The 264,636-nt window shown below is 35.5% G+C and overlaps 5 protein-coding genes across 12 annotated transcripts; 4 read left to right on the top strand and 1 right to left on the bottom strand.

Moving 5' to 3' along the window:
- The first annotated feature begins 4,963 nt into the window (after positions 1 to 4,963).
- Arl1 (ADP ribosylation factor-like 1) lies at positions 4,964 to 50,986 on the top strand. 2 transcript variants are annotated; one of them, XM_089099510.1, is made up of 4 exons: positions 4,964 to 5,015; positions 23,613 to 23,712; positions 46,604 to 46,832; positions 48,221 to 50,985. In XM_089099510.1, the coding sequence occupies exons 1-4, from the start codon at positions 5,012 to 5,014 to the stop codon at positions 48,428 to 48,430; spliced, it is 543 nt and encodes a 180-aa protein (XP_088955636.1). In that variant the 5' UTR covers positions 4,964 to 5,011; the 3' UTR covers positions 48,431 to 50,985. The 2 variants fall into 2 exon arrangements, with proteins under 2 accessions (XP_088955636.1, XP_088955635.1); XM_089099509.1 differs by lacking the exon at positions 4,964 to 5,015 and adding an exon at positions 5,200 to 5,218 and having other exon boundaries at positions 48,221 to 50,986.
- Positions 50,987 to 69,573: 18,587 nt separating this feature from the next.
- On the top strand, positions 69,574 to 101,851 carry LOC148945357 (traB domain-containing protein). 6 transcript variants are annotated; one of them, XM_089098649.1, is made up of 4 exons: positions 69,574 to 69,585; positions 88,003 to 88,243; positions 97,567 to 97,714; positions 100,497 to 101,851. In XM_089098649.1, the coding sequence occupies exons 2-4, from the start codon at positions 88,013 to 88,015 to the stop codon at positions 101,054 to 101,056; spliced, it is 939 nt and encodes a 312-aa protein (XP_088954775.1). In that variant the 5' UTR covers positions 69,574 to 69,585; positions 88,003 to 88,012; the 3' UTR covers positions 101,057 to 101,851. The 6 variants fall into 6 exon arrangements, with proteins under 6 accessions (XP_088954775.1, XP_088954771.1, XP_088954772.1 ...); XM_089098645.1 differs by having other exon boundaries at positions 69,576 to 69,684; XM_089098646.1 differs by having other exon boundaries at positions 69,577 to 69,607.
- A 3,342-nt stretch (positions 101,852 to 105,193) lies between these two features.
- On the top strand, positions 105,194 to 105,619 carry LOC148945358 (uncharacterized). Its single transcript, XM_089099019.1, has one exon. The coding sequence runs from the start codon at positions 105,194 to 105,196 to the stop codon at positions 105,617 to 105,619; it is 426 nt and encodes a 141-aa protein (XP_088955145.1).
- Positions 105,620 to 112,723: 7,104 nt separating this feature from the next.
- Shark (SH2 ankyrin repeat kinase) lies at positions 112,724 to 243,221 on the top strand. 2 transcript variants are annotated; one of them, XM_089098685.1, is made up of 15 exons: positions 112,724 to 112,837; positions 132,328 to 132,435; positions 140,747 to 140,884; positions 143,638 to 143,808; positions 154,996 to 155,180; positions 158,017 to 158,101; positions 161,910 to 162,068; positions 163,135 to 163,541; positions 175,824 to 175,988; positions 183,619 to 183,748; positions 200,301 to 200,416; positions 202,487 to 202,627; positions 206,841 to 206,949; positions 221,254 to 221,549; positions 242,742 to 243,220. In XM_089098685.1, exons 2-15 carry the CDS (start codon positions 132,366 to 132,368, stop codon positions 242,943 to 242,945), a joined length of 2,376 nt encoding a protein of 791 aa, XP_088954811.1. In that variant the 5' UTR covers positions 112,724 to 112,837; positions 132,328 to 132,365; the 3' UTR covers positions 242,946 to 243,220. The 2 variants fall into 2 exon arrangements, with proteins under 2 accessions (XP_088954811.1, XP_088954812.1); XM_089098686.1 differs by lacking the exons at positions 112,724 to 112,837; positions 132,328 to 132,435; positions 140,747 to 140,884 and having other exon boundaries at positions 143,673 to 143,808; positions 155,000 to 155,180; positions 242,742 to 243,221.
- Gpat4 (Glycerol-3-phosphate acyltransferase 4) lies at positions 151,407 to 152,909 on the bottom strand. Its single transcript, XM_089099442.1, has one exon. The coding sequence runs from the start codon at positions 152,907 to 152,909 to the stop codon at positions 151,407 to 151,409; it is 1,503 nt and encodes a 500-aa protein (XP_088955568.1).
- Positions 243,222 to 264,636: the final 21,415 nt, after the last annotated feature.

Consider the following 264,636-nt stretch of genomic DNA (forward strand, 5'->3'; position numbering starts at 1 on the left):
ATTACCCTTCCGATATTTCAGCTTTAAATTAACCCTTGACACTACTAGATGATGATCTTTACTTTTAACATCAATAACAGCACTCCTATATACCCTAGGATCTTGCATTGATCCTGCCAGTCTTCGATTTACTATAACATAATCAATAAGGTTTGCTGTCTTACCATCACGTGAATACCATGTTAGCTTATGAGCCATTTTATGACCAAACACCGTATTGGTTATAACTAGATTGTTATACCTACAAAATTGCAAAAGTCTGTATCCATTACTGTTTTCTTTTCCTACACCAAATTTACCTAAGCTGGGATACCATCTATCCTTATTTCTACCAACCTGGGCGTTAAAATCTCCCAGCAATAACATCATGATTCTACCTGGGACCTTGTCTATTTGCTCCTGTAACTGTAAGTAGAATTCATCTGAGTCACTAGTATCTCCATCAGTCGGTTCTACAGGGGCGTATACTACTATAACTGATACCTTGAACTTTCTATTCATAAAATTATCAATTAGTATTATATTATTAATACCTTCCCATCCTAAACAAGACTTAGCAGATTACTTATTCATCATGAGCCCTACTCCCTGTCTATGTAACCAATCCTTCCTGCCTGAGTAAACAAATTCTATATCACCTAATTTCATGCTTCCTACCCCTGGGATAGGAGTTTCTGAAACTCCTATTAGATCCAGTTTGAATCTTCTGAATTCGTCAGTCAAAAAGTCGATTCGATAGTCATTTTTAATGTCGTAACATTCCAAGTTCCAATTTTCATGTTCTTTAAATCATTGAAATTTTTTTCGCCTCAGGAAAAGCAAAGATCTCGGATACCAGTGCAGGATGGGGATCACATATCTTCTCAAGCCTACAGCGAAGTGCTTAAGCTGGCTTAGAACCGGACAACAAGAAGTCCCTGGGACCTCCATGAATGCAGGCTTTGTGCAATCCTGGGCCCATCTTGGTCACAACATGGTTTTCAGCGCTTGGCGATGCTCTTCTATCAACAAGAGTCGAAATCCTCAAAAACATATTTTCTATCTGGAAATCTACTACGCTGAACAAAATGGCTATATCAAAATTTTGATTGGATGTATTTGGGGGAATGATGGGCGTGGGAGGGGGTCTAGTTGCCCTCCAATCTTTTTTTACTCTGAGAAAATGAACTTGAACTTTAATATCCATTCAGATGAACCCTCTTTAAAGTTTATACCAGAATCTCTTTCATGAGAACCAAATACGCCCCCAGGACAACACTTACATCACCTACCCCTCGGACCCTGAGAGGTTGTGTTAACATCGGAGTTTTTGTTATCTAATTTTTGAACAATTTTCAAAATACTTGCTACTGCAAAATTTTTAGCTGATGGGTTTGGGGAAAAAGAGCGCGGGGGGGTCCCTTAAACCTCTTGACTCTTAAAAAGTGAACTAGAGCTTTCAATTTCCAATCAAATGAGCCCTCTATGAAGTTTATACGAGCATCCCTTTCATGAGAACCATACATGCCTTTAGGGCATATCTTAGAATGCCTTCCCCCGGGCACTGGGGGGTTGTATTGACACTAGAATTCTTCTTATCTGACCTTTAAACTATTTTTAACAAAATTTCTATCACAAAATTTTCATCAGATGGGTTTGGAAAAACAAGGTGTGGGGAAGGAGGCTAGTTGGCCTTGGATCTTTTTTGACGATTAAAAAATGAGCTCAAACTTTCAATTCTCAATGAAATGAGCCCCCTCTGAAGTCTATACGAGCATTCCGTTCATAAGAACCATATATACTCCAGGGCATAAATTACAACGCCTGCTCCCCGGGCCCTGGGGGGCTCTGTTGACACCTAAGTTTTTTTAACTGACTTTTGAACAATTTTTAACTAAATGGCATTCTCAAAATTTTCATCAGATACAATATGGGAAAAAGGGGCGTGGGGAGGGGGGCTAGTTGCCCTCCAATATCTTTTGACTCTCAAACACTGAACTAGAACTATAAATTTCCAATCAAATGAGCCCTCTCTGAAGTTTTTACGAGCATCCCTTCCATAAGAACCATATATTCCCTCAGGGCATAACTAACAATTCCTGCCCTTAGGCCCTAGAGGGCTCTGTCCACCCGGGAGTTTCTGTTATATGGCCTTTGAACTATTTTTAAAAAATGGCTATCTCAAAGTTCTTATCGGATGGGTTTAGGAAAAAAGATCGGGGAGGGGGGGTAGGTACCCTCCAATCTTTTTTAACTCTTAAAAAGTGAATTAGAACTCTCAGTTTCCAATCAAATGATCCCTCTCTGAAGCTTATACGAGCATTCCTTCCATAAGAACCATACAGGCCCCCAGGGCACAACTTATAACCCTTACCCTGAAGACTGTGTGAGAACTGTCCTACTCAAAGATATAATTTCCAGAAGTTTAAACAACGTTGAACAAAATGGTTATCTCAAAATTGTGATTGGATATGCTTGGAGAAATGATGGGCAAGGAAGGGCTGTTAGTTGCCTTCCAATCACTTTCGACTATTAAAAAGGGCCATTTAAATTTCCAATCGAATGAGCCTTTTTGGAAGTTCTTACAACAATGTTTTCTATAAAAACCTTATATCCCGCCAGGGCATAACTTACAACCCTTGCCCTAAAGGCTGTTGGGGGGGAGGGTCATCCTCTAAGACTTAATTTCCGAAACTTTTGGGGAAAAGGATGTGTTTGGCGAAAAGGCGGGCGTGAGAGGGGGGTTAGTTGCCCTCCAGTCACTTTTGACAATTAAAATTGGCACTAGCCCTTTGAATTTCCAATGGAATTAGTCCTTTTTAAGTTTTTACAACAAAGATTTCTATGAAAACCTTGTATGCCCCCGGGGCATAACTTAAAATACGTTTCCTTGGGGCTGTGGAGAGTGTGCCCCTCAAAAACATAATTTCTATCTAGAAATCAACTACGTAGGACAAAAAGACTATCTCAAAATTTTGATTGGATGTGTTTGGGGAAATGGTGGGCGTGGAAGGGGTGTTAGTTGCCTTCCAGTCACTTTTGACCCTTATAAAGAGCACTAGAATTCTCGATTTTTCATTGAACGTGCCCCCTTTGAAGTTTATACGACGACTCCTTCCATATGAATTGCCTCAGGGAAAAAAGTAAATAAATAATACATTAATAAATAATAAAACATTGCAGCCGTATGGCCTTTACTATAGGCAATGCTATAGCGTTGCCTCTGAAAGCCATATTTAGTTTTAAAGCATAATGGGCCAATTTTATAATTTTGGGGGGTTGACATATCATTCCCAAAAGATTCTATCTATGCTCTTTGACAACATGGATATATTTATGCTCTTTTTATTTTTTTAAACTATGAGAGCAGAAGTTGTAATAGTAGTAGTCCCAAAAGTTCCACCTTAATACCCCCAGTTATTCTCAATATATTGCTGAGGTTTCTGATTGGCAACCAAAAACACAATGCCTTTTGATTTAGCTTAAAGCAACATTTAGTTTTAAATCATAATGGGCCAATTATTTCTAAAGACATAGTTGCTGGACTGTTCGACTATGCTGAGCAAAACAGCTGTTTCAAAATTTCGATTGGATGTATTTGGAAAATTAACTGGTTTCAGAAAAGGGCTGCTTGCCCTCCAATTCCTTTTTACTCTTAAAAAGGGCAGCAGAACCTTTTAATTTTGAATTAAATTAGCTCCTTCAAAGTTTCAATGATATTAGTAGCTTTAGAAAGGAAGAATGGAATAATAACAAAAGCCAGTAAAAATATGGACTCTGTTAATTTTTGTTTATTTCTCTGATCCGACATCTTTTAATTTTCTGTCTTAATCCGACAGATAAAGATAAAAAAACATTGCCAAGAAGGTCGTGGATATTTATTATTTATTTCTCTCTTCCTATTTAAAACACTGTGAATTCGGAACAGAATATCCGCAAAAAACCTCAATAACACAGGTGTTTTCAAGAGATATTTTGAATTTTATCGTAGTTTAATATATATAAAAAATTCAAACTGAGATTCGATCTTATTTGAATTGAATGTTATACAAGAATATTAGTCATTTTGAAACATAGTAGCCATATTTTTTAATTAAAATACATGTGTTATGGCCTAATTGTATTTCAAATCTCAGAGTGAAAATGATTATGGTTCCCTTAGATAATTAAAGTAAATCTTTAAAGCCTTCAACAGCATCCACAAAAGTCCGTAGTGTGACATTGGGCTAGTAGCAAACATGACCACAAAAATTATTTATAATACCCTGGGTTCCCACATGTACGATTATTTGCATGCAAATACGATTATTCGGCTAGATATGCAAATATCACAGCCGTGTGAGAATTTTAAAATCTATCCGATTATCCCAGATATATAAAAGTTCATGAATCTCAACTTCTCTGATAATTTGATCAATAAACTGCATCAAATCAACAAGCTGGGCAAAGTCAAAATCAGAAAGGGCTAAAGTCTTAGAAGAAGTTGGATTTGAGTCTAACATTAGCGGGCCAATTTAGATGTTGAAAAATATTGGCCAGTTTATTTTTTTAGGCAGTATAGCCTGGGCTCTTCACAAAAAGGCCTCCATTGGGCACAGCAGCTAAATATTCGGACTAGCGTGGACAGGTTTATTTTAGCGGTGGTACTTTCGAGTTGTCAAATTGTTTATAAGCTGGAATAGAAGTAAAAAAAGTAAAATATAGTATTTGATTTCTCACTTGCAACTATTTTTAAATGTCATCATTACTAACATCTTTGATGTCTGTCCCTTATTTTATTTTGAGACGATATAGGTATTGTCCTAGGCTATGTAAACACTCTGAATTCTTATATGTTTTTTTAGACTTAAAGTTGGACGCAAATACATTGTCTGGTGCGACGCCCTACAATAACTATCGCGTAATATGCAAATCTCGTTTCAAATTCTTCAGTGTGATATTTCGCCGAAAAAATTGTATATGTGGGAATCAAAGGCCATGCAACAATATCACTCTTTCATTTTTTGAAGAAATAATAGAAAAAAAGTTCAAAATGGGTATTTTTATTTTTTGAATATAGGCTATACATGCCACATCATAATTTTTATGTCGAAAACCTTTTGAAAATACCCTATAAGAATTTGGATGGGCTTTGTTTATCAGCTTGCATTACCAAAATTATGTTGGAGAGGAGAGAACACAAATTGCTTCAACACTTTCAGAATAGACCTAGGCCTATTTAGACTGGATATTGAAATGGGTTAGAGTCAAGGGTCATGTCTGCCTTGGTAGTTAAGGTATATGAGTGAATGAAGCTCTTAGAATTGCGTCCAAAGCCTTAATGATCTGGAGGAAATGTGTTTAAGTAGGCTAGTCTATCCACATAGATAGCTTCCCCCTCCAAAGACCACTGATCTTTCACAATCAGTAAATATCTATGTGCCACAATAACTTAGCTAGGATGAAAGTGAAAACATCATTTGATGCCTTTTTTCATGCTCTTTCATCATTCAATAGCCTAATTGCTTCTGGAGCTAATTACATCTTGAGCCCTTAAAGGGGCCCCAAAGGTATTTTATATGTTGTCTCTGTGTCGTTGGTGGGCGAGGGAGGCACTAGAACTTCTGGGCACCAGACACTTGCGCTGTAATTGGAGGGCAAGGGGGAGGACTTCTCCCTTCATATATCTAGTAAAACATCAAAAAGAAGTACAAAAAATGTGAAAACATTCAAAATTTATTTTATTTTCAGTAAAGTGCAAGCTATATTCTGGTCTTGAGAAGGCATGGGGCCTGTCAGCCCTATTCATGTTAATTTTTGCTTGTTTTGAGTTTGACTTGGTTATTTACTGTATCTTGTATGACTCAAATAAACAAAATACAACTAAAATGTTTTAACTTTTTCAACTTTAATAAATTAACACTTATTAAAACTTTCAGGAGCATATACACCAGTTGTATTCTATACTGACAATCCACAGCCATTTTTTTTTTTTTGGTACATTGCAAATTATGTTCTGGTCTTGAGAAGGTATGGGGGTTGTCAAAGACATAATTTCCGGACCTTTCAACAGTACTGAACAAAATGGCAATCTCAAAATTTTGATTACCTGTGTTTTGGGAATTGATGGATGTGGGAGGGGGGCGGGCGGCTTGTTGCCCTCCAATCATTTTTGACTAATAAAAAGGGCATTAGCACTTTCAGTTTCCAATCAAATGAGCCTTTTTTTTGAAGTTTTTATGATAACAGATGACTATCTTAAAATGTCTATTAGATACATTACAGGAAAATATGAGGTTTTGAAGGGTAGGGGTTATCAACCCTCATCACTCTGAATCTTAAAAAGGACACTAGAACTTCAGATAACCAATCCATCCAAAGTTTGACCTTCCTCTGAAGCTTATACAATCACCCTTTCTATGTATACCTTATATACCCCCAGGGAATAGCTTACCTTGCCCAAAGGGCTTTGGGAGGGAGGGGGTGTCATTCCCAAAGACATAATTTCCGGTCCTTTCAATTACACTGACCAAAATGGCTATCTCAAAATTCTGGTTGGATGTGTTGGGGTAATTGGTGGGCAAGGGAGGGGGGTTAGTTGCCCCCAATCACTTCCTACTAATAAAAACGACACTGGTCCTTTCAATTTCCAATCAAATAAGCTGTTTTTGAAGTTTCTACGACAACAAATTGCCATCTTAAAATTAAAATCAGGTTAATTTTGGGAAAACACCAGGTAGCCTATAGGGGGGGGGGGGGTATCCACCCTCTGATCACTCTGAATCTTACAAAGAGCACTAGAACTTCTGATTACCAATCCAATGAGTACCCTCTGAAGTTTATATGATGACCTTTGTATATATACCTTATATGCCCCCAGGGCATAACTTACAACCATTGCCCTGAAGGCTCTGGGGGGGGGGGGTGGTGTCATCCTCAAAGAGACAATTTCCGGACCTGTCTATTATGTTGAACAAAATGGCTATATATAAATTTGGATTGGATGGGTTTGGGGAAATGGTGGGCATGGGATGGGTTAGTTGAACCAATCACTTTTGATTATTTAAAAGGACACTAGTCCTTTCAATTTCCAATTGAATTAGCTCTTTTTGAAGTTTCTAAGACAACAAATAGCCATCTGAAAATTTTTATTGGATACATTTTGGGAAAACATGAGGCATGGGGGGGTACCCATCCTCTGATCACTTTGAATCTTAAAAATGCCATTAGAACTTCTGATTACCAGTCCAATAATTCCCCTCCGAAGTTTGTACCATCACCCATTCTATATATACCTTATATGCCTCCAGAGCATAACTCACTACCCTTGCCCTGAGGCCTGAGGGGGGATTATCAACCTCAGACATAATTTCCGGACCTTTCTATTATGTTGAACAAAATGGCTATATATAAATTTGGATTGGATGGGTTTGGGGAAATGGTGGGCATGGGATGGGTTAGTTGAACCAATCACTTTTGATAATTTAAAAGGACACTAGTCCTTTCAATTTCCAATCGAATGAGCTCTTTTTGAAGTTTCTAAGACAACAAATAGCCATCTGAAAATTTTTATCAGATACATTTTGGGAAAACATGAGGCATGGGGGGGGTACCCATCCTCTGATCACTTTGAATCTTAAAAATGCCATTAGAACTTCTGATTACCAGTCCAATAATTCCCCTCCGAAGTTTATACCATCACCCATTCTCTATATACCTTATATGCCTCCAGAGCATAACTCACTACCCTTGCCCTGAGGCCTGAGGGGGGATTATCATCCTCAGACATAATTTCCGGACCTTTCAACTACATTGAACAAAATGGCTATCTCAAAATATTTATTGGATGTGTTTGAGGAAATGGTGGGCAAGGGAGGGGAGTTAGTTGCCCTCTAATCACTTTCAATAATTAAAAAGGGCACTAGCCCTTGGAGTTTCCAATCGAATGAGATCTTTTAAAAGTTTCTAAAACAACAAATAGCCATCTCAAAATTTCTATCAGATGCATCAAACAGTTTGCAGTAATGAATTGGAAGTAAGGAGCAACCCGGCTCAATGGTAACCGAAACTCTAAAAAACGGAATTTTGGTACCAATAGATACATCAAAAGAATCAGATTTTAATTCTGATTTCAAATATATAAGTTTCATCAAGTTTAATCTTACCCATCAAAAGATACACACCTGAGAAAATTTGGCTGATTTTCGAAAAAAGGGGGAAAACCCCCTAAAAGTTATAGAACCTTAATGAAATTCACACCATCATATTCAGCGTATCAGAGAGCTCTACTGTAGAGGTTTCAAGCTCCTATCTACAAAAATGTCGAATTTTGCATTTTTTGCCAGAAGAAAGATCACGGGTGCATGTTTATTTGTTTGTTTGTTTTTTTTTCTTTTCCCCAGGGGTAATCGTATTGACCCAGTGGTCCTAGAATATCGTAGGAGGACTCATTGGAACGGATATTATAAGTTCTAGTGCCCTTTTTAAGTGACAAAAAAATGGAGGGCAACTAGGCCCCCTCCCACGCTCATTTTTTTCTCAAAGTCACCCAATTAAAATTTTTAGATAGCCATTTTGTTCAGCATAGTCGAAAATCTAACAAATATGTCATTTATGATGACTTAATCCCCCACAGTTCCCCGGGGAAGGGCTGCAAGTTATGAACTTTGCCCATTGCTTGCATATTGTATTGGTTATGGGAAGTATACAGACATTTTCAGGAAGAATTTTTTTGTGGGGGGGTGGGGGGGGGCTGGAGGAGGAGGTTACTCGGGAGAATCTTTCCGTGAAGGATGTTTCTTTGGGGTAAGGGACATTTCTATGAAGGGGGCACCGGATTTCCAAGCATTATTTAAAAAACGATCAGAAATTAAATAAAAAAAAAACAAGTTTTTTCAACTGAAAGTAAGAAGCAACATTAGGACTTAAAAGGAACATAAATTATTACGTATATAAGGGGGTTCTCCCCCAAGTCAATACCTCGTTCTTTACGCTACAGTTTTTTTTAGTGCTTTCAAAAGAGCGATCTATTCTAATTAAACGGCCTTTGTGATTCAGGGGTTTGTGAATAAAAAAATTTTAAACTTTTAACGTAAAGAGTGTGGTATTGACTAAGGGGAAAACCCCATCATACATGTAATAACATATACATAATGAAAAAAACAATAAAAAAAACAAGCAATATGGCTCAATAGTAATCAAAACTGTTTAAAACAGAATTTTGATGTCAATAAATGTATCAAAAGAATGGGCTTATAATGCTGATTCTAAATATATGAATTATATTAAGTTTATTATTACTCATCAAAGGCTACAAGCCTGAGAAAATTTACCTGATTTTTTAAAGAGGGGGAAACATCCCCTAAAAGTGAAAGAATTTTAATGAAAATTACACTGTCAGATTCAGTGTATCAGAAAACCTTATAACATAGGTTCAAAGCTCATATCTGCAAAAATCTGCAACTTTGTATTTTTTGCCAGAAGAAAAATATACGAATATAGAAGTAGGTTACATAAGATAATCAAGGAGGCACACTTGTGCCTCTATAAAGAGGCAACCCACCACAATGTTAAGCGATTTCCGGTCCTAGCGGTCGCAGAGAGACAGCGGTAATCGCATTATGTAGCCCAAGCTCAAACTAAGAAACGTGCAAAATTTCACCCCCCTTCGGACTTTATCTTCATGGGAAACAGTGGGCCGGAAGTTTTGACCCTCCCACCACATCCCACCTTTAGGGTTTTCCGGGCGGGCTGAAATTTGGAAATTGATTTGTCTCAAGATCTAGAAGCTCATCTTCGAATTTTCAACTCAATCCGATTATTCCTTCTCTGTTTTCCAAAAAAACAAATATAGCCACTGAACGTTCATCTTTTTCTTGTTATCCACGCCTACAGGCAATAGTTGGCAACGGATCCGGGTGAATGAGGACTCATTCGAACCAGAAATAGACCTGTTAGGGCCTTTTGATATTTTCAGACCGAAAAAATTATCCCCCGAATTTACATTTACGAAAAACCTTGTTTTCCTATAAGAGCCCACGTAACATTTTCCCACCACAGCCCCCCTTTAACGTTGTCTGATCGGGCTGAAATTTAGAAGACAACTTTTCCTGGGGCCTGGGAGCTTATCCTCGAAATTTCCGGAGGAGGGCACAGCCCCTTTCATATACGGAATAATTTCTGTTCGTTTTAAGTTTTAATGTCGCTCCTTACTTTCAGTTTAAAAATTTTTTATTTATTTAAAGGCTGTGAAAGTGGGGGTTTGGGGGGCGGCAGCCCCGCCCCCCCCCACTGTGCCTCCTAATCCCTGTACATTTTAAGGTTCGACCTTGTAACTCAGCCTCTTTAACTCTTTAGAAAACGTATTTTTTTTCAAATAATTTGTAAATTACGTCAGAACCAAATTTAGAGATAGCCATTTAGCAAAAGAAAAGTAAAATTTTTATGCAAATTTTGTTTACTTATTCAATGACGGTGAGCCAAAATAAAAGCTGCATTAACTAAAAAACGATCAGAAATTAAATAAAAAAAACTTTCAGTTTAAAAAACTTAAAAAACTTGAGCGACATTAAATCTTAAAACGAACAGAAATTATTCCGTATATGAAAGGGGCTGTGCCCTCCTCAACGCCTCGCTCTTTACGCTAAAGTTTGACTTTCTTACAACTCTTTTTTTTAAACAATAAAAACTTTAAACAATAAACCCCCAAACCCCCCGCTCTTGAACATTCTTGTGTTAAGGCTTTTAATTCCTGAATACTCAAATCACGTCGTACAGGGTGCCTCCTAATCCCTTTACGTTTTAAGGTTCGAACTTGTGACTCAGCCTCTTTAACTCTTTAGAAAACGTAATTTTTTTCAAATAATTTAAAAAAGAAACTGACTTTCTTTTTTAAACTTTAAATTCAGTATATAAAAAATCTCCTCTGACGGGGAATCGAACCCGGGTCTTCTGCCTGACAGTCGGGAGTATCGACCACTGTACTAAAGAGACACAATTCAAATTGTATTTTTAGTACGTGGAATCTATTTTTGACGCAAGCAAATCCCCACACAACTTGATATTTGGTTTTTGGAAAACAGGGAAGGAGTGATCAGATTGAGCTGAAATTTCGAGGATAAGCTCCCAGGCCCCAGGAAAACTTATCCTGTAAATTTCAGTCAGATCAGACAACGTTAAAGGGGGGCTGTGGTGGGAAAATTTAACATAGGCTCTTATAGGAAAACAAGGTTTTTCGTAAATGTAAATTCGGGGGATAATTTTTTCGGTCTGAAAATATCAAAAGGCCCTAAAAGGTCGAATTCTGCTTCGAATGAGTCCTCATTCACCCGGATCAGTTGCCAACTGTGGCCTGTAGGCAAGGCTAACAAGAAAAAAAAAATGAATTTTTAGTGGCTAGATTTGTTTTTTGGAAAACAGGGAAGAAGTAATCGGATTTAGCTTAAATCCCGAGGGTAAGCTCCCGGGCTCTTGAAAAACTTAACCACTAAATTTCAGTCCAATCGGACAACGTTAAAGGGGGGCTGTGGTCGGAGGGTCAAAATTTCCGGCCCACTTTTACCCATGAAGATAAAGTCGGAGGGGGGTGCAATTTTGCACGTTTCTTAGTTTGAGCTTGGGCTACAAAATGCGATTACCGCTGTCTCTCTGCGACCGTTATGACCGAAAATCGCTTAACATTGTGGTGGGTCGCCTCTTTATAGAGGCACAAGTGTGCCTCCTTGATTAACTTATGTAACCTACTTCTATATTCGTATATTTTTCTTCTGGCAAAAAATACAAAGTTGCAGATTTTTGCAGATATGAGCTTTGAACCTATGTTATAAGGTTTTCTGATACACTGAATCTGACAGTGTAATTTTCATTAAAATTCTTTCACTTTTAGGGGATGTTTCCCCCTCTTTAAAAAATCAGGTAAATTTTCTCAGGCTTGTAGCCTTTGATGAGTAATAATAAACTTAATATAATTCATATATTTAGAATCAGCATTATAAGCCCATTCTTTTGATACATTTATTGACATCAAAATTCTGTTTTAAACAGTTTTGATTACTATTGAGCCATATTGCTTGTTTTTTTTATTGTTTTTTTCATTATGTATATGTTATTACATGTATGATGGGGTTTTCCCCTTAGTCAATACCACACTCTTTACGTTAAAAGTTTAAAAAATTTTTATTCACAAACCCCTGAATCACAAAGGCCGTTTAATTAGAATAGATAGCTCTTGTTAAAGCACTAAAAAAAAACTGTAGCGTAAAGAGCAAGGTATTGACTTGGGGGAGAACCCCCTCATATACGTAATAATTTCTGTTCATTTTAAGTTCTAATGTTGCTTCTTACTTTCAGCTGAAAAAACTTGTTTTTTTTTTTATTTAATTTCTGATCGTTTTTTAAATAATGCTTGGAAATCCGGCGCCCCCTTCATAGAAATGTCCCTTACCCCAAAGATACATCCTCCACGGAAAGATTCTCCCGAGTAACCTCCTCCTCCAGCCCCCCCCCCACCCCACCAGAAAAAAATTCTTCCTGAAAATGTCTGTATACTTCCCATAACCAATACAATATGCAAGCAATGGGCAAAGTTCATTGCTTGCAGCCCTTCCCCTGGGAACTGTGGGGGATTAAGTCATCCTAAAAGACATATTTATTAGATTTTCGACTATGTTGAACAAAATGGCTATCTCAAAATTTTAATTGGGTGACTTTGAGAAAAAAATGAGCGTGGGAGGGGGCCTAGTTGCCCTCCATTTTTTTTGTCACTTAAAAAGGGCACTAGAACTTATAATATCCGTTCCAATGAGTCCTCCTACAATATTCTAGGACCACTGGGTCAATACGATTACCCCTGGGGAAAAGAAAAAAACAAACAAACAAATAAACATGCACCCGTGATCTTTCTTCTGGCATAAAATGCAAAATTCGACATTTTTGTAGATAGGAGCTTGAAACCTCTACAGTAGAGCTCTCTGATACGCTGAATATGATGGTGTGAATTTCATTAAGGTTCTATAACTTTTAGGGGGTTTTTCCCCCTTCTTCGAAAATCAGGCAAATGTTCTCAGGTGTGTAACTTTTGATGGGTAAGATTAAACTTGATGAAACTTATATATTTGAAATCAGAATGAAAATCTGATTCTTTTGATGTATCTATTGGTACCAAAATTCCGTTTTTTAGAGTTTCGGTTACCATTGAGCCGGGTTGCTCCTTACTTCCAATTCATTACTGCAAACTGTTTGATGCATCTGACAGAATTTTTGAGATGGCTATTTGTTGTTTTAGAAACTTTTAAAAGATCTCATTCGATTGGAAATTCCAAGGGCTAGTGCCCTTTTTAATTATTGAAAGTGATTGGACGGCAACTCCCATGCCCACCATTTCCCCAAACACATTCAATCAAAATTTTGAGACAGCCATTTTGTTCAATGTAGTTGAAAGGTCCGGAAATTATGTCTGAGGTTGATAATCCCCCTCAGGCCTCAGGGCAAGGGTAGTGAGTTATGCTCTGGAGGCATATAAGGTATATAGAGAATGGGTGATGGTATAAACTTCGGAGGGGAATTATTGGACTGGTAATCAGAAGTTCTAATGGCATTTTTAAGATTCAAAGTGATCAGAGGATGGGTACCCCCCCATGCCTCATGTTTTCCCAAAATGTATCTGATAAAAATTTTCAGATGGCTATTTGTTGTCTTAGAAACTTCAAAAAGAGCTCATTCGATTGGAAATTGAAAGGACTAGTGTCCTTTTAAATAATCAAAAGTGATTGGTTCAACTAACCCATCCCATGCCCACCATTTCCCCAAACCCATCCAATCCAAATTTATATATAGCCATTTTGTTCAACATAATAGAAAGGTCCGGAAATTGTCTCTTTGAGGATGACACCACCACCCCCCCCCCAGAGCCTTCAGGGCAATGGTTGTAAGTTATTCCCTGGGGGCATATAAGGTATATATACAAAGGTCATCATATAAACTTCGGAGGGTACTCATTGGATTGGTAATCAGAAGTTCTAGTGCTCTTTGTAAGATTCAGAGTGATCGGAGGGTGGATACCCCCCCCCCTATAGGCTACCTGGTGTTTTCCCGAAATGAACCTGATTTTAATTTTAAGATGGCAATTTGTTGTCGTAGAAACTTCAAAAACAGCTTATTTGATTGGAAATTGAAAGGACCAGTGTCGTTTTTATTAGTAGGTAGTGATTGGGGGCAACTAACCCCCCACCCATGCCCACCATTTCCCCCAACACATCCAACCAGAATTTTGAGATAGCCATTTTGGTCAGTGTAATTGAAAGGACCGGAAATTATGTCTTTGGGAATGACACCCCCTCCCTCCCAAAGCCCTTTGGGCAAGGTAAACTATTCCCTGGGGGTATATAAGGTATACATAGAAAGGGTGATTGTATAAGCTTCAGAGGAAGGTCAAACTTTGGATGGATTGGTTATCTGAAGTTCTAGTGTCCTTTTTAAGATTCAGAGTGATGAGGGTTGATAACCCCTACCCTTCAAAACCTCATATTTTCCTGTAATGTATCTAATAGACATTTTAAGATAGTCATCTGTTATCATAAAAACTTCGAAAAAAAGGCTCATTCGATTGGAAATTGAAAGTGCTAATGCCCTTTTTATTAGTCAAAAATGATTGGAGGGCAACAAGCCTCCCTCCCCCCTCCCACATCCATCAATTCCCAAAACACAGGTAATCAAAATTTTGAGATTGCCATTTTGTTCAGTACTGTTGAAAGGTCTGGAAATTATGTCTTTGACAACCCCCATACCTTCTCAAGACCAGAACATAATTTGCACTGTACTAAAAAAAAAATGGCTGTGGATTGTCAGTATAGAATACAACTGGTTTATATGCTCCTGAAAGTTTTAATAAGTGTTAATTTATTAAAGTTGAAAAAATTAAAACATTTTAGTCGTATTTTGTTTATTTGAGTCATACAATAAATAACCAAGTCAAACTCAAAACGAGCAAAAATTAACATGAATAGGGCTGACAGGCCCCATGCCTTCTCAAGACCAGAATATAGCTTGCACTTTACTGAAAATAAAATAAATTTTGAATGTTTTCACATTTTTTGTACTTCTTTTTGATGTTTTACTAGATATATGAAGGGAGAAGTCCTCCCCCTTGCACTCCAATTACAGCGCGAGTCTCTGGTGTCCTTCTCAAGAGTAATAAAAGATTGGAGGGCAAGCAGCCCTTCTCTCAAGCCCATTCATTTTCCAAACGCATCCAGTCCAAATTTTGAGATAGCCATTTTTTTCAGCATATTAGAATGGTCCAGCAACTATGTCTTTAGAAATGTTAGGTATGTCAACTTTCCTACAATTATGCAATTGGCCCATTATGCTTTTAAAGTAAAGGCTGTTCTAAAAATAAATCAAAAGGCATTGTGTTAAATGATTAACAATAAGACATCTTTGCAATGTATTGAGAACGACTTGGGGTTTTAAGTTGAATTTATTTTGGAGATGCTACTAGAACTACTTCTGCTCTTACAATTCAAATAAATCAAAAGAGTGTAAGTGTATCCAGGTTGTCAAAGAGCATAGATAGAATCTGTTTTTTAATTAAAAAAAACTTTCCACAAAATAAATTTTTCAAAGAAAAGTAAAGAACTCCATTAAACAAAAAAAGAGCAAAAATCAAATCAAATAATCTATCAAGTGTGAAACTATCATAAATCAGCATCAATAAATAAATGAAACCCAAAACGAAGAGAAATTACAATAATTAACCGAGTCAAACTCAAAACGAGCAGAAATTGACATAAGTTGGGCTCAAAACCCCTATGCCTTCCCAAGGCGAGAACAAAATTTGCACTTTACTGAAAAAATAACTTTAATAAATCAAATAATATTAACATTTTGATTACTAAATATCAGTATATGTATATTAAACTGACAATGCACATTCATTTGTATTTTTTCAGTAAAGTGCTAATTTTGTTCTTACCTTGGAAAGGTATAGGGGTTTTATGCCCAACTTATGTTAATTTCCTCTCGTTTTGAGTTTGACTAGGTTAATTATTGTAATTTCTGTTCGTTTTGGGTTTCATTTATTTATCGATGCTGATGTGTGGTAGTTTCACGCTTGGTAGATTATTTGATTTTATTTTTGCTAATTTTTTGTTTAATGGAGTTCTTTACTTTTCTTTGAAAAACTTATTTAGTGGAAAAAGTTTTTTAAATTAATTTCTGTTCGTTTAATTTTGACATACTCTTTTCAGGGAAAAAGAAAGTAATACTTTAATTCTTTTCGTTTTTTAAGACTTTATAGTTTGGCCTGCTATTTGTATGCTGGAGAAAAATTTTCAGCAATTTTGAACAACATACACCCTTTTAAAAATCTGAACACAAATAGTACTGTTTAATTTAGTTTCATACCTCCTCTAGTTGACCTGAAATGGAAAACTTGATACAATTCACAGAAAAATCTGTTTACTTTCTTTGATAGCTTGGATACACTTATGCTATTTTGATTTGGTTAAATTTTAAGAGCAGAAATGGGAGGGTTGGCGTGGGAGGGGGGGCGTGGAAGGGGGATTAGTTGCCCTCAAGCCACTTTCGACTATTAAAAAGGGCATCAGCCGTTTCTCTTTTCAATCGATTGAGCCCTTTTCCAAGTTCCCACGACAGCTCCTTTGATACGAAGTGCCCTGGTCTAAACAACAACAACAACAAAAAATAATACATTATACCCACATCGATCTTTACTATAAAAATGTCAAGCCTTCCAATCACTTTAGACTATTAAAAAGGGCAATAGGCTTTTGATTTCCATTCGAATGAACCCCTTTGGAAATTACAACGCTTTCTATAAACATCTTATATGCCCCCAGGGCATAAATTACAACCCTTACCCTAAGGTCTGTTAGGGTGGTTGTCATCCTTTAAGACCGAATTTCCAGAACTTTCAAATGCGTTAAACAACATGGCTATCTCAAAATTTTGATTGGATGTGTTTGGGGGAAATGGTGGGCGGGAGAGGGACGGTAGTTGCTCTCCAATGACTTTCAACTATTAAAAATGGCCCTAGCCCTTTCAATTTCCAATCAAATGAGCCCTTTTGAAGTTTCTATGACAAAACTTTCAATGCAAATCTTATATGCCCCCAGGGTATAACTTAAAACCCTTACCCTGAGTGCTGGGGGGGGGTGTCATTTTCAAAGACCTAATTTCTAGAATTTTCTATTACGTTGAACAAAATGGCTATCTGAAAATTTGGATTGGATGTGTTTGGAGGAATGGTGGGTGTGAGAGGGGTTAGTTACCCTCCCATCACTTTCGACTATTAAAAAGGGCACTATCCCTCTCAATTTCGAATTGAGTGAGCCCCTTTTGAAGTTTTACGACAATTCTATCTATAAAAACCTTATATGCCTCCAGGGCAGAACTTACAACCTCTGCCCTTGGAGCTTTGGGGGGTTTGTCATCCTGAAATACATAATTTCCAGAACTTTAACTACGTTGAACAAAATGGCTATCTCTAAACTTTGATTGAATGTTTTTGGGGAAATCGGGGGCGTTGGAGGGGCTTTAATTACTCTCCACTCACTTTTGACTATTAAAAAGGGCAATTTTAATTTCCAATCAAATGAGCCCTATTTGAAATTTCTATAACAACTTTCTATATAAACTTTATATGCCCCAAGGGCATAACTTACAACACTTGCACTGAGGGCTCTGAGGGAGTTATCATCCTAAAAGACCTAATTTCAAGAACTTTCAACTACGTTGAACAAAATGAATATCTCAAAATTTTGATTGGATTTGTTTGGGGAAATGGTGGGCGAGAGAGGGGTGTTAGTCGCTCTCCAATCGCTTTCAAATATTAAAAATGGTACTAGCATTTTCAATTTCCAATTGAATGAACCCTTTTGAAGTTCCTACGCTTTCAATAAAATTCTTATACGCCCCAAGGACATAATTTACAGCCCTTGCCCTGAGGGCTCTGGGGGGGGGTGGAGGGGTTGTCATCCTTAAACACCTAATTTCCAAAACTTTCAACTACGTTGAATAAAATGGCTGTTTAAAATATTGATTGGATGCGTTTGGAGAAAAGATGGGCGTGAGAGTGGGGTTAGTTGCCTTCAAATCATTTTCGACTATCAAAAAGGGCCCTAGCCCTTTGAATTTTCAGTCGAATGAGCCCTTTTTCAAGTTTCTTTGACAAAGATTTCAATAAAAACCTTATATGCCCCCAGGGCAGAACTTACCTTTGCCCTTGGGGCTCTGGGGGGTTTGTCATCCTTAAATACATAATTTCCCGAACTTTAACTACGTTGAACAAAATGGCTATCTCTAAACTTTGATTGAATGTTTTTGGGGAAATCGGGGGTGTTGGAGGGGGTTTAATTACTCTCCACTCACTTTCGACTATTAAAAAGGGCAATTTCAATTTCCAATCAAATGAGCCCTTTTGGAAATTTTTATAACAACTTTATATATAAACTTTATATGCCCCAAGGGAATAACTTACAACACTTGCACCGAGGGCTCTGAGGGAGGTATCATCCTAAGACACCTAATATCCAGAACTTTCAACTACGTTGAACAAAATGAATATCTCAAAATTTTGATTGGATGTGTTTGGGAAAACGGTGGGTGTGAGAGGGGTGTTAGTCACTCTCCAATCACTTTCAACTATTAAAAAAGGTACTAGTCTTTTCAATTTCCAATTGAATGAACCCTTTTGAAGTTCCTACGCTTTCAATAAAATTCTTATACGCCCCAAGGACATAATTTACAGCCCTTGCCCTGAGGGCTCTGGGGGGGGGTGGAGGGGTTGTCATCCTTAAACACCTAATTTCCAAAACTTTCAACTACGTTGAATAAAATGGCTGTTTAAAATATTTATTGGATGTGTTTGGAGAAAAGATGGGCATGAGAGTGGGGTTAGTTGCCTTCAAATCATTTTCGACTATCAAAAAGGGCCCTAGCTCTTTGAATTTCCAATCGAATGAGCCCTTTTTCAAGTTTCTTTGACAAAGATTTCAATAAAAACCTTATATGCCCCCAGGACATAACTTATAACCCTTGCCCTGGAGACTGTGGGGGGAGTGTCCTGCTCAAAGGTATAATTTCCTGGACTTTGAACTGCGTGGAACAAAATGGCTATCTTAAAATCTTTATTGGATCTGTTTGGGGAAATTGTGGGCGTGGAAGGGGTGTTAGTTGCTTTCCAATCACCTTCGACTATTAAAAATGGTACTAGCCATTTCAATTTCCAATCGAATGAGCCCCTTTTGAAGTTTCTATGACAACGCGTTATATCAAAACCTTATATGCCCCCTTAGTATAATTTACAACCCTTGCCCTGAGGGCTGTGGGGGGGGGGGGTTGTCATCCTCAAAGACCTAACATCCAGATCTTAAAACTACGTGGAATATAATGGCTATCTCAAAGTTTTGATTAGATGTGTTTGGGGAAAAGGTGGGCGAGAGAGGCGGGTTAGTTGCCCTCTAATCATTTTCGACTATTAAAAAGGGCAGTAGCCCTTTCAATTTGCAATTGAATGAGCCCTTTTTGAAGTTTCTACGACAACGCTTTCTATAAAAAAAACTTATATAACCCCAGGGTATAACTCACAACCCTTGCCCTAAGGACTGTGGGGGACTCTCCTCAAAAATATAATTTCTATCTGGAAATCAACTATGCTGAACAAAATGGCTATCTCAAAATTTTGATTGGATATGTTTCGGGAAATGGTGAGCGTGGAAGGGGTGTTAGGTGCCTTCCAATCACTTTCAACTATTAAAAAGGGCACAAGCCACTCCAATTTCTAATTGAATGAGTGCTTTTCGAAGTTTCTACGACAACTTCTTCAATACGAAGTGCCCTGCTCTAAAGGAAAAAATTAATAAATAATACATTGTGCCAACATCGTTCTTATATACCCCTAGGGCATATCTTAAAATCCTTGCCCTGAGGGTTGTGGGGGAGTTTCCTCCTCAAAACATATTTTCTATCTGGAAATCAACTACAATGAACAAAATGGTTATCTCAAAATTTTGATTGGATGTGTTTGGGGGAATGATGGGCCTGGGGGGGGGTCTTGTTGCCCTCCAATCACTTTCGACTATTAAAAAGGGCACTAGCCACTCCAATTTCCAATCGAATGAGCCCTTTTCGAAGTTTCTACTACAACTCCTTCGATACGTAGTGCCCAGGTATGGAGGAAAAAAAAAAACACTTTGAGCCCACATTGTTCTTATATGCCCTCAGGGCATAACTTAAAACCCTTGCCCCGAGGGTTCTGGGGGAGTGTCTTCCTCAAAAACATATTTTCTATCTGGAAATCAACTACCCTGAACAAAATGGCTATCTCAAAATTTTGTTTGGATGTGTTTGGGGGAATGATGGACGTGGGGGAGGGCTAGTTGCCCTCCAATCACTTTAGACAATTAAAAAGGGCACTAGAACTCTCAATTTCCAATCGAATGAGCCCCTTTTTAAGTTTCTACGACGACCCCTTCCATATGAAGTGCCCGGCTCTAAAGGAAATAAATAGTACATTGTGCCAACATCGTTCTTGTATGTCCTCAGGGCATAACTTAAAATCCTTGCCCCAAGGGTTTTGGGGGATTGTCCTCCTCAAAAACATATTTTATATTTGGAAATCATCTACGCTTAGCAAAATGGCTACCTCAACATGTTGAATGGCTAGGTTGAGGGGAATGATGGGCGGGGGGGGGGCTAATGTCCCTGTGGTCCTTTTTTACTATTAACAATAATATAAGAAAATCCATTTTATGATCGAATTTGCACTTTTTGACGTTTTTATGACAATTCCTTCAATACGAAGTACCCGGGTATGGAGGGAAAAAAAAACACGTTGTGCCCACATTGTTCTTTACTTAGGCAGCGCTAGCGCGCTCTCTATGATGATATTAAGTTTTATATTTCAGGTCAACTTCAGAAGCTATAAAATTAAATTAACAAAATACTGTTTTTGTCAGGATTAAAAATTGTTAAAAGAGTTTCTCCAACATACAAATAGCAACCTATACTACAAATTCTTATAGGAGAAAACTGAAAAGATATGCAATATTTTTTTTTCCCTGTGAAAAAGACTATGTCAATAAAAACGAACAGAAAATTCCCTGTGAAAAAGACTATGTCAATAAAAACGAACAGTAAATAATTAAAAAAACTTTTTCCCCAAGCAAGTTTTTCAAAGAAAAGTAAAGAGCTCCGTTATGCCAAGAATGAGCAAAAATAAAGTCAAATAATCTTCTAATCGTAAAACTACCACAAATCACTATCAATAAATAAATGAAACTCGAAATGAGCAAAAATTAACATGAGTAGGGCTGATATTCCCTATGTCTTCTCAAGACCAGAACACAATTTGCGCTTTACTGAAAACAAAATACGTTTGAAATGTTTTCACTTTTCTTTTCACATTCTATAAATGAAAAATTATCAAAACCTTGACGAAGCAATGCCAGTATATGTCAATTTAACTGACAATCCACGGTTGTTTGTTTGTTGTTTTTTTTTTCAGTAAATTAACTTAAATTAATTAAAATAAAATAATTAATTTTTAAATTTAACTTAAAAAGAGTATCACTGGGAAAATTTCAGCCTTTAAATTGTTTTTGTTTTCATTCCATTTTCTTCTCAAAGAAAAATACTCTGTGCTTATAGCCTGCATTTGGAAAATAAATGTGGCCATGCATTGCAGTTATCTGCTTGATGCCAGTTCACTTTTTTGTGAGAATTTTGATTTCGTCTTAAATAATAAAAGGAAGCTATGCTTTATTGTAATTATTTGAAAAAAACTACGTTTTCTAAAGAGTTAAAGAGGCTGAGTTACAAGGTCGAACCTTAAAACGTAACAGGATTAGGAGGCACAATTGGAGGGTGTCTGCCCCCCAAACCCCCTGATTTTACAGCCTTTAAATAAAAAAAAAAAAGTTTTTTTAACTCAAAGTAAAGAGCCATATTAAAACTTAGAATAAACAGAAATTATTCTGTATATGAAATGAGGCTGTGCCCTCCTCAACGCCTCGCTCTTTACGCTAAAGTTTGACTTTCTCACAACTCTTTTTTTAAACAATAAAAGCTTTAGCGTAAAGAGCGAGGCGTTGAGGAGGGCACAGCCCCTTTCATATACGGAATAACTTCTGTTCATTTTAAGATTTAATGTCGCTCCTTTCTTTCAGTTTAAAAAACTTTTTTTTTATTTAAAGGCTGCGAAAGCGGGAGGCTTGGGGGGCGGCAGCCCCCCAACTGTGCCTCCTAAACCCTGTACGTTTTAAGGTTCGACCTTGTAACTCAGCCTCTTTAACTCTTTAGAAAAGGTAGTTTTTTTCAAATAATTTATGCACGTTTTTGTACAGTTTATTACTTATTATTGCTTGACTAACTGTTAGCTGATCGTGTCAGGAGTTAAAGTTGGGGGCTGCCGCCCCCAAACCCCCCGCTCTTGAACATTCTTGTGTTAAGGCTTTTAATTCCTGAATACTCAAATCACGTCGTACAGGGTGCCTCCTAATCCCTGTACGTTTCATGGTTCGAACTTGTGACTCAGCCTCTTTAACAGCCCCCCAACTGTGCCTCCTAATCCCTGTACGTTTTAAGGGTCGACCTTGTAACTCAGCCTCTTTAACTCTTTAGAAAACGTAATTTTTTTCAAATAATTTAAAAAAGAAACTGAGTTTCTTTTTTAAAGTTTAAATTCAGTATATAAAAAATTTGCTCTGACGGTGAATCGAACCCGGGTTTTCCGCCTGACAGTCTGGAGTATCAACCGCTGGACTAAAAAGACACAATTGTAATTTTTTTTAGTAAATGGAATCTATTTTCGACGCAAGAAAATTCCCACAAAACTTGATATTTGGTTTTTGGAAAACAGGGAAGGAGTAATCAGATTGAGCTGAAATTTCGAGGAAAAGCTCCCAGGCACCAGGAAAGCTTATCCTCTAAATTTCAGCCCGATCAGACAACGTTAAAGGGGGGTTGTGGTTGGAAAAATTAACATTGGCTATTATAGGAAAACGAGGTTTTTCGTAAATGTAAAGTCGGGGGATAATTTTTTCGGTCTGAAAATATCAAAAGGCCCTAAAAGGTCAAATTCTCCTTCGAATGAGTCCTCATTCACCTGGATCAGTTGCCCACTGTGGCCTGTAGGCGTGGATAAGAAAAAAAAGAAATGATGATGAATTTTAAGTGGCTATATTTGGTTTTTGGAAAACAGGGAAGGAGTGATCGGATTGAGCTGAAATTTCGAGGATAAGCTCCCAGGCCATAGGAAAGATTAAACTGTATATTTTAACCCAATCGGACAACGTTAGAGGGGGACTGTGGTCGGAGGGTCGAAACTTCCAGCCCAGTTTGCCCCATGAAGATAATGTCGGAGGATTATGAAATTTTGCACGTTTCTTAGTTTGAGCTTGGGCTACAAAATGAAATAACCGCCGTCTCTCTGCAACCTCTAGGACCTGAAATCGCTTAAGATTGTGGTGGGTCGCCTCTTTATAGAGGCACAAGTGTGCCTCCTTGATTTAGGAATTGTCTGAAATTGCACATCTCTGGTCTGCAGTTGCAATGTACATTTGTAATGAATGGACATTGTTATAAACAAATACAGAAGTTGTATTTATTAGATTTGCATTCGATTTTCCTTTTTTCAGGTGGATTAATGAGTTACTTCAAGAATATGTTTGGTAGCAAAGAAATGAGAATTCTTATTCTAGGATTGGATGGAGCTGGAAAAACCACTATTTTGTATAGGTAAAATAATCTTCTTGGAAATGTCATATATTTGATTTTGTTAAGTAAATGTTGAACAGTGTGAACATATCTGTACCCCATACAGCTTGGAGAAATCCTCTTCCCTTCCTCAGGATCTGGATCTTCCTCAGATCCTCAGGATCTGAGGAAGATCCCTTCCTCAGGATCTTCCTTTTCCCTTCCTCAGAGCCTCCTTCGAAAAATTTATGGCCTTAAAGTACACAATACTGATTTCTTCACTTAGTGGTCTCTGACTTACAAAGTTGATTTTTTTTTTTCAAAAGAACAAATTCTTTAACGCTAGGTTTTCTCTAACATGTCATTTCTTTTTTTTTATTGTCTATTTGTATCTTATAAAGTCTACTAAGGGATATTGTACAGTAAAAATGCATGGAGAATCAAGGCTGTCACTCGGGAACATTTTGGTGCTGTGAAAGGGGAGGAAAACTAGTATACTTGCTGAAAACAGGTATTGTAAACGGAAAGAATTGTACGCGTGTATATTTTCGGGGGCTTTCTACTATTCGGAAGGATTTGGCTGAGAGAAAACAGATTAAATTCTGTATTTGACCTGAAAAGGATGGTCGTGGATGTGTGTTATTTTTTTGTCTTGTTTGTTTTTCCTCCCATTGGGATTGTATTGAGTCAGTTGTTGTAAAATATTAAGAAAATGCTCATTTGACCAAAAATATAATTTTTTTTTGCCGTTTTTGGATAATTGAAATCAATGTTCCTCAGCACACTGCAGATTTCTGTCATTTTGAGCTGCAAAGCCTCATTTTTGGTCAGACAGTGCCAATTGCTAATGAATAAGAAATAGCCAACGTACCAAAAGACTCTGTAAGTGATCATCTAGATTAATATGGAGGGTAAGAGTTTTACTCACTAACCTACTTTGATTTGGAAGAACATATCTGGACTAAACATGCGTTGAGAGTGTCAAGGGGATGGCTGATAGTCTCTTATTTTACAAGCCGTAGTTTCTGACAGAAGCAGTTTTTTAAATATAATTGCTTTGTGTGCAGTTTGGTGCAACTTGTGAATTTTGTATGCAGTGTCTTTTTTATGTATATTTATTTATTTAACTTATTGTGATCAAAGTTATGTGGTTCCTATTTTCCCAAGAAAAAAGGCCCATTCATTTTTTTTAGTTGTATAACAATGTACCACATTGTTGTTTCAAGGACTGAAATTTGAAGATAACATTTTTCAACATTGCTCTTATCAGTATTTTGTAAAATATCTATCATGTAATGTTTGATTGCTCTATAGCCAATGTAATAGTTTACTAATGGTTTGGTTAAGTTTATTGAAAAATCAAACTCAATAATGTCTTGAGTTTGCAAGTCACTCATATGGTTTAAGAGAGCGTTAAATACTTTTTTTTAATGGTAGCAACGAGTAGCGCTAAAACTAACAAAAATTGTTTTATATTTGAGATTTCCTGTCCCCATTTTTCCGCTAAAGTATCAACGCATTATAGATAGGCTGTTAAACTTAAAATTTGTCGAGCTTCAGGTTTCAGGTTGAAAAGATTCAAGGGTTGGCAACTCCCTCATTTATTAGATAGATATTGTTCATTCCAAGTTTTTTTTGGTTGCTCATTTAATTTTTTTGAAATTCTTTTTGTAGAATTTAGTATCTGTCCGTTTTTAATACTATATTCAGGCCTTTATTAATTTTAAAGGTGGTCTTTTTCTACCCTTTAATCCCCGCATTTTACGCATAAGTAGAACTTTCTCGTAACGAAGCTTCAAAAATGAAAATCATCCTGGAAAAGGTATGCTCCTTAAGGGACCAAGTTGCAGTTTTACAGTTAGTGGTGGTCAAATTTGAAAATAAAGAATGTATGTGAACAATCAGTGGAAATAAGTAAAAAATATATCATCATGAAGCTCTAGGAATTATAACTTCCATGAATGCTGTTCTAAAGACAAATCCTGCCATTAATTGGCACTAAACTGGGTACAAACCGGGTAAAAAAAAAACGATTTTGTTATATTTTTCCCTTTTGTGTTTCAACTTAATTCACTCATCAGTAGAATTCTCATTTTTCTTCTGATTCCGAAAATATCAGCTTTGTCGCCATGATGCTTTAGAGGCCATGATGGAAATCTCACCGACCTGATGCATACTGTTTCTTTATAGCCTAATAGTACTTGTTGAAAGATAAGTGGAAGCCGATAAGGGGTTATTAACTCGGTTCCAAATAACGTGTGATTAACACTAGGAGTCAACTGACTGTCCATGTTTAAATTTCACTGACGAAAACTATCGTCAAATTTGCCAAATTATTTTACACCTTTTTTTTCACGGTTCAGTGCGGCGACAATGGTAAAACTGCATAAAACTTCATAAATTTTCAAACCAAAAGAAAAAGAGTGGAAAATACCAGTTTTCGGGGAGTGAATAGACTTAAGATGAAGTCAGAGGATAAAATTGTTTGATGTCCTTGGTACTGTAATTTTTTTTTTTTTGGGGGGGGGGATCTGAGACCCAAAAAATATGTTTTTTATATCGTAATCTCTATCCTAATGGATACCTCCTCCCATCTTCCACCTTTGTGTTGGAAGAATATGAATGTGATGTAACATACTCAATGCTACAAATATTTTTGCAGTAAAAGATGAGCTATCACCTCGCCAGCATCCACATTCTACGCGGGGCACGACCACATTCTTAAAAATAGAATAAGATTAGGAGATAGATTCTCCTCCATCTTTATTTGAAGATACTCTCATAAAAAGTTATAGAATTGCAGTCTAAAAATGTACTTTTCCGGCTTTGGGCACATCACACCTATCTAAAAGATCCCCTGGCACCCATCCCCCCGATAGTTGGTTTACATCTATTAATTGTAAAAAATGTTGTATAACCGGGAGTAATACTACATATAAAATTCTTTTGTGCCCGTGACTAAACTTCTTTGGAAAAACGGAAAGTTTAAAATTTTGGTGTATAGGACTTTGAAACGTCCAGTCTAGGGTTTTTGACGCATAGAATTTGATTATGTAATTTTAATCAGTATTGCCCCTCTCTCTTTTTGACACTGTTTTCCCCTTTTCTCAAATTAGGCAAATTTTCTTATAATGAGCTACATTCAATCTTATAATGAGCTGCATTCAACTTTGTGAAGTTGGCATATTTGGAATCAACTCGAAAAACGGATTCTTTTGATTTATATATCGTTACCAGAGCTCTTTTTTTTAGTTCTGATTGCTATTGCACACAGAAAAAGGGTTTATAATATATATGTTTAACTGGTATATCCTACAATGTTAAAAAAGGTTCTCAGGAATTAGACGTGCGTTGAAGCTACTTGTAATGATGGTACCATGGGCGCCCATAAGTTGAATTCCAGGGGGGCAAACCTGGTCCAATTGGGAATTTTAATGCTATATAATGGAAATCTCATTACAAAAGTATAAAAATTAAGCAACATCATTCAGCCAGGGGGGACGCCTCCCCCCAGCCCCCTCTTATGGGCGCCCATGGGCGGTACGGTGATGTATGTCGGAAGAGAGTGTTGCAATGTTTATTAAACGAACAATTAACTTGAGATGATCAATTAATGTTTATTTAAAATATTTTTTAATTGATAATAGGACTTAAACAAAAAAATAATCGCAAGAAAATCCATGATTAGATCACAAGTTATTTTTAATTCCCTCGAATTTTTTGTAAAGATCAAATCTTCATGATAAGCTTGCTTTTATCGGGCAACATTCATGAAAACAGTTTCGAAAAAAAAAATGAAGACAGACGAGCACAAACATCAAATTTATCGATTACTAAAAAGTGGCTCAGTTGGAGAAATTCAAGTGATTTTAATGTTCACTTTAATTTCGTCATATAACAAATTAACAGTATAATAAATAATACAGCGGAAAAGAAAATATTTACAGAGGGTGTCTACGAAGTGAGTTATACTCTAAAACCGGCACCCATAAACAAGAAAAAAGAAAAAAAAACATGTGACATTTGTATAATGTAACTTTTGTCTGCGTTATTGTCATGGGCTCATATTTACTCTTTGGTTGGTTCCACGAGTCGTTTGATCGTGACATGTTTGTATTTTGTCTGGTCATCAAGATCAAATACTAATTTTTAATGTAAAACTAGTACATAGGACCCATTAGCGAATTCTCCCTGGGGATTAGCCGTCACCAAGGGCTATTGAGCATATGTGCTTTAGCTATGAAGTTTGATCGAAAAGAAAAGGAAGTTAAAAGTTCCTTTTGCTTGCAAGCTTGACAATCAAAGCGGGTAGCACCACAGGGGACTCCCAAGGCTGGCCAATTGCTCAAGTGACATTTTCTTTCAGCTGATTTTTAGATTTTTTCTAGCAGGCGTGCCAGAACATTTTTAGGGACTGTCATTTCCTGAACTTAGAAAAGGGAATTCTGCTCTGTTAAATGGAAAAATCTAAATTCATACTTCCTGATGATTGAAGTTTTATTAAAACTAAATATCTCTATCTTCAGCATAAAATTGCAGAAGTTAAATGGTTTTTCTAAGATTTCCAGGAAAGTAGATGTTGGCTTTTAGTTTGCTGTCGCTTGTTCATATCTCTTATCCAAGCTCTACAAGCTAAGGCAAGACCGCCCAAACAACTATATATAGTTGGGCCACACAAACTAAAAAAAAAAGTTTATAATGGGCGATATAGGGTGATCCTTTAAGGTACTGCATCGCCTTTGTTGTTTTTTGTTTTTTCTTGAACAAAAAGAAAAAACTTTTTAGACAAACTGCTATCAACATTTAAAAAAAAAACTAAAAAAAAACACGTGTGTAAAAACTAAGCTGTTGTACAATTTGATGGAATTTTCTGGCTAAATTTAGTTTAATGTTGCGAAACTTTATTAGAAAATTTTTCGAAACAGTCTCCATAACAGTATCCATAAATTTTTTTTGGGTTATTGGCTCTTTCATGTCTGTCCCTTTTTTCAATTTTTGCTTCTTTTTTTTTGAAATGACATGTTGAATTTTGCTTAGCGCCATAAAACTTGTATATTCAGGTAAAAATTATTGGCCAAATGTTATTTCTTCAACAGCAATGATAATTATCATTGTTATTTTCCTGAACAATGTAATAAACTGGCATAATAGTATAGTCCTTCTAATGAATTCTGAGGGGCCCCCGTACCAAACAGGTTTTTCTGATAGATATAGTATGCTACAGGTCATTACACCTTTGCTGAGAGGAACGAGTATAACTTGATTGGTGATTAGGATTTGAATAAAAGGAATAGTTTTCTTTACAATTCATATTAGTAAGAGAATTGAATTCAAAGAGAGTAGTTTTTATTTGAAAGGATATTAGTGGAGAAAAAATGAGTGGTGCATTTACACTATTGGAGATTAATGGTGGAACCGACAACAGCAGTAGCAACGACATACGAGTACCTAATGTAGCTGTGGAAATAACTGCTGGTTTTACACTATGTCTTGAATGGGACACTATGTATGCTAGATACGTGATATCATTAAACAAATTTAAGCAGGAGGAGCAGCTATGTTTTGCTGGAAAAGTAAATATTCTCCATATAAATAAACTTCGGTCAGCATTAGATGTCCTATCGAAATATATTGATGAGAAAAAAATGCATCAGTGAATATTATTATTGTAATTATGATCAATAAAACTGTTTCTAAATAAATGTTATTTTTTCTTTCTATAGTAGACTAGCTTATATTTTATATATTATAAAAAATAAATTATTTTTAGTCTTAATTTTTTCGTGAGAGATTTAGGACTAAAAAAAAAAAAAAAAAAATGGATATATTATATAAATATAGAATCAGGAGGAATATAGTTATTATGGAAAAACGTTTAATTATATACGATGATTTTATAGAGTTTTATATTAAAAGGAAGATATTTTATCTAGGAATGCTTTTCGATATAATGAAAACTGATTCTCCATCATTAGACTATTGTATGAAACTTCTACATTGTGGTCCAAATGCATTTACACAATTTATTGATATATTGATCACGACAGGACACAATGATATTGTGGATATACTTTTAAACATTAGTCTTTAGAAATTTAGGACTTTTTTTCATTATAAAGATGGTGCTCAAGATGATATACTCCTCTCTCTCTCTCCCAGACATTTTTGTTTGTTGCTAGCTCAGTTTCATTGTGGTAGTGAGAGTGTCAACACATGACAAAATGTTCCATACATGTCCGTTATGTATGTACTCACTGGGCTGCTGGTCATCATGTGAGAATTGCAAAATGATTGAGGAGTATGATGAAATGTGTAGATTATGCAACCCGTGTAAATTGCATAGAGGATATGCTGTACAAATTAAAGGTTATAATTCTTGTCTTGAAGAGGTCGGTGACTCTCCTCCTAGAGGTCACCTATGCTCCAATTGTCATTATGATAAATGCAAGCAGTGGGAGAGTACATATCCCGGTACGATTGGAAAGAATCCTAACCGTGATTTAGTTTACTAGTACGAGATTGGTATCGTCGTGGTTTTAGATTGTTCTGGGAGGAGGAACCTGGTCAACGATTCAACTGTTGGAACAACAAGAGATTATGGTTTCTACGTCATCATTGTCAAGACAATGAGTGTTATGATTATAATCCCACTGATTTTTATTTGGCTGTGACGGAATGTGATTCGACACTTGAGGACACTGTTTGTGAAATTGCTTCAAATAGGCAAATTGAAAAATGTGAATTCTATAGAATGAATGAGAATAGAATCATTGACTATACAAAGAGATATGACAAGAGTGAAGTCACACTCTACTGTAGAAAATGTGACCCTGACATTGCACTACATCAGGATCAGTACACTGTGAATTAAGATAATCTACCTCCACTAGTTGTTGTCGACAAATACCTAGTAGTAGTGGACGAAATCTAAAGAATAGAAAAGTCTTTTTATGATGTATATAAATTTTTTTATTAATAAAAAATTTCACATAAATTTTTAGAACATTTATTACCAGGGCACTAAAATCAATATTAAATACGCTTTTAAGTATATTATCCACTCGAAATTCGTTCAATCGAGGTAAGTCAACGTAGATGTTGAGAAACTGCTTGTAGGTGTAGCCACGACATCTGAACATGAAAAATAGTAGTGCATGAAAGCCACATGTCTTAGTCGTTAAATCCTGTACTCTTCGTTGATTTTGAATAATGGTTTTCCCTCTGCTTTCAATAAAGTTGCTGATGTACGGAGCGTAGAATTTATACGATAGGCCAATAGGATCAAAAAATTCAATATTCTTTATTGTTTGAAAGATGCATAGCCACTGACCTGTCGTCAAAGTCGATGGACTGCTATTAAAAATGATTAGGGTATTCTTCACACTTGGAATTTTTCAATGAAGTCCGAAGGTATGCAATGGAACTTGTACTGGGACATGTATGGATCCATACTAAATACGTTGATTATTTGGTTTGTGTTCACTGTGCTAGGTCTAGTAGAACCCTGCCATCGGGCGTGATTTCCCAATAGGTTTCAAATAAACTTAGTGATACTAGCATGATAATCTCGGTCAAAGCAGCGGCAAATGTACACTCTAAACATACATTCCCTGTTCGTACTATGGTCATATCTTGCGTGCCTGACAAATCCAAAACAATAACCCCATGATTTTTTGAAAACATTGAATCGGTTATTCTATTTTCAAATAGTTGAGAGTCATGATCTAAGGATTGCATGGTCAACTCGTACAGAGTTCTATAGGATTTTTTGTCAAATGATAGAGTGTACAGTGGAATACCACTCACTTTGCACACGAAGCTAGATAGACAGAAAAACTTAAAATCATGGGGGAGATTTAGTCCAGGATTCAACGGCACTGCCGCTCTTCACGAGGTCCATTGCCAATTTTGAGTGGATTTATACATTGATAAATTATGAATCACTATAGCTAGGAGAGCCAGTGGCAATGTGACGTTGATTGGTGATCCTATGGGGGACAAGAAGTTTAATGTTGTTACCACTGGCTCTTAGCTTCTTCACTGCCAATGCAACAGAGCTCATAACTTGTCGTTTTCGGACGTAGAGACTTACCGATGTGATTATAACATTCGCATCGGGTACTGCAGGAAGTGTTTTTCTAAAAATGAAATTCAATGGGGCCATCTGTAACTTTATGTCAATCTTGACATCGGGGGGTAGCCATTGGGATATATTGAATATCTCATGATTTAATTTTCCAAATAGATGATACTCCTGGGTCACTGTAGTAGTCAACTCACCGTCAGTATCAACACCTGTTCGATATTCATACCCTAATGGTTGTCCTCTCAACTCCTTTTACGCCTTTGGCGTCATCATCATAAATTGTATATAGCTCGCATAGTTGGATAAATTATTGCTAGGGCTCACCAATGTTCCATTAATAAATACATTAATTTGTTTGAATAGGTTGTGTAGAATACAGTTTTCATAGGAAAGACCATCACCGGCATTTGGAGTTGTATTATCTGACTTTTTCTTCACCACAACATTTAAATCAATAAATGTTGACGAAAAATCAATGAAATAGTCTTCATTGGAAAATATTTGAAAGTGTATATTTTCCGAAAGGGGTTGTTGAGGGTGAAATTGTTCATAGTAGCCATACTTGACACTGACATCAACATTTTCAGCATTGAATAGATTCAATGAGGAACTGATTGATGGATATTATTCGTTGTGGGGGAGATAAGTCATCCTAAGAGAAGAAATCCTTATTTGATCTAACAATCTTTTTCTTTTTCTTCTTCTGCGGCTGATTCATCCTCGTTGTTTTATTTCTCAAAGTCCTTTTTGATGTTCTTTGCTTCCTGCCTGGGTGGAGACTGATGAATGAATGACGTGAACGCATCCTTTTTCAATCCCTACCCATTTTGTCGAGATTTTAATTATTCACCAACAGCTCTTGCTGAAGATCTAATATTTTCCTTAACACTCTCCTTGAAATTCTTGCCCGAACCCCAGTCCTGTAGTGTGGAGGCAGCAAAATTTGATGCAGCAGGTACAAGATATTTTCTGGCAAGGGGTAGTGCAGAACGAAATAGCCTAGCAAACCAGCTGCCAAGACCATAGCCAGACATTGTAGTACGCCCCTTGTAATAGTCCAATCCATTGCATGTTTGACGTTGACTCAAAGCACCGAGATAACAATCGATATCAGGACAGACAAATGAAATTCTTTTATTGTTCATTTTAGGTTATTGTACCGTCGTTGTTTAAAAAGGGTCTAAAATTAATATTAATAAAATCAAATCCTTTTGTTATTTCTACGGGCTAAACCAAATAACATATTAGTGTTAAAAGAAAGAACTACAAATAGGAAGTGTTTACAGGAACGAACAGAAGATGCTTTATATTATAGTGATGAACAAGTTCATGAGTTGTTTTTCGTTCAAGAACACGTAGGAGGGGGACATTTGAATTACCGACTCTCGAAGTTTCCACAAAGGATGCATTGAGAAATATGCAAGAGTCCGAGGCACCACCAGGTGGATAATCAGTAAAAAGAACTTGATCCATCCCGTAAACGTTGCCAGCATTTTCCCCATGGACCGTATTCTGTTTAAAGCCAAGAACATCTCTCAAGTTGTCATTGAGAATAATTGTTTCATTGTCAACAGGTGCGCTAATGTAAATCCTATCATGTTCCAGTGAATAGTTAAAATGGAATGTACCATTCCGACGATATGAGATTTTTCTATAGATTGTACGACTCAAATACGCCATATTATCATATTCAATATATTTCAATCCGACATATGGATAGTCACGAAATTTAAGTGCTTCAACCTATTCAGAGTCGGCATAGCCCAACCCGTTCATATTCCAATCGAACGGTAAAACTTTTATGTCATACAAATAATCTTATCTCAGGATATCATAGGTATTTTTGAGAATACAGTTGACAAGAGCCACTTCATACGCACCGTTAAATTTAACGGTGGGGGAGAGTTTCGTCCAAAAATAACTTGTCTTATTCAAGTCAGCGTAGAGAGGATCGGAAACGTTGGACATGAAAGTTACATAGAGATCATTGGGCATTGTCAATATCTTCAACACCAATCCAAGAATCAAAATCAGAGTTGTATCCTAGCCATCGAACAATTAACTGTTTCTTAACCCTGTGAGTAGGTTTTTTTAATATCTTTTCAATTTGATAGATTTCACTAGCATTTTTAAATTTTTGCAACTCATAGTCATAAAAGTCACCGAGAATCTCTTCATCTTTGGTATCTTGCAGACGATTAGTTATGGGTGTCTTGTCTAGTATTTTTGCCACTTTGAAAAGTTCAGAGAACCACAAGTAATTATCCTTTTCAAAAACATTATTTGTTCTATTAATTCGAACAGTATCACCAACATTGAATTTATTTTTCTTCTTCTTGACTTTTGATTTATTGGAATATTGTTTAAGAAAGGTGTCAATTGTATTATGATCCAAATGATGAACTTCCGTTTGTGTAGAGTTGGAAAATGATTGATGAGGTCGTTGATTATAAATCAACCTGATTTTATCTAGATCATGAATAAAAGCCGGCGTATTTTTCAATGTACAATATCTTGAAATTAAAACTCGAATAGTTCTTATCACTCGATTAGCAAATGCAGCCTTTATAGGACTGTGACTATGATAGAGCAGCTTACTATATTTGTCTTGTACTATTGCAATATGAGGATTAAAAAATTCACTCCCACGATCCGTTTGAATTTTTTATATGACTCATGTTCGAGAATACTTTCAATGGCATGAGCAACTTCAACACCTCTCGTTGATCGCAATGTAATTGCATATGCATAGCGACTAAAAACACTGATTGCAAGTAGAATGTACTTGTCCGGGGTATTGTGACGTCTTTGAAGCTCATCTAGAGTCAGGAGATCTGCTTGCATTATATGCAATGGGTAAAAGGCTTTAGTTTTTCGACATTGATTGGCACGAAGTCTATGATTTCTATGCAGAGTGTAACTTGGTTCATTTTGTAGATAGTCTTGTACACTTTTAGTGCGAACACCCGTGACTTTGAAAAGAGTTGTGGGGGAACTTAAACTCCCCGCCTCACCAATATTTTCATAAACACCTTTCACAACTTCAGCCATTTTGAACATAAACACGTTGTGTAACGTCCGCTACCCTTTTGTATACTGGCTACTGGTGGTGGTGACGTTGACTTGATACGTCTTCGCTTTTGTCTAGCTATCAGTGGTGTGCTAGTATTTTCCAAAATTGATTTAAAATCTTCTTCTTCTTCAAGTTCATATTTTAATGTTGATGATGATGATGATGATGCACGTTCATTTAGATTTTTTAGAATTTGTCTATTGCCAATAAGACTTTTGGGGAAGTTTAATGTATTTAGAAAGTTGTATATACGAGAGTCAAATGATAATAGTCCTTTACGATTTGAAACCTTGTCATACATTAAATCAAGTAGATTATAGCTCTTGCCCTGAATTATAATCCTTTCTCCATTGCTCTCAACTTGAATTTGATCACTTTCCAAGAGATAGATTAGGAGTCGTGTTGTTTGTTCACGATATGAGTGGGGTCTTAGATTTACAATTTTCAATACAATTGAATCCAATTCCTCCTTCTTTTCGTACGGTGCAGCGGCGGCAGCAGCAGCAACAGCAGCACTAGCAGGAGATTTTTGATGAGAAGTTCTTCTTTTGGGGTCAGCAGCAGCAGTGTGATGTTATCATTAATGTCATCACACTCGATGTCGGTCCTCTTCAAATAAAATAAGTTTTTTATAATCCTACCTAGATTCAATTTTGAGGACCTTACTCATATCGTCATCAAAGTGCTCGACGAGTGAGAGACCAAGTTCTATTGGAGTCAATTTATAGAGTTTTGCCATCTAGAGAAAACTGTTTACAAGTCCTGCAATTATTGGCAGTAAAAGTGTGAAAAGGCTACCGCCCGCCTTAAGAAGTCGTTTCCTTTTAAAATTCTTTCCTTTCTTTTTAGAGGCCAATGTACGTACAATTGACCGATGTTGCTTTGCCTGTTGCTTAACTACTTCTGTCAGTTGAACATTACCCTCGGTCAAATTTAAACAAAGTTCAGATATTAGATTAATGAAATCATTGTCAATACCATGTTTGAGCATTGCTTTTCTAAGCTGAGGTTTTGAAGTGCTTAGAACTGAAAACAAATGTCTATTTTCATGTAGTTTCTTCAGTGTCATGATAGCGACTAATATGTCTTGTTATTGTTCACTGGGAAAAATATTGTAATATCATTGTCGAAAATATATGTGACTACACGCAGATCCTCGGATGTGTTTTGATTAAGATCCAATAGGATGTAACCGTGGTGTTTATTAGTTGCCTGATTGTATGCTGAGAGCAGAAATTTAAGGGCTCCTTGATAGATTTGTTTATTGAGGGTTATTAGCGAGCGAGAATCACGAACAACCCTGTAGATGATTTAGTAGGTACAGTTCAAAGCAAGTGTTCGCATACATTTGCTCTGATGAAAGAGATTGTGTAGAACCAGAGTAACAGAAATCTGTTCATGATGAGAGCGAGCAGTGAACAATTGCAACATTTGCAGAGACTATTGTTCAATAGATTCAGTCAGATCGTCAATGATCAGCCAAGAGTTTGGTTCAATAATGTTGAAAAAATCAAGTCCCTGTATGAACTGTATCTGCATCGATCCCAGGGTGGTGACGGCAATTGTTTTGATTTTGTTGTGTGACTCCTGCCAAATACTATAGCAATAGTAGATTTTTTTCGGCTTTTCCGCAAACGTTTTATCACAATTTTTAATTATTTTAGTTAAGAGTGTTGTTTTGTCCGACATTGAGGGCCCACACAGAAACGATCTGAATGGTGTTTTAAATTGATACATGTTCCTTTCAACAGTTCACCTGGACAACTAACTGTAGACCCTAATTGTCTAATGACTAAATAATTTTTCCCTACTACTACTACTCTGTTCTTCAAGAAGAAGAAGACAAAGACAAAGACGAATAAAGAATCATATTTTTTATTTTATTATATGCACATAAAAAATTAACAATACATTGAAAAAAAAATAAACTTTTTTAAATTTATTCATAATAAAAAATATAACCAAAGCATTTAAAATGGTACACATAGAAAAAAAACACTTTTTTTTGTTTATTTATAGAGAAAAAAACATTAAATTAGAGAGAGAGCACTTTAAAAAATACACTTTTTTAAATTTATTTATAAAAAAAAATACAACAATATTTACATAGGCACAGAGAGAAAAAACATTTTTTTTTTGTTTATAGAGAAAAAAAAACATTAAATTAGAGAGAGATGGCACTTGAAAAAAAAAAATCTGCTCTAAGTCCAAAAAAAAAGATAACTTTGGTGGCGAAGCGCCCCCCGCGCTGGCGGCGCCCGCCCCCCGGGCCGCGAGGCCCCCCCCCAAAGGCCGCGAGCCACCCCCCCCAAAGGTTTTATAGGATATAATTTACAGGACTTTATTTAAAACGAGACTTTCCCTGTGGGCAATACATTCGATCCGGTCTGAAGTTGAATAGTGTCCAAGAGGGAGGGTAGTCACACCATCTTGACACACATAGACCTTGTCGGATATGGTACTCATTGCTATTTTTCTACATTTAAAGTATAGTTACTGTAGTTCAATGAACGAATTTCCAACAATTTGGCTCGTGGACTTGCATTTTCAACAATACAATTCATATAAATGTTTTAATCGAAATTTTTGCCCACAAAGTACGTGGGTACTCCATTACAATGTTTCTTGATTTCCTCGTCGTATATCTGTATAAACTACAACTTCGGGCCGAAAAATATACCACAGGAAATCAAGTCGCTACACGTTTCAGATTTAAAAAATAAAAGCTGATTGGGCGCCCGACGTTTTACTAGCTCAGGGTAAAGATCACCACTCCACTGGGTGTAGTCCATCCGTTAACTGATAATTTCACCGTGCGCCAAATCATCAATTAGATTTGGTGTTTTTACTTTGAGCAGTAGAGAATCCGTGTCACCGTAGCAGACCTCTACTTGCCCCTTTTCCGGCCACTGTACCCTAGCCACATTGTAGTAGAATTCCAACTTGAGCTTTTTTGATATCTCCAAGATAGCACTACCTGCAGCAATATTTTTATTCAAGACAATGCGTCTTTTTTTACTATTCAAAAGTACCATGTCCCGGCCAATGATTGTAAAGGAAGTGTAATTGGGATCGGCAATAATTCGAGCACATTGTTCTGGATCGGTCACGACGTCACAACGATTCTTATCGCGAACACTCACACATTTTTCCGAAAGCCGAATTCAAAATGAGTTTATAAATGTCTGTTTCAACTTTCGTCTGTGCTTCAGAACGTTTGTTGACAAAAGTTTCAAAAAATATTTCTAGATAGGGATTTTGAATTGACTCAAGTGCTCGGTGAACCTTTGTGACGTTGAAAACATTGTTACACATCAATTTTAACTCTACATTGTGTAAAACTATGTTTTTTTTTGGCAGAAGGTCAGCAATAAGTTTTTATTTTGAAGGTGACCAATGCAATCCGTCCACTTCGACTAAACGCCTATTGCGAGGACTCGAAGAGTCCTTAGTCACAGGTCTATTGATACATGGGAAAACAAAATCCTTTACTGAATCGTGAAGCTCGACTGCTATCTCTCCATCAATTTCAAAAAACCATCCAACAGGCCCATTCTCCTCAGCACTGTTAATGCTAGGGAAATGAGGACTTTGAGGGTCACTGAGCCATTTATAGTCGCCGCAAGGTAGTGCATAATGGGAAATGGCCGAGGCGTAGAGAGAATTCATATCGAGTAAAACTGCATTCGATTTTGTCCCCGTTTTCTCTCCTGTTGGATCGGTTTCCATGATACGGTCTCCATGAAAAACAAAACCCCCCCTCATTGATCTCTCGATGAAAAAATGCTGATCAATGTCGGTGATTAGCCCAATTTTGTCCCCACTAATTTTCAGGATAAGGTCCATAACTAGATGAGTCGAAGAAAAATAATAACCCAAATCAAGATTAAACTCTTCATAGATTTTATCAGTATTTTTACACATAATGTCTAACAGGGTTAACACGTCACTCGACAAATACAGCTTGCAGTAGTCAAACCCATTTTTACACCGTTCCTCTGCCCAAATTTTTTTAGAAAAACTGTATTCCTCGGAGGTGCACCTACGATCGTGAAAACTGACGTAAAACGATTCAATGTAAAGAATAGTCTCCTCGGTAAATCTCGACATAGATCAATAATAATCATAAGAATATATGCCTTTGACCGTTAACAAATCATATAAATCATTTGGAAATTGTTTCTTGAGAAGGGGGAAAGCATTTCTGCCGTCATCATTTTTCTGCACTTGAATTAATTTGCTCAGTGATTTGGGGAAAAAACTATATAAATCTAAAAAGCGAATTTTATTCGTGTACTCAACACCGGCGTCAACAAATTTTCACATAAATTCCAAAACAAGCAACTTTTCTGATGATTTATTTATGATTTTTTACCTAAAGCTTTCCATCACCCATGCATCCTCATCCAATGTTCTATTTCTTTGTAGATGTACCAATACAGGTGGCACATACTTTAGATCATATTTAGAGTTATGCATAAGAACCTGAAGAAAAAGTTGTGGTTTAATTTTTAAATTACACGAATTGTGAGCCCACCCTCGAAAGTTACTTTTTTTCGTTGAATTAGGGTCAATACGCGGATTGTGGTCCTGTACCGAGTTTTTTGGGGCAAGGGCATCCCTACACACCCAGAAAATTTTCCTATTTTCCAACGCCAGTTGCTCCTTATCCGACAATGCTATTGGGTAGATGATGCGAATTAATCTCTAAATTGTCCTTTTTTCCATTTTTATTAAATAAATAAATAACTTTTCCATGCTCCTTTCCACGGTCATAGTCAAAAAAAACTCTTAAAATTTCAGCGTCTTGTTGTTGTTGCAATGGATGTGTGCATAGGAACACGCAACTAGTTTGTGTTCCTTGACTATATTTGGCCTTGATGGGTCCGATACCTAAACCAGTCTTGTTTCACAATCCAAAGACATTTTATCAGATTGTAGAAGAGAATTTTGAAAATTTTTAAATTGTAAAATGTCTTTGTCTTCTGCTGGCATGTCTATCCTTTGAGTTCCATGAATTTTGAAAGGGTTCATGTGATCTGAAAACGTTCACTCAGATCTAAATGAGGAAAGGCACATGGGGCAATAGAAACATTCTCCTTTGTTCTTGCCTTGAGATAAGAGTCGACTTATTGCTGTGAAGGGGAAAAAATGACCATAATAATTCATATCTTTGGGAGTCTGGTAAATAACTCATACCCAATTTTTAACATTTTCCACCATCGGTGTCCTCACTGAGTACAAAACTCCTTTTTTATTCGGTTTTTTCCCCCATCTACAAATTCAGTGTCGTACTGGAGAACAACCACCCCCCACCCCAGAATTTAAATTGCTTTCTAGCAAATTCGTAATTCATTAAAGTAAACCGGATAATTTACCTATAAAAAAAAAAAATTTAATTTAGGGAAATTTTTACCACCGTTACGTGCAAGTTTGTCAAGATTTTTCATTGATGATTCATCTTTTAATGTCTTATGGGCTGCTGCTAAAAACGCATACTTAAAGCATTGCAGCCCTGTGTCAAAATACAAACTCTGAACTCCTTTGGTAGCCGACAAATCCGGGTGGCATTTAATTCTTTTACCCTTCCCTCCCCTTAAAATAAAGTTTTTTTTAAATCTACTGAGATTCAGATCCATGCATTCAATGTATAAAATGGTGGACCCACTCCCCCTCTCATTAAATGTATCCAAAGTCTAAATTAATTTACACGCCCATTTTAAAATTTTTTATTAAAGATCGTGGCGACCTGGTTAGAATGTCTTTCAGCCTTACGAAAAATTAAAATAAAAAACGTCCATAGATGTCTCCTGTTATAGATACACGTTTTGATTCAATGAGGCTTTCATTCCCCCCCGACCTCCCCAATTACGGATCTCAATCTCAATAAGTGCTCGAATTCTGTCGATATAGCTATTGAGAACTTTCACGGGATCATTTAAAATAATGTTACCGTTTTCCTCGGGAAGGCTAAAACCTACCCTGTATGTTTGCAAATGGTTTAGTATAGATTCTAACAGATAGAAATTAGGCAATTCCTGGGACATAATACTGTTTTCATGTCCTGACCCTGTTTGTTCAGGACTCAATTCAATACTTGTAAAGTTCTCATTAAAAATGTCCTCGGAAAAATGAGCTGATGTTGTATTACTACTATCTATACTATTAGGTGGAATGGTGGAGGAGGGTGACAGGGAATTGTCAATAACACCATCACATCAGGTGACAGGGAAATGTCAATGTTCAATCACATTGGGGGGATGTGACATGAGGTTCCCTAGTACATGTTCCAAGGTGTTTGGGGACAATTGATCGAGCCAGCCTGTATTGTCCTCCGATGGAATTTCGCTATGAGGACCCGGATCAGATTTACTTGTAACATCACCTAAATATTCACACATGAAACTATCTGCCCACTCTGGGTCCTCAAGCATGTTAATATCGCAAGATATGTCCTCCAGGCTGGCAATTTCCCCAAAAAACATCGTTAAGAAACCCTCTAAGCCACTCCAAATTCTCTAAAACCAGTGTAGGCTCATTCCTGAACTCTGCTGGTGGTGACAGAATTGGTTCTGTAAATATACTTGCTTCATCACTCAATGGTGCCGCTGGGTGTGCTATATTTTTAATTTGCATAAAAAAAAAGTTTTTTATTTTTTATGTAAAATAACCATTTTTTTTTATAGTTAATAAACTTTGTCAATTTCTCATAGTCATTGTCCAAATACCACCACCACCTGAACAATTAAAAGAAGAAGAAAAAAAAGTTACATTGCCTTATGTCTTTCATAATGTCAACTGAACATGTTAAAAAAAATATATTTTTTTTTAGTCGGGGAAATGTAGTCTTATTCTTAGAAGGGTAAGTTAGAACAAGAGAATGATAAAAAAACTAATGGTATTACTGAAAAAATATTTTAAAATAAAAATGCAAAATATGGGTCCAATTCGAGTGTTTGACCCTTTTCATTATAACTCAACGAAATCTGACCATCGTTCGACTGACGTGGTATGCTGTATGAACACTTGCTCCTCAGCTTCAGTTAACGGACGCGAATCCCATATGTCGGCGGTTTGTCGTGTTACTTTCTCAATAATCCGTATTTTCCTCTGTCTTTTGCCAACGGATTTGTTTGAAGTTGACCTGGGCTAAATAAATGATTGTAAGAGAGAAGAACTTTTTTCTCCATCCATATCAACAATTAAAGTGCAATTAAAATGTTGGAAGGTCCTTTTTAGAGCCCCCCTCCCCCTCTCCCCCCTCCTCCCTGGGAGAACCCCTGGGGGACCGGGAGCGTCCTTTGAGGGAGGAGGATCGAGGTATGCCCGTTCAAGTTGGGGGTATCGGACTTCACAACACAGTTCAAATAGAACAGTCTCTAATTCTTTTCTCAAATGAATCTTTTTCAAACGAAAATAATTGCCTGAGTTGGTTTAAACTATTATTTTCTTCGCATCATTGTGAAACGCATAATCGGTGATTATTAAAAGGACTTTCTTACCGCAAAAAGACATTCTGTGTTACAAGGAAACCTCTAATTAAAATTCAAAGCGGATGAAGTTGGCGATAAGAGCCCGGATGTGTGTGTGTGTGAAGGCTTAGTACAAAATATACGGCAGTTTGAGAAAAATTTGTTAAATAGTTAATATGTAATTTTTTTTTTTTCAAATATTTAGTTGTTGTTTAAAAGGAATGTTGGAATTATTGAATTATAATGTATATTTTTTATAATTTACAAGGTAAGTTTTTTTTTTTTTTTTATATAAATTCGTTATTATAATTAATTTATATATAGATAATTTTTTTAATTAAGTAAAATTAAATATTTTAGAAAAAAATTTTAATTTTCACTCATCAAAAGCTATGCGCCTGAAAAAATTTACATTATTTTTGAAAATAGGGATAGAAAAATATATACACTTACAAGTTCTGGCTGCACACCAGAAGTCTCTGGCATGGCTTGAAGAAGAGTGTCCCTCCTACCTTGATCAGATGAGGCTGAGGCGTTGTATGAAGCAGCCCATCCCCTTTTCAACTACATTCCATCTTGCTTTCAGCTAACACTGGGGTCAGAGGACCCTGGCATTAAGTGAGTCACGGTTATTGGTTGGTCAAGGTCATTTGTAGTTCTTCCAGCAGCATATTTGATAAAAGTTTCGCTTGTGGCTTGCATTAGTGCAGATTCGCTATATCTCGCCTTTTTTTCCAGAAGGGTATTATAGCACGTATCTTCTTCCTTTAAAAAAAGGCAAAATTTAGCATCTAGCAAAAATGCATTTTGGGTTTGGAAAATAATTCAGTTTATGTTAGGCATCTAAATTAGTGTAAAAAACATCTTGATTTCAAAATCAGGGGTTTTCAATTACTTTTTTTGAGCAATTTAATCTTAATTTTACAAAAACTGGGTTTGCCAAGAAATTTTAAAAAACCTTACTTGAGTCTTTTTTTTTTTTAAGACTGGGGGGGAAACACCCCCTACAAGTGAATGAATTTTAATGAAAATCACACCGTCGGATTCAGCGTATCAGAAAACTCTATTACATAGCTTTCAAGCTCATATCTGCAAAAATCTGCAACTTTGTATTTTTTTGCCAGAAGAAAAATACAGGAATATAGAAGTTAATTTGTAAAGACATCCATTTAGGAAAAGAAAAGTAAAATTGTTGTGCAAATAAAAGCTACATTAACTAAAAAATGTTCAGAAATTAAATAAAAGTTTTTTTTTAAAACTGAAAGTAAGGAGCGACATTAAAACGAACAGAAATTATTCCCTATATGAAGGGGACTGTCCCCCTCCTCATCACATCGCTCTTTACGCTAAAATTTTACCTTGTCTCACAACTTTTTTTTTTCAAACAATAAAAAACTTTAGCGTAAAGAGCGAATCCTTATGATTTCAAATATATCAGTTTTATCAAGTTTAGCAATAGCGGTCAAAAGTTATGTGCCTGAGAAAAATTTGCCTTGTTTTCGAAAAAGGGGGAAAACACCCTCTAAAACTTATAGAACTTTAATGAAAATCACATCATCAGAGAACCCTACTATAGAAGTTAAAAGCTCCTATCTGGAAGCTCATTCGAACAAAAATTATAATTTCTAATGTCCTTTTTAAGTAACCCCAAAAAAAAAATGGAGGGCATCTAGGTCCCCCTTCCACACAAATTTTTTCCCAAAGTCATCCGCTGTGACATCGGAATTAGACAAACCCCGGTTAAAGCCAGAGCCTGTTAAATTTAACCCCCCCCCCCCAAAAAAACTCTCACACTCTTTGTAACACGCAAGCTTTTCATTCAAAGCAGACAAATACATTATGTTAGGAAAAAGCTTTATTTCTGAATGATAAAGAACTGTTTTGGGGCTGTACCTCTGAAATTTGAATTTACTAGTAAAACGTTTTTCTTTATTTTTTTGGGAAATAAAAGAATGAAAAGTGTACTCACATTGAAAATAGAGAAATCCATTGTTTTCAAAAGTTAAAAATATATGGTGTACTATAAACAATGTCTTAATGCATAATGAAAATTGGAATGCAGTGTGGGGACATTATATCGGTTTTTTTTTAAAATTAAGTACATTGTAGCATGACAAGTTTTTTTTTTTTTTTATAAAACCGACCAATCAAGTTATTATATTGGACTAGCCACCAACTTTCTCTAATCGACTGACACACAAAAAATCAATGTCATAATAAAAAAAAAAACATGTCTGCCAAGCCATGTAGAACTCACTGTAATAGGCAAATGACCCTGGTAACCCAATTACTTGAAAGTACACACACAACCTGTTTGGTACGGGGGCCCCTCAGAATTCATTAGAAGGACTATACTCATAATTTCGTTGGTACAATAGTTTAGCAATAACCAATATGACATTTGGGCATAAAACGAAACAAAAATTGATAAGGTACTCTCAGTAAACTCTCATAATATCAAACTGCCGAACTTGTTGCTTTCTGTCAGCTAGCCCACATTGTATATAGAAAAAAAGAAAAAAAAACGCAAGTACATTATAAAGGCATACAGCGATGAACCCAACTGGCCTGTCAAAAAAAAATAAACAAACTTAACACATCAACAATACACATGACACATTAACATGATGCATTACATTTTTATTTATTTATGATTTCAGCGAGCGCTGGCACAAAGCTCTTTCTGTAACGCTCAGCTCTTGCATTAATAGGATTACGACGAAGATTATTCCCAAAATTAGCGCAGAGATTAACACGTCGGGATGCCAAGGTAGGAAGGTGGAGTTCCTTGAGGAGGAGAATATAAGGTATTTTGCCCTGACAGTAATTAATTCTCAGGGCTCTTTTCTGGATAATTTCTATCCTATCGGACGGATCCACCGTAAGGCCAAAATGCCACACTTGGCAAGCATACTCAAGCAGTGGATGGATAAAAGATATGTAAAAGCGGAAAATATGTGATTTTGGGGATGAAAATTTAACAAATAGCTTAAGGAGGGACAGAGATGCACTAGCCTGTTCAACAGTAAAGCAAATGTAGGCAAATGAGAGAAAATAGAGCAAATAAAGTAAAACTAAAACAAAAGGGAAAATGCAAACATCACTTTCATTACCTTATAAAAGTTGAGCTAAGACCAACAAAGAAGGTTGTTGATTCATGCCATATAATTGTATTAAAAGTTTAAGTAATTCCGCAATCCATTGCTTGCTTTTTGGCAGCTACCCTCTGTATGTTTTTTTAATTTATTTTTGCTTTGATTGGCTACTGATTTTCGTTCATGAAATTAAATGTTTACTTTTTACAGTTAATACGAAAAAAGTCAAATAATTACAAATTGGAAATATTAGCCTTCAAGCTAATATTATAATAATAAAAAAAAACGGTAAAGGCAGTTTCCCCTTTAAGTAATAACATCTCAAATAAGTAGCTCCATGAAAAATGTGTTTGATCTCATTGTCTAAGTCACAATGAAATTTAATGTTAAGACGATGTAGGCCACATTTTGTGGAAAAAAAATGCCTTGTTGCCAAAAAATTTGCCTTTGGTATTCTAGCCAGGGGCAAACAAAAGACAGGATGTCCTTGAATGAGAAGTGGACTGGTTATAAGAAATAGTTTACAGCTATTCAGAACTGAATGGGAGGGAGTAATGAGTGAAGCTGTGTGTAGGGAGAAGTGGAGTAGGTGTGTCTATAGCTTTGCTGACCTTGGCAGCATAGTCCTGTGATTAGTTATTTGTAGTTGTTGTTACATGATCGTTTATTTTTGTCTGTCTTTTTATTCTCTGTACCCGAGGGATGGAATTTTACCTAAAGAAACGATGAGGTCTTAAATCAATTTTGATTTAAATAAATCGTATTCATCCTATTTAGGAATCGTAGCAAAGATGTAAATGGGGCTATTCCATCCTAAACGAAGTCGTTTTGAGGGTAGGCCCTTTTGTACAATCTCATATTTTCTCCAAATTTTACATAGTCATTTGTGTTTATGCTTCTTTGGGGGGGAGCACCATCATTCCAAAATCAGTTGGAATTGAGACCACTAGACTTGTACTTGATTGAATCTGGAAGTCCAACCCTTCCTAAAAAAAAAAAAAAAAATGATTTCCCAAAAAATTTCGAACCTGCTATAGTCCCCGCGTAGGAATCTCGAAAGTGAACTAAGAAATTTTCAATGTTGTCTTTTGCACTTTTTATAATGCAAATAACTTGAAAATGCTGACATCCTGGTCCTTATGCATTAAGACACTTTTGAGGGTATTAAATCCTTTCACTTATTGCTAAGCTTTTTTGTCTATCATAGGTTGCAAGTGGGAGAAGTTGTGACCACCATTCCAACAATTGGTTTCAATGTTGAACAAGTCACCTATAAAAACCTGAAATTTCAAGTATGGGATCTTGGAGGGCAAACTAGTATTCGACCGTACTGGAGGTGCTATTTCTCAAACACTGATGCCATTATTTACGTTGTGGATTCAGTTGATAGAGATAGGATGGGAATTTCCAAGCAGGAGCTAGTCTCAATGCTAGAGGTAAAACTTATGGTTTAATAAGAATATCTGCGTTTCTGAATTAAAATTTCCTGGTCAAGATAATTCGCAAGAGCATTGCTGTGATGAGCTACCCTCCTTGTTTCTAAACGAGTAGACATCATATTAAAGAGCTCATCAGACGTAGAATCCAATATTTACCTGTAACATACCATCTTTGTTGCTTGGTCGAAACGTTCTTGAACATGTGAAGGATTTTAGTTCCAAGTTCAGTCATTTTTTCCTCTCTCTCTCTCTCTCTCTCTCTCTCTCTTCCTCTCTCTCTCTCTCTCTCTCTCTCTCTCTCTCTCTCTCTTTCTTTACAAAACGATTCAGAATGAAATTGGCCTACGCATCTGTTAAAACAGAAATAGTGTCTCTAGACTTTGCCTACTTTAGCCTTGTATCTCCTTAATCTAAAACTGATGCATTTAGGATTATTTGGTAGCGTGTGAAACCCAGAGTTCCAGTAGCCATCATAATTTTGGAATTTGCCGAATTGTAAATCGTTTTTTTTTTAGTCTGAAATAAACATCAGTTTTTTTTTATTCCATATAAGTGTGATCCAAGCTTTCGTTTACTTTTGGGCTGGCACCTTTAATGTAACATGGCCGGGATATTGAAATTCAATAACTATATCGTGTAACAAAAATTATGCTATTTTTAAGGTGTTTTTTATCTGTTTCCTGAATCAAAATAGCAACTTAATTTCTGAAGAAAATGTAGGGGGAAAACAATATTTTAATTCTCTGCAAGTTTATTAGCGATGTCGGTTACTTTGTATTATATTTAGGTTTAGCTTATGTTCTGGTTTAGTTTGAAGCTTGCTCCCTCATAGTAACAGTTACTTGGCCAGGATCAAGTATGGAAAAAGTTCTAAAGCTATCAGTAGTAGAATTCGACAGAATTCCAAAAGCTGGCAAGTTTGCCAACAAATTTCACTAGGCCATGAAAACTGCCAAGTAGCATTGCTACTATGCTACCCTACCTTTTCCACGGTGGGCCAAGATATTGAAATTCAGCTGCAATGACGTTTAACAAAAATTTATGCTATTTTCCAGGTTTTTTTATCTCTTTTTTTTCACAAAATAACGACATAATTTCTAAGAAAAATTCTGAAAAACAACAAATATTTACATCCTCTGAAAGTTTGAAAAATATTACTGTTTTTACAGCAGTAATAACCTAGTAAAGAGATATTTTTGCTGATAGTAAGCGGTATTTAGAGTTCAGTTTTCTCAAATCCATATATTGTAAAAAATTTATATTTACTTTTAACTAACCTAAGTATGGTAGTTATAACTTTTATTGCCAGGGGAGTTACCCTTGTGTTCTTGATTACTAAACAGTTCAACATATTTGCCTCCTTTTTAATTTACCTACTTTTCTAGGAAGAAGAATTAAAGGATTCAATTTTGGCTGTATTAGCGAACAAACAAGATATGCAAGGGGCAATGTCTGTAGCTGAAGTGCATCAAGCATTGGGTTTAGACGCTCTTAAAAATAGAACTTTTCAAATATTCAAAACTTCCGCCATCAAAGGTGAAGGTCTTGATGCATCTATGGACTGGTTATCGAATGCTCTTCAGAATAAGAAATAAAGTGGAATTCTTTTTGTGTCAGAAGCTTGAGTGGTTATGGAATAACAATTGTGTGTGCTTTGAGAAATAATCTTTTATTGTTAGTTGTTTTATTCCAGTGAGAACTTTATTTTCAGTTAAAAAGATTGAATGGGAATATTGTTTCCCTAGTTATTGATAATTATTTGTATACAAAGCTTCTTGGAGTTGAAATGGGACTAGTTTGTCTTATTTTTGTTGTTTTTCTTTGTTTTAAGGGAATTTTGTAGTTTTTTTCAATGATAGTAGACCAATAGAGTCTATGAAAATTTTAGTCTTTTCAGTATAATGAAATCTCTTCAAGGCCTGTCATTGCTTAAAATCTGATATTCAAGCCCTTTGTCGGACATTAGTGTTGAGGCACAATCACTTTCAACCAATCATAATTTATTTTTTCTTTTCTCAGAGTTTTAATTCGTCAAAAGCCAGTCAAAGGGCTTAGACATTGGTGTATAGCTAAATAGGCATAGGAATGAGGCTGCAGCTCACTTTAAATGATTTGTAAACACGGCCGATAATCATAGACCTATAATTAGGTGTTTTGAATTTTGACATTTGACATTTTTTTTCGAATGCTGCAACGCTATCTAAGAGATGTTATTATGATTTAATATACATGTAGAAGTCCAAGGATCTCTTTCGAAAAGATGTTTGATCGAGAAGCTATTTATAGGAATTCATTTCTTAGCGTTGAAGATCAAACAGCATTAGCAAATAACACTGTAAAAAAAATTCCAACAGAATATTCCCAACAGAAATTCCCAAACAAAATGCCCAACAGAATAGTTATTTAATTTAGGTAAGTCGCAAGTTTGCTGAACCAGATTCGTTAGGCGTTACTGAGGTTTCTTGTTGACACAGCGGGACTCTAAGATAATCAACAGAATAAGAAATGATATTTCTTTAAGGAGGGGATATTGATTATGCCCTGTGCTAAAAATTGCAGTACTTGTGGTTGTTATTTTCTTTTAAGAATACAAATACTTGCCAGTGAATACAAGTCAATGTATATTTTGAACAAAATATCATACTCTTATATTTAGTAAGGGAATGCTAAAGATACATTTAAAAGTATCTTTCGGTGATGACAGGAGGTGCTGCCTTGTCTTAAAACAAAAGTGACAAAATCTTGTAATTGGGAAAAAATGCTATTTTCCTGGCAATTTTGTTCCAATCTTTAACATCTATCTCCCTGGAAAAGGTTCTACAGATACTGTTAAATATATTTATTGATATGACTATTCGTTAAAGTAGACAAAAAAGGGTAAGAGGAATCTTATCTGAATAGTATTTTTTTAAACAAGAATAGATCCATTATTACCAAGATCAGTTGTCGGTAATTTTAGAAAAAGAAGAAACACCAAAAAAAGGTATTATTACAGTCTACCAATTAAAAGCACGAAAAATAGTATTAACTCGTGCTTGCCACATGAGCCTGCAAAATCACATTAGTAAGCCCAAAAAAGTGAAACTTTACTTTTTACAGAAGATATTACTAATGTCATACGTTCAAATTATAACAAAAATTAACAGTATTACTATTTGTTAGTTAATAAACTGAAACAACCTGATATGTTTCACTTTTCGATTATGGCATCTTTTTTGGTTCCAATTCTTACAAGACAGACATGGTAATTTTAGAAAAAGAAGAAACACCAAAAAAAGGTATTATTACAGTCCACCAATTAAAAGCACGAAAAATAGTATTAAATTCGTGCCTTTTTCATTGCCATGGTTTTGTCACTTTTTGTCACCACTCCAATTCTGGCACATATTTACATACTTTTTGGTAGGAAATGTTTGATCGAATCAATTTTTTACCTCTTTTTCTTCTTTCCTCCCTAGACTTTACTTGTTCAAGGTTGAGTTATCTACTTTCTAAAATTTATGTTTTTTAAGGTGTGTAAATGATTATATTTTTTTCCTTTTGTATAAGGTAAACGTCAAATTTTTGAGTGTTTTGAATTGAAGAAATTCTTTCTGTTTTGTCCTTCTGTTTCTTACATAATCAAAAGGTTAGAAAAACTAAAGAAACCTTAGGATTATTTCTGCATTGAAGCAAGTTTAGTTCTGCCAAACAATTTACCGTTCTTTTAGCTTGAGAATTTGTTTAATAAAGAATGTTCTTATTAAATAATTTTTCCTTTACAGTTTTTGCAGAGGGAGTTCAAAACCAATTTTAACTAGAAGAAATTTAGCCAAGTTTTTAATGCTTCTAAATTCATTTAACTCAACTTCTAAACGGGGCGAGCTGTTTTAAGCATGTAAAAGCTCATTGGCTTTAATCGTTCTCTGTGTTTATAACCCTATTCATTAACGTAGTTGGGCCGAAAAACATCAAAACCTATTTGATGAAGCTAGCAATTTAGTTTTATTTTTACTGATTGGCCTCCATCTTTTGGAAATCAATTTCAAGAATTTCACCGTGTGCCAAGTTTATAAAAGCCAACTCTAAGAAGTCTGTTCTAAAATCTACTTTAAATTGGTTTCTATCTGCTATTTTAGAAATGCCAACAGCCTTGAGAGTAGGACTACATCGACTATCAACTTCAGCGACTTCAAAGTTTCTAAAGGTTGTACAATGTATCATATACATGTATCATGGGCATGGGCAGCGCAATAGCCTAAGTAAAGACCGATTTTTGTACATTGTATTTATTTCGGGGAGGGGGGAGGGTAGACTAGGGCACTTCGTATAGAAGGAGTTGTTGTAGAAACTTCAAAAGAGCTCATTCAATTGGAAATTAAGAGGGCTAGTGCCCTTTTTAATAGTCGAAAGTGATTGGAGGACAAATAGCCCCCCTTCCCCACGTCCATCCTTAACCCTAACACATCCAATGAAAATTCTGAGATACCCAATTTTGTTTAGTGTAGATGAAAAGTCTGGAAATCGTGTGTTTGAGATGACGCCCCCCCCCCTAGTCCTCAGGGCTAGGGTTTTAAGTTATGCTCTGGGGGCATATAAGGTTTTTATAGAAAGGGTGGTCTTATAAACTTTGTAGGGGCTTATTGGATTGGTAATCAGAAATCATAGTCCCTTTTTAAGAGTCAAAGTGATCGGAAGGTACTACCCCCCTCACACACACACACACACACGTCTTATTTGTTTTTAATGTATCTAATAGAAATTTTGAGAAAGCCATTTTATTTATTTTTTCCGAATATCATATAACAAGGCTTTTGGGGTTGTAACCAACCCCAGAGCCTGGAGGCAGGGGTAGTAAGTTATGCCCAGAGGACATTTCAAGTTTTAATTGAAGGGATAGCTGTATAGACTTTAGATGAGATTCATTTGGTTGAAAATTGGATGTTTTAGTTCCTCTTTAAAAGTCAAAAGGAAAGTAGCTCTGACTATCCCATTTTTCAGCAGACGCATCTGATAGAAAATGGTGAGATAGCCACTTTGTTCAAAATAGTCCAAAAGAACATATAACAATGCCTTCAGGGTTGACACAATCCCCCAGAGCCCTGGGGCAAGGGTTGTAAGTTGTGCCACGGGGGAATACAAGGTTTTTATGGAATGAGTGGTCATATAAACTCCAAGAGTAAAAAATGATGGAGGCCAACTAGCCCCCACCTGACCACTCTTTTCACCAAACGTATCTGATTGAAATTGTGAGATAACCATTTTGTTAAAAATAGTCCAAAGAACATATTACAATGCCTTCAGGGTTGACGTAATCACCCAGAGTCCTAGGGCAAGGGCTGTAAGTTATGGCATGGGGGCATATAAGGTGTTTTGGAATGAGTGGTCATATAAGCTTGAGATGAGGCTCATTTGATTTGAAAGTGGAAGTTACAGTGCCCTTATTAAGAGTTAAAAGTGATTTGAAAGCACACCCCCCCCCTCTCCACGCCCACCATTTCTCCAAACACATACAACCAAAATTTTGAGATAGCAACTTTGTCCAGGATACTTGAATGGTCCGGAAACTATGTCTTTGAGGATGACATCCCGTCACAGCCCTCAGGGCAAGGGTTGTTGGTTATGCCCAGGGGGCATATAAGATTTTTGTAGAAAGGGTAGACGTATATACATCGGAGGGGGCTCATTGGATTGGTAATCAGAAGTTCTAGTGCCATTCAGAGTTATCAGAGTGCAGCTATTCCCCCCCCCCCCCACACGTCGTGTTTTTCCGAAATGCATCCAATAGAAGTTTTGAGATGGCCATTTTATTCAAAACGGTCCAAAGATCATATAACATGGCCTTTGGGGTTGATACTCACCACCAGAGCCTGGCGGCAAGGGTTGTAAGTTATGCCCCGGGGGCATTTATGGTGTTTATGGGGTGATAGATTGTATAAACTTAAGAGGTGGCTCATTTGGTTGAAAATTTTGACCCCCTCACCGGAGGCCTCAGGGCAAAGGCAGTAAGTTAGGCAATTTATTCTTTGTTCCCATATTGATTGTGTTATTGACAAAAGATATTCGTGTTTGACTTCTACTTTCCCAAAATACGAAGAGGATTAAGATGAGTCTTTCAGGGAATGTTGAGGGGATTGTTGAACTAAACCAAAACATGCTATATGCATATGGGTTGTCAAAAGGGCGTAACTCAGGAATGACTGAGTATATTAATTTGGAACTTTCAGGAGATGATCAATTGACCAAAAAGACAATATTTGCACGCTACTGTTTATAGGGGAGAATATGAATTGACCAAAAAGGCAATATTTACACGCTACTGCTATTAGAGCTACCACTGCTACTACTATCACTAAAACTGCTTCTTCTTTAGCGATTACTACTAAGGCTGAGGATATTGGAAGAAACATCTGAGGAAACGTTGAGGGGAAATTGAGCTAAATCAAAACATGTTGTGTGCATACAGATCGCTGATACGGGCTTATCAGCAATATTTTTGGAACGGCTTATCATATACAGAGGAAAGTTTGGGGGCATCATGAGGGGGATGCTCAGTTGACCAAGAGGCGAAATGTACATTCTACTACTGTTATTAATACTTTTACTGCTACTAATAATAATACACTATTACTATTGCTCCTATTACTACCATTACCACTATGATGGTAGTACAATTAAGGCTATGCGTATGAAGGTGAAAATTTTACAGAATATTGAGGGGAAACTTGAACTAAACCAAAATAAACTATGTACATGCAGGTTGTCAAAAGGGCGTATCTCAAGGGATTTGGGTATTAAGTTTGATCTTTCAGAAAAAACTTAAAGGGGAGGATCAATTGACAAAAAAGTAATATATGCATATCAATACTAATGCTAGCATCACTACTATATTTAATACTATTGCTACTGAACTACACTAACTACTACTTCAATTGGCAATACCTTGTAAGGCTTTGAGTATTAAGGTGAAAAGGGCGTCAAAACAGGGTCAAAATCGTGCATCAGCAATATTTTCGGAACGGCTTACCATTTCAAGGTTAAACTTACGGGACATCATGAAAGGGATGTTCAACTGACCAAGAGGCAAGATGTATATGTTACTAACGCTATTAATGCTGCTACTACTTCTGTTACTACCACTACTAATACAACACTAACGCTGCACTACTTCTCCTGCTACCACCGCAACTACTATGTTAACCTGTCCAATTAAGCAGAAATAATTTAATATGAAGTAAAATATTTATAATGCAAAAAAAATACAAGATGCAAAAATCGGAAATACCACTGTTTACTAAGATAAGTGCAACATCCTTTTCTGGGGCTTGAAAGGAAATTGCTACTAACCACTTTCGTGGCTAAGTACGTAAAATAGTGGGTTTTGTTGTGGTTGATATATAGTATATAATATAATATCTTTGGGACCGAGCAGATACAAATCTATTTGCCGGGCTAACCTCTATCCGTTTGCTTGCTAGAAATACCTTGGAGTATATGTTCAAATATTGTAAGTGTTCAAGTATTTTATTGTATTGTAGATTGTTTATAATTGTGAATTACCTTGGACCAAGAGTTCCCATTGCATATATATTCAGACTGTGTATTTTGGTGGATAAATGAAAGTATTATGTTATAGCCAACCTCTCTACAATCTTATTTAAGCTTCTCGAGTAAATCTCAGTCGTTAGGCTTATGGTAATTAGTCACCTCAAGGCCTAAGGCATGCTACCAAAATTTACTTACCTTAGGAGCCCCTACAAGGGTAGATTAACACACCAACCAAAACGTATGTTATAGCAGCTGGGTGGCAACTATAACCTTACTTTACTTTACAACAGTTAAAACTTACTTTATAACTACAATTACATACTTTACTAAAGATGGTGGCATTGCGGAAACAACTGGGTCGAGAAGACTAAATAAGGTTGCAAATTAAAAAAAAAAAAAAACGTAATTACTTTATCAGAAGGAGAAATCAAAACGACTTAACTTTTAGTGGCGCTCGAATTAGCAAACCTTCGAGTAGCTGTGCTCGAACTTTGGGTATTACAAATAGACAAAATGGAAAAAAGTCTCAATCAAAAATTGTAAAATGAAAAAAAATAGTAGTTAGCAAGTAGAAATAAGTGTATTATTAGTAGTTTTATTAGTGTTAGTAATAAATGCAATGCAGTAGTGCCGTATATCACTAAATAATAAAGGATTTGTACCACAAATTAAAAGAATAAAATAAAAGACAGTACGTAAAGAAAAATCTTACTGGCAGTAGAAACGTTGGGAGAAACAAGAGAATTTTGGGCATAATAGTAGCAAACAAGGTTCTAATTCAGCCTTACTACAGGTACGGGCTATAGACTTACCGTTCAAGGATAACACTGTTACAATTTAGCAAAAGTAACACATAAATTGCCGTTCGAACAATTTTAGGTTAGAAATTACCATTTCTGAGTGTTTTAGGAGTAGAGATGCTTCGACAATATGGCATTTTGTGACGTAATAAGCAATAGAATTACCTTTGTTAAAGCTAACCCGAATAGGTTAGTTGTGTAGCATCACAAGCAAAGGGAAGACAAAGATATAAAAATTTGTAATTAAAGGACTTGACGAGAGGGATGGAAAAAAGAGAAAAGTAACCTTATAAGCAAGAAAAAATGTGGAAGCTTAGCAGAAGTCGCTGAAGGCAGCGAAAAAAAAGAATTGTTATCCAGCTGAAATGGGTAGCCTGCATTTAGGCATAGAAAATGGAGGCGCGGGGATAGGTCTTAAAAAGGGCCTCCTTTTCTTATATAGAGGACCTTCGTCTGAATAATGGTGTTAGAAAAAGTTCAAATTCTAGCCGCACGAAATGCGTCCGAAGAAAGTTTAAATTTGAATTTTAAACCATAGCTGCTTTCGAGCCAATTAGATGTAAAGCAAGCCAGTGTAAGAAAACTGTTATGTTTGCTCACATAGAATATAAGCCCACATTAGGACAAACAGATAAGGCAATGCATCCTTTTGGGATAGCTAATATTGATAATCCTGTGGGAAGCACCTAATTAAGCAGAAATAATTTAATATAAAATAAATCATTTATAATGCAAAAATACAAGATGTAAAGTTGGAATTACCACTTGTTATTAATACAAAAGTACACATCCTGGAATGTTTGGGGTTGAAAACAAAATGCTAAAAAACACTTTTCCTGGCTAAGTATGTCCATTGGCCGGATTAATGCGGTTGATATTTCATATATAAGCCGAGATTTTTGGGAGAGAACGGACGCTAATCTAATTGCCGGGCAAATCTCTGTCCGTTTGATACCTTAGAAATACCTTGGATTATATGTTCAAATATCGTAAGTGTCCAAGTGTCTTATTGTATTATATCTTATCATAGCATTCTTATAATTCTTGATTCTCTGGGACAACTAGTCCCAGTGGCCTATTTATAGCCAGAACCTGTATCGTTGTGTGTTGGATAAATAAAAGTATTATCTTATAGCTAACCTCTCTGCAATCTTATTTAAGCTTCTCGATTAACCCCAGTCGGCACGCCTCAAAAGTAATTGGTCTAAGGCAAGCTACCAAAGTTTACTTACCTTAGGACCGAAATTATACCTCCTACAAAGGGTGTAATAAAGTACCAACCCAAACCTACGTCATACCAGTTGGTAACAGCTGGGTGAGCAAATATAACCTCATTTTACTACCGCATAAGCTCACTTTACTACAATTCTGGCCCGCTCTTACTGTAACTCGATGAAGAACCACCCTCACGTCTAGTCTAATTATAAATCAGTACAGTTTAGTCGAATAGACAATATAGTAAAAATAAAAAAAAAGAGAATTGGTAAGCAAATATTAGAGTACAAGCACAATTCAAAGGTTGTAACATGGAAGGTAAAAAGTTGAATTACTAAACTTGGAGCCTTATCAAATCTAAGCTGTAAGCTGGGCCTTGTCCCGTAAGGACATAAAAGCTAGAAAAAAAATGACAACCAAATATTTTATTAAATTATATCAGTCGCCATAAATTCGAAGAAAATTAAAAACCTCAGAAGTTGGTACAAAGATACTGACAGAGGGAGAGCTGAAAATAATTTCTGAGAAAAGTGTTATATAAGACAATATAGAACAAAATAAAAAGTTGGAATAAAAAGATTGAAAAATAGATACGAATAATAAATGTATATAGTGGTAAATAGAAATGTATATAGAATAATAAATGTATATAGTGGTAACTAATGTTATTTAGGCAATACATAGTTATACGTTTATTTTGTAAACCTTTAATAACTACGGAATTCGTATCGTTCAAAGTTGCAAATGTATAAATTTTAGTAACAGAGTCGCGTTGTAAGAACTGTTAATACGCCCTTAAATAAAGGCTAATCTCAGTTCCTGTTATGGTCTTAAAATCTATTTGTTAGAGTAGATTTTTCGTTCATATATAAAGAGCGGAAACAATATATACCTGAGTAAAATCACGTCACAAAAAAGTGAATAGTCCCTAATAGCTATAATTAAACAGCTATCCAGAAAAGGCCTCATTTTTGTCTGTATAAAAGCGGCAGGAAACAATGGACTTCTATAGGTTCTCGTTAATTCCCAGTAGGTAGTTTCAAGGTAATTGCTCCGGCCAACCCTAAGGAAACGCTACCGAGATTTAATCTCATTAGGACCGTAACTATAACCCCTACAAAGGGCCGAATAACATCCAACCTAAACCTACTTTATTGCACACAACATCCGTATTTAGTTTGTTAAAATCATCAATATCTTAGGATAAGTTGTGTGCGTGAAATTAAACTTACAAGGCTTTTTGTAGGTGGTTGAACTAACAAAAAGATAATATTTGCATCATAATACCACTGCTTCTACTCTTACAACTACTACTAATGCTGCTATTATTATTACTATTACTAAAGCTAAGACTACTACTATTAATTCTACTGCTACTACCACTACTGCTATAACTATAACAACTGGTACTACTACTACTACTGCTACTAAATCTAAGGGTATTAAGGTGAAAATTTTGGGCAGTATTGAAACTGTATTGAACTTAATCAAAATATACTATCTCACGTAAGTTGTCAAGATGACGTATGAGGAATGCTTGATGAACGGTCGGGAGTATTAAGTAGAAACTTTAATCGTGTGTTGAAGGAGATGCTGAAGAAAAAACAAAGATGTTATGTGCATACTGCTACTAATGCTACTACTACTACCACAACTATTGCCACTACACGTGCCAAGGGTCCTAAGGTGAAGCTTTCAAGGAATATTTAGGCAGATGTTGAACTAAATCTAAACGAACTATGATTATGTAGACTGTCAAAAGAGTGGCAAAGCAAAATCACAATAACGGCCTGCATTATTAAGTCATACCTATCGGGGTTAGTTGTGGCAGGATTTTGAACTAGCCAGAAGACACTTTGTACAAACATGTAATGCTGCTTCTACGGTTACTGTAATTAACGACACTAATGGCATTAAGTTAAAAGTTTTGGGGAACCTTTAGGGAGAGTTCCAATGAACCAAAAACTATATACATGCAGATAGTAAAGGTCATATAAGCAATATAAATTATATCAGGACATAGGCGGTTACCCGGGGGGGTTACCCGGTTTGAACCCCCCCCCCCCCGAAATTTTTGACCGACTCGAAAATAAGTCGAAAATTAGTAAAACCTAGGTAAAAATCAGTAAAATTAGTCGAAAACTGAGTCAAAAATTAGTAACCCCCCCCCCCCCCAAAAAAAAGTAGAAAATTAGTAACCCCCCCCCCTGAACAAAAATCCTGGATACGGCCCTGGGGCAATCAGCCCTCCTTTGTTGTTCATAACTTTCCAAACACTTTCAATCAAACCTTTAAGACTGCCATTTTGTTCAGCATAGCTGAAAGGTCTAGTAGCTATATGTCTAGGGTTATTGGGTAGGTCAACCCCCCACAGTTATGTAGTTTGCCCATTATGCTTGAAAACTAGATGTTGCTTTGCAAATAATTCAAAACACACTGTGTTTATGCCCATTGCCAATAATACATCTCAGCAATATATCAAGAACGAATGAGGGCATTAAGTTTAAACTTCTAGGACTACTTATGCTCCTAAAATTTAACTAAATCAAAAGAGTGTAAGTGTATCTGGGGTGTCAAAGAGCATAGATATAATTTCTTGAAAATGGTATTAGTTTTTATTTATCAGGGGAACTAGCGGATGTATATGATTAAATTAAACAGTACTACTTGTATCATTATTTTCAAAAGGGTTTATGTTGTTAAGAATTGCTGAAAAAGTTTTTTCAACATACGAATAGTAGACTAAACTATAAATTCTCACAGAAAATCTTATAGATTCATTCAGGAACGCTAAATACTGGGGGATTGGTGGTAAATCACCATCTCTAGATTTTAAAACATGCTTATTTATTTTATACATTGTCAGACAAAAAAATGATTTGTATTTTCTATTATTTTAATGAATTAGCACAACTGACACCTGTACTTTTTCTATATAGACGTGCACGATGACATCAATCCAAAATAATTGGTTGGAGGTTGGCCAAATGTATTTTACAACATCTAAGTGGGGGGAGAGGGTAAATTATCAATTTTGTATAAGAAAATAATCCCAAAAAATCTTTTCCAAAGTTTTAGCTAGTGTCCCAGTAATTATTCTACCTCAACTAAAGTAAAAGAGAAAATGGGGTCCATTTTGTTGGGGTTTAAAATGGACAAAGTAAAAAAACTCTAAAATGAAAAGACAAACTTATTGGTTAGAGTAACGCTAGCCAACACTCACTAATCAGTGGGATAACCCAAGGATATCAATTGGGAAAGCCACTGGTGGTGAAGCAACGATTTTTTTCGTTTATAATTACGAATATACAAAAAGTGACTTCTTTTCAAAATGAAGGATGACCTTAGATAATATGGATAAAAGCCTAAAAAGTAACTAGAGCCGACTCTTTCGAAATAACAAGGATATTGTCTGTTGAAACAACTCAATAATAATTTTAGTGATTTGTTTGCTGATTTAGTTTTTTTTAAAGAATCAAGTGATTTCTTTGCAAGTAGGGTAAAAGACCAGTATCCAATTGAGCAAAATTATGTAAAACTTAAAACCTCATATGTTGTTATCAAATTAGAGTTGAAAAGGTTTGTATAGGCCAATGAATAGCTAAAAATCCAAGCTATGCAACAACATGGCTATTATTAAAATTATTTAAGATCATTCACTGAAAATCATCAGTTTATTGACTTACCTAGAAAGACCACTTTTTGGAAATAGCCTACTAATTATCCTATTTTGATGTAAATATCTTTTTAGTGTTTCAGTATTATTCACATATTAATAGAAAGCTCATTGTTATCTGATTCTAAAAATCTAGGTTTAATTTCTTGATTATTTTTATTCTATAAATCACAAATATTAAATATATATTTTTTTTCATTTCACTTGCTTGTCAAAACAGAAACCACACATTGGATTTTCGATGACAAATTACTCCCACTGGGCTGGCTCTAGTGAGAGATGATTGGGTCTACACTTGCATTCGGTCATACTGTAGTAAAAAAGGGGCAGTCCAAAAACCCATTGCTATTTTTCCAAAATGCCAAAGAAAAGTGGTCTTTCCCAAAAAGAGGTCTTTTACCTTATATAGTGATTTTTTTCTTACCCGGCGGCAATATTGCACATACAGAATTTGACGATATGGACTGGTAGAAGAAATTGAAAAAAGAGTGAATAGTCCCTAATAGCTATAATTAAACAGCTATCCAGAAAAGGCCTTATTTTTGTCTGTATAAAAGCGGCAGGAAACAATGGACTTCTATGCGGTGGTTACGCTTAGTGGCTTAGTGACTATTTTGGGAATATGGAATTTTCCCCAAAACCCTACTCAGCGATAATGGTCCATGCTTTAGAGTAAGAATATTATATGAAATAAATGAATATTTTGGTATAAAACGCTGGTATACCTCTGTGTACATGGCTTCTGCAAATGAAAAATCGAACGAAAACAGAAAAATCGCTTGTATGCTGGGCATACATGCAAAACAAGATCCGGAAAACTGGAACGACCATTTACATAGTGTAGTCTTTGCAATAAACACGGCATATTCCCGTCTTTTAAACGAAACACTATTTTTTACAATATTTTAGAGATCCAAGAATCTGTATGGAGTCGATAGAAAATAATATAATGTATTATAACATATATCTCTATAAACAAGAAAAGATTATGCGACTGAAAAAATCTATGGAGCAAGTTAAAGAGAATTTAGAAAATGCAAAGGCATCACCAAAGGAAAAATATGACGAGAAAAGTAAAAATAAGACAGTATATGCTCTATGCGATTCGGTTTATGTACAGAAGGCCAACTTGGAACAAAGAAGTTAAAACCAAAATGGGATGGACCTTTGAGAACAATAAGGCAACTACCAAATAGCTTAACATATGTTTTGAACCACCACGAAAAACAGACTGAAGAGACACTACGCCATAACCGTATGAAAAAAGGATTTTATTCAAAGTCATGGAAATCTGAACCTATTTCTTCAGATGAATAGAAAACCAAAGCAATTTCACTCGTCTATATAAAGGGGTTTTGTCAATTTGATGACCCTTTTAACAATCAAAATAGTTGGGAAGAATGGAAAGAATATTTGGCCCGCTCTTGGCTACTGTCTTTCCACAACCAACAGGTGAAAATAAGTAGGGACCAATGCCCATCTGATAGTAGTGATGAAAGTTGCGAAGGAGAATTCCAAAGACAAACTAGCGTTTCAAGAGATAATAAACAAGAAGACAAATCTAAAGAAGCAGAAAAATTGGAAGAAATACAAGAAGACACAAAAAAAATAGAAATATAAATACGAGAAACGGGTCTGTGGCCAGTAAATAAAAACAAAGAACAAAGAACGAATATTTTGCCTGTATCTGACAAGACGTCTTCAGTGTAGAGAAAAACCAAACTGAAACTATAAAATATACATAAAAACCAAAATAGAGTAGTCTAAAAATATAATATACAATTACATAAAAATTGCAATTTGAAGCTACCTTCGTGAAACCATGTCACAAAAGTAACGTTACTCAAAAAGTAAAGTTCAGTTACTTTTGACACAAGTTGAAGTTGAAATTTAAGGCAGGATTTCAATTGCGATTTGACTGAACTGCTTTCATCTAGGTCTTTACGTTCTACGCTGTTGCTTAGTATTTTTGGAGACCAGTTTGATCTCAAGTGCAAAGATATTAGTTTTACTTACGTACACACCTCAATGTTAACATCAGATCTCAATCATGTCGTAGCGTCTGCAAATCTCAGGATCTCGCCTGTCAAGGTTGTGCTTGATTCTCAGTTATCTGATCGCTTACCAATACAGCTCTCAGCCGAAATTCATTGCCACAGCTCCGACACACAAACGCAAACAACTTCAAAAACACCTCCTTGGTCTTGCCGTGATTGACGTAAAATTTACCCTGTTTTATTTCAAAAAAAAGCCGGCAGAGTCCTTAGTAAGATTTGTGTCAGAGTATGACATGTCTGCAGTCCAATTACGAGGAAGTTGGTCTGAGATTTAACTCCCAAAAGTCGGAAGTCTTGTTTTACAATTGGAAGAATGACCCTCCTACTAATAACACACTAAGTGATTGCTCAGTAAAACCAGGTGACAAAATAGTATTTCTGGGGCTGCCATTAGGTATATCATTATAGCATACCCGCTCCCTCCTATTCTCACATCTTGAACGACGAATTTCCAGCTCATATGTGCCTTGATAGTTAAATCCACTCTGAGATTCAATCACCACTACTGGCAAGTATTTACAACGCTACCGCTCTGACACATATATTAAATAAAAAAAACTAGTTTTTTAATCTGAAAGTAAGGTGCGACATCAAAACTTAAAACGAACAGAAATTATTTCGTATATGAAAGGGGCTGTCCCCTCCTCAACGCCTCACTCTTTACGCTAAAGTTTTTTATTGTTTTAAAAAATAAAGTTGTGAGACAGAGTCAAACTTTAGCGTAAAGAGCGAGGCGTTGAGGAGGGGACAGCCCCTTTCATATACGGAATAATTTGTGTTAGTTTTAAGTTTTAATGTCGCTCCTTACTTTCAGTTAAAAAAACTTGTTTTTTTTATTTAATTTCTGATAGTTTTTTATTTAATGCAGCTTTTTTTTGCATAAAAATTTTAATTTTATTTTGCTAAATGGATTTCTTTACAAATTAACTTACGTAACTAACTTCTATATTCGTAAATTTTTCTTCCGGCAAAAAATTCAAAGTTGCAGATTTTCGCAGATATGAGCTTGAAACCTATGTATTAGGGTTTTCTGATACGCTGAATCTGACGGTGTTATTTTCATTAAAATTCTTTCACTTGTAGGGGATGTTTCCCCCCTCTCTAAAAAATCTAGTAAATTTTCTCAGGCTCGTAGCCTTTGATGAGTAATGCTAAACTTAATCAAATTTATATATTTAGGATCAGCATTATAAACACATTCTTTTGATACATTTATTGTAATCAAAATTCCGTTTTTAAAAGTTTCGATTACTATTGAGCCGTATCGCTTGTTTTTTTATTGTTTTTTTTATTACATATATGTTATTACGTATATGAAGGGGTTCTCCCCTTAGTCAATACCACGCTCTTTACGTTAAAATTTAAAAACAAATTTAATTCACAAACCCTTGAATCACAAATGCCTTTTAATTATAATATATAGCTATTTTTAAAGCACTAAAAAAAAAAACTGTCGCGTAAAGAGCGAGGTATTGACTTGGGGGAGAACCCCCTCACATACGTTATAATTTCTGTTCGTTTTAAGTTCTAATATTCCTTCTTACATTTCAGTTGAAAAAACTTGTTTTTTTTTTATTTAATTTCTGATCGTTTTTTAAATAATGCTTGGAAATCCGGCGCCCCTTCATAGAAATGTCCCTTACCCCAAAGAAACATTCTCTACGGAAATATTCTCCAGAGTAACCCCCTCCTCTTGCCCCCCCCCCTCCAGAAAAAATCCTTCCTGAAAATGGTTGTATACTTCCCAATAACCAATAAATAATGCTGGCAAGTCCGGCGCCCCCTTCATGGCAATTTCCCTTCCCCCATGAAAACTTCCTTCATGAACAGATCCTCCAACATAACCACCGACCCACCCTTCCCTCCCACTACCCGAAAAAATAACTCCTGAAAACTTCTGTATACTTCCCAATAACCAATACTATATGTTAACATTGGGTAGAGTTCATAACTTTTAGCCCTCCCTCTGGGGACACCGGGGGATTAAGTCACCCTAAAAAACACATGTATCATATATTTGACCGTGCTGAACAAAATGGCTGTCTCAAAATTTTGATCGGGTGACTTTGAGAAAAAAATAAGCGTGGGAGGGTGCCTAGTTGTCCTCCATTTTTTTTGGTCACTTAAAAAGGGAACTAGAACTTTTAATTTCCGTTCCAATAAGCCCTCCCAAGATATTCTAGGACCAATGGGTCGATACGATCACCCCTGGGGAAAAAAAAACAAAAACAAACAAACAAACAAATAAACATACATCCGTGATCTTTCTTTTGGCAAAAAATGGAAAATTCTACATTTTTGTAGATAGGAGCCTGAAACCTCTACAGTAGGGTTCTCTGATACGCTGAATATGATGGTGTGATTTTCATTAAGTTTCTATAACTTTTAGGGGTCTTTCCCCCTTTTTTTGAAAATCAGCCAAATTTTCTCAGGTATGTAACTTTTGCTGAGTTGCTCTAAACTTAATGAAAGTTATATCTTTAATTTCAGCATTAAAGTTTAGTTGTATTGATGTATCCACTAATATCAAAACCCATTTTCTAGAGTTTTGGTTACCATTGAGGCAGGTTACTCCTTACTTACAATTCGTTACCACAAACTGTTTGATAATATGCAACCCCTTTCTGGAAACTGTTGGCAAACCGTGAAAAGTCTAAATTCCGCTTTTTTTCTGTTTTGACAAGTACCTACTAAAATTGCCACCATGGACAAAAAATAGTTTTCTGATCCGGCGCTATAACCAAGCCGACCCAAATCTAGCTGTTGAGAAACTTATTTGCCGAAAAAAAACCAGTAATTTTAAAGCACGATTGGGCAAGTTTGCTTGTTTAATTATTCCACTTGTTTTCCATTTTTCTTTTTCTCTTTTCCTTTTTCGTTTTTTTTTCCTTCCAGAAGTTGTTGTTTTTTGCTGTTATTTTTGAAAAAATTGTTGTTTTGTTGTTATTTTTGAGGATGTTTTCTATCTGTTTCCTCTTTTGGTATTATTCTATATACTCTTTTATTGTACATTTATTGTACATGATGGGTTTTCAATATATTATTATTATTATTGCTAGAATTTTTGGGAAGTTAAAGCAAAAACAGTCATTTTTGCTTATATATCTTAAAACAAATTACAGTACGTCAGAAAAACCTTGGAGTATGGCCACCTTTTGATAAGGGAAAGAGCCCAAGAGAAGAATATTGCCACAAATAAAGAGTGTAGCTATAAATAATTAGTTGCAAGTGTGCAAGTTCATAATAGTCCTTTCAGCTGTAAAAGTAAGACAAGAGAAACTGGAAATGGTCTATTGAGCTACCGGAAGCACCCTGTGGCTACCAAATCTTAGAGTAGACGCACAAGTCAATTGTTAGTGCCATAACAGGAAAAAAGTCGAAGAGCTAAAGTTTGAGCCTTATCCAATCTAAGCCGTAAGCGAAACTTTGTCCCGTAAGGACATTAAAGCAAAAAAAACGGAAATGGCAACCAAATATTTTATTAAACTATATCAGTGGCCGGAAATTTGAAGATAACCGAAAAGCTCAAAAGTTGATCTATAAAAACTGACATAAAGGAGCTAAAAGTAATTTCTGAGAAAAGTATGTTCCACATATGACAAGAAGGTAAAAAGTCAGAAAATTTCATCTCAAGCTTTTTCAAAGCTAATTGTTAAGCTACAAGTGTAGCTATTCTTGAATTTTATTTTAGACTTAGACGTAAGTTTTAGACTTTTATAGTGAGAGAAGGAAGCGATACCCAAGCTCTTGTTTGTAGTGATTTTTGTTTGTTTCAATCTTTATTTGTATCTTCAGTTTTAGTTACACTCGTTTTAAAATTTTTTTATTCATTTATATTACTATCTATCGTATGTTTGTTTGCATTGATTGTTTATTTAATTTCTGTCCGTTTTGGGTTTCATTTATATTTCAATTGCAAAATATATTTTTTTCGTTTTACGCTTGATTTGTATATTTAATTTAAGCATTACTCGCTTTAAGATTTATCTATTCATTTATATTATTATTTGTTGTTTGTTTTTTTGCTATGATTGTTTGTTTAATTTCTGTTCGTTTCGGGTTTCATTTATTCTTTAATAGTAATTTCTGGTCGTTTTGAGCATGAATTTTAAAATATATTTGTGTCTGCTGAATTTAAGTTTAAAATGGCCTTTACTTTTCTTTGAAAAACTTCTTTTTTGAAAAGTTTTTTTTAATTAATACAAAGAGATGAACAATTAAACTGCTCTCCGGAAAAGAGACTTATCTAGACCGGAGTTGAAAGGAACTATGGGTTTCTAAGTAATGATTTATGCTTAATTAGATGAGTCAGGTTAAAAGTTTTGCTGGGCTTATTTAAAATCTGTGCATAGAATAAACATTGCAATGATTAAATTAATTTTAAGGGTATATTATTACTATTGTTGTTTTTGAAAAAAAAAACTGATGGCTAAGAAGAGATAACCCTAAGCACACAAAGAGCAGAAAAAATTGCTTCTTGTGTTTTGATCAAGTATAATCTAAGCTTTGCGACTTCTGGTCAGTGCATTAATCTTTTTAACTAAGGCTATCCTCGGCATTCCTAATATATATTCCTAAAAATACTCCTAAACCCGGAAGATAAATATTAAATCAACCACGTTATCCAAGTAAATTAACTAATAAAAAAACTCAAATTAATCAAATAGTTTCAAACATAACTTTAAATCTATTTTAAGTAAAAACACAGATATAAATGCTTAAGCCATTATGAGTCAAACTCAAAGAGAAGATGCATATTAGAAAGGGTGTGAAAAGAAAAGTTTAATGTCATCAAGATGAAAAGAAAAAGAGAGAAAAGAGAATAACAAGGATGAATCCCGAAAATTGATATCCTTGAACATCAGACATGGCTTGACATTTGGCCATGAACATAATTCTAAGGAAACCAATTAAGGTTGTATGCAAAGAATGATCCATAAATAATGGTAGAATAAGAAGCATCTACAAAGTACTTGAAATTTGTTGTTTTAAAAGTAAAATGTATATAGTTGTGAAAAACTCTTACTAAAGGGGATAGTACTGTGGTACCGTGTCCAATTAAGCAGAAATAATTTAATATGAAAGAAAATATTTATAACGCAAAATAAAAATTTCAAAGTTTCAAAATACTATTTTTTACTAAGACAAGAGAAAATATCCTTTATGTGACGCTTGGAAAGGAAATTGATAAATAACCGCTTTCCTGGCTAAGAACGTAAATTTGCCGTATTGATGGGGCTGATTTTTAGTTTAAGAAATTATATTTTGGGACCGAGGTCTTACTAATCTATTTTTGGGCCGACCTCTGTCCGTTAGTTTTTGGGAATACCTTGGAAGATAGCAAGTGTTTAAGTATCTTGTTGTATTGTAATTTGTAATATTTGTTGATCCTCTGCGACCATTAGTCCCCGTGGCATAAATAGCCAGACATTGTATCGTGTGTTGCACAAATGAAAGTATTATATTATTTCCAACCTCTCTGTACAACATTATTTAAGCTTCTCGTTAACTCCCAGTAGGTAGTTTCAAGGTAATTGCTCCGGCCAACCCTAAGGAAACGCTACAGAGATTTAATCTCATTAGACCCGTAACTATAACCCCTACAAAGGGCCGAATAACATCCAACCTAAACCTACTTTATTGCACACACTATCTGTATTTAGTTCGTTAAAATTGTCTATATCTTAGGATAAGTTGTGTGCGTGAAATTAAACTTACAAGGCTTTTTGTAGGTGGTTGAACTAACAAAAAGATAATATTTGCATCATAATACCACTGCTTCTACTCTTACAACTACTACTAATGCTGCTATTATTATTACTGCTACTAAAGCTAAGACTACTACTATTAATTCTACTGCTACTATCACTACTGCTATAACTATAACCACTGGTACTACTACTACTGCTACTAAATCTAAGGGTATTAAGGTGAAAATTTTGGGCAGTATTGAAACTGTATTGAACTTAATCAAAATATACTATCTCACGTAAGTTGTCAAGATGACGTATGAGGAATGACGTATGTAATGTCATTTATATTTTAAAAGACCTAATTTTATTGCAAATTAAAAGTTGCTAGTGCCCTCTTTAAGAGTCAAAAATGATTGTAGGGCAATCAGCCCTCCTTTGTTGTTCATAACTTTCCAAACACTTTTAATCAAACCTTTAAGACAGCCATTTTGTTCAGCATAGCTGAAAGGTCTAGTAACTATATGTCTAGGTTTATTGGGTAGGTCAACCCCCCACAGCTAGGTAGTTTGCCCATGTAGTTATGCTTGAAAACTAGATGTTGCTTAACAAACAAGTCAAAACGCACTCTGTGTGTGCCGATTGCCAATAATACCTCTCAGCAATATATCAAGAACGACTGAGGGCATTAAGTTCAAACTTCTAGGGCTAATTCTGCTCCTAAAATTTAACTAAATCAAAAGAGTGTAAGTGTATCTGGGGTGTCAAAGAGCAAAGATATAATTTTTTGAAAAATGGTATTAGTTTTTATATGTCAGGGGACTTAGAGGATGTGTATGATTAAATTAAACAGTACTACTTGTGTCATTATTTTCAAAAGGGTTTATGTTGTTAAAAATTGCTGAAAAAGTTTTTTCAGCATACGAATAGTAGACTAAACTATAAATTCTCACAGAAAATCTTATAGATTCATTCAGGAACGCTAAATACTGGGGGATTGGTGGTAAATCGCCATCTCTAGATTTTAAAAATGCTTATTTATTTGATACATTTTCAGAAAAAAAATGATTTGTATTTTCTATTATTTTAATGAATTAGCACAACTGACACCTGTACTTTTTCTATATAGACGTGCACGATGACATCAATCCAAAATAATTGGTTGGAGGTTGGCCAAATGTATTTTACAACATCTAAGTGGGGGGGGGGGGTAAGAGGGTAAATTATCAGTTTCTTATAAGAAAATAATCCCAAAAAATCTTTTCCAAATTTTTAGCTAGTGTCCCAGTAATTATTCTACCTCAACTAAAGTAAAAGAGATGGGGTCCATTTTGTTGGGGTTTAAAATGGACAAAGTAAAAAAACTCTAAAATGAAAAGACAAACTTATTGGTTAGAGTAACGCTAGCCAACACTCACTAATCAGTGGGATAACCCAAGGATATCAATTGGGAAAGCCACTGGTGGTGAAGCAACGATGTTTTTCGTTTATAATTACGAATATACAAAAAGTGACTTCTTTTCAAAATGAAGGATGACCTTAGATAATATGGATAAAAGCCTAAAAAGTAACTAGAGCCGACTCTTTCGAAATACCAAGGATATTGTCTGTTGAAACAACTCAATAATAATTTTAGTGATTTGTTTGCTGATTTAGTTTTTTTTTGAAGAATCCAGTGATTTCTTTGCAAGTATATAGTGATTTTTTTTCTTACCTGGCGGCAACATTGCACATATAGAATTTGACGAAATGGACTGGTAGAAGAAACTGAATTACTAAAACCCAGTAAACTGATTTTGGCTAGTTGGTAGCTATCATTATCTTCTCTATTCATTACTTTTTTGAATACAATATTTGCTGCCATCAGATCGGAATCCTGGCCATGTAATGAAATACCCTAGATATAAACTGTAGGCTGAAAAAAAGGAGCCATTTTTTTTCAAATTGACATTAGCCTAGCTATTGATAGGCTAAATAGAAAAGAGATGGTAGCTTAATGCCTGAAGCCTTTGGACTTTTCCCAATCTTGGGTAAATATTCCAATTAAAGTATATATTTAATAAATGGGTACAATTTCTAATTAACTCACTAGGCTAGTGAGATAGCTCAGAAATAGGCTTGACATAGGGCCTACCTTTAGATTCAGGGTATTCATCCTGATATAAGATTAAGAATTTCATCCTGAGGCCAAATACAACATTCTTTTCCATCAGAAATGAACTTTACACCTCCCCCCCTAATATGCAAATACCATGAAATGAATAGGCTAGCCTATAGGGTAAAAAAACAGTCAATATCTACCAAATCATATACTTGAGTTAGGACTAAAGTGAATACACCATTCAATGCCTTTTTTTATGCTGATTACGAATATTATAAGCATTTCTATTGGAAATGAATTTCAGCCCCCCCCCCAGGCCTAGGCTATATATGCCAATTTAGGGTTAGGTTAGGTATAGCCTATATAGGGGGGGGGCTGAAATTCATTTCCAATAGAAATGCTTATTATATTTTTAATCAGCATAAAAAAGGCATCGAATGGTGTATGGTAATGGTAATGGTGCCCTACAATCATTTTTGACTCTTAAAGAGGGCACTAGCAACTTTTAATTTGCAATAAAATTAGGTCTTTTAAAATATAAATGACATTACTAGCTATGATAGATCTGCACTGCCTATGTCCTGATACGATTTATATTGCTTATATGGCCTTTTACTACCTGCATGTAAATAGTTTTTGGTTAATTGGAACTCCCCCTAAACATTCCCCAAAACTTTTAACTTAATGCCATTAGTGTAGTTAATTACAGTAACCGTACAAACAGCATTACATGTTTGTACAAAGTGTCTTCTGGCTAGTTCAAAATCCTGCCACAACTAACCCCGATAGGTATGACTTAATAATGCAGGCCGTTATTAGGATTTTGCTTTGCCACTCTTTTGACAGTCTACATAATCATAGTTCGTTTAGATTTAGTTCAACATCTGCCTAAATATTCCTTGAAAGCTTCACCTTAGGACCCTTGGCACGTGTAGTAGCAGTCAACTTGGTCATTGCAAAACTGTCATCTTATGATGAAACATTGAAACCAAAGTCATACAAAAGAATACCAGTTGATTTTCTAACTATTTTTAAGGTAACATAAAGAAAGAATGCAAGGTAGACTTAAACAATGCAATTTAGTAGGCAGATAAGGCTAAATGTCAACTAGGTTTTTGCAAAACTGTCATCTTATGATGAAACATTAAAACCAAAGTCATACAAAAGAATATCATTGATCAAACAAAACTTGCAAAGAAATCATAAATATTAATCCTTAGAGTAAACTATGATTCAAACTTGCTTAGAAATTGGAGAATTATTCTTTTTTTGTTGATTTTCTAAGTATTTTTAAAGTACTGTAAAGAAAGAATGCAAGGTAGACTTAAACAATGTAATTTGGTAGGCAGATAAGGCTAAACACTAAGTTATTAGGTTATGCATTGAATATGCTATGCTTTATCCCCCCCCCCTAATGTGCAAAAATATTTAGCCCAAATTTGTTTCTAAATTATTATATTCTCATCATTATTTATGTTTTATTTCATAGCATTAACCATAACATATCGTTAACCAATAGCATTAACCAAACTTCACTTGCAAGTGTTTATTATATAACCAATAAGTGCCACTACTTATTGGCTATATAATAAATACTCAAGAATTTTGATTGCAAATGATGCAACCATGACACAAGAAACTGTTCAAGCAACTTCTTTATACCAGAGTATAAGTACTGAGACTTTTTCTTAGAGTAAACTATGATCTAAACTTGCTTAAAAATAGTAAGAATTATTCTTTTTTTTTCTAACTATTTTTAAAGTACAGTAAAGAAATAATGCAAGGTAGACTTAAACCATGTAATTAATTCTATGGTTGTTAGAAAGGACAATTAGTTATTCCCCTAATAATATTTCTCTATTCTCTTTTAGACATTATTTCTAAAAAGTTGGTTGAATGCAAGAATTAAAAGTGAAATTCTAGTTGGTTTTTACTACTGGAATACTTTATTTGTATCTTAGTATTTAACTGACTTTACCAGGAAACAAAATTGCAGAATGAAAAAAAAACAGGGAAAAACTTGCCTCATGATATTTCTCTCTACTGTATATTTCCCTGTTGATTTCTGTGGTGTTGGCAGACATCTGTATTCTTAATAGGTTTGCGCTTGAAGGGTTTGAAACTACAGTTGTTTGGAGAGTAAACTTGATATCTAACATATTAAAATTTAGAGTTGTATTTTGTGAAGGTATGAATACTAAACTGGCATCTAAAAAAAACATAGAAATTTTCATTCTGAAAACTGGTTGTAACAGATTTGTTGGACTGACCTCTGTCTGTTTATATTGGGAATACCTTGGAAGATAGCAAGTGTTTAAGTATCTTGTTGTATTGTAATTTGTAATATTTGTTGATCCTCTGCGACCATTAGTCCCCGTGGCATAAATAGCCAGACATTGTATCGTGTGTTGCATACTGAAAAGTATTATATCAGTTGTCTCTGTGGATATTTCCAACCTCTCTGTACAACATTCTTTAAGCTTCTCATTAATTCCCAGTAGGTACTTTCAAGGTAATTGCTCAGGCCAACCCTAAGGAAACACTACCAAGATTTAATCACATTAGGACCATAACTATAACCCCTACAAAGGGCCAAATAACATCCAACCTAAACCTACTTTATTGCACACACTATCCGTATTTAGTTTGTTAAAATCATCAATATCTTAGGATAAGTTGTGTGCGTGAAATTAAACTTACAAGGCTTTTTGTAGGTGGTTGAACTAACAAAAAGATAATATTTGCATCATAATACCACTGCTTCTACTCTTACAACTACTACTAATGCTGCTGTTATTATTACTGCTACTAAAGCTAAGGGTATTAAGGTGAAATTTTGGGCAGTATTGAAACTGTATTGAACTTAATCAAAACATACTATCTCACATAGGTTGTCAAGATGTTGTATGAGGAATGCTTGATGAATGGTTGGGAGTATTAAGTAGAAACTTTCATCATGTCTTGAAGGAGATGCTGAAAAAAAACCAAAGATGTTATGTGCATACTGCTACTAATGCTACTACTACTACCACAACTATTGCCACTACATATGCCAAGGGTGCTAAGGTGAAGCTTTCAAGGAATATTTAGGCAGATGTTGAACTAAATCTAAATGAACTATCATCATGAAGACAGTCAAAAGAGTGGCAAAGCATTATCACAATAACAGCCTGCATTATTAAGTCATACCTTTTGGGGTTAGTTTTGACAGGATTTTGAACTAGCCAGATGACACTTTGTGTATATATGTAATGCTGCTTCTATGGTTACTGTAATTAACAACACTAATGGCATTAAGTTAAAAGTTTTGGGGAACAATTAGGGGGAGTTTCAATTAAACAAAAAACTATATACTTGCAGGTAGTAAAAGGGCATATAAGCAATATAAATTATATCAGGACATAGGCAGCACCAATCTATCATAGCTAGTAATATCATTTATATTTTAAAGGAGCTAATTTTATTGGAAATCAAAAGTTTCTAGTGCCCTCTTTAAGAGTAAAAAATGATTGTAGGGCAATCAGCCCTCCTTTATTGTTCATAACTCTCCAAACACTTCCAATCAAACCTTTAAGACAGCCATTTTGTTCAGCATAGCTGAAAGGTCTAGTAACTATATGTCTAGGTTTATTGGGTAGTTCAACCCCCCACAGTTATGTAGTTTGCCCATTATGCTTGAAAACTAAATGTTGCTTTAAAAACAATTCAAAACACACTGTGTGTATGCTGGTTGCCAATAATACATCTCAACAATATACCAAGAAAAACTGAGGGTATTAAGTTCAAACTTCTGGGGCTACTTCTGCTCTTAAAATTTAACTAAATCAAAAGGGTGTAGGTGTATCTGGGCTGTCAAAGAGCATAGATATAATTTCTTGAAAATTGTATTAGTTTTTATTTATCAGGTCAACTGGAGGATGTATATGACTAAATTAAACAGTACTACTTGTGTCATTATTTTCAAAAGCGTTTATGTTGTTAACAATTGCTGAAAAAGTTTCTTCAGCATACAAATAGTAGACTAAACTATAAATACTTAAAGAAAAATCTTATAGATTCTTTCAGGAACTCTAAATACTGGGGGATTGGTGGTAAATTGCCATCTCTAGATTTTAAAACATGCTTATTTATCTTCTACATTGTCAGACAAAAAAAGATTTGTAATTCTATTATTTTTATGATTTAGCACAACTGACACCTGTACTTTTTTTTTATAGACATGCACAATGACATCAATCCAAAAAAATTGGTTGGAGGTTGGCCTCATGTATTTTACAACATCTAAGCAAAGGGGGGGGGGAGGAGGGTAAATTATCAGTTTTTTATAAGAAAATAATCCCAAAAAATCTTTTCCAAAGTTTTAGCTAGTGTCCCAGTAATTATACTACCTCAACTAAAGTAAAAACGAAAATGGGGTCCATTTTGTTGGGGTTTAAAATGGACAAAGTAAAAAAATTCTAAAATGAAAAGGCAAACTTATTGGTTAGAGTAGGCTACTGCTATCCAACACTCACTAATCAGTAGGATAACCCAAGGATATCAATGGGGAAGACCACTGGTGGTGAAGCAATGATTTTTTTGATTGTAATTACAAATATACAAAAAGTGACTTCTTTTCAAAATGAAGGAGGACCTTACATAATATGGATAAAAGCCTAAAAAGTAACTAGAGCCAACTATTTCAAAATACCAAGGATATTTTCTGTTGAAACAACTAAATTATAATTTTAGTGTTTTGTTTGCTGATTTAGTTTTTTTTTTCAAGAATCCAGTGATTTCTTTGCAAATATATAGTGATTTTTTTCTTACCTGGAGGCAACATTGCACACAGAGAATTTTACAAAATTAACTCATAGAAGAAATTGAATTACTAAAACTCACTAAGCTGATTTTGGCTAGTTGGTAGCTATCATTATCTTCTCTATTGATTACTTTTTTGAATACAATATTTGCTGCAATCAGATCTGAATCCTGACCATGTAATGAAATACCCTAGGTATAAACTGTAGGCTGAAAAAAGTGGAGCCATTTTTTTTCAAATTGACATTATGGGTCAGCTATTGACAGGCTAAATATAAAAGAAAAAACAGTTTCCAATTGAGAAAAATTATGTAAAACTAAAACCCTCACATTTTGTTACCAAAGAGGAATTGGGAAGAATTGTATATATCAGAGAAAAGCTATAAATCTAACCCCTGTATCAATATGGTTACTATCAAACTTATTTGAGTTCAATAACTTGAAATTATTATATTATTGGTTAGCCTACCTACAAAGACTCTTTTTGGAAATACCAATTATCCTATTTTGATGTATATATTCTTTTAGTGTTTCAATTTTATTCACATAGGCTATCAATAGAAAGGTGGCTTTCTTCTGATTCTTAAAATGTAACTTTTATTGTTTGATATTTATTCAATAAATCACAAATAATTTTTTCTTTTAAATTGCTTGTCAAAACAGAGACCATATTTTTAATTTATGCTGACAAATTATTGGTGAAAGTTTGACCAAGAAGGCAGAGTTCTTGTTACTGCCTTCACATTGCATCATACAGTAGTATATAGAGGTGGTCCAAAAATCCATTGCTATTTTTCTGGAATGCCAAAGAAAAGTGGTCTTTCCCAAAAAGAGGTCTTTTACCATATATAGGCTAGTCTCCCTAAGTCACTTTTCTCTTCAAATTGATTTAACAGTTAGGGTAAAGGCACCAATGATTCAACAGTTTTTGTAAAACAACACTTTTTCTACTCAAGAAGGCTTAATCTAAGAATTTTTGGTTTGAAAAGGGTCTGAGTGTGTAGGAAAAACATCTAGGAATCTAATCGTTTGATTAGCAATTTGAAGTTTTATCAGAAAAGGGTACAAAACTCCGATTTTCTGAAATTGGAGCGTTTTCACCTTCAAATTTGACACAAAAAAAACCAACCTGTTTTCAATGCAAGTTGGAACCCAATTCAACAAGTGTTGAAATACTTGGGGAATGCTTGTGGGCAGAACCTGGTATATTCAACGCGCCTATTCTTGTTACTTTGTTTCTTTGTTTCTCTTCAACTTTGTTTAATTTGTAAAAGCATAAAACACCATTCAGATAGTAGAAGCAATAAAACCAACAAAAGTGTTTCAAATATAGGAACAAACGTGGATAATCACATGGAGTGTAGGCCTAATTGTGTGACCTAGGTCACATGACTCTTCTATTTTTTCACAGTGTTGTCTATATGCTATAGGAATAGCATCTCCAAATGCTATCTGGAACGGACTGTTTCCTGTCAGCTTTAACAGCCCTGCAAAGATTTCTTCATTGTTCACAGTGTAAATGTTATCAACATTTGGCCATTTGAAAGTATGATCTGCCATTTTAATCTACTTCAAAACCCAGTTTCTAGGGTGAGAATATAACAAGAGGTATAAATAATGGTGAGCGGCTGCCTAGCAAAAATGACTGGGCCTTAGGAAAGCATTTAATGCTCTTTCATTCCCTTAAGCTCTTCCAAAACTCTTTGCCGTAAATCATGTCTGATAAATCAGGCTGTAGTCCCTGTAGTCATCTCTGAAGTCCTAGCCTGCCCCCCCCCTCCTTGAATGACACCTCTATATCTATAATTGTTTGTTATATGTTTGGTTATATGATTTTCCCCACAAAATTTGCAATTTATACATTCATCCAAAGTTGTTTTGCAAAATTAAGATCTTACTTCTGTAGGCTAAACTTTAGTTTGCATTGAATTTATTGCATGAAGCAAAGGCTATAAGTTATATTAGTCAAACCATAAATGGCAAAATTACACACCTCACTTGGGCCAGCTTCTGTTGCTGCCTTGGTTGCTGCTACAATGTCCACCAACTTAGCTTTTTTAGCTGGTTGACTAGGTATAAAAATATTGATTATTTTTCTCTGACTCATTGCACACTCTTATTCAACAAATGAATTCATTCAATACTATCTTTAATTGACAATGCTAGAGAAAACACGAGGCTCCGGGTTATGCGTCATTTCATATAAGATTTTGTATTCAATAAAATTTGTATTTTTTATTTGGATGAAGGATAAATAAGGGAATAATCTAAAAAAATCTGGGGGGGGGGCAACTGCCCCACCCCCCCCCCTGCCCCATAGCAATTTACGCCCCCGCATGGTATGAGGCCAAGCAGCAGTTCCTCAGATGATGGAAAAATCCAGTGTCTGTAAGTAAAACTTCAAAGTTTAAAAAAAACCTTTTGTTTAAATGTTCTTTCATCTGAAATATTATTAGAAATAATAATCATCAAAATCTCTTACTGCACAGAAAGCACCCGTAAATTCGACAGCTATGGTGCCTATGGTTTCGTCAGTGGATCCTGGAATTTCAACACCTATTATTTCTCATCTGTTTTACATGTTCAGTGAAGTTTCGACAAAGTCACCTATATTTGACAGGGCCTGTTGCTGTCTGTCCAAAATTTCGACAAGGTTACTACAAGATATTCGCCAAAGAAATAAATCCCTTGATAGAAGCAAATATTTTCGCTTGAATGCAGCTGAAGGAACATTTTTAATCTGCCTGGTATTCCACTACATTAAACAAGAATTTTCGACACTTGGAACCTAGTTTCGACAATGCAATTTCCGTCGCCATTTTCATTTAATTTTATCAAGAAAAAGCTAATGTGGCTACATTTCAGAGAAGATCAGATGTATCTCAACACATTGGCGCTTATCCCAACTTTTTCTTGCAATAAATAACCAAGTAATGACAGTTTGAACATTACATACCTGAAAAATTGTTGGGAGCTACTTTCATGTCAAAAACAGGAAACTGACCGAATTGAATGTTCTTTTCTTATCTGGGTGTACCGGATATAGTGTCCACGTTTCGCACTGTCGAAATATAACGACGGCTCCAAGAGATGGCGCTCTAAGTCATGACTAAGCAGCGCTATCCTGTTTTGAAGGAAAATTTCGACAGTGGTTCCAAAGTTGCACTGTCGAATCATGGTGCCTTTACCCTAGTCAAAATTATAGAAAGTGTAGTAAATTTACAGTTTATAACATAATTTGGTAAATTTTTAGGTGGCCCTATAATTTAGCTAGGATGAAAGTGAAAACATCATTTTATGCCTTTTTTATGCTCTTTCATAATTCAGTAATTGCTTCTGCCACAAATTGCATCTTGAGCCTCTAATGGGGCCCAAAGTTAATTAATATGAATTATGAAAGAGCATAAAAAACATCAAATGATGTTTTCACTTTCATCCTAGCTAAATTATATGGTCCACTGCAAATTTACCATGAACTTTACCCCCTCCCCCCCCACTCCCCTAATGTGTAAATACATACCCTGAATTGTCAACTGTAAAGTTTCAAATCCCGAAATTCAGCACTATTTTTGTTGATGGTATTTGTAAAACTTAAAATGTTAGGAAAATGGTTTGAATTGAAAATCGAGTATTTTGCAGGTTAGGTTAGATTAGGTTTGGTTATAACTTCTTTGTCTGGTTACCTTTGGGACCCCTTTAAGGGCTCAAGATGCAATTTACAAATGAAGCAATTATTGTACAATGAAAAAGCATAAAAAAGGCATCAAATGATATTTTCACTTTCATCCTAGCTAAATTATAGGGACACCTAGAAATTTACCCATAATTTTGCTTGGGTGTAAGTTTCACATAATGCCTTTCTTATGCTCTTTCATAGTTTAATAACAGTTTCTGGTAGGAATTCCATTTTGAGCCCTTAATAGGGCTCCAAAAGGTAAAACAGTCTATAGTATTCCAAAATTTAAAATCATGTTTCTAAAAAATACTGTCTAGTGAGACAAGAATTTTAAAAAGAGTATGAAACCCCCTGAAAAATAATGTCACAGCAAATTGATGTCACTTTTGAGGGGTCACTTTCAGTTCTTTTAAAATTACTACAAGTTTGTCTTCCAAATAACAGTTTACTATTAAGACTAAGGAAAATAATAAGTACCATTCCTGGATCAGCTAGAAATGGCTATTTTTGCTGACTAGCCAGTTTTTTTTAGAAACAGGCTATTAAACTTTTGGTTACAATGGGCTGTTTAAGACTTTTAAGAGTTCAAAATGTAATTTTTCCCAGGAGCAATTATTGAATTATGAAAGATCATAAAAAGAGTATAAATGCTTCCCTCTTCTTTTGAATTTTTTTTCCATTAGTAGTGATCTCCATGGTCATGATACACAAGGAGCATCAAATCTAGTACATACATTTAGAAAAACGACTAGAGCTTCCTTTGTAATAAGAAATTTTGCTCCCTGTGTATAGGATATAATACTGGTTGCAATTTGAAATGCAAGTCATCAAGTCACCTTGCAAAAGAATAGAATTTATGTATGTGTTTTGTGTAAGTAGAATGGTTTTTGTATATGTGTGAATTTAGTAATATTACCAAGTAGATAAATATAAATCAGTATTTTTTAGAATACCTAGAATAGAAGATTCCGACCTGCTCCCAACAAGCCCTTAGGAGTTTTCTTAGCAGGTGCAGCAAATTTTTTTTTTTTTTTTTTTTTTTTTTTTTGCAAATAAAACTATATATCTTATCTGTCTAAAACGATATTGAGTGATATTTTTGCCTTTATCCTTGGTAAATTATATTATAAACTGCAAATTTACCAAGAATTCATTGTATAGGCTATATACAATTCAGAGTATATGTTTGGACATTAGGGGGGGGGGGGGGGGGTAAAGTTCATTCTCAACAGAAATTAATGTTATATTTGGATTCAGAATGAAAATCCAAATCTAAAGTTATGTATATTTCTTATATATCTCATTAGTGAGTTAATCTGAAAATCTACCTATAAATGTAGACAGTAGGTTCCTATGATAATTTTAGGATAAATATTTAGTGGTTCACTTCTTCTGAAGGAAACATGGTATTCAAACAAAAGTAGTACCATTAGGCTCCTCATTTTGTGCTATTTCCAAATATTTGTACCTTAACTGCACTTCAGAGCAATATTAAGGTCCATACTGGATCTGTATTTGCTCTGTGATGATGATGTATCAATGTAATATGATTTCACTTTGTTAAGGGCCACCAACACACTGTATGTGAGATTTGCTGGAGAGATGCAATTTAAGCCCACTTGGTAACAGTGACGACAAGGTAGGTATGACCAATAATTACCAATCTCCAGTGGTTTATAGTTGACACTGCTGCACAACAGCAACTTCAGATAGAGTGTGCAAAATGGTTAGGAATGGCAAGCAGTATCAACCTCCTAGCAACACACTCCCATGGAAAACTTGCATCAATAATGAATGGGTGGCTGAAAGGGACAAACAGTCCCACTTTTATTTCCATGGCTTATTGCTCCATGCTTTGTCAAGCCTGGACTTGAAGGATGCAGTCACCATTTTGTTTTGAAGGCTTTTCTATTCATTAATGACATGTTCGCCAAAATGGTTTTGCTGTATTTGAGTGTCCACAGTATATTAGAAAGTTTTTGCCAATGGCCTCTTGTATGGTGCTGACTTGCATGTTTTGTGAAGAGAGAATTGTATGGTTGGTTATTATATTTGTAGATCAGCATCATGTCATCATGCTGGTGTCTGAAGATGAGGGTTGGATCATGGTAAATTTTCTAACAGTGCACCCTTCCTGCCACATTTTGAAGGTGCTTCCACTATACTTTGCTCCCACTACACCCCTATACTCCCCTCTTATGTACAAATATATAGCCTGAATTATATATTTCTCTTGTGTTTTTCTATTTCTTGATTTTGTCTACTTAACATATTTTCTTCTCAATAGCCCTAATACTAGGCTAATACCAAATATCCTAACCATTACAGTTTCCTGCCAAAAACTCAGTTGAGAATTTACTTCAAGGTAAAGTGTTACCAGCCTTCTTGACTACAGTATCCCAGGAAACTATAATGGGGGAGTTTCCTCCTCAAAAACATATTTTTTATTTGGATATCAACTATGCTGAACAAAATGTCTATCTCAAAATTTTGATTGGTTGTGTTTGGGGGAGTTACGGGCGTGGGGGGGGGCTAGTTGCGCTCAAATCACTTTTGACTATTAAAAAGGGTACTAGCCAATCCAATTTCCAATTGAATGAGCTCTTTTTGAAGTTTCTATGGCAACTCCTTCATTACAAAGTGCCCGGGTATGGAGAAAAAAAAACAAACATTGTGCCCACATTGTTCTTTACTTAGGCAGCATTATCGCGCTGCCTATGATAAGAGCCCTTCACAATTAACCCTTCTAAATATGAGTTTATTTCATTTAATAGTTAATACCATATGGCTGCCTTAAATCTTGATAATGCTTCTAGTTGTGCTCTAATTCAGTTAATTGGCTGGGAATTGTGTTTGGTTGTTCCATTTCTTCTACATGTTGAATCCTGATAAATGGAGTGGTTAAGAATCTAATGGTACCATATGGGAAAATTTTGCCAAATAAAGGTAGATTTAATCAAAAGAGCCTATGTAGTTTTTACCACAGTTTTAGTTCTCCAGTCGTTCTCTTCCTTTCCAGTTATTTTTAATAGAGAGAAGAAGGGGCTTGTACAAGAATTATCTGAGTGATCAGTCATTTGAAAATAAGAGGAATGTAAAGGAAGTGGCGAAAGTATTAAAATATGAACTAAAGAAGTGTGAAGTGGAGACCATGGATAAATTTGCCAAGGATCTGGAAGATGTAGCTAGACAGCATAATAATAAAATATTGTACTAGCATGTTAATAAATTGAGAGGAAGTAGTCAATCTGGACTTGTCCTGGTTAAAGATAGGAACAGGGCCACAATTATTCAAAGGAAAGTTGAAGAGAGATGGGCAGAACATTTTGATAATGTGCTAAACCAGGATATAGTTACAGAAAAAGATGAAGAGGAAAATGAAGAATTTTGTGACAAAAATTTTTGTGGATGTGATGGAAGATTTGTTTTCTGAGGAAGAATTAGTGATATTGCTAAAATGATTAAAAAATAATAATGTCTAGGTGCAGAGAGTATGATAAATAAGTTTCTTAAATATGATGGCTATGAGATTAAAAATAAGTTACTGAAAATTATGAATATGACTTTTGAAAAAGGGGAAGTGCCTGGCGATTTTAGGGAAACCCTTATTAAACCCCTGTGTAAGAAAGGTCATGAGAGTGAGTGTGGTAATTATAGAGGCATTAACCTTGTTTCTATAGGTAGCAAATTATTAGTATGATGATACTTTTTAGACTTAGATGTTCTGTAAACAAAGTTTTAAGAGACGAACAGTACCGTTTAGGAAGCGTAGAGGATGTGTCGACCAAATTTTCACTCTAAGATTAATAATTAAGAAGTGCCTGAGTCATCAAACCCCTTTAGTTCTCACTTTTATAGATTATGAACAAGTGTTTGATTCAGTAGACAGAAGAGCTTTAGCAAAGGTTTTATCCTTGTATGGTATAAATTAAAAAAACAAGTTTTTTAAACTGAAAGTAAGGAGCGACATTAAAACTTAAAACGAACAGAAATTATTCCGTATATGAAAGGGGCTGTCCCTCCTCAACGCCCCGCTCTTTACGCAAATTTTTTTGTTGTTTTAAAAAGTAGAGATGTGAGACAGAGTCAAACTTTAGCGTAAAGAGCGGGGTGTTGAGGAGTGGACAGCCCATTCATATACGGAATAATTCTGTTCATTTTAAGTTTTAATGTCGCTCCTTACTTTCAGTTTAAAAAACTCGTTTTTTTTATTTAATTTCTGATCGTTTTTTAGTTAATGCAGCTTTTATTTTGGCTCACCGTCATTGAATAAGTAAACAAAAGTTACATAAAAAATTTACTTTTCTTTTGCTAAATGGCTGTCTCTAAATTTGGTTCTGACGTAATTTACAAATTAACTTGCGTAACGAACTTCTATATTCGTATATATTTCTTCTGGCAAAAAATACAAAGTTGCAGATTTTTGCAGATATGAGCTTGAAACCTATGTAATAGGGTTTTCTGATACGCTGAATCTGACGGTGTGATTTTCATTAAAATTCTTTCACTTGTCGGAGGGGATTTTTCCCCCCTTAATAAAAAATCAGGTAAATTTTCTCAGGCTCGTAGCCTTTGATGAGTAATACTAAACTTAATAAAATTTATATATTTAGAATCAGCATTATAAGCCCGTTCTTTTGATACATCTATTGACATCAAAATTCCGTTTTGAAAAGTTCTGATTACTATTGAGCGGTATCGCTTGTTTTTTTTATTGTTTTTTTTTATTACGTATATGAGGGGGTTCTCCCCTTATTCAATACCACGCTCTTTAATTTAAAAGTTAAAAAAAAATTTAATTAACAAAACCCAGAATCACAAGGGCCGGTTAATTAGAATAGATAGCTCTTTTGAAAGCACTAAAAAAAGCTGTAGCATAAAGAGCAATGTATTGACTTGGGGGAGAACCCCCTCATATACATAATAATTTCTTTTCGTTTTAAGTTCTTATGTTGCTTCTTAATTTCAGTTGAAAAAAGTTTTTTTTTTAATTTAATTTCTGATCGTTTTTTAAATAATGCTTGGAAATCCGGCGCCCCCTTCATAGAAATATCCCTTACCCCAAAGAAACATCCTCCACGGAAATATTCTCGCGAGTACCCCCTCCTTCAGCCCCCCTCCCACCAGAAAAAAAATCCTTCCTGAAGATGTCTGTATACTTCTCAATAACCAATACAATATGTAAGCAATGGGCAAAGTTCATAACTTGCAGCCCTTCCCCTGGGAACTGTGGGGGATTAAGTCATCGTAAAAGACATATTTATTAGATTTTCGACTATGCTGAACGAAATGGCTATCTCAAAATTTGAATTGGATGACTTTGAGAAAAAAATGAGCGTGGGAGGGGGCCTAGTTGCCCTCAATTTTTTTTGGTCACTTAAAAAGGGCACTAGAACTTTTAATTTCCGTTTAAATGAGCCCTCTTACGATATTCTAGGACCACTGGGTCAATACGATTACCCCTGGGGGAAAAAAAACAAACAAACAAATAAATAAACATGCATCCGTGATCTTTCTTCTGGCAAAAAATGGAAAATTCCACATTTTTGTAGATAGGAACTTGAAACCTCTACAGTAGGGTTCTCTGATACACTGAATATGATTGTGTGACTTTCATTAAGTTTCTATAATTTTTAGGGGGTCTTCGACTTCTCCTCTTTCTTCGAAAATCAACGAAATGTTCTCAGGCGCGTAACTGTTGATGGGTGAGATTGAACTTGATGAAACTTATATTTTTGAAATCATAATTAAAATTTGATTCTTTTGATGTATCTATTGTTATCAAGAGTCTGCTTCTGAGAGTTTTGGTTACCATTGAGGTGGGTTGCTCCTACTTACAGTTTGTTACCACAAACTGTTTGATACCAGACAAATACATTAAAGTGATTAGTGCTATGTATGAGAATAACACTGCTGCAGTTAAGGTAGGAAATGAGGTCAGTTGCTGGTTTCATATTAAATCAGGTGTTAAGCAAGGTTGTGCTCTATCCCCATTTATATGGATCATTTTCATTGACTGTGTCTTTAGGAAGTTATCAAAAGCAATGGGAAAACATGGAATCAAATAGGGAAGAAAAACTTTCCTGGACTTAGATTATGCTGATGATTTAAGCATCCTAGATAAAAGTGTGAGAAAAATGAATTAACTTCTATAGGTTTTGTGATTTCAGGATGCTAGTTAGGGGTGAATCTCCAGCATTTTTATTGGGGGGGGGGGCAAGAAAGGTCCATATCTGGATACTAAAAGGGCATGGGATGTATAATATTTTTTCTATATTATTTGGGGGGGGGGCTACTGCCACCCCCAAATGACGCCCCTGATGCTAGTATAGGTTTGAAAATTAGTGTTTAGAAGACTAAGTTGCTAAGGCTAGGAATAAGTGAAGATGAAAAGGTGATATTGGATGACATAAAATATTGATTACCAAAGATTGTCTTTTTTGGCCAACCATCCAGGGCTAAACAGAAAGCAGGTGATTTGCAGTTGGGGAGGGAGGATGTTGTAAAGAAAGGTTTAAGGGACATGGGAACTTCCTGAGAGAGTGTAAAGAGGAAGGCTTTGAGTAGATTGGGAGAGAGGAGGAACATGTGTATCTATGTTGACCTGAGGCGTCTTGGTGCTGCAGTGATTTGTTTGTATTAGTAATAGTATGTGTGAGAACCTTGAATTTTGTTCCTGTTTATGACCCTATTCTGCATTTTTTCCTTCCTGAAGTTGGTTAATTATTTTTTTGCTTATAGTATTTAAAGTTATTTTTGTGTTGTTTTTTGCTTTCTTTCCTCCTCAATTTTATGTACTCCACATTGTTGTTTTTGACTTTTCTGGGTAATAAATTTAAATATAGTCTTTTAACTTTTAAAGCCAGTCAAAGACCAAAATTATCTGTTAGATCTTTACCTCCCTTGCTCTCTCTTATTTATTTATTAATATTTTTACTGAGTATTTTTTAGTTATTATTTGATTAGTATTTGTATTTCTCCTTCCTTTTCAGGCTGCAGAGCCATTATAGGGATCAGTGAATTGCTTGCTTGATGATATTTGTGTACTTTTTTTTTTTTTTTGTAAATTTTATCTCAATCTGAAATCCAAGAAAATGGAAGTAGAACAGTTTTTTATTACTTTCTGTTTACCATCCAGTAGCCCAGAAAAATATGCACAATTTAGATCAATAGTAAGAGCAGAAGTAGCAATAAAAGTAGCCTTGAAAGTTTCAGCTTAATTTTCTCAGTTGTTCTTGAGGCGTCTTACTAACGACTAGCATTCAAATAGTGCCTTAAAGAAACTGTAAATTTTTCCTGAAAGTTACTACTTTACACGCTATCCCATTCCTTGTGATATCCCACCTGGATATCTTGACAACCTGGATGCAATTAAACTACTCTGCCAGTAATATTGGCAGTCCCTGAAAGTTTCTGCTTTATACCTAAGGCGTTGCTAGGATATTGCTAATACGCGATCCGGCGTCCACTCTGTAAAATTGTCCCACATGCAAAATTGAGCAGCCACTGAGAAAGTACCAAATTAGTACCTCAAAATGTTGATAAGATGTCTGATATCAAAAGTTTTGGACAGGGGCTGGTTGGTCTCCAATCACATTCGATGTATAAAAAACAACTAGGACTCTTAATTTTTGATCGAGTGAGTGTCCTTCAAAGTTTCTACAAGTACGAGGGGGAGGTTGGGGATGAGGAAGGGGCAGCCCCCTCCTATATGGAATAGATTCTGCTAATTTTTGTGTTTAACATTACTCTTTACTTTCGTAATAAGAGCATAGACAAGAAATATTCCCTGAAATCAAGTGCGATTTAATATCAATCAAGTGCGATTTAATATCAATCAAGTTTATTATTACGCCAAAATATCCAAAAGAATAGCACTGGCATGTCAGAAAAAAAAGACATTTATCACTGTGACATGTTATTATAATGTTTACAAAACTATGGCACAAAGGAACGGTCATATCGCACACTACAATTAGCTGGAGGGATCTTAATTTTTTTTTTTCTCCAGTTTGACCCCCGGGTGGGGCGTGGATTTTCAGGAGCTGGCTGAAAATCTGGCAGAATGCTACGAAAAAGATCCGACGACAGGCAGGACCTTCCGAAAGTCATGAGCAATTTGCGTCACCTGGCAGATAGTGCATTCAGGCCTAGTGATGTCAAACTCTTCATATGATCTATATTCGTGCCCAAGGATGATTCGGCATGCACGTTTTTGAATTTTATCGATTTTAATATCCTGAGCTTTGGTGAGTCCAGGGGGCCAAACCTGGCATCCATATTCCTGGGCAGGACGAACGTAGGTTTTATAGAGGTTGGTCAAGTTGTGATGGGATAGTCGAAATCTTTGCAGCTGGGCAAATTGTCTGAGAAGACTGGCTCCTCTCTGAACCAATTTGGGGGTTCAGGATTCCCAGCCAAGGTTGTTGTCGATTATGATCCCAAGAATTTTCGTGGACTCCACTGCTTTAAGATCAACCTCAGATTCTATTTGTTCTGGAATATGCCTTGTAAAGTTAACTCGAAGGACCACTATTTTTTTTAGTGCTGATTTGAACTTTGGCCTTGCTTGCTTGACGCTGCAGCTGCTCAAGGGTGTGCTTGAGCAGCAAGGGTGTCTATGTTTTGGTTGGATTACCACCTTGTTTACAGTTATGACGGAAGCCAGAGGCCCAAATTTAGTACTCCGAGGCGCTCTGCAGGTGATAGAGAGGAACTTGGACATGTTTGTTGTCTGCGAATTTTTAAGCTCAACGCATTACATCCTGTCCCCCAGGAAACTGGTAATCTTTCTAACAAGAAATTGTTGAGCTTTTATTTCAACAGTTCCAGAAACAACGATATAATGGTCTGAGAGGTCGAACGTCTTGACCATGTCCCCAATAAGAACATCGACGTAAGAGCCAGGATTTTCAAGGTGGCTTAGGATGTCTTCCATCATGATGACAAGGTAGTGTATAGTCCTCTGCTTGGGGCGGAATATATCGATTTATACCTCCACCTTTATTTAGAACAAATTGTGTATTTAATACTTTAATCCATATCTGGGATAATGCTGAGGCAACATTTTCATAACCTGCATGCACATATCATGTTTTTATTTCGCCCAACATTCCCCTCAGTAGTCCCTGAAAGTTCCACATTAATACCATTAGCCATAGAAATAGTAGTTCTAATAGCAGTAGTAGTACTACTACTACTTGTAGCAGTATGTACATAGTGCATTTTTATTACTTCAACATACCCCTCAACAAGCCCTGAAAGTTTCAATCTAATACTCTAATTTGTTCTTGAGATACTGCTGATAAGCCCTCTCAATAGCCTGCATAAACATAGCATGTTTCAATTTAATTCAAAAATCCCTCAGTATTTGCAAGTTCTTTAAAATTCTTTAAATTGGAATGCAACAAAAAGGATCAAGATGTTTCATAGGGCCTTGTTTGTGTTTTAGATCTAATTCCAAAAATTTTATTCATAAAAAAGGATTTGTCTTACTTTTTCAAAGGCCACTGCTCTTTGTAGGGGAAAGAGTAGATATTAATAACTCAAAAGATCTTGCTAGGCATCACTTAGGCTCATTGTTTGAAACAGGTCCATTATATTGATTTTCTTCATTTTTTAAAAGGTCTTTAACAATGACCGAATCACTGCCAGATACAGTGACAAAACTAGTAACTTCAGATGGAATCCCAGTGTTTTTAGTTGGAACTGCCCATTTTAGCAAGGAGTCAATGAATGATGTAACAAAAACTATTCAAGAAGTGAAGCCAAGTATTGTAGTTGTTGAACTTTGCAAAAGTAGGAGCCACATATTGATGTTAGATGAAGAACGACTTCTAAGAGAAGCTGAAAATATCAACTACCAGGTATATTTTTACTAGCTATCTTATCAGCAAAATGACTTCTCTATAGTGAAATGTTTCCAGTGGACTGTTCCATGTGGATGTTTTAATTTAATATATATTTACTTCATATTTAATAGAAATTAACAGCAAACCTGGGACAATTTGTTAACTAATTCATTAATATGCATTATAAAACCAATTAAAATGTGATTAATTTTAATGAGAAAGATCTAAAAATATGAATATTAATGATTTAACACTTATTAATTCTCATAAATTTTCCTATTGTCCTTCATTTTTGCTGATTTGATGATGATTATGCAGAAGTTAATACACTAAACATGCTAGTTAACCATATTCACAAAAATTTAATACAAAGTTAATTTCGGACCATTCCAGCAGCTAATTTGCTCTCACCCAGAACGAAAAATCAAGTTATATTAAATGTTATTATTTTTTTGTTGAAGCTGGAGTGTAGTCTATATTTTAAATTTAAATTAAAATCTTTCCCTAGAATATAGAACTATTGATTTTAAATTTAGCATGTGTAATAGGTCCGAGGCATGATAGAATAGATAGTTTCTCAAAAAATTCTAGTTTATTGTACTCTTTCTCTTTCAAATTGACTCCAAAAAAGGAAATATAAATTAGTTCACTAATAAACATGTTTAAGTAAATGGGGAATAAACATGTTTAATTAAATAGGGAATAAAATCGGGTTTCATTAAAGTTTGTTGTTTTGGACAAGCCCTGTTTTTCCTAGTATGATAATTTGTTACTTATTGCAATAGTGCACAAAAAATTTGGCAATTCTTGCCAATAAAATAGTGGGTACATTCCAGGTGGTTTCATTCTTTTAAATTACCACTTTTGTATTTAACACTGCAATAGTCTTGCAGATTGTTTTACTCTGTGATTATTTTCAGATAAGATTTTGCAACTGCACCAATTTCCTAAGTATTGAAACAACCCTTCTCTTATGCTCTTTTATTTAGCATATAAAAGACAAATTAGTAAAGTAAGCTTGAAAGAAAACTAGCCTCGTTGGCTTGGAGTTTCTGGATCTACAATTTCAGGATCTCAATTTCAAAAATATATAGTTCTTATTTTACAATGAAGGCATAAATCTTCAAAAAAATGTTTTTTTATGTAATTAATTTCTTTGTATCTCACAATTGTCTGAAAAACTAAAGGCAGCATCTAATTTTTTATTGAATTTAGGCTTGAATGTTCTTCTTCTTCTAATTCACAGCAGGCGGGCTATTCAGTTGGTACTATTTAGCCCTCTTCTTTTTGCTTCACTCTGTGGGCTACAGAGCTACTGTCTTGGTTGTCTCTTATTTATTAGATATTCTCAGATATCTTTCAGTAGATATTTTCAATCAAAGATTTCAAATATAAGACGATAGATATTGATTTCTGTGCTCTGTGTGTAGGTTTAGTTTGCTCGACTCTTGGCTAAGAATGATATTTTGGGATGTTTGAAGCATTTTAACAGTTTATAAAGCAGTATATGTTATGCAGACATCAGTATATTACATTCAAATAGGCAATGGTCAATTGATTCATTATTCATATTACAATGCCTGCAAAGAGGGGACAGGGGTATTGAACCACTGGAATTAGAAAGCTTATATGAGAATGCAAGGAAATTTAGTCCATTTTTTCCAGAACGAATTCTGTGATAAATTATAGAAAGATACTTATTGGGAAAGGGGGAAAGGATAGGATTAATCTTATTAAAATTAATATCTGATAGCCTCCATCGGTAAATATCTCTAATTGGGATTGGTCTCCCACTTGGCTGGTCAATATTTATAGCATTTTTTGCTATTTCATCAACCTGATGATTACCACTTATGCCAGAGTGAATAGGAATGTACTGAAAATAAGTTTTTATGCCACTTGAAGCAAAATTATCTATAATACTGAGACAATGATAAGTGTCAATGTCCAATTTATATTGAGGATCTGAGGCCAGCAACTCAAGGCTTGATAAAGAGTTGGAGTATATGATAATGTTATTTGAATTTGCAATCAAAGGTTGGTTTTCCTTGAGGTGTTCTAATGCCATGATCATGGCATTTAACTCAGCAGACATTATAGATAAATTATTATATAATCTCTCGCCCATTGCAATTTTCAGGTGAGGAAGGAAAACACCACTTGCAACCTTCTCATTCATTTTTGACCCATCAACAAATATTTGGAAGTGATTTTTATAGGTAATTGTATTAAGTTCTGCAAATTTTTTCTGGACAAAAGCAATGGGGGTTAAATCTTTATTCTACTTTGCGAACTCATTATTTATTATGGGACTTGACCAATTCCATGGGGGGGGGATTAGGGGAACGTGGGTGCAATAGACTTTGCTGGTATGGGGAACTTCTTCTGAATATTGGCATACTCATCTGCAATGCCTCTATACATGGCTGGATTTCTTAACCAATTATGTAATGTGTGTGAGCTATTTGATTCAATTTTTGTAAGATGTTTTGTCAAGAGAAACCTACGTCTCTCCCTTATTTTTGTTAATCCACTGTCCATAGGCTGAAACTTGGTGCTTGTGGGTTTCCTAACACCAAATATGAGACGTAGTTTATAATTTTGTGTTGTTTAAATGTTTTGCATATGGGTCTTTACACATGCACCATATACGATAAGACCATAGTCAAGATGGGGTCTTATATGTGATTTATATAACTGGAGTAAGGTTTTCTTCTTACATCCCCAGGGGGTGTAAATAAGTTTTTTTAGTATATTTGTTTTTCATTGCATGTTTTTATTGTGTTGGAAATGTGGATGTGGAAATTAAGTTTTAGGTCAAGCATGAGACCTAGGTAATTAATATGATTATCTTCTGGAATAGTTGTTTTATTTAGAGTTAGTTTTGCATTAACATGGTTTCGCTTCCGGTGAAATTGGATTATTTTTGACTTGGTGGGTGCAATGGGTAAATCTGAATGTTGAGAGAATTCTTCAAACTGGAAAAGTGACTTTTGCAGATTTGACTGTGCTATCTGAAAGGTGTTGGCAGATGACCATAGCACCAGATCATCAGTATTTTGTAGATTCGTGTGGGGTAGGTTCATGTCCCAGAGATATAGGGCAAATAGGAAGCAACTGAGGACTGCTCCCTGAGGTAGGCCTTCGATTATTTGTCTTTTGGGGTGAAGAGCCTGAACCAACACAAACGATGAAACTTCCCACTTCTATGAAGGATTTAATAAGAAACTAGCTTAGGGGGTACTCCAAGGTTTGCAAGTTTGTTTAAAAAGGATTTGGTGGTTCACATTGTCATATGCCCCTTCAAAATCTAGGAAAGCTGCAACTAGGACATTATTTTTCGAGAAAGATTCATTTATTGCAAATGTTAGCAAAATGAAAGCATCTGTTCAGGAGTGGTGTATCCAGAATCCAGTTTGAGTGTGAGGGATCATATTTTTTTTTTCAACAAACCAGAGGAGTCTGTGATAGATCATTTTCTCCATTATTTTCCCCATCACAGGAGTAATCATTATGGGCCTGTTAGACTCAGGGTTATCTTTTCGTTTATTTTTCTTTAGGATTGGTAGGAGGGACGAACATTTCCGTATATTGGGGAACATAGAAGATGCCCAAGCATGATTAGAACAATTTAGCAATTCTTGTTTTCATAAGTTGGTGAGACTCTTTATACATGTAGGGCGTGCATTGACGTAGATGACACTCGGTTTGGTTCAAATATAAAGTGTATCATTATGAAATTTCTTGTTAAAAAATGGGTTACTTAGGTACTCGAATAATAGGCATGGTTTGAAGCTTGGGTTCATAGAAATTGTGGACAGTTTGCTTTGATTATTTGATGTTAGCTTATTAACAAAAAGAGTTGCAAATAGGTTAGCCTTTTCATTATCATTGTCATAATGGGTATTATTATGTATAAGCTCATGCAGGAGTGGGTTGGGGGAAGTCTTTTTCCCACAGATGTGGCTTATGACTATATGTATAATTGGTTCATGTGTTTCTCTGGAGAGATTATTTGCAAAATTATTCCAGTATTTATATTTAGCATCTATTATATTCCTTTTTAGATTAGATTCTGCTTGTAATTTTTTAAAATGTGTAGTAGGTGATGGTTTTTTTATGAATACTGTCCTAGCTGCCTTTTTTATTCTCCATTTATTTAGGCACTCATTCGTCCACCATGTTTTAGGAATGTGTTTAGGGAATGTTTTCTTAGGTGTTGTCCTGGGGATAGCATGATTAGCTGTATTTATTAGTAAAGATGTCAAGGCTTCAGCATGTGTGTCAACTGTTGTGTTAGAAATGCATGAACTTTGGGTGAAACTTGTAATTTCATCATTTAGCATATTTTGGAACATAGACCAATTTGCTTTAGTGTTGATATATTTGGAGGTATGAGATAAAGTTTCAGCAGGTTCATTTAGGGAGCAAACTATAGCAAAGTGGTCAGTACATAGACTATCAATTTTATTTATGTAAATTTTGTTCAAAAAAATTAATGACACAATTTGTAGGTCAATTGTGGAGAATCTGCCACTTTTGGGGTTGAAATATGTATTTAGGTTTGGAGGGGTAGCAACAGCTAATTCATTTTTATTTGAAGTCATATGCTCAATCAATTTACCAGCTTTATTTGCTGGTTTATTTCCCCACAAAAGGCTGTGGGCATTGAAATCTCCACAAATAAAGATATTTTTTAACATATTAGAATTATTTATATAATTAAAGAAATCCTTGGCATCTGTAGTTTCGCCATTAGGGTTATAAAAGCTTATTATGTAAGTTTTTAAATTATTCAGCCAAACACTGATACCAATTACATCAACATTATTTGCAAAATCTGAAAAATTGATGCCACAAAATTTTATATTATTTTTAACTAATAAAGCTACCCCACCTCCTTTTATCTCTGAAGATCTATCATTTCTGAGGATAGTATATCCCAGAGACTTAATTTGTTGATTTTGGGTTAAATGAGTTTCCTGGAGGCAAGCAATATTAATGGAATTATTATTCATAAAAGATATTAGTTCATTTAGTTTATTTTCTGTGAGTGATCTTACATTCCATTGGAGTATTGATATATGTTATGTTGTTGATTTATTCTTCATATGACTGTGTATCAATGTTCAGCTTTGTTAAAAGTAAAGCAAGATCTTTTTAGCTTGAATGAGCATATCATCTGGGATGTAGATTTTGGCCAATTCTGCAATGATTTGTGTTTTTTGTAGTTGATGTATGTTCATTGCCTGAATTTCATTATAGTTTGAAATGAATATGCATAAATTTGGGGATTGTATTTTGGGTTGTACATCCTGTTTGTTAGTTAGGGGATTGATTCCTGGTAGTGTTTCTGGTTTGTTTCTTCTTGGGAGGGGGGCCAGGCTGACCTCATCTCACCGGACAAGGAGGCTTGTTGGCTTGGTGATTCCTTCTGATAGGGAATTGAGCTAGGGGGCTTAGAAGATGGTTTTTTATGTGGGGTGCTTGATGCATTGGGGGCGTTTGACTTGGGGATTTTGGTTGGTTTCATTACAGGCTTTATTTGGTATTGTTGGGCAGCATTTGCTTCCATTGCTGCAAAGGGGTATGGGATGGCCTTCTCTGTTGATATTTGGAGTGTTAGAGCTCTTTTCTTGTATGCAGGGCATAATGATTTATTTGTAGATTCATGTGGGCCTTTGCAATTGATACATGTAGGCTGAGTGTTGTTGCAAGTTGTCAGCTCTTTAGGATGGAAAGCTTTACAATTACTACACTCTCGGAGAATTTCATTGCATTTGTTTGTCGTGTATCCCAGTTTGTGACACTTCTGACAATGGATAGGCTTAGGATTGTATTCCTTGTGTGGTTTGATTTGCCCAAATAGGAATAATTTTTCTGGGATATTAATTTTTTCCTTCAGTGTGAATAAGAAGGATCTATTAGTTTTTAGGCCATTAGAGTTAGGTTTGCCAAGTTGGGTAACGTCCTCAAGTGGGATTGTGTTTCTAGCCCTATCTGAGAGGCCTTCTTTTAACTCCTGAGTGGATATCTCTGGGGGAACATTATAAACTACTATTTTTGTTGGTGATTGTTTTGGGTTCCAATTAGATGCAATCATTGGGGTATTCAGAAGGGATTTTAGGTTAATTATCGTATCTGCTGATTTCTGATCTTCTACAGCTATTAGCAGAGATCCATCACGGTTAATATTAAGAGAGAACATTGATTTTAGCAATTTAAAAATTGCAACTCTTATTGCAGTGATCATTTTTATTTCAAAGGGGGTGGTAGGAGTAATTTTAAGGTAAATTCCTAAGTTTTTGGAGGGAGGATCTTGGGCAGGAGGAGGGGAAATGCTTTTGATTGGGGGGATTTTTTCCTTTTTTTAGCGCTTCTAGAGAGGACCTCTTGAAACCCATTATCATCATTTATGGTTACAATAGCCCCTACACTTATCATTGTCCTATTCTCCGAATTGGAGCTATCATTTGAACTTTGAGATAGTGTACTTGACCAGCCAAGATGGGTATCTTTCACTCTGGCACTTTCACTGGAATTTGATTTGGGATCTGGTGGGACCTTTTTTTTTGGAGGACTTCTAAACATTGCCTATTGGAAAAAGCTTTAAAAAAAAAACAAAAAAAAAACAACTAAAACAAGAAGGGAAAATAGAATGATATCAAACCGTCTGCACTATACTATGGGGAGGAGAAACACCACAGTATAGCCCTGAGTATGAGTTGAGCAGGATTGGTTTGGTACCACTGCTGATTAGAAGAGATAATAATTCACAAGAAAATATATTTCAATTCTTTTATTAGGTTTCTGTTGTTGTATGTAGCAGCACACGTAACCATTGTTTCTTCTTCTTCTATATCAGCAAACGTGGGCTTTTTAGTCAAGACTATTTAGCAGTTTTCCTTTTGACTCAATCTGTGAGTTGAAATGAGCTACTGCAATGGTTGCTCCTTATTTATCCTGAATCTGATTAGATATCTTGCAGTAAATCTTTTAATTTTAGGAGTTGAAACATCGAAGGATATACATTGAGTTCTATGCTCTGTATGCGGGTATGGTCAGCTACTCTTAACCGATAGTGATATTTTGTGGTGTTTGAAGCACTTTAACAGTTTACATTGCCGGGTATACTGTGTAGACGTCAGCATATTACATTCGAATAGGCAATGATCAATTGTTTCTTTTTTTGGATTGTAATGTCTGCAAAGAGGGGATGAAGGAATTGAACCACTGGAATTAGAAAACTCATACAAAAACGCCTGAAAATTTAGTCCATTTGAGCCTGACTGAATTCTATGATATATTGTAGATAGGTGCTTATTGGGGAAGGGAGATAAATTTGGTTTATTCTTTTATAGCATTACTTCTGATAATCTCCAGCGAAATATGTCTCTAATGGGGATTGTTCTCCCACTTGGCTGATTCATATTTAGAGCATATTCTTTGCAATTTCATCCTCCTGATGGTTAACAGTTAGACCTGAGTGGCTTGGAACATACTGAAGGTATGTTCTTGTGCCTCTTGAAGCAAGAGTATCAATAATATTGAGATAATATAATGTGTCTGTGTCCATCTTATTCTGAGAAACTTAGTACAGCAGCTCTAGGCTTGACTAAGAGTCAGAATAAACTATAATATTTTGTAAATTAGAAATTAAGGGTTGATTATTCATAATGTGCTCTAATGTCATGATTATGGCATTTAACTCTGCAGACATTATAAACACATTATCATACATTCTCTCATTCATTGCAATATTGAGGGATTGGAGAAAAACTCCACTTGCCACCTTCTCATTCATTCTGGACGCATCAACGAAAACTGCGAAATGGTTTTTATATGTAATTGTATGAAATCCAGCATATTTCTTTTCCTGGATGAAAGCAATGGGTGTGAGTTCTTTATTCCACTTTGAGAAATTAGTGTTTATTATCGGGATTGACCAACTCCATGGGGGGGGGAGGGTGAAAGTGGGTGCAATAGACTTTGCTGGTACTGGATTTTCTTCTGGGTACTGGCAAATTCATTTGCAATTCCTATATACATGGATGGATTTCTTAACCAGTTATGCAGGGTATGTGAGGTATTGGCTTCATTTGTCAGGTAATTTATTAAAAGAAATCTTCGTCTTTTATTTATTGTTTATAGTCCACTCTCACTAAGCAGACAGTTAGTACTTGTTTGTTTTCTAAGACCAAATATGAGACGGTTTATATCAATTTGTGTTCTTTCAATTTTTTTCTGGGTCTTTGCACAAGCACCATGAACAATAAACCCATAATCAATTTATGGTTTTATGTGCGATTTATAAAATTGGAGTAAAGTTTTCTCATTACAACTCCAGGGTGTGGATAGTAGTCATTTTGTTATTCTGATTTCCCTAATATCCTATTATTATTTCCTGATTTTCCTAAGCATATTTTTTTTGTTGTATTTGTGAAGTGAAGGTTGAGCTTTAGTTTTTGGTCAAGTACTAAACCTAAATAATTTATTTGATTATCCTCTGGAATGATTATGCCATTTACCATTAATTTTGCTTAATGCTAAATTAAGCATATACAAATATATCCCCCACCCCCCCCCCCCCCCGATGAGGGGTGGATCTTTTTGTATATGCTCTGTGATTTTGTTGCAGTATTTAGAGATTCTTGTTTTTGTTTATCCTTATATTTTCACCATTATAGAGATGTATTTTCGTGAAGGTTATTACTAACTGAGAAATTTGTTAACTATTATATATTTTTGAAAATAATTATAATGACTGCTTATAGAATATAAATGTTTAATTATCACGACTTCCTTTCGTTTTGGTTCTTATTTTTTAGCCAAAAATGAAAGACGAACCTCTATTTTCAGGTATTCTATTTCACCACAAATTCAGTTGTTGTCTAGCCTTGTTGAAATGGGACAAGGACTTTATATCAGCAAAACAACTCAGAGATCCTCAGATCCAGATTCTATTTAGAACCTTTACTACTTATTAAAAGTTCATGGTAAAATTCAGCAAAAGGAAAGGAAAATGAAATTAGAAAATGGCGAGGATGTATAAGGTTCTACTTAGTTTAATTTTACCAGGTCAAACAAAAGTCATTCAATTAATAAAGTTTTTTGAATAATTTACCAACAACAAACAACGTATTTTTTAATGATAGTTTACATTTTGTGATAATCTCCTTAGCACAAAATTTACATTGTGTTGCATAAATTTGCATTTTCAAGTTATAGATATAACAGCAAATTACTGAACAAATAGAAATTATGAAAAACAACATTTTAACCGTTTCTTTGTTGACTGGTTCATTTGTTTTCATGATAGTATGATATTAATTTTACAGGTGATATCACATTCAATTAAGAGGCATGGGGTATTCAAGGGTCTTGTCTATATCTTATTCCTGAAAGTATCTGCACAAACAACAAAAATGCTTGGAATGGCACCTGGTGGAGAATTTCGTGTTGCCGTCCATGAAGCAAATCAAATTCGTAAGACACATTGAATTATTATTCTTTTATCTTTATCAACTACATACTAACTTATTGTTGTGACCTTGGTATGGTCAGAAAACTTTAAGGAAGAGTGCCTTCATTTTTTGGCTAAAATGCATGCCACCAGGCTGGACAAGACGTATGGCCTTATACACCACTAGTCAACGATTTACCTAGGTTCTCTCTTGAGTGTTGTGTCTGTTGAACTTCATTATAAAAGAGTCAACAGCTGGGTTGAAAGGGATAACTTCCCTCAGGAGACCATTCCAAATGAAGTTGCAGCGTCTTAGAAAGCTTTTCTTCAACTGCTCAGTGCGTGGTGTCTCCTCCTGTAGGCAACTCAGCCATACTGTGTTTCTGTTTATGTGCCGTATTGGCCTGGCGTACAGGAGCACAAGCGCAAGTAATTCGTTGGAGGGAGGGTAGGTGGATATAATCTACTGTTGAGAAGCTGAAAAGCTGCCTGATCAGTACGACAACACACCTTTGAGGTCCTATTTGGATCCTCTGGGATGCTGTCAGTAGAGTTTTAGGAGCCTCTCTGTGAAAAGCAACGTTATGTGACAAGCTTGCTACTTGTCCCTATTGAAAAGACCCAGCAACTGAAACGTCGATTCAGTACCCTATGTGCCAGTAATGGCTGTGGAGGATATTTATCCTTATCCTCCAAAAAGCGGGTATCCGTACGTGGCAATAGGATTAATTTATTACTTATACAGAAGGATAATCAAGCTGGATCGTAATCGGATCTTAGAACAAAGAATCAACCGGAATTTTCTCCCGCAGTAGGATCGAACCCGGTCGACTTATGCGTCCCAAAAGAGGTCTGAGTCTGAGGAGCAATTAATTCCCAAGCGACGAAAAAATGGTCTGAACGAAAACTTATAATCTGTTAGTATTTCTCACTTGGTTTCCGCAAACCAATGAATTCTGCAAAAGGTTCAGGGATAAAGAGTTCTTTAAGCTAATAATGTATTTACCACGAGAACAATGATGAAATGATATGAAAAAAATGTGGCGAATATTGTGTTGGGAGGATTTCTAGTTAACCAAAAAGACTACTAATTAACTTCAAATGAATTGTTTTCCAAAAATGAACGGGTTTGGGGAAAGATAAAATTAAAATTTTACTTTGTCATAATTTTCAAAAACATTCGTTTCAGATTGACTTTTAGCAGAATTTAAAATTATCTTGCAAAAGAATACTATTCAAAATTTTCACCCGGGACCCTAATGATATTTTCAGCGATCTACATTTTGTTTCTACCAAAGGCTATCTTCAGGAACATTTATGTAATGGTGTCTTCTGGTGAGGAATCCATTTTTTGGTGGGCAAAAATTATGAAAATCAGCTGAAATTGGTAAAAAATCCAAAAGATTTTGGTTTTTATGAGTATTCCCTCAAAAAAAAAAAAAAAAAAATTGGGAGGACTGGTATAGCACTTTTAGACCAATATATCCAATTAAAGAGACTTATTATGGATTTGTTTATGTCTTGATGTTCGTACAACATACCTATTTTTCCGCTTTAGTTATGTAATGTAAAAATGGCTCTCCTACAGAATTAATGGGTTTCACGAAGATCCTGTATTTTCCAGAACTTTCGTTTGTTTTATAGTAGTTTTTGTTTGTCTTGTTGCTTATGAATAAATTTAAATTAACAAAAAGCGTGAATGATTTTTGCTGATCAATCAAAAGACTTGTAAGTTGGAAATTATTAGGTCTAATTTACATGGTGATATTTTCCACTGTTAATAAACCTCACTATTGGAAGTTCTGCTGCGGCGTCATTCTGAAAGCATTAGTGTATATATTTTTCTTTCTCCAAGGGTTATCGTCTCTGCCCAGTGGTCGTAAAAAGAGGTATGATAAATGCACCTAAGACCACACTGGCTATATATGACGTGCGATAAAAAAAATATATGTATATTTACAATTAAATAGTCGAATAAACGAGGGTAATATCAGTCAGTAGACCGAAAAGAAGTGAAGAGGATAAAAAGCCGACATTTCCGCAAGGACCTCTGCCAAGCTCTCTTCAGTGCTCAAAAAAGGGAGAAGAAAAAACTAACCTTTGGAAGTAAACTCATCAGAAGAAACGTTGAATCAAACAAACAAATAACCAGGCCAAAATAAATGAAAGGCCGTTCATCAATTAATTATACAATTTATTTATATAATTATATATTTTATTCAACTATATTATCTAATTCACAGATCTAGTTCATAGTTAGAAAATTGTCATGGCTAGAATGTGATGTGCAGGATGGCAGATCTCCTGGGCTTTTAAATCCAAATTAATCCAAAAGGATTCAAATGCACGTTAAAAATAAGTTTCAACTAATAGTTTACAGTTATAGCTACTATTGTGTTAAAAACTGCCTTTTCTTTAATTTTTAAGTGTGCAAGGGTAATGTAGTCTAGTCTACAATCATCTAAACTGAAAAACAAATCTATTGAAACTGAACAAGATTCAACTTGCTACGAAATCTGCAACAAAGTCGCGCCTGTATGAATAGCTCAACAGTTACTAAAAAAAAGAAAAAGATCAATGGTTACTTAGGTAAGAAAAATTATCAATATACCGAAAAAAATCCATGTTAGATTTGCTTTATCGGATTGTGAAGAACTAAAAAAAAATAGGTTCAAATATAAAAAAAGGAAGAACTATGACATTGCAAAATATTGTGATAAGCTTGCAATGACATTTTTTTTTCTCTAAAATGTTTTATTGTATCTATTCTTATTTATTTATATTATTTTGATTATTTCTTTCCAGAATCGCCTATATTCCTTGGAGATCGACGAATCGAAGTCACAATACAAAGAGCGTTATCAGCATGTTCTTTATGGCAAAAAGTAAAAATATTATGGCAACTTCTGTTTTTCAACGAGTCTCTCACACAGGAAGAAGTAGAAAAGTGTAAGAAGAAAGATATTCTCCAGGAGCTACTTGAAGAAATGGCTGGGGAATTTCCGGAACTAACTAGAGTTTTCTTAAACGAAAGGGATAGATATCTTGCGTTGTCGATGCAGTCAGCAGCTCATTCAGTAAAAAGCCTTCCTATTGGTGATTCCTCCAAAACACGGAGTGTTGTTGGGGTTGTTGGGATTGGTCATGTAAGTGGAATAGCTAAGGTTTGGAATGATGTTAAGTTTGATGAACTCTCGGAATTAGAAAGAATATATCCGCCATCGAGAGCTAGCAGAATTATAAAGTTTTCATTGAAGTGTACTTTTGTAGTGGGAGTGGGATACTTAGTATATAGAATCTTGCCTCTTGAAAAAGTTGTTGAGCGGATTGGGGATTTAAAGCCTCATCTGAAATACTTTTGGTAAATATTTTTTTTTTTCATACTTATTTGTATAACAGACCCAATCCCGAGAGAAGACTAAAATTCCCTTTTTCTCAGTGCCTTTTCTACCTTGCATTCAACAAGCTTACTGCAATTGGTTTTGAAAGTTTTGACATTCAGTAGGCAATTGCAATTATTGAATTGCGTTCAAAAGTGCATATTGAACCTTATTAATTAATTATTTGCTTATTGTGCTTCAGAGTTCAATGAGCTGCAATTTCTTCTTTATTAGATAGAAATTTCTTGCTGTATTTATCTATCAGGATAAATTAAAAAAAAATTTGTTAGAATCTTTCTTAATAGTGCTCTGGAGCTGCAAGATCTTTAAATCTGATCACTTTTTTCCATATTCAACTATATATTTTTAGTAGATTACGAAAAACATAGGAATATAGAGATGGAAACTTAAACCGCTAGTTGACTATTTCTTTTAATTTCCAAATTACTCGGGTAAAATTAATTTGGCTGTCGGAATTTTGTCCAATAGAGCACAGTAGTTATGATTAATTGTAAGACGCTGCATTGAAGATTCGGTTAGAGTTCATTAGTGACTCTTTTATTAGTTATATTCTGTATATTTTGAATGTTTTCTATATGTTTTTCGAAGTTTGTGACAATTTAACTTTGAAGATGTTTACTTATTATGGGACCAGGAGTATCTGCTTTACCAGAAAGGTTGATTTCTTTCCCAGAATCGCCTTTCTAACAAAAATATAACTTTGTATTATTTTAATTACATATTTTTTTGGTAATTTGAATATATATATATATATATATATATATATATATCACACACACATATATATATATATATATATATATATATATATATATATATATATATATATATATATATATATATATATATATATATATATATATATATATATATATATATATATATATATATATATATATATATATATATATATATATATATATATATGCTTTTGACGTGATTTAACACAAGCTTTTACGCATTTGACACAAGCTTTACTTAAGAATTTTTACTTAGTTAATTTCACTGGAGGAAAAAATTTTACGGGGGGGGGGGGTTCACTTAAATTGAACGGGAGGCATGGGCGCTGGCCCATAGCCCCTGGCCAAATAATTTCCTATTCTCGATATCATTTCGTTGGTCGTTAGGCACCCAATGCTTTTTTGCGTTGTGTTCTTTTAGCCATCCAATTTTTTAGTATTTTTTGTAACAGAAATTACACATGTAAACGGCTGAGATAGATGAGTAACTTCGTTTTTTTGTGGCAACTGGGCAATATTTTTGTTGTATTTTTGGAGGTCGCCTCATCCCGATTGAAACAGGTGCTCCTTGGTTAGTGGCTGCTTCAGTGGGTCCCTCTGAATTGCCAATCAGATGGACTCGTTCAGGTGGTCTGCAGAAGCTTAGTATATAAAGGCTTTTTGCTGTATACAATTGATGAAACGGTTAATTGGGGCAATTATTATAACGGCTCAACTACTGATATTTCGGGGGAGGGGGGAGGGGAGTTCAACTAGTTGAAAATTTGATGTTTAGTAATTAGGTATTCCGAAAGGGGCACTCACACTTGTGAACAAGTTCATTGAGTTAATTGGTTGACCGTCTTGGTCTAAAGAACCGTTCTCTTTGAACTAAGGTGTTCGTTGTTCCCTCTCCAAAGAAGTTAAAAATAACTTTGCTGTTGCTGCCAAACATTATGGGAAATCGATAAGAAATGGAATAAGATTTTGTCTCTGAGTAAAGAAACAACGCCATCTAGTATTACACAGCAAAATCATAAAAGGAAATATAAGAATGTAACTAAAATACTAGTCACATTATTATTACTTTTGCTTTTTTTTTAATTGTGCTTTATATTGGGCCGAAGATTAAGAAACCTTCATTTGCCAGAAGGACATAAAAGGGATTAGTGGCTTTTACCTGTTTTCCAATTTAGAAATTTGCCTAATTCTTACTTTGGCACGCCTAGCGTCTTATTTTAGATGTTTCTAGTTCTGCAGAGCAAAATAGCACTCTACGAGATGCTAGTAGTTAAGGTTGATTTTATGTGGGGGGAGGGGGTAATAATAATAACCTTAAATTTTTGATCACAATAGAAAAATAGAAAAAAAAATTGAACACTCCTATTGAATAGAGTCCCATTTTTTCGCATAGAAAAACTCGTACTCACAGATTTAAATATGGTGTATTTAGAAGTTAAGCGCTGTGTCGGTTGTTTTGTGTTATATTGCCTTATTTTCTTTTTAATATTTAAGATGGTAATATTTTTCTGTTATTGGATCGAATTTTGAGATAAAATATAATTTTGTATCTCTTAATCTTTGCTATAAAGTTGAAGGATTAGAACTGTTCATTATCTTTATGTTGTTTATTATCGTTTAACCTTGGCAGGTACTAAATACGTTTTAAAGTATATGTTCGGTTAGAAATGGAAATTGGAAGGTAATGTTTTTCGACCGTATAAGGCTTATATAGCAAAAGAGCCTTCCTTAATTGCGTCAAACGCGAAAGTTATGTAGCGTTTTCTGGTTCGTCGACGTGATGAATGTTGCTATTGAAAAAAGATGTAGAGGACACGTTGTGTTCCTTGCAGCCGACGCTCTCAATAAAGTGTTACAAAGGTTTCTTCCATTTGCAGCTTTTCAAGGTACGTCAAAAGGTGCAAAAAAAGTCGAATTTTTGAAAAAGGAATATTAAAAACACATTTTTTTTTAATCTAAGAGATACTTTTGCATGATGGGTAATATCTATTGCATGTAACTTTCCTATTAGTTCTAAATTTACGTATTCGCGAAATATTTCTTCTTTTTGGTCTTGTTAAGTTAAATCAATAAAATACCAAAACAAATAATAATAGATGTGTAAAATGAAAGTATGGTATTTGGTCATGAGTTTGAATAGAAGGATTCTATGGTTTGAGTAACTAGAGGGGCTTAAACAGGGCTATGGATCCGAGCACCTAGCCCCAACTTCATAAATATAGGCACATTGCACTTCTTTCAGCTCGTGATTATTCAGGTAATTGTCCTGAATGATGAAACAAGTATCCTAAAGCCAAATATGATAAGCATGTAATTCACACTTGGTGATTGATTTCCACTAAAATTTGTATGTATCGGTTTTTAAATTCTGTAACAACAAATTAGGGATCAACATTGTAATATGAGCATCCTACAACAAAACAACATGTAGCCTACCGTTTTCACAACGTATTCCTCTTTCTACGACAGTTTGTATCTAAGAATTTTTTAGCTTCTTGATTACAGGTTAATTTTAAATATAGAAACTTTGTAATCAAAATATAGAAGTATATGAAATTATTCGGACAAGATATATATGTACCATTTCTTGAAACATATGTTTTAGCATTCTATTTCATTTCCCCCCTTAAAAAAAATTGCAATATGTGCAACGCTTTGAACAGAATGGTTATTTTTTGGCGTAAAATAAGAGATATTAATGCTAAGCCGGTGCATGACCTCTTTGGTTAATTAGAAGAGAGGCACGAGAACTTGAAATATCCGTTCGTATGAGCCCTCTCACAGTATTATGCTAAGATTGTTCGATACCATTACTCATGGTAAAATAAGACAACTAAACACACATGTGAAGTGTTATATTCTTGTTGATAGAGACTTGAAACGTCGTGGCATAATCTATTGCGAGGTAGCATAACCTATAAATTGACCGAGCAAATTTTTCTTTTATAGGTTTGAAACTTGCATCGACAAGTCCGTTTCAAAAGGGATTCTGCTGTAGAAAACAATGGGTCTACTAAAAGTTTGACCGGAAAAGTGCCAAAAGACTTTCTTGATTGGTTTAAAATTTATATTTTTGAATTGAAATTTACAACTCTTTGGGCCAAGGGGACCCCAACGTACAAAAAAAGAACATGGGTTTCCCCGAAACGGTGCCAAGATTTATTCTTTCAACGACCTTTAAACTACATCCATAAGTCCCTGTATCAAGGGAAAACTAATGTAGAAACAAATGATCAAGTGGGTAGGACGGGCTCCCGAAAATCGGCAAAGTAATTATTTTTCGCCAAGCTTTTTTCAAACCCAACAAATTACAAAAGACTCAATGGACCTATTATTCGAACACAGGGCGCATCTTTTCTAGATGTGTGTTAAATTCGATTTGGTACCCAGATCGTTCTGTGCTGGTGTTTTGTCAAATATTCCAAAAAAGGGTAAAAACCCTAATCAGTGCTCTGAATACTGTCCAATTACTGTTTCCAGTTTCCTCAGCAAAGTGCTTGAACTTCGTCTGCTCCCAGGGATATCCGGTAGATGTAAACTGGATTACCGGCAGTTCGCATTCTGCGGAAATCTCAGTAGCGTGTTTGTGCACAGATTACTGGAAAAAGCTATAGATAAAGCACATAGAATGAATTTTACATTATTTATATGTAGTGTAGATGTGAAGGCGTCTTTTGACTCAGTTGTGCAGTCGCAGGTTTTGCTGGATTTACTTGAATGTAGAGTTAGTGTACATGTCGTTGCACTTCTGTTTCACTGGTACTCAGCTAGTTTTTTTCAAGTTTAGCTCTCCGGAAATCAACTGGGTAACTCAATTAAGCTCGTTCGAGGTCTCCGACAGGGATCTGTTTTAAGCCTTATCCTTTTTAACCCTTACTTCTGGGATAACAAAAAAATATAAAGGGAGGATTTAGTATGTACCTTTGTGACAATAGGCTTCTTTCGTGTGCGGATGATTTGCTGATGCTAAGCTGCAATCTAATCTCTTTACAAGAGAATTTTGGCCGATTGATAACTGGATATGAAAGTATTGGCTTACAATTCAACCCACAAAAGACCGAGATTTTGGGATTTAGTCCCACAGCAAATAAAGAAAAAAACAATGAAAATACTTGTGTGACGGTTGGGCGAACAAAGATTTCGCCGAGAAAGTCTATGAAATATTTAGGAATAACGTAACGGTCAAGATATTGGAAATTCCCGTTTACTGGTAGCCAAGAAAGTTACCAATAGTATTTGATCTAATTACATTAGGTTTATTTCTCTCAAGTTTAGCCTAAACCGAAAAATCCTTATGAAGCTTTACGCAGCAGTGGCTCTCCCTCACCTCTTCTATTTGAAGCCTTTATGGGACAGGTTTACCTAAACTGATAGATTTAAACTAAGATCAGCATACTGCAAATATCGCGTGTTTTTACTTCGATATCCACTTTGGGAGATAAATACTTATGTTCTGAAGACACAAAATATGGTGGACCCAATTGACCTTCTGTTATTATCTCAACGAAGTGCCAAGAAAAAGGCGTTAGAAACACTGTGCGAGTTTCTACAACTACACCTTATCTACGAGTGTGATTGAAGAAGTTATTGTGTATTTAAGGGTTTTCTGCTGTTCGAGGGTTCGTGTTTTCTTTTTCGTTTTTGCACTACTCCGCTTTTACTTTTTTCGTATGAGCGGGCATCAATTAAATCATTATTGTTATTGTATATGCTTCACTATCAGTATAATATATATATTTTAAGCACATGACTTCATTAACAAATTAAAAAGATGAATAAGAAGAAAAAAGTGAAAACTGCTCAAACAAGTCGACTTCACGAAAACAAACTTCAGAACAAACTTCACACAGAACAAACTTCACGAAAAAAAAAATCATTGATAAAAGTTTAATTGTGGTAAAAAAAAAACATGGTTTCACTGTTAAAATATGGGACTAATTAGCGTTTCCCGTTTTTTACATTGCTTTTAAATATGCAAGGATTGTGCTGTAAGAAAACGAAGGCAAAAAAACAAGTAATACTCCAGATTATAGGGGAAAATCTACTTGCGACACTTATCTTAGTTTATGAAAAGAGGCATATTTCTACAACTACACCTTATCTACGAGTGTGATTGAAGAAGTTATTGTTTATTTAAGTGTTTTCTGTTGTTCGAGGGTTCGTGTATGAACAAGTATGAACAATTAACAGGTAAACAAAACTTTAATTCTGCATTCGATTTAATTTTCAGTCGAACAATTTTTTTTATCAATTGAACAAGTTTTTCTGATCTTTTTAGGTTTAATTTCTTCCTTAATTGGGGGTTTTGTTCGTTTTAATTTTATTCCTTGTCTAATATATATCAAACGGTCGGCAACCTGTGACCCGCGAGTGGCCCACTTCAGCTTATCGCAAAAGGGAAATGAATTGTGGAACATGAACCGAATATTTTTACGAAACAAAGATCGGAAATAGGTGGTAGGAGCAATATTTTATTTCGATAACAAAGTTACTCACTTGCAATTAGAAAATCTTGACTTTTTTGACTCCGTAATATCTACAATAACTGTAAAAAAGAAGTTAGAAGAGACCCGAATGAGGCAGGTGTCAAAGTTTCATTTAATTTTAAGAAATCTAAAAATTAAGTAAAAATATCCTTTGTAAAAAATTGGAGATTCCTGTTTTGAGACCAAGAACAACGGTGGCAAACCACAAGACAAAACGTACCGACCGTTTCAGTTGAGAAATGCGTCAGGAAGTCACTATTTATTCCTTTCCTTGGAAACTATTCAGGCTTTTACTCAAAAGTTTGAAGCGCACCAGAACAAACTATCACCTTTTCAGTGTCTGTTACGAACAAACCTAGAAGAAATTAAGTCAAGATGCTTCTACAGTTGCCAAGCTAGTGTAATTTTACGACCTTGAATCTTCAAAGGTGTATGGTGAGATCATTTTGTGGTGAAAATTTTTGGACGAAGAAAAATAAAAGAACCAAGAATGCCATTTAGACTTCCGAGCATTTCATGCCTACCTCAAAAGTTTGAAGCGCACCAGAACATACTATCACCTTTTCAGTGTCTGTTAAGAACAAACCTAGAAGAAATTAAGTCAAGATGCTTCTACAGTTGCCAAGCTAGAGTAATTTTACGACCTTGAATCTTCAAAGGTGTATGGTGAGATCATTTTGTGGCGAAAATTTTTGAACGAAGAGAAATAAAAGAACCAAGAATGCCATTTAGACTTAAGAGCATTTAATGCCTACCTCAAAAGTTTGAAGCGCACCAGAACATACTATCACCTTTTCAGTGTCTGTTACGAACAAACCTAGAAAAAATTAAGTCAAGATGCTTCTACAGTTGCCAAGCTAGCGTAATTTTACGACCTTGAATCTTCAAAGGTGTATGGTGAGATAATTTTGTGGTGACAATTTTTGAACGAAGAAAAATAAAAGAACCAAGAATGCCATTTAGACTTAAGAGCATTTAATGCCTACCTCGAAAGTTTGAAGCGCACCAGAACATACTATCACCTTTTCAGTGTCTGTTAAGAACGAACCTAGAAGAAATTAAGTCAAGATGCTTCTACAGTTGCCAAGCTAGCGTAATTTTACGACCTTGAATCTTCAAAGGTGTATGGCGAGATCATTTTGTGGCGACAATTTTTGAACGAAGAAAAATAAAAGAACCAAGAATGCCATTTAGACTTCCGAGCATTTTAATGCCTACCTCTTGCCCGTGGTAAATGCATTACTTTGGGTTTTAGCAACAATCCCAGTCATTACCTGTACGACTGGAAAGTAATTCTCTTCATTGAAGTTGCTAAAGATCTACTTAAGAGTCAGACTTACCGAAGAATGACTAAACGGTTTGGCCATGGTATACGCATGAACGAATCGGGGTCACTGAGGATGAACTAGTCAATGAAACTTCTAAAAAGCCACGAAGACTCAAGATTTTTTTGTAAAAAAAAGAATTCGATAATAATGATGAAGACTAGTGCAGAAGTCTTAAGTTATGAAAGTTTCACTTTTTCAATATGCACTATTTTGAACGTCACAAGCTTCATTCACCACTTGTAAAAAAAATAACACTTGTTTTTAGTGAATTTGTATTGACAAGTGGTAACTAGCTAGAACCATATTTGACCACTGTCATCACTGTAGCTTCTAATGCTGTAATCTTTGTTTGAAGACTTATCTTCCTATTCATCCAAACTTTTTAAACTGTGAAAAATCTCTGAGCTTAACCTATTCTACTTTTAACATCTTCACTCCTCCCACCGTGTTTACTAATAATACTACCAAGGTAATTGAAGCTGTCCACTTCATCAATATTTTCGTTACCCAACGTTACCTTTTCATCCTCACTTATTCATAACCTTAGTGTCTTAGTCTTCTTAACATTAATTTTCAAACCTATCTAGCACCCTGAACTCGCAAAACCTCTAAAAATTTATTCGTTTTGCTCACACTTTCATCCAGGACTTAAATAATCAGTATAATCTAAGTCCAGGAAAGTTATATTTCCTTATAAATTTCAGTAAACAAATTAGTCTCTTTATAAGTTTGTTTCCATTTATGGATTTGCTGTTGTTAACGTAAGCACCACTTATTTCCCATAGATTTTCCATCAGCAAGCTTATAGCCCGTTCAGACTTCAGAGGCACGGAAAAACATTGAAAACCGGTCGATACTATGGAGAAACAGATCAGTTTTTCCAATAGTAAAGACCGGCTTTGGGACTAGAAATTTTTTCCAGTTTCCCAATGATACCCATCAGCTTTTCATTTGTAAACGAGCAAAAATAAGAAAGGAATTTTGAAAGTGGTCAGCATGTCAACTGTTAAGCCTGTAAAATTTCGATATTTGGTAGTTTTCTACCAGAACCATGAGTTTTAACCAACACAAATAATACTTTGTATAAAACTAACACGAAAGAGGATGATGCTTGAAACGAAATACACTTGGCTTAAAGACTTGGTGCGTACAAATGTATTTTATCTGTGTTTGGTAAAAAAAACTTAACACGACCCAAACGACTGACGGATAGCGGATGCAGTAGAATCGCAAAAAAAAGATTTACTTAGAAAGGGTTAAGCGCAGCTGTTGAAGCCCAAAAAATATTATGAGTTATTTGAAAAGCATATGCATAGACGTAGGCTAAATTGAGTTCTAGAAGCCAAGAAAAATATTCAAAAGGCTAATCAGTATTAGCCCAGGGCAGCTATGCCTAATGAAAAACATAATTCTTATTTTCTGTGCTCACGAAAATAGACCCCCCCCCAGGCCTCGCATATTGAAATCTTTTATTGAAAGTACACTACGTTATTGTTTGTCAAATATTGATGAAAAACTTCTAATAGACATTTTCAATTTCTCAGTTACTTGCAATTTATGCTTCCACAAAACTTTCAATTCAGAATAACTAGTGCGATTTTCAATGACTCAGTAGAAATATTTCAACGCAGCTGTTTATTACACTCTAACAGAGCAAGTAAATCTAGCAGTAAATCCATTATGACATTGCAGAAACTGACACAAACAGAGTTGTTTGGCTACAGACTGATTTACTGTCTAGTCAAGATCCACTGAGAAAAGGTTAGTTTTTAGGTTGACAAAAAGCTTTTCATGAAAATGAAATGCCAGAGCCTGTTGAGCAATGTTTTTTGCTTTTATTCTAATCAGACTAGCATGGCTCAGTAAATCTGGCCATGGCATACTTTTCACGAACTTCAGCAAGTTGTCAGTGACCGAATAGGGTACATCATGTTCAACAAGAAATGAGACAAGCCTTGCTTCAATAGTGGTCTCCTTTTCGTTTTATGAAAAAGCGATGAACAAGTGGCAGAGTCTGAGAAGACGAAGCAATGCATTTTGATTAACCCTGACAATAAAGGTTAAAGATGGGCTGCCCAATTGAACCATGACTCAACCTAGGCTACATTAAGGAATAAGTGGTTTATAATCTGCTTCCTCTAGACAGTACCTCTGCAACTTTGTATTCACATTTGATTTGAATGAATAATATGCAATAAAAAATTAGTTAGAAAATAAACAACAGATAGTTTTCTAAATTCCGGAATGTATGTTGTACAGGAAATGAGTATTAGCCTATATTTCAATACAGTATTAAGCTCTAAATGAAATATTTGCTCTTGGAAGCACGTTAATTACTAGTTCGAATTCTCGTTAGTTCCGCAGTACCCTATCCATCCATATAACGTTAGAAATGGAAAGCAAACATTTGTCCCTTTTCCCGTACGGTGACATTACTTAGTATATATTCAGTGATAAGTCATTTCGTGGTATAAATACGCTGATCAAAGTCATTTCACGGTATAATTTCGGTATGCGGTATAATTAGAAAAAAGTGCGGTATTTATCTCGAAATTGCGGGGTTTTTTTTACCGCAAAATACGGTATAAGTGGCAACACAGTATGTCATATCAAGTGGTTTTTCTCATTGGTCTTCCCATGCGTCTGAGCGGACCAATAGATTAAAAGTGTTTTTTCGCCATCTATTGTCGTATTTATTAATTCTTTAGCCAAATAGATATATCCCAAGAACAGGGTTGCCACTGGTTACATTTTAGTGTCATGTTTGACACTTTTTTTTTAAATGGCACTTTTTGGGACACCTTACACTATTAGGACACTTTTTAGCAAAAGTGGCACTTCTTTTGCTAAGTAGCACTATTTTACAAAAAAAGAATTTTTCAGACAAAAAACCGAAAGGAGAACTGTCAATGTAGATACGCATCGATATCCTTTTTCTGTCAGATAAGATTCTTATCTTAACTCCGCGCTCGGCAATTATTGGATTCAAGAATCATTCTGTGCGGTGAAAACATAAACGTGTTTGTCTTTATCTGTCTGTGAGAAATTTTTATATTCTTATTCTTATCACTAATAAGCGAAGATCATTCAATGATCTTTGGGTACGAAATACTTGGCAATTGAGAGGACAGAGATAGACATTTAACTGTAATGTGGTGAAGAAGCCTTTAATTGTTTTCAGTTGTTTAGTTCAACTATTTTGTGTTGTTGCAATAATTTGTAGGCTCATATACGATAAGTCAGTCAAGCACTTTGCAATTCTTGAGTGGGTCCGAATTCAATTTTTATTTTTTATTAGTTGAGGGTTGACTACAATTCAAAGAAGAAAAGGGCAAGAAAAGCTAAGAGTGTATTTTTGCGCCACTATGTTAATAGCTGTTACTATGTTAACCAGTCACTGGGCCAGTGACTGCTTAACTTTACGCGTCTTTTCATCGATTTCCATGACTGGAGCTCTTGAAGCCCAGTGACTGAAAAGCTCACTGGTGACATTGCACAACGACTCAGCAACGCAAAAACATCCACTGAGCTCACTGGTGTCCCACAAGAATATCTAGTGACCTCTTCAGTGACTGGGTCAGTGACGCAAAAATGTGCTCTAACATTTCCGTTCATATTTTTCATATTTTTCTTTCAACTCTTGGCAATGGACAAATGAATATTCATACATAACCCTAATACTAAAAACAAAATTGACACCAAAACTTCCATTATCTTTAATCCTATGCAATCATTAGCAAAATCACAATCTAATTTCACTTTTTTTCTTACTTGTAGCGGGTTTTTGTGAGGGGGTCTGGAATGTTGACAAGAGGTGAAGTGCTGCGCAAAGCCGGAAATCAGCACTGACTAAGTAAAATCAAAATTTCTTTTTTATAGTTGATAGATGGTATTAGATCCGACATTTCATGTTGGAGAAGTTAAAGATGCGGGAAACCACGCGGGGATGATCCCAAGCGGATTGGCCAATATTATCAATTTAAAAGTTTGTTAATATGAGCGCAAGCGACGCGAAGCGTCGCAAGCGGCAAATTGTTGGAAAATGACACTTTTTACACAAAATTGACACTATTTTGCCACCCAAAGTGGCACCAAAAAACCGGCCGAGTGGCAACCCTGCCCAATAATCAGCAAAACCTAAACTGCCTGAGGAAAACTTAGAAATTGACAAGGAAACATAGCCTAGACCAGGTTAGACTAGTTTGTCCAAATAAGATCAAATTAATAAACAAAAAAATAATCATATAAATGCATATGTTTCTCCCCTGGGTTTGAAGTAGGGATAGGCTATCTGTCTTTATTTTGAATGGGGTCAATCTAAGGATTTACCCCTGCAGCCTAGCCTAGGCTTTCATGTTGTGACCTTCAGACAAATTAATGATAGGTACATTTTTACCAAATCATATTACTGACTTACAAATAAAGTGAATATACTGCTCAATGCCTTTTTTATGCTAGGCCTATTTACAAATATAATAATCATTTTTGTCAGAAAGGAATTTTAGCCCCCACCCTGATATATATGGGGAGGGGAAGTTTAATTAGGGGGTGGGGGAAAGTTTAGGTAAAGTTCTACCAAATCATATTTTTGAGTTAGAAATAAAGTGAATACACCATTCGATGCCTTTTTTTTATGCTGATATCAAATATAATAATCATTTCTATCAGAAATGAATTTCAGCCCACCCCCTATATATAGGCTACCTAACCTAACCCTGAATTGGCATATATAGGCGGGGGGGGGGGGCTGAAATTCATTTCTGATAGAAATGATTATTATATTCGTAATCAGCATAAAAAAAGGTATCAAATGATGTATTCACTTTTGTCCTAACTCAATAATATGATTTGGTAGAACTTTACCAGTTTAATCTTGCCTCTCATTTACATCAAAAATAAAATTCACCCCCACCCCCTAATGGGCAAATATATAGCCTACCCTAAATTGGTATAAGTAGGGGTGGGGGTAAAATTTGTTTCCGACAAAATGATTATTATGATTATTGAATGATATGACGACAAAAATTTGCCTAATGATAAACCAATTGAAAAAAGGGTAAAATTCTATTTTAGCTACTTTTGACTAAGCTATCTTAGAAAGGGGTTAGGTTAGGAAAATGAAACTTTTAGGGATGGGTCTACAGGCTAAAGTAGCCTATGGGTAAATTTTTGGCAGTTCATATTATTGACTTACAAATAAAGTAAGTAAATTTTGGGTAAATATTTACCAAATCATATTATTGAGTAATGACTAAAGTGAATATACCACTTGATGCCTTTTTTATGCTCTTTACAAATATTATAATCATTTTTGTTGGAAATGAATTTTAGCCCCCACTCCTATATATACCAATTCAGGGTATATATTTGCACATTAGAGGGGTGAGGAGAAAGTTTAAACTTACCTCTTATTTAAATCAGAAATAAAATTACCCCACCCCCCTAATGTGCAAATATATACCCTGAAGTGGTATATATAGAGGTGGGGGCTAAAATTCATTTCCAACAAAAATGATTATTATATTTATAAAGAGCATAAAAAAAGGGCATCAAGTGGTATATACACTTTAGTTGTAACTCAATAATATGAGTTGGTAAATATTTACCAAATTTTTTGTTATTCATATTATTGACTTATGAATAAAGTAAATACACCACTTGATGCCTTTTTTATGCTCTTTCAAATATAACAATTATTTTTGTCAGAAATGAATTTTACCCCCCACCCCTATATATACCAATTAAGGGTATATATTTGCATATTAGGGGGGTGGGGGGAAAGTTTAGACTTACCTCTCATTTACATCAGAAATAAAATTTATCCCCACCCCCCAAATGTGCAAATATATAACCCTGAATTGGTATATATAGGGGCAGCAGTAAATTTCATTTCCAACAAAAATGATTATTATATTTGGAAAGAGTATAAAAAAAAGGCATCAAGTGGTATGTTTACTTTATTTGTAAGTCAATAATATGAATAAAAAAAAATTACCATAAAGTAAACATACCACTTGATGCCTTTTTTATGCTCTTTCCAAATATAATGATTATTTTTATTGGGAATGAATTTTACCCCCACCGCTATCTATTCCAATTCAGGGTATATATTTGCACATTGGGGGGGAGTGGGGGTAAATTTTAAATTTACCTCCCATTTATATCAGAAATAAAATTTACCCCCCTTCCCCTAATGTGCAAATATATACCCTGAATTGGTATATATAGGGGTGGGAGTAAAATTCATTTCTGACAAAAATGATTGTTATATTTGGAAAGAGCATAAAAAAAGGCATTGAGTGGTATGTTTACTTTATTTGTAAGTCAATAATATGAACTTTCAAAAAATTTATCAAAGTATGTCCCAGGAAGGTATTTTGAAGTACTTACCCCAGTAAAATTCTCCTTTAGCTACTTTTTGCTGTCTTGGAAAGGGGTTAGGTTAGGAAAACAAAACTTTCAGGGATGGGTCTGCAAGCTAAAGTATGTCCCACAAAGGTGTTTTGAAGTACCTACCTCCACTCCTTCTCCTTCTAGAGGGCCCTGACTTTTAAAAATCTGTGTGTTATAGAAACCTTGCAAAATAGATCTTCTGCTTAAATGAAATATAACAAAATTGTTTTCAGCTTCACAACTTTGCTTAATCCCTATTTATAGGGTTTTAAAGATATGCAAATATATTTCCTAAATTTTGAAAAAAACAACAACATTGATATGTCTTCAAATTCTACTCAAATAACAGGAATTACATTTTAGAACAAAAGCCAGAGAAAAAGAAACTGATAAATGAAAATTAGGTAAAATGTTGTTTTGTCAAAATTTCAACAGGTTCAACCTGTCATGTAGGCAAATTTCAGAACCCTCTGGAGAGAGAAGTTGTGGAGGTAGGTACTTCGAAATACCTTCCAAGGATACACTTTAGCCTGTAGACCCATCCCTGAAAGTTTCATTTTCCTAACCTAACCCCTTTCCAAGATAGCCAAAAGTAGCTAAAGTAGAATTTTAGCCTTACCTCCACTCATTCTCCCTCTAGAAGGTCCTGTAATTTGCCTACATGACATAACCTATTGAAATTTTGATATAACAACATTTTACCTTAATTTTCATTTTTCAGTTTCTTTTTCTCTGGCCTTAGTTCCAAAAATGCAATTCCTGTTATTTGAGTAGAATTTTAAGCCATATCAATTTTTTTTCAAAATTTAGGAAATTTATATGCATATCTTTAAAATCTTATAAATTGGGATTGAGCAAAGTTGTGAGGCTGAAAAGAATTTTGTTAGGCCTATTTCATTTAGGCAGAAGATCTATTTTGCAAGGCTTTACTTTTATAACACACAGATTTTTAAAGCTCATCAAATGTCAGGATGCTCTAGATGGAGAAGAAGTGGAGGTAGGTACTTCAAAATACCTTCCCAGGACATACTTTAGCCTGTAGACCCATCCCTGAAAGTTTAATTTTCCTAACCTAACTCCTTTCCAAGATAGTCAAAAGTAGCTAAAGTAGAATTTTGCCAAAAAATGCTTAGTACTTCCTGTTGTATGCTTACCTTTGTTATGATATGCTTGTGCCGCCTGTAACGCTCTCATTGTATTGCTTGCTATGTGCTTACGCTTGTTGTTTTGTGTTGCAGGTCGGTTGGCTTCAATAAACTGATTTAAACAAATGTCTCTCATTGAACACAACATGGTGTCAGAAGTGGCTTCATGGTCACAACAGGTTTACTAAGCTAGATGCCAAGTCTGGGTATTGGATGCTCAAACTGTCAGAACCATCGTCATTGATGACAACTTTCAATACACCCTTTGGAAGATATTGATACATGAGAATGCCTTTTGGGATTGTGTGTGCTCAGGACATATTCCAACAGAAAATGGAGGAAACGTTCAACAATCTAGAAGGTCTAGGTGTGATTGTGGATGACATAATAGTATCTGGTAAAGATGACGAGCATGATAGAAACCTTTTATGCGTGCTAGAGAGGGCCAGAAAGGAAGGAGTGAAATTCAACCCGGAGAAATGTATATTTGATGCTCACAGTATCCCTTATTTTGGCCATGTCATCACAGCTGAAGGCATAAAGCCGGATCCAAGGAATGTTCAGGCTATAAAGGAAATGCCATGTCCTACAAGCAAGGAGGAGCTCATGACGTTTTTAGGAATGGTCAATTTCCTATCTTGTTACATTCCAAATCTTTTGACTTTGAACCACTCATTAAGAGAGTTAGGAAAGCAGGATACATTCCAGTGGACAGATGCTCACAAATCAGAGATGGAGAAGATCAAGGTTTCTATTTGTCAGAACCTAGCTGCATTCGATGCTCAAAGTAAGGAAGTAGAGTTGAAAACAGATGCGTCAAAACATGGCCTTGGGGCAGAGCTTTTAACTCACGGACAGATTGTAGCATTTGCCTCAAAAGCATTGAATGAGACAGAACAGCGCTACTCACAGATCGAGAAGGAGCTGTATGCAATCATGTTAGGCTGTCGGAAATTTCACCAATACATTTATGGCCGAAAAGTCAAGCTGTACACAGATCACAAGCCTTTGGAAACCATTCTGTCAAAGCCTTTGTCTCAGGCACCACCAAGGCTGCAAAGGATGATGCTTCAGATACAGCCGTACAATTTGGAGGTTCACTACATTAGAGGCAAAGATATCCCAGTAGCTGATGCCCTGTCAAGACTGCACACATCTGAAGAAAGCGACGATTTTCAAAATGAGATTGAATTTCATGTAAACTCGTTTGTTAAGCACATACCTGTTAGTGATACAAAAATGGAGCAAATCCGAAAAGAAAATCAGCGAGATCCAGTCATGCAAACCCTCATCAAAGTGATCCAGGAAGGGTGGCCTGTTATCAGGAAGTCTTGTCCAAGACCTGTTATCCCATACTGGAATTTCAGAGAAGAGCTAGCGGTTGTTGATGGCATCATCTTGAAGGCTGACCGAATTGTCATTCCTTTAGCCATCCAGCCAAACATTCTCCAGCAACTGCATGCATCCCACATTGGCATGGAAAAAACCAAACAGAGAGCCCGAACTGTGGTTTTCTGGCCTGGAATGAACCATGAAATAGAAGAGTTTGTAAAGAGCTGCGAATCGTGTGGGAAATATGCACCAAACAACCCCAGAGAGTCTTTGCTTTCTACTCCACTACCCCAAGGCCTATGGGAAGCTATCAGTGTAGACCTTTGTCAATTGGAGGGCAGAAACTACCTCATTACCAGTGACTACTATAGCCGGTTCATCGAGATTGACAAGTTGAACTGCACAACTTCGTCGGAAATCATCACCAAACTCAAGTCACATTTTGCTAGATATGGCATACCGTTGAAGATTCGGTCAGACAATGGGCCACAGTTCTCATCCAGTGAGTTCCTTAGTTTTCTGCAACTGTACGACATCCAGCTCTGTACATCAAGCTCGAACTTCCCAAAATCGAATGGACATAAAGAAAAGGCAGTAGACATTGCAAATAGAATCATGCAGAAAGCAGTTGACTCCAATTCGGATCCTTATCTTGGTCTCCTTGAGTCCAGGAGTACTTCAATCAGTGGATCTGCATCACCGGCTCAACTGCTCATGAGCAGGACTCCGAGGTCGATTCTACCAACTATCCAGTTTTGTCCCAAGGTAATACCTAGAAAAGAGATCATCAGGGTTCATGAAAGAAACCAGTGTAGGCAGAAAACCTACTATGACCGGCATGCGAAAGACTTAGCTATGCTGAGTCCAAACAAAACAGTTTGGATGAAACTGTCAAAAGAAGATAAGCATTGGAAGAAGGGGATAGTTCTGTCAATGCCAGAGCCAAGATCTTACCTAGTACAAACAGAAAATGGAAATACTTACAGACGAAACCGCGTGCATTTGAAGCCTAGATTCACTGCGCCAGGGGACACCGAACTTAACATTCCACACGAATTTGTAGACTCAGATGAAAGCCAGTCCATTGCGCCGGGTCCATTACTTGAGGGTACAGAGTCCCCTGAAAAACTAGACGCTACCAGTCCGACTATTGCTACTCCATCAAGGTTTAGAGTTGATGAAAATGCTGATGTTCCAGCCACACCATTTGCAACTCCGAATCCGGTTCCAGTGAACAGTACGATAGGACTTATTACTCGTTCGTTCTAATACGAACGGGACTCTATTTGGGCCACGCGTGTCAAGATATGGAAGGCCCATAAAACCAAGACAGATTTTCGATCTGTGAATAACTAAATGGAACTATGGTTATTTACGATAGTGATTATGATGCTTCAGAAGAGTTTTTTTTGTTTTGTTATTTGTTTTTTTTTTATTTTGTATGTGAAGGAAGATGTTGTATGCTTACCTTTGTTATGATATGCTTGTGCCGCCTGTAATGCTCTCATTGTCTCAATAAACTGATTTAAACAAATGTCTCTCATTGAACACAACACTTCCATTCTTGACTTTATAGATTTAAGAACGGGTCTTAAAAGCTTGGGATTTTCAGGGAAACAAACTAGACTAAATGGAATTTTGGCACAAAAACCTGGGGAACCAAATTAGCTTTAGCTGTGTTTTCAAACTCAGCTGGCTCCAGTTGTGAATCATGAGTTTCACAAAGTTGGTTCTAGAGCCAAGTAAAGGGTTAAAACTTGTAGCTCAAAATGCTTTGTGCATTTCAAATCAAAAGTTTCAAAATAAAATAAATAGCTAGAATGTTTTGTAATAGTACAGTGGGTTTGGCCTTAGAATATACTGAAGGGTCAATGCAGTGACCTTAGTAGTCAAGAAGCATTGTTAATTTGATTAGGCTAGTATTACTAGCATACTACTTAAAATGGCTGAAATATACTCTATTACTCTAGCTCTTATATTATATGATCTTTCTTACTTTAGCCTGAAAACAGTTACTTTAGCTTTGATGTCACTTATTTTAGAAAGATGGCAACAATAAAGCATAAAAAGGCAATAATTAGATATTACCTTACCTTAAAATTACCTTAAATTGCACTAGCCAGCGATAAGGACGAATCCTGTAGACGCCGGTCAATGATGATGGTGGCTCAGCTCATCGGGCGCATCCCAAACTGTGCGCCATGGCTTGCTGCACCAATCTCTGTCAACAGCTGACTTGAAGGCTTCAGTATTAGGGGACATGACTGCATTCTGGCTAAGGGAATTCCATAATCCAACCACACGGTTGGAGAAAAATTTGTTTCACAGCCTGGTATTAGCGCATTTCCGGTAGAGCTTTAGGGGTGCCCTCTTGTTCTTGACGAACTATCTAACTGGAATAAGTCATGGATGATATCGTGGTTGCAGATCAATTTGAATGTCATCAATACATCTCCTCGCTTACGTCGGTATTTGAGAGATGGTATTTTGAGCCTCTGGAGTCTGGTAGATATAAATTAGCAACATCTGCAATAGTTTCTCTGAACTAATAGATAGTCTTTGGTAGGTGGACAGGAACTTACACCAGGAATTACTCTCATATGGTAAGCTTATAAAAGGGGGAACTGGCACTCATGTCAACAAAAAAAAAACAAACAATAACAAACAAACTATCAATACTATATAGTGTCTGGCAAAACTTGGCATTTTTTCCAGTGTAATAGCAAGAATAATTAATTTAATTAGGGTAATAATAAATGTCTAATCTCAAAAAACAAGCTTGAAAAAAATGCCAAGTTTCATGAAATGCTAGATGTCATTTATAATTTTTGTTCAAGACTAGTTCCAGTTTCCCACTCTTATAAGTTGTGCATACTCTATTAGCCTGCCTCTTTGTGAAAAGTAGACCATTCAGGATTCAGTAGCCTATATCTCATGTACCTGGATTTCATGTAAAAGTAAAGTATTATCCACAGTAATAGATAATCACACTGAGTTAAGGTATGGCACACAAATGTTCTTAGGAATAATCAAACTCATCTATAAATCTTCTCTAACAGAGACAACTACTCTTCTTCATAACATGGGTTTTTTAAGCTCAAGCATTTTTCATATCCGTGAACATTGGCACAAGATTCAATAAGACTGGCCAATTTTGAAATAGTAAAAAAAAAGTATAAATTTCTAATCCTAGACCACAATCTTGCTTTGCTGCAACATTTTCAAATTGACCGTCTAGATTGTGAACTCACAATCCTGGTTGTCAGTGTAACAGCATATTTTACAATCCACAATATGGATTTGCAATCTGGTTTCTCAGTGGATAAGGCCTTAATACTGCTGAATTTCATCATTTTTCTGTTGCAGTAAACATATCTATCTAGTTTTATTTTGAAGAATAACAGCAGCTCTGTTTTGATTATTAAAAAAAACAAATAAGTTAACCACACTGAGTCAATCTATTGTTTGTAGATGTTTTTAGGAATAGTCACATTCACTCACAAATCTCCTCTAACATAGACTGCTACTCCTCTTCTGCGCCATGGGTCATTTAAGTTTATAAATAGTTTATATCCATCAACAAAGAAGTTAGTAAAACTGTGGGCTGTTTAACTGTCAATTTTGAAACAGCAAAAGATATAACCTTATAATCCCAAACAACAATCTTGTTTGCTGCAAGGTTTTTAAATGTGCAATTTATATTATGAACTTGCCATCCTGATTCTCAGTAGGACAGTATATTTTGCAATCCACATTATAAACATGCAACCTGGTTTCTCAGTTGATAAGGCCTAAGTACTGCTGATTTGGATGATATCCCCCCCCACTCTGTATACTAAAGTTTGAATAGTACTTTACTGATAACATTTCAAAATTCCAATTAGTAGAACCAATAGACAATTACATTTTTTTTATTTACCAGTGCCTCCAAAAACATTGAACTAAAACTAACACTGTTGAAACTTTCAGTAAATGGGATGATTGTGATGAAGTATTTGCCTAGAGGCTAAAAATTAAACATTACAAAAATCACTGTTTTTTGGTATGGCCAAGTGCTCTATTTACACATTAAGTTATATCATTTGATATTAAGTTATATGATCATTTAATGAGCCATGCACCTGCCTTAACTCTTAAGAAGCATTTGCCTAAATTTCAAGTTTCTGATTTAGTGACAGCTTGAGAAGTTGTTGCAGAGAAGTATATTTTGTAGATTATAGATTTTTTTTTTAGGTACTAGCCTATTAGCCTAGCACTAGGTTGTAGCCCAGCACATAGCCTGGACTTGTTTAGCTTAATTTCCTGATTTAATTGAATACATTATTTCCAGCAAGGCTAAGTAAAAACACATAAACCCAGTTAAAGGAATGATAGGTGTGCTGTTCAGCAGTTACCCAGTCCTCTCAGACAGGGAGGATGCGCTGATTCTTCCAATGTAGCACGTGTGCAGCCCAGGACATCTAAGGGTATCACAGATCTGTTATTGCTCACTCTCATATGGCTAGACGCCACTTGTCCCTCTAAGAAGAGTGATCCACTACTAGGATCCACTGTCTATTTAGCAGGCTAGAGTCTTGTTTGTTATCAGAATTAACCACCAATCACTTGCTTGTTCCTGGTCATGTCTAGCCTGCAGCCTGCAAAGTTATCCCTCCCCCTTTTGTGAGCAGGTTATGATAGCAAAGCTAGCTCTCTTATGGATAATTCCTTGAAATATTTCAGGGAAGATCTCAAGGTGAAGTTAGCCACCACTAGTCAGTTGACCCAAACACTTTCCCTACTGAGAACTGACATCAAATGTGACATTTCTGCTTATTAACCTAGCACTAGGTAGTATCCTAGCACCTAGCCTGGACTTATTTAGTTTAATTTCCTTATTTAGTTAAATACATTATGTCCAGCAAGGCTAAGCAAAAACACATAAACCCAGTTAAAGGCCATGATAGGTGTGCTGCCTGATCTACAGAATTGGACGTGGGGGCCTCTGCCATAGAATGTGGCATTTGTGAGAAGTGGATGTGTGGTGATTGTCTGGACATGTCCCTTGGAGAATATAAATTATTAAGCAAGATGATGCAATCACTTACTTGTTCCTGGTCATGTCCAGCCTGCAAAGTTAACCCTCCCTCTTTAGTGTGCAGGCTATGATAGCAAAGCTAGCTTGTGTTATGGATAATTCCTTGAAATATTTTAGGGAAAATCTCAAAATGGAGTTTGCCACCACTAGTCAGTTGATCCAAATACTTTCCCAATTGAGAACTGACATTAAATGTGACTTTTCTGCTCAGGTTAGTAATATTGCCAATAGGGCATTACACTTTGAAAATTCACTATAATCAGTTTGCTCTGTTTCAACTGTTCAGGACCTAGTGGCTTCTACAGTGTCTTCTCAATTGTCTCAACTTCTTGTAGCCCAATTAACTTAAACTGATGTTTGTCAGATAGCACATTCAGAACACCAGTGTTTTGAAAGACATTTGAATATTGTTGCATATGGAATCCTGACCCAGACTGATGATGCAGTTTTTTGTATAATTATCTGTTACACACTTATGGAGTTTACATTAGTGCCCCCCACCCAAAGTAAAAAGACTTTCAAATAGCCATCGACCCTCTGTTAGCCCCCCCTCCTCTCCTTTTCTCTGTGCCATCAACTGGATTTAGAAAGCAAATAATACAGACGTCCTTTGAAACAGAAAGACCAATCAGTTTCTATGGTGATAGTCCAAAGGAAGATCAAATAAAGCACAGAGCTCTAGTTGAGGAGTTGAAACACAGAAAAGCTAATGGAGAGGCAAATTTGATAATTTGTAAGGGTGCCATCATTAAAAAAAAACTCGCCAGTCGGAGCAATCCCCCTGACTGCTCCAATGTCCCACTAATGTCTATGCCTCCTTCTACCTCTGTTAATTGTTTAAATGTTTATGGACTTGTATCACCGGATTTTGTCTTTCAACTCTCTAGTCTTCTTCTAATTCACTGCAGGCGGGCTATTCAGTTGGTACTATTTAGCCCTCTTCTTTTTGCTTCACTCTGTGGGCTACAGAGCTACTGTCCTGGTTGTCTCTTATTTTTTAGATATTCTCATATATCTTTCAGTAGATCTTTTGACTCAAGGAGTTCGAATATAATATGATAGATATCGATTTCTGTGCTCTGTGTGCAGGTATAGTTGGATAAGCTCTTGGCTGATAGTGAGATTTTGTGGTGTTTGAAGTATTTTAACAGTTTACAAAGCAAGGTATGTTGTGCAGACGTCAGCATATTACATTCAAATAGACAATGGTCAATTGTTTCATTATTCATATTACAATGCCTGCAAAGAGGGGACAGGGGAATTTAACAACTTGAATTAGAAAGCTTATATGAGAATGCAAGGAAACTTAGTCCATTTGTTCCAGAACGAATTCTATGATAAATTTTAGAAAGATAGTTATTGGGAAAGGATAGGATTAATCTTATTAAAATTAATATCTGATAGCCTCCATCGGTAAATATCTCTAATTGGGATTGGTCTCCCACTTGGCTGGTCAATATTTATAGCATTTTTTGCTATTTCATCAACCTGATGATTACCACTTATGCCAGAGTGGCTAGGAAGGTACTGAAAATAACTTTTTATGCTACTTGAAGTAATATTATCAATAATACTGAGACAATGATAAGTTTCAATGTCCAATTTATATTGAGGAGCTGAGGCCAGCAACTCAAGGCTTGATAGAGAGTTGAAGTATATGATAATGCTATTTGAATTTACAATCAAAGGTTGGTTTTCCTTAAGGTGTTCTAATGCCATGATTATGGCATTTAACTCAGCAGACATTATAGATAAATTATTATATAATCTCTCGCCCATTGCAATTTTCAGGTGAGGAAGGAAAACACCACTTGCAACTTTCTCATTCCTTTTTGACCCATCAACAAATATTTGGAAGTGATTTTTATAGGTAGTTGTATTAAGTTCTGCAAATTTTTTCTGGACAAAAGCAATGGTGGTTAAATCTTTATTCCACTTTGAGAATTCATTATTTATTATTGGACTTGACCAATTCCATGGGGGGGATCGGGGGAAAGTGGGTGCAAGAGAAAGCTACGTCTCTCCCTTATTGTTGTTAATCTACTCTCCATAAGCAGAAACTTGGTGCTTGTGGGTTTCCTAAGACCAAATATGAGACGTATTATATCATTTTGTGTTGTTTTAATTTTTTGCATCTGGGTCTTTGCACATGCACCATAGACAATGAGCCCATAGTCAATATGGGGTCTTATATGTGATTTATAAAACTGGAGTAAGGTTTTCTCCTTACAGCCCCAGGGTGTGGAAAGAAGTCTTTATATTATATTTATTTTTCTAGAGCATTTTATTATTGTGTTTGAAATGTGGAGGTGGTTAAGAAGCTTTTGTCAAACGAGAAACCGAGGTAATAAATATGATTACCATCTAGAATTTCTGGTACATTTAGATTCAGTTTAGAATTAACTTGGCTTTGATTTTGTTGAAATTGGATTATTTTTTACTTGGTGGGTGCAATGGCTAAATCTGAATGTTGAGAGTATGAGATAAAGTCTCATACCAATGTTGGTATGAGATAAAGTTTCAGCAGGCTCATTTAGGGAGCAAACTATAGCAAAGTGGTCAGTACATAGACTATCAATTCTATTTATGTAAATTTTATTCAAAATATTTAATGACACAATTTGTAGGTCAATTGTGGAGAGTCTGCCACTTTTGGGGTTAAAATATGTATTCAGGTTTGGAGGGGTAGCAAGAGCTAATTCAATATTATTTGAAGTCATATGTTCAATGAATTTACCAGCTTTATTTTCTGGTTTATTCCCCCACAAAAGGCTGTGGGCATTGAAATCTCCACAAATAATGATATTTTTTAACATATTAGAGTTATTTATATAATTAAAGAAATCCATGGCATCTGTGGTTTGGCCATTAGGGTTATAAAAGCTTATTATGTAGGTTTTTAAATTATTCAGCCAAACACTGATACCACATACGTCAACATAATTTGCAAAATCTGGAAAATTGATGCCACAAAATTTTATATTATTTTTAACTAATAAAGCTACCCCACCTCCTTTTCTCTCTGAAGATCTATCCTTTCTGAGGATAGTATATCCCAGAGACTTAATTTGTTGATTTTGGGTTAAATGAGTTTCCTGGAGGCAAGCAATATTAATGGAGTTATTATTCATATATGATATTAGTTCATTTAGCTTATTTTCTGTGTGATCTTACATTCCATTGGAGTATTTATATATGTTGTGTTGTTGATTTATTCTTCATATGACTGTGTATCAATGTTCAGCTTTGTTAAAAGTAAAGCAAGATCTTTTTTTGCTTGAATGAGCATATCATCTGGGATGTAGATTTTGCCAATTCTGCAATGATTTTTGTTTTCTGTAGTTGATGTATGTTCATGGCCTGAACTGCATTACAGTTGCATTTTTGGTTGTGCATTCTGTTTGTCGGTTAAGGGATTGATTCCTGGTAGTGTTTCTGGTTTGTTTCTTCTTGGGAGGGGGGGCCAGGCTGACCTCATCTCACCGGACAAGGAGGCTTGTTGGCGATTCCTTCTGATAGGGATTCGAGCTAGGGGGCTTAGAAGATGGTGTTTTATATGGGGTGCTTGATGCATTGGGGGCATGTGACGGGGGGGTTTTGTTTGGTTTCATTACAGGCTTTATTTGTTATTGTTGGGCAGCATTTGCTTCCATTGCTGCAAAGGGGTATTTGATGGCCTTCTCTGTTGATATTTGGAGTGTTTGAGCTCTTTTCTTGTATGCAGGGCATAATGATTTATTTGTAGATTCATGTGGGCCTTTGCAATTGATGCATGTAGGCTGAGTGTTGTTGCAAGTTGTCAGCTCTTTATGATGGAAGGCTTTACAATTACTACACTCTCGGAAAATTTCATTGCATTTGTTTGTTGTGTGTCCCAGTTTGAGACACTTCTGACCCTGGATAGGCTTAGGTTTGTATTCCTTGTGTGGTTTGATTTGCCCAAATAGGAATAATTTTTCTGGGATATTAATTTTTTCCTTTAGTGTGTATAAGAAGGATCTACTAGTTTTTAGGCCATTAGAGTTAGGTTTGCCAAGTTGGGTAACATCCTCAACTGGGATTGTGTTTTCAGCCCTATCTGAGAGCCCTTCTTTTAACTCCTGAGTGGATATCTCTGGGGGAACATTATAAACTACTATTTTTGTTGGTGATTGTTTTGGGTTCCAATTAGATGCAATAATTGGGGTATTCAGAAGGGATTTTAGGTTAATTATTGTATCTGCTGATTTCTGATCTTCTACAGCTATTAGCAGAGATCCATCATGGTTAATATTAAGAGAGAACATTGATTTTAGTAATTTAAAAATTGCAATTCTTATTGCAGTTATCATTTTTATTTCAAAGGGGGTAGAAGGAGTAGTTTTAAGGTAAATTCCTAAGGTTTTAGAGGAAGGATCTTGGGCGGGTAGAGGGGAATTGCGTTTGATTGGGGATATTTTTCTCCTTTTTTTAGAGCTTCTAGAGAGGACCTCTTGAAACCCATTATCATCATTTATGGTTACATTAGCCCCTACACTTATCATTGTCCTATTCTCTGAATTGGAGCTATCATTTGAATTTTGAGATAGTGTGCTTGACCAGCCAAGATGGGTATCTTTCACTATGGCACTTTCACTGGAATTTGATTTGGGATCTGGGGGGACTTTGTTTTTTGGAGGACTTCTAAACATTTCCTATTGGAAAAAGCTTTAAACAAAAAAACAACAAAAAAACAAAACTAAAACAAGAAGGGAAAATAGAATGATATCAAACCGTCTGCACTATACTATGGGGAGGAGAAACACCAAAGCATAGCCCTGGGTATCAGTTGAGCAGGATTGGTTTGGTACAACTGCTGATTAGAAGCGATAATAATTCACAAGAAAATATATTTTAATTTTCTTATAAGGTTGCTGTTGTTGTTGTGTTCCCTGTCTGATGCTGACATTTCTCTTATTTCCTCTGCAACAACTTGCTCACCTGTTGTTTCTTCTTTGTCGTTTCATAGTGCTGTGTCTAACAACCTTACCAGTCATTTGGTTCCTGCATCCTCTCAGATTCCTACCTCAATAGGAATGAAGTTCCTTAGCTCCAATGTTGATAGCCTCCCTAATAAGCTCTCTGAAGAGATGAACTAAATAAGAAATGAACTAAAGGTTAGTCTCATATAGTTTAAGTCTCTAACTACTGATGAAATTGAGTCTGTGTGGATAAAAATGCACAATCAAACAATCTCAATTGTAGTGGGTGTTGTTTATAGAAGCCTGATATGCTCCCTGTGTTTTGGACTCTGAATATAATTTGGCTGCCATGTTATTTCACATGATGTCCAATTTTGCCAGCTATGATCTTGTCCTTTTGGGGAACTTTAACCTTCCTGAAATCCAATGGATTGAGGGAACTGGTTTTTGTAATAGAGAGTTTCCTTTTTTGGTCTGCCCTCTCTTATAATTCCCTCTGTCAAACAATCTCACAACCAACTCGTTTCAGGGAAGGTCAAGTCTCCAACACTCTTGATCTTGTTATTGTCAGTAACTCTGACCTTCTTATTAAGAATATAATAATCACACCTGTTGGTAATAGCAACAATGTAGTAACTATTTTGGAGTTATATATGCCTACCAAGCAACCTTCTTCTAAGCAGCAAAAATATGTAAACTGCAAACTATTCTCTGAAAAACTTGCCAATGTCAGCTGGAAAAAGTTCATTACTAATGATATTGGTGAGAATTTGTCAAATGTAAAAACGGAAATTCTGCATGTTGAAAAGTCTTGCACCAGAATTTTTTCTGGTAAAACAGGCGAAAAGTTTACCTTTTTTAACTGCTAGAGTAAGCAAGCTAATCAACAGAAACCACTGAGCATGGAATTGCTGTAGAAAAAAGAAGACCACAGACAATTATCAAGTCTTCAAAACTTTTCATAATCAGACAACCAACCAAATAAAGGAGTTGAAGAGAAGGTTTGAGGAAAAATTGGCTGAGGATGTTAAGGATAATCATAAATCTTTCTGGCGTTATGCCACTCAAAAATGTAGCAGCAGACGCACAGTCCCAGATATCCTGCACAATAATGAATCACTTGCTGATCCTGAGCTGAAAGTTGAAATTTTCAACCAATATTCCTAATCTGTTTTTTCCTCCAATTCCAGTATTGTTTATCCTACACCTCTTTGTATGATGTATCACATAAGATGGAACCAATTTTGATTGCTGATACATTGGTTCTAAAGGAACTTACATCCCTCAAACTGAATAAATTTGCTGGTTCAGACAGAATTAACCCACATATCCTACATGAATGTCATACAGTTTTCTGTTGACCTCTTTCCCTGCTGTTCAAGTTATCATTAAATCTTTCTGGACTACCTCTGGATTGGAAAACTGCACATATCATTTTTATATTTAAAAAAGGTAGAAAGGACCTTGCAGAAAATTATTGACCCATTAGCATGACATCAGCTGTTGTTAAGGTTCTTCAAAGAATAATCCATTCTGCAGTTGTCAAACACCTTAAGGCAAACAATATTTTACACAGATCAAAAAATAGCTTTCGTTCTGGAAGATATGTTGACTCCAATCTCCTTGGGTTGTATGATCACATTACCAAGTTGCTTGATATTGGGGTGCCTGCTGACATGATTCTGCTTGACTTTTTTAAAGCTTTTGACAAAGTGTGCCACAAACAACTTGCAATTAAATTATGTGCAGTCATGCTTATAGAGAAACCCCTGCTCTGGATCCTTGATTTTCTTTATTTGCAATCTCAGTGTGTTCAGTTATTTGATGACTCTGTTAATTGTATTCTTTCTTCCTTTACACATGTCCTGAGTGGACTTCCTCAGGGAAGTGTTTTGGGTCCTACACTATTTAATATCTTCATCAATGATGCTCCTTCCATTATCAGCAGTAAATTACTGCTGATAATGCTCCTTATGCAAACGACCTGAAGCTTCTTGGACCAGCTTTGTCCTGTGAAGATCATGCCCTGCTAAAAAATAATCTTCAACTGCTGGGTCATAGGGCTGAGGCCTGGCTTCTTGAATTCAATGTTGCCAAGTGCCATATCATTCACTTTGGCAAACTAAATCCTTGCCACTTTTATTTTTTCTTAGGCCACCCACTCTCTTTTGTAAATAATGAGCAGTATCTTGGTGTCACTATTGACAATGAACTAAAGTTCAGCACTTGTGCTAACAGGTCTGCTGCTGGGGCTAGTTCAATCTTGGGACTGATTAAGCATATTATTTCCACTTGTTCCCCTAAAGCCATCAGTCTTCTATATAAGGGACCTGTGCATCCTAAGCTTGAAGTTGGAATGTCCTTTGCCTCCCCATATTTTAAAAAAGACATAAACGCTCTTGAAGATGTTCAGAGACATGCCTCTAAAGTGATATCTGGCATGCGGGAGCTTTCCTTCCCTGTAAGACTATCAAAGCTGAATCTCCCGGCACTTGTTTTTACAGGAGAAATAGAGGGGTTGCGATTTTAGCCTAAAAGCTATTGAGGGCTAACACTCCCAGCATTATTCCCTACTGTTGGTACCAACTTAAGAACTAGAGATCATCACCTGAAACTTGTTAAGGAGTCTAAAATATCTAGAGTCTGCACTCAATTCTTTTTGTCATGCATTGTCAACAGTTGGAACAAACTATTTAATGAAACAGTTACTGCTGAATCTATTGATGTTTTCAAAACAAAGGCTAGATGCTGAGTGGTCCTTGGAAGAGTGTAAACTCAATTGGGATGCTACTGAACCTGGAACAACCCTTGATAACTAATGAATTTTGTATACAACTCAAGTCATCATTCTGGAGCTCTACAAGGAAAAATCCTTAGATTGCTCCTAGCTGCAATTTAAGGTAAATGCAAATTAATAATCTCTTTGATTCTTGAGGAATTTTGATAAAAGGAACTTGGAAATAGCACACTGCCCCTATGTTAGGACATTTGCTCTTGAAGTATTGTTGAAAAATGGTGTAAAAAGCAGGGAAAACAACACCCCTCACATGCTGCATTATTTCAATTTTTCTTTGATTCATAATATCTCTCTTTACTTTCTTGTGAAAATAGTTTCTTCTAAAGAATAAATTTGTTGTATTAACATCATATTAAAGGTTCATCATATAAAAGTGGCTGCCAACCCTTCTTAGTGCTGAAATTTAACTAGTGACTAAGCCTTTAATTAAAACCTTAGTATTACAATTTTACAAGTTGATATGGGACTGGCTAGTTTCTGAGAGAACATGATTTGGGAAAGATAGTATAAATACATGCTTAAATCAAAAAGAAAATAAGTTATCAACCAAGCAAGATGACCAGATGGTTTTGACACAATAATAGTTCTGATTTGTTTTAATGTGGGTTTGGTCATTCTGGCAAAAAAGAGGAAAACCATCAGAACAGCCTTCTTCTCGTAGACCAGTAACCATTTCTTCTGCATTTTGTAAGCTTTTTTAAATTGTAGTATTTAGTGAGATTTATGATAGGTGTAAAATGCCTCAAAATCAGTTTGATTTCCATAAGGGCTTGGGTTGTATGTGTGTACTTCACCTTGTTGCAAATGTGCTACCTGAGGCTCATCATTTGCAGGAATCTTTAATTTTGGGTCAGTATGATGCTAGACAAGTCTTTTATTCAGAAATTCATGCCCAGGTTTTAGTTGAAATGTGTAAGTTAGGTCTGCATTCTTCCATTGAGCAGTCACTACAAAATATGTATAAGAATCTTAAGCTTTGTGTTTATTTGTAAGACAATAATCTATGAATAAGACAATAATCCTTATAAATACATAAGGAAATTAAGCAAGGGGCTATAACTTCTCTGACTTAGTATAGTAATTATGTGAATGATGTACAGAAGGGTGTCATCAAGTTTCATTTTAAAAAATATTGATGCGTTACTTCTAGGCCTTGCAAATGACCTACTAAATTTGTCTTGATTGCTGACATCTTTAGAAAATAATTTTTGCTGGCTCGAAAAAATTACGTGGTTATTGGTATGCTGATTGGTTATATTCTTTGAGTGACTCAGAGTTTACTTCTTGAACATTTTTCAAAAGTATGTATTGCATATGCTGGAGTTATTGCTAGCCAGAGACACTCAAGCCGCAAATATCTGACTGCCTCACATTTGTTTTTGTCCCTCTTTTGGAAGATTTGAGGACCCGGGATAAGAAAAATATCAAGATAAAAGTTTTTAAGCATGCATGGTATGTGCTTAAAGTACCACCTTTTGTTAGTAATCGCCCTATTGTTGCTATTTATGGTAATTATGTTACTATGTGTTGTTACTATGTATTGTTGCTTTAATTATATTGCTAATTATGGTATTGTTGAGCTGGTTGGTGCAGTTGAAGAGGCTATTCTGACTTATGAGGAAAAACTAGAGTCTTTGCCCCATGAGCAGTCCACCTTCTCAAGTAGTTTTTGTGTGTAGTTTTCCAGTGTTGGTAATAACTGTAATTGTTTTCTTTTCTTGTTTGTGCTCCATTTTTTCTTGTTGATTGTAAGATGGATTATTAACAAAATACAAATTAATTCAATTCATTCCAAAAGGAGTGGTTGAGTATTGTTGTCAATGACAGAAACACAGATATAGGACACCTGACTGCTCTAGGTTAAAGTAGGCATTAATGTAGATACATGGGCAGGACTGAAATTAACATAATTAAGATTTTTTAAGTTGTAATTTACAAAAAGTGATGCATGAATTAGCTGTTTTTCCTTTGCACTTATCCTTTTTTCTGTTATAAAGGAAATGGTTCTTTCATAAGCAATTGGCTATGCAAAGAGATGGTGATAGACTTGCAGTGGTTTCATGAAGGCATAAACGGAGAAGCAGCTGAGTGCCTACTCAAAGAAGGTACTCTAGTTTCCTAATCATAAAATTCACATAAAGATGGGGGAGAAAGACTAACTCTAGGAATGCACAAATTTGATGCTTTGATAATATGATGCTTTTAAATACAATGTTCAAGGAATGGAAAATAAGGTGCAGCTGATTAATAACCAAATACTGGTGTTTTCCACTTATCACTATTGAAAATGTATTGTAGACTGGAATTACAGGAGGTAGAATTGAACATTTTATTTGCAATATATATATATATATATATATATATATATATATATATATATATATATATATATATATATATATATATATATATATATATATATATATATATATATATATATATATATATATATATATATTTCAGTAAAGTACAAATTATATTTGTACTTTACAACCCTTGCCCCGAGGGCTGGGCTGATTTGTTATCCTCAAAGTAATAATTCCCAGAACTTTCAAATACATTAAACCAAATGGCTAACTCAAAATTTTGATTGGAAATGATTGGGGAAATAATGGGCGTGGAGGGGGGGGGGGGGAGCATTTGCCCTCTGATTACTTTCTAATAATAAAAAAAGCATTAGTCCTCTGAATTTCCAATCGAATAGGCCCTTTTGAAGCTTGTACGACAAAATTTCAATAAAAACCGTATATGCCCCAAGGGCATAACTTACAACCCTTGTCCTGATGGCTATGGGGGGAGGGTTGTCATCCTCAAAGACACAATTTTCAGACGTTTCAACTACGTTGAACAAAATGGCCATATCAAAATGTTGATTGGAAATGTTTGGGGAAATGATGGGCGGGGGGGGGGGATTCTCCCTCCGATTACTTTCTATTATTAAAAAGGCCAATAGTCCTCTGAATTTTCAATCGAATGAGCCCTTTTTGAAGTTTTTATGACATTATTTTCTATGAAAGACCTTATATGCCCCCAGGGCATAACTTACAACCTTAGCCCTGAGGGCTGTGGGGGGGGGTTTCATACTCAAAGACATAATTTATAACCCTTTAACTACGCTTAAATGGCTTTATCAAAATGTTGATCAGGAAATGATGTGGGAAATGATGGGCCTGAGGGGGGCATTCGTCCTCTGATCGCTTTTGACTATTAATAAGGGCACTAGCTTTCTCAATTCCAAATAGAATGAGCCTTTTTTTGAAGTTTCTACAACAAGGCTTTCTATAATAACCTTATATGCCCCCAGGGCATAACTCACAACCTTTGCCTTGGGAGCTGTCGGGGGTTTGTCATCCGCAAAGACATAATTTCCCGACCTTTCACTATGTTGAACAAAATGGTTATCTGAAAATTTTGGTTGAATGTGTTTGGGGGAAATGGTGGGCCTGAGAGGGGGGTTAGTTGCCCTCCAATCACTTTCAACTATTAAAAGGGCACTAGCCCTTTCAATTTAAAATCGAGTGAGCCCTTTTTGAAGTTTCTACGACAACGCTTTCTATAAAAACAGTATATTGCCCCCAGGGCATAACTTACAGCCCTTGCCCTGACGGCTGTAGGGGGAGTGTCCTCCTCAAAGACATAATTTCCTTATTTTTCAACTATGTTGAACAAAATGGCTATCTCAAAATTTTGATTTGATGTGTTTGGGGAAAGGGTGGACGTGGAAGGGTTGTTTGTTGCCTTCTAATCACTTTCGGCTATTAAAAAGGGCACAATCCCTTCCAATTTCCTATTGATGGAGCCCTTTTCGAATTTTCTACGACAACTCCTTCGATACGAAGTGCCCTTTTCTAAAAGCAACAAAGAAAGAAACCAAAAAATAAATAATACATTGTGCCAACATCGTTATTTACTTAGGCAGCGCTGTTTTGCTACCTATGATATTGAACATTCACCATAACATATCCTTTCAAGCAATTAAAAAAGATGAGTAATCAGAATTTTTTTGTATGATTTTTTTTTCTGTTGTGGAGTCAATGCAAGGAAACCTACCAGACCCATAGAATAAAAATTTTTTCGAGACTTTAGGCAACACAAACGGTGCTAAGGAAAAAGCCTTATGAGAGAAAGTCTTAAGACACTAATATTTAATTCATGACTTTAAATATTTTCAATTAATTTCTAATAGTTTAATAGTTAAGACGGACGTTTTCTGAATAAAGCAAAAAACGTAAGTATCAGAAAGATATGGTGAAGGGAAGGAATCTAAAGATTACCTTTGCGTACATATCTCACATGAAACGATACTTACCGTACCTCACCCATTGTAAATGATATATAAGTTAATAAGTATTTTAATGCATTTATCTATTGCTTCCAATTTGTTTAGTTATTAATTAATAAAACATTTTCCACAAAATAAGTTTTTCAAAGAAAAGTAAAGAACTCCATTAAACAAAAAATGAGCAAAAAATATAAATGTTTTTACTTTCATGATTTTAATAAATCAAATAATATTAACATTTTGATTACTAAATATCAGTATATTTATATTAAACTGACAATCCACATTTATTTGTATTTTTTTTCAGTAAAGTGCAAATTATGTTCTGGCCTTGAGAAGGCATAGGGGTTTTAAGCCCACCTTATGTTAATTTCTGCTCGTTTTGAGTTTACTCGATTATTTATTGTAATTTCTGTCCGTTTTGGGTTTCATTTATTTATCGATGCTGATTTGTGGTAGTTTCACGCTTGGTAGATTATTTATTTTTATTTTTGCTCATTTTTTGTTTAATGGAGTTCTTTACTTTTCATTGAAAAACTTATTTTGTGGAAAAAGTTTTTTAATTAATTTCGGTTTGTTTTTTATTGACATAGCCTTTTCAGGGAAAAATAAAACAATTCTTTAAATCTTTTTGGTTTGTTTTAGACTTTATATTTTTGCCTGCTATTTGTATGCTGGAGAAAAATTTTCAGCTATTTTTAACAACATACACCGTTTTAAAAATCTGGACACAAATAGTAGTATTTAATTTAGTTTCAAACCTTCTCTAGTTGACCTTAAATGGAAAACTTGATACCATTCGCAAAAAAATCTGTTTACTTTCTTTGATAGCTTGGATACACTTACGCAGCTTTGATTTGATTAAATTTTAAGAGCAGAAGTAGCCCCGAAAGTTTGAACATAATACTCTCAGACGTTCTTGGGATACTGCTGAGATGCCTTATAGGGAATTAGCATTAACACAGTGCATTTTGATTTAATCTTAAGGAAATATTTAGTTTTTAAACATAAAGGCAAATGGGTGGGTGGGCGTGGGAGGGTATTAGTTTCCCTTCTATCGCTTTCGACTTTTAAAAAGGGTATCATCCCTTTCTATTTCCAATCGAATGAGCCCTGTTCGAAGTTCCTACGACAACTCCTTCGATACGAAGTGCCCTGGTCTAAACAACAACAACAACAACAAAAAATAATACATTATACCCACATTGATCTTTACTATTAAAATGTCAAGCCTTCCAATCTCTTTCGACCATTAAAAAAGGCACTATGCCGTCCAATTTCCAATTGAATAAGCCCTTTTTGAGTTGCTACGATAACGCTTTTTATAAACACCTCATATGGACCCGGGGAATAAATTACAACCCTTACCCTAAGGGCTGTGAGGGTGGCTGTCATCCTCTAAGACCTAATTTCCAGAACGTTCAGCTACGCTAAACAAAACGGCTATCTCAAAATTTTGATTGGATGTGTTTGGGAAAATGGTGGGCGTGAGAGGTCGTTGGTTGCTTTCCAATCACTTCCAACAATTAAAAAGGCACTAGCCCCTTCAATTTTCAATCAAATGAGCCCTTTTGAAGTTTCTACGACAACGCTTTGAATAAAAACCTTATATGCCCTCAGGGCATAACTTACAACCCTTGCCCTGAGGGCTGGGTTGTCATTCTCAAAGGCCTAATTTCCAGAGCTTTCTGCTACGTTGAACAAAATGGCTATCTGAAAATTTTGATTGGATGTGCTTGGGGGAATGGTGGGCGGAAGAGGGGATTAGTTACCCTCCAATCACTTTCGACTATTAAAAATGGCACTGACCCTCTCAATTTCGAATTGAATGAGCCCCTTTTGAAGTTTTTACGACAACTCTATCTATAAAAACCTTATATGTGCCCAGGACATAACTTACAACCGTTGGCATGGGGGCTCTTGGGGATTTGTCTTCCTTAAATATATAATTTCCAGAACTTTCAACTACGTTGAACAAAATGGCTATCTCTAAACTTAGATTGAATGTGGTTGGGGAAATGTTGGGCGTGAGAGGGGGGTTAATTACTTTCCACCACTTTCGACTATTAAAAAGGGCACTAGCCCTCTCAATTTCCAATCAAATGAGCCCTTTTTGAAATTTGTACTACAACTTTCTATATAAACCTTATATGCCCCCAGGGCACAACTTACAACCCTTGCACTGAAGGCTCTGATGGGGTTATCATCCTAAAAGACCTAATTTCCAGAAAGGTTGACCAGAACTATGTTGAACCGAATTAATATCTTGAAATTTTGGTTTGAAAGGTTGGTGGACATAGTGGGCGTGAGAGGGGATTTAATTGTGCTTCAATCACTTTTGACTATTAAAAGGGCACTAGCCCTTTCAATTTTCAATTGAATGAGCACTTTTTGAAGTTTGTACAACATGGCTTTCTATAAAAACCATAACTTATCACCCTTGCCCTGAGGGCAGTTGGGGGAGGGGTTGTCATACTTAAAGACCTAATCTCCAGAACTTTCAACTACGTTTAATAATACGTTTAATATAAAAATTTTGATCGGATGTGTTTGGGGAAAAGGTGGGCGTGAGAGGGGGTTAGTTGCCCTCAAATCACTTTCGAGTATTAAAAAGGGCACTAGCCCTTTGAATTTCCAATCGAATGAGCCCCTTTTCAAGCTTCTGCTACAAAGATTTCAATAAAAACTTATATGCCCCCAAGGGTATACATTATAACCCTTGCCCTGAAGACTTTGGGGGGAGTGTTCTAATCAAAGGTACAATTTCCTGAACTTTAAACTGCATGGATCAAAATATCTATCTTAAAATTTTGATTGGATTTTTTTGGGGCAATGGTGGGCGTGTTAGGGGGGTCAATTGCCATCCAATTACTTTTGACTATTAAAAAGGGCACTAGCCAATTCAATTTCCTATCGAATGAGTCCTTTTTGAAGTTTCTTTGACAAAGCGTTCTATAAAAACCTTATATGCCACAAGGGCATAACTTACAACCCCTGCCCTGAGGGCTGTGGGGGGAGGGGGCTGTCCTCCTCAAAGACCTATTTTCCAGAACTTCCTACTACGTTGAACAAAATGGCTATCTTAAAATTTTGATTGGATGTGTTTGCGAAAAGATGGCCGTGAGAGGGGGGTTAGCTGCCCTCCAATCACTTTTGACTATTAAAAAGGGAAATAGCTCTCTCAATTTCAAATCGAACGTGCCTTTTTTTGAATTCTCTATGACCACACATTCTATAAAACCTTATATATCCCTAGGGCATAACTTACAACCCTTGCCCTGAGGGCTGTGGGGGAGTGTCCTCCTCAAAAACATAATTTCTATCTTGAAATCAACTACGCTGAACAACATGGCTATCTAAAAATTTTGATTGGATGTGCTTGGGGAAAAGGTGGGCGTGAGAGGGGGGTTAGTTGCCCTCAAATCACTTTCGACTATTAAAAAGAGCATTAGACCTTTAAATTTCCAATCGAATGAGCCCCTTTTCAAGTTTCTACGACAAAGATTTCAATAAAAACTTATATGCCACCAGGGAATAACTTATAACCCTTGCCCTGAAGACCGTGGGGGGGGGGTGGTGGTGTCCTGCTCAAAGGTATAATTTCCTGAACTTTAAACTGCGTGGAACAAAATGGCTATCTCAAAATTTTGATTGGATGTGTTTTGGGAAATGGTGAGCGTGGAAGGGGTATTAGTTGCCTTCCAATCACTTTCGACTATTAAAAAGGGCACTAGCCATTTCAATTTCCAATCGAATGGCCCTTTTTGAAGTTTCTATGACAACGTTTTCTATAAAAACCTTGTATGCCCCTCGGGCACTACTTACAACCCCTGCCCTGTGGGCTGTGGGGGGGGGGTTGTCATCCTCAAAGACATAATTTTCAAATATTTTATCTACACTGAACCAAATGGCTATCATAAAATTGTTGGTGGATGTGTTTGGGGGAACGATGCGTATGAGAGGGGGGTCTGGTTCCCTCCATTCACTTTTAACTATCAGAAACGACATATGCTCTTTGAATTTCTAGTCGAATGAGCCTTTTTTGAAATTTCTACGACAACGCTTTCTATAAAAACCTTACATGCCCCAAGGACATAACTTACAACCCTGCCCCTGAGGGCTGTGAGGGAGTGTCCTCCTCAAAAACATATTTTCTATCTGAAAATCAACTACGCTGAACAAAATGGCTATCTCACAATTTTGATTGGATGTGTTTTGGGAAATGGTGGGCATGGAAGGGGTCTTCCAATCACTTTCAACTATTAAAAAGGGCACAAGCCGCTCCAATTTCAAATTGAATGAACCCTTTTCAAAGTTTCTATGACAACATCTTCGATACGAAGTACCCTGGTCTAAAGGAAAAAAAATATGTGCTAGCATTGTTCCTATGGATCCCAAGGGCATAACTTAAAACCCTTGCCCTGATGGTTGTGGGGGAGTGACCTCCTCAAAATATATTTTCTATCTTGAAATAAACTATGCTGAACAAAATGGCTATCTCAAAATTTCGATTGGAAGTGTTTTGGGAAATGGTGTGCGTGGAAGGGGTGTTAGATTCCTTCCAATCACTTTCGACTATTAAAAAGGGCACAAGCCACTCCAATTTCCAATTGAATGAGCCCTTTTCGAAGTTTCTATGACAACTTCTTCGATACGAAGTGCCCTGGTCTAAAGGAAAAAAATAATTAATAATACATTGTGCAAACATCGTTCGTATATGCCCCCAGGGCATAACTTAAAACCCTTGCCCTGAGGGTTGTGGGGGAGTGTCCACCTCAAAAACATATTGTCTATCTGGAAATCAACTACGCTGAAAAAAATGGCTATCTCAAAATTTTGATTGGATGTGTTTGGGGAAATGGTGGGCGTGGAAGGGGTGTTAGTTGCCTTACAATCACTTTTGACTATTAAAAAGGGCACTAGCCATTCTAATTTCTAACCGAATGAGCCCTTTTTGAAGTTTCTACGACAACTCCTTCGATACGAAGTGCCATGGTATGGAAGAAGAAGAAAAAAAAAAAATATATTTTGCCAACGTCGTTCTTTACTTAGGCAGCGCGATTGCGCTGCTTATGATTAACTTTGGATTGTTTTTAAGTTATATATGGCTATTCTATTTAGGCAAGAAAGCACAAACAACTGCGACAGGTCTTTTTTTCTTGATGTACAACTCTATAAATTGACTGGTGGAAGCATAGGACAACACAAAAATTGTCTATTATTGCCATCTGACAATTTTTTTTTTTAATTCACTGATGATTATTTGGGTTTATTTTTTTTTTACCAATTGCGGCCTGACGCAACGATGCTTATATTGCTTATGTTTGTTCAGTACTTGGGAGTTTAAAAAGTTTAAAAAGTAAAATTTCTTACGTACTTGTAGTGGCAGTGTGTAATTGAGGTTTTGTTTCTCGTCTTTGTAATTTGTTGGATGTGTTTTTTTTGTTTTTTGTTTTTGTGTGTGTGTGTTTTTTGTTCTTTTTTACTGATACTCCATCTTTTGTACCTTTTTTTGACGGGTAATAAATAAATAATAATAATAGACTGACAGTCGGAAATTTTAGAGGGCCAACCGAAACTATTGGGAGTGATTTTTGGGGGATAAAAACGGAATGTCAGTATGACAAAGGCTGGGAGATGAGCGCATAGATAGTGTCATGCACCATTGATCACAGACCGGAGGCATGAAAGATTTTTCAGGAAGGGTGTCAGAAATGCGAAAAGACCTGTCTTAAGTCACGTTTTCTGGCGCAGGGATGTCTGAACAATCTTTGGAGGATCCCCAAGATTCTGGCCTTCTTTTTTTTTTAACTCAACGCAAAAGTTAGTATTCTCACAACCCAACATCCAAATCTTTAATGGGTAGGTTTTTTTTTATGTGGGAGTCTAGCGCTGAAAAAGGTCCTTTTTTTTTAGCCATAATACCTAGCTTTCTCTTTTTTAGGATGCTTTTTTTTTAGTGTGGGATGGGGCTAGTAGACTGGGCATAAGGGTGAGAATTGGCCCTGGATATTCTCCCGGCTCCATATTAATAGATATACCTAGAAACTTAACACAGTCTCCTAAGTTATTTTAGGTATTTTTGTGCCGTCTAATTTTTGGTTTCTATATTTTGAAAGCTAATTTTTCTGTAGGTGGTGGTGAAGAAGGCTTGTTTCTTGTTCGAAGAAGTCAAACAGCTTCTGGAGATTTTGTTTTATCAGTAGTAGGTGAAGAGAAAGTACTTCATTACCAGATTCAAAGACATGGAGTAGATGCTTTCTTTTCTATTGGTAATAATCTTTCCTTTTTTCCATCTCAACAGATGTTTTATGATCTATAGTGGTTTTGGTTGGTTTTTACCCTGAAAATTAAATCGCAAAAAAAAGTGAAGATTCAGTTAAGAAACAGTCAAATCTCCTTGAAAGTTCAGCATATTTTCGTTTTTCTGGTGTTAGGCCTAGGTGCACCCTTGGTTATCCGTGAGAAACGGTAATATTTGCAAGACTGATTGGCTTCAAAAAATGACTAGTCTATTAGGATAAGGTAAGAAAGGTAAAGTATGCAGCATTAGGCTCTATAGTCCAAACGGGCGGTGCTAATTTCCTTGTCATTATCCTTCTGTTAGGAAACGCAATGGGACGTGGGGGAAGGGGTTTGGAACCTGCCATCCAATACTTTCGCACGCCCTTCCTGTTTAGCTTCCCCAGATTTCTCCAGGTACCCATTTAGATATGGGTCTACTCTGGCTAAGCTTATAGGGTTGCGCCACTGACCCTTGTCCCAAACTAGATAATCAGCAACACCAAGAGTCAACACCCATCCCTGAAAGACATAGTATTGCAATTTCATTGTGCTAACCCCTCGGCTAGGACAACTAGGGCGGAAATTAGACTTTTTCGGAATGGGTGTCGCAATAAATCTTGAAACACAGAAAAAGTACTATATTTGATTGCCCGAAATCTATATTTTATCCTGATTATCTATATTTTTTAGCCCTATTCATTATAAAATTGAAAACTTCCTATATGAGTTAAATAATAATTACAATGGGTCAAGATAAGGACGGACTCGGCCCAATAGTAATCAAAAGTTAAAGCGAACAGAAGTTATTCCATTTGTTATTGGGGCTACTCCTTCCTTAATCCTTGTTCTTTATGCTAAAGTTTGACGTTTTGTCACAGTTTTCTAAGAAAGACTGTTAAGATACAAGGCTTATTGAATTTGAAGGATAAGTATTTTTAAATATTCTTAAGTTTCTAGTGTAAAGAGCGAGAGTTGAAGAAGCAGCTGCCCCCCTAACATACGGAATAGTTTCTGTTCGTTATAAGTTTTTTTTTGTATTTAACTTTTAATCATCTTCCAAATCATGCCCAGAGCTAACCGGATATGGTGTGGGTCACCAGGGTGCTTTCAGTTTAAAGACTTTTTTTGTTTAATATCAGAAAAGGATTTATATAATTTTAGACCTTGGACAAGATGTGCTCGATACAATCGTTACCGGAGACCTGCCTGGTTCTGGCAAAAATAAAAACCGAATCAAGCAAACCATGAATAGGTTATTTTGTAGGCCTTTTTTTGACCACTTTCAAATATGCAGTTACTTCCAAATTTTTAGAGTATATGCACTTCCGATGACAGTGTAATAATGCAACATCGAAATTCTCCCATCTTTTGTTCTCCCCCTTGTATAAATAAAATAGCATAAACAGGTGATTGGACATAACAAAAAGCACAAAACGAACTCTATTATGCAAGACTTGATAACGTAGCGGTAAGAACACTTGCCTGTGGCCGTGGTAACTTTGGTTTGAATCTAAAATAAGATAAATTTTTGTCTTAGAGTGAATACTTTTTAGTCTTAGAGAGGACTAAAAAATTGAAAATAATGAAATATTTTTTTCTAAACCCATTTTAAAAATAGACTAAAAAGTTGAATTTTTTTTGTTGGGAATCTATGAACATAAGTGAAAACAAGAGGTACGCATTGGGTTTCACATAGCTTGATCTTTTCAACTCCTTTTCCTCAACTTACCGACTTTTCATTTATGCTTTTGTAACTTAGATCAGTTGGATATGATGTGTTTCTCGAAAAAAATAAATTATATTATACTTTTTCGTCTTTAGTCCTAGTATTTTATACTTTGAAACGAATTTAATCTTTTTCGGTAAACACTGTGTGAAAGCTCGATATTTTACTATTAAATGTATGTAAACTAAGTTATTATATGTATTATTCGATATTTGAAGGGTGTTATTGATTATTACAGTGTTGCTACCAGTTATTTTTAAGCAGTTTCTACTATAAACCTCAAATTTATCCGTATAGTCTCTCATCCTCATATTCACCGACGACAGTTACGGTTATTGCTACTATCTTAGGCTCGATTTGCTTAAGATATGTCGTCAAGCGTAGAAAAGAAACGTTCTTGATGAACTGTTCTAATACAAGTTGATTAAACATCTCTTTTAGTTTTATCGTATTAGCTGTAACAGCTGCAGTATCGCGATCGGTAATTTCTAACCACTTTTTACACCTCATTTGTATCCGCATGCTCTTTAAACGTCGTACTTATCGGCATACGGGGGTCACAGGATTTAGTAAGGTAGCTATTTTTTTATAGGCTGTATCTTCCAAAAATAGTAAGTTTTGGATTTAAAAACTCACGAAATTGTCTTTGGTTCGTGCCAAAAATTGCATCTAGAGCTCTACCAGTAAGCAAAGGTATCTAACACAAAGCTTTCTTCCCATCCATAAAGCGTTGCAGTTGTTTTCAAACACGGTTAAGCAACAATTAGTGTCGTCGTCTTCGTTCATTTTCTGAAGAGTCAGACCTTAATTTTTAGAGATTTTTTTTGAGAAGCTCATGCTTCGCTTGTGCATGTTTTATTGAAGTTCCTGATCCCGCAAAAAATCTAGCAGTTCTCTGCTTGTCTCGAACTTCAGGAAATTGCAGGCTTATGGCTCTTTGGTTAGGCAGCGCTAAAGGGCTGCGTCTGATTTGGGTACCAGTTTAGGCAGTTCAATTTTTAATTCATTTTTCAGAGGAAGGGAACATTGTTCACGGGTTGGATACTCTAGTAGAACTGTGTTACGTCGAATGGGCCCGTTATGGTGTAGCAACTCGACTGGTTAATTTTGTCAGGGGCACTGATCCACCCCCGGAATCGAGACAACAAGGAAAAGTGAACCTTTTGCATCGTGCTGTTAAAGAAGGTAAGAAGCTTTAATTTGAAACTTTATTGGCTATAAATTGACTGCGTTAAAAAAAGAAGAGTTATAAAACCTTCCACAGTTTCTCCCCTGTCAAAACTTGTTAATTTTTCGTTGAATCATGGTGAAAAAATGGAGGTCGTAGTCCAAGAAAGAGTGATCCCAGCAATGGCCCAGCTATTTATCGGCCAATTTGCCCGTTGTCTGTATTCAGCAAAGTTTTGAAAAGGCAGGGCTTTCTCGTCCTGTGCTTTTCTAGATTGTTAAGCTTATTTTGTCATTTTCAGTTCCGTATCTGAATGAAGCACCTAGCCGAGATACGGATCTGTAAACCTTATGATTGGCGTTCATAACCTTATATTAGCGTTCTAGGCTCAATTGTAAAGGCTGACTTTTAACTTCTTTTAATCTAGTTAAGAAATAGGCGAAGTTTTTTTCCTGTGTGTTATCAGAGGTGGAAGGAAAGAGCCCCGTGTCTTCAATGTATTTTTCTCTGTTTGTTTTTTACCCGACCACTTCGTATGGAAGGGCTGGCCACTGAAAGAGAAGTTTTAATGAAGGTCCTATCATTGTATGGAATACTCGAATAACATTTCGCCATATTGATTTCAGTGTAGTAGACTGTTCAAAGCCAAAGCTGCATAGTCCTGGGAAACATTTGTTGATCAGCAAATTATAATTTTGTACAGTTCGTTCAAGTACTCTGTGATAATTATCCTGCACAAAGTGCCCGTGATGCATTAAGAACATTGAACAGATTTTCTGAAGTTAAACAAGTAGTTTTTGCACTAAGACCTCACCACACATTGTAGCGGTGCAAAAAGGATCCCTCTTTAGTCTGATATGGGGAAAGAAGACCTTCCCGTCTGATTTGAAGATATCAGTAATAAACCCAGTCTTAAAAAGGGGGAGGAATGTAATAGTCCTAACTGCTGAAGGATATCACTCATGTGTATGACTACCAAAGTAGTAGCTATGGGTTTTCTCAAAGTTTCGTGACAACAAGGGATGTGCGGACAAGTGAAGACCACTGTGGATTTCGAAGAGGGTGAGGGTACACTGACCAGATCTTCATTCTTCGACTTGTGACCCTCTTGTCACGATCCAGGAACTGCCCAAGCAATGCTAAATAAAACGGTGCATTTCTCTCAGCTGCCGAATGTGAAGATCAAAACTAAAATCATGGACCTAAATAAGCAGTCGGATTATCAGCTTGGGCTTTGCGGACTAGAATTGGGAAAAGCCGGTGGCTTCACCAAGCTTGGCTAACTAATAAACTCTCGCTGAGACTGTGACCTTGATGTACAGACAAGAAACAACAAAGCCGAAGCCATATTTTCACAGCGCCGCCCTCGGCATGAAGCATATTTTCAACAGCAGGAACTCGGCATGAAGACGAAAATGTGTTCTTATAAAACTGGTTGTTATGCGTGTTCTCTTGTATGTAATTTAAACTTGGCCATTGAAGACTTGTTGTCTCCGTGATTGATCACAACGATCTGCATATTGGTGTGTGTGTGTCAATTCCGGACGACAGAAGGGTATACCAAGACTCGTGGTTATCTGTCGTGACTTTTTTCAGCATGAAAATGATTGTAGTGTTCATTCGCTCTTATAAACTGCTACTGTGTCTTGCAAAGTAGTAAAGAAGGGTAGCAACTATCTTTTTCGTCTGGACTGACTTTACAGTGTAAGCTTACAGCCTATTTGAATAGTTTAAGTTCAAACAATAACATGGACAATATCTGAAATGGCTCGAAGATCCGTTATTTGGGAAACAACTTACAATAACTAATTAGTTATAAAACTGGTCATATCCATACTAAACTATGCCTGAAAATAAATAGATAAGGAATAAGAAATCAACTCACCAATAGTTACCACGAATACAGCGATCTTCCCATCATCCGACAATCAATGTCAGATTGAAATTTCCTCTACGTCATCGATGAACGAACGAAAAACATCCAACAAATAAATAAAATCATGCAACATATAACTAAAACTTATTTAATATGTACTCTTGTAATTTTTTTTCGTATATTTCTTAAAGAAGTCAAGTTTTGGGGACTGCTGGATCTCAGCCAGAATCGAGTTAAAAGCACGCCCCACAGTCATGGCCGGACCGAAGTCTAAATGAACTGAGAGAGTATCCCTAATCATTACATTGTCCCAGTTAAGTACTGTATACGGATTTATTTCCCTCACTAGCTGAAATAGTCCAGAAAAACAACATGGGAGCTTTCCGTGAAAGTTTTGATATACCAGCGAAGATACAGATATAATATAATATCCTTCAACTTCAGGAGATCAGCAGGAGTGTATGTAGTTAACTGTAGGACTCTAGCCGCTTTCTCTTGAAGCTGGTCAACAGATGCAAGTAAAGATGGGAATGTAGACATCCAAATATGCCAACATTAACACATTTAAGGGTAAATTTTTAGACAGAGGATAGGAAAATGAAATACTTACTTTAGTTTTTGGATGATTCCAAGTCAAGGGAAATGTTTAACTCTTATTACCTAAATATGCCACTTAAACGATAGGTTTTCGTCCAAAAGCATTCCCAGAACTCACATATATTGATCCGGCGGATGACTTATGGAGCCTCTTTGTGTACGAAGTTCAGTTATTACGGGGCAGCTCTTACCTCTACGAGAAAAAATAAGAAAGTATGACTTATTTACATAAGTATTTTCGAAGACCACACTGCCTTTCAATTACGTATAAATAACTAACATTCGAAGCTAATAGATTTATGTCGAACCAATTAAATATCTTCTCGGTCATTGTTTGGAGCTTGAATGTAAAGGATCATTCATCTGGAGCCGCGGCACCTAGAGTACAGTCATCTGCGAATGTCACCAATTCTCCCTGTTTATCAAATGCAGGCGTTGACAACGCAGTCTGAGAGTAACTTTTCTGAAACAATCTGCGGCAGACATTGGTAATTGGGGTGCTAAAAAGGCGGTAGAGGGTGTTGACATATATGAGGAAGAGGGGTGACCCAAGAATTGAACCTTGGGGTACTCCATATTCAACTGGGACTTGTTCGTCTGCAGCTTCAGCTGCAACAAATGTGCCAGTGAGATATGACGAAAACCGTGTCAAAGCTACCCCACGTATACCATGATGAAAAACTTACCAATGAGGATCTCGTGTGTAAAACTGTCAAAAGGTTTCTTCACATCAAGTAAAATGGCTGCAGGAATGACAATAGAATGTAGAGATTATCGTATAAACTATTGCTTGCATATTCTGTTGAATACTTTCCACTAAATCCAAACTATTGCTGACGGAATCTTTTTTACTTCTAGAAAGCTCACCAGATGTTTGAGGATTGGCCTCTCAAACATCTTAGAGAACACAGACAGAAGAGAGATCGGCCTGTAGTTCCCAGGATCCTCACGATCACCTCCTTTAAAGAGAGCTATCACTATAAGAAACTTTAGATACTGGCCGATTCTTTCAAAGGATTTGAAACCGGTTCGAAGCTTTCTAGTGGAAATCGATCTTGTTTTTTTATTCACGTCTTTATTGACATTTCTGACAAGTCCCCCAATGAGCAATCATGTCTTGAAATATTCCTGACCAGTCTTTGAAAGTCTTTGACCACCGCTGTCTACGAAAGACCCTGAAGATCTGACATTCAGATTAGGATTTTAAATGTTGATTAAGCCCACCGCAATGATTGCCAAACAGAGAAAACTATGTTGGCCTCACAATGTCCTGGGAAGAACCAGTGGATCGTATCATCACGAAAATGTTTGTGGCTGATCCTTTACCAGATTCACGTAGGCCACCAGATGGTCAAGAAAAGAATTAGTGGGAAAATGTCAGAAACAACCTTGACCCTATTGGTGAATTTTGACGGTTTGGCCACAGATGGGAAAGCAGCTGGTTTTGGTCTGACGAAGAACTGGAACAAGATCATGACAGATGGGAGTCAGCCTTGCAGTCTTCTGGATGCTGGGTGAGGTGTTCGCGTCTGGTCCCGCTATAAGCACAAACACAAGTAAAAATTAAAGCAATTTGTCGTCACAATAAAAAATGATACATGATTGGTACTGGCCTAAACTTGACAGCTTGCCGGCAGAAGTGCATAAAATAACTTGTTTCTTTGAGAGCCTTTACTTGGGGGGATGGGGTCGACAAAATAGCTGAAAAGGTTAATTTGTTTACACTAGGGTTGTTTTCGTCATTACTTTTTACCTTTAAGCTTACCGTGGATAATAGTTACCGTCCCTTAACTAAAGTCAAGTGATGATGAATTGCAGTTGTTTCCGCATCCATGAGCCTTTTATTGTGTTCAAAATTCCCGCAGATTTGTTTTTGCAACGAAATTTTATTATTTAAGTTTAATCAAAATAATAGTTACCATTCCTGAATCAGCTTTAAATGACGAATCTTCCTCACTTAATATTTTTTTTTAAATGTGTTTTAAATTTTAGGTTATTATGAGCTAGAGTTTGCTCTTTACTAGGTTGCCCCTACCGTTATTTATTTTGAACTAGACACCCTTAACGTGACCATATCCACAAATGACCTTTGTTGCTGGAGGTTTTGTAAAGAATTTTGTAAGTAAAAACCCAGCAGCTCCAATTTTTTACATGTTTTCCAATATTTTCGATTTTTATAAATGACAGTTCAATAGGGAAAATCCTTTGTATTAGACAGTGAGCCACAACAAAATAATCTCTGGATATTTCGGTCACATATACAGTGGCCATCATCATCAGATAAACTTTCTCTGCTGTTTGTCTGTTTATCTGCTGATGACGGCCACTGTATATGTGACTGAAATATCCAGAGAATTATTTTGTTGTGGTTCACTGTCTAAAAAAAGTATTTCCCTGTTGAACTGTTATTTATACGTCATGGAAAGGCAGTGTAATCTTCGAAAATATTTTTAATTTTGATTTTATTATATTTTAGACATTTAACGCCAGGGAAAGTAAGTAAGAATCTTTATCCTTATTTCAGAAGTTCTCTGATTAATTCATTTTGAAAGTGAACTTGAAGACATTTCAGGGAATCAAGTCTGGCATCATACCCTGGACGAAACATACATGTTTCAAATCATATTGGGCAGCCGGCGTTTACCCCCCGGAAAATACCCCGTTCCCCCGCAGAAAATACTCCCACGGAAAATTCCCCCCCCCCCCGGAAAATATCCCCCCCGCGGCTGGTTGGTCTCCATTCACTTTCGACTTATAAAAACGGAGTAACTCTCGATTTCTGACGTAATGAACACCCTTCGAGGTTCCTGCGACCATGAGGAGGATGCTGGGATAAGGAAGGGGTAGTCCTCCTCCTATACGGAGTAAATTCTGCTCATTTTGGGGCCTAATGTTACTCTTCATTTTCATAATAACAGCGCAGACCAGAAATATTCCAAGAAATCAAGAGGGATTCAATATCAGTTTGAAATTTTAGATGTTTTTTTTTAAGTTTTATTTTACCCCTACACCTGAAAGAAATACCCCCCTCCCCAAACAAAAGTCCTGGATACTGCCCTGGGGATTATACATTAATTTCTAACTCCACCCTCTCCTCGTCCCTCCCTTAGAACTAATTCTGTATTGGAACACAAAAAACTTTAAAAAACGCATCAGAAATGTGAAATTGGTATTTAATACCTCTTAATTTCAGGGAATATCTCTGGTCTTTACAGTTATTATGAAAGTAAAGAGTAACATTTAACCCAAAAATGAGCAGAACTTATTCCATATAGGAGTGGAACTGCACCTTCCTAATCCCCACCTCCGCCTCATGGTTTTAGAAATTTTGGAGGATGCTCATTCGATCAGAAACTGAAAGTTTCAGTTCTTTTTTTATTAGTAAAAAGTGATTGGAGACCAACCAACCACAGGTTTTCTCCCCGGGGGGGGGGTATTTTGGTGAGAGGGTATTTTACGGGGGGACGCCTAGTCCCATTATATTCTATGTCAAGATGCAGTTTTTGTCAAAAATTCCATTTTATTTTGATGTTATATTTTGTTCATTACAAAAGATACTAGATATAGCAAATTTGTTTTCGCAGTAAATCTTTACGATTAATAATAGTCGAAATAGTAGTTGTCATTCTAGAATCAGCTCCAAATGGCGGTTCATACTCACTTGACACTTTTTTAAACGCGTTTTTAAATTGTTCCTAACAATGGGTTAGGGCTTGTCTTGACTAGGTTTCGCCTAAGGGACAACCGTGATAATTTATACATAAAAAAGCTATCAGCTTATTCTAGCTGGAACCTTAGTAAAGAGCGATTTTAAAGCTATCGGAGAAAAAGACCCATCAGTGACATACAGGCTGAAATAAGATCTGGTTCACTTTTTATTTCTATCTGCCGCCATTTCCGAGAGTTAACATAGAAATAACACCAAAAAGTTTAGCTTTTTGTAAAAAAAAGTGCGATTTATTTTTTTTCTATCAAGACGAATTTATAAAAAGTATGTATATTAAAAAATAAAGTAATAAATACGTTAGCTTTTAAATGAGTTCTTAAATAACTCCCTACAATGTTTGAATCCCCCCTTGCATCGCTAAAAAAGAAAGAAAAAAAGCAACAAAAATATGCAAAACAAAAGCTAAAATGCAATTTTCTTCAGTTTTTGCGATTGAAGGATTAAAAATCCCTAGATAGCTGTTTCTACCATGCTCCAATAATGGATCCCAATGGTATACTTTTTATTTCGATCTGCCATCTTTTTATAAAGTTCTGTTTGGAAAATCCCACAAATTTTGTTTTTGTCATTACTGCCTAGTTTTGAGCTTAACATGGATACTAATTAGTATTCCTGAATCAGTGTCAAATGGTGAATATTTTATATTTCAAAATTTACTAGAAACATGTTTTTTAATTTTAAGTTACTATAACCTTTTGTTCGCTCTTCGCTAGGTTGCAGCTGATGATGCAACCATGATAATAAAAGAATTACTGTTGATCCAGTTTTCCGTTCACTCTCGGAAGTTAATTATGGTGGTCACTCAAGCATCAGTTTTATGACTAGTGCTATTTTCATTTTACCCTTGGTTCTTCTGGGAGAAGTGAATCTGAAGTTCATTAAAATTCAGTAGACTTGGTTGAGCTAGTACTTTTATCTGTTGATGCTAATTATTTTGAAGAATTTATTTTTTCACGTGTATCACACGTTTCTCGTCCGTAATCTAAAACCCACCTGTTAAATGGCTCTGCTATTAAACCTTCGGATAGCTATGTTCGACTGATAAGCATCCTTCTTTAATTAGTACTTGTTTATAAGCACCACATTGGTCTGATTAAAATGAAGGTGTGCAGGGGCTCTGGTATTCTAAGAAAGCTTAAACAAATCTACTTGGTGGGAGCCAGGTACTCTAATTACCTGTTTTTCCCAAAATCCCGTGATTTTTATTAATCCCTCCCCCCGCCCAATAATCTTCTCGCTACAGCGTGTGTTGAAGCCTTGTAGACCTTTGGAAGGAGGCCATCTTCTCCATATGACTTGTTGTTTTTCAGGAGTTAATCGCGTTCAGTTCTCGCGTCCAATCACCAGCGATAAAAAAAAAATCTTGATGAAAAGATAGGAGAGGTCTAGCCTACGGTCTTTTCGGTATTTTCGGCCTACGGTCTAGTTCGGTCTTTTACGCGCTTGCTGAACTCCTCCTGTTGTTTGTGCTTCCACTCTGGCTTAAGTTTGTTACGCTTGAGTAGGCCATCCCACTGAAGATCCACTAGCCCGCCTTGCCTAGCAATCGCCGCTTTAACTCTGTTTGAAAAATCAATTGAAGTTTCTCCTTCGTCTTGAGTCATAGGAGGAAGATACCAAACGTCGCAGACTATGGCCCAACTAGTCATTATTGAATATAAATGTTGAATCATGGTGCATCGGGCACTGTTCCAAAAGGGGTCAGCAAATCGGGCATCGTACTTGATTGCAATCGGATAAATCGTCCCACCAGCTTCAAAACTTCCTTTTTTAAACTGCATTACAGATGTGTTGTTTATGCATGTTCCTTCCGGGAAAATTAAGATTGGAAACTCACCAGGTTTCGCCAAATGTTCTTTTATCCTTTTCGTAACTGCCGCCCTTTCCTTGGCTTCTGAACGATCAAACCACACATGAGAAGATGCTCGCGATAATCCACGTTGCATAAATCCGAGAAGACCTTTGCTATAACTTTGGCCGTAAAGACTGTAGGACTGATCTGTGGCTAAAATTACAACGTCTATTATTGAAGTATGGTTTGCAACACATATACCCTGGGAAGTAGGTTTGTGTGTTCTATTATGAAAAGTGATGGTTCCCCCTAGGGAAAGGCTAAGGATTCGGAATATTGGACATAGCATCTGGTTGTACGCCAAACTCTTTAGTTTACAGTCAGGGAAACATCCAATTATTCCCGTACTGATAACCATAAATGATACCCCGATAATACCAATCAAAAGTCTATATGGAAACAAAATAAAGTGTCGTAAGAAAAATCCAAATAACCAGATGAAACTCAGGCGGATGCTAATAAATTCATATCGATTTGTTCTTGTTAGAAAGTTCCATGACCTTAATTCGGCAGCTTCGAAACGCTGTGTAACTTCGTCCTCAACAATTGCTTCCATTCCAGATTTGACATAGTCTAAAATATCTCCTAGCTGAAAAGCCACGTTGACACTTTGTCCCATGTGGTTTTCGGCGTTATCCCCTCCCTTTTGTCTGTTTCGTTTTGGGTCTGGGTTTAGGACTAAATCATCCTTGTCTATTAATTTGGGGGACCCACATCCTAGGCTGACTTCACCATTCGAAGGCTGTTCATATTCGTTTATTTTCCTGCTAGCTCCGGATTTTTTTTCCCTTTCGATTTTTCGTCGACCAAACTCAAACACCCACAATAGGGACTTTGTGTAAATTTTTCGAAATAGTGTATTCTCATCGAAACATGTAACAAGAATCGAGACAGATATCCAAATGGAGTACATGTGGAGTATGTCCAAACAATTGTGGAGATTTTGTATAACAAACCAAGTACTGAGAATGGAGATAAATATGCGCACGTAGTATGAGATTAAAATAGCTGTAGCAGTGTTAATTACTGAATCAATATATTTCCAGCAATTCTTTGTCAAAGTCATAACGCATTATGACATCTTATTTCACACGTTAATTAGGTTAGTATTAAAAGAATCCTAGTTTTTTGGACTTGATCAATAATTTTTAATGACTAATTCTGTTGATTGAGTTTCGTTGACTACTTTTTTCTCAATTTGCCAACAATCATTCTTCTATTCTTAAATTTTCTTTTTTATTTGTCTAAGCTTTAAATTTGATATTTGCATGCTCTACAACGCTACGCTAATGACATCATAGCAAAAGTTGTGAGTGATCCCATGATAAAGAAGAATTGAGTCCATTGTGCATGTCGATCTAGGTGGAATTACAGTATCCCTTCGATATATCTCGGGGTTATATCCCTGAAAACTACTATGAACACCGGGGCTGACACGCATGAAAGATTTGTCTCATTGGGAGAAAGACAGGTGGGGGTAATTTTATGATAGTAATCAGCCCCCTTAACACTATGGCCTTTAGGAGGTTTAGAGGGTGGTATTCTTACTCCTATTTGTGGCAATTTCTGTTCGTTTTAACTTTTACTTTATCATTCATTTTAATTTTTGGTTAGTTTCAGAACTCATTTGTTCATCAGTAGCAGAATTTTGAGTCTTTATGCTTAATGTGATTATCTGTTTTAGTTTCTGTTTGTTTTGGGTTTCATTTATTATTTGATTGTAATTTCTGTTCGTATTAAATTTGGGTTATTATATGGCTATTTATACTCATCTTGGGTTTTATCTCTTGAGGTTTGGTTTAGAAAAACCTCTTTTTTGCAAATTTTTCTCATCTTGGGTTGTATCTCTTGACGTTTTTTTTTAGAAAAACCTCTTTTTTTGCAAATTTTTCTTTAAATTTGCAAAACATGAGTATTTATCTTTATACGTGAGTATTTATATTCATCTTGGGTTTTATCTTTTGACGTTTGTTTTAGAAAAACCCTTTTTTGTAAATTTTTCTTTAAATTAACAATAGCAAAAAGATTTTTTATTTGAAAGTAAAGGAAAATTAGGGAAGAAATCATAAAATGTAAGAAACTATTCCTTTTCGAATAAAAGGAATGAGCAACTTTACAACTTAAAAAATAAAATGAGTGGAAATTATCCTAAACCGTAGTAGGGGTGCAGTCCTCCTCAATCTCCGTTCGAAATTGCTCTCTAGGGCTATAATGAAAGAAAGGTTGATGTGGGTAGGGCACGTTGTGCGGATGAAGGATTACAGATTGCCGAAGATTGTTCTTTTCGCCAACCGTCTAGGGCTAAACGGAAAGCAGTTCGTCCTCATCTGGAGTGGGAGGACGTCATAAAGAAAGATTTAAAGGAAATAGGAACTTCGTGGGAAGGTGGAAAAAGGGAGGCTTTGAATAGATTGGGATGGAGGAGGAGCGTGCTTAGGTGTTGTCCTCAGGTGACTTGGTGCTGCGGTGAGTTGTTAGTAGTAGTAGTAGTAGTAGTAGTAGTAGTTTAAATATGCACACGTTTTTTCCTATGTTCCACGAATTAGTTCTCTCCTGAAACAAACTCCTGTGCACAGGAGTGGATACAGAATTGATGTTAATTTTTTTTTTTTGGGGGGGGGGAGTACCAACGAAACTTGGTCTTGTCATTGGTATTTTTCGCCCTTTCACCGCTGTAATTTGTGCAGCTTTTGACCTTCTGGAGGGGGGTGTCATGTGCTCCCTAAAACCATCCTCTGGATTCGCCCCTGCCTGTGCATTTATCTGTTTACTCTGGTAAAATAAGGGCTGCAAACATGTTACTTTTCTTATATGTTACGCTTGGCGATTGCAGTCTATTACTAGTATCATTGCTGTTTTTATTACTAAATAAACCCAGTGCATTCTTTTAAATCAATTATGACCACTTGTTTTTTTAAAAACCTGCGTTTATTATTTACTTTGAGAAGAATGTGTTTTGCATTCCAAATGCCATATCTGTCGTGTGAGATCATTTATGAATCATACATATAACTTTTCTTCCTCTCTGAGCATTTCTCGTGATACCCGTTTACGCTTATTGTTTTGATTATAGTCTTAACAGAGCATTGAATATTTTCTACTGATAGCCAAATATACGTATCTCCTCAGTTCTTTCTTTGTTTTTTTATTAGGTAGTTTGAAGATTGTGACTGAGTTAATTCGTAGCAAATATCGTGGAATGGATGGTAAAAATAGTGAAGGTCAGGTTGCAGTTCATGTTGCGACTCAACTTGGGAAACTGGACATCCTAAAACAGTTGTTGGATGGAAATGCGGCTATTAATGTTCGAGATTCGTTCGGCTACACTCCCCTGCATGTGAGTTTTTTTTTATTCTTAGAACGTTTTTAAACGATCTGTTTTATTAAGTATGTCTCTGTTGCTTGTAGGTCTTCATCAGCATGTGAGTATATGCCGTGGATTGGCACGAGCAGGGGGTAACAAAGGGAACATAGCATCCATGCCTCTGTTTATATGGGTGGGTCCAAAGGGGGGGGGGGGTAGCCGGGGCACTTTCCCATGCTTCCACTTTTTCTGAGCTTTCGGGGATTTCCCTGAAAATCTCGCAAAAACGGAGTGGCAAAAACGGTTGGCCCTAGTGATGCCAAAGCTTTAAATCCGGCCCTGGCGGTATGCATATTCCAGCGAAAACGAGTATTTCCTATTGCAATTTTTCCATTAATGATTCGTATATGGGTACACTGTGCGTTTTGTAACAAGTTCAAGATCATAGAGGGACGCTTTACATTTCTTATCTCATAGTAGTTTATTGAGTTCCTGTAGAAGTGACGTCAAACAGAAAACGTAGAAAGTGAGTAAAAATCTTTTAAACAACTAAGAATTTATCAACCAAATGAAACTTTCTTTTTTAACGAGTAGGCTAATAATTAAGAATGACGATTAAACATTTTCAAATTGTTTTTACATAAAAACTGAACGCTATTGAAATTTAATTTAAAATTATTATTGAAAAAAAATCAAATTTAAATAGTTAATTGAAAAATAATTTAAATTGAATTCAAGGATTAAACACTGTAAAAAGGAGGTAAAATCATACTACATGACAATTACTACTGACTTCGTATTGGAATCTCAGAGGAAATATATGGCAAATACTAACATTTTTAGGATATATTTGAGTCTGAAATAAGCGACGAGTTAGTTCAGGCCATGGAGCCTTTGTGGGGATTTGTAGATTGTTATGTAATTATTTTACTGATATATGGAAAATAAATCTATCTATCTATCTATCTATTCCACTTGCCCATTACCCCTGTCTATTTGCCTGAATTACTCTTCATAACTTTGTGAGGATACAGAGTCTGTATTTTAGACGGATGCAAGGCTAGGCTCATCAAAAAATTTATTGCTCATTTTGGGCCTTTACCCACATAGACTAAGAATTTTCATCATTCCCTAAAATGGTACATTGGAAGTAATCATGACCAATTTTACAAACTGACATTAAGATTTCATCTCCTTGCTGTGCTCACATGTGATATACTATCGCTCGACTTTTACAATGAATCTTACATACCTAAATGCTAAATTGAAATTTTTTTAAGTTTATGATATTTCGAGTTATGACAGGATGAGCAAAATCATAAAACAGTCAACAGGGTGGGGGGGCATGTTTTCGCAATACCTTACACTACTTTTTCCATTTTTACGGGAGACGGGTCATACATATCGGTTTTCAACATGCTTGAGCCGTGTTTTCAGGCTCAGCGGGTTCTAGTTTCAAGTTTCTAGTTTTTCGTCTAGTCTCAGCGGGTTCGAAGTTTCAACTCTGTGTTTTCCTCGAAAACCCGCTTTGTGAAAACGCTTGATACACTAGACGAAAACAACCCATGATCGAACCCGCTGAGCTGTGAACAACCCGTCTTCGAACACGGGTTGTTCTCGTCTAGTATATCAAGCGTTTTAAAAAATCAGGGTGTTGAGGAAAACACGGGGTTGAAACTTCGAACCTGCTGAAACTAGACGAAAAACTAGAAACTTGAAACTAGACGAGAACAACCCGTGTTCGAACCCGCTGAGCCTGAAAACGCGGCTCTGGTTAAGATATGTTAAGCATAAATTCTTTTTCTATTTAAGAATTATTTTACTATTTCGCTGCTACCTAGGGCTAGATAATGACATACTTAGGGGTAGGCCTACACATTCCTTCTTTAGGGAGCACTGGCGGCTAACCTCAGAATTACAAATGGTAAATTTTTTTTTTCAAATGCATCTATCTGAAGTCTTAAGCACTCAAAACTTGAGATAAATTGATACAGGAATTGAAAAAAGTCAAGGCTTGAAGTACAAAACTTGATTAATGTGAGTTTTCAGTAAATTTTAACGTAGATCGGAAATTTATTTCATGTTTTTAATTTAAGGGGGGGGGGCGTTTTGTAAAAATACTTTTCATTCATATTCAACTGATTGAAGCGTTCAGACGTTCATAGTCGATCTTAAAGAATTGTGACATAAAGTTAGACTTAAGCGTAAAGAGTGAGTTATTGAGAAGCGGTAATTTTCCCTCCATATAAAGTTTTGGCATATATCTCCATAACAAGCACTATATGTAAAAAATGGGTTCATTACAGAAATTACATCTATTTCCCAAGGGACTGTGGGGTGTCATATCATCCCCAAAGTTGTGTAACTGTTGGACCTTTAAATTATGCTGAATCAAATGGCTATGTTAAAATTTTTATGTCTTTGGTGGAAAAAATATGGGTGGGAAAGGGGGACTGGCTGCCCTCCAATCTTTTTGGTAACTTAAAAAGGGCACTAAAACTTTCAATTTCTTTCCGGATGAGCCCTATCCTGATCTTCGAGGATCGTTAGTTTGATATGATTCCCTTGGTAAAAAAAACAAAACAACAACAACAACAAACAAACACGCATCTGTGATTTTTATTTTGTCTTATTTATGAAATGCCATTAATTTGGTATCATTTCGGGTTGTCCTCTAGCCACATTTCATACTAATTAAAAATATTTACAACGTTTTTATACAATTTATGACATCAGTGCAATATTGTCATATATCTTCTTGGGAATCACTGGGTTAGACTCATTGCTCTTTACTTCTTCTTTGATATTTTTTACTTTACTTTTATTCTTTACTTTAGTTATTTTTATGTTTACACATAATTTATTTTAGTATGCTTGCATGTGCAACCGTCCTGATTGTGTATCTTTGTTGCTTAAATATGGTGCTAATCCCCAAATACGCCGCCAAGAGACAGGTAATTTTATTTCTTTTAGTCTTTTCACATTCTCATTTTCTTTCCTATTGCATTTACTCCTATCTTTCATATTGCATTTACTCTATCCTATTCGGAACTGAAACAGCTTGTGTAATTTCTTTCAATTTGTGGCCTTAAGAAACTATTAATAATAATAATGATATAAATCTATTACCCACAAAAACCAAAAATAACAATGCGGAGTACAACAAATTTAAGAGAAAGGAAAGCAAAAAACAACATAAAAATAACTTTAAGTATTATAAGTAAGAAAATTAATTAGCCAACTTCAGGAAGGAAAAAATGCAAAATAGGGTTATAAACAGAAACAGAATTCACGGTTATGACACATAAAGCATCAGTAAGTAATTTATTTGAGATGATATATCAGCAAGATCAAACCTATGCACTAATTTACTATTACGATACCATCGCGGTAAATGAAACAAAAATTTATAATATCTGAAGTATTACGCCCTTTCGTAATACTTCGCCCTTAGTATAATGCCCTTTCGATTAAATCTACCTTTATTTGGCCATCCCATACGCTTCCCTTAGATTCTTAACTGCTCTATTTATTGAACAGGTAGAAGAAAAGGAACAAGATAAGATAAGATAAGGATTTATTCCAAAAACAACACAACACAAAAAAACAAATGACCTTCCATAAGCTAACGCTTGTTCGGAATTATTAACCATCTTAAATTAACACTTATAATAACATACTAAATAGAAATAAGAGAAAAAAAAGAAAAAGAAGAAAGAAAGAAAAAGAAAAAAAGAAGAAAAAATGAAAATATTACACTCACTCGGCTCCTGGTCGCAATAACCAAAAATCAATACTTTGCATACTCCAAAACTTCCCGCCGCCATCCCATAAATAATAAATAAACAAAAAAAAAAATAAATACAATAAAAATAAAAACAAATAAATACAATAAAAATAAGAACAAAAAAAAAAAAAATTCCAGTCAATTAACTTAATAGAGCAAGGAAGAGAAGCATTATTAAGATATAAAGTGGCCACACGGTATCGACTGTTAAAACTAATAAACTTACCTTTAGCAGGGTTAAGTGACAGATCAACGGAACTATGATGGGACTTAAGTATGGAAAACTTTTTAATGAGGCTCCTACTGCTACGGTTTAACAAAAGAACGTCACCAGCATATGTGATATATGATAAACCGATTTCACCATACTAGCAAAGATCGTAGGCACTGAGCTAATACGTATTTGAATATACTGGGTGACTGAGCAGTTTTATGACGAAACCTTTAAAAGCGGAAATGGGGTTTGAAAGCTCGCCATTCTAAAATACCTGAACGTTAGCATCAGAACACTGCACTAGTATCAGAACACTTAGCATCAGAACGTTAGCATTATTTACAGAAAGTAAAGCAAGGCGATGTAGGGCAGTAGAATGAATAACATTATCTATTGCTTCAGAAATATCCACTGTTAGTCAGTAAAGCGGATCTTTGATTTTAACCTTATCTTTCGTAAGGCGAATGGGAATATGGAGAGTCTGAGGGCCATTTTTCAAAACCTAATTCCATCTGTCTTCTACATTGTCAATTTGTAAACTCTCCACTTTTATTTATCTGTTCCTCAAAAGTCCCTCGAAAATTCTCATCCTAGAATCTGCCAACCTCGTGACTTACTGTAAGGTAGCTATCCTTCCTAAGTTTCGGTTTTAGATTAACATTTGACACTACTAGAGGTTGATTTTTACTTCTAGTATTAATGACGCCACTCCTGTATACCCTAGTGTCTTGAATTGATCCCGCATGGTCGTGTACTTACCATAGTATCAGCGTTGCACTGATAGCTGCAATCTAGTAAAGTAATGAACCTCGGCCCATAGTAACCAAAAATTAAAAAATGTGTTTAAAAAAGATTTGCTAGTGAAAAAATTACCATTTTTAGCTGATTCAGGAACGGTAGCTATATTTCGATTTTTCTTAATAGTAATTAATAAGGTTGAATGTATCACCATCATGTGAGTACTATGTTATCACACGGGTCTTTTTACGACCAAATTCTCAATCACAGGAACAAAATTCAGACCCACTCTGAAATCCGTATTTATAGCTTTGGCATAGGTTACTTCTTTGATCAGTTTAAGAGTATACCTTAATGTCGCTGCAACCATGATTATATATCAGAAACAGAGAAAACACCTTTGGTTTTTTCTTAGTTGCATATAGCAAAGAACGAACCCCTTGAAATCAGGCAGCAGAGCCACTTAAATATTACCTAATACTCAATACGACATCATTTTGTATACGGAGGTTCAGTTTTTTTTTTCAAAAATGCATATATTTTTTAGATACAGCTATTTTCTTTCAAATGAGCCCTTAAACAGCTTTCCACGATGTTCCAGTGTCCTGCTAGCGGTGAAGAAAAGAAAAAGAAACAAAGATTACACATCAGTGCTACGCATGCAAAAAAGTGACTTTTGTGTTGTTAAGATGTCACTACTGACAAGTGCTAGCTCCAAATCTAGGTACCGAGTCTGGATATGCTCAATATGAAGTAGAAACACTTCCAAGGAAATAAATTAAGTTTTTAGTTTTTTCTTTCTTATTTTTAGCAAGATTTATTACATCAATTATTGAAACTTGTATTGGAAACTTCTGGGATATCTCTATGGCGCAACATAGGTAAAACAGTACTTAAAGCCGCTACTTGATCCCTTTTTTTCTGTCTTTTTGAGACGCAGGTTCTTTCGTATCTTGTTACATATAACTAAATATACTGTTTGGCTATTATTGCTTTTTCAAAACCAATGCGACGGTTGTAACTTTGGCTGAATCATTCGATCGATTTTTTTTAAGCTTTAATTTTGAGTTTTAATAGATTAGAGAATAATATTCTATCAAAAGAGTGAAACCTAGAATATATTTTTATTAACACGAATCTGTAGTCAGTTAACACAGACATTGCAAAATTAAAATAAAGCACAACTATAAAACAGTTGTCAAAGTATGCGAAAAAAATCGAAGCAATAACGGAACAGATATCCAACACAAGTCATTCGTAAATATAAAAGCACGGCAAAATTAAATATTGAAATGCTCTATCGTATCTTGCTTTTGAGAGCGTAAAACGCTGTTACATGCTACTGATTATACTCTGGCTATGATTGCTTTTGCAAAACCGAAACGAAGGTTTTGACTTTGAAAGAATCATTCAATCCATTTTTTTAAGTTTTGATTATGAGTTTTAATAAATAAGAATATATTTTTATTAACACGAACAGGTTTTAGCTAACACAGACATGTCAATAGAGCACAGCTATAAAACAATTGTCAAAGTACGCGATAAAATGGGAACAGTAGCGGAACAGGTATCAAATGCAAATCTTTCGTCGATATGTAAACACGGCAAAGTTAAATGTTGAAATGGTTTATAAAGAGACATCTGTCTGTTTCTCAGCTGCATAATCAGTGACCTTCCATTTAAAAACCCCTGTCATACTAAATCTGATGTCTTGAGTAATTTCTGTTGTTTCTATGAAGGGATTGAGAATCAGTAAATGGAATCTGGAATCAAGAAGCTTTAGCCCAAATTTTATAGTCTTTAAATTTTAGCCGAAAGTCGATGACATCTCATCTCTGAGAACTCAGAAACGGTCCACTTGAAGAGGCAAGCATTTTATAATATACAAAATTCATGAAAATAAATAACGGTGTACGTCAAATTCATCCACCAAATATTTTTTGCTAATTATATCTATCCATTAGCAAAAAAACTGAAGATAGATATCTATGATAAACCAAATTAAAACAAATCCTTTTTATAGGCTATATGCCACTTCACGAAGCTGCTTATAGAGGGTACACTGAATGCTGTAAAAGGCTCTTGGAATTCAAAGCTGCACATCTACCCCGGACTCGATCTGATGAAGTCCCTTCAGATTTGGCTAGAAAGTCAGGTCATTATTCTTGTGCAAGATTCTTAGGTGGGTACTTCTGTAATATTACCTCAGCTATAAAATTTTTCTTTAGAGTGTGAATGTCACAGTGATAAAGGTCAAACGCTTATAAAATACGGGTTATGATTTAGAAAGCTTTAAGACTGTTGGCACCCCTGCTTTGGAGAAGTTATTGTTGTTGTGGGGCCAGACGCGACCGCCTCACTCAGCATTCGCTGGTGTTTTATGGGAATTCATTTAACTGACGAATCCTCTTTCCCTTCTGCTGAAGAGGAGTAGATATAATTGTCCATTCACACGGGAGTGATGTTTGGTCTGTCTTTGATATGGGTTGAAACAAGCATCGTGATATCTCTGTTCAATCCAAAGTAGCACAGTATAAGTATATGCCAGTAGTGAAATCTTTTTCCAAGCATGACACACATTTCTTAGCGCGTAATTAGACTTTGAGCATATACGTCAGAGCCATAGATAGACTCTGAGCATGTACGTCACAGCCATAGTTTCAGTTACTACTTGGTTTTCTATCGAAAACATTTGCCATTCCGTGTTCGCGAAGGCGGGGTCATGAAGCTTGTGTGGATTTAGATCTGTGTCAAAAATTTCCAATGGAGGGTATAGGACTTTTCGCTACTGTATATTAACTTTAGTATAGGACATTCCGGCCGTATTTGTTTGTCATGGTGGAGTATTAACTGTGCACAGTGGGTGAAAACTGAAGCAATACTTTGTGTGAAATTTTGCTTTCAGACTGAGAAATCTGCTTTGAAGGCCTATGAACTCTTAAACCAGCTTTTGAAGATAAATGTCTGACCTGGTCGTTTTATATGATTTGATAGATTAAATGATGGCTGCGAGTCAGTCGAAGACAAGCAATGATCTGACCGGTCATGCACATCAGAAACCAACAAAAATATTGTGAAAGTATGTAATTTAGTAATCTCGGATCGTAAACTTAGAATTAGGGAAATGGCCGGAGATCCGAACTTAAGTTATGTGGTTCAATAAATTATAACAATATAAATTACAATAACATTCAGTCACCTTATAATTTATTGATGTTGCAAAAAAATAGATTCTATTGTTTTTTCAGAGTTGTATGTACCCCCAATGCCATCTGTATCAAAAAGTGACTGGTATCACGGCGGAATAAAAAGGAGTCAAGCGCAAGATATCCTAAAGTGTTATGCTGAGATGTATTGCCTATCAACAGCAAATTCTAACTTGTCTCTTGATACATCATTTGAAGACAACTTAGATAATATTAACGTTGATAAAGCTGATGACAAAAACAAGCTAGTGGAATTGGAAAGCAAATGTCAAAACCTTGATATCAATTTAAACGCGAGTTCTACATCGTTGGGTGGCCATAGTCCAAGAAGTTCATCTATTTCAAGTGATGGCTGCTTTTTAATTAGAAAGTCAAATCGATCTGTGATGACATTTGTTCTAAGCGTTTTGTTTGGAGCTAAAGTGTTCCATTTTGGAATTAAGCGAAGAGTAAGTCAGTTTATTTTTGTCTTTCAGAGGAATTTCAAGTTTTTTTGCTGTACTGTTTTCATACAAAATGAATAAAAATAATCAGCTTTTTTCTCCTACTACGGTACTGTTCATCGATAATTTTACATTCACAAGTCTCCAAATCAGTTTTTATGTGTGGGGTCTTTCTTTTTGTCTATTTTTTGTCCGTTTATATTTGTCTTTTTGCAATTTTGTAGTCGTGCGTTTTCTGTTATCACCCCAGTAATAATAAAAATAAAAATGGGTAATATAATCGAGGACTGGAGTATAAAAGGATCAAAAGAATTGAGTATATGATCAGGACTGAGACTCTTCAATTCTACGGCATATACAAGTGATCTATGGTGTGTGTCTTATTTTTATCTTCTAGGAAGAGGGGGGGGGGGTTAGATTTAAGTTTTGAAACAAATTATCTCCAGGGCTTTGCGTTCTGTTGAGTTTTTGTTTTCTTTTACATTATTTATACTAAGATTTCAACCAAATCCATCTGTGCAAAGGCTTCTTAGTGCTTGTTGACATATAATTAAGCTTCAAAGTGCTTTTAAAATTATTGCCACCAGGAAGATCTATCTGTCTGAATGACATTTTTTAGGAATTTTTAATTTCGATTTATGATTTAAAGAGTTTGATATGATTTACGCGCATTAGAAAACAGTAGACATAAAGGAACAGTGAGAACCTGTTTTAGCCGAACTTACATACTTTAGAACAACTTGTAGCCTTACAATCATTTGGATTTTTTTATGAAAAACTTTTTCTGTTCTTAGTGGGGCATGATGGAAGATTATCGTTGGATTTCGTTAAAATCACACTGAATAATCTGATCTCCTACATTTTTAACAAATCACGTCGCATCTCAAAACATGGAAATTGTATAAATATTTTGTTCATCATAGTGTGGGTGGTAGCGGACACCTAATAAAGATCGAACCTCGCTCCATTATGACCAAACATTAAAAAAAAAAATGTTTCAAAATAAATTTTAAATGTAAAATAATTTTATGTGACACTTTTTCAGAAAAAGTAACTATTATGTTAAAACTGGCGTAAACAAATTAATGGGAATTTGAAAAGAGCTTGAATGCCCTCGAACACGGTAGGGGAACTTAATTGGAAGTATTTCCTTGGGATTCATATGTTGGAAAACCCTTCGCTGGAATTTTTGCGCGCTGCATCTTTAAAAACTGAAGAAGGTCCCGTTTTAGCTTGGTTAGTTCTTAGTCTTTTTGATGTTTTTTTCTGTCAGGACTAACTAGCGACTTGGAATTCGAAGAGAGATAGTTAAGGGTTTATTTTAAGACTGATGGTTTCTCCTATCTACTTGCTATGCTGTCGTTCTGATTGCTACTAAGTAAAACGCAATTTTTCACTAAATCTGTAATTGTTGGTCTCATTTTTGTATTGTGTCTAAGGAGATCATGCTAGATAATGTCTATATGACTTTATGCTGGTTAGCCTCATCATATAATGGTAAAATGTCTATGTATAATAATTTTAGTGACAGTTGTAAAGATGATAGCTTCCAAAATCATTATGGCCGTCGTCTGCTCTTTACTAGGTTCAAGTTAAAAAGCCGAAGGTTTTTTCCTGTCTGTCATGTTTAAATCATGGCTGCAACAATAGCTGCAACCTAGTAAAAACGACAATTAGCCATGGTGATTGGAAGTTTGAAAACGGATTTATATATATTTAAAAACACTGTCAAGTGACAAAATTTGCCATTTAGAGCTGATAACCATTCTTGTAACCATTATTTAGATTTACGCTAATAGTAAAAGTTTATTTAAATTTTTTCGCAATTGTGGAAAAGAGCTTGAAGCAGCTCAAAAATGGTGGCAGATCAAAATGAAAATTTTGCCATTAGAATCATATTAAAAAACCATGTCTTAGCTTGGTTAGGTCTTGGTCTCTCATTTTTTTTTCCGTCAGGGCTTGCTGGCGACTTGGAAATCGTAGAGAGATCATTAAGGGCCCATTTGAAGGAAAATGATTTCTCCTATCTACTTGCTATACTGTCGTTTTGATTGCTACTAAGTAAATAAAAAGTATGCCAGTAGAATCATCATGATCGGAAACCCTTGCCCAGAGGTTTTTGACCCCCATTTTAAAGACATGAGAAAATTATATTTTATCCTGTATATCAGATATGTGTCTCTTTTTTCTCCGGTGCTAGTGGGGCATTGAAACGTCATAGAGTCTAGACCCCGGCGCCGCGCCGGCGGATCGACCGAACGCCGCCGACGAGTGGCCCGGTCGAACGCCGCCGAAGTGTCGTAACGCCACCGGCGCGCCGCAGGCGCGCCGCCGACAAAGGCGGCGGCGTTCAGTCGACTTTAAATTAATTTTGCAGTAATTCTTTATTGCATCAACCGCAAAATGGGAGCGGTTCCTTCTTGTGTGGTTTAGTATTTCGATTTTCCAGATCAAAAATCAACCAGGGCTTGCACTATACCCAAATTTTCGGGTATTTCCCTGAAAATATATGCGTGACCCCGAAATAAATTTGGTTCCCCGAATCCCTGAAAATCACGCAATCACGGTGCCACCCCTAGCGATTTATCACCAGTGACTTCCCTGCCAAATATTACTTTGCATACCAAAACTCTTCACTACTCTCTTGTTCATTAGTTTTCGTCTCTTTTGTTACTTTGCATAAAAACCAGACAGATGCAATATGCAATTGCAAATATTGCAATAGACACAGTTCTTCATATGTTGAAAAAAAAAACAAATCATTTAGAATCATTTTGTTTAAATAATTTCGAACGTAGTTTCCCAATTGTTATTTCTAACATCGTTCTTAGTCAAAAATATTATTTCCAAATTTAATAGAATTATACAAAGAATTCACTACTATACAGCTTCAGCCTTCAGTTGAATTTTGAAATTGACAGCCGACAGATTGTTTCTACAGCTGAAATGCAAGTTTGCAGATTTTTTATTTTTATATTTTTTTTTTTTTTTTTTTTTTTTTTTTATAGATGAGATTTTCTTAATGTTTAATACTCAATTGTTGAACGCCTCAATGTTTAATACTCAATTGTTCGGAAGCTACCCCAAAAATATAACTCATAAATAAATTGTAAATTATTGCCTATAGGGGGGAGGGGGATAGGGGGCTATCATTTTTAAGTGATAATACCTTATTTTTTTTATTGAAAGCAGGGATGCCAAAAGGATAAATATTTTTTTCATTTAAAGTGGAGACAGAAGAAAATGATATCAAATTCCTTGGGAAACCATTGAAATATTTTGATAGGCCCAGGGCCCCCCATTAAGACTTGTTCATTGTCTTGGATATTTTGTGATTTCTCATAGGCTATTGGTCTAATTTGGCTTTTACATGTGCACTCTTTTAGTTAGATTCTCTGGATATTATTGAAAGCCACTGCGAATCTTTGACTAAGTTTTACAATAGTTTCAGGTATATCTGAATAATTTTCAAATTTTTGTTGTTGTCTATTTACCCCTCTACTCACACACTCAATTTTTTTCCAGGAACACTAAGCTTTTTAATGTTATTTCGCGTGTTTGTTTGAACCGTATAATGACCTATTTAATTGTTAAGTAACTTATTTTTCTAATGAAAGCTGAGACGGTACCCTATCAAGGTGGTATCCAGAGGGGGGGGGGGGGTATGGGGGTATTACATTTAAATGATAATATCTCGAAATTTTTTTTAATGAAAGCAGGGATCCCAAAAAGTTTTTTTTTAAATTTAAAGCAGAGACGGCATTTTATCAAGGTGGTATACAGAGGGGGGGTGGGTAGTGATCTATCATATTCAAATTATAATACCTCGATTTTTTTTAAAGCAGGGGTGACAATAAGTTTATTATTTTTTTATTTAAAGCAAAGACGGTATCCTATCAAGATAGTATCCATAGGGAGTTATTATATTTAAGTGATAGTACCTTGATTTTTTTTAATTGAAAGCAGGGTTGCCAAAAAGTTGAAAAGTTGACAAAAATTAACAAGATTTTTGTGAGTTATACTTGATGCAGCACTTGCGTGGTTTTATCGTCCAAAGGGAAAGGGACATATGCGTCCAACCCGTTTTTTTTTCTTATTGATGAAACGGGTTTAATTTGAAAACATTCATTCATAAGTACCAGGCAGATTCACACTAAAACAAATGGGTGTGACGAAAGCGATATCAACATCCCCACCTAACGTTGCGCTCGAGTGACAATGGCGCCCTTTTTTCAGAGCCCAAGTTACATTAAAAGGCCAGGTCATAATAAAAGCTTTCAATTTGGGAGGTTCAAGGAGGAGTCTTTGACAGTCTTATGACCTCAGTGTAATGATGTTGCAGTGTTCTTACGTATCAAGATGTTTAAAAAATTCGATCACCCTACAAATATTACCGAAAATCTGCACAAATACTAGAAATGTAACATTTGGAATATTATAACACTTTTTTTCAAAGCTTTGAAGAAAAGCAAAACAGGGCTAAATACCGTAACTACGGTTGAAAGCTATTTTAAAAAGAAACTCTTTGGAGATTTCCATGGAAATGACCATAGCAGAAACTTTGAGCCTGGGTGGGAATCTAAGAGGAGTCTTTGTGTGTTTTGACCACAGGTGACTAATTGTTGCGACTTCCTTAAATTTGGTAATTTTTGTGAGCATTTGGAAATCAAAGCTTAAACTTAATAATTGATACTAAGTGTTCCTAAAATTTTGCTTGGATTAAAAGTGACGAACTAGGACGAAAATCTCAACATCTTCCTGGACCTACTTCAGTCTGCATATTATTTCATTTAATTACTCGTACATCTAAAACGGATGAGCTTTTCATTTTTTATCAGAAAATAGCTGGCATTTAATTTTTATTCATATTGATTAAACTATTAAGGGTTTTTTGTTTCATTGTAATTGAAGTGTTCTCATGTGAAGTGTTCATCATGTATTTTTCAATTTGATGTGTTTACTCCTTTTAATGCAGTTTATAATTTGACTGATATTAGTTGTTTATCAATTTATAATTTGGAATGAATCCCCAAAAGAAAAAAACGAATAAAATCCAAAAGAGCAGCCAAAAGCAATAAAAAAGCAACAGTTCAGCCTACATGACATTTATTCTATAAAGAAGCCAACAAACTTTAAAATACATTTTTTTTAAATTGTAATTAAAAACCAGTTTTTAATACCAGAAGTCTTTTTAAGAATCCAAAAGAGCAAAAAAAACAAACAAAAAAACAATCAATATCAAAGTCGCCCATTTCTACTGTTTTAAAGGTGACAAAACAGATATAGGCAAAGGGCATTATGAAAAGGGCATTATGGGCCTTCGTTTGTCATTCTAGGTATGAAATTCACTCGCGGAAAAATGAAGACCGGAGGAATAGTCGCTCCAGACGCACTGGCGAAACATACAGCAGTCACGTTTTGACCTCTTTCTGCAGACACAGTCCGACCAACCTGTTTTTGTCTAGTTGGTGCTAGGACTTTCGGTGGTGGAAGCACGGTGACTATACCTGTCTCGTCAACGTTCCAGATGCTATCAGCCGTCAGTTTGGCTCCAAACCTTCCATAGACATCAAGTAGCTTGTCAAAAAACGTCTGAACGACAGTTTTGTTGAAGCCAGAGGCTCTCGCCTGACTTGTGGCTTCTGGCTTCCTCACCGAGATGTCTGAATTCTGCTTCAGAAACGCAAGAAGCCAGTCCTTTCACGCTGCTTCATTGAAACACCAGTTTTCTGGTACAGAAATGTTTTTCGCACGGGCATAAGAGTAAGCAAATTTTCGTGCTTCAGTTGTTGTCAGTCCATGGTTCATTCTCGAACAAGTGCGAAAGTAGTCGGCTAGTTTTCGCTCGTGTTCGCTTTCAAAAACTTGCCTGTTATGTTTTGGTCTCGTCGGGAAGTTTATCTGTAGTGCCCCAGGCTCTTCGTTGACACATTTATCCGCTTCTCTTGTCTGCGGCCTCGAGCGCCTGACATAGTTCAGTAGCGTGGACTTCTTTATGCCGAAGTTTTCTGCAATTTGTCTCAATGATCCTTCCTTTTTCAGATAAGCCCCAACTGCTTTCTTCATGTTTTCTAGGTTAACAGGAGGGTCTTGTCGCTTCATTTTGTATGATCGAGGCATTCTGAAAGAAATAGTCTGGGACCCACCCGAAGGAATGTGCTCTATTTCAGTTTGTGAGTGGTCAGTGAAATGACCAAGATTTTTCTGTACCAAAGGACAGAGCATGACCTGCTGATCCCAGGAAGACCCGCTATACCGGTGTCAGACGCAGGCATCAGCAGCTAGAGCAGTTCAAAGTTGCCTTTTCGCTTCTTTTTTTCTCGGCTAGCAACGCCATCCTGAGAGTACAAGATACATGCCCTAAGTAGGTAACGCTATTGTCGAGGGAAAGTATCTGGATAGAATGATCCCACAAAAGCCAACAAGCTAATTTCAGTATCTCATACAAAGTCATACATCCAGCATATATCAGTATTTGCCAGCGTGTTTCAGGCTTCATCAGTGATTTATCAAGTGTAGTGTATCTAGCAAGCGTAGCCTAGTATTAGTAGGCTATAGCATAGTAGTAAGCTATAGCATAGTAGCCTAGTATTTCAGGGGTTGACAACCTTTTGCATCAGCTTCCTGTTCAGTTCCGAGCACAGTTTATAGAATTAGCAGTATGATCATACCCTATCTCGCCCATTATAAAATTAGTGACTTACAAATAAAGTAAACATACTACTTGATGCCCTTTTTATGCTCTTAACCAATATAATAATCATTTTTGTCAAAATGAATTTCCTCCCCCCCTAGGCTATATATATACCAATTCAGGGTATATATTTGCACATTAGAGGGAGGGGGGTAAGTTTTAAACATACCTCTCATTTGTATCAGAAATAAACTTTACCCCCACTGCCCTAATGTGCAAATATATACCCTGAATTGGTATTAATAGGAGTGGGGGTAAAATTCATTTCTGAAAAAGAGGGGTAGAATATAGAAAATAGAGGGGTATTGTCTGGGTGACAACTATCATGGTGAGAAAGTATAAATTCAGGAATCTAAAAGTTTCAGTTGTATTGACATGCTTCAGGATTTAGTTGTAATAGCACTATTTCTTACATTTAGAAACAGTAGGCTAACAAAGGGGGAATAATTGATAATTTTTTTTTTAACCTTGTTTCCATCAGGGGCATAGCTCCAGTATTTGATAAAATTCTACTTAAGCTAGTTTTGGCTATCTTGGATAGGGGATAAGTTAGGAATATGAAACTTTCAGGGATGGGTCTACAGGCTAAAGTATGTCCTGGGAAGGTATTCTGAAGTACCCACCTCCACTCCTCCCTCTAGAGGGTCCTGGCCTTTGATTTTTAGTGAAACCTTGCAAAATAAATCTTCTGCTTGAATGAATTAAAACAACAAAATTTTCAGCTTCACAACTTTGCTCAATCCCAAGTATTAAGGTTCTAAAGATATGCAAATACATTTCATATATTAAAAAAAAAAAACCATTAATATGGCTCAAAATTCTACTCAAATAACAGGAATTATATTTTCAGAACTAAAGCCAGAGAATAAGAAACCAGTAACTGAAAATTAAGGTAAAGAGTTGTTTTGTCAAATTTCAATAGGTTCTACCTGTCATGTAGGCAAATTTCAGGACCCTTTAGTGGGAGAAAGAGTGGAGGTAGGTACTTCAAAATACCATCCCAGGACATAACTTAGCCTGTAGATCCATCTGTCTTTTTTGCAAAATTCTACTTTAGATACTTTTGGCTATCTTGGATAGGGGTTAGGTTAGGAAAATGAAACTTTCAGGGATGGGTCTACAGGCTCAAATGTGTTCTGGGATGGTATTTTGAAGTACCTACCTCCACTCCTCCCTCTAGAGGGCCCTGACATTTGATGACTTTTAATTCTCTGTGTGTTATGAAAGTGAAACGTAAGTATATCGGATCAACCTATTTTGCACCCCCCTAAAAAATCCTGGATTCGCCCCTGAAACCATCACACCTATTCCACCAGGTCTTAGAAGAAAAAAAATTCCTTATTTTCACAAATTTCATCAACCCCCGCCCCCTTCTTTATAAAATCCTACATAGGCCAGTTGAGTCCACTGTATGTAAATAATAGATTAAGTCATAATTTGTATATAAATTAAGTCATACCTGTGAGATGGGACACTTGCAAACCACTTGGCTGGTTTTCCAACAAACATGAGACTGTCGCATCCGCCAGACCCTTCTCTTTTAATTCTTAACATCAAAAACAGTTTTGGCCAAAAAGAGAAAGAAATACTTGAGAAAAACCACGTGATATCCAAACTAGGCGTACAGTAGTGTTAGCTATTTTGGCGGTTGATTAATTACCGGCATTTTGAACATCATTTTTTGTACTTTCATTAGGGAGTTCCAGATATTTCTGGCTATCTCAAAAATTGATAATTGGCTTCAACTGTCAGCTTGAAAGACAGCAGCGGTTGCCACAAGCACAGAGGTGCGAACGCTAGAGCACAAACATTGCTGGGAAGGAATTCAAAGCTGTCCAACTGGACCTCCATCTTGGCGAGTTCAAAGACAAAAAGTCAGCTCTTTGAGGTTCTCTTTGAGATTTGTGATGGGTCTGTGGATCTCGTCAAGCAAGGTGTGACACTGTATCTCTCAGGAGGCTTTTCAGATCGGATGAAAGTTGCGAAATTGCCAGCAAATGTGAGTGCAGAAGATTACAAAGAGCGTCTCAGCTCAAACCATGAAGAAGCGGACACAAGGATAATTTTACATGTCCTTGATGCTCTAGGGAGAAACTTCAAGGAGATTGCTGTGCTAGCAAATGACACTGACATAGTTGTTGGACTTCTGTATCACTGCTGTCAGCTATTTGAAAAGAAGGAGCTGGTTGGTCTTGCCATATATGTGAATTTTCAGAAGTATTCTGTGCCAATTCACCAGCTTTGTGAAGTCCTGCCGAACAGTTTGCTCAGTTGCCTGCCAGTGGTCCACTGTGTGACTGGGTGTGATACCGTCAGCTATTTTTATGGCAAGGGCAAAAAGTTAGCTATGAAAGCAGTTGAAAGATGGAACCTCTATGAGGATATCCGGAACGTGATTGTGAGGCTAAGGTGCGACGATGCCCATGCTGTCTCGGAAGAATTTACATCTGCCTGCCGAAAGGTAGTCGTAGCAATGTACGGCAAAGACCCTGGTGACTTCAGGTCTTTGAACGATTTGCGCATTCCCCTGTACCCGAGAAAACGGGAACTGAAATACTTGCCTCCGACGGATGACGCTTTTTCTTTTCACGCTATGCGTTCTTTGCTACAGGTCAAATTCCTGTTGGAAGCGAACTTGCCAAGGCCTTCGCCAGTTGACCCTACTCGATTCGGCTGGACTTTTTCGAAAGACAAAATCTGTCCAGTTCCAATGGGAGGAGATCCTTTCCCACAAGGTACCAGTCCTGAATACTGCCTTTGTTGAACGTGCTTTAGAGCCTGCCCGTGTGTTGACAAGAACAGAGACTGTGATTTGTTGTGTCAGTGTGCAGAAAAATGTAACGAATCGGCAGATGAGTCCTCGGAAGACGAGTTTTGAAATTTGGACGATTCGTTCTTATATGTAATAGCCATTTGATCTTTTAGTTGTTTCATTTTGAGTTAAAAGCTTCTTAGCTGTTCAGTGTCTCCTCTTCTCTGCTGCGAGGTGAATTTGAAACGTTTCCTGTATTAGGTTTCTAGAATCGATGCATTTCTGGCTTTACTTTGACACTTACACATTTTATCCATCGCTAAAAGCTGAAGAAACCTAAAACTTTGATCTTACAACAACACGCCAACATTTCTCAACAATATAGCGGTCGTTTCCGTAATCAGCATGGTCAGTTACGTTGGGTCCAACCTCCGTTTCGCGGTCATCTCGCTGACCACACCTGTGTCAGTTTTCAGAGGCTGGGTCCTAGACTAAAACTGTTTTTAGTAATGAAACAATGTAATAAAACTGACAACAACTGTTTTAGTGTTTTAATTTGCTTTGTTTTTACGAGGTGAACAAAATTCTTGGGAAGAAGATGAAATCATATAATTATTTGAGGAGTCATTTGATAGTGTCCATCCCGTTGATTTTAAACTTCATAATTTTTGCGTCATAGAAGATAAAATCATACGTACAATTATATAGTATTATATAAATTTTATTTGTACGGTTCATTTCAAAGGACGCAACCAATTTAAAGTTATTAAGTCATAGAAATATAAAGCGTATGCACGCACTCAATGGCTTGTGATTACTATGAATAGTTAGACTGACTATGACTGACTAGAATTACTATGATTACTTAGAATTATTATGATTGCTTCCATAATTTTCATTTAACATAATTTTTTGATATTTGGGAAATTTTGTATCTTTAAGTTGACTATTGTAATATTTACAATAAAGACAGTATCCAGGGGGGTTAGGGGGTTTGAACCCCTCCCCCCCAAATGTTTGTCCGACTCATAAAAAAATGTAACAAAAATGAATATAAACTTATTTTTGATGTGGTTGTTAAAAGTTCTTTGCAAGGCACCCCCCCCCCCGAAAAAATTCTTTTGCACCAGTTCCCCTCCAATCCATTGTTTGCTATCACTCACCCTTACTGCCCAACTTATTTTCTTCTTCCGCTTTAATTGCAGCAAGACTGGGGTATTCTGCCTCATCCAGCATTTGAAATTTAGGTGTTATATGAGAATTTAATAATAAAATGCATATTAACAGGTACACGATGTGAAAAAAGAGTAAAAGTTGTAAATACTGACCACAAAAAAGTGTCTGGGGTGGGTTCTTAAATTGTCCGAATCCACCCCACTACTATTGTCGAAAGCAACACCACCCGCGATAAAAAAGTCTGAAACCTCACTGATGCTGTCACTACTATAGGTACCACCAAAAACTAAAATTTAAACATCTTTGCAACTCCCTATTTAAACACTGCCTCTGCCAGAAAAATTCGATGACTAGTAATAACGGCCAAATAAAATCACAAACAAAGAAAGATACAGGACGCCACACCAACCTTTTTTCGGTTTTTCTCAAATATTTCAAAAACGATTGCACGTGTGATAACCAAACTACATACTCAAGTAGGGTACTAGATGGCACGTCTATGGTATTTATTATATATATATATATATATATATATATATATATATATATATATATATATATATATATATATATATATATATATATACATATATATACATATATATATATATATATATATATATATATATATATATATATATATATATATATATATATATATATATATATATATATATATAGTGTGTGTGTGTGTGTGTGTGTGTGTGTGTGTGTGTGTGTGTGTGTGTGTGTGTGTGTGTGTGTGTGTGTGTGTGTGTGTGTGTATATATATATATATATATATATATATATATATATATATATATATATATATATATATATATATATATATATATATATATATATATATATATATATATATATATATATATATATATATATATATATATATATATATACATATATATATATATATATATATATATATATATATATATATATATATATATATATATATATATATATATATATATATATATATATATATATATATATATATATATATATATATATATATATATATATATATATATATATATATATATATATATATATATATATATATATATATATATATATATATATATATATATATATATATAAAGGATGCACACATTACAAGTTATAAATCAAAACTAATCTATAGGAAAATCAGCTATCTGATGTTTAAATATGCCAAAGGAATGACAGCCCTGAGCAGTAACTTGAAATATATTCCATACTTTTTCTTATGGAATCAAAGGGCCAATCTCAGACCGAATGCAAGGTGTGGCGAGACTCTACAGCCCACGTAATTTCTAATATAAAGAGCTTTCAGACACAAAAGTAGAATGCTGAAAAAGAGTTGGAAGTGTTCCATGAAGCCGTGCAAAAGTAATTGTGGTAGAAGACCAGAGATTGCTGTAAAAATAATTGGTTTTGTGTTTTCTTTGTCATGGAAAATGTCATGGTCTTACAAAGCCATCCAAACAATAATCTAGCATTCGAGATAAGTTAGTGATGAAAGTTCAACTAATCAGATGAAGTCTTTCATCTGTATATATATAGGTGTTCTATTTTTATTTCTGTAGAAAGTGGCTTCTTTGTTAGTTTTTTGTTTTCCGGAATGCTCCGCAATAATCCATTGGCTTGATGGTGAATTATTAAATGATTTTGTTATTTTTAGGGTCAGTATTACCATATTGATGATAGTCCTTATCTTTTGTCTTTGGAGCACCTTGTGGCATATTTTTCTCGTTGGTGGGATGGCCTTCCTAATCTTCTATCCACTGCTGTGGCACCGAGTCGACCTGTACCATACGAAGTTGATGTTATATACGCAAGAGGAATGGTAGGTTTATTTTTTTCGTTATCAAAGTGCTAAAAGCCCTTTTGGGATGTATATAGAGCAGCCGGCTTCAGCGAAAAATAAAACTGAAAGGAAAACTAAAATTATTACCGTGAAAAAGATCTAATGTAAACCAAACAAAAATATAAAATTAAATCAAAATAAAAAAGTTTCATACAACTTAAATAGAATCTAGCACAGCATTGCCTGTATATGAAGAATGAAAATCGAAGAATATCATGGTTGCCCGAGTAGGTGCAACCCAGTAAAGAACGAACCTTGGCCTATAGTAATCAAAAATTTAAAAACGCGTTAAAAGAAATGCGATGAGAAAAGTAGCATTTGTAGGTGATTCAGGAATGGTTATCCTTGTCTATTTATCACGGTTGATTTTATTCCCTTCAACGCTTTCTGTTAGGATATAGTGTGTCTATATCCAAAGTCAGTTGATGTTATTATCGCAGTCGTTGCGTGCACTCCTTGTATGCAGGGTTGCCATATGTAGCACGAAAGTGTTATTTTAGCACTGTTTCATCATTTGTAGCGCTGTAGTATGTGCCCCTGGTTGCTAAAATAGCACGGCAGTGCCATTTTGCATTATTGCAGTAAAATTTTTAACTCTAGCACCGAAAATCGCTGTGTAGCAAGCAAATTTGGGCTTTTGTAGTACTTTAAGAACTGACCGTGGTGGCAACCCCGCTTGTATGTCCAAATTTTGGTGTAATTCAGTAAAAGAGCTCATGTGTAATTTTTCAGAACGTATGAATCCAAGTTTGACCTATTCAAACATTAAGGAAAAGTTTCGCATAGAAAGGTTTCTGAAATTTTGCTAATAAATCAATTTCAAACCCCCAGGACTCGGGGGCAAACGTTGTAATTTAGACCCTGGGGGCATATCCGTTTTGCAAAAAAAAAAAAAAAAAAAAAAAAAATTTCAATAATAAACCCTCGCACGGAAAACATTTTCCCCAAAAGACACTCCCCATCCAGACACCGCCTGCCGCGTACTGTTTCTGAACCCATCCCTATCTTGTCCCCCATCTGTTGTTTAACTTTCAGGTATGAAAAAACCTTTGTCCCCTTCATTACTGATCAAATAAACCACTGGTTTTTTTTCTTTTTTTTTGTACTGGTGATACTCATGCTGGTGTCCGTTTGGTTCTTCCGTTCCCTCCCCTTTTTATATACTCTCTTTTAAACCTTTTTAACACTATTTTTATCTCAATTTTTTTTTGGTGTTTTTAGAATTTGTGCCTTTTTAACTTTCTTACATTTGACACTTTTTGTTTTTTAGACTAATGAATGGCTTTGCCTTTCTGATATTGTTGTTTTTAGCATTGTTTAACCAGTTTTTAGTTATTGTGCTATTTCTATGTCTTTTTTTATTATATGACCCCGAAATGCGAATTCGGCCCTTCGGGGCTTGTGATAGTAATTTTTTGAAATAAATATCTTATCTTATATATGGTTTTTATGGAAGGTATACTCGTAGAAACTTCAGAGAGGGCTCATTTGATTGGAAATTGAAAGTTCTAGTTCACTTTTTAAGAGTCAAAAGAGATTGGGGGGTAACCAGCCCCCTCCACGCCCTTTTTTTTCCCAAATGCGCCCGATAAAAATTTTGAGATAGCCATTTTGTTAAATATAGTTCAAAGATCATATAACAAAAACTCCGGTGTCGACACAACCCTCCAGGGCCTGGGGGGCAGGCGTTGTAAGTTATGCCCTGGGGGTATATATGGTTCTTATGGAAGGGATGCTCGTATAAACTTCAACGAGGGCTCATTTTATTGGAAATTGAAATTTGTAGTTCACTTTTTAAGAGTCAAAAAGAGATCGGAGGGCAACTATCCCCCCCCCCACCCCTCCACGCCCTTTTTTCCTCAAACCCATCCATTAAGAACTTTGAGATAGCCAATTTTTTAAAAATAGTTCAAAGGTCATATAGCGAAAACTCCGGGGTTGACACAACCCCCTAGGGCCCGAAGGCAGGTGTTGTAAATTATGCCCTGGATAATATATCGTTCTTATGGAAGGAATGCTCGTAAAAACTTCAGAGAAGGCTCATTTGATTGGAAATTGGAAGTTCTAGTTCAGTTTTTGAGAATCAAGAGAGATTGGAGGGCAACTAGTCCCCCCCCCACGCTCCTTTCCCCCAAATGCATCCGATACAAATTTTGAGATAGCCATTTTGTTAAAAATTGTTCAAAAGTCAGATAACAAAACTCAGGTGTCAAAGCGACCCCCTAGGGCCTGGGGGCAGGCGTTGTAAGTTATGCCCTGGGCCATATATGGTTCTTATGAAAAGGATGCTCGTATAAATTTCATAGAGGGTTCAATTGATTGGGAAATGAAAGTTCGAGTTCACTTTTTAAGAGTCAAAAGAGTTCTGAGGGCAATTAGCCCCCCACCACGTCTTTCTTTCCAAACGCATCCGATGAAAATTTTGAGATAGACATTTTGTTAAAAATAGTTCTAAAGTCGGATAAGAAAAACTTTGGTGTCAATACAACCCCCCAGGCCCCGGGAGCAGGAGTTCTAAGTTATGCCCTAAGGGCATGTATTGTTCTTATGCAAGGGTTGCTCGTATAAACTTCATAGAGGGCTCATTTGATCGGATATTGAACCTCCCCCCCCCCCATCCTCTTTTTCCCCTAGCCCATCCGCTGCAAATTTTGAGATAGCTATTTAAAAAAAAAATGTTCAAAAATTAGATAACAAAATACTCCGGTGTCAACCCCCCCACAGGGCTGGTGGTGGGGGGGGGGGTAGGGGTTGTAAGTGTTGTACTGGGGGTGCATATGGTTCTTATGAAAGGGATGTTCGTATAAACTTCAGAGGGAGCTCATTCGATTGGAAATTGAAAGTTCTAGTTTACTTTTTAAGAGTCAAAAGATATCCGAGGGCAACTAACCCCCCCTCCCACACATCTTTTTTTGCCGAAACCCATCCGAAAAAAAATTTGAGATAGCCATTTCGTTAAAAATAGTTAAAAGGTCAGATAAAAAAAACTCCTGTTTCGACCCCCCCCCCCCCAGGGCCGGGGGGGGGGGGGTTGGGGTTGTAATTGTTGCACGGGAGGTGCATATGGTTGTTATGAAAGGGATGCTCGTGTACGCTTAGGTGAGTTCTAATTTTATTGGCAATTGAATGTTCTTGTTCACTTTTTAGGACTAATCGGAGGGCAACTAGCCCCCCTACCCTCCATGTCCTATTCTCCTCAAACCCATCCGATAAGAACTTTGAGAGAGCCATTTTTCAAAATGGTTCAAAGATCATATAACGAAAACTCCAGGGTTGATACAATCCCTCAGGGCCCGGGGTAGGCGTTGTAAGTTATGCCCGGGTGGCATATATAGCTGTTGTGGAAGGGATGCTCGTATAAACTTCAGAGATGGCTCATTCGATTTGAAAATGAAAGTTCTAGTTCAGTTTTTAAGAGTCAAAAGAGATCACAGGGCAACTATCCCCACCACGCCCCTTTTCCCCCAAATGCATTCGATAAAAATTTTGAGATAGCCATTTTGTTGAAAATAGTTCAATGGTCACACAATCCCCCAGGGCCCGGGGCCAGGCGTTGCAAGTTATGCCCTGGGGGGCATATAGGGTTCTTAAGGAAGGGATGCTTGTATTAACTTCAGAGGGGGATCATTTGAATGGAAATTGAAAGTTCTAGTTCAATTTTTAAGAGTCAAAAGAGATCGGAGGGCAAGTAGCCCCACCCCACGCCCTTTTTTCCCCAAACCCATCCGATACAAATTTTGAGATAACCATTTTTTAAAAGCGTTCAAAGGTCAGATAACAAAAACTCCGGTGTCGACACAACTCCCCAGGGCCCGGGGGGGGGGGCAGGCGTTGTAATTTATGTCCTAGGGCCGGGTATGGTTCTTATGAAAGGGATGCTCGTAAAACTTCAGAGAGGGCTCATCTGAATGGAAATTAAAATTTCTAGTTCATTTTCTCAGAGTCAAAAGATATCGGAGGGCAATTAGCCTTTCCTTCTTCCACGCCTTTTTCTTCCCCAAACCCATCCGATAAAAATTTTGAGGTGGCTATTTTGTTAAAAATAGTTGAAAATTCAGGTTAAAAAACCCGGGGTCAACACAACCCCCAAGGGCCCGGAGACAGGTGCCCTTAGTTTTTCCCTGCGGGCATATATGGTTCTTAGAGAAGGGATTCTCGTATAAATGATTGATTGAAAATGGAAAGTTCTAGTTCACTTTTAAAGAGTCAAAAGAGATCAAAGGGCAATTAGTCTCCTCCCCACGTCCGTTTCCCCCAAACGTATCTGATAAAAATTTTGGGATAGCCATTTTGTTAAAAATAGTTCAAAGGTCGGATAAGAAAAACTTTGGTGTCAATACAACCCCCCAGGGCCCGGGAGCAGGAGTTCTAAGTTATGCCCTAAGGGCATGTATTGTTCTTATGCAAGGGTTGCTCGTATAAACTTCATAGAGGGCTCATTTGATCGGATATTGAACCTTCCCCCCCCCCCATCCTCTTATTCCGCAAACCCATCCGGTACAAATTTTGAGATAGCTATTTAAAAAAAAAAGTTCAAAAATTAGACAACAAAATACTCCGGTGTCACCCCCCCCCCCAGGGCTGGTGGTGGGGGGGGGTAGGGGTTGTAAGTGTTGTACTGGGGGTGCATATGGTTCTTATGAAAGGGATGTTCGTATAAACTTCAGAGGGAGCTCATTCGATTGGAAATTGAAAGTTCTAGTTTACTTTTTAAGAGTCAAAAGATATCCGAGGGCAACTAACCCCCCCTCCCACACATCTTTTTTTGCCGAAACCCATCCGAAAAAAAATTTGAGATAGCCATTTCGTTAAAAATAGTTAAAAGGTCAGATAAAAAAACTCCTGTGTCGACACCCCCCCCCCCCCAGGGCCGGGGGGGGGTAGGGGTTGTAAGTGTTGCACTGGGGGTGCCTATGGTTCTTATGAAAGGGATGCTCGTGTACGCTTCGGTGTGTTCTAATTTTATTGGCAATTGAATGTTCTTGTTCACTTTTTAGGACTAATCGGAGGGCAACTAGCCCCCCTACCCTCCATGTCCTATTCTCCTCAAACCCATCCGATAAGAACTTTGAGAGAGCCATTTTTCAAAATGGTTCAAAGATCATATAACGAAAACTCCAGGGTTGATACGATCCCTCAGGGCCCGGGGTAGGTGTTGTAGGTTATGCCCGGGTGGTATAAATAGCTGTTATGGAAGGGATGCTCGTATAAACTTCAGAGAGGGCTCATTTGATTTGAAAATTAAAGTTCTAGTTCAGTTTTTAAGAGTCAAAAGAGATCACACGGCAACTAACCCCCACGCCCCTTTTTCCCCAAATGCATCCAATAAAAATTTTGAGATAGCCATTTTGTTGAAAATAGTTCAATGGTCACACAATCCCCCAGGGCCCAGGTCCAGGCGGTGCAAGTTATGCCCTGGGGGGCATATAGGGTTCTTAAGGAAGGGATGCTTGTATAAAATTCAGAGAGGGCTCATTTGAATGGAAATTGAAAGTTCTAGTTCAATTTTTAAGATTCAAAAGAGATCGAAGGGCAACTAGCCCCACCCCACGCCCTTTTTTCACGAAACCCATCCGATACAAAATTTAAGATGGGTATTTTTTTAAAGCGTTCAAAGGTCAGATAACAAAAACTCCGGTGTCGACACAACTCCCCAGGGCCCGGGGGGGGGGGCAGGCGTTGTAAGTTATGTCCTAGGGCCGGGTATGGTTCTTATGAAAGGGATGCTCGTAAAACTTCAGAGAGGGCTCATCTGATTGGAAATTAACATTTCTAGTTCATTTTCTCAGAGTCAAAAGATATCGGAGGGCAATTAGCCTTTCCTTCTTCCGCGCCTTTTTCTTCCCCAAACCCATCCCATAAAATTGTGAGGTGACCATTTTGTTAAAAATAGTTCAAACATCAGATATTAAAACTCCAGGGTCGACACAACCCCCAGAGCCCTGGGACAGGCGTTGTAAGTTATGCCGTGGGGCATATATGGTTCTTATAGAAGGGATGCTCGTATAACTTCAGAGAGCATTTGATTGAAAATGGAAAGTTCTAGTTCACTTTTAAAGAGTCAAAAGAGATCGAAGGGCAATTAGTCTCCCCCCCCCCACGTCCGTTTCCCCCAAACGTATCTGATAAAAATTTTGGGATAGCCATTTTGTTAAAAATATTTCAAACATAAGTATATAAAAACTCCGACTTGGACACAGATCCATTTTTTTACTTTGATATTGTTACTTTGAAACTAGTTTTGATACTTTAGATGAACGTTCGATTTTGAAAAAAAAAGTTTTATATTGGAATTAGAAATTTTTAAAAACTTGGAGCTTTTTGCAATCAAAAACGAGCAAAAATTAATTAAAAAAAAACTTTCCGAAAAAGAAGTTTTTCAAAGAAAAGTAAAGGACATTTTTAACTTAAAATCAGCAGATACAAATACCTGTTAAAATCCAAACTCAAAACGACCAGAAATTACTATTAAAGAATAAATGAAACCCAAAAAGAACAGAAATTAAATAAACAATCACAACAAAAAAACATACAAGTAATAATATAAATGAATAAATAAATCTTAAAGCGAATAGTGCTTGAACTGAATATGCAAATCAAGCTTAAAAAGATAAATAATATTTTGCTATTGAAGTATAAATGAAACCCAAAACGAACAGAAATTAAATAAACAATCAATAAAAACAAACATACAATAGATACTAATGTAAACGAATAAATATATCTTAAAACGAGTGAAACTTAAATTGAATATGCAAGTCAAGCTTGAAACGAACAAAAATCGAATATTTGATATGTAATGATATTAATTGTTGAAAGATCCATCAGTTCAAGATTTTATTTCACTGTAATTTTATTTTCATTTTCAATGCTGTAAGAACTGGAAAAGAAAATATTTGTAATATAATTCGTTTTCAGTGAAACGCCAATGACTCAGTAGGCTTTAGATTTTTACAGTTAAGGAAGGCGGCAGTATCCAAACTCTTGTTTGTAGTGGAAACTATATTTGTCTTGAACAATTTTAGAAAGAACTAATAAATTAAAATGAATATTTGATGTATAATGATATTAATTGCTGCAAGCTCATCAGTTCAAAATTTTACTGTAATTTTAATGTTTATTTTTAATGTTAAGTACAAAAGAATATATTTGTAATACGATTCGTTTTCAGTGCAGCGCCAATGACGCAGTAGGTTTTAGACTTTTACAGTGAGAGAAGGAGGCGATACCCAAACTCTTGTTTGTAGTGATTTTTGTTCGTTTCAAGCTTGATTTGCATATGCAATCTAAGCATTACTCGCTGTAAGATCTATTTATTCATTTATATTATTACTTGTTGTATGTTTTTTTTGCCATGATTATTTATTTAATTTTCTGTTCGTTTTGGGTTTTATTTATTCTTTAAGAGTAATCTCTGGTCGTTTTGAGTTTGAATTTTAACAGGTATTTGTATCTGCTGATCATAAGTTCAAAATGGTTATACTTTTCTTTGAAAAACGTCTTTTTCGAAATGTTTTTAAAATTAGTGTTCTAAGGTATTCTCACGATAGAAAAAGCTCTAAATATTTAATAACAAAACATCAATTTATCTGATTGGTTGTTGTTCCAGAATCGCAATCAGAGTCCCTCAACCTCGTGTGTATCACTACTTGCACCTCCTCTGCCTGAAAGAAGGCCGTCGCCCAAACCAGTTCGTAGCCATTTGGATAATGAAGGAGAGTCAAAACCAGAAAGGAGAGGTAATAAAAAGGAAGCTTTGTTTCTTATGCTTCTAGAAAGAATAATTTCTTTAATTATTTATTAAACATTCGACGGAAGCTATAATACATACTCGTTGTAAGCAAATATGTTAAAGTAATAAATTAATTTAGCTATAAACCGCATGAAAAAATAGAAAGTCAAACATTGAAACGCCTTAAAACGTGACAAACGAGCAGCATAACCTTTTTTTTTTATTTCGGCTGCACGTTCTTAAGGAAAATTATTCTTGGTTTTTGTGCTAATCCTAGTGTCCTGAATAATTTTTGAAATCTAATTTTATATGTATAAAACATATATAATTTTATATATATAAAACATATATAATTTTTATAATAAATTTTATAATTATTACAAAATTATAGTTTTTATAATTTTAAATTTATAATTTTTATAATCTAATTTTTATATATAATTTTATATATAATATATATAATTTTTGAAATTTTATCTTGATTGATACGAACCTTGGTGTGGTGCATTGCTTCTCTTTCTGATGTACTAAGTCCAAAAGAACCTGGCGTCCTGATTGAATTAGAAACCTAGACTCTCTTGGTAGTACTACAAAAGGCATAAATACAGAAATTTGTTTTGTACAGATAGGGGTTTCTAACGGGAAATTCAAGCAATTTGTCTCTGTTTTCGAACAAATTTTGATTTTTGAACATAAATGACGCTTGGCTGTGAGACCGACCGGAAGTAAATATTTTGATCTGACCGTAATGTTGTAAAACATTCGTTCGCTGCACTGTGCATTTGTTATTTGTTTTTTACTGCATGGGATATCTATATTCTGTTCATTAGTATTTAGGAAATGTGATTCGTCTCTGCGATAATTCAGTTTTGGAACATGCTTCCAGAACTAATTGCAGTCGAGAACCAAGATTTGATTGTACATGTTAATTCTGTCACAAAAAAACTCATATCGCATCGTTCTTCGTCGCTGCTCAAAATTTTTTAAGTAGAAGTGTAAGTGGAACGCAGCTTTTATTTGAATTTTGGATAGCCCCCAGGTGTCTTCATTCTTAATTTGATTGTGGAAAAGGCTTCTGCTTCTCAAGCATTTAAGGGCTGTCCCAACATAGTTGTATTCTCGTTGTCAGATTCTATAAAATAATTGATTTCTTTCTTTTGTAAAAATAGATAGTGTATTATCTTAGCTCCTTCCTTTAAACCTCCTCTGCTATCATAAATAACTCCAAATATGTGCTGTTTCTGTTTCTAGGGTAAATACTATATAAGTAGGAGCCGGGAAATGCCCACCATCATTATTGAGAAATGCTGCTGCCACCTATACTACGGGCAACTAAGAATGGATGAGTACACGTAGATGGGGATTTAAATTGTGCAGCGTATAGTATATCATTTGGAGGGTATACCTCTGTCGGTGTACTGCCTTTTTTCAGACTTTTCACGGGATATTCAGTTAGCACCCTAATTTCATTTTCTGTATCAATTCAATTTAGTGTAACTAAAATTGACTATTGATACCTCTACAGTTTAGAGTTTTCTCAGTCATAATAAGTCTTGGATAAATAGGAATAAGCATAAGTATACTAGGTTTAACATTTGTATTTATTTTAATTGTGCTCAAATCTAATACTCAGTCATAATAAGTCTTGGATAAATAGGAATAAGCATAAGTATACTAGGTTTAACATTTGTATTTATTTTAATTGTGCTCAAATCTAATATCACTGTCTTGTAAACCTAGAAAAATTTTACTTTATTATTATGTGCTGGATAAGTATGTGATGACATGAAATTGGAAAAAAGCTTAAATTTCTTTCATGCATATTTTCAAGCGCAATGATTACCAAATGACGAAAAAAGATGCATCTACCCAACATCGTATCCACATACAAACTGTAAAAATTACTGACCAAAGAGGTGAATGTAACAGATTTAGGGGCCTGTTATCACTATGACTAGGTTAGTTTTTTGCTTATACCGTTAGCACTATGCTTTAGCCCTTTTGCCATTGGTAACTTATGAAAAGGCGTAAATGGTGTGAAGGCGTAAAACGCAGCGTGAAGTGAATTATATGTCTGACGTCTAAAAGTTTTCATAAAATTGATTGATGAAACTCATTTTTTTTTATCAAAAATACATTTACTTTCGACACACATAAAAAAAATAACTCAAATTCAAATAAAAATTTTATTGGAAACTTTTAGCGCCAAAGTCAAGAGTTCATTTATTCAACAAGAAATTCACCATCATAATGTGAATATTGACCATAGACATTACGGATCAGTTTTGCGGGTCGCAGGAACTTCCCCGTGTAGTTGCAAGAAGTGAATGAAACGAGCGACTTCAAATCTAGCAATGCCTTACTAGCGGGGAGATATATTTCGGAGATAAGATTTCTCACTTTATTATATATCTTACAGGTTTTTTATTACTGAAAACGAAGAAGAGATTGAAGTCTATATGAACACTAAATAAAACAACGGAACACAATTTCTAGGATATAACCTGGAAAATGTGTTTTAAGTTTCCTAAAAGTTCTTACCCTTGTCATTTTGTTCAGATTAATATGATGCATGAAGTAGATATTTTGATCTTTAGGTCTACTAAGAGAACTCTCTGAAAAATAGATATCATACAGCTGAGGAGAGGCCTGAGAAATCCATGAAAAAATTACAAAGCTCGAATTGTCCGCCTTCATGGCCAGGTAGTTGGTATAGAAAAACAAAATTATTTCCTCAGCCGAATTAAATAATTTGACACGGACCTGAGGCTAAGTTGTGGTAGGAGTACAGAAGGTACTGTCGTCCGAAAGCAACTAGAAAGTCTTCTTCCATTGATAGTGGTCTAATGCTTTAAGTCTGGAAAGATTTGTGGGACACAAAACGCATCAAGCTGTGGGTTTTTGTTTATAACTGTAACAATTAGGCCATAACATGAATCACAAAAGAAAGAAAAAAGTCTACAAAAATCAGAGCAATGTTGGGTACGAGCATTCTCTCTTACACCATGGTGCGAAACTTTAGAAATTAGAAATTGTTAGGTTAACAAATAAAAAGATTTGATGGTATCCAAAAAGCTAGCAGGAGGAATGTAGAGTCGAATGTAGAAAATTAAAAAAATTACATAAATGTGCTCTATAGAGTTCGAACATGTGCTCCATGTGCTTCATGGAGTGTTTGGCTTCGAACTTAAACTCACGAAGAAAACCTTCACTTCTAAAATATCAAGTAGACTGGAAAGTGTAGTCTTTTCAAAAATTTTACTAAATTTAGACAGTGAAGATATTGGCCTATAATTAGCCGGGTCCGTTTAAAGTCAATCTTTATATTAAATAATCATGCGGGATTGCTTAAATAAACTGGAAGAAATTCCATTTTCATCAGACAGATTTAAACTTTTACCAAAGACGAAGTAATCGAAGGAAAAATGAATTAACTACCTTGGTGGATATACAGTCAGGGGCAGAAGACGATGAAGCCTTTAACCCATTGAGGACTCATTGAGGTATTTCTCCCTCAAAACTCGTTCTAGGGCTATTGATTTCAGGTAAGATGGACTAAGAATCCATCTGAATTAGGATTTAGAAGGAGAGGAGCTTACAGATAAAGTAATTGTTTTCTCAACATTAGCAAAATAAGGTGTCAATACTTGGAATATCTGTTCAAACTGAACAATGAAGCCATCAGCCACCAAAAATAAAGGGTCACAAGAAGGTGGAGATGTAGGCTTAAGGACGTAATTGGCCACCTTTCAAGTTTTTCAAATATATTTTCCAATTGTAGGAAATTCTTGAAAATAATAAAGGAATATAGGCTTACAAATCGAAGAACTATGGTGGTGGGAGCAGTGAAGATGTCAAAAGTAGAATAGCCAAGGCTTAGGGTGTTTTTTTTCACAGTTAAAAAAAGTTCTGAAGAATAGGAAGACAAGTCTGAAAACCAAGATTAGAATATTAGAACCTATAGTGATGACAGTGGTCAAATATGGCTCTGAAGCATGGGCGCTCCGAATAGCGGATGAAGATTTGCTAGATATTTTCCAGAGAAATTGCTTAAGGATTGCTCTGGGTACCCGGCTGACTGACTGTATTTCAAACAATAGGCTATACGAAAAATGTGGTTCAACACCGGTCTCTAGGGCTATAATGAAAGAAAGTTTGAGGTGGCTAGGGCACGTTGTGCGGATGACGCATGACAGATTGCCGAAGATTATTCTTTTCGGCCAACCGTCTAGGGCTGAACGGAAAGCAGGTCGTCCTCGTCTGGGGTGTGAGGACGTCATAAAGAAAGATTTAAAGGAAATGGAAACTTCGTGGGCGGGTGTAAAAAGCGAGGCTTTGAATAGATTGGGATGGGGGAGGATCGTGCGTAGCTGTGTTGGCCTCAGGCGGCTTGGTGCTGTGGTGAGTTGTTAGTAGTAGTAGTAGTAGTACTAGTAAATATTCATATAGAGTTAGAAACGGTGAAAGTGAGCAGGAGCAGCAGAACTCGACGATGACTGTCCTGACTTTAAGATTTATAATCGTTGCTCTCCTGGCCAGGAGCTATTCATGGATTCAGAGGAATACATCTTTCTTGGGGATCTCTACATATTACCAAGAATAAGATTCTTCAATCGCAATTTTATAGTAATAAACTGGGATTCAACGACCCCTTCTTTATTCCTTGATACATCACATCTAACGATACGCGGAAGATTATCAGGTGGCCGGACCGCCTCTTGTCATTATCCAAAGATTTAATCGCTTCATTCTATATCCGGGTATTTCCAAAAGCCTTTCAGTACTTGTATCCAGGAAGGTCTCACATAGCCTGATAACATCAGGCATTCCATCCCAAACTGTCAGTTGGTGAACAATGGTTTCTGTATTAAGCTGAAGGACCGATAAAGTGTCTTCTTGTTTGGCAAACCTCTTTAAAATAGATATATATTCACTGCTTTTCAAAGGAGGAAAACTTGAATTATTTTGGGATTGCAGTGTCAGACGCAACCTAGTAAATAACGAACTCTAGCCCATAGTAACCGAAAATCTTTATCAAGATCTGCAGAATTATTCTTAATAATTAAGACGTCGAGTGAGTTATTGTGTAGCAGTAGACACCCACCGAGAGAATATAAATCCCTGGAACCAGAGTTAGAAAAATTATCTTTGTTATAGACTCTGCAGCCTGAACCTGTGCAACACCTACCCCAACTGTGGATTGTTAAAATAATGTCGAAAATATTGCAAAATGAAATATTTTTATGACATAATGAAAATTGAAAAAAAAGGATAGGCTAAAAACACTGAGACCGAGCAAGGAAAACGCAGAAAAGAAAAAAAAAAGAAACGTGATAACAGGAGAAACAATCACAAAAGAAACACTAATGTGTTCCCAGAAGAACGACGAACTGAAAGCAATGAATATTCGTGAACTTTTTCGTGGAACACAGTGTCAAAAGTAAAACCAGATAGATATTTTAAGTTTGAACACACAACAAAAAGGAAAAGAAAATTGAATAAAAAAGAAAAAATTATTAGAAATCAAAAGCCCTTTTTTACATTGCTACTCGCCATACAACTTGACAACAGAATTGCTGTGCAATTTCAACAATACTTCAAATCTATAAGCAAAAAATAAATAAATAATAACAAAAAGTGAGAAAATAAATACATCTCTTGGCCATCACTGGCCTGAATAAAACCGACTCAGATGCATGTTTGTTAAACAGTTTACACGAATCCGGATTTTATCATCGTAAATGTATATAACCCATTGTTGCAAGTTTTTTTTTTTGTCTCCAGCCAGAGTTTCATAGTTCACTGCGAAACACGAGTCTCGCAGACCCTCCCTGCTTTTTGTGCGTTTTAAGTTTCACACCGAAAAGCAATAATACGTTTTTTGCTTTCTAAACTCAGCAAGGAAGTCAGTTGAACTAGTATAGCTTGCTTTCCTTGATTTGCTGCATTTATTGAGAAGCAAAGATCGATCATAATTGATCAACTATTGTATAAGAATAACCTCGTTCATTTTCGTGCCACTTCGCATATTAAGGCTGGCTTCACCAGCAAACATGGCAGATTTTCTCTTACTCTGTACAAGGCACTAATTTCTGTCTGACCAGAATTTGCTATAGCGAGATTTGCTCCGAAGAAATTTTTTGCTGTGTCACGAAGATTTTGAGTTCCATTTAGTGTGTCTGTCCCATGAATCAGAGTATTGTTTCTTCTTGTATGTAAATCCACTCACAGTGCTGACGATTTCAGCTTTATCAGTTCTGAATTAAATTTATTTTTGCTTTTAACAAAATATTTTCCTGTTTTAGCTGCAAAATCGTAATAAATAATTCTTCCATTCACCCGTCATAATGTTTCTTTGTCAGTGATGCATCCATCTTTTAAAATTTTAATATAATTTTTTATAATTTCAACAATAAAGACACATCATTTACAAAACCTTCTTAGAAAATTATCAAAGAAAAATTACTGGCAAGGGCCCTTATTCATATCAACCGAATATTACTTAGGGCCCCCTTTCAGCAATTAGAATCAGTCAAGTAGGCTAGTCGTTTTATCCATGCAAGGTCTTTAAGGAATGGAATCTAGCTAATTAAAATATAATTCTACTCACTCAGACCTTCACTGCATCAGAAAATTTGATCAGTAAATCTGTATAATATGGTTACAGCATTAGGTTCGAGCCCTCCTAAAGCTTGGATGCTTAAAAAATTCCCGTAGTTTTCTTTATTTTTTATTATTAGGTTTTTTCTTCAACACTTGGGCCCCTGAAAATGTTTTGCTTCCTTATTTTTGTTAAACAGATGTTGCTCACACTTTTACCTCAACCCAGGCTTTAGAAAATGTTCAATTTTCAAATCATACCCCTTTAATAGTAAGAGGATCTAACTTGATTAATAGTTGCTTAACGCTACAAACATAAGGCGCGTTTGCGCCATTCTAAGAACAATTGTTGCTAACTGTTAATAAGTGTTTCTGTGAAAGCGCAGTAAGTTTTTTCTTCTGGAGGATTTGGCCAACAATAAGAAATGTTGGAGAAAAATTTCGATGGGCTGCAGGATAAAAAAAGAAGAAAAAACCTTTAAAAGAAAACATTTGCATTAAAAACTAATAATGGACTGATTTGTATTGATTTGCGTGCTTGCTTTGAGCCTTCAACTACTGTTTCGAATCTCAGTTTTATATTGTATAATATAATTCCAACACTAAATAATATGTTTCCACGTGACTATTTGAGAATATTTTGACGGCCAGTGCTCACTGTTTAGTTGAGAAAGGTGATTTAACATTATTTTCAGAACCATGAAAGTAAAATATCCTTTGATACTATTTTATCCGTTCGCTTTATTTTGTATTTAAATTCTACTTCTGCGCTACCTCTGGTTACCCTGTTACCATTAATATATCAGGTTAAGAAGGCAACCGGCTTCTCGAGGTTTGCGTTGTCTTTTTTTTTTTTTTTTTTTTTTTTTTTTTTGACAGAACTTCGCTTGCTACAAAGTTTGCAATGGTAGCTGTACCAGCAGTTGTTCAAATGGATAGTCACCTGCTTTAACTCAACTTGGTTGGCACCAAATTTTGAGGCAAAATCTTAGTTTTCCCGAGAAAAAAAAAATGCTCTTCTTTGTCACGCATGGCTTACACTTCCTTAAATGCGATCTTCCTCGATGGTAGCATGCCTGGAAGAGACAGGATACACGAGTCCATTGGTGCAAACCTTAGGAGGGTAAGGGATGTAAACAAAACAACCCCCAATATGATCCTTGGAAGCTGCTTCCTTGCATAAAAGCCTTGAAAGAGTTTATGAGGATCCAAAAGTGTTTACTTATAGCATGCTTTAATTAGCCTAAAATCGATATTAAAAGCCCCAGGCCCCCCCCCCCCAAAAAAAAAATTGCACCCATACAAGAGAGATGCTGTTTTTCAAAATAAATCACTACAATATTTGATCAGAAAAAAGGGAAATGATGTACTACCAGCCTCTAATTTCAAAGCATAACGCCTGTAATAGACTGAGTTTCCAATCTTCATCTTTTTCAGATCGCATCGTTCTTCGTCGCTGCTCAAAATTTTTTAAGTAGAAGTGTAAGTGGAACGCAGCTTTTATTTGAATTTTGGATAGCCCCCAGGTGTCTTCATTCTTAATTTGATTGTGGAAAAGGCTTCTGCTTCTCAAGCATTTAAGGGCTGTCCCAACATAGTTGTATTCTCGTTGTCAGATTCTATAAAACAAATGGAAAGAAAACTTTCTTCTCTCGCTGTCTCTCGAGACAGGAAGGTGTCATGTATATGAAGTGTAAAAATAATAATATTCTCCGAAAGAAAGTTTCTTCCTTTGTCCATAATTTCTCTGGCTTTTATCGTAGTTGTAAGGACAAAATCTCGTGTTCTGGAAAAGCTAGAATGATAAAGGAATAGTTGTAATTCACCTACATATATTAAAGCAGTACCCGACGAGTGCCGCAACTAATGCCCCATTCACAATGAGGCTTATGCTGAGATTTAGCTAGCGCTAATTTAAGTCAATCAGAATTTTTCGTAGATTTTTCAGCCAATCAGAAACTTCTATAGAAAATCTGATTGGCTCAAATTAGCGCTAGATAAATTTTGTTATTCGCTAAATTTCATTGTGACTGAGCCTTAAAAACAAGGTGAACTTTTGATTGAAAGACCTAGATGGGAGTTTCAATAAATTGTAAGTGGCTTATGCTAGTTTATATTCTCTCCAGAAAAGTTGATTTGTTGTGAATCCGTAGGAGATGTTCAAATTGCTTCAAGCTAAAAACAATAGAAAATTATCAAAATCGTAGCTTCGAAAGCTAGACAATGGGGTCATTTAGTTTAGTGTTAAAATATACTATCTAAATCATTTTTGAAGTTAAAGTTGTACTTGTTGTGTTAAGGTAAGTTCTACCTAAGGATTTCTCTTCTAAATCCAAATTGGATTTTGAACCAAGCTTCAAAATGTCGAGAATGTTTCTTTAAAGGGTGGGACACACGTAACTTTCTTCAGTAGCGATTTCAGCAACTAAGGGGGCCAACGATAGCGGTACAGAAACAGTACCCTTTGCACGAGACTTTCGAAGCTTAACATCATGGACACCAATAATCAAACTGCAGTTTATCAATAGTCGCATGATTGATCTCAACTTAGTTCTTTTGATTTTCCTACTAAAGAGAAAGAAACGGTTGAGGATTGAAACACCTCAGGAAGAACATTTTTGAATATTCTTTTTTTTGTGTTGATCACGATGAAATTCGGTGCCGTTTTTGTAAATCGGCACCGAAAACTAGAAAATTCTTCAACCTCGAATCGCTGCAGTTTTCTTTGCAATTCAGCGCTGATTTGGCAAATCGGTGCCGAAAAAAGTTACATATGTTCGGCCTTAAGGTTGGCGCCATGCACTAATTAGGAATTGATACTTGGAGTATTATTGTTTAAACAAGTAATCTCGCAATTGCCTTGCTCAAGACGCCATTTCAGTTTGGCAGTGTGGTCGATACTGTGGTTGCTATCGGCTCACTGCAATTCTTAAAACTTGTTTGTCTTGTATCTATGAACCGTAGACTTGTATAATTCTGTAGAGGTTACATTCTACAGATATTTACGATCGTTTTTTGGCATTAAACGGTAGCCATGTACTTCCATAAATATTTTGAGAGCAATGGTTTGCCTAAGACTTTTTATATGCATTTTTTTATTGCTGTTCTTCTGGCTGGAGATCATGGAGTTAATAAAATCGGCATGTCAGTGTCATCACTTTTTCTATTTCCTACGCAAAATCCAAACATTTATAAGTTCTGTATCTCTATGATGAAACTGAAGAGATCATAACATACTGCGTATAACAAATACAGCATTTAAAACACAAACAATATGCACATAGACCGTACCACATTATATAATATACTTGTAACGAAAGCATTTCACCTCGTCATTGATGATAGTGCTGTGGGGTAGCATCGATTTTACAACGCTTCTGGATAGTCTTCAAAAAGTTGTGACGTAAAAATCTCTCTATCTTTTCTACGAACCACAAAGCTATAACCCCTCTTAGTTTCGGAACAGAAAGCATTACGAAACCTGGTTTTACTTTAAAAAAGGCTTGAGAATATGTGTTTTTCCAATACAAATGCTTTTTGTATCCTAAAAAATGACTCATGCCCGTTGTCAAAGGTGGTTAAAAAGTGATTGCCTACCTTAGTAGAGGACTTTTCTGCGTTCACGAGGAAGAAATTTGTATTGAAAAATACCGAGGGCAAGATAAACGCAGTGGTGGTTCTTGCCTCTCTTGCACCCGGGGAAAAATCTTGATTAGCTCCCCCCCCTGTCCCCTACAAAAGTTTTGGTCAAATTTCAACAAAATTTTATTTATTAACAAAATTATTTTCAATTTATTAATTGATTAATAATTTATTTCTAATTTATTATATCAATTATTTAATTATTATTCATTATTTTAATTTAATTATTTTAATTATTATTATTTAATAGTCTTTTAATTTTTAATTTATTTAATTAACTAATTAATTAATAATTTCTTAATTATTTTTGTTTCTTAACTGCGCCCCCTTCTTTATTTATAAAATTTCAAAATTACAAAATTATTATAACCGTTGTATTATTTGTTTGAAATTTTGCATAAATCCAGCAGATTTCTGTTCCCATTTTCCGAGGAATTTTCCAACCTTAAATATCTTTTGCAATATGTCATAGAAACTATGCCGCTCTTGAGATTTTGATCAGGTAAATATGCTTTTATTTCAAGTGAACAATATTAATAAACTGAGCCGTTAAAAAGGAACTTGTAGGGCTATGTACTACTTCTAAGGCAGCTAATTTTTTGTCCTTTAGTTTCACAAGATTTATCTCTCGATGTAAAAAGAATCCAGAAGAATAAAGGCCTTAGTTTCTGTTATTATTCAGCTTTCCAATGAAACAACAACCATCCCTCTATCTTTTTAACTAATCACAAAGCTAACCCCTCTTAGTTCCACAAAGAAAGAATTAAGAAACCTGGTTTTCCTTTAAAAAAAGCTTGAGAATATATGTTTTTCCAATAAAAATGCTTTTTGTATCCTAAGAAATGACTCGTGCCCGTTGTCAAAGGTGGTCAAAAAGTGACTTCCTATCTTAGTAGAGGACTAATCTGCGTTCGCGAGGAAGAAATTTGTATTGAAATATACCAAGGGCAAGATAAACGCAGTGGCGGTTCTTGCCTCTCTTGCGCCCGGGAAAAAATCTTGATTAGTGCCCCCCCCCCTGTCTCCCATAAAATTTTCAGGCCAAATTTCAACAAACTTTATTTATAACAAAATTATTTTCACTCTATTAATTGATTAATAATTTTTTTTAAATTTATTATATAAATTGTTTAATTATTATTTATTATTTTAATTTAATTATTTTAATTATTATTATTTAATAATCTTTTAATTTATTTTATTTATTAATTAATAATTTATTAATTATTTTTGTTGATTAACTGCGCTCTCTACTTTATTAATAGAATTTCAAAATTACAAATTATATTATTTATTTGAAATTTTGCGTAAATCCAGCTGATTTCTTTTCCCATTTTCCAAGGAATTTTTTATTTTCGTTCTTTTTGCTGCTACTACTGGCAACTAATCGCTGCATCGGCCCGTTTGAGTCTAGCACAACCGCTCCCACTCTTTCTTTACCTCACTGGGTTAATACCTTCAGTCTTTTACTCTCTTCCATGAAGTTCTTACTTTCTTTCGTCATGGCTATAGGCATTGAGCTCTAACCAAATTTTATTTCAGCTCTCTGTGCTGCTACTACTGAACACTCATCGCTGTACCCACCCCTTTGAGACCAACACAGCACCACTCACTCCTCACTTCAACCCACTCTGTTAATAGATTTAGTCATTTACTGCTATGAAGTTCCTACTTGCTTTAATCTTTCTTTCGCTATAGCTAGAATTTTGGTTCAAACCATCTTTTTGTCAGCTCATTGTTTGATATACAGCTGTTGAATCTAATACCTTAAATTATCCTTAGTTAATTCCTTTGCAAAGCGTCTAGCACCGTGATTCTCAACGTGGGGCGCAGGCCCCATTGGTGGGGCATGACAATATTTTGGTGGGTCATGGGCAGGACGTGCACCCTACAGCTGGCTATACTTTAGAGCCTTATTTAAAAAAAAGAAATTTCACGTGAATGACGTCGCATTCAAATACATTTAAAGAGCAAAAAAGATACGTGATATTATTGTGATGACGTTATACATTGCATAAAAGGTATACTCGGACAGAATTTTTCATTAACAAAAAAAAATAAATATATAGGACGACCCGACAAGAAGATACCCGGTTAATGGTATTTTAAGCTTCCTTTAGGTGAATACACAGATTTTTTAATAACTAAATTTAGATATCACGAGGGGGATCAGGATCATAGAAGTTCTTAGGTGGGGCATTGCAGAAAATCGGTTGGGAACCACTGGTCTAGCATATTATCCTTAATTTTTGAAGTACCTAGGTTTCAGACTGCACTTGACAACTGTCAGCACTGAGGCTTCTAGCATCTAAGTCGTGGCTCTAAGACTTATCTTCCTATTCTTCTAAATTTTATTAGTTGCGAAATAATACCCTGCACCTTGGTTATTCTACTTTTTACATCTACAACCGAATCTGTTTTTCTTACTAGTAACGCTACCTAGGTTAGAGCAGCTATCTACTTGATTTTGAATTATCTCGATAGATTTTGCTATGTTTCAATGATCATTTCTCTTGATACCTAACATTAGATCTTAATCCTTATTTATTCCTTATTGAAGCGATTATGCCTCCTTAAATTAATTACCGTGTTCTCCATCTTCTTTGCTGCGTTCTTCGGGACGAAATCCTTCAAAGCGATTCATATAAACGGTGGTGAGACACACCTGGTTAAATCCTTATTCTACAGAGAAACAATTACTAATATTGTTTCCTACTTCAACTGCACCAATATTAATCTCTGTTTTTTACTAATCATGTTAACATACAAAACTGGTAAATCATGCAATGATAGGAACTTCACTATCTGTAAAGCAGAGGGCGAAAGGGGTCTGCCAATTCAGTTACTTTTCAATTATTATTCTATACGGATCAATTTTTCAAAAATATTATTAAAAACAGATGAATTAAGGAAACGAGTGATATGCAGGATATTAGAACGTTCTATTTCCGTTACTGTAAATACCTTTTATATCTGCTTCGTGGTTATAGGAACCAAAAGATTATTTGAATATTTAGTGCTACTTATATATTGACATCTTATAATAAGTTGAATGCCAAGATAAAAGAAGAGGCTTGCCTGCGGTTGGGTCCTTTTCAGCCTCTCGTGCGATTATTTAGATTTGCATTATTGTATTTTATATTTAATATTGTCCAAGGAAGGTTTATTTTGTATGTATTTTCTTTTTTGTTTTTGTTACTCCATTTTATTACCATGTTAGTGAGTAAAAAAAAAAAAAAAATTATTATTCGGTTAATGGATCCTACTCCTTCCTCCTTGTCAAAATGACTTTTTTTTCTCTTAAAACTACATACAGCCTCATTTATTCTAATGAGCGCCGTCATGCTAGGTAACTCGTTTCCTACTGAGATCAAGCGAATGCTTCTAGAATGACTACATTCTTATCAAATTTCTTAGTAAGCTTAGGTTTTTCTTCTGAGTTTTCTAAAAGTTAATGGGCATTTTCCCTTTATCAAGAGTCATACTGTTATTTATCAGTGTTACCGCGTTTAGTACTATCAGTACATGCAACTATATGTATCGATATCGTTTTTCGATATCGACTCTCTGAATGTTTTTTAATTAGTCCATTTATTTCGTCATTGTTAAAATCTTTAAATTATATTGTTTCATGAATAAATATTGATAAGTAAATCAATAAAATTAAAGCAATAATTCTCATGGAAAATTTTGAACCTAAAAACTATGAAGTTTTTTACTTAGTCTTTTTTTAATACTATACTAGATAAAGGACATCTTTTTGCCATTTATTCATTCTTAGGACTTTCTGCCTTTGGAGTTTTGAATAATATCTTACTAAGTAAGAAGCCAATTTATGTAAGGTACTTTTTATTTTTTCTGTAAGCAACGTTTAATACCAGCATAGAACATTTTTATAATCTTTAGAATGGTCATTCTTCAACTTTTTTCAGTAAGCAACGTTTAATACCAGCATAGATCATCTTCATAATCTTTAGAATGGTCATTCTTCAACTTTTTTCAGTTAGCAACGTTTAATACCAGCATAGAGCATCTTCATAATCTTTAGAATGGTCATTCTTCAACTTTTTTCAGATAGCAACGTTTAATACCAGCATATAGTATCTTCATAATCTTTAGAATGGTCATTCTTCTACTTTTTTCAGTAAGCAACGTAGCATAGAGCATCTTCGTAATCTTTAGAATGGTCATTCTTCTACTTTTTTCAGTAAGCAACGTAGCATAGAGCATCTTCATAATCTTTAGAATGGTCATTCTTCAACTTTTTTCAGTTAGCAACGTTTAATACCAGCATAGAGCATCTTCATAATCTTTAGAATGGTCATTCTTCAACTTTTTTCAGTAAGCAACGTTTAATACCAGCATAGAGAATCTTCATAATCTTTAGAATGGTCATTCTTCAACTTTTTTAAGTTAGCAACGTTTAATACCAGCATAGAGCATCTTCATAATCTTTAGAATGGTCACTCTTCAACTTTTTTCAGTAAGCAACGTTTAATATCAGCATAGAGCATCTTCATAATCTTTAAAATGGTCATTCTTCAACTTTTTTCAGTTAGCAACGTTTAATACCAGCATAGAGCATCTTCATAATCTTTAGAATGTTCATTCTTCAACTTTTTTCAGATAGCAACGTTTAATACCAGCATAGAGTATCTTCATAATCTTTAGAATGGTCATTCTTCTACTTTTTTCAGTAAGCAACGTAGCATAGAGCATCTTCGTAATCTTTAGAATGGTCATTCTTCAACTTTTTTCAGTTAGCAACGTTTAATACCAGCATAGAGCATCTTCATAATCTTTAGAATGGTCATTCTTCTATTTTCTTCAGTAAGCAACGTAGCATAGAGCTTCTTCATAATCTTTAGAATGGTCATTCTTCAACTTTTTTCAGTAAGCAACGTTTAATACCAGCATAGAGCATGTTCATAATCTTTAGAATGGTCATTCTTCAACTTTTTTCAGTAAGCAATCTTCATAATCTTTACAATGGTCATTCTTCAACTTTTTTCAGTAAGCAACGTTTAATACCAGCATAGAGCATCTTCATAATCTTTAGAATGGTCATTCTTCAACTTTTTTCAGTTAGCAACGTTTAATACCAGCATAGAGCATCTTCATAATCTTTAGAATGGTCACTCTTCAACTTTTTTCAGTAAGCAACGTTTAATATCAGCATAGAGCATCTTCATAATCTTTAAAATGGTCATTCTTCAACTTTTTTCAGTAAGCAATGTTTAATACCAGCATAGAGCATCTTCATAATCTTTAGAATGGTCATTCTTCAACTTTTTTCAGCTATATTGCTCTTCAAAGTTGTGCTCATATGTTTTGCTGAAAGTTTCAGCTCGATCCCCCATTCGTGAGACAAAACAGGGTAGACTTGCAGAAACAGCTCGTAAAATTCATCATAATTTTAATGGAACCTACTGTATAAACGTGTCAAACAAAGACTTGCTTGGCAGAGAATAGGTTCAGGTCTCCAGCTTAGCTTTTGTAGGGCTTTGGTTTCATTTGTGATGCGTTGGGATGCTCATTGTCGTATATCTTAAAGTGCTCATGGGATTGAGACCCATAAAGTATCATCTTTACTTCGGATATTTTTACCATGCCTTTTGCTACAGCTGTTCGGACAAAAATTTCTTCGATTTGATTTTGTATATTAACATTGAATTTGATATGTTGATTCTCCTGGAATTCTACTGTCATCTAACCGCAGATTTTGCTGTGCATTATTTAGCTTGCGATTCGTTGATTCTCGCTGTCGCTTGTATTCTCGCCGCAGATTTCGGTGTGCATCATTTTCTCCTAGGTTATTCTGACTTGTACAAATTCATTCTTTGACAGCGTCCTTGTTTTTCTCATAGTGCTCTTTCCTTTACATATTCAGCATATTAATTCAAAACTGATTACAAGGATGACAATTTTATAAGAATTTTTTTTTGTAAAAATTTTGTCTTTCTATTTTTTTGTTTTATTTGATTGAAGCTCTATAAGTTTATTTCAGAACGATCAACTGAAAAACAATTCTTTCGCACTTCCTCCCAAGTTACTCTGATTTGATGTAATTTATTTTTCACATAAATTTCGTAAGTCATTTATTTAAAAAAATATTTTTCCAAAATTAAGGCTTTAAACGGATTTTCCCAAATTCCTGACCTATCTATATTGTTTTTAAGGCGATATGAATATACATATATATTTAAAATATACATATATGCATATGTATGGTATATAGATTGATGCTACCTAGCTTTTTAATCTTTGTTATGGTTGAGCTTATGAACTTAATGAATGTAAACTGCATCTTTTTATAGCTGACCATTCTCAAGATAATATCCCCCCAAACTGTCTGGAAGTACAGGATATACTTGGTGAGGGTGAATTCGCCTTTGTTTATAGAGGGATATACCGGCCAGGAAATGGTAAAAAGGTAAGTTGACCTTAAATGCCTAATTTTGGGCACCGCCCCCTCCTTTCATCTTACCTTGTTGACAGTAGACTTACAACAAAACTGAGAGATAAAAGAATTAATAGTTTTTGTTTTCTGATTTCGGTTCAAGTCATGAATATATTTTGTTACGACTATGTACACACAAAAGTATGTTGTTTGTTTTAAGATTTAATTATCATAACAATGAGTTCCTCCAGGAGGTGGCCAAAGGAATACTACCATTTTCCAACCTAACAGCCAGCAGTTAAGAGACTATTTCTAGAGGGGGCTATAGAAACTTGATTTATTGGCTTAATTATTTTTCAAGGCGGGGGGGGGGGGTTGCACTTTAGCAATAGGTAACATTTATATACGGAGGTGAAATGGGTAATTGTGGCAGGTATTGGTAACGAGCATTTATTCCAATGATATGCTGGTTTGGCAGTAACAGATTTATTTTTAGGGAGGAGGGTAATTCTAAACTACAGTTTCCAGGTAGTTGTTGGAAAAAAGGGACAAGCTGGGAGCCTCCCTGTTAGTGAAGGAGGGTAAAATGAGGAATACTGGAGCGGACCAAATTGAAGAGGAAGAGGAGGCCAGTTGTGATTAGAAATGGGAGGAGTGGATACTTAGTGCATGTTGCTCAGCTTACGGTAGGGACTGAACATGACTGGTGGTGGAATGGCACCGGACTGGGGCCGGGGAGTGGGGTCAAGAGGACTTTCTGTATTGCCCGAAAAAAGTTCGGGTTTTAAAGATAACCACCACTCTTGCCGATATATGAGCGAAATTGCACGATATGTCAGTGCATGAAAAAAAGAACAAAGGTTGACAAGATCAAAACTCCACTTTTCAGTCCTTTATATACCCGAAGTAAAATTACAACATGTATGCAAAGACTTGTGCTATTTGCGAAACTTGCAAATCCGCGATTAAAATAGTTAACCTAACCTAACATTTTTTTTCTTTTCACCTTATTCACACCTTTTCTTTTCACACCTTATTCATTTTCTTTTCACCTTATTCACACGTTTCCTCAGTTCTTGTCTTTCACAAGTATTCAAGAATAATATACACGTGACTATCTGCTGATGATTTATGAGTGAACTTGGTAATCACTGCCGTATTCGTGTCATTATTAGCTGGCGACTAGTGGATAAATACGGATCTCATTGTAGCATTCACGTCGTTTTGTAGAAAAAAACCGTCTATAGAATACTGCAGAAAGCCTGATCTTCCTCAAGAGGGGAGAAGGGGGGGGGGACTCAAAACCTTCGGGAGTTAGACCATGCCGAATTGATGAGATATCTTAGAATTTGTATTCTCTTGCATTTTGACCATCTTTGGAGAAAAATAAAATGATGTTTTGAGGCGCAAAATGAGAGAAAACGGCCATTTGCTGCGGTGCGAGCTTTTGTGTTACTTAAAAAGCGCTGAATATTGCGATTATCGTTCAAATGAGCTTTCTCCCAATATTCTAAGATCACTGGTTTGACACTATCAACCTAGGCAAAAAAAGAAAGCATTGGCATCAGTGGGGACAAGGCAACAAAGTGATTCTCCTTGTTCAAGGTGGAGGACTATTATTACCCTGTGTATGGTTTTAAACCATGATGATTCCAGTGGTACATTTTAGCTTCAATCCGCCATCATATTTGACGGATTTCAAACTGTTTTCAGAAATTCCAATTAATTTGTTTCTGTATTAAACTTTTACTATTAGTATTAACTGAAATAACTTATCCTTCGTGAATCAGCTTCAAATATCAATTTTTTTCTCACCTGACGGTTACTTTCGAAACATGTTTTTAGGCTTTCGGTTACCATGGGCTATCGCTGCAACAACGACTGCTGGGTTTTGATAATACTTAGGACGACCATATTTATTTATATGTTTAATGAAATTTTTTAAATGAAAGGTAGTTTAGTAGAATATGAACATAGACCTGAGAAAATGAATAGCGTAAAAAGAGAAGCAAAACTGTTCATAACATTAAGCAAATATTTGTATATTACATTCTAAAAAAATGCTACTCTTGAAAAAGAAAATTAAATGTAATTATATTCTAGGAGCAGCACGTTGCGTTGAAGATACTTCAGAACTTACAAAATAAAAAAGAATTTGTTCGAGAGGCCAATTTAATGATGAGTTTGGACCACCCGTACATAGTTCGCCTTATGGGCGTTTCAAAAGGACCGCCGTTACAAATGGTAAGTTGTCCATCCACAACCATTATTGTTTCTTACTATGTTGGAAAAAAATACTTACTGGTAAATTTCGATTACGATTAAAAGAACAGAAATAATTATGCGAAAGGCTAATTCAGTGATATGCTTGCATTATCCTTACATTTTTAATCGTGTTATTGGTTTCTCAAAAAGGGTAGTCTTGAAATAGCTTCTAAATTTCTAGGTAAGTTAGTTGGGGAAGGCTCGTCTTACTTTAGCGCAAAAATTGGCCGAGAAGAAAGTGGTGACAAAATCTCATATTTCTTTAAATATCGTGGTTGATGACCGATGACCAATGACCGTGAAATGAAACCTGATAGTTTGAATCGATCAAGGGAAAATACAACCATATACATTGAAAAAATTAGGAATAATTGGGATTCAGTTTTTAATTAAAAAGACCTCCATATGCGGCTGTGTAGTTTTGGTACCAGTGGGTGCCAAATTAAAAAAAGAAGAAAGTAACATGGTAAAATCAGCAAAAAATTAGCAAAATCCATGCAGTATAAGATGATGTAGTTTTCCTTTGAAGATGTGGAGACCTTTGAAGAATGTCTTTAGGGATCATGGATTTTTAATGTCTGAGATGTTATGGACAAAAACTGTTTTCAAATTTAAATAATTAGTTGTGCTTTTTCCTTGTCATGTTTCAACGTAGCAACTCTGACTGGAATGCAGGACTGCCCTAGAAACTTCAATATTTACAAACAACTAAAAGAAATATATATATATATATATATATATATATATATATATATATATATATATATATATATATATATATATATATATATATATATATATATATATATATATATATATATATATATATATATATATATATATATATATATATATATATATATATATATATATATATATATATATATATATATAAATAATTGGTAAAAGCAATAACTTAAAAATGTTTCTAGGAAGAAGCCTTTTTTATGTGAAATTATTTGTGAAAATTTATTAAGTAATACTGGGTTTATTTAAAAATAAAGTATTCATCTTCGATTCCCTGAAGCAAGCTTGTACGGGAGAAAACCCTCCTATTAAAAAAAAAAAAAAAAAAAAAAAAAAATCAGTTTCGGTATTTTAAAAACATCATTATTTTTGTTAATCTTCTTTTAAATAACTTTTTCAAATATAATGAGCCAAAAATCAACTATATAAAACATTCAATTTGAAAGATTAATTTAGTTTTAATTGAACTGTTAATAACACTCAAATATTTTGGCGGGTTTAGGGTGGGGCCGACGTTACACCTTGTTCGGTTAATTATGACTTCCTTATTCATTGTAATTTCAGCTTACTTAGGTTTTGTTCCTCTATTCGTACATTTTTTTTTAATTTATTAAGTTACGTAAGCTAATTTAAGGTTATTTTTAGTTTTAATTTGCTCTTTACTGTTTTTGGGAAAAGCGTGTTTCTTCAATTTATTACAAACTTTCGTTCCTTTTTATACATTCTGTAATCTATTTATTCATCATTTGTCTGGCTTTGACTAAAAAAAAGGAGGATCTTATATACTCTAGGAAACTGAGGAAACTTGTCTGACTTTTTTTTTTCAAATATAGGGCTTATAGTTTAGCGTCCGCTCAGAGCTTCTAATTTTCAGAGACCACTGTTTCATTTTTTTTTGGCGAAGATCGCAGATTGCGATGTATTTTTTTCTCGTGTTGTTTACAAAACATAGTTTGTTACAAAACATAATTGCGTCAGAATGACGCAATTTCTTCAAAAGCAATTCCACTTAGATGCATAAAAACATCTCCTCGGAAGGAACTAATTTTTCCCCTGTTTATATTGCCTAAGAAACTGTACGCTTTGCTAATCTCCTAAAAGGGTGAAAGCTGTATTTCGGAAGAATATAATCAAGGTCTTACCTCTAAATCAAAATATTTCCTTTACTTCGTTTTTAAGCATGGGGGCAGCGAGAAGTGTCTGTACCTTCGGATGCCGCTTGAGAGAATAGCTTTCAATTTGTTTTCTCTTTTCCTATTGCACATTATTTATACTATAAAATGAATGTATTGGTTAACAGTCTTCACCACCCCGTGACTTATCTCTCTTAATTCCAGTGACCTATCCCCCCCCCAGCTTGCTAACCCTCAGTCTGTCAATACCTTAAGGAGCAAATTGCTGCCCTAATTCCTTGTTTGTACATTCAGCAGAGTAAACACGATGTTTGTTATTCTTAATTCTTTAAAAAAATTATTTTAAAATACCCTCGTATCTGAAAAAGCCTTATGAGTTTCTTTTTTTATTCATTGTCTTTTGTAGTTAATCATTATTTGTCCCATATCTCTCGCTCTCGCTCTCTCTCTATCTTTTTCGTTTTATGTCGAATCTTGCTATCTATAGGAAGAATACAGATTGAGAAATAGGGACGTAGATTGTGAAACAAATGTATTTTCTAATTAACCTTTCTTGTTGTAACCTTAACGTCTTTGCACTTTATGCTGCTTGGGATCTTTTTCTGGATTGCACCTTGTCATTCAGTCTCTGTAGATAGAACCCGAGCGATAAAGCTGAAAGGTAACTGTTAGTTGTCCCTAATCTTCATTTCGTTTCTTTTGGTTTTGTCAGTGTTTCGATGGTTGTAAGATTGAACACACATTGTATCAATTTTGATGATTGTATCATCAAGTGCATCTTTTCATCAAAAATGAGAATGATATTTTTTCAAACGTCATAATATTTCTTACTTGGTTCGTTTTTTTTCTCCTTCTTCTTTAATTGACGGAAAAATATATAGAAATTATTTTACTATTCTAAATGGAATATATCTGACTTTCTAAAACGCACTTTTGTTAGCAAACCATAAGCTCGACATCTTAAATCGCAGCAAATGTTTAATTTTTTTCCTGTCAAAACTATTGCATATTCTGAACAATCTTGTGCCGTATTTGAAAAGGGAAAAACAATTGGAAGATATTGCAGGAGAGGGTTGAGAGTGGCTAATATTTAAACAATTCGTTGTTAATCATTGCAGTAATTTTGTTTTGTGTTGAGGCTACTATATATAAGTATGTAAGGTTGCAAGTAAATGCAAAGACACCCAATTCAAAGCCGCTTGCAATGGTTCAGAAGATTTGATATAGAGAGGGCATGGTTGTCAAAGCTGACCCATAACATATACGAATGAGACAGCAAACAGAACATTGATCAAGACAGATATACGATTTTTTTTTTGAAATACATGAATTTCTTTTAGAAATACAAATCTAAACACTAGATGATAATTTACTGACTAATACTTCTTTGTAATTTTTATGGTTAAAGCAACGCTTTACTGTCCCAGTCTTTGGAACTCTTATAAGATGTCCTTAACATAGCTTAAAGCTCCGATTTCTGTTGCTGTTTTACGTAACTTTGTACCAATTAGTTTAATACAATCAAATAATGCTTTTGTCAATATTATTATATAGGTCCTTGCTCAAGTTGTCTTGTTATCTGTAGCTGCAAGCTATCTAACATAGCTTTACGTGCTGTTTGTCAAAGCCAGCAATTCTGTTCAGCGACAAAAAAAAATCTTGCATATTTTGCCTCGTTTACTACTACTACTAATAACTCACTGCAACATCAAGCCGCCTGAGGCCAACACAGCTACGAATGCCCCTCCTCTATCCCAACCTATTCAAAGCCTCTCTCTGTACACCCTCTCAGTAAGTACTCATTTCCCTTAAATCTTTCCTTATGACACCCCCCCATCCCATTTGGGGACGACCTGTTATTGTTTGCCCCTAGACGGTTGACCGACAAGGACCATCTTTTGCAATTTGTCATCCTTCATCCACAAAACGTGTTCTAGCGATCTCACACATTGAACCATATTTTTTGTATAGCTTACTGTGAGATGTGGTAAATCAGTCGGGTACCCAAAACAATCCATAGGCAATTTCTCTGGAAAACATCAATCAAATACTGCTCCGTTTTTTGGAGGGCCCACGTTTCAGAACCATATTTAACCACTATCATCACTGTAGCTTCCAATATTTTAATCTTGATTCCTAAACTTATCGAAAAAATTAAAAAAGAAAGTAGTTAAAAAAGAAGCAGTTTGAAGAAATTAGAAATATACCATTAACTTTACTGGCGATTTGTTTGGTTTTCCTATTTTATGTGATTCTCTATTTTTATGTGAATTATTCTTTGAGATAACCTATTCCAAGTTTTCGTATTTTAGGTTGAAGAACTTGTTCCAATGGGCTCTCTTCTTGATTATCTTGTTGAACGTCCGAATCTGATTTCCCCTGATTTTGAAATACCCGTTTGGGCTAGTCAGGTTGCAAACGGTAGGTTTTATATTTTGCTGTCTTTTGGTTTTAAAAATAGCGTCTTTGTACTTTATCATTTTCGATCCACTGCCAAATCATACAACAATTTTAAAGGTATAAGTATGTATGCTACATGTACTTTTCAAAATACCCTGAAATTACGGTTGACACTCCTATGATCTTGAACTGTTCATTATTTAGATCTTGATAATATTTACTCTGTAATTCTGGAGATTACTTGAATACCATATTGTAGGGGTTGTTCAAATGTTCTATCCAAGCACGGGCGCAGATGGGAGAGATTTGCTCTGTCCTCCCGAAACCTGCGCTTCCTTTCATTTTGCCTGGTTTTTCTAATTAAATTACAAAATTGTTAAATTCCAAAATTTAATTACAGAATTCAATTAATTAAATTACAATTTCTAATTAATCAAATTAATTAAGAATTAATTAAATTATATAATTCTAATTAATCTAAACTACAAATTCTGAACTAAACTTGGCCATAGAGCCTTTCGAGGGGGAATAAGAGTATTGTATTCCATCCTGTATTTATTGGTGAATAAGACTCTGAAACTCTGAACTCTGAACAAATTCCAAATTAATTAAATTACAAATTCTATTTAATTACAAAATTGCTTATCTGTAGCTGTTACTGGCGATGATATTACAGAGAAAGAAGACAAACCAATTGTTATTTAAACTTAATATTAATGTATTCATATATCTTTTGATTTTCAAACAGTTCGTGGTAACGAACTGTAAATAAGGAGCGACCCGGCTCAATAGTAACCAAAACTCTAAAAAGCGAAATTTTGATACCAATAGATACATCAAAAGAATCAGATTTTAATGCTGATTGCAAATATATAAGTTTCATGAAATTTAATTTTACCGATCAAAAGTTACGCTCCTGAGAAAATTTGCCTGATTTTCGAAAAAAGGGGGAAACACCCCCTAAAAGCTATAGAATCTTAATGAAAATCACACCATCACATTCAGCGTATCAAAGAACCATACTGTAGAGATTTCAATCTCCTATCTGAAAAATTGTGGAATTTTGTTTTTTTTTGCCATAAGAAAGATCACGGATGCGTGTTTTTTTTTTTTTTTTTTTTTTTTAAGGGGTGATTTTATCGACCCAGTGGTCCTAGAATATCGTGGGAGGGCTAATTCGAACGGAAATTCAAAGTTGTAGTGCTCTTTTTAAGTGACTGAAAAAATGGAGGGCAACTAGGCCCCCTCCCACGCTCATTTTCTCCCCAAATCACCCGATCAAAATTTTGAGATAGCTATTTTATTCAGCATGGTCGAAAATATAATAAATATGTCTTTTAGGATGACTGAGTCCCCCAAAGTCCCCGGGGGGAGGGCTGAAAGTTATGAATTTTACCCAATGTTTACATATAGTATTGGTTATTGGGAAGGATACATACGTTTTTAGGGGGGATTTTTTCAGGTAGCAGGGGGGGGGGGGTTATGTGGGAGGATCTTTCCATGGGGGAAGGAACATTTCTATGGAGGGGGTGTGCCGGATTTCCCAGCATTGTTTAAAAACGATCAGAAATTAAATGAAAAAAAAAACAACAAGTTTTTCAACTGAAAGTAAGGAGCAACATCAAAACTTAAAACGAACAGAAATTATTACGTATATGATTGGCTTCGCCTCCTAGTCAATACCTCACTCTTTAAGCCAAAGATTTTTTAGTGCTTTCATTAGAGCTATTTATCCTAATTAACGGCCTTTGTGATTAAGGGGTCATTTTTAAGCAATCGGAACAAAATTTAAATTTCAACGTAAAGAGCGAGGTATTCACTAAAGGTCGAACTCCTTAATAAACGCATTAAAAATATCTTAATATAGATGTTTGTTATGCAAGTTAAATCGTAAGTTATGTAGATTTATTACTAATAAAAACTTTCGTAAATAAAATTAAACAACTTTCGAGAAAGCCATTTAACCAAATAAAAGTAAAATTAATATGCAAATTTTGTTTTAATTATTCATGTACGGTGAGCCAAAATCAAAACCTGAATTAATTCAAAAACGTTCAAAAATTGAATAAAAAAAGAAACAAGTTTTTTTAACTGAAAGTAAGGAGCAACATTAAAACTTAAAACGAACAGAAAGTATTCCGTATATGAAAGGGGCTTCCCCTCCTCAACGCCTCGCTCTTTACGCCAAAGTTTGACTCTGTCTCACAGCTTTATTTTTTAAAACAATAAAAAACTTTAGCGTAAAGAGCAAGGCGTTGAGGAGGGGAAAGCCCCTTTTATATACGGAATAATTTCTGTTCGGTTTAATTTTTTATGTTGCTCCTTACTTTCAGTTAAAAAAAACTTGTTTTTGTTTATATAATCACAACTTAAAACGCAACCTTTAGGAAAAAAAATTTGAAGGTATAATTTTGACGCACCCTAGCTTGAAAACTAGTGCTTTGTATGTTTCTTTTTATTATATATTTCGTGACGCTTTTGTACTATCTGTATTAATATTATCTGTGTTGCTAAGCAAAATTCTTGAAGTGGCTTCGAAAAATATCCAGGATATATCTGACTGTCAGTTCTTCTTAGTAAAATGTATTCAAGCATTTAAATTTTGCCTGATCAAGCTTATTTAGGAGTTTTTTCTTGGTTACTGTATTTGGGAAATCAGACAATTTGGGGAAAATAGACTGTCTTTATATTACAACGCAATAACAGAGTCAGTCAAACCGATAAACATAATTTGAAGAACCGAGAAACTAAAGATTTTTTACTCGAGTTTTAATCTTTGTATGCACGTCTTTCACCTTATAATTGTTTCTCTTTTCTTACAAAGAAAAGCCCAAGCAGTTACATTGACATGAAGCAACGGTAGTTCTAGTACTACTACTGCCAACTCATCATATCACCATGCTGCCTAAGACTTGACACACCTGTGTACGCTCATGCTCCATCCTGCTTATTCACAGCTACGATTTTTAAAACTATCCACCACCAATTCTTCAGTAAAATTCTAGAATATCTTCCTAATACCTTTGAAGCACCCACGTTTGAGAGCCATTCTTGGCCGCTGTCATTACTGTGGTTTCTTGTATCATGATCTTAGTTACGACTGATCTTTCTGTCTGTCTACACTTTTTTCAACATTAATGAAAAAAAGAACTCCTTTGATATCCTACTTTTTGCATCAAATATCCTTGCTAATATTGCTACCTACATAGTCGAAGCTATCCACTACGTCAAGGTATTTTAAAAGCGGAGAAAAACTTTGGAAGATGTTACATGATAGAGTAAAGATCAGTCTATATAAAAACTATCCATTGTTAATTATTACAACAATTGTTGTTTTATGAAGTGGCTACTAATCACAGACACGAGGTAGTGTTTGCCTCGGGTAACTTTGTGTGTCAAAGCCGTTTTTGATCATCAACCTTCTTACCATCTCCGAATTGCTATTTCTGTTCTTGTAAGCGGTATGAACTTTGAAGAATCTCCATCAAGATCCAAGACTGGTTGTGGACTCTACTTATTCATGCCTGCCAAATACTTGCTGAAATTCACACCCACTTTCTTCCGCTTAACTCTCATAAGTCTCTGACTGAATCGGAAGTTCGTCTTCTTTTAAACTTCTGTGCTGAAAAACTGCTGTTACCCTAAAGCAAGTTCATAAGGTCTCTGTCCATGGTTGGCTTGAAAGTTACACCCTCGTCCATTCTTGCTACCCTGTTGAAAGAATATGGGAGTCCATGGTGAATATTGTGCATATTCTTACGAATCGAAAATTCTTTGCCCAACACACTATCGTAAACATCTAGTTGACGAGAAATCCTCAAAAGTTGCATTTAACCAGAATTGTCTTTGGGAAGGATGCCGACATTCTCCTAACGTTACTTCTTTCCTTTTTGCAGCAGAAATCCCCCAAGATGAGTGGCTCGGTCACTTCGAATCTGGCTTCTCTTCGCCTGATCCCTCTCTAGAAACTAAAGTTGAACAGGAACTTGATGATTGTCTTGATGTTCTTCTTCTTCTATTTAACAGCAGGCGGGCTTTTCAGTAATACTATTTAGCCCTTTTCCTTTTGCTTCACTCTGTGGGCTACAGAGCTACTGGCTTGATTGCCTCATATTTATTAGATATTTTCAGATATCTTTCAGTAGATCTTTCGACTCTAGGAGTTTAATTATGAGATGGTAGATGTTGATTTCTATGCTCTGTGTGCAGGTATAGTTGGATAGGCTCTTGGCTGATAGTGAGATTTTGTGGTGTTTGAAGCATTTTAACACTTTACAAAGCAAGATATGTTGTGCAGACGTCAGCTTATTACATTCAAATAGGCAATGGTCAATTGTTTCATTATTCATATTACAATGCCTGCAAAGAGGGGACAGGGGAATTGAACCACTTGAATTAGAAAACTTATACGAGAATGCAAGAAAATTTAGTCCATTTGTTCCAAACCGAATTCTATGGTAAATTTTAGGAAAATACTTATTGGGAAAGGGGGAAAGGATATGATTATTCTTATTAAAATTAATATCTGATAATCTCCATCGGTAAATATCTCTAATCGGGATTGGTCTCCCACTTGGCTGGTCAATATTTATAGCATTTTTTGCTATTTCATCAAACTGATAATTACCACTTATGCCAGAGTGGCTAGGAATATACTGAAAATAAGTTCTTATGCCACTTGAAGCAAGTTTATCAATAATACTGAGACAATGATAAGTGTCAATGTCCAACTTATACTAAGGAGCTGAGGCCAGCAACTCAAGGATTGATATAGAATCGGAATGTACTATAATATTATTTGAATTTACAATCATAGGTTGGTTTTCCTTAAGGTGTTCTAATGCCATGATTATGGCATTTAACTCAGCAGACATTATATATACATTATTATATAAACTCTCTGCCATTGCAATTTTCAGGTGGGGAAGAAAAGCACCACTTGCTACCTTCTCATTCATTTTTGACACATCAACAAATATTTGGAAGTGGTTTTTATAAGTAGTTGTATTAAGTTCAGCAAATTTTTTCTGGACAAAAGCAATGGGGGTTAAATCTTTATTCCACTTTGAGAAATTTATTATGGGACTTGACCAATTCCATGGAGGGGAATGGGGGAAAGTAGGTGCAATAGACTTTGCTGGTACGAGGAACTTCTTCTGAATGTTGGCATACTCATCTGCAATGCCTCTATACATGGCTGGATTTCTTAACCAATTATATAGGGCGTGTGAGCTATTTGATTCAATTTTTGTAAGATGTTTTGTCAAGAGAAAGCTACGTCTCTCCCTTATTGTTGTTAATCCACTCCCCATAAGCAGAAACTTGGGGCTTGTGGGTTTCCTAAGACCAAATATGAGACGTATTATATCATTTTGTGTTGCTTCAATTTTTTGCATCTGGGTCTTTGCACATGCACCATAAACGATGAGCCCATAGTCAATATGGGGTTTTATATGTGATTTGTAAAACTGGAGTAAGGTTTTCTCCTTACAGCCCCAGGGTGTGGAAAAAAGTCTTTTTAGTATATTTGTTTTTTTTTATAGCATTTTTTTATTGTGTTTGAGATGTGGAGGTGGAAATTAAGTTTTTAGTCAAGCATGAGACCTAGGTAATTAATATGATTATCTTCTGGAATAGTTGTTCCATTTAGAGTTAGTTTTGCATTAACATGGTTCCGCTTTCGGTGAAATTGGATTATTTTTGACTTGGTAGGTGCAATGGGTAAATCTGATTGTTGAGAGAATTTTTCAAATTGGAAAAGTGACTTTTGCAGATTTGACTTTGCTATCTCAAAGGTTTTGCTAGATGACCATAGCACCAGATCGTCAGCATATTGAAGATTCGTGTGGGGGAGGTTCATGTCCCAGAGATATAGGGCAAAAAGGAGGCAACTGAGGACTGCTCCCTGAGGTAGGCCTTTGGTTATTGTCTTTTTGGGTGAAGAGGCTGAACCAACACAAACAATGACACTTCCCACTTCTATGAAGGATTTTATAAAAGATACTAGCTCAGGGGGTAGTCCAAGGATTGCAAGTTTGTTTAAAAGGATTTGGTGGTTCACATTGTCATATGCCCCTTCAAAATCTAGGAAAGCTGCAACTAGGACATTATTTTTTGAGAATGATTCATTTATTGCATTTGTTAGCAAAATGAAAGCATCTGTTGAGGAGTGGTGTTTCCTGAATCCAGTTTGCGTGTGAGGGATCATAGTATTTTTTTAAACAAACCAGAGGAATCTGTAATAGATCATTCTCTATTATTTTCGCCATCACAGGAGTAATCATTATGGGCCTATAGGACTCAGGGTTATCTTTGGGTTTATTTTTCTTTAGGATTGGTAGGAGGGACGAACATTTCCATATATTGGGGAACATAGAAGATGCCCAAGTGTGATTATAGCAATTTAGCAGTTCCTGTTTGTATGAAGGGGTGAGATTCTTTATCCATGTAGGGTGTATATTGTCATAGCTGCTGCTAGTTTTGGTCCTAATATGATGTATTGCATTATTCATTTCCTGGATTGAAAATCGACTAGTTATATACTCAGATCCTGAGCGTAGTTGGTAACTTGGGTTCATAGGAAATGGGGATATTTTGCTTTGATTATTTGATGTTAGCTTATTAACAAATAGAATTGCAAATAGCTTAGCTTTTTCATTATCATTGTCATAATGGGTATTATTATGTATAAGCTCATACAGGAGTGGGTTGGGGGAAGTCTTTCCCACAGATGTGGCTTATGACTTTATGTATAATTGGCTCATGTGTCTCTCTGGAGAGATTATTTGCAAAATTATTCCAGTATTTATATTTAGCATCTATTATAGTCCTTTTTAGATTAGATTCTGCTTGTAATTTTTTCAAATATGTAGTAGGTGATGGTTTTTTTATGAATGCTCTCCTAGCTGCCTTTTTGTTCTCCATTTATTTTGGCACTCATTTGTCCACCATGCTTTGGGAATGTGTTTAGGGAAGGTTTTTTTGGGTGTTATCCTGGGGATAGCTTGATTAGCTGTATTTATTAGTAAAGATGCTAAGACTTCAGCATGTGTGTCAACTGTTGTGTTTGAAATGCATGAATTTTGGGTGAAACTTGTAATTTCATCATTTAGCTTATTTTGGAACATAGACCAATTTGCTTTAGTGTTGATATATTTTGAGGTGTGTGATCGGGTTTCAGCAGGTTCATTTAGGGAGCAAACTATAGCAAAGTGGTCAGTACATAGACTATCTATTTTATTTATACAAATTTTATTCAAAATATTTAACGACACAATTTGTAGGTGAATTGTAGAGAATCTGCCACTTTTGGGGTTGAAATATGTATTCAGGTTTGGAGGGGTAGCAACAGCTAATTCAATATTATTTGAAGTCATATGCGCAATCCATTTACAAGGTTTATTTGATGGTTTAGTCCCTCCAAAAAGGCTGTGGGCATCGAAGTCTGCAAATAATGATATTTTTTAACATATTAGAATTATTTATACAATTAAAGAAATCCATGGCATCTGTAGTTTGGCCATTAGGGTTATAAAAGCTTATTATGTAGGTTTTTGTATTATTCAGCCAAACACTGATACCAATTGCATCAACATCATTAGCAAAATCTGGAAAGTTGATGCCACAGAATTTTATATTATTTTTAACTATTAAAGCTACTCCACCTCCTTTTCTCTCTGATGATCTATCCTTTCTCAGGATAGTATATCCGTTGATTTTGGGTTAAATGAGTGTCCTGGAGGCAAGCAATATTAATGGAATTATTATTCATTAAAGATATTAGTTCATTTAGCTTATTTTTTGTGAGTGATCTTACGTTCCACTGGAGTATTGATATGTGTTGTGTTGTTGATATATTTTTCATATGACTGTGTATCAATGTTCAGCTTTGTTAATAGTAAAGCGAGATCTTTTTTTTTGCTTGAATGAGCATATCATCAGGGATGTAGATTTTTGCCAATTCTGCAATGATTTTTGTTTTCTGTCGTTGATGTATATTCATGGCCTGAACTTCATTACAGTTTAGAATGAATAAGCATATATTTGGGGATTACACGTTCAGTTGTGCATCCTGTTTGTCAGTTAAGGGATTAATTCCTGGTAGTGTTACTGGTTTGTTTCTTCTTGGGAGAGGGAGCCAGGCTGACCACAACTCTCTGGGCAAGGAGGATTAGGGACTTAATATGTATTTCGTATCGTGAATCGATCTAGTGGGCTTCGAACATGTTGTTTGATATGGGGTATGGGATACCTGGAGGGCGTGTGACTTGGGGTTTTGGTTGGTATCATTGAAGGCTGTATTTGGTCTTTTTGGTTAGCATGTTCTTCCATTGCTGCAAAGGGGTATGGAATGGCGTTCTATGTTGCTATTTGGAGTGTTAGTGCTTTTTTCTTATATGCAGGGCATAGTGATTTATTGGTAGATTCATGTGGGCCTTTGCAATTGATACATGTAGGCTGAGTGTAGTTGCAAGTTGTCAACTCTTTAGGATAGAATGCTTTACAATTACTACACTCTAGAAGAATTTCATTGCATTTGTTTGTTGTGTGTCCCAGTTTGAGACACTTCTGACATTGGATAGGCTTTGGTTTGTATTCCTTGTGTAGTTTCATTTGCCAACAAAGTGACGACTTTTCTGGGATATTAATTTTTTCCTTTATCTCAAATGCGAAACATCAATTTGTTTTTAGGCCATTAGAGCTATATTTACCAAGTTGGGTAACTTCCTCAATAGGGAGTGGGCTTCAGGATCTATCTTAGAGCCCTTCTTTTAACTCCTGAATTGGTATTTCTAGGGGAACATTATAAACTACTATTTTTGTGGGGGATTCTTTTGGGTTCCATTTAGATGCATTAATTGGGGTATTCAGAAGGGATTTTAGATTAATTATTGTGTCTGCTGATTTCTGATCTTGGACAGCTATTAGCAGAGATCCATCACGGTGAATATTAAGAGAGAACATTGATTTTATCAATTTGAAAATTGCAACTCTTATTGCAGCAGTCTTTTTTATTTCAAAGGGGGTAATAGGAGAAATTTTAAGGTAAATTCCTAATTTTTGGGAGGGAGGATCTTGGGCAGGGAGAGGGGAAATGCTTTTGATAGGGGAGTTTTTTTTCCTTTTTTTAGAGCTTCTAGAAAGGACCTCTTGAAGCCCACTATCATCATTTATAGTGACATTAGCCCCTACACTAATCATTGTCCTATTCTCAGAATTGGAGCTATCATGTGAACTTTGTGATAGTCTGCTTGACCAGCCAATATGGGTATCAGTTTCACTGGTATTTGGGGTGTGATCTGGGGTTAGTTTTTTTTTGGAGGACTTCTAAGCATTGCCTATTGGAATAAGCTTTAAACTAAAACAAGAAAGGATATTACAATTATAACAAACCGTCTGCACTCTACTGTGGGGAAAAATTCAGGATCAAAAGAAACACCACAGTATGGCCCTGAGGAGGATTTGAGCACGATTGGTTCGGTACAACTACTGATTAAATGAGATAATAATTCACAAGAAATTTATTTTAAATTTCTTAAAATGTTGCTATGTTCTTGGATCGGAAAATTTTGTTGTTTCTTGTTCTTCTGGTGGAAAAGTGATTAACTGCCCAAAACAAAAATCCCATGATATTGATGGAGTCAGCGCTCTGCAAACGAAAGCGGTGGTCGTGCTCTGGTGGAGCATTTGAACCATCTTGTGTAGGTGGTGTTCGTTCAGGGAGTCGTATCTTTAACCTTTTGGAAAAGAGATCTTAGTTCCACCACCCCAAGATTCAGGTAAACCCATATCCTTATGCACTTCATTCTGATCTATTATTATTTCCCCAATACTCTGCAAACTTTTTAAATTATTATTTATTGATGAGTTGGAGAAAAAACGTGACACTCGTCCCTAACAATTTTAGTTCAACTCGGTATTGGTTGCATAGATTCTTTATTAACAGTTAGAAATACATTGGTTGGAGCCCAAGTTCAACTTCTGACCTTATTTTAGTTTTTTCTTTTCTTTTTAGTGTTATAAGATGAATACAATGGTTTTGGCCTATAATTCAATTAAGAAAATCAGATCTTTTTTAATTACTATGATCATTACTCATCACATGTCAATCCCTTGGTACCTCCGTTATTTAGACAGTTGACCGTACTGTCTAATTTGACCGCACTGTTCTATGCCTAGGCCTCCCTACCGGCACCTCTATTCTTAATATTTGCAGTCTTCTGATCGCTTACATTTCTCGCCGAACATCTTCCTCCTATGCCTCCGTTGTTACCGACGTTGCTTCCTGTGACTTCCGTTGTCGTCGTTTCAAACGTTTTCACGCGTCGTAAACGCATCTTTACGATGCCTTCTTTCATAACGTCTAATCATTTTGCTGATCGATTATTTTTCTCCGTAAACTAAGCGAATATCTCTAATTACTGCATTCAATATCATCGTCTTTCTTATAAATGAGTTTAATTCAAGTTTTCCTGAAGTCACTAAGTACTTCCCCTTTATATATATATAAAAAAAAAATTTAGATTTATCAGAATCTCTTCTCCAACTTTGTAACCACCATAATATGGTGGTTACAAAGGACTATTAAAAAAAGCCATATACCATATTACCAGTACCTTAACCTTTAATATTTTCAATAGTTTTGATGCCATCTCTAACTCCTCTCAACTAAAGAAGTCTTCCTGCGCTTTTAAGTATCAACAGCTCTCTAAATATTTCCTTATATTATTTTTTACACTTATCATAGATTTATACATTCTCAAAATGTTCCACGCACCCCTCCTTAACACTGTCTTTATCATTCTTATCTTTAGTCGAGGACTAGTTCAGATTGACTACGTCGTTTCGGTTTCTTAACATGCCAACACAATATCTTACTATTGTTCTGTATGGCTCTATATTTTTAATCTCCAGTAATCTTATCCATGCCATCTATTTTATATCTTTTTTATTCGTAATTTAAGGTCTTTCATATTTAAGTGCTATTTTCACAGGATCTATCGCCCATAGCTTCTTGGCAAAACGTTTTCGTCTTCTATCCAGCTTAAAGCCTTTTCGCCAACATTGCTTACGGCTTTTCTAATTATCCTCCCTAAGGTGTCTTTTGCTACATATAAGCATAAGTATTAAAAAAAGTATTTATCTTTACTTCTCACTGAGCTTGGTAGAGATTCAAAGACTCCTTTTGGTAATGTGCTCCAACGAATATAATTTAAATACCGTCACCAAATCCCCCTAAAAGATAAACTAGGACATAAGCTGTTATGACAATAGCTTTTAATCCACACTGAGTCTGGTTAGATTCGACGACCCATTCTGAAAAACGTCTTGACCATAGGAGATTTGGTTGCCCTTTTTTTACCCTTTACCTGGTCAGAATGGTCCCTGACTTAAAAAAATAGTAAAAGTAAATCTAACTCTGCTTGTGTCAAAGTTTGGCTGATATCCTACAACCCTTTCTGGCTCTTCTTCCAATTATATATATTTAAAGATTTCGAACTAGATCCTTCTCTTTAAAAGACATAACTGATCATAAGCTCTTACTTTCCACCAAGTTTGGTTGATATCTGAGAACACTTTCTGGCACAATCCTTTTAAAAAGAATTGAAAACCCCCTCACCCCACATAGATTGGACTAGGTACGAATCCCCTAAAGGCAGAATTAAAATATCCACTCTTACTGTTCACCAAAGTTCCTAGACATCCTAATGGCAAAATTTGAGGGATTGCTTCCTCTTTCTTCAGACCCACCAAACAGCATTAACTTTACATAAACTATCATTTCCCATTATGTTTGTTTAAGATACGGCCGCCCGGTTTGGTAAATGTCTTGATGAAAATAATTTAGCGACTCCCCCATTCCTAAGCTTCCAAGACTGCATACTACCTCCCAGAAGCTATCTAACTTCCGACCATCTTTAGCTGAGGTCCAATAACCTATTCTGCTGGATATTCAGATGAAAAAAAAATTGAAAGCCCCTCCCATTCTCCTACCTTATTGAAAATTATTCAATAAGTTGAGGCTAATTCTGATATCTAAAGCTAAGACATCCAGTACATTAGCTCTTACTTCTCTCTAAGTTTCCTTAAGATCTGGCAATTTTTTTATGTCATCATGAAAAAATTTGGTCCCCCTCCCCCATATTGTTTGGACCGGTAATGAACTCCCAAAAACGCAAATTCGACATTTACTTTTACTTCTTCTAAACTTGGTTGAGACTTGACCAAATTGTTCTGGCAGATCTTTTGATGATAAGAGTTTAAGGATCGTTTCCTCCAACAATCGTCAGAATGGATAGAAACCTCTTGAACTGCAGCTAGGACACTTATTTTTATTTCAAATCAAATTTGGCTTAGGTTTAATAACCTCTTCTGAAAGACGCTCTAGTGACAGACATTTAGGGATTTCTCCCAAGTAAAGTTTGTATGGAGTACGGATCCGCAGAATTCATTACTAGGATACTGGCTTTTACTTACTTCCCACAAAGTTTGGGTGACTTCCAGCCATGTTTTCGGGTAGATGTCTTACTGACATGCATTTAAGGCTTATCCTTCTCCGCAAAGAATGGATTGTGTCCTGAAACCCGAAAGGACTAGCTCGAAAAGTTACTCTTATTTCTCACTAAAGCTGTTTGAGATTTGAAGACCTCATTTTGTTGTTATATTCCCATGACAGGAATTTATTCCCTCCCCCCGCGTCATAGAGCCTGGATAAAGCATGGACCTTCAAAATGTACAAGTATAATATTTACTCTTACTGTCGACGACGCTTGGCTGAGATTCTTATAACCTCTTCTAGATATTCTGATGAGGATTTAGGGACCGTTCTCATTTCACTCTGAAATCGACAGATTACGCTCTGATCCCCAAAAAAGATACCCATTGCATTACTTGTTATTTTTGCCTTAGTTTTCTCAAGGCCCAATGGATTTTTCTGCTATAAAAGGTATTTGTTAGCAGTTTGAAAATTCTATTATTTAGCTTCCTTGCCTCATGTGCCACGTGGGTCATGTCATCCCTGGAAACATTTTATGTAACTTTTGGCTATTCTCAGCAAAATTGCTCTCTGGAATTTTCGATTCGATGCTGTGAGAGTTTGCATACGTGCCTGGTGGGAAAGGGGCCAAAGGAGAGACTGGTTGCCTCTAAACACGTTAAGCCCGTAAAAAGAACACGAGAACTTAGACCACCCCTTCCATGTAAAGAGGTTTGAGGAAAAATTATTAAAACACATGAGACGCTTCGCTCTTTGCCAGGGCAACGCCAATGAATTGACTCTCGATTCGCGGGTATATTCTCCACATAGAACAGGGGGCGTACCAGCTGTGCAAGTTGTAAATAATGGCATGATTTCAGTTTAAAAATGTTTATAATGTCCTCCTTTGGACTAAAATGTACCTTTGAAGCCTCTGTTTGTGTGACTTCGTACCCTTCTTCCTGGCGTACCACATATTTTTCTTCTCCTGGATGACATATTTTCTTCTGTTTTTTTTTTTAATAGTATTATTAAACCAATCATCGTAAAATTTGAGCCCCTTGGTGCCTGTTGCCCCGGGCGAAAAGTGTGGTTTGGTCCCAAAATTTGTTTACCCACTCAACGTGGGCATTAGGTATCAGCTGTTGTGATCAGATGAGCCTTTTGCTAGCTTTGGCAGATTATCGCTTCAGTATGATAAGATAACAAAAAAAAAAAAAAAAAAAATAAGAAATTTTTATTAAAAAAAAAAGCTGATTCGTACGTGTTTTGGTAAAAAATGACAGTAAAAAAATGAGTTAAATCGTGAATAGATAAAAGTCAATGGAACTCATAAAAGAGGGAGAACTTATAATAAATATGATTTATTATCATGGGGACTTAAAATCTCTCGGCATTTATAGAAAACACGCCTCTTTGGCTTACATATTCAAAAACGGTAAAAAAAAACCAGCTGGTTTTTTAGGAGTGTTTTTTTCTTTAATCCAATCTCCTTTGACTCTTAAAAAGGCCACTAGAACTTTCAATTTCCAGTTGAATGAGCCCTCTCCCTAGTTTTTACCACCTCTTGTTTATAAAGTGGCTGGGGGTAAAAAGTGAATACATCGGTCCTAAGTGTGCCTTGAGTAGGAGCACTTGATATAACTTTTTGATACAACCAAAAAACTTGTTCTTGGAGAACTGGTGTGAAATTTTGCTAAAATTTTTGTCCACGAGACGCGTATACCAAGATTACGGTTTTCTTTTTATATCATTGTGAGGAAAATAGTATAGAAAATAATTTTAATAGCTAATGAAATGTGTTTTATCTCTGAGAAATTGGTGTGTATCAAGTTTAATTTTTGTTAAAGGCATGATGTATTTGGAGAGTAAACGGTTCGTTCACAGGGATTTAGCTGCAAGAAATATCTTACTTTCTACAAAATTGCATGTTAAGATCAGTGATTTTGGCCTATCTCGAGCTTTGGGTCAAGGAGAATCATTTTATCAAGCTTCTCAAGGTGGAAGATGGCCAATAAAATGGTACGCTCCAGAGTCTTACTCGGGTGTATTCTCTAGTCAGAGTGATGTTTGGAGCTATGGAATTACAGTCTGGGAGATGTTCTCATATGGTGCGTCTCCTTATGGATCTTTGAATGGGAGTCAGGTAGGTTTTCATTCCTTAATAAATAATATTTATTTTATTAGTAAAATGGTGATTTATGACACTAATGCGAAAAAATCTTCGTTTTTTTTATTTGATATTGATAAGGGGCCTGCTGATTTCACTAAGTTTTGTAACACAGTTCAGAAAAGGTGGTTGCAATTGCTGAATTGACATGAATAGCGGCATATTTTCGTTTTTGAATAGTATACTGTAAAACTAGCAATTGTTGGTTCATTCTTACAATTTGTTAGAAATTTTAGAAATTCTTAGAAATTTTTTTCAGTCTCTCGGATGGATTAAAATCACTTTAGATTGAATACGTGTATATCGATTTGAGGTTCAACTGACCATCATTGTGGTTTGAGCCATCCCTATGAAGGAAACCCCAGTATCCTCCTCCTGTGTGTATTTATGGTTAAAATTGCGCGACGAATCTGTTTAATGTAATTTCCTGTATTGACATTGATGAATCCAAAAGTTTCAAGTTCCAAAAGAATTTTCCAGTGATCCCATTTTGCTTAGCGATCAATTAATCTGGTTCATTTCGAAAACTTTATGTCTGATGAAGAAAGATTATAACAGTAAAATTTTACATTTAAGGTCATCTTATGATATCGGACTTTTGCTAGTTTAAAATAAAAATAATCTACTTCAGCATATAGATATAAGTAGAATATTCTAAGATCCCTTACTTTCTCTACTATTTTTATTTTCATACTTTCCCTTTTCTGCTCAATTTTGCATGTAAAAGGAGTGGGAATACACTTAGCACCATATTTTCTGTAGTTTCTATGTAACTCGCCTGTTTTCCTACTGTTTTAATGCATTTTGGTGCTATTATATTTAATGGAGAACTAGTTAACAAGCTTTGACGCAAGTCAACTGGATATTATTACAAATTTGCCATCTAATTGCGGACTATATTGATGTAAGAAAATGTTTGTGCTGCGGTGAATCTAAAAAGGGCGCAGAAAGTAAGCTTGGCGAGATTCCTCGTCGATTGCTAGTTTCATAACGTGTCTCTTGGCAATTTTGACGTGACTGTCTTGGCAATCTTGATCATCCCTTAGTTCTATGGCCATCTACCTTAGTTCTACCCTAGGATGGATGAATGGATGGATGGATGATGGACAAAATCCAACAACAAGTGAAAATGACATCATTTCTTATACAATAATGAAAAAGGCTTATGCCAGCTTTGCCGCCACTCACTCAGACTACCTGTCTTGGCTTTGTCTCCAATTCGCCAATGGCTTAATGGCAACTTGATTTTAATTCAATTTTGTCTTGTTTTGGCAATTCTTTAATTCTGTCTTGGCCTTTTCTCCAATTAGCCATGGCTTGATGGCAACTTGATTTTAATTCAATTTTGTCTTGTCTTGGCAATTCTTTAATTCTGTCTTGGCTTTTTTGCAATTAGCCATGGATTGATGGCAACTTGATTTTAATTCAAAATTCAGCTTCTTCATGAAATAGGAATTGCACCTGCCAAAATTGACCACCTCCAGCTTTTAATGTACGAAAATAGGGGACGATAACTTAGGTCTACGTTGTATCCATAAGAGGTTTGCCACCTTCTTATGAGGCCTGCTGAAACAGCTGTAGGCTTTGTCTAACAAGTGACCTACTACTTTGCCTGACTCCTAAGAACTGCTCTAAAAAGGTAGCCAGGCCGTGTAGACAAATTAAAGGCACATAGTTATAGGGAAGAGTTTGCTCATACCTTGCAAGGTATTACGTCACCACTTTACAACAGACTTAGTCATAATTTTTTGGCGTTATTGTCAGACCGCATTTTTTAAAGGCAGGTAAATGACATGGCTGCTGAATCGAGGACTCAACTATTCCCTGCAAGACGGAACCAGTATGGCAAGGTTTCTACTACAGACTTACAGGCATGGTTGTGACTACCTGAAAATGGTAACAGAGTCAGGTATTTCTTTTATATGAAGTAGCAATTCCTCCTCAATTGACTTTTCTTCTACACGGTTTTAAGTTTACGGTTTCTAGGGGCTAAGGTTTGTTCTTTGTAGGCTGCCCCTAAGTGACAACCATATAAGGGAACCTAAATAGCGACGAAGACCACACTGCCTTTCCATCACAAACATTAAAAACAAGAAGAAGAATTGGGAATTCTTTTTTTAAGACAGTGGAATTTTGGGTAAAATGAAATTAGGTTTTTTTTAGATCGCCTTAATACATATAATAAAAGTTTACAGTTTACCTTAGAAATTGAAATTGCAAATAAAATCTCATTCCTAGATGTGTTAATTATTCGTAGCTTAGATAATCAGTAAATCAACACAAAACAATAGATATTTACCTTTTAAATCAAACCACTCCCCACAAGTTAAAAGAGCTGTCGTAATCTCTCTCGTCGATCGTGCCCTAAACGTTTGTTCTGATTCCCTCATCACAGCAGAAACAAACTTTATCAGGCACATACTTTTTGGAGATGAGTATCCTATTTTATTTATTTATAATACAAATAACCGTAGACTGAAAAGACAATCCCGTAGAATCAATGGTAGTTTACCATATGAGAATCCCGATAAGCCCTCAAATATAGTGTACCTCCCGTGCATCCCAAAAATCACAATGAATCTTAAAAAAAGTTTGCACACAAAATAATCTGTATGTAGTATTTACCAATAATTTAAAAATCATAAATTTCCTAAATTCTGGTAAAGATAAAACCCCAGTGACTCGCCAAAGAGGGGTCTATCAAATACAATGTGACTGTGACAAATACTATGTAGGTATAACTCACTAGAATTTTGAGGAAAACCTACACGAGCGTAAAGATGATATCACCAAAGCTCTAAATTCTAATATTGCTAATGTTTCTTTTGATTCTGCTATGAGCAGCTATGTATTTGAAAATCCGAGCCACAAAATACTTTTTGAAGAATCCGCCCTTATTAGTAATCACCAAGGCATAATACAGGTAGTTCGAGAAGCAATTGAAATCAGACTTAAGATTAATAATAATATTTCCTTAAATAGGGACTTGGGGGAATATTCACTAAATGTTCAACACGAATTTAATTAAAAATGATCTTATAAAATATTTTAAAAAACCAGAAGACATTAACACAGAACCAGTTACAAAAGACCTTTGAGGCTAGCTGCCAAAATGGCAAGATTAGCAATGAAAACGTGTTTTTAATTATTTTTCTTTCATTTCAATGAATTGCCTTGTTTCATCTCACTTTATTTATCATTCCTGGTTGAACTTCGCTGAAGCAAGGATGCTGGGACTGTTTTAAAAAATATTATCTATGGTTTAATGGTCGTATGTTATTGTAAGTCTCTTTTCTTTTATATATTTATATTTTGCCGAGGACGGCCCTTGGATATAGGGCCGAAATATTCATTCAAATTAGAATTCGACTGTCTTGTGAGAAGCATTCTCTATTGTTCTTCTTGTTTTTGATGTTTATAAGGGAACCTATTTGTCCCTGATCAACGGAGGCTGAATCCGGGTTTGGTATACTTAAGGAAGGGATGGCCTACCCCTACATAATTAATGTTACTGGGCCTTGTGGTCATCCTGATTGATTCAGGAGGGTGGCCGCCACAAAGGCCTGAATGCATGGCGTGCTTACCCATGAAGACCTCTCTAAGATGGCAATCACAAAGATTGAGGTTATCACTGTTGTTCTCGGGACTTGGGATAGTTAGGGAAGACCCATTCTGGGTATGTAAAATTCACTTAGATTTTGCCAAAAGTAACATCCTCTAGAAAATAAAAGATTCGATCCCAAAAGTAACTGCAAACCAAAAAGTAGATGCAAGAATAAAATTCTCATATAGGAATTCTCTTGGGGATAGTGTAATTCCAGGTGCCATGAAGTTCAGTTGAAACATCTTGACATTAATATATACTATGCGTAAACATAAAAAAACTTACATTAATCCTAAAAATATACGAACACAAAGTCCAAGTATTAGAAGGTGAAGTGTCTTGGGGAAAACATTCGAATTCTGTGTGTCGTGAAACTTGCTTCAGGTATCCTGAAGGTTGGAAGTCCTTCCATTGTTGAGTATTTGCCAGTACTAATTAACCAGCATGTTGCTCCTTTTCCTTGGCTTCACAGCCTTTGGGCCATCTTCTTATAGAAGTCTGCTGCACATTGGCCTGTCCCTGGCTTTAGGGCCTTATTTTTGTTGCGCGTGCTTTACCTGGTTTTCCGGACAGCATACTATTTCTTTGAAGTTGGGATCCACTTTATCCCTTTGGGGGTACTAGGCCTGCCTAGACCTTGCTTGAAGGTCGACCTGGCTGTCGTTCGATTATCCATCCACGGTTGGACAAGAGAACTCGATGGGAAGTGGTAACTAGACACTTGGTTGCAGGCTATGTTGTAGGTCAGAGATCTTGGCCATGATGCACATGAAAATAGTAAGCTATTTTAGTAGTTGGTTGATATTGAATAAGAGGTAGGTGCATGTGGGTTTTAGCCCACTTTATTTAGATTATTCTGATATGTTTTGTCCTATGGAACTCTGCATACCATATAGAGAACATGACATTAATGGGGAGGCAAAACTATCCCAAAGTTAGAGCATGTAGCTTATTTGGGTGTTGCAGAAACATTTTTAGTAGATGGAATCACTATCTAGACGTTTTGAGAGTTAGGGTTCGAGAATATGCCTGAAGTCTTATTGTTAAGAAGATTCAATCGCTTAAATTAAGAATAAATAGGAATGAAATGGCAATGCTATCAAATACGAAAATTGTCAAGTGGATAGCTCTACCTACCAATGTAGCATTATTAGTAAGGAAGGTGAATGCTGTGATGCTTTAAAAATTAGATTAGGCAAGGAGGAGGATGCTTTTTCACAGTTGAACAAAATTTGAAAGACTAGGAAGACTAGCATTAAAGCAAAAATTCGGATTCTAGATGCCAAACGACCGTAGTCAGATATGTTTCTGAAATGCGAGTGCTCTGAAGAAATCAAGAAGATTTATTTGCTATTTTGCAGACGAATTGTCTGAGGATAATTTTAGGTTCTCATGTGGGTAACTATATCCGACAATAGGATCTACGGAAAAGTAGTTCCACTCTGCTGTTTAGGTATATGACGGAAGAAGGATAAAGATAGTTAAGATTCGTTTATGGATGAAGAATGATGGGCTGCAAATGGTTTTGATTTTTCGTAAGCCAGCAGGGGTCAAACGAAGAGCACGCCGTCTTCCAACGGAGTGGAGAAACAAATATTCTAAAAAAAAAGATTAGGTCGGGAATTTCATGGCAGGGAGCAAAGATTGAAGCTATGAATATAGAGTGGGGCGACGGAGTAGCGTTTGCAAGTATTTGACCTTGGGTTGTTTTGTGCCACGATGATTTGCTAGTGGCAATAGAAGCAATATATAAGAACAGTAATAATTTCAAAAATGATAATGATAGCAGAGGTTCAATAAAAGTAGAATTAGTAAATATACTTCTGTTGCGCTATGAATAAAACTTGTAACTTAAGGAACCTAAACCTTTGGGAATGGAGCATATCGTTGAGGTCATATACCTTACATAGTTTATATTTTACAGCAATTGTAACTTTTGGCCCATTTATCGGTACATTTAATGAAACAATCTTCCATGCCCAATTAAGATGTGTCTTATTTTGCTAAGACAACAATGGAGAAGAGAGGCTCTTTGAATTAAAAATACGTTCTTATACCCAAATTTGGACGGTAAAATCATTCCTGAAACTTTCATTTACCTAGCTTAATAACTCTATTAGTTGGCAAAAAGTCACTATTCTTTACTTTTACCTTCGTTTGTAATTTCACATCATTACATGCCAACATATTTAGAGATAAGCTCAAATAGTCCTTTTTTGTATATAAGATAAAAGAAACTAAAGAGGCTAGAAAACCTGGACATAGTTCTTACGCTTAACACGACTGAAATGCTTAAAACAGTTGTGTCAGGCATTCGAATGACTACTAAATTAGTGAAATAGCTCCATGTTAGGAGGATCATTTCCCTTCCTTTTCCTATGTTTTTGTGCTCTAAATTAACCCTTAAACCTATTAAAATACTCAAGAAACATTCGAGAAGATATCTCTAGAAGAAACCTCTATCCCAAATTGGATGGACTCATAATTGGTTTATAAACCTATGTTACCAAGTAGAATTTATTCTAATTGTCAAATAAAATGCAGCTAAGGTTGATATTCTAGGAAATTCTCCCTTCAGTGCAAAAAAAGATTAGAGGCAATCTTCGCGCTATTTTATCCAATTTACTCCAAAGTTGGAAAAAAACCCAGAAGATCTTAATTATAGAAATCTTCTAGTTTCTACCTAATATATTGGGAAGTGTCTGTATCTTAAGAGAAATCCGTTTATTTTCATATGTAAAAACACCAAAGGGGTAAAACCAACTAACAAGTCGGGCTAGCTCAGATGATAGATTATTAGACTCCCAATCACAAAGGGTTCGAAGCTTTTTTTTCAGACGATAAACGTAAAATACTGAGAATATATGTCTTTTATACAAAATAGCAAAAATGATGACAATGTGAGCAGCACTAGGAAATTTACTTGGTGAAAGTGTTGATGAACTCTCCTTGAAAACTGTGGAAATTGTAACATTTTCAGGTATTTTTTTATATAAAAGAATAGCCATTGATCTGATAGTTGGATGCTTTTGGATGTTTTGGACACATATGCTAGTAAAATGATAACGCATTATTTCTTCCTTTTTTAATTAACATTGTAATAACCCGATTATTGATTAAAAATAAGTGTAATAAGTCATAAAAAGCAAAAACTTGACAGAAGCTTATGAATAGTAAATTGCTATATCCAATATTTGGGGAGGGGGTTGTGGGGACTTCGAAGCATTGATAGCATTAATGACCATTTCCAGGCGCGAATCTACAGTATTTGTCAATGGGGGGGGCAAGAGGGGTCCATTGTTGGATATTCAAGGAGCATGGGCTATATAATAATTTTTTATCCACATCATTGGAGGGGCAACTGCCACCCCCCCTCCCCTTGCCCCTCCTAAACGACGCCCCTGACCATTTCATTTGGAAAGATGTACCACACTGAATAGATAAAAGAACTAATGTTGAAATTTTACACTTTTGGACAAACATAAATGAATATTAGCGACTTAAGAATCTTATAAAAAATAATGATTTTGTTTTTGTTGTGTCTAGAATTAAACGACAAAAAACAACATTAAAAAAAAGAAAAGAATCAGCCGTAATAGTTTATCAGCTAAAATTGTTTGAACAGCTTTATTAAAAAATCAAGTTACAAAATACCTTGTGGCAGCGTGTTGGGTAAGGCCGTGACTCTGAATTATGGGTTCTCCGGTTCAATCCCTCGTGTCACAAGGAAAGTGAATGCCCGAAATGATGTTTCCTAATTTTTTCCTTTTGTTTGAATAATGTTCCTATATCTGTTAGTATATAGCTTGAGACGATATTTTGTACGTAAATAAACAATGCAAAAAATTATAACCGTCACAGTTTTAAATTCTTCATTAATTTTCTTTACAATTAGACAAAAATACAAGGTTCAGTTTCATTGGCTTGAAAGTTCTAAAATTCTTATTTGTGTTACGTAACAATTTTACTAACAATTATGTTTCCATGAGCGAACGAAATTATTTGCTAACATTGTTGAACAATTTCCCTAAAAAACTGAATAGTTTTGGAGGAACTTGAAGCGCAATATTCAAAAATCGACACTGCAGTGAAACAGAGTGACTAATTTCAATACTATAGACCTTGATAGAGAATCCATTGCTGCTATTTTCTTACAATTAGCAAATGCTTTTCTTGGTTACCTACAACTATCTTAATAAAAATGCTATGCGGCCGTGCTCAATATTTTTTCCAAGTTTATTTTCTTTTTTATTTCCTCCCCAATTAATCTGTTTCAGAGAATTGACCGTTTTTTCTTAACTAACACTTATGTTTCCACGAGCTATCAGAAAATTGTTAGACAACAAATTTAGTGAGGAGTTGAACATCATAAATAAGGCTATAAATCCTAAAGTAAGTGATAGCATACTCAGAAGGCTCTCTTGAACCTACAACTAGTCAGTTTGGGTACATAGGTTGAGAGAATCTTAATGCAAGTTTTATCAATGAGAAAAATACAACCTCAAAACAAATTATGACAATTTTGAAAGATTCATTGGTAGCAGGGGGTGCATCTATTTTAAAATATAAAAAGCAAAGAAACATAGTAACAAAATTAATAGAAAGTAAGGAACCGAAAACTACCACGAAAAAGACAGGCCGAAATTACTGAAGGGTGAAATATAACAGCTGCCCCCAGGAAATAAAATAGACTGTCATCACAGGTGCACAGATATTTCACCTCTAAGGTGGAAGGGGGTTTTCCAAACACATATACAGTGGTGGGGTCCGCCAGACCAATATAATGGGATCCCATCCTGTGTGTTGAGATATAGCAGGCATATTTTGACGGTGATAATGGCTTTAAGTATGGAAGAAAGAAGTAGATAGATGAGGTCACTAAAGTAGTGCAAAGTAAAACATATGCTAACCAGAATGTCATTAGACCACAAAAATTGTCACCAAAAGATAGATTCCTGTTTGATTAAATTACTGAAGTGATATGGATGGACTAAGAGAAAGCCTACATTGAGTGTTTTATTGAGTGTGGTAATGCCCGATTCTGCTAAAAATAAAAATAAAACTATTTTTTTCAACTGAAAGCAAGGGGCAACATTAAAAGATATAACGAACAGAAATTATTTCGTATATGAGGGGGTTAAAGGTTGAGGGGTAAAGCATTATTAGAGAAAAGTTCAGAAATTAAATAAAAACAAATTTTTCAAGAATAAAGATTCTTATTGACCATAGTGATCAATTCAACTATTGATCAAAATGGAGGGGAAGCCGAATTTCCTAGCAATATTAGAGAAACGGTCAGAAATTAAATAAAAAAAGTCTTAAGAAAAAAGATTTTTATTGACCATGGTGAACAGTTCAACTATTGAACAAAAATGGAGGGGGGGGCGAATTTCCCTGCATTATTAGAAAAACGGTCAGAAATGAAATAAAAGAAAATTTGTTTCAACTGAAAGTAAAGAGCAATATTAAAACTAAAAAGGAACAGAAATTATTCCGTATATGAGGAGGGTTATTCCCTCAATGCCTCGCTCTCTACACTAAAGTTTAACTACTGAACGACTCCTGAAACACAAGGGATGTTTAATTAGAATAAGAAGCTTTTTAAAAGTAGGCTACTAAAAAACTTTAGCGTGAAGAGCGAGCTACTAAGGAGGGGGTAACCCTACTCACATACAGAATAATTTTTGTTCGTTTTTAGTTTTAATATTAGTTCTTACTTTTTGTTGATATTTTTTTTATTACATCAAAGGTGGGCTTTTTATGGAGATTCCGACTATATAAAATTAATTAATTGTAAACTTGCTCATCAAAAGTTATCAACCTCAGAAAATTGTCGTTATTTTCATAAAAGGCGCAAAACACTCCCAGAAAAGGAGTGATCTTGATGAAGATTATGTCAACATATTCAGCATGCCAAAGAACCTTATTGTGACGATCTCAAGCCACTATCTAAAAGTCAAGAAACTTTTTTTTTAGAAGGATGGTCCATTGAGTTTTTTTTTTTTTTTTTACATGAAGAATGATCGTATTGAACCAGTGGTCCTAGGATATCGGAAAGGAGGCTAATTTAGACGAAAATAAAAATTTTAGTGCATTTTTAAAATAGCAAAAGAGATTGCGCTACAGAAATGGGGCGTTATTTGCCATTGTGTGGTGCAAAACCATAATTGTGGCCCAGAGAAGGCCAAAATGACATTGCAAAACAAAAATATGATATAGTAAATCGATTTGGAATTATCGAAGAGCAGTAAATTGAGCTGTAGACTATCACCATTTAGCTTTCCACTTTCAGAGGCTATAATCAAACAGTTCGTGATAACGAACTGTAAGTAAAGAGCGACCCGGCTCAATAGTAACCGAAACTCTAAAGAATGGAATGTTGATACCAATAGATACATCAAAAGAATCAGATTTCTGTGCTGATTTCAAATATATAGTTTCATCAAGTTTAGTTTTACCCATCAGAGGTTAAGAGCGTGAGAACATTTGTATTATTATTGAAAAAGGGGAAAAGGCCCCCTTGAATTGATAGGATTTTAATAAAAATCAAACCATCATACTCAGCATATCAGAAAACACTACTGTAGATGTTTCAAGTTCCTATATGCAAAAATATGAAATTTTTTATTTTTCTCCAGGAGAAAGATAATGGATGCGCGTGTTTTTGTTTATTTGTTGTTTTTTCCCCCAAGGGTGATCGATTGGACCCAGTGGTCCTAGAATATTGTGGGAGGGCTCATTCGAACGGAAATTAAAAGTTCTAGTGCCCTTTTTAAGTGACCAAAAAAATGGAGGGCAGCTAGGCTCCCTCCCACGCTAATGTTTTCCCAAAGTCACCTGATCAAAATTTTGAGATAGCTATTTTGTTCAACAAAGTCGAAAATATAATAACTATGTCTTTTAGGATGACTTATTCCCCCACAGTCCCCGGAGGAAGGGCTGAAAGCTATGAACTTTACCCAATGTTTACATATAGTATTGGTTATTGGGAAGTACTCAGACGTTTTCAGGGGGGATTTTTTCTGGTATTGGGGGGATGGGTCTGGGGTTACGTGGGAGGATCTTTTCAGGGGGAAGGGACATTGTTATGAAAGGGGGTGCCGGATTTCCCAGCATTATGTAAAAAAATGATCAGAAATTAAATAAAAAAAACAAGTTTTTCAACTAAAAGTAAGGAGTAACATCAAAACTTAAAACGAACGGAAATTATTACGTATATGATTGGGTTCGCCCCCTTGTTAATATCTCGCTCTTTAAGCCAAAGATTTTTTATTACTTTTATAAGAGCTATTTATTCTAATTAATTGCCTTTGTGATTAAGGGGTAGTTTTTAAAGAATTGGAACGAAATTTGAACTTTAGCGTAAAGAGCGAGGTGACTAGGAGGCGACCCCCTAATATACGCATTAAAAATATATGAATATAGAAGTTCGTTACGTAAGTTAATTCGTAAATTACATATATCTATTACTGATAAAAACGCTCATAAATAAAATTAGACAACTTTCGAGAAAGGCATTTAACCAAATAAAAGGTAGATGAATATGCAAATTTTGTTTTAATTATTCATGTACGGTGAGCCAAAATCAAAACCTGTATTAATTAAAAAACCTTCAAAAATTAAATAAAAAACAAGTTGTTTTAACTGAAAGTAAGGAGCGACATTAAAACTTAAAAAGGACTGAAATTATTCCGTATATGAAATGGGCTGTCCCCTCCTCAACGCCTTACTTTTTACGCTGAAGTTTGACTCTTTCTCACAAGTCTATTTTTTAAAACAATAAAAAACTAGCGTAAAAACAATAAAGAGCAAGGTGTTGAGGAGGAGACAGCCCCTTTCATATACGGAATAATTTCTGTTGGTTTTAAGTTTTAATGTCGCTCCTTACTTTCAGTTAAAAAAACTTCTTTTTTTAATGTCGGGCCAAGGCTCATTTGTTCCTGAAGATTCATGCAGTGCATAAAAATAAATGGCTAATAGTTATAATTATTTTTAAGCTTTATTTAACTTAGTTGATTCATTCGAGACTTCATAAAAACATGTAAAGTTGTGCATAATAGTGCATAAAGTTGTTCGCATCAGTTATTGTGGATAAGCTTCAGGGGATATTTTTCTGGGTCAGGGTACCTCTTAAAGTGTATTTTTATGCCTAAATTTACTGAATTTCAGTGAGCCCTTAGATTAATATTGGAGAGAAGAATTACCCCCTATTCTCCCTTTATTATGAGGTATGTTTTTGGACTAAGCTTGTAATATGGGTGCTGCAGGATGACTGGTTCCTTTTATCATAGGCAGCGCAATTGCGCTGCCTAGGGTTTTAAGTAATGAACGATGTTGGCACAATGTATTATTTTTTTTGTTTTGTTTTCTATTGTTTGTTTTTCATACCAAGGCACTTCGTATCGAAGGAGTTGTCGTAGAAACTTCGAAAAGGGCTCATTCGATTGGAAATTGGAGTGGCTAGTGCCCTTTTTTATAGTCGAAAGTGATTGGACGACAACTAGCCCCCCCCCACGACCATTATTCACCCAAGGACATCCAATCAAAATTTTAAGATAGCCATTTTGTTCAGCGTAGTTGATTTCCAGATAGAAAATATGTTTTTAAGGAGGACACTCCCCACAACCCACAGGACAAGGGTTTTAAGTTATGCCGTGGGTACATATAAGAACGGTGTTGGCACAATGTATTATTTATTATTTTTTTCCTTTAGAGCAGGGCACTTTGTATCGAAGAAGTTTTCGTAGAAACTTCGAAAAGGACTAATTCAATTGGAAATTAGAGTGGCTTGTGCCCTTTTTGATAGTCGAAAGTGATTGGAAGGCGACTAACACCCCTTCCACGCCCAACATTTCCTGAAAAACATCCAATCAAAATTTTGAGATAGCCATTTTGTTCAGCGTAGTTGATTTCCTGATAGAAATTATGTTTTTGAGGAGGACACTCCCCCACAGCTCTCAGGGCAAGTGTTGTAAGTTATGCCCTGGGGGCATATAAGGTTTTTATAGAAGGCGTTGTCGTGGAAACTTCAAAAAAGGCTCATTCGATTGGAAATTCAAAGGGTTAGTGTCTTTTTAATAGTCGAAAGTAATTGGAAGGCAACTAACCCCCCCCCCTTCCACGCCCACCATTTCCCCAAACACATCCAATAAAAATTTTGAGATAGCTATTCGTCCCACGCAGTTCAAAGTTCAGGAAATTATACCTTTGAGCAGGACACTCCCCCACAGGGCAAGTCTTCAGGTCTAGGGTTTTAAGTTATGCCCTGGAGGGTTATAAGTTTTAATTGAAATCTTCGTCTAAGAAACTGGAAAAAATGCTGTTTCGATTGGAAATTTAAATCTATACTGCCATTTTAATGGTCAAAAATGATTGGACGGTAACTAACCCCCTTTTCACGCCCACCTTTTGCCTAAACACATCTAATCAATAATTTTAGATAGCCATTTTGTTCAACGTAGTTTCTTGGGAATTAGGTATTTAAGGATGGCAACCCCCTCCCCCCACAGCCCTCAGGGCAAGGGTCGTAAGCTATCCCCTGGGGGTATATAAAGTTCTAATTGAAAGAGTTGTCGTAGAAACTTCAAAAGGGCTCATTCTTCATTTAGCCTTGAATGTGATAACACCTTTTTTTGGATTTTATCAACTTGGAACTCGGTAGGATCCTAAATTAATTCAGTGACCGGAGTTAATTGTGCAACCATTCTGTCATAACATTTCATACGGATTAAAAATGTTGTAATCTACTGACCTAGTTTCTGGACATTTATTTACAATTTAAAAAAATAGATTTGTGCTGATTTCAATTTTGTGTAACCGTAATTGACAAGCAGAAGAGGGGCCGTAAACCCGTGGCAAGTGCCATTGTACCTGCCGGGAGAGTCTCCCTTAAATTGCGGGGATAAGGTAACGGGGGCTGACGCTTCCCTTGTATTTTGGGGTGATATTTTTTATTTTTTTTTTTTTCTTCAAGCCAATGATTTATCCAAAAGTTTTCCCTAACTGTGTATGTTATTTGGGGAAAGGCAAGCTGTTGCAATGCACAAAGTGTTACAATTTTTTTCATCCCTCTTGTTCAGGGATCACCGTTTCCGATAGAAAGAATACTCCTAACTGGATCTGTTCTATTTGCAAAGCCGCTACCGAATTTTCTAGTGACCCAATAGAGAGTGAGCACCCAAATTCTTCAATAAATATGCTGACGCCACTGACTGCCGTAACCCCTGCGTCTCAAGACCCTCTCTTGGCTGTTAGCCAGGAAGCACCTGTGATTAACGATTCGACTGATAATCATTGCCCAAATGAACAGGTAAAGCGAAATAATTTTGCCTGCGATGATTCTTCTAATTCATTCTGTGATTTTTCAAAAACCTTCGTAATTGCAGATGGGATTTCTCATGTAATTGTGAACTCTGCCCTGTTTTTTATTTGCGATGCATTTGCGAATGGTATTCCAGAAACGGAGCTTATTGAAACTGTGGCGAACTTTTACAGCCTTGAGGCTTTGGTGAATGCGAAAAATCTGCTTTGGAAATTTTCTGGAATTCCGATAAAGAGAGTAATGAGACGTGGCAACGCTGCGGAACTTGCTACAGCAAAAGATATTATGAAGATGGTCACGGATCTTGACCAGAAAGGTTTCAAATGGCCTGTATTAGTGCCTCGCTCATTCAGAGATTGCCCTTTATTAAAATCTGATTCCAATGTACGTTTGGATCGACTTGTTAGTGATTATGGCAGAAAGCTGGAGAAATCCATTACTTCTCTTGAAAGAATTGAACAAGACTTACAGTCCTCGCTGTCGAAGTGTTCAGCCAACTTGGGCTCCCCCGCCCACGCCCCGTTAAAGTAAACTGTGTGGCCTCCACACCCCAACAGCGCTGAGTAAGGAGAGACGATTAATATAGCTAATACCCCACCCTCGTTACGTGACCCAGTTTACAGGAAAAATGAATTGGACAAATTCGGCTCGGGCTGTATCAAGCAAATAAAAAAGACCAATGATTTGATTTTTATCACTGTGGCGGCTGAATCTGGGAAAAAGTTTTCTTGTGATCTAAAGGATTCCTTCCCTGATTGTCTTATCAATACTAGAAAGCCTAAGTTTTTCGGAATAATCCGTGGTGTGGATATCGAGTTCGACATTGAAGCTCTAGCAGCCACTTTGCCTGGGATTCTGGAGTTCAGGCGTCTTGGAATGTCGAGAACAGTAAAGGTGTCGTTTGAGTCCGAAGCATTTTTAAAATATTATATCGTCCATGGGATTAAGTTCGGTTACGAGCTCTACAAGGTTGAGAAAGACAAGGTGCTTCCAAAACGATGTTTCGCATGTCAAAGTCCCTCTCACACCGAAAAAAACTGTGATTCTTCTACTCTGAAGTGTGCTCGTTGCAGTGGAAATCATAGATCAACGAAGAATACTCCATGTACTAACCCCATTTGTTGTGCAAATTGAAACTCAACTAACCACCCGTCTTACAGTTTCAGTTGCCCTGCTATGAAAAAGCTTTTTAAATGAAAATTGGTTCTACGATTACGTCCTTTAATTCGAATGGAGTCATTGGCAAATTTGTAGTGCTGAATGAATTTGTTTCTGGAAATAGTTCAATACTATGTTTGCAAGAGCATCATTTGCTGGACAATTCTTTGAATATGTTAAGTTCCCTTTCAAGTCTAAATGATATATTTACCGTTCCTGCGAGGCCTACCGGAGGCCGCCCTGCGGGTGGCATTGCTACATTTGTTCCTAAAGAATTTAGTGCTATTTTATCTTGTGCTGATGAGTCTTTTCTTGCCTGCAAACTTTTTGATTGTGTTTTGGTCAATTGCTATTTGCCTACTGACTATGATGTTGATTCGTCTTTTGAAGCCTTTACGTCAGCTTGCCATAGACTTAGTAGCTTTATTGCCCTATTAGATTCGAGTTTACGTATTTTTATTTTTGGTGATTTTAACTGTGATCTCGAGAGTGTAAATGAACGTAGCACAATTTTATTTTCGTCTTTACCAAATTTTAATATCTGCCGTAAGACACTTGATTTTACTTATTCTCATTGGAGTGGGAGTACGAGTAATATTGACCATGTTCTTTTTAATTTTTCCCCTTCTATTATAGTAAAAGTTATCCCGGATTTCCCGATAAGTGATCATTTACCTATTCAGTTTTTGACAACGTTTTCTGTAATTCATGATTCTGTTTCTGCTTCTAATTTTATTCCAATTCGCCCTAATTATTTTGAGAGAATTATCTGGGATGAAAAACTGATTCCGGCTTACCAAGATAAAGTTGATTCTTTAGCTCGAAAAGTAGTTGTACCTGATATTCTGAAGTGTCATAAAGATAACATAGAGCTTGAGCTTAATTGCATATATCTTCAGTTATTACATTGCTTAAAATATGGGGCTAAAGAAACTTTTGGTGTTAAAAAGTGTAAACCCAATGTTGAAAAACCTTTTTGGTCGTCAAATCCGTTTCTTGTACATGCTAATCATGAATCTAAATTAGCTTTTAGACATTGGAAAAATAGTGGAAAACCGCGTGATCTTCATCCGGCTTTTCTATGCATGAAAAAAAAGAAGGCAATTTTCCAGTCGGAGCTCCGTCGTCATAATAATATTTTGCTTATGGATGCTTCGTCTGAAGTTGATATGAATAAAAAGAAACTTTGGAAAGCTCTAAGTTCAACAAAGAGAGTTAATGAACCTTCTAAAAAGAATGGCCCTTCTCTTGTTGAGTGGGAAACTCATTTTGCAAACCTTTCGAATTCTTGTGATGATCCTGAACAACTTTCGCATGTTGATATAATTTTAAACAGTTCTTTTAATTCGCATGATTTTTCTATTTCGTTTGATTCTTTGTTGGGTGCATGCCGTAAATTAAAGCCACAATCTTCTAAAGACCATGATGGGATTTTTTCAAATCATGTGAAATTTGCTCCAACTTCTTTTCTTCTTCTTCTTTTGACTTTTTTTAATCTTATTCTCAAGTTTGGTAATGTTCCTCCATCTTTTAGGATTGGGGTGGTAACTCCTATTCTAAAATCTGGTAAAAGAGATCTCCGTTCTTGTGATTCGTATAGGCCGATAACGAAGGGTTCTATGATTGGTAAACTTTTTGAATTATGTATAAAGGATCTTTTTGTTTATTTGGATGTTGGTCTTAATCAAGTAGGGTTCAAAAAAGGAATGGGTTGCGACCATGCGCATGCAACGTTTGATACTATAATTAAGGAGTCAAGATCTACTGGCTCCCCACTTTATACACTATTAATTGATATAAAAGGAGCTTTTGACAATATTTCGCATGATTCCGCTCTTTCAGCTCTTATTTCTGGTGGGATTCACCTGTCTGTGGTTAGAGTTCTTAGATCTTGGTATTCAGGGCTTAGAATAAAAATTTTTGCACATACTTCTGATTCTCTTTCTAATCCAATTTCCGTGGGTCGGGGCGTGAGACAGGGTAGGGTTTTATCTCCTTATATATTTAACGCATGTCTGGCGGAGTGTCTTCGTTCTTTATCTACAACCCTTATTTCTTGGGGACGGGATGTGTCTTTTCTTGCTTATGCTGATGATATTATCCTATTGAGCCGTTCTAAAGCTAGTCTAATTAAGAATTTTAATTCACTTTCTAGTCTGCTTAATGTTCGTGGCCTTTCTATTAGTATTAAAAAATGTCAATATTTTCCCGTTAATGTTAATGACCGAGCTGAATTAATTTGCGATAGAAATATATCATTTCCGGTTTCTGATGCTGTTGTTTATCTTGGGTTACCTTATTCTGCTTCAGCTCGTGATTCTAAGTCGATGCTAATTTTACATATTCAAGAAAAAATTAGAAAGGCGTTTGGTTCCATAATACGGCTACGTGGTGTTTATCGTCGTGAAATTCTAGGTTCTCTTTTTAATGCAGTAGCCCTCCCGCATGTTCTTTATCCTTCCTTTCTTCTTCGAGATTTTAAAATTTGTGATTTTTCAGCAATTCGCGTTTGTTATTTTAAATATTGTAAGTTTTTACTTGGTTTTCCAATTTCCTTTAGTAATACTGAATTAGTTTCAAATTTTAAAATTAAAGAGCCGTTGGAAATAGCCAAGGTAAAAATAAATAATTTTTACCGTAAATCTGAAAATATACTTTATGTTCATAATCTTTTTCCTTTTTTTTCTATAGTTTAAAATGTGCATGATTTCATTATTACTATTTGTTGCATTTGATTAAGTTTTCTTTTGGGCAATTTGTAAATTGTTGCTATGTTTGATGGTGTGTTATTTGGATTTTTGAAGATTTATTTAATTATCTTTTATACTCCTCGTTTTTGAGGGAAATAAATAAATAAATAAATAAATAATTGGAAATTGAAAGGGCTAGTGCCTTTTTTAATAGTTGAAAGTGATTGGATAGCGACTAACGCCCCTCTCACGCCCAAAAAATACAAATGAATGTGCATTGTCAGTTTAATATACATATTCTGATATTTAGTAATCAAAATGTTAATATTATTTTATTTATTAAAGTTATAAAAGTAAAAAAATTTATATTTTTTTCAGTAAAGTGCGAATTATCTTCTGGCCTTGGGAAGGCATAGGGGTTTTGAGCCCAACTTATGTTAATTTCTGCTCGTTTTGAGTTTGACTTGGTTGTTTATTGTAATTTCTGTTCGTGTTGAGTTTCATTTATTTATCGATGGTGATTTGTGGTAGTTTCACGCTTGGTAGATTATTTGAGTTATTTTTGTTCATTTTTTGTTTAATGGAGTTCTTTACTTTTCTTTGAAAAACTTTTCTTGTGGAAAAAGTTTTTTTAATTAATTGCAGAAAAGATCTAATTCTTAGCTTACGCCTGCATAAAGGGGAGAGGTAGGGGGTCTTCCCTTTAAAAATAGGTTTGTTGACCTATTTTTTTCGAGAATCGTGGATATGAAGACCCTGAAATCCATTTTTAACATTTCAGCACCCCTCCCCCCTTCCTCTTGAGAAATATGTGACGGGATATATCTTTTCAGGGATAATTGTGATCTTCAAAGAATAAAGATGAAAATGAGGAGGGGGGCAACGACCATTATATTCAAAATAATTTCCGTTCGTTTTAAGCTTTAATGTCGCTCTTTTATATGGAAATGATTGTATATTTTATTTTGTTTTAGTTTTGCGTAAAGTAACTAGTCTTGACTTATTTTTTTGTGTTAAAAAGGTTTTACTTAACCCAGGGATTTTAACGCGGTTTTTAATCATAAGTCATCAGGATTTAAAAAAATTCTGCTCAAGATAGGATTCAACTTAAGATGGATTTTAAAGTATAAGTAAATAGCTCATTTGTTTACCCATCCGCATAAATTTTCTAGACGAATGACAGGGATGGGCCAACAGATGTAGAATGTCATTGTGGAGGTAAACCCTTCTACGTAGAAAAGGATGCTATAATAGCTTGAAATTAGATCAGTATTACTGGAAGTATCCAATAAATGTCTAGAAAATGACAAATGTGTTTAGAGACAGGAAGGAAACATTTTCTCTCATACACGATTTAGTTGGTTTTGGTGAAAGGGTAAAAGCTTACATGCGATGTTTTTATTCTTTTTAGGCATCAACTTTTGTTAATCTTTTGAAGTCTTTTTAAAATGCTCACGCAAGTTCCTTCTTTGTTTTTTACTCAATATTTGCCAAAGGTCATAAAATTATATTTAAAATTTTACATTAACAAAAAACTTAGGATTTAAACTGTTTCCAAGATACGAGTGCTGTTCAAGAAGTACCTGGGGGTCTGCGAAAATAAGAGGGAAAGAAATACTTTCATCAAATACATTTGAACTTTATCTCCTGAAACTACAATTCATGATAGTCCTAGTACAAATTGAAACGCTCGTCATTGCGGTCACTCATTTGCACTTTCTGTACAGTTTTGCTGCCTGATGCTTCAGCAAAGATGTTTTGGTGCTGACATGGGAGAAGTGGCAACACCCAGTTTTTTGTGTGTGTTGGTGCTATGTCACTAACTACGTACCCACTCTCTGGTAGCAAGAAACTTGGGTTTTTCTAACTCAAATAAAAGAAAAAATAAATGTCAGTTCATGGAATGAGGTCCAAATTTACACACCGAGAGACAAAGTAGAAGTGTGAATCTACTGGGGGGGGGGGTTGGTTCAAGGGAACGGCAATACCGTAATTATTTATGATAGTGACGGATTTTTTTTTTTAGAATGTAATTTCAGTTGCTGTTCGTTTTAGGTTTTACGAGTTCCATTTTAAGAATAAGAAGCGTTTTTGTAATAGAGTAAGATAAACCTTAATTATAAACGCAAATTGTATGAAAAATTAAAATATGAAAATTTTTATGCTTTTCAACATATTTAATATTAACTTTTATACATTATTCAAATCATTTTCCTTTCAACATGTCATCATTTGTCGTCAACATACCATTATTAAATGGCGAGAGGTACCGTGAAACATTATTAAGGCTTAGGCGCGCTATTCAAAATCGTCGGTGTCGGACTGCTCTTCGCGGTATCGTTTTGCTTCCTAACGTTGCTGGAAGAACAAAGACGCCATTGGACATCTTCATTGGAAATTACTAGATCATCCACTGTGAAGTCCTGACTTTGCACTACCAGACTTTCATCTGTTCTCAAAAACCTGAAGAGTTTCTCGGTAGAAAGCTCTTGGAAAATGATGACATGTTGAAAGAAACTTCTACTTACTGGTTTAACGGTCAGGAGGCAGTGTTCTTTGAAGATTGAATCCAAAAGCTGGTGTCAGAGCATTAAAAATGTTTACGTGTTAATAGTGACTATGCTCAAAAGTAAAAACATGTTCATAATTTTGTTTGTGATACAAAATCCGCTCATGATTGTAAGTTTCTCATGCTCCGTTACAATTTACTTTACAATTTATCTTTTTCCTTCATTCATTGTAATTTCTGTTCATTGATAGTTTAACATCTTGTTTTAGCTATTTCTTGCTTGTTTTGTATTCAGCTTCAATCAGAAAGATGTCATGTCAAGTATTTATTTGAGATAGGGAAAGGGATACTAGTGTTTGAGGGGGGGGGGGGACGCACTGAGCTGGGTTAAAAAAGAAGGACTAATTCCAATCCTCTTGCCTCTAGAGCAAGACAAAGTGGTTGAAGCCTCAAACCTTCAAGATTCCATAAATAAGGTACTGTTATGATTAGTGTCTCAATGGGAACTGGGGCTATCTTGATTTCTAGTTTTAAGGGTACAACTTATAACGCATATAAAAAAAGATATACTCCACGCTTGGTATCTTTTTATTCCAAAATCTAGGCTACTTTCTGAATAGCCTTCGTAACAAGTTTAATATGTTGATACCGTTCGGAGTTGTTGATACGCTATTAATGTAATTTTTGGAAACATCACGTTTATGATTTGCGGGACTTGATAAAATACTAATAAATAAATAAATGAATAACAGAGCTTCAGTTTTAGTAGAAAAAGCAACGTTTAGTCTTAAGAGTCTACAGCTGGAACTGTGTTGTTTTATAAGACATCATGAAAAAAAAATGTAAAACTTGCTTTTAGAGTTTTTTATGTATGTGTTTGTTCTAGGTGATCGAAGAAATACAAAAAGGGAATCGACTGACATGTCCAGCATCATGCAGTAAAATAAATTATGAAATGCTTCTACTATGTTGGGCTGTAGAACCGAAAAATAGACCCAGGTTCAGTGAACTATTTCAATTTTTTTCCCGAGAAAGTGAATATTCCAACATAAATGACTTGATAAATAGTAACTTAATCTCTGGTAGTTGATTTGTATATTCTATTAAAGTCTTGTGTTTTCACAAGAATTGTTGATTATTCTTTTATATTTATTTTTTTACGTGTCACAGGAACTTCAGTGACATGAATCCGCCTCTCAAGTAAGTCTTCCGTGTACCTACTTATTGGTGCCTAATAAATGTGTTAAATTTTTATTCTGTTGGTGCTGTTATGGTTCTTATTAAAAAGTTTACCTCAGATTAAATTGATTTTGGGTTAATAGTATCTTAGTATTTAGCTATTCTAGTATTTAAGTAGTTTTTTTTTTATGTAGTATTTTAGTTGTATTTATTTTTCCGCACATCCCAACAGCTTGGGTGATATGAATCTGCCTCTCAAGTAAGTCTTCCGTATACCTGCTTGTTGGTCCCTAAAAAATGTGTTCATTTTTATTCTATTGCTGCTGTTATCGTTCTTATTAAAATATTAATTTAAAAAACTGTTTCCACAAAATAGGCTTTTCAAAGAAAAGTAAGAACTCCATTAAACAAAAAATGAGCAAAAATAAAATTAAATAATCTACCAAGCGTGGAACTATCATAAATCTGCATCGATAAATAAATGAAACCCAAAACGAACAGAAATTACAATAAATAACCGAGTCAAACTCAAAACGAGCAGAAATTAACATAAGTTGGGCACGAAACCCCTATGCCTTGCCATGGCCAGAACAAAATTTGCACTTAACTGAAAAAAAAATTAATGTTTTTACTTTTATAGCTTAAATAAATCAAATAATATTAACATTTTGATTACTAAATATCAGTATATCTATATTAAACTGACAATGCACATTCATTTGTATTTTTTCAGTTCATTGTAAATTCTATTCTGGCCCTGGGAAGGCATAGGGGCGTAGCGCCTAACTAATGTTAATTTCTGGTCGTTTTGAGCTTGACTCGGTTATTTATTGTAATTTCTGTTCGTTTTGGGTTTCATTTATTTATCGATGCTGATTTGTGATAGTTTCACGCTTGGTAGATTATTTTATTTTATTTTTGCTCAATTTTTGTTTAATGGAGAGTAGGGAACTATCATGAGTTCCGAGGGGGACATAATTTATGCATGTTTTTATGGTTTTTGTCACTGAGAATGAAAAAACAGGATTTTTTCACTTTGATGTATTTTCATGGTTTATTGATTCTAACGGGTCAATGACACCTCTTTCAAGGTCGATTTATTTGTTGTTTCCAAGTATATTGTCTCCGGAACGAAGTTTGCACATGCGCATTAACGGGGGAGAGTTGTATTGATTGCGTAATCGAAGGGGAGAGGATTTCCGAGAAATTGATTGCGTAATCGAAGGGGAAGTGAATTTCTGAGAAAATGATTGCGTAATCGACTAGGGCAAGAGGGGAACTAAATTTCTGAGAAATTGATTTACATAATCGGTGGGGGAATGTATTGATGCGATAACGGGAACAGGATCACGTGTCTCCTTCTAAGCCAATCAGAGAGTCGGTTACATAAGGTTTCCCATTACATCTCAATTTGCCCTTGAGATTTTGTATGTAACGGACATGCGTTGTGATTAAACTAACATAAAGTTTTAAGACACCATGGAACAAGCATCGGATATTATTGACTTGGAAACTCTGGCTACATCGATTTATAATGTGAGTTCAGTTTAGTAAATTTTCTTAGTTTATTTTCAAATAAAATCATTTTACATAGTAACCTAACCTCCAGTAAATTCAGGGGATACCCCCCCCCCCCACAATACAAACTCCACTATATGATGTTTATACTTGATAGAAAGCGTAAAAGACACTCTTTTTTACCATGTAAACCCCCCTCCCCCTGTTTATAACTTTAATTCTTTCATTGGAAGTAATTCTGTATCTTATCGAAAAGTGTCAGTTAACTTTCAGTCAATCCACTAATATACTGTTTCCATTTAAGCCCGATAACTTGACTTAAAGATTTCCCGCAAAGATTTAAAACCTTGATTATAGAACCCCTTCAAGTGTACATCCGTCTTATCAATTCGCGTGAATTACGATAGCGGCTTAACCAAAGGTTTCACTGAAAAGATATCAGTCGATCAAATTAGCCAAATATCCTATTTCTCGCAAATTTGACTATTGCTTTACTGAAAAAGGGAGAGGGGCTTTCTTCTGTAAAAAAAAGGAGGGGGGATTGTTAAGAGGGGATGAGTGTTAGTTTCAAGTAGTATTCATTTTCCATTTTGAGTAATCAGTGTTTATAGGGGGGGGGGGCAGGGAAGGGGCAATGCCTCAATTCTAACACCTTCATTGTAAGGTGAAAACAAACTGTTTCTTCGTGTGAAAAGTAAGGGGGGCGGGTTTAAGAAAAAGATACATAGCTTTATTATGCGTAAATTGAATAGCATTTTTACCTATGATCGTAAATTTTAGGCCTATAAGCTGGGTGTTAACAATCTTTTTTTATCTTATTTAAAGCCTATAGACAGGAAAATTTAAAAAAAAATTCTAAATGGTAAAAATAGAAACATTGATTTATATTATAATGCTATAGACTACTGTTTGTCAAGGGAATTATTTTTCACAAGTTGTGCAATAAAAACGTTTGATTTCTAAGCCTAGTATATTTCTTGAAAATTTTTACTTTTTGCTTTGCTGAAAAGGGAGATAAATGCTTTCTAGACAGAATTCTGGTTATGGGGTGGGGGTACTAATTTTTCATCTGAAAAAAACGGGAATCCTTTTTCAATTCTAAATTTTTTCTTCTTTTTAAGGCCAACTATGATGAATTTACGCCTCCTCCTAAAAAGAGAGCAAAGGGTAGCGATAAAACCCCTGCGAAGGCGATAGCTGCATAGTATGGTCACTGGTCAAGGTCCTCCATACAATTGATGCCTGCCCAAGTCCAATCCAATCAGGAACCAATGCAGCCTGCCAGTGACATCGCCGTCGCCGCATCTGTTAAAGCCGTAATAGCTGAACCATCCAGGGGCACGCTTTAACAACCCCCTGTATCCTCCATGTAAGCTGCTTCGCCTATGCCTTCAAGAACTGCCACGTCTATTCAAGGTCAGGAGGTTGCCCTCCAGCATGTATTGCCAGGGCCTTCAAGAATTTCCACGTCTGTTTCAGGTCGTGAGGTTGCCCCCCTTCATGCTTTTCCAGGGCTTTCAGGCACGCAAGTGCAAGTGGAATATGGAAATGTAAGCATTTTTACATCTACATTCTACCTGGTTACAGATACATCTATCTATTTTTTCCAACTTTTTTTTTTAGCCTTTTCTTTTCACCATTTTTCAACACTGTAAAAGTGTGCCAGAGATATTAAAATGTTATTTTCGCTATAATCCCCCTCCACACCCCTTGTTTTAAATTTCTCTGCTCCCTCCCCTCAGAGATACCTAAATATAATGTAATTTTTTTGCTTGTCAAAGCAACCGCTCTTTTTTCTATCATCTTATTTTCTGCGCCTACTGCAGGAGTCTTCGCTATTTTTCAACCACATAATAATATTTTAACTAATGTCTCGTTTGCTCTTAGAGAGCCTTTTATCTCACCATTTGAAATTAATGATGCTATTTTTCGCTAGAATATTGTAGTTTACCCCGAGTCTTAAGGGACTTAGAAGTAAGCCCTTTTTTTAGGCCTTTCATTTCATCACAGTAAAGCGTGTCAGAGATATTTTTTCTCCCCCAAAGGAAATATATTGTTCTCCCTTTTAAATCACGTCAATTATTGTATACATTCAACCTGCTGAATTCTCATAGCGTAGCCAGAAAAAGACACTTCATCCCGGATATAGTAGGGTAAATGGTAAACGAATGATTAATCTTGCTTCTACAACTTTCTATCCATTTCAAATAATATTTTTTTCCAAAGCAGATATAGAGTATTAATATGAAATTTTTTGAGTTGTTTGAACAAAATCAAAACCTTCTATTTCATCTTTTAGATTGTATTAAGGTGGAACTTTCAGAATATATATAGAGTAGGGAACCAAATGCTACTAAGCGGATTTTAAATAATAATCCAATTTTAAAAATATTGATGATTTAGACACTTTGAACATAAGCTATTTTTCTTTTATAGGTTGTATTAGTAACTTATTCGCCATCATCCTCCTCATAGCTTGGAGAAGGAGAAGATGCATATCTGGAGCTCTAAAACAACTCAACATGGAATATGAACTGACTGGAAATACCAGATAACATTGTCAATTATTTTGCCGATTATTTTAATGTAGATAATAGCACAGTTGAGCAGGGGGACTCGAGTCCAAACAACTTATAACTTTTAGAGGATTTTACCAATTAATTAACAGGGAACCCTCCCCCCACTGATTACATTTCCCCACTTCAATCGAATAAAGGGGCTTCCCATAGCCTTATTATTGAACCATGTAGGAGAAAGGGTGGTGATAATATACAAGAGGGGGAGGATTAAATGTCTTTAAACAATCCTATTGATGAACAATGTGGGGAAGGGGGTGGTGATAATATACAAGAGGAGGAGAGATAGGGTGACAATATCCAATTTAAATCATTTCCTGACTTTCAGCTCTCAAATTCTATTTTAAATACGATAGTTGTTTACACTGCAACTTTTGGTGACCCTTTTAATTCGCTTTTGGGGGGTAATTTTGTGTTTGACCCTGTAGAAATTGTTCATGAATATGTAGATAGAATTCGTGCACTGCTAGAAAACCAGATTCACTTGTTAAGAGGTAGGGATTCAATTAAGGTTTCTATTGTTTTAAAGGTGTTTTATTTAAATGAGGGAAAAAGCGAGGTTTATCATCATTATGTACACACCGAGATGTTGGTCGTCTATCCACATTTAGAAAATTTTGAGGGTGTTTTTATGGAGTGCATAGGCCACATTATTACGCATCTCGAAAATTATAGCGAAAATGGTAGTGGGTCTGTGGTTTTATTTGTTGGAAATTAAAGTGTTAATATTTGTAAATTTAAGAAACATTTTATTTTAAGAGGGGGGCATGGGGAAGGGCAACAGTCTTAAAATATGATCCTGATTTAGAAGGATGTCAATGTGTTCAACGAATCTGTTTCGAAACAGGTCAAAAATGTTTCAAGTATGCTTTCTTCATATCAGCTTTCCAACCTTTGAAAGATGGCGCTACAAAGACAGATTTAGAATACTGGGTTGTGCATGGGAAGGAGGGTTCCGATTTTCCCATTGTAGATTTTTCTTGTTTAGAGGGAAAATACCCAGTAACGCTCAGGTCTATTGATATTTTTGAAAGGGCCAATGCCCATTTATATATCGGCGTTACTGTTGTTCAGTATGAAACCGAATTTGAGGATGGGGTTCGTTCTAAAAAGAAGATAGTGGTGTTCCCAGTAAGAGGCCCGTCGATTGAATTGGTGAAGCACTGGGTTTGGTGGTTGTACACACCACCTAGAGAACCCAATTCAATTGGCCATTTTAACCCGATTACAGACATAAGTAGAGTTCTGGGGGAGGGTAAAAAGGGGCGGGGGACACGTTTCTACTGTCCAACATGCCTGTTTCGATTTTGGACAGAATTAAAGTTGCAAAATACTATGAAGCACTGTAGACGACATGGTTACCAGTCAGTGAAAACGGTTTCAGGGGAGAGGGCCATTTTACGCTTTAAAAATTTTCAAAACACCCTCCTCCAGAGCAATAAAATCCCGTTGGACTGTGAAGCGAAGCTACAAAATGTGAACTACCTTCGATTTTCAAGTCGAATGAAAGAACATCGGGCAATTGCAGTCTCCTATGCCCACGCGCAAAGAGACAGTTCTAACACAATGCAGTTGTTAGAAATAGTTGAAACGTTGGATGAGGGAGACTGCATACTCAAGGCACTGACTAAATTAAATGACACCGCTAATGGCGCTATTTATCGTTTGAGAAATACCCATTACCCAATGCTGTTGTCTGCAGAGGATCGTCTCGTGATTAAAAATCAAAAAATATGTTTGATCTATAAGGGGGAGTTTGAAGAGGGGGATCAGGGGACTAGAGGGAAAAGAGGGGGGAAGTGGAAAGTCAGAGATCACAATCACTTGGGGCAGGAAATATCCTCTGGGGGTAGTAATTTAGAGGGGTAGCGCATCAATCATGCAACATAAACGTTAGTTAGCAGTTTTTTATTCCAGTTTTTATTCATAATTCAAATTATGATTTAAAGTTTATTTTACCGGCACTGGCACGTATGCACAGGGAGGGAGGGGGAGTAGATAGTCCATGGGTAAATAATTCATTTACCTATAACATCATCCCCAAATCAGAAGAGAAGCTAGTGCTTCTCGAGTTGAAATGACAGGTAGTAAATAATGGACATACGTGCTGGAATAAAATCAGGTTTTTAGATTCTTTTAGTTTTTTTTCCAAAGGCGTTGAGTCAATTGATTCAAGCGCAGAAAAGTGATAATTTTGATAGTTTTCCTTTGCTTAAACAGCACTTTCCAGACAGTGAAATGTATGACCTATTGACCTGTAAAGGTGTTTATGCATACAATTATTACTGTTCTGGCGTTCGCTTAAGCTAGGAGAAACTACCTCCAATTGAAGTTTTCTATAATTCACTCACCAACAGTGAATACACAGCCGAGGAATATGGATTTGCCAAGAAGGTGTGGGCTAAGGGGAATTTAAAAATGGGTGGGATTATTGGAGACTGTACTTTGCCAGTGACGTTTTAACTCTGTTAGATATTGTCTGCAAGAACACAGATCAAATCTATTCAGAGTTTTGACTAGATATAGGATATTATTTTTCCATGCAACATTTGGTGATGGAATTGATTTTAAAAATTAGTAGGGAGAAAATAGGCTTAATAACTGATGTATATCAACACCTTTTTGTAGAAAGATCAATGAGGGGTGGGTATGTTTTTCATGGGGATCGCGTTTTGACAACAGATCCAAGCGGACAAAACAGTATCGGTGCAAAGTCAAATGAAGTGTTCTTGGACATGAACTTATTGCACCCCTCGGCAATGTTTCAATACTCTTCGCCGTGTGGGAACTATAAATGGTTTGAGAATCCTTGCGAGTTCCCCGACATTAACACCGTCGAGGACAATGGGCCACAAGGATGGTTCTTTGAAATTGATGGTCACATTCCATTGGCGCTTCATGATTCAGTCAAAGATTTTGTTTTTCCCTGTATCAATCGACCAGGGACTCACTGAGTCCCTACAATCGATCATTGGTTGAGGATATGGGGATGCACTGGACCCCCTCTAAGCAAAAACTGATTGCAGATCTGGACCCTAAAGAGAATATCGTTGTTCATCATGTGCTTTTGCACTGGATCGTGAACAATGGTTTCAAGATAACCAAAATACATAGAGTCCTGCAATTCAGTCAAAAACCCTACTTAAAGACGTTTATTGACACCTTTGTTGATAAACGCTCTTGGACAAACACTAAAGTAGAGAAGGAAATGTACAAACTCATTCTAAATTCAGCCCTTGGCAAAATGCGTGAAAGCGTACGCAACAGATCTCGTTGCGACGTCGTGACTGACCCTCAAGAGTGTGCACCAATTATTGCTAACCTCAATTTTACATCGTTCACGAGCATAGGGGCAAGTATGGTTCTCCTACACATAAAAAAGCTAACTGGTATATTGAACAAGAACAGAGTAGTTGGTAGTTATTTTCGTGAAATTTCCAAAAAGCTTATTTTATCGTTTTTTTTACAAAGAATGCAACTTACCATGGCACAGGAAGTGAGACTTTAATTTGTACTATGGGGTTACAGATTGTTAAAAGTAAAAACCGGGGATTTATTGGGGGATTTAGAAAATGGGGAACACATCAGCTCGTAGATGGATTTTACTAACTGGAATCTGCCCCTCTATCCAGAGTTTTTGAGACGTAAAACTCCCAGTTAGCTATTTATGTTCAAATAAGAGACGGGGAGTGATTTGATGTCCAGAGGGGTTTTCCTGGTTCTTAGGGTATATTGCGTTGAAAATCATAACAGGTATGTAAATCAAGTGTGTAAAGGGGTGCCTACACATTTTGTAAAGAACAATTTCAACATGAGTGTGTACAGAGACTGTGTAGAAAGTAGCCTAGTGCCGAGAGCACAAGTGCTTGCAATTGGCCCTCTACAGTATAAAAATTATACTGTAAGAGTGGAAAAGAATGCAATGTCATGTATATCCGACAAAGTCTTAGTGCTCGAGAATGGTGTAAGTGTACTACCCCATGGCCACTACCGTATTTCAGACCGGGTTGAATGCATAGACTATCGCAATCAACTTGGTCTGGATAAATTAACCTGAATGCTCTAACCTAACCTAACCTTTCATAAATTAAATGCTCTAACCCAACCTAACCTTTCATGAATTAAATGCTCCAACCTAACCCTACCTGTAGCAGCAGCAGCAGTGACGACGACTATTGTATACATTTTTTCCGCAGCGTTCCTGGGGGGGGGCGTCCGGCTTTCGGCCCCGAGGCTCCCGGGGGGGGGTCCCGCCCGTGGCCAGCTTTCGGCCCGGAGGGGGTATCCTTTAAATTCATAGTGTTCAACTGTGCTATTTTAAGTGTTCGTGTTTTTTCTATGTGTTTTACAAATAGTGCTATTGTACAAAAATGTGTGTGTGTGCACAAATAGTGCTCTTGCTGGAGAAAAAGTGTTTTTTTTATGACAATAAGTGTTATTGTACATATAGCGTTGTTGTTCATGTTGAACAGAAATGTTATGTTAATAAATAGTGTTCTTGTTGAACAGAAAAGTGAAAATATGTTGTTGCTAATAAATGCTGTTCATGTTAATAAATGTTATTGTACAAATGGAGTTTTTGTTCTTGTTGAAAAAGTGTTTTTTTTTATAATAAATGTTGTTCTTGTTAAACAATTGCTTTATGTCGAATAAATGAATGAAATATTTTTTTGTTGTTCTTGTACTAGATAGATCTAAGAAAAAATTACTACTTATTCATTGGAAAAGTATGGTTTACAATTAGCTGTAGTCCAACTGTTGTCAACAGCAGCAGCAGTATGTATCAATTTAAAACACCATTCAGATCGTTTCTTTGTGGTCCATCAATGTCGGGGAAAACGACACTTTTAGCTAAAATAATTCAAAATTGTAATAAAATGTTTTTGGAAAAACCAAAGAAAATTTATTATTGTTATAGTATTTGGCAAGATTCCTACGATCAAATAAAAGCTATTGCCACATCTATACCAATACAATTCATACGGGGACTTGATGTTTTCAATAGTATTGAACCAAACTCGTGGCTAATTATTGATGATTTGACCGAATTCATTGTACAGTTCTCACAGGAAATGGTCCAGCTGTTTACCGTTCTCTCTCATCATGAACACATTTCCATAACCCTAGTTCTACACAACCTCTTTGATCAGAGCAAATGTATGAGAACCCTTGCTTTGAATAGCACCATCTATATTATCGAGTTGTTCGTGATTCTAGCTCGCTAATAACTCTCAATAAGCAAATATACCCCGGCGCTCCCAAATTTCGGCTGTCAGCGTACACTCAGGCGACAAATAAGCCCTACGGCTACATTTTGCTAGATCTTAATTAAAGCAATCACAACAATCTACGTGTAATTAGCGGTACTTTCATTAATAAAATTACCTTGTATCTTCCAGGAAACAGTATAAAATTATATTAGTTGCCATCATGAAACTAAAAAAACGGCACAACCAACGACATTTATTTCCGTTTTAGTTACTTTAGAACCCCCACTCAAGACGGCCATGTTCAAACATGTCATTGACAATGATTTCATTAATCTAATATCTGAACTTTGTGTAAATTTAACTGAGGGCAATGTACACTTGCCAGAAGGTGTTAGACAACAGACAAAGCAACATCGTTCCACTGTACGCGCCTTGGCTTACAAAAACAAGGGAATTTTTTTTTTAAGAAAACGTCTCCTTCAAGCGGGCGGTAACTTTTTTACACTTTTACTGCCGATAATTGCAGGACTTGTAAACAGTTTTCTCTAGAGAATGGCTAAACCCTATAAATTGACGCCATTTGAACTTGTCCTCTCGCCCGTGGAACATTTTGAAGACAATCTAAGCGAATCCATTAATGATGAAAATATTGCCGATGACAAAAACTGTTTTTACTTCAAGATGCATTGCGATGTGTGGACAAACATCGACCTTATCGTGAGCGGTCCACCGCCATCGTCACAGATCCCTCTAAACAGGAAACATCTCAAGATTCTACAGTGCAATCAAAGGAGAAGGAATTGAATTCCATAGTGTCAACAATTGGAAACCTATTGCCAATGACCTATCGAGAACAGAGTAAAAGAGTATTATCATATCTCATGTTGAAAACTGGTGGTGATGATCAAGTTCAAGTTGACAGAACAGGAAAACGAATTATAATTCAGGGAAAAACTTATAATCTAGTTGATTTAATTTGTGATATGGTGACGAATCGTAAAGGACTTTTATATTTTGACAATAATCTCTGCACCTTTCTAAATGGATCTAAGTTTCCCAAAAGTCTTATTGGCAATAAGCGAATTTTAAAAATGACGAGGAATTTAAGATCATCGACAAAGCCAACACCACCACCATTTTAAAAAGAAGAAGATTCAATATTGGGAAATACTAGCAGCAGCAGCAGCAATGATTTTATAACATCTGCGTCGGCTAGTCAAAAGCGAAGACGGATTGGTTCACCCTCCAGTGTGCAAAAGGGGAGTGGACATTACACTACGTGTTTGCGTTCAAAATGGTTGAAGTTCTGAAGCATGTCTATGAAAATATTGGTGAAGCGGGAAGTCTAAGTTCCCCCAAAACACCTTCTAAAGTTGCCTCTGACAGAGACGGCGGCAACACATTAAAAAAAGAAAAAGAGTATCTACAGAATGAACCGACTTACACACTGCATCGGAATCGCAGGCTCCGCGGCCAACAATATCGTCAAACTAAAGCCTTCTTCCCTCTGCATATAATGCAAACTGATCTTTTTACTTTAGACACGATTCAACGGCGTCTCAATGCACCCTACAAATATATTCTAGTGGCAATCAGTGTCTTTAGTTGCTATGCATATGCCATTCCATTGCAATCAAAGAGTGGTGTTGAAGTTGCTCATGCTTTAGAAAGTATTCTTGAACAGGATTGCTATAGAAAAATTCACTCAGATCGTGGTAGCGAATTTGTTAATCCTCATGTGCAAAAGGTTCTATTGAAATATAATACAAATCTCTACAATATTCATAGCCCGATGACGGATGTATTAGCTGAACGATTGATAATAACGGATTCGTCTATTAATTTCAAGATATTGCACACTAAAAAATACTGCTGCTTTTATTCATGATTTAGATAAAATCATGCAGATATACAACCATCGACCGCATTGATCTCTGTCCAACTCAAGCCCTCGGGAAGTTTATTGTAGCGAAAATAAATTTGATGCTTTTCTAAAGCAATATTCCAGTGAAAAAGAAAAAATGTGAAGAAGAAATTCAATGTTGGTGATACTGTTCGACTTAATGGAACAACCAATATTTTTGAAAAGGGGAATTATTTATGGAGCACTGAACTTTTTAAAGTGTCCAAAATCCTGGACACCGAACCCACGACAAATCGACTGCAAGCCACCAAAGATGATGAGATTCTCGGCGGTTCTTATGGATATGAACTGCAAAAAGTTAGAAACACTAGTGAAATTTATCAAATTGAAAATATATTAAAGAGACCTACTGGTAGGGGCCAGAGAAAGTTGCTTGTTCGCTGGCTAGGATACAACTCAGATTTTGATTCTTGGTTCAGTGTTGAAGATATTGACAATAATCAATGATTTCTATGTGACTTTCATGTCACTATAATAGCGTCGATTTCATGTCGTCGCTATTTTCGACTTTCATGTCCAATGTTTCTGATCCTCTCTACAATTTCTTGAATAGAACGAGTGATTTTTGGACGAAACTCTCTCCCACCATCAAATTCGATGATGGAAAGTATGAAGTGGCTCATGTCGACTGTATTCTCAAAAATACCTACGCCATCCTGAGAAAAGATCGTAGCTGTAAGTATGTAAAGCTGTAAAGTATAGTTGTGGGATGAAAAAGATAAGTACTTCAAGTTGGAAAATGGGTTTAGGAGGACATTAAGAAAGTAACTTACTCTGAAATGGTCTTTGAAAAGTATTTCTTGGTGATGAGGTATCCAAAAAGCTGTAAAGTATAGTTGTGGGTGAAAAAGATAAGTACTTCAAGTTGGAAAATGGGTTTAGGAGGGACATTAAGAAAGTAACTTGCTCTGAAATGTACTTTGAAAAGTATTTCTTGGTGTTGAGGTATCCAGAAAGCTGTAAAGTAGAGTTGGGGGTGAAAAAGTTATGTACTTCATGTTTAAAAATGTGTTCGGTAGTGATATTAAGATATGAAAGTGCTCTGAAATGGTCTTTTAAAAGTATTTCTTGGTATTGAGGTATCCGAAAAGCTGCAAAGTATAGCTGTGGGTGAAAAAGATAAGTACATAAAGTTGGAAATATGGCTTAGGAGTGACATTAAGATAGGAAGGTGCTCTGATATGTCTTTTGAAAAGTATTACTTTGTCTAGTTTTATCAAAAAATTTTTTTAGTTTATCAGTTTGTGAAAAAGATCTTAACTTTATCTTTTTAAATTTGTTGAGTATGGACAGTTAGACTTTAGATTGGTATGGAATTGTCTTTGTAAAGAATTTCTTTGTTTTGATGTATCCAAAAAGCTGTAATGTATAGTTGTGTGCGAGAAAGATAAGTAATTCAAGTTGGAATAACTGTTTTATGTTTGTTATATACAAAGTAACTTTCTATGAAATGTATTTTGAAAAGTAGTTCTTGGTGTTTATGTATACAAAAAGCTGTAAAGTGTGGTTGTGGGTTAAAAAGATATTTACTTCAAGATGGAAAATGTGTTGAGGAGGAACATTAAGACAGTAAATTGCTTTGAAATGGTCTTCGAAAAGTGTTTCTTGGTGATGAGGTGTCCAAAAAGCTGTAAAGTATAGTTGTGGTTGAAAAAGATAAGTACTTCGAGTTGGATAATGGTTTGTGAATGGACATTAGAGAAGTAAACTGCTATTAAATGGTATTTTAAAAGTATTCCTGTTTGTTGATGTATACAGAAATCTGTGATGTAAAGATATGTTCTAAATAGATCAGTAAGGCAGTTTGTAACCTTGGCTGTGAAGGGACATTAGGAAGTAACTTGCTCTAAAATGGTCTCTTGAAAAGTATTTATTGGTGTTGATGTAACCAAAAAGCTGTTAAGTAGACTGGAGGTTGAAAAAGGTAAGTACTTCATGTTGGACACTGTTGTTATGTGAGACATGATGTAAGTATCTTGCTCTGATTTGTCCTTTTTTTTTTATTTCGTTTTGTTGTTGTATCCGAAAATCTGTAAAGTATAGATGAGGGTTAAAAAGATAATTACTTAAAGATGGAAAATGGGTGTTTGAGTGACAATACGATAGTAACTATTTCTAAAATGGTCTTAGGATAGTATTTCTTGGTTTTGATGTAACCAAATAGCTGTGCAATATAGGTGTGGGTGAAAAAGATAAGAACTTATTTTCGAACTATGTGCTTAGGAGGGTCATTTAGAAAGTAACTTGCTCTGAATTGTTCTTTGAAAAGAATTTATTGGTGTGCATGGATCCAACATGTTGTATAGTAGGTTTGTTGGTTTAAAAGATGAGTCATTAAATAAGGAAATTTGGTTTAGGATAGACAATTAAAATGGAAATGGCTATGGCATGGTCTTTGAAAATGAAATATATATTGTTATTTATAAACAATGATGTAAATTATACATTTGGGACGAAATTCATAATTAATAAAAGTTGGAAAAGGGGTGTAGGAGGGATAGTAATAAAGTAACTTTCTCTGAAATGGTCTTTGAAAATTATTTCTTGTTGCTGAGGTATCCAAAAAGATGTAAAGTATAGTGGTGGGTGAACAAGATAAGTACTTTAAGTTGGAAAATGGGCTTAGGAGGGATATTAAGAAAGTAACTTTCTCTGAAATGGTCCTTGAAAAGAATTTCTTGATGTTCAGGTATACAAAAATCTGTAATGTATAGTCGTGGTGAAAGAGATAAGTACTTTAAGTTGGAAAATGGGCTTAGGAGGGACATTAAGAAAGTAACTTGCTCTGAAATGTCTTTTGAAAAGTATTTCTTGGTGTTGAGGTATCCAAAAAGCTTTAAATTATAGTTGTGGGTGAAAAAGATAAGTACTTCAAGTTGGAAAATGGGTTTAGGATGGATATTGAGAATGTGACTTGCTCTGATATTTTCTTTTAATAGTATTTCTTTTTTTTTATGTATCAATAGAGCTTTAAAGTATAGTTGAGTGCGACAAAAATAAGTAATTAAAGTTGGAAAATGGGTTTAGGAGGGACATTAAGAAAGTAACTTTCTCTGAAATGGTCTTTGAAAAGTATTTCTTGGTGTTGAGGTATCCAAAAAGCTGTAAAGTATAGTTGTGGGTGAAAAAGATATGTTATTCAAGTTGGAAAATTGGTTTAGGGGGGAGATTTAGAAAGTAACTTGCTCTGAAATTGTCTTTGAAAAGTATTTCTTGGTGTTGAGGTATCAGAAAAGCTCTAAAGTATATTTGGGGGTGAAAAACATAATTAATTCAAGCTGGAATATGGGTTTTATGAGGGATATTAAGAAATTAACATGCTCTGACATGGTCATTGAAAATTATTTCTTGGTGCTGGGCATCCAAAAAGCTGTAAAGTGTAGGTGTGGGTGAAAACCATAAGTACTTCAAGTTGTAAAATATGCTTATGAGGGTCAATGAGATAGTTGTTTTTTCTTACATGGTATTATAAAAGAATCACTATGTGATAATGCATCAAATAATAGGTTAATTTAATGTGTTTGTTTAATAGATAATTTCTACTTCTTTTTTTTGTTTTTTTGGAGTGTCAGATATAAATGAACGCTCTAAAACTGTCTATGATATGTGTTTATGGTTGTTGAGGCATACTAAACGCTTTAAAGAGTAGTTTAGTGTGAATAACATAATTGCTTCACGAGGAAAAATAGGCTTAGAAGGGAAATTAAGAAAGTAGCTTGATCTGAAATTGTCTTTGAAAAATATTTCTTGGTGATGAAGTAACCAAAAAGCTGTAAAGTATAGTTGTGGGTGAAAAAGATAAGTACTTCAAGTTGGAAAATGGGATTAGGAGGGACATTAAGAAAGTAACGTGCACTGATATTGTCTTTGAAAAGTATATCTTGGTGCCTAGGTATACAATAAGCTGTATCTTTTAGTTGTATTTGAATTTGATTATTACTTCAATTTTGAATTTGTTTTTAGGAGGGACATTTAGAAAGTATCCTTCTCTAAAATGGTCTTTGAAATGTATTTCGTGTTGTTGAGGAATCCGAAAAGCTGTTAAGTAGTGTTGATGGAGATATAGATAATGACTTCTAGTTGGAAAATGGGTTTGGGAGGGATATTAAGACAGGAACTTGCTCTGACATGGTCATTTAAATGTATGTATTTGTTTTGCGTGATCCAAATAGATTTAAATTATAGTTGTGGGTTAAAAAGAAGAATACTTCAATATAGAAATATGTTTTAGGATTTAAATTAAGAAAGGAGCTTGCTCTGAAACTTTATTTGAAAAGTATTTCTTGGTGTTGAGGTATCCAAAAAGCTGTAAAGTATAGTTGGGGATGAAAAATATAATTACTTCAAGTTTGAAAATGGGTTTAGGGGGGAAATTAAAAAAGTAACTTGCTCTGAAATGGTCTTTGAAAAGTATTTCTTGGTGTTGAGGTATCCAAAAAGCTGTAAATTCTAGGTGCGGGTGAAAAAGATAAGTACTTCAAGTTGGAAAATTGGTTTAGGAGGGACATTAGTTAAGGAACTTGATCTGAAATGTTTTTTGAAAAGAATTTCCTGGCGTTGAGGTATCCAAAAAGCTGTAAAGTATAGATGTGGGTGATAAAGATAAGTACTTCGCGTTGTAAAATTGGTTTAGGATGGACAATGAGACTGTAACTTTATCTGAAATTTTATTTGTAAATTATTTAATTGTGTTGAGGTATCCAAAAAGCTGTTAAGTATAGATGTGGGCTAGAAAGATAATTACTTCAATGTTGAAAAATGAGTGTAGTAGTTCTATTTATAAATTAACGTCATATGAAATGTAATTATAACAGTTTTTCTTGGTTTTGAGGCATCCAAAAATATGTACAGTATAGCTGTGGGTTAATTAGATAAGTATTTCATTTTGAAGAATGGGCTTAGGAGGACCATAAAGAAAGTAACTTGATCTCATATTGTCAATGAAATGTATTTCTGGGTGTTGAGGTATCAAAATAGATTTAATGTATAAATGTGGGTGGAATATATATGTAATTCAAGTTGGAAATTGGGTTTAGGTGGGACATTAAGGAAGTTAATGGATCTTATATTGTATTTGATAATTATTACATTGTTGTTATTACAAATAAAATATGTATTTTAAATAATTTTTAGAACATGATACTTTATTAGATATTGATTTTTGTCGTATTAGTTACAGTAGGACTGTAACTTTCTCTGAAATTGTATTTGAAAAGTATTTCTTTGTTGTTGAGGTATCCAAAACGCTGTAAAGCATAGTTGTATGTAAAAAAGATATGTACTTCAAGTTGGAAAATGGGTTTAGTAGGGACATTAAGTAAGTAAATTGCTCTGAAATGGTCTATCAAAAGTATTTCTTGGTTTTGAGGTATCCAAAAAGCTGTAAAGTATATTTGTGGGTTAAAAAGATAAGTACTTCAAGTTGGAAAATGGTTTTAGGAGGGAAATTAAGAAAGTAACTTGATCTGAAATGGTCTTTAAAAACTATTTCTGGGTGTTGAGGTATCCAAAAAGCTGTAAAGTCTAGTTTTATGTTAATAAGATATCTACTTCAAGTTTGAAATTCTGTGTAGGAGGGAAAAAAAGAAAGTATATTTTTCTTTAAAGGTCTTTGAAAAGTATATCATGGTGTTGAGGTATACAACATGCTGTAATGTTAATTTGTGTGTGAATAATATAAGTACATCTAGTTGTAAAATGGGTTTATGACGGACATTAAGAAAGTAACGTTCTCTTATAAGTCATTTGAAAAGTATTTATTTTTGTTTAGTTATCCAAAAATCTGTAATGTATAGTTGTGTGTGAAAAAGATAATTAATTCAAGTTGGAAAATGTGTTTAGGAGGGACATTAGGAAAGTAACTTGCTCTGAAATTGTCTTTGAATAGTATTTTTTTGTGTTTAGTTATTCAAAAAGATGTAAAGTATAGTTGTGTGTGAAAAAGATAAGTACTTCAAGTTGTAAAATGGGTTCAGGAGCGACTTTAAGAAAGTAACTTACTCTGAAATGGACTTTGAAAATTATTTCTTGTTGTTTAGGAATCCAAAAAAATGTAAATTCTAGTAGAGTGTAAAATACATAATTAATTCAAGTTTTACAAGTGGTGTTGTAGTGACTTAAAGAAATTAACTTGCTCTGGAATGGTTTTGAGAAGTATTTATTGGTGTTGAGGTATCCAAAAAGCTCTGAAGTATAGTCTTGCTTGAAAAAGATCATGACATTTAGTATAGATTGGGGCGTATGAGGGACAGGAATAAAATAACTTGCTCTGAAATGGTATTTGAAAAGTATTTATTTGTGATAATGAATACAAAAATCTGTAAAGTATAGTTGTTGGTGAAAAATATAATTACTTCAACTTGTAAACTGGGATTAAGAGGGACATTAAGAAAGTAACTTTCTATGACTTGGTCTTTGAATTTTATTTCTTTGTTTAGATTTATAAATATAGTGTAATAGTATAGTGGATTTTGAGATAAATAAGTACATCAAGTTGAAAAAGTAGTTAAGGAGGGAGATTAAGAAAGTAACCTGCTCTGAAATCTTCATTGAAAAGTATTTCTTGGTGTCGTGGTATCAAAAGAGCTTTAAATTAGAGTTGTGGTTGAAAAAGATAACTTCGTTAGTTTGGAAAATAGGTTTAGAAAGGTCATTAAGAAATTAACTTGCTATAAAATGGCCTTTGAAAATTGATTCTTGGTTATGTGATATTAAAAATGATGTAAAGTATAGTTGTGGGTGAAAAACATAAGTACGTCAAGTTTGAATTTGGGTTTAAGAGGGACAGTAAGAAAGTAACGTGATCTGTACTCTACTTTTATATTTATGTATTTTATGTGTGGTTTACTCATATCTTTAATGTAAAGCAGGGTTTTATAAAGATAAGCACTTTTAGTTGCAAATTTGGTGGTTGTGGTAAACTTATGAAGGAATCTGCTCCTGAATGTTTTTTCAATAGTAGTGCATGTTTTTGAGGCATCTAAGAATCTCTATAGTGTAGTTGTTTGTGAGAGAGATATGTACTTCAATTTGGACAATTGATGTATGAGGGACATTAAGTATATAAAGTGCTCTCAAATTTTATTTGAAAAGTATTTCATGGTGTTGTGGTATTCAAAAAGCTGTAAAGTCTAGTAGGGTCTTATACAGATAATTAGTGCTAGATTAATAATTGGGTTAGGATGGAAAATTAAGCAGTAACTTTCTATGAATTAGTCTTTGAAATGTAGTTATTGGTGTTGATTTATCAAAATATCTGTCATGTATAGTTGTTGGTGAAATATATATGTACTTAAAGATGGAAAATGTGTTTATGAGGGACATTATGTCAGTAACTTGCTCTGAAATTTACCTTTGTAAGTATTTCTTTTTTTTGAGTTATCCAAAAAGCTGTAAAGTAAAGCTGTGTTTGAAATATGTATGAACTTTATGCTGGATAATTGGCTTAGTATGGACATTTAGTCTTTAGCTTTCTATGGAATTGTAATTGAAAAGTATTTATGGGTTTTGAGGTATCCAAAAAGATGTAATGTACAGTTGTGGGTTAAAAACAAATGTACTTCAAGGTTGTAAAATGGGATTAGGAGTTATATTAAGAAAGTAACTTGCTCTGAAATGTCTTTTGAAAAGTATTTCTTGGTGTTGAGGTATCCAAAAAGCTGTAAAGTATAGCTGTGGTTGAAAAAGATAGGTACTTCAAGTTGGAATATGGGGGGAGGTGTGAAATTTAGAATGGAGCGTGGTCTGATACGGTCTTTTTAAATTGTTTCTTGGTGGTGAGTTATACAAATAGTTGTAATCTATAGTTGTGTGTGAAAAGATAAGTACTTCAAGTTGGAAAAATGGGTTTTGGAGGGATATTAATAAAGGAACTTGCTCTGAAATGTTCTTTGAAAAGTATTTCTTGGTGTTGAGGTATTCAAAAAGCTGTAAAGTATAGATTACTGTGACAATTTAATTTACTTCAATTGTTTAAATTTTAAGTTGGTTTACATTTAATTATTAACGTGAAATTATTTTGTATTTGAATTGTTTTTCTATTTGTTGTTGTTTAAAAGAAGATGAAAAATATAGTTGTGGGTTAACTCGATAAGAAATTTATGTTCTACATAGTGTGGAGGTGTGCCAATAGGTAAGTAACTTGCTCTGATATGTATTTTGAAAATTATTTTTTTGTTTTGAGGTATTAAAACATCTGTCCAGTAAAGTTGTTTGTGAAAAATGTATGTACTTTTATTTTGAAACTTGGTATAGGATGAACATTTAGACTTTAACTTTCTTTGGAACTGTCATTGAAAATTATTTATATTTTTTGATGTATCCAAAAAGCTGTAATGTACAGTTGTGTGTGAAAAAGAAAAGTACGTCAAGTTGGAAAATGGGTTGATTATTTACATAAATAACAGAACGATAAAAGTAATTTACTAATATTAGTGCTACTTTGTGTATTTGTACCAAAAAATCTATAATTTATAGTTGTTTTTGAAAGACTGAAGTACTTAAAGTTGGAAAATCGGCGTAATATTGTCACAAATAATGTAGATTGCTATGGAACAATCTTTGAAAAGTATTTCTTGTTGTTCAGGTATCCAAAAAGATGTAAAGTATAGTTGTGGGTGAAAAAGATAAGTACTTCAAGTTGGAAAATGGGTTTAGGAGGGACATTAAGAAAGTAACTTGCTCTGAAATGGTCTTTGAAAAGTATTTCTTGGTGTTGAGGTATCCAAAAAAATGTAAAGTATAGTTGTGGGTGAAAAAGGTATTTAATTCCAGTTGAAAAATGTGTTTATGAGGGACAGTGAAAATGGAAAGTGCAAAGAAATGTCTTTTGAAAATTGTTTCTTGTTGTTGAGTTATCCAAAAGTTGTTATGTAATGATGTGGGTGAAAAGATAAGTACATCAAGCCGGACAATGGGATTAGGAAGGACATTAAGAATGGAAGTTGCTCTGAAAGGGTTATTGAAAAGTGTCTCTTGGTGTTGAGGTATCCAAAAAGCTGTAAAGTATAGTTTTGGGTGAAAGAGATAAGTACTTCAAGTTGGAAAATGGGTTTAGGAGGGAGATTAAGAAAGTAACTTGCTCTGAAATGGTCTTTGAAAAGTATTTCTTGGTGTTGAGGTATCCTAAAAGCTGTAAAGTATAGTTGTGGGTGAAAAAGATAAGTACTTCATGTTGGAAAATGGGTTTAGGAGGGACATTAAGAAAGTAACTTTCTCTGAAATGGTCTTTGAAAAGTATTTCTTGGTGTTGAGGTATCCAAAAAGCTGTAAAGTATAGTTGTGGGTGAAAAAGATAAGTACTTCAAGTTGGAAATTGGGTTTAGGATGGACAGTAAGAAAGTAACGTGTTCTGTTTTGTCCTTTGAAAAGGAGGACGGTGTGTTGCGGTTTCCTAAAAGCATTAAAGTATAGTTGTGGGTGAATATGGTATGTACGTCCTGTTGGAATTGGGGTTAATATGGGCAACAAACAAATTACCTAGCTATGCATGAGACAATTAGAAGTATATCATGGAGATGAGGTATCCAAAAAGCTGTAAAGTATAGTTTTGTGTGAAAAAGATAACTACTTCATGTCGAAATTTTGGTTTAGAAGCGTCATTAAGAAAGTAACTTGTTATGAAATGGTCTTTGAAAAGTATTTCTTGGTGTTGATGTATCCAAAAAACTGTAAAGTATAGTTGTGGGTGAAAAAGATAAGTACTTCAAATTGGAAAATGGGTTTAAGAGGGACATTAAGAAAAAAAATTACTCTGAAATGGTCTTTTAAAAGTATTACTTGGTGTTTAGGTATCCAGAAAGCTATAGAGTATGTTTATGGGATAAAAAAGATAAGTACTTAAAGTTGGAAAATGAGTTTTGGTGGGATAGTAAGAAAGTACTTTGCTCTTAAAGGTTCTTTGGAAAGTATTTCATTGTGTTGATGCATCCCAAAGGCTGTCAATTAGAATAGAGGGTGAAAAATATATCTAGTTCAAGTTGGAAAATGGGTTTAGGATTGCGAATAAGAAATCAATTTGCTCTGAAATGGTCTTTAAAAAGTACTTCTTGGTGTTGAGGTATCCAAAACGCTGTAGATTATAGTTGTAGGTGAAGAAGATAAGTACATAAAGTTGGAAATTTGGCTTAGGAGAGTCATTAGTATATGATCGTTCTCTGAAATGTCTTTTGAAAAGTATTTCTTGGTCCTTAGGTATTAAAAACGCTGTAAAGCATAGTTGTGGGTGAAAAATATAAGTATTTTAACTTGGAAAATGGATTTAGGAGCAATATTAAGAAAGTAACTTGCTCTGAAATGGCCTTTGAAAAGTATTTCTTGGTGTTGAGGTATCCAAAAAGCTGTAAAGTATAGTTGTGGGTGAAAAAGATAAGTACT

This window comes from Artemia sp. Qi Xiang Cuo, chromosome 13 (assembly GCF_049724085.1).
Source record: "Artemia sp. Qi Xiang Cuo chromosome 13, ASM4972408v1, whole genome shotgun sequence".
Classification (NCBI taxonomy): Eukaryota; Metazoa; Arthropoda; class Branchiopoda; order Anostraca; family Artemiidae; genus Artemia; species Artemia sp. Qi Xiang Cuo.

What these genes read in the sequence shown, in the direction of transcription:
- Arl1 (XM_089099510.1), top strand. An exon ending in AAAACCACTATTTTGTATAG is followed by an intron (nt 23,713 to 46,603) that starts GTAAAATAATCT and finishes TGTCTATCATAG; the next exon opens with GTTGCAAGTGGGAGAAGTTG. An exon ending in AGCTAGTCTCAATGCTAGAG is followed by an intron (nt 46,833 to 48,220) that starts GTAAAACTTATG and finishes CTACTTTTCTAG; the next exon opens with GAAGAAGAATTAAAGGATTC.
- LOC148945357 (XM_089098645.1), top strand. An exon ending in CTGAAAATATCAACTACCAG is followed by an intron (nt 88,244 to 97,566) that starts GTATATTTTTAC and finishes TTAATTTTACAG; the next exon opens with GTGATATCACATTCAATTAA. An exon ending in CCATGAAGCAAATCAAATTC is followed by an intron (nt 97,715 to 100,496) that starts GTAAGACACATT and finishes ATTTCTTTCCAG; the next exon opens with AATCGCCTATATTCCTTGGA.
- LOC148945358 (XM_089099019.1), top strand. Translation starts at nt 105,194, where the DNA reads ATGTGTGTTAAATTCGATTTGGTACCCAGATCGTTCTGTGCTGGTGTT.
- Shark (XM_089098685.1), top strand. Translation starts at nt 132,366, where the DNA reads ATGGTGATAGACTTGCAGTGGTTTCATGAAGGCATAAACGGAGAAGCA. An exon ending in AATACGCCGCCAAGAGACAG is followed by an intron (nt 158,102 to 161,909) that starts GTAATTTTATTT and finishes TCCTTTTTATAG; the next exon opens with GCTATATGCCACTTCACGAA. An exon ending in ATTTTGGAATTAAGCGAAGA is followed by an intron (nt 163,542 to 175,823) that starts GTAAGTCAGTTT and finishes TGTTATTTTTAG; the next exon opens with GGTCAGTATTACCATATTGA.
- Gpat4 (XM_089099442.1), bottom strand. Translation starts at nt 152,909, where the DNA reads ATGACTTTGACAAAGAATTGCTGGAAATATATTGATTCAGTAATTAAC.